The following is a 288,358-nucleotide window of genomic DNA, read 5'->3' on the forward strand; positions in this document are numbered from 1 at the left end:
ATTTTTTTCATGTGCTCAATGTTTAAAAAACATCACTGTATTACTGAAAAGAGATGACCACATAGTCCCTAAAGTTTTTTTTAATTCATTTTATTACAGCTGGAGATGCCTGTTGTTTGCTTTAACATTTTGTGCCACACTGTCATTTCCTTCTGGAAAATTATGAAATGTTAGTGTAACAGCACTACAAAGATAAGTTGGACTTTCTTTTAAAAAATCCTTCTGCTTGTTCAGCCACCTCTGTATTCACTGCAGCTCCTGTATTTGCCACATTGGAAAGATGAATGGCTCTGACAGGTGGACATGTTAGAAGAACATTTCTGCAAGTACACATTTTCCCCTCTGCAGTAGAAGAGTCATAGTCAACAGCTGTCAATTCCACTGAGGCTGGGTAAGTCATAAAAATACAACCTCTCTGAAAAGTCATTTTGTGTAAGCTTTCTTCAGACAACATCAGTGCTGAACCCATAATATAATATGCTGTACATCTGCAGTAACATATTTTTTGCTACTAATTTAGAAATCTTCATGCATTTGTGTTTTTTCTGAAGAATAGCGCATCGAAAACATTTCTGTTTTATTAACATCTAATGTAATCGTGTAACAGAACTGGGTTAATTGTGGGATTCGAGATTTTGTCTTGCTGGTGTAAATAAATCCCAAAAAAATTTAAGACGAATTCATAATATTCAGTTTTTTTTTATCTTTAACAGTTTCTTCCCACAAAAACTTCAGGGGTTACCCTCTGAGAAAGCCCTTAACCCCCCTCTGAGTGGCTCAAGTGTAAAGAACGTTGTGCAAATACAGGCTGAGCTCTGTGGTCAGAGGTTTCCCCAAGTGGTAGCACAGATTCCTTGTGTGTGATCAGATATGAGCCAAGAAGTGAAAAACATGCAGGTGGTAATGTACATGTAAATTAAAAAAAATCACATTTTCTATATCCCCTCGCCTGAAATATACACATTTGACTCCTACCTCCACCCCACCAAGCAAAGGAATGAAATATTTCTTTGTCCATAGTTATTTCAAAAATATGCACTGTTGCTTGGAGTAGAGCCAGTAAATGATGTTCTCTCACCATTCACCATTCTCTCTCATCATACCCCTAAGTATGGCTCCAAAAACCTAAATTTTGTTTTGGACACATGGACAGTTGAGTGGGCAAGAGATGACGTGTACTGGGTGTGAGAAGCTGTTTGGAAGACCCAGAGATGGGCATTACAGGGTTTACAGAGAAGATAGCGGGAAGTTAGATATCTTATCAAACAACAGCAGCCTCAGGCAATAAAACATTCTGGATGTACTAACAAAAAATCCTCCCCTATTTCAAAAGGGCTGTCAGGAGATACTCGGGGCCACGCAGTACCCTGCACCACGTCTATCAGTCTTTGACCATTTAAAAAGTACTGCTTGGCCATTTTTTTTACATCTTGGACACTTGGCAATATTAGTGGAGTGTGCATTATTGAAAAAGGTCTTCCAATCTCTTTCCATCCATACTAGCAACATGATTAAAACGAGGATCTTTTCAGACTAGAAACTGTCCCATTGTTACCAGCAATGTATAGTGCAACTGCTGACTATCCAGGACAAATAGAAATGCTCAAGGGTCCGACAACCACTTCATCTTGAGGAATCCCTCCCCATTACATTCTGCAGGGTGGGTGACACGTCCTCACAAACAATAGGCTTGATGTGCTCTTGTAAGCTGCAATCAGTCAGCTTGAGAGTGAATGAGTGGGATGGGCACTGTACTGTACCTTAACATGTCTGCCAAAGACACAACTGTTCCATAGCCCTGTTGGAGCAAACTGCAAATTTAAAACAAACTCTGTGGTTGATTTAGTGCAAGCAATCTATGAACTGTAGGTTACTTGATGGCTCGCTTGCCACCAGGCAATAGTAAGAATGGATTCAAAGTGCAGTGCAGTGTGGTTTCAGAAAGCTCGATCCATAAAAGATGGAGTGAAGAAACAGAGATAAATTGTTAGGTTCTTCAGAATAAGGTTTCAGTTTTATTCCCTGATTTTGAATTACAACTAAAAAATGCCTACTATATTACCCTTGTGACAGCCTTTCTTATTTCATTTTATCAAGATTTCCATAATTTATTTACCATTTTCATAAACATGTTTCATGTCATAAAAATGTTCTGATTCCCTGCTGTGAAGAGCACTTTGTGAACATGGGACATGGATTTTTTTTCCCATAAATTACTTTTTCCTGGCATTGTGAATAAATAAAAGGTCTTTGAACAAGCTTCAGTGATGCATACAAACAGAGCATACACTAAAGTATATTTAGATCAGGGTGGTTCGATTTTTGTCCCACAATCTAGGTTACTTTAAGACAACAGCTCCTAAGAGCTGGGAGAAGTTAGTAAATTGGCTTGTTTAAGTCCATAAAGAGCAGATTGAATTCATTTAATACCTGAAGTGAAATGAAAACATGGAGACACACCAAGCTTTCAAGACTGGACTTTTACCACAATCATTTAAATTTTCGGAAGGCTTATAATGATAGAAACATAATAATTATTTAATATTCAATAGATCCTCTAAGTCTTGTGTGATTCAGCAGAAATTAGGCATTATGCTGTACACTCATCAAAGCAGAACCCCCATGCAGTACCTAATAATTAAAACTAACACTCGTAGAAAGGTTGCAAAAATACTGTAACTTAAGGGATATCTGTGAAGTAAAGCTGTTAACTGTGAAAAAAACTAAATTATAGGACATGTTTTGTTAATGCTATTCACTGTTAAAGTCATGTGTGCGTGAAGCTCTTTCTTGATAGCTCTGAAGTAAGAGCTAACAAGTTTGTGCTTGCAGATATCACCAGAAGAAAGGTGCAACAACATACAGTATCGCTTTTTAAAAAAAACAAAACACTCCGATGTCTTTTTTTTCCTGGTAGCTTTTGTCTGGTTTTTATGTTCAGTAAATCATCAGCATCATTCGACAAATATTTGCTCACAAATACCAACTGTTGCTAGCAACCGCAGAGAACAGGCACAGAACATTAAACAATATTCTGTACTCCTATAAAATGCTATTAAATGCCATAAAGAAAAGATTTCTAAATGTGATGAATACAAATTAAAGTACATCTACTGTATAGACAGTTATTCCAGTTATTTCAGCTTTGAAGGTTTTAGAGATGCATACTTAGAGATATTCCATATGGTGAAAAATTGCACCACATTTTTATTCTCACAATATCTATTATATAATATCTGCAGGGCTGATATTATATAATAGATACAGAACTGTATGACTGATTTAAAACATTTTACAGTACTTTAAGTATAACTTTAAGTATAGCTAATTAAGCTTAAAGGTCCTCTTTACACTACTCTTATGCAACTTCTTGAAGTAAAACCAGTGCAATTTCACTGTTGCTTCATCGGTAATTATAACAATTTATAACAGTATTTTTTTTCCCACAGACAAAAATAATATTATCAAGAATATTGTTTACATGCGTGTTAGTCCAGTTCAAGTGTCAGCTTTAGGAGACCTGCCAGAGAACAATTTCAGCAAAAAAAAAAACTGAACTGCTTAGCTCAGGCAAATGATATCCCTTGGGGTCTGTGTTTATGCAAATGTTTGCTGCTGCTGTAAAACTGTGACACAGAAAGATAATACAGTAATTTAAAAAAACGACAGCTGTCAATCCCTACACGAAGCAGGCAAATAACTTAGTTTTCAAAGTGTTTACTATAAAAAGTTTTAAAATAAAGCTAATTTTATCTTTAAATGTATTATGGGTTTTAAGCAAGAAATGCCGAAACAGTATGTATTTAAATATTAATGTGATTATATTATGCTCTGTGCTAATGTGTCTATTACCATAATGAAACTAGTGCATTGCTTTTACTGCTAATTAGACTTCGTGTATAAGCACTGTTAAAACACAACTGATTCAAGAGCAGTCATGTATGTAGAGATCTGTTTACAGAGTGAAGATTACTTCCAGCCAATATCAATCACCACTGCAAGAAAAAAAGGCCTCCAGTTCAACAGGGTAAAGAATTCTTGCTCATTAAGTTCTTTCTTGCTTTATGGAAGAAGGTAGATCAGAACAAAAAAAGTAAATTAATCAACATTCATACAGAATTAATCCAGTTGACCAATGACTTAAAGAAAAGGTTTCCTTGTGTTGGTACATTCTAGAAATAATTATTTGATCAGTTGACAGCTGCAATGTCTGAAACCAGTAGGCAAGCACTACATGAAGTGTCGAAAGACATAAGAATGTTTTGTAGGAAATAAGCAAGACTCTGAACTTTTTACTCAAATATTTTGGATGTTTTATATGTGCTGTTGATGGGACATAGTGTGCTTAGCCTTTCATAATTCAACATTTTCTCCCTTTAGTTTTTCTAGTTCAATGAAACAGAAACACACCAGGAAGTCATTGAAAATTGAGATATTTTGAGATAAGTTTTTGATGTATTGTTGATGTATTCAACATAATTACCTGTTTTTGCGCTTAAAGTGTTTTTGTTTAGATTCAGTAGCTAACTACAGTAGCAAACACAGCGTAAGGTTATAGTATAGTTCCTCGTGCTTCTGAGGGATATTCTGATTTTTAATTCACACAAGCCTGCTAAGTCACTTCAATTCACTTCTCTAAAAAACTCATTATTCAATTTATTGCCTACTTCAAGCCTTAAGATACCAGGATAGGCTCTGGATTGCTGACAATCTGCCCAGGAGCAAGTAGCTTTCTGTTGATGCATGAATAGACACTGGCTTTGCCATTTGACCAGATACGAAGCAGGTAAAAACATTAACCCATCTATATTACAAACCCTACTGGGCCGATAACTGGAACTGAAGAGCTGTGGTTTAAAAGGTGGAAATGAAGGTTGAACAAAACCATAAACTTCCTAATAAAGACAATCTAAACTACGAATATTAGACACTAGCACAAACACATTGTCCAATGAAACCCTATAATTTTCATTAGCATCCCCTAAAGTGTTTTAAAGTGTTAGCAATAAACAATAAGAATATAAAGTTCTAGTCTAGATTCTTCATACTTTAACATATGAATGAAGGTTGCAAGGCCACAAACTCAATGACAGAGAACTAATCAGTTCTTGGTGTGCTGTTTTATACACTAATGATGAAACTATGACTGCTCCGAAAAATTAATCTTCTTGTTTGACTCAGTTTTGGTGTTGACCACATTTATTATTAATAGTTATCAATAAATTACTTTAATAGTCTTATCAATAAGGTTTGATCACAGCTTTTTCAAAGAGAAAATTCAGAAATTTTATTTGCTGTTTCAGAAAAACTAGAATGTCCCAATTTTATCAGACTCATGTCCAACAGAATCATCTGATTCTTAGTACATCAGAACATTTAAATCATTAATATTATAGCCCTTGATTTGAACTGCAACCTACAGACACGGATCACCATTAAAAATTGCAATGCTCAGGGTGATTAGAAAGTTAGTTGGCCTGTTCAAACAACTGTATTGTGAACCCTATATACCCTGGAATTTGATCAGGTTACAAATGGGACCCCGACAAAGTACTGTACTTCTATGATACATGACAGTACACACATAGTACCAACCCAGGGTGACCAGTATTTATGTAACTGAAATGCTGATTTCTATACATGAAAGTATAGTATACTTTTGTATACTAAAGAAAAGTATACTGTAGTAAAGAGCTAAATGATGCTGTTCTGTCTACTACAGTGTACTACTTGCTCAACAGGGGTCACTTTTCTGAATACATCTGTTCAAAAAGGCCAACTAATTTAATTAGCACACTGTGTGCGAACATTCCTGCATTTTCCATTGCAATTATAAAACATTTTGTTTTAGATTTATATATAGATCATAGATTTAGCAAAAAACTAAACATGACAAACTCAATAAACCTTAATCACAGCTGTATGCTATTTCTTTGTTGAAAGCCTTGTTTTGCAGTTTTGATCTTTCATAATATTGAATATTTCAATTCTAACGGTATTATATTACATTTCCATTGTTTTATATCCATTTCATTTCCCAAGCACACTGACAAAATAAATTTAGATCCTTTGTTACAACAATAGTTTAAAGGTAATAACATCAGTGCAAAATTCTGTGCAAACAAACCAAATCATACATTTTCCAAGATCATCTGGATATAGACAAACGACAACTCATTTGGCAATTCAAGGCACCAAGCTTGTCAACAGCTGTTAAAATAAAAAATAACAGGAAACTCATGGTCCATCCCTCCCTCTTACAAACTGCTTCTTCCAATTCAGGCTTACAGGGGAGCCAAAGTCTATCTCAGCAAGCAGAAGAGAGTAGGCAAGGTACACACCGGACAAGAAGCCAGTCTGTCAGAGGGAACACAGACACAAACACACACACACACACCAGGGCCACTTCTCTCAGAGGACAATTAAGCTACCAGTATATTTCTGTACTGTGGGAGGAAACTCACATAAACAACACATATACCCCCATGCAAATAGCACCCCAGGTCCAGAACTGAACTCGGGACCCCAGTGCTGCAAAGCAGCAATGCTAAACACTACACCACCATGCCACCCAAAAAGAAACTCATGGTATTTTCTCCAATTACATTAGAGCATCCTTTTTTCAATGACAATTTTAGCATTGTGGTGGAACAAAAAAATTACAGTGACACAGATTTTCAAAGATTTCTGTTCCACAGAAGATTGTACTCTTAACCCTTTTGAACTCCAGAAATAAAAATAAATCCCGCATGCTAGGTAGCAGACTGATATAGAAAACGAAGGAAAATGTATACAAATATAGTAGTATACTTCAAGCATGGCTGCACTTCACAAATATTGTGATACTGAAGTGGTTAATGTGTGTCATGATTTTACAAAAGTATGAAGAAGCCAATTAAGATGGAAATAAATTCAGTGTGGGAAGTAAAATAATATTATACTGATCATTAAAAAATAAAGAATACAATTCATTTTTCATTTGAACAATATTTGGGGATTAAAAACTACCCTCATAAAAGATTATATAAAGAGACAGAGAGGGAAATCTGTGTCTCTGTCATGTGTGGTAGAAGTTAATTATGACCAGTTAATTTTTAAAAAAACACAACCTGGTAAAAATTTCAACTGATGCTTGAAGTCCAGTCAGTTTATTTCATTATGAAAAAACGCAATTGCTGCTGAGCAAAGCCACCTACTGTAGGTTAGAATTTCTGCTCAACTCTCCTCCCTCCCTGTGTTCTCAGGGACATGAGACAAAAATTCTCACCATGCTGGGTTTATCCCTGATTTTCCCTGAAAATATGAAAATATTATAGTGAAGTTCTAAAGGTGTTACACAAAACATTTATTATTCCAATTAGTGACCCTCCACAGAGAATACAACTATTTTTTATATTTCTATCAGTCTGGTGTTCATGAGTTTTCCTTGTCCAAAAAAGGTGTGACAGCTAAAGTGAAAGAAAATGTATTATAAATAATTATTAGCAAGAGAAGAATTGCACTCATTGATTTCCAAAGAAGGTTGTGGCATAGATAAATAATCCTTTAAATAATCCTTCAATCTATAGTGCAGAAAACTGTCAAAACATTTCAATCTCAAAAGTCACTTCGTCAACGTCACCCAGGAATGTTGTTTTTCCTCAAGTTTCTCTTCCAAACATTTGATCAGGACAGGGTCCACTTTGGGATCAAACTTGTTAGCGAACCAGTGCCCATAATTAAGGAGCCAGCGAAGTTCTGAGGCTCCATAAATGCAGACGCTGCGAATGTGGGTTCCAGTGCAAGGAGGATAAAGGGACCCCTCGAGATAACTCCATTTCACCAGACGCGTCCTACTCATCAAGTCCGTGAAGTCGGGATCCGACCTGGGAATCCCTCCTGGAACCTTAGGAACTCGCGCCAAAGAGGCCCAGAAGTGCTCATCTGGTGAGTAGGTGTCTTCACACCAGGCCAAGAAGTCTTTGACAAGCTGGCTTCGCTCAACGAACTCAACGAACGCACGCGACAGCACAAAATAGGCACTTCCAGTAAACATTTCAATATTGTGCGGAGGACTCTCCTTGGCCTGATTGGTTTTTACAGGCAATTTTTGGTATTCGTAAGGCACGTCCTGGAGTTCGTGATGGAAGGTGAAGCGCTGCCTCTTTACGTCGCTCGGCCTGCTAGATTCTAGCATGTTGCTTCCATTCAGCTTCTTGAGCTCGGAAACAAGCTCAAAGTTGGATTTGAGTGGAAAGTCTTGGCCGCACAGATTGATGACGTATTTCCATTGCACAGGTGACCTCAGAAGGTCTGACAGACAATTCAGATCGGCTTTAAGCCTAGTGACATGAGCATACTGCACTGATTCCAGTTTAGATGCAATGAATACATTGGGGAAACACTTAGCTAAGTTTTCAATAGCATATATAAATGTTTTGGGAGATTTTTGGTCATAATGAAAGCAATAAACATTCTGAGGCATGTAGATGGCTCGAAGAATTCTCTCGACCATTGCTGCATTTTTGTGCACCACTAAGGAATACGCCAATGGAAAAAGGCGCTCCTCCTCTGAAACTGATATCTTTTCATATTCTCTTAACGCAATATATCTCCTGCAGTCTGAAGTAAGAGAAGCAATAGTTTCATCTCCCACATCAATAATGTTTGTTTTTCTTATTTCCAAAGACTTGCCAATCTCCACTGGTTCCAGTTCATAAATGGAGGTACAGTTAATGTGGTATCTAGGACTCTGGTTGGTGGTTCCAGTAATACCATAGGTCTGGATGAAAAAGCTGTTAGCAGTCGCTTTGAAATATACAAGCTTCAAAAGGCACAAAATCAACAGGGAGAAAGAGAAGAAAAAGCATTTGTACTGTAATTTACGTAGAAAGGCGCATGTTCTCATTCTGTAAAAGAAAAAAAAAGAAAAATTAGAGTCAGATAACATTGAATGCTGAATATACTTCAGTGTGGGTAGAATATCATGTTACTTTTCAACCATCCATAACAATGTTCAAACACAGGCTAGGCGAAGTCAAATACGTACACACAGGGTGGAGAAGATTAACAATCATGGTCTGTTGGACCACCACACAGAATCTGCATGAATTTGTCTCTTGGAATGGCCTTGCTTGAATGCTTTCACATAGACAGGCACAGGCCACATATACTTCACAATAATTGCTCACTTCATGGAACTTGTGATTGTAACAGGGCTCAATGTGCGGAATGAGTTACAGAAGCAATGTTTTCCCCCTTCTCAAATTTAGATCAGTGTAAAAACTCTGGTTTATCTGTGATTTAGGGACTGTTGTTGGAGCCTTTGAGTTCCTGGGACTGAAACTCAACAAAACAGAGAGAGCTGCACTTTCCACATGATGTTTCTCTTTCTTTGGTTTATGTGTAATTGTATGAATATAGAAAAACACAGGAGTACAGAATATGAAAGTCAATGCTGTGCCACCTGTGTCACTCAGTGCCTGTGCCACTTGTTTTCTGCACAAACTGGTGTTCTTATTGTCGTGTGATCTTTCTTACATCTCTTTTGCAAAAACAAACCTCTGTCTTAAAGATCTTAACAGAAGAAAACTCTTGAAAATACTGAAAATCAGAGCAATGAGCAAATGGGCTAAATGGCCTTCTCATATAAAAACCTTTCTCTTGTTCTCTTATGCTTAATTTTTTACAAACACAGTAAAAATCTGAAAAAAGTATAAAGTAATAATATGGATGCAAATGCATTTTTTTTTAGTTGGAAAAATTAATTTTTCACCATCACAGGTGACAATAAAAATAGTTAACACAAATCTTTAATTTCTATTTTAAATACTGAACCTAACAGCAAATTTGACTTTCAAAAGAAAAACATGTTGCATACCTTACACAGTAAGCACTTTCCTGAGGTAACTTTAGAGTCCATTTAAAAAAGCCTGTCAGAGGATTTCCTGGAAAACAGCGATACAAACATGGCCTGCTAATAGCCTGTTGACTGACATCACACCCTTTGGATCTGGAAAGAAGCAAATACAGAACATTTTAAAAAGTTAACAAAGCAGTGAACTAAAATAGTAATAAGGCAAATTTGAGTGATCTGTCAGTTTTCATGCTGATTCATATACACTCAGAAGGAAACTGCATATTTGCAAATCAGCTTCTGTACCACCTTTTACATTTGTACAGAAGTAATCTCTAATATTGAACTGAATCTCTCAGACTCCCTGCTTGATCAACACAGTAGGTCCTGTGACCCTTGTTGCCTTACCTAGAGTTCTAGGGAAGAACTAATTCACAAATTCATTGCTAGTTACTGCTGTTGAATGCTGGTGAATCTGGATCTTAGATGGTTATAATAGCCTGTGTTTATTATAGAGTTGGTATTATGGGTTTTAGCTGGTACAGAGACAGCAAAGCTGGAGGTGAAGCTCTAATCTTTTCCAAATTGTGCATGTGCACTTTGTACATGGATTATTGGCATTATCCTTTATTTTTGTCATAATTATCGATCTACCAGCCCTTCTCTCTTGGACTGGATATTTATATTTAGAAACATAAGACACTGCAAAAGACAAAAAAACAACTAAACTAAATATATATTTTAGATTTTTAACATTTTCACTAGTTCTGATGTATGAAAAACAAACTAACAACATATACAAAACGTAAATACGTCTACTGCAAAGTGGTCATTTTTAAAACCAAGTACTAATTAACATGGTCATAGACCACAGAGAACTAATTAAAGAATAAATGGACAAACATAATACTGACAATTTCATTAAAGAAAAAAAAATCACAGTTTAAAAAACAACTGACAACAAGGAAACAAATTGTTTTCCCTGAAAAAAATAAGGATACCAAAATACCAGTCTGTACGAAGAGCTCTGGGTTTACAGTTGGAAGGCTGTGGGTTTGAATCTTGAGCTGGCCACTACTGTTGCATTCCTGAGCGTGATATTTTACTCAGACTGCTCTAGTACAATGCCCTGCTGTATAACTGAGTACAAATAAGTCACTACTGGTAAAAAAATGTCAGCTAAATAAATTAAGAACTATTGCATGAGATGCCGTGGTTACACTTTATTTACAACAAAAATGTCGGCTTCCACACTCTAGGTTATATTTATAAACACTAATGATACAGTATATGGGAAGGGTTCTCCAATCCAAGTACCTGTAAATCAAAGTCCTTTGTGCTGCGAGGTGTCTTTAATTTATTTACCACTTGACTGTTCTGAGGAAGAGTGACTATAATTTAGTGACTTTCTCCAGGTTTTCACAATGAATGAGTTAATGAGGCCTAGAAAACCATCAGGACTGAGTGTCTTAAAGACCTGATTTAAAAAATGGGCAGTGTATATTATTAAATGGTTTCTTAGGTCTCCAGTAATAATCAAAATCTAAATAATATCAGAACTTCATACGGTATGCAAACAAGTAAAAGTAGTTAACTACTGTATACAGTATATTATTTTATCTATAATAGAAATCTTTAGAAAATATATTTAACATAGATTCTAATATTGATGGGCAGCACAGTGGTGTAGTGGTTAGCATTGTGGCTTTACAGTGCTGGGGTCCTGGGTTTAATTCCTGGGGTGCTATCTGTGTGGAGTTTGTATGTTCTCCCCATGTTCATGTGGGTTTCCTCCAGGTGCAATGGTTTCTTCCTATAGTGCAAAGACATGCTGGTAGGTTAACTGGCTTGTTAGTGGTGTCCTGTTCAGGGTGTATCCTGCCTTGTGCCTGTTACTTGCTGGGATAGGCTCTGGCTCTCCTGTAATCGCAGTTAGAAGACTGTTTAAATTTGGATTTTTTTTTTAACTTGGTGAAACTGTAAATATTTTTGGTCCTTGACAGCATCCTTTATTTGTTTGTATGAATAAAAGAAAGTTGTGCTTTGTATCATTGTAAAATGTACACCTTGTACTACCTTATTTAATGTTTCATTTTCAAATGCACACGATAACACATCCATTTGATATCCACTCTTTCATCAACATTCCTACTTGCTTTCTTTTTGCACTATAGAGATGGAAGCCAGGTGATGTGTGTGTATGAATTGGTATCTAAATATATTTTTCTTCCTCTCAAGTGTTGTGAACATTTTTTAACATGTGACAATCAAGTTGGTGGGAGAAACTGGTCAGACTAGCATGGTGCTGATATCATCGTTTTCAATTGTTCAAGAACACCATGTCAGCTGGTAATCATATACTGTAGTCAGCTTTGTGTTAGAGTTTCTAGCAGGTTAGTTCAATGTCAGCCTCTACATTTTTCTTTATATTACTCTGATATCTGATACAGCTGTGTCCCTACACTGCCCAGATATGATAAACCATATACCATGACTGCTGGAAGATAAAATATGATTATCATGTATTTCCATTCCTTTAGTAAGATATAAGGCAAAGCGATGTTTTACACTTTGATTAACAGGCAGCTGAAACAAATACAATTTACACTGGCTGGGAAAAGAAAGCTACTAAAAGGGGAAAATGACTCGAGAATTCCACAGAATGTTTTCCTGTACAGCATAACTCTTGTATTTTGAGTTTATAATGAGGAAACAGCCGTACAGGAACTTGTATGGTAAGGATTGGACTTCTGTGTCGTGTAGATAAAAACAAACAAAAAGGACACTAATCTGTAATGATGGCTCAATTCAGTGTTATTGATGGAACAATTTTTCAGTTCCAAGAGAATAGGGGTGTGTGCTGTGTGTGCTGTGCCATTGTGAAAACATGGTGGTGCCTGAGACTTTGTTTGTTGATGGAAAGGTGGCAAACCAGAATATACAGTATATACTGTATTATTACATACCGCCAGAAATTTTTTTTGCAGTATTGTGGTGATAAATATAGGAATGCAAGCAGGCAGAAGAACAACAGGTTTTAAAGACGATGCAGGGGACTGACAGGTTCTGTGACCTTAATTGAACTGCTGGAGCAAATGCTTGGAGAGACTGAAAACCTCCACAGCCAGAGTAAATGTTCCCTGCTATGTGATTTAGAGTGAATGGACAAAAATAAAATATTATGCTGCTTAATCTGTCTGACAGGACGCCAAGCGTATGTGCTACTGAAATTGCTGTAATGGAGGATATGTTCATACAAAAAAATGCAGTTAAATGCCAGCATATCACATCCTGTATATCTGTTGATATTAAAAGTATATATAATAACATATGCTATATATAAATATTAATATAATAATCTCTAAACAATACTTAAACAAACTAAATAATCATTTTAAAACTATAACAACAAATACAGACCTCAATGACGACTTGAGGCTTTCAAATATTGTTTTGTACAATTTAATTATTAAAACTAGAATTTAAGAAGTAAATAGCCAAAAACCTCACCTCTATTTTATAACGTTTGAATTGGAACACTTCCCTAATGTACTCATCACAAGTACTATAGAAGTACTATATTATCACAAGTATTATAGAAAAGAAAATTCACTCCACAACGTCCCTATACAACTTTTTAGTTACCAACAAACCTAATTTCTCAATTAATGTATCTTTCATAAAGCTTGTTATTATAAATTCAAAGCTACATCCGGATCTCAAAGACGAAGAAACCCGAAGTACAAGATACAGTACAAGAACAAAGACATTAACTTTTTCCTTCGAATCTTATTGCAGAAAAATATTTTATTGTACCAATTAATTATTGCTACTGTGAGAGTATCCTTACATTAATTGAAATGAAACAGACAAGTAGTGTTGCAGTTTTATCATTGTAAAAATTTACATCATAAAATCTTTTTTATGAACCCTATTGTATCTCACACTACCTGGAATGCGCAGTGTCAATCTTGCCACCAGAGAGGATGTGCTGAATATTTTTAGATAACCGCTAACTTTTCAACCATAAACTCATAAACTGGATTATGTTTTTGAATCTTCATGGTCTCACAGTCCAACATATTTTCTTGCTTTCCGTGTTCAGTTATTCTATTGCATTCAACTATACATAACCTTCCTTCCTCATAACTCTAACACACACAGCATTGTTCAGCTGATTCAGCGTGATAAAACTTCAGTTTCTTCAAAAAGTGTACAAACCTTCGGTGTTCATTATTGATTACAGTTGTAATTGTCTGAGAATCAGGCATTTGTGCAATGAACTTTTCAAGTGATACGCAAATGAGTAGATACAGTACAACATAAGGGAAGTACAGTAGCTCGAACATAATCAGTACGAAATGTTTACTCTGATAAATAACGACTCAGACGTGTCTTTGAAAAATGGCGTTCATGTACATGTACATGATAGTAGTTTACAGTAATTTTAAAAAACTTACTTTCATGATGATTGGTGATCTTCCAGCACGCCTCACAGTAAAGGGTAACAGCATGAGAGGTGCGTTTTCATTTCACCACAAAGCTGAGACAGTAGGAGAGAGAGGTGTGGCAAAGCTGAGAACTGCAACTTGGCAGCCAGAGCACTGAAACTGGAACCACAGCTGACCAAGCAGAGGCACATAACGGCGTTAATATTAATAAACCAGAAGACATTCAACACAGTTTCATCTTGCACTTGATTTACACAACACTTCTGATATCATATACTTAGTTTTAACCTAAACAGTAGCGCTGGAATCGCGATGTTCGATATGCCATTTACTAGCAAACCCGTTGAAAACTGCCATCCAGTTGATCAAACTGTACCGTATTTGAACGCAAATATGTCAGTGGATCCTCAAGCAATAGCTTGAAATATTTGCATTTGTAAGTTTAATGTTTTCTTTTCAAGCAATTCAACATTTTAGTTGTCACTTTCAGGCACTTTGTTTTTATTTTGTGTAATCCTGCTACTTGTTACTTAAAGATTCTTTTATCTGCAGCAATTGTTTAATAAAGCACAAGGCGTGTATGAAGAGACAATATTAGTATTAGCAGTAAGACCTTACTTACCTAATAAGACAGTGGGTCAGAGAAAAGGACTCCTGAATCACTGGAGGTTGTTGGTAAAGGAATTACCTCTTATATCTGTTTGAGACACTAGATGGGGGAATATCTTGGACAACAATTGCCTATTAGATTGGTCAGAGTGATTCAATTAATATTTCAGGACATCTCATTGGCTTATACCATCCCTTTGGTTAACTAAACACCACTCATAACATTCACATTCTGCATGCCATTCCTTCAGGTAGACTCCTCCTGAGACATACAGTACCTGTACAGGTACAGCATATCTACTCTTACAAGCCAGCAATCGTGCTTTTGACAACAGATCAGATCAGCCATAAAACAATAATTACACGTACACATACATGCAAAGTTTCGGCATAACGTGAAAAATGTGTTGAAATCGCAAACTGAAGCAAGTCATTTTCAAAATTAAAATTGACATTTCCTGATTTAAGCCAATAACTCACTTTCAAACATCACCACTATAGTTTGTGTGTGTGCCTCAGTAACAGCAGTAAATATAAATGTGTTGTTGGACACATTCATTGCAAATAAATGTGAGAAAATACTGAACCACCTTGTTATTATAGAACTTTCATGCGATTATAAAAATGAGAAAGAAATTGAAATTTCACTATTTTAACATCAATTGTAATCTCACATTAAACTATTCTAACTCATATTTGCTGTGATATACTCTTAAGTAATCATCTCCTACACTTTTGAGTAAACCTTTTTATGAATTAAGAATGAAAAAACACTGCATGACTATTTTCTTCACATTAAGGAAAAGTACCTGTAGGTTTATTTTAAATATTTTGAAAGTAAACGAGAACACAACACGAAAGTACACAATATTAACTAACAAAGTACATCCAAAAACTGAGAGCATATGGAAAAATCAAATACAAAAAACATTTTGGCTTTTTTTAGACGTTATAGTTAATTGAAACAATATTCAATGAAATATGATATCAAATGCATCTCATGTTGATTCATACTTGAAACTACAGTAATGTAAAACATGTTGATGTGAACAAAGCCCTGACACTGTTCTAAACTGAAAAACTTAAACAAGCTGCCAAACTAGGCGTCCCAAGACAAGATTTTAGGATGCCCAGTCATCAGATTCTGAAACAATATTCCAGTGATGGTCCATAATGCGGCATGGCATGAATTCATCATTACTTATTAAAAGTATCCTGTTGACTTCCAAGATACTGTTGATTTTGGCCTGCAATGTTGTTTCTGTGGTAAGGGAAACAAGTTTTAGTTTAAAATAACCTAACAATTTTTACTTCCTCTCATACTGCAAAACAAAGTATTCATTCACCACTTCCAGGCAGACAAGTATTTAAAGTACTTAAATACTAACGATGCAGCGGCACTTTCAGAGATGTTCACTTTCAACAAAACCATGTCCATTTCGAAGTAGTAGCCTAAGTATTTCCTTGTATAAAGAACATCCTTTCATCAGGAAATGAGCAAAAATAATCTTGGTGCCTTAGTGGAAACTAAGAATACAGTGTGCAAATAAAGACATCCATTTTGAAATGTGGTTCTATGCTATAATGCAGCAGGTTTAAACAGAACATATAATTCAGAACCGGGAGATTATTTCCTCCACCTTAAGGGCAAAGTGTCCTGCAGGTTGAATAGACCACCCCCACTCAACGGGATGAACAGGTAAAGAAGAACTCGTTGTTTAACTGGAAAGGTTAAATAGACAAACGTACATAACTATTCCCCTCTCCACCCACACGCAAATGCAACAATCCAAACTGAGATCATAGGTATTTATGTGGACAAATGTTCTCCCTTCTAATGTGGGTAAATAAGATAAAAAAGTTTAGATGTATAGTTGAATGTGCAGAATTTAACTCGATATTTAAATCAATGGATATTATGTAACACTTGTACAATGCACTAATAAGACCTCCTTTACCGTACTGTGTACAATTTTAGTCACACCGTTACAAACACAATAACAATTACAATTACTCTGGAATCAGTCCAGAGTAGATCAACCAGATACTTTCCCAGGCTTAAAGGAATGTCCTACACCGATAAGCAACAAGAAGTTAGTCTTCTTAGTCTCAAACATATAAGATGACAAGAAAACCTGATTGACTGTAAGTATTAAAAAGCTTAAAAGGAAATGACTAAATCTACCCACTGGTCATCATCAGAAAAGCGAAAACTACAGACAGATGTGTTTAAAACTGAAAACATGAGACACTCTTTTACACAAAGCATCGTTGGACTACAGTATGTAACAAAGGTGATATTTTGGATTATTTCAGGACACAGGAAGATGGGATCCTTGGATCAACTGGTTACTAGCAAGCAAATGAGCTAGACATGACTAGCAAGCACATGACCACTTGCTCTTGTTAGCTTTTTATGTTCTAGACATAATCTGCTTCCTCCTAGCCTTTAAGCAGCATTTATTACAAAATATTACAGTTCCAAATAAAAATAAATGGTGATGTTTCTTCTTGTTTTTCCATAGAGAGTACACAGTACCATTTTCTTAAAAAGCAATTGTCTATCATATCCATTAACATCCCTTGTAAAGGCCTACTGTGGTAAAGTGTAGTGAAATCAGCTAAACCAAGATGTGTCATAAAGCATAGTTTACTGGAAACCCTGGGGAGCAAATGGTACGACTGTGGAAAACCAACAGAAATGCGTTAGGCTCAACTTTTATAATGGATGGGGAGAGTTCATGGGCATGGTGCCATGAAAGACTTTTGCAAGAGTGCTCAGTTTTGTGGGCAAAGTTTAGCTGTCCAGCCCAATCCTTACAGATGACTAGAGGTCACTGGTTGAAGAGTCCGAGAAAGTAAAAGGCTGCTGACTGCTTCTGCATAAAATGTGTGCAGGTTACTTTAATTTTCCTTCCAATTCCTTTTGGCATTTTTCAGGGAAGGTCTTTGAAAAGTTATACAGCAACTGACCCTGTAAACTATTAGATCAACTCTTAGCATACAGAACATTAAATACTTACCTCTGGAGGCCCCATCAGGGGACAGAGGAGGAATGAAATTAGGGTGTGATACCCCAGAGCCCTTTTCTGTTGGATCAAGTTTATTCAAATAACTTGCTAATGTGTTTGCTTTGTATGTTACCTGTAAAAATAAATTTAAAATTAAAATCATTACAGAACACCGTTGCATAATTTTAAGTATAATATGCACTACAGTACTTACAAATATAAACATAAATGCATCACTTTTTCAGTATAAGAAAACAGTGAATACCACAAATACACAATGAGTTTTTGGTTACACTACACAATGTAAAACACATTATAAAGGCTGTGGTAACACAGCTTTTTATTTACATTTTCAGATACTGTATTATTTAAGTGAATGAACACTTGTTTTACTTATCTTGAGTAGCTTTTATTCAAGAGTCACATTTATTGTATTTGATGTCCTAAACATTTTAAGATAACAGGGCACACACACTGCACGCGTATTCACATCTTGCAAAAGGTGTCAAACACAGAAGAGCTGCTTTGTTGTGAGAGTGGTTTCATATGGGAGTGACTTCCTGTGATGCTTTCGGCCTCATTGTTGCTCAATTTGCTTATTAAAGTTTCAGCAGCCAAGCCAATTATCCAATTAAAACATTATTTAAAAGCATTATTCCCAAAGCCTGCAACCACAATTATATATTATGTATGTTTCTGGTTATTATTTTTTTTTATTTGCCTGCTTTTAAACCAATTCTGAGCCCTTGTGGTTTCTTCTAACATGAGACAGAATGCTATGACCTCTCAATCTTTTATTATTTAGAATGCAGTGATGGGGATACACAGAAACGAGTGAAAATAATACTGTAGTGGTTGCTGTTTTTCCACGGGAAATTTGGCAGGGACACACACTAGAAGCTGGAGCAAGAAGCCCCTGTTGGTTCTGGAGGGGATCTGAGGGAAAGTGGAAGTGGGACTGCCAGTTTCGCCAGTAACCACAGGGTGCAACCCCCTCTGATGGATCTCAAAGCATTCCTGCCAGGATCTCTGTAGATCTAAAATAAGTTCAACCTTCTTCACTATTCTCAGTTAATTTATTCCTGGCCTCCCGTTGAAACAGTTAAAGACATTTAAATTGGTTCTCTTTGACAGGTGTGTTCAAGTTTAAAAAATAGCCTTGCACTACAATATTAAGCTTTGTTGAAGCCAAAACTCAAAAATACTTTAACTTGCGGGACTAAAATGTAACTCTATGTTACACAGGAAATGTAGATAAGTTAATTACAGATTTGCAGGCAGACTGGCCCAGTAGACAGTGAAAGTTAAGGGAGCTGTGTATGGTCATTTGACACTATTGTGAATCTGTTACAGTATTATTTCTTCATTACTCTGCACAATAAGAAGACTCCTAAGATGTGCAATTTCTTCGGTTTACCATATTCCATGTAAACGACGAGTTGACAGGAGTACCACTCCCCAGAATTGCTCCAATCCACTGTGTTGGATTGAGAAAGATGCGTCCCTTCCCATCGTTAATGCTGGCATCATGTTTCAGGGAAGCCTTATAACATGAACCCTTAAACACAAAGACAATTACAGTTTTTTTTAGAGCCATTCATTATTTAATGTGAACTATGAAATATTTACTTTAAAACTTAATCCAATGCACTAATATCAAAATGTACACAACAAAAATACTTATTTATTGTACATCAGTAGATACAAATGAAAATGACATGAAACTGCAATTAAAACTGTGAACAGGAGGTGTTTTTTATGCAAAAGTGACTGCAGGAGTAGGGAACAAGCTAGCCATCCATGTTGTTGAAGCCGATACCCTGTCTCCTTTTAAGAAATGGCTGGATTAATTAGCTTCTTAACTACCCACCCAGGCAGATGGGCCAATGGCCTTCTCTACAGTGCCTGATTTAGTTTAAGGATGGCAAAGGCAGAGTGTTCTGTCAGTTGTGTGCTTACAAGTACGTTGGATGAATAATGGTCAGAGTCAGCCAAGTCCAGATTCTAACCAGCAATGCCACAAGAGCTGAGCCTAAACCACTGTGCTTTAGAATGTTTCCTAGCTGAACCACTTTGAAGCCTCTTTGTATTGTAATGTCTTACACAGAAACTTTTCAGAAACAACAGTGTAACTGTTGCAACTGTAAAGTGTAAGGTTTTTAAAAGTGGATGCACGTTATCTAAAGGCATTCATACAATATACTGGGTGTAAGGTACAGAGTAATAAATATTGTGGTGTGTATAAATAAAACAACAATCACTGTATGTCTCTAAAAACATTTCAATTCTATAAAAGTACGTTATATAAAATTTCTAAATCTCTCAAAATTTGGTATGTGCAACATTTTAATCAAATTAAGTTCAAAATAATTTTAATCCAGTCAAAGTAAAGCCCCTGTTTACAGGACAATTTTCCATGAACAAATATGATATACCCTGGATAATTTATAAAAAGAGAAACAGAGTTCAGCACCACTTCCTGAGGGGTCTTCTAACTTTTGTTAATCTGATTAGACAGGTTGGGATGGTGGCTTAAACAGGACAGGGGGCAGGTGTGGCTTCAATGTTGCAGCTAGACAGGAAAATACTTTCATACTTCCTTATTACACTTTTGTAACAAGAAGAATATTGTTCCCCAGACCATTAACGTCATGACTAATGAATTTCTTGTGAAAAGTTACACGTAATGAAGTTAAGATCCTAAAATGACAGGCTTCTAAAAAACATGAAATAAGAATCATTTTGTGACACATTACTAAAAAAATCTACAAGAGATTAAAATGGTTTAAAATAGACAACTCCCTTCTAAAAAATCAACTGTAATAATTCACCTATCAGAGACTTTTGTTTATATTATATATCTCATGACTGTTTATAAAGCATGAATGAAAAAGCACATCCACGTTGGAACTTCAAGACAGTAATTACAATACCTTAAGTTTAACCTGTAACACATCTTCTCCAGGCTTAATGACTCCACATTGGATGAGTCTAGTAAACTGTTTCCTTTCATTACAGTCTTTAGTGCCTTCTTGTTGAAGCCATGCATTCTTAACTTCTGGCTTTGAAACACTCGTCTGAGTGACCCTAGTAAAAGATGGAGTGGTGGTTTGCTGACTTTGGGTTAATGGAAGCTTCACTGAATCATTGCCTTTGCTTGAATATATCTTAGTCACGCCCCCTTGAGCTCCTGCGCCTTTCTTGACCTTTAAAGTAGACGAACTGGTCGGTGGCAAATCAGGAGAAACTTGTAAAGCCATCTGGGAATTCCAAGGACCTATGCTGTTTGTTCTGGTGCCTTGTGCCATCTCTTTATCATGGCGTTTCGATGATAACATTAGAGAATGCTGGGTGGGGACAGAGTTCTGAGACTGCATTAAAAAAACTACAGACCCTCCAGAAGTCCGAGGGTGACCATGGACTGATGCCATGCCCGGCAAGATAGATGTCTTATTAGCATTTCCAGTGGCACCTTCACAAAGAAAGATAATATGTGTGGGAGCAGTTGTACCAGCTTGTTTGGTTTCTGAGGCACCAGGAGGTGGATAATTGAGGTCATGTTTGGTGTGCACATCCTCCCAACAGGGTAGTGAGTCTGTAGAGGGAGTTTCCTCCGAGTCTCCACCCAAAGATACAGATACTGGCTGTTCTGTTGTGTTTGTGTAAAAGCTTATTTCTGTCCATGAGCTGCTTTCCTTCCTCTGCTGCGTGTCATGTTGTGTCAAAAGGCTGTTTTTTTCAGTTTCGATACTCTGTTTAAGGTCATGATGTTTCTGTAGGATTTCCAGAAGCCTTTTCTGTCTGGAGGCCAGGGAAGTTAGTTGGTCTTTTAAAATCCTTTGCCTGGAAGAATCTGATGTTACTCTGCAAAAATATAAAATCTGAAAATACACAACTCTTGGTGTATTGTTTACAGGACATACACTCTACAAAATAATTTTAGATTGTGTTAAAGTTGTAATTGTGTTAAATTGTGCAATTAGGGCAGCATGGTGGTGCAGTGATTAGCATTGCGGCTTTGCAGCACTGGGGCCCTGGTTTCAATTCCTGGGGTGCTGTTTGTGTGGAGTTAGCATGTTCTCCCTGTGTTTGTGTGGGGTTCCTCCCACAGTCCAAAGACATACTGGTAGGTTAACCAGTTTCTGGTAAAAAATGACTCTGGTGTGTGTGTGCCCAGTGATGGATTTGCGTCCTGCCCTGGGCGTTTCCTATCTTATGCATGTTGTTTGCCAGGGTGGATTGTTTGGATAGATTTGTAACTGTTTCAAATTACATAAAAGCTTTCAGGACACATGTCTGTTTACCAGTGCCCCACCAAATTTAATACAGTATAAATTCTGAATTCTTATAAACTCTTACCTCAATTTTTTCTTTAACGAGCATGGTTTTCTCCCCAGGAACAAGATTAAAGTGGCATTAAATGAAGTAAATGTCAAATTAATGTACAGTACATTTGAGCACTGCCCTTTTTTCTTATTTTACCTCCAGTTTTCACAGAAAGGCTGAATGCATTCTTAGTCTTTAGTCAAAAAAGGAAGACAGTCACAAGACACAATATAAAACAGTTAATGGTGTGGCTGAAAGGAAATGGTGCAGCTCCTCTGACGTAGAGTATAACTCTGTGTAAACTTTGATAATGTGTTATGAGCCCTTCCAGTGCGAGAATGGGAGAGTTCTGCATAGCTTTGAGCAGCAAACCACAATATTAAAAAAATGCTTGATGCACCAAATATGGCATTGGGGTAGAATGTTTATCAAATGCTCTCCTACAGTACTTCAAGTGACACTCTTAAATTTAAAGGTTTTTCATCAAACTAGAAGAACCATACATTAGATTGTTTTATCTTCGTCACAATCATTTGGATTACTGTATGTTTGGCACTGAACATACACAAAACGTGAATATGTAAAGACTGGCAGCAGTACAGTGCAATTGGTATGGCAGATTAACAGGAATAACAGGAAGGGCATAGTACTACACTGAGGGACAAAGGATAGATATATTTGTGTTTGTATTAATATTTATAGTATTAAAAAATATATTTGGTTTCTAAATGAGAATGACATTTAATTTGATCTAAAAGGAACCCGATTTAGTCTGAGAGTCACATGACAATACCACAGAGTGAATCCATCAAAAATGTTCTTATTATATTTTAAAAAGCATTTTCTCCACCACAGTAGAGAACGTAATAAAGCAGAGCAGGAAAAGACTCAATCTATAAATTGCTGGCCAACGAAATCCAATGGGATTCACCTGAATGCATGCATTTTTAGATCAAGAATATTACTTTACCTGTGCTTTTTGGCAAGATCATCCTTTTCTGCTTTTTGTTTGATAAGAACTTCATTAAGTGTTGCCTGAATCTGTGAAAATGCTTTCTCAAATTTAGCTGCAGAAAGAAAAGTAAAAGGTTACCTATATTTCAAGAGTATACACTATCTGCCTTATATTGGAAATGCATTTATTAAAGACAAGTGTACCTAAAGTGTTAAACGCTTCACCTGCATCATCTACTTGCTTTAGTTCCCTGTATGATATTTCATTTAGCTTTTTTTCCACGTCATCCAGTAGTGCAGTAATGGATTTAGCCTGTGAAAGTAAAAAAAAATTACATTAAGTGTTGATATTCATACAGAAACTTACAGACTTGATTGTATGCTAAATCTGTCAAAATGCCTCCCAATAAGGAGAGCCTTTAGAATTCTACTGATGAAATAATGTTAAAGACAATTAAAAAACAGTAAGGAAAAATCCCACAGCGTACAGACACAATATTAGCTTTCAGATCCATCATTTATTTGTTTGCTGACTACAATAAATACTGTAGTTACATCCATTCTTCAAAGCACAATAGGAAAACTGTAACACAGCAGCTAGGATGGCTGAATGAGTATTTCATTCAAAAACTTGAAAACTTGAAAAGTTTGCTGACTGTTATCAATCTACCTGACATATTAAACTGATTTACTTTTCTTTAAAAGTGATTTTGATGTTCACTACACTGTACATCACTTACTTTGAAGTTTATGCAGGAGAAATCATTGTCTTTAAAAGCTATACTCTCCAAACTGTGAAAAGATTCAGCTGTGAACTTTACAGTAAACTTTACAACTATGAATCTTAAACTACTGTTTTTTTTAACTACAGTATTTAATCTAATGTTCATACAAGTGCACATTTAGTACCTACATTACTGGGGTTCTTCCCATTCTTTTTACACAGAACAGCACTGGATTTTTCTTCAGTTTCACAACAGAAACATTTGACATTGGGCTTTCTTCTCTCTTTGGGCTCTTTCTCAAATAAAAAAGCAAAAGATTCAGTCAAAAACGGAGTACCTGTTCAGCCCACTAATACATACAGTATATATACACACCATATACATAAAACATTTATTGATAATACTCAAAGGTTTGGACACACAAAATTGTAGTTTGTAGTATCTTATTTTAAAAAGCTATATATAAAGGATAATGAAGAACAAACAACATTGATCGGATCATACTTTCTTAATTCCTTCCTTTAATTTCTTTGCTGGAGACATATTTTAATGGGTTACTTGTATATTACAACACTGTCCTAAGGATCTTAACATTTCAAAATTCATCCATGTTTTCAGGCCTTCTCTTACTACTTTTCTTGGGGCTTCCTATCCCAGTGTGGTTTGAATAGATTAAGATCTCCAATTTCGATCTGTAAACCTGTAATTTTGTACAATTATGCTAACTTGCTTTGGCTCAAACTTCAACACATCAACCATTACCCACACAGTACAACAACATTTGCTTGTAATTATTCATTGAGCAAAAGACTGAATTTCCATTTGTTAAACTTCTTTTCTTCCATTACAGCACTTCTGAAAATCTCAGATCTGTCAAGGGAACTTTATTCCAGTCTAATATGTTCCATCATGCTTATGGATGCACAAATCTTTTTCTTCCAAACTTCTTTGGTAATTTGTTTGGGAATAAATAAAAAAACATAAAAAGAATACACCATGTTTTCAATTCAACCATCCCCCAAACCTTTCCTTGCTGGTAACAACCCCTGTTTTTACCTCTAAGCAATAATCCCTATCCAGGTTCTTTCAGCCATGAACTGGAATAATGGAGAGCTCATGTTATCTACAGTATATCAAGAATGAAAAGGACTACTCAGGGCAGGACAACCAACCTCTTAGCAGTAGTAAAGCCAGCCAACCAAATCTGTTTCTGCCACACACATAATTCTAGTGTTAAATCATTGTTCAGCAAAAGAAATACTGGAGAAGGTAAATTTTCCTCCGAAATAGTACACAGAGATCAAGAAGCTTTCCCCCAAAATAGAGACAACATCAACATCAGGTAAATGTACAGGCAAGATTATATTTGTCAGTGTAGTATTTAAAGGCATCAGGCAACCAACTAGTCATTTTTATACTGCATCTTGAAAACATGCTAAAATCAATAAAGGCAGGTTAGGAAAGTAAATGATCAAGCAATATCTTCAAAAAGAATTAGGATACTGTCAACATAAATTGAGATGCATTGTAGGGTATTATAATGCTAACAGGAAAAAAGTGTCAGCATCTACATTTATTAGGGAGAGGGGTACATAAAGTACAGTACATAGTACATAAAGAGGTGTCCTTCTCATTCTTCTGCAGTAATGAAATAACTGTGGTATTGACCTCAATTCATAAGTTCCCAGCTGATCACAAAATGCACGAAAAAATCAGAGGGATCTGTTTTGGTTATGGTCTCCAGGGCACCCTGATTCACTCTCCTAGAGACATGGCAGCTGAATTGAATATTGATTAAAGCTGAATTGTTATTTGTTAAGAGCTGATTAGCTATCAAGGCCTTAATAGAGCAAATACTTGTTAAGCCTTCATTACTGTGAAAACTCAAAGACAGAACATGGCTCAGGCTTTGATCATGAAAACATTATTAATATACCTATATACAAGGAACTCTATGGGTCAACAGACTGAGTTCTTTCCCAGTAATACCTAATTATACTGTTTCAGAAACAGATCTCAAGTGTGTATTGAAGGAATGTAAATTTAGATTGTGTTTTTTTTTTTCACATGGAAGTAAACAAGCAAATAATATGGTAGTATTCTTGAAGAAACCTTTTATTGCATACAATAAAAAGCAAGGAATGCTCACTGAGTCACAGTTAAAAGAAAGCAATTGGTCAAGTATAGAGAGTGAGTCAGAAGGATTAATTCTTCAACTGAGTAATTCTGAATCACTGTCTTGCGGCTTTATCCTGAATATCAGAAAGTATTAGAAACTCTTGATCCGAAAGAACTATTATTAAAATATACACGTAAAAGGAAGGGATTTTGATGTGAAAATTAAAATCAGTTCTAGAGAACAATTTATGTGGCAGATGGGTTAGACTTGCCAAGCATTGACGAGACCGAGGCCAAATTAAGTACTCTCGGAGGAGCCCTGCTGCACACATAGTCTACAAGAGCTGGATTAAATAAAGTATTTATATCAGTGCCAATAATTACGCTATGTTCAGAGAGGTCAGTGAAGTAAAGAAACCTGTGTCAGAAATCACTGGGGCAGAAACTGAAATAAAAGCATTTTTTAATCCGCTAGACCTGTTTTCAAAAATAAAAAAAACTCTCTCCTCCATTTCTCCCAACTCACAAAACAGACAGGAGTGTTATGGCAAATCTAAAGCAAAGCATTACACATTAGCAGAAGACAAAGGAGAGCAGTATAAAAACAAGCCAGCAAAAAGCCTCTCTGTTGCATAACCAATCTTAATCACAATACAAAATCAGAAGAGGAACTTAACAGAAGCAGGATCCTCTCGTGTGGCAGCCAAACAGCTTTTCAACCTCCATACGGGACTCTTAATGTTGCTGGGTGAATGAGGAAATTAACATGTTCTTCATGGATCCTGGACCTGAACTTGGAGAAAGCTTTGCGTATGGCTGCTGATGTCTGAGATTACTCCACATAGAAGTGGAGGTGACTTCCAGCAGCTGGGATTTCTGGGCATCTCTTAAAATGGCCCGTCTCTTTGTATAGGAGAGCAGTTTGAGGTTCAGCATGTGGGGTTTATCAGAATACTTGGGAGAGTTCCCACTGAAGTGCTGAGATCTGTCAATTTTAACAGGGAGAAGGACAGACCTGGGATCCAATGAAGAAGCATCTTTTATTCTAGAAAGAATTACTAACCTCCAGCTCCTCAGGCAAGACAGCAGAATGAACGTGATTTGTCCTCAAGGTTAGTTTGACATTTGTCTACCGTCTGAACATAGTCACTATCATTTTTTAGTCTACTGATGTAAGACCTCTCTGAGTTCATGCATTGCTTCATTGATCGGGCCTAGAGACAGGCCTAGAACAGCTTTTGAGTTACCATGCAGTGAATAGTGTCACTGTGGGCAGTGAGAACTCACTCAACCTTTCACACCAGCTCCTCCCAATTCAAAATGTGATGAGGGGTTGCCTTCTCCATCTTCCTAGTTGCCTTTTTTGCCTGAGTGGCAACAGAGTATTTGGTAGAATGGTGGGTTGAAATTTCGAATTATGGGGGAGGCAAAAGAGGGAGCCTTGTCAAAAAGGAACATCTTGGCAGGCGGACCCAATGATTCTCCCCATCCGATGGAAATTCAAAATGCTTTACTTGATTCCAAGAGCTCTGAAATGGTTTCACTGCAGGAGCTCTATAGTGTAGTTCAACTCTTTTCATTCAAGGGCAAACTGCAATGGTGGGTATGGTAGCCATGTTTCATTCAATACATTTTGGAAGGCTTGAATGCTTTTCCTTGTATCCCTCAAACTTGCAACCTTCGGATATTGTTTCTAAGGTTGTGTCATTTTCTTCAGTAATTTTGTTTCCATTCTTTGCTACAATTACTTGATGAAATCTAAAAGTGCACCAAGCACCATTTATGGATACCATTAGCTTTTTTAGTTTCATTCTCAAGGATTTACCATGTTTGTCTTCTGATATATCTGACTTTGGAACCATGATACTTGTAAATATACTATACATCTAAATGTCTTATTTCGATGTTTAATTTCTGAAGTTTATAAATGCTCCTGACGTTTATTTCATGGTTTTAAATTACTGTATATATTTATTCAGAAAGTAAAAGTTATATTTTTCTAAAATGTACAGTATGTGTGACAGCAATAGCTTCCTAAATGTATTTCTATTTGAACATGCTAATATTTATTACATTAAAATATTTATACTGGAATAAATTATTAAAACCATATCTTAATGAGCTGTCTACAAAATGAATTGGTGTTTCCAAATCTTTCAGCAGTATTCAATATACACACTCTATGATATATGCTAAAATGTGTTTAAAGCATGTTTATAGTAGAAATAAATTCTGATTTAAAATGTGATAATTGAGAAGTATGATTTTAAAATACTGCAATAATATTGAGTTAAATATTAAGTGATTACAAATTAAAAAATCAAAATACCTGTTACTGATTGAGGAGACTTCTTATCAGAGGCTACAGAAGATTGACAAGAAGTTAAAAGCAGTTCTTTCATACTTCCGTCAGAAACAGAGTCCAAGGCACTCATTCCAAAAACATTTTTGTTATGAGGGTTAGCACCATATTGTAAAAGAAGCTTGACTGCCTGAAGAAGAAAGATGGATTAAAAAAAGACAAAAAATCTTCAAAGTATGCAACTTCTAGGCCAGCAGGCCTTACACATTAAAGGGAAAGAGAACAGTTCATAATTATAGTTATTACCAAAGACAAAGTAAATCAGCCATGCAAACATTTCCGCCTTAATCACTGAAGGCTGTGAATTACGTAACATAGATGTGATCAAAAAGTTCTGTGTTTCAGTAAGCATCCAGGTATAAAGTTATGAGTTAAGTTTAAAATATTATACAGATAAAAATACTAAGTACACATGCAGGAAAAGATCACATGAAGTCCTCAGCGCTATTGTTCACCTCATAGATCTCAGTCTTACCTGAATTCACAATTCAGAGGTGCACCTCATAGTCATACTGTATGTTGTATGTCATTGTAACATTCACTACAACAGTTCAAAAGAGATACCAATGCTTAACACTATTACAGTATAGTCTAACTGTACACAAGACAATAGTCTTAAATGTCTCCCATTCACTTTCACTGCAACATCTTTCAAGTGCCATCTTAGCTCATCTGTTTTCTCAAATTTAACAGGCCCATGAATAAAATAGGATCCAGTCTGTAAAACAGGATACTGGGCCTACTTAATTAAATCCTGAGAGAATCAGACACCTGACCATATAAAATACCAAAGTTTTTAAAACTAATTTAATTTACCCAACTACTGTAAATTATCAATGTTTGTGGGTATTATTTCATGGAAAAATGTATCTGAAATTATGTGTAAGTTTTTCTAATGTGTTCTAATTATTAATTTCTATTTAATTTTATATTTAATATATAAATGTTATATATTTAATATGTAGCAATTTCTAATTATTATAATTATTTTCTGATTTCTAATCTTGTGTTCCTAAAGCTTAGACATTTCTCATTTCAACCTCAAATTTTAGACTGAAAATAATAACCCAGCAACAATAAAGATTTATTTTATTACAGTGGTGAATAATAGTTCATACTGCAAAATGTTACAGTGCTACTTAATTCTGTTTTGAAACCCAGGTCCTTCTATGACCTAAAACGGGCTGCGATTATACACTTTACTGACATGATCCAACTAGACATAATGATATAGAAGATAATACTATATTTTTCTTTAAACGCAACATTGATATTGGTGGCAGCCTAATCTTCAAAACTGTTTATTGAAACAATAGCTAGTAACAACAGATAGTCAGTAATCAAACTTGGGGAAAGTAGGATATATGCTGTAGGATATATGCTACAGTAGTTATCTAGGTACGAGCCCAAAGGCATAAGCTGAATATGTATGTACAGTATACAGTAACACCATCTTAAATAGCAAAGACAACAGATATAAACTACATACTCAAACAGTTTATACAAAATATTATACCTTGCACAGAACTTCAGTTATTAAATATTGAACTAGAAATTTACTGTTACCATTTGTGTAATCATAACAAATGATAGGACTACAATTCCCTATTTTCCTTTTTACAGAAAAGTCTTTTAAAAAGTGCATCCACCCATTTTCTAACTGCTTCTTCCATTTCAGGGTCATGGAGGAGCTGAAGTCTATCCCAGCAAGCAATGGGCAGGAGGGATACACCCTGGATGGGACGTCAGTCCATCACACCGTAGACAGACACATAGACACACACTCACAACAGGGGCAATATTCCCAGAAGCCAATTAACCTACCAGTATCTTTATGGACTGTGGGTGGAAACCAGAGCACCTGGAGAAAACCCACACAAACACAAGGAGAACATACAACTTACACACAGATACAGTAGCACTCCAGATTTGGAATTATACCCAGGGCCCCAGCTCTGTGAGACAGAAATACTAACCACTGCACCATCTTGTGTATGAAAAAGTACTATTAATTGCAAAATTAATTACCTATGTTACTGGTGATGAATGAGGTTGAACAAATCTTTGTAAGAAGCTTTAAACACTTTTAAATGCACACTTTATCTCAGCATACGTTTTTGAACTGGGCAAGATTTCCATAGCAGAGCAACCTTACTCTTCATAATGCCTGCTTGCTTGCAGATGTAGTGGTGGCTTGTGAGGCTAAAATCTTTATCAGGCTCTTTTTCAAAGATTGAAAGATTTATTTAATACTAAACTCAAAAAGGGTCGGTATTCCTTTCGTAAAACAAAAGCACAAAGAGTAGGATTTACCTGAATTTTGGATAAAGGGCGGGGCACCCTCTGGCCTATATCATGACCCCTTTCTGCAAATATAAAACACATATATCTTGACGTGTACTATAAGGATTAAAGGATTAAAGGGTTCCTGTCCAATTAGCCACACAATCCATCAGATGGCTTCCTAATGGAATTTACTTTAAGTGCTTGTCAACTTCTGGCTGTACATAAGAGGATCTGATTTATTCTCCAATTGTCTAATAAATCACATATATGATCTCCAAACACTTTTTGGTTCGAAACATAAGTTCTGCATTTACAATGTCAATCAAATGCTTATAATACAGAGAAAAAAGGGTTAGTGTGTAAAAGAATATCCCATCTTGGATTCAATTTCGAAATGTCCAAGTTAAAGGGTTCATCCTGCATTGCTATTAGAGCCCACTTGAGATTCTAAGCAGTTTGGCCAAATCACGAAATATGTGCTTTAACACTTTAACATGTATGAAATTGGATTATTATCTGATGGGGCTCATTTGAAACTGGGAACACATTTTCTTTGTAACCGATAAACCGTGTACTGAATTAGATTTTGGCATGCAATCAGTCAGGGAAAGAAACATGACTCTAAATGTTATTTGTCTTAATCATATTTGTAAAATCTATGAATGACATTTATGGTACCTTAGTCTGCATCCAATTTAACATTGTCCCAAAGAGTTCATTCACCTCATTGTTTCTAGGTAATCTGTATCATACTTGGTCAAAATACAGAATCATTCAAGTTTAAAATAATTCAAACTTAAACTGAAAACACAAAGCTTATTTGATTCATCAATAACACTAATCAATTTCAATGTCTTAGTTATATACTGTACAAAGACGCATTAAAAATAAATGGAATAATTGGAATATCATCTAAATAGTAAGAAAATCAATTCAATTTCATGCTTCACATTCAACCAAAATCATGTTTTGTTCAACTAATGTCACAACCGATATATTAATCATTCACAACTGATAAGAACCTTAACTTTTGGTTAAACTGACGTATTACTGCATTACAACAAGTTGTTTACAAAAGTAACTAACAAAAGCTCAAGTCTTTAGAAATAAAAGCTCAGTTCTGTCGTGTTTACCCATGGGGCAGGGCAGTGGGGCCAGCGAGGAGGAGACATGAGCGTTTTCTCTATCTGCCACTGGGACACCAGGAGCTGAAGCTATAGGGCTTCAGAGCAGCCAGTGGGTGAAACCAGAGGAGGCCTTTATATAGGTTATGTTATTACAAAAAGATAAAACAATGTATTAAATAATGTATTTAATACATTAAATTGTATATTAATACAATGTAAAAAAATACAACAATGTGAATACACTGAAAACCACAGCCCTCAAAAAGAGACCTGAAAACAGTGACCTGCGAGTGTCACGGATGCCAAAGAGGACGAACCGTGGAATGGCAGGAGAGCGAAAAGACCCTATGCGTAGCGGCCAGACAGGGGTTAGCCCGGGCTCAGCTGTTCAGGGAATGCCGTATAGAAACTTATGCCCTCAGGTAGCCGATGTGGGGCGACCTGGTGCTAGGCGGGTTTCAGGACATCCGAACGTCAATGCTGAGCGAAGGCAGAATGAAAGACCCAGAAATATATAGCCCCAGAGAGAGAGAAAAACCGGAAGGACAGCAGAGAACCAGAAATGAGAGACAGGACAGAGAAGGAGCGCCTTCTGGCTGCAGAGGGCGTGACAGCGAGAGCCAGCTGTCCAAATTCAAATACAGTGTTAGCATGTTCTACTGCTGGGCAGCACAGTGGCGCAAAGGTAAGCATTGCTGTCTCGCAGTACTGGGGCCCTGGGTTCAGCTCCTGGGGTGCTCTCTGTGTGGATTTCGTAGGTTCTCCCTGTGTTTGAGTGGGTTTAATCTGGGTGCTCTGATTTCCTCCCACAGTCCCAAAACATACTGGTAGGTTAACTGGCTTCTAGGAAAACCGTCCCTGGTGTGAGTGAGTGTGTGTCAGTGTTTGTGTGTGCCCTGAGATGGACTGGCATCCTGTCCAGGGTGTATCCCGCCTTGTGCCCATTGCTTGTCGGAACAGACCCTCCCTCCCCTGTGACCCTGTATTGGATCAACCCGCCAGAAAATGGATGGATATTATACTGCCATTACCCAGTATCATGCCATCTTCCTACACTGTCTCTGTGTTCCTTTCTAAACCAAAGCCTGTCAATATTAAACAACACTCATCTAAGTCATTATACTAACACCCCAAAGTACACCATTTGCCTGCATCCTTCACCCAAGCAAATGCGCAGTACAAACCTGTAGTTTCCCACCTTAAGCCACCACCACAAGCCCAAAAACAAATAAATGAACAATCAAGTAAAAGTCAGACATGTTTTCATACACAGATGAATAGTTGCATAAATATCACTATCAACACAGCCAAAGTAAACTTCAATATGGAAACTAGATCCTGCTTACATTTCACAACAAAGGACTTTGCATTTGTAAAGTGAAAAAAAAAGACAAAAAGCAAATTGTGATAGAATGGGGCTCATCGGTTAAATCGGGTGTGTTCATCCCTGGTTTTGTAGAGCCACAATCCAATAAGTCTTATAGCCCCTGATTTCCAAAGATCAGGAGAAGAATTTGCGAGGTACATACTGTATGGTCCTTTGGGGATTAGGGTATTAAATGTTTTGTTTTACATGAGATGACTTCATTTAACAGATCATAAAATATCACTAACAGTGGCCTTTTGCACTTTTTGCACACATCAGTGTTCCCACTAATATTTTATTCCTGTGTAATGTGGAACATGGTCTTAAATAAAATATATTTTACCAGGCTCAGGCATAAAGTCTTCGTAATTAAAAAAAATCATCCTTCGCTTTTTCAGTGCTTAAAAAAACAAACAGTGAAATCGAAACCAGAGGACACAAATTGAAACTAAGGTGAAGTGCATTTATAACTGAGAACAGACAGCGCTTTGGACGAAAGTTTAAAACAAGTTAGGACAACCAGTCATGATGTCACAACTGCTAACCTGCTATCTTTTTTTCAAGGCACAGGGGACTTACACATAAGCTAGCAATAACTAAAGGTATTAGATGGCCCAGATAGGTAGTGCGATGAAACCAGGTGATGGAAATGTGTAGAAGACTCCTGTGATCCATGGACCTAAACACTGCGGCTGTTGAGTACCTCGTAATGACCAGAGCTGACTGTATCATGAATAGGTGTAACTCCCTCCAGGCCTCTGCTGTTAACATCGGCTCCAGCTTCTAACAGCTCCTTCATTACATCTCTATGTCCTCTGACACTTGCTTCATGAAGTGCTGTCCACCCTAATATTTAAAAAGAAAATGATTAATGCAGGAATTTCAGGGAGATTCAAAACTTCTCATCACTTACTTAAGAAAATATGGTTGTCATTGCGGGTGATATTTATCCTTGTATTTTAAGGTTCTACTAATAAAATCTGTCAAAAGGGCCCTTAAGTTCCTAAATTGTACATTTTAACAGCTTTAATCGGGGACAAAAAAGTGCAGAAACCAGAATATTTTTCAACCATACTTTGATTTCGTGTGGTCTAGACAGATTTTTCTTTACAATACACAATTTATCAACCCATTTCCAATGTCTGGGTAGACTAATATTTGTTTGGGTCCCATGGAGGGGATAAAGGCAGTACTTTCAGTGAGGCTCATATACACATGTAGGAATATATACAGTGATGTTCATATACATGTTAAAAAAGTGTTATTTCATTACACAGAGCTGTACCTGCTTAACGTCATGCAAATGTTATTAATGTTATGGTTTTTCCAGATAGAAATGTTCCTACTTCAGAATGTGCTGAATAAATGCTCTAGGAAAATAAACATCCAGACTAACCTGCATAATCTGCTTGGTTGACCTTTATGCCAGCCTGTATCAGAGACTGAACAAGACACAGGTCTCCCTTCTTGGCAGCCAAGTGTAGCCGTGTTTCTCCTTGAGAGTTTCTCTTGTTAAGATTTCGAATAGGAATATTTACTCTCCGCATAGGAAATGGAGCTCTCAACTGTTTACTTGTTCTTGATTCTTTAATAAGAGAAAATGCACAAAAATTCAGTTCTTTGCCTTCACACCCTTATGCAAAATATATTAAGCTCAAGCATGACAACAGAGCTACTCTAGACAGGGCAGACTGATGAAGCAGTGGCTCCACTATTACTAAACTAGTCACTATTGAATATTTAAAGATGCTATTTTAACTTTATTTTATATGTTTATGTATGTTTGTTCTGACATAATACCTACTAAACCCAAATTACACAACTTAATCCACAGCATGAGCTTTTAACTTATTGTACTACTGGACACATTCCTCTTCAAGGAACATTTTACGGCTGAAAAAGAAAACCACTCACACAAATCAAAACATTCACTGGATGAGCTTCTGTGAATGAAACAAAAAGTGGGTATGCACTGTGAGTCCGATGTGATTACCTGAACAGGAAGCACTGCGTTCCTTTACCACATTCTCTTGCAAGACTGGGGCAGGATGAAATTCACAGGGATGGTTAGAATTTATGGAATGTGGTTTTCTTGGTCCATCTTTAATTTGCTGGGTCTGGTTTTCAGATTCTTTCCCATTTACGTACGTGCAGTCAGATTCTACTGTACAGCTGGCTTGGTTGTTAACATTGGAGAGATGCAGTATATGGTCAGTGTTTTCAGAAGTACCTTCATCATTCTGCTTCAGGTTATGTGTTTCATTTGAAATCCCATTACTATATTCTGAAGCAGCAGAGCTGTCAGAGGAACTTTTAATTGTGGTCAAGGGTGACCCATTGCCTTTACTGTTAAGTGGATTATTCCCTTTTTCTCCCCTGCCTTGCTGAGCAATAACTGTTTCTGTGCTAACAGCATCACAAGAGAATGGACTCATCACACGATGGAAAGGGGCACATGTATCATTTTTGGTCTTTTCTATTTTTTCATTTGCATCATAGTTCTCCACATCTGCACAGCTAAATTCTGAAATCAATGTGATATCTGAATCACATGAACTGTTTTCATTATGTATTTCAGACCTGGTTGGATCTTGCAGAGGAATGTCATTGTTTTTTTCTAGGACATTATTTCCTAATGACATCGAAGTTAGCACTGTGACTACAGAGCTTTTTGAGGTTATGGGATGATTATTGCTGCTTTTGTGGTCAATAGATTCTTCGGCACATTGTGACAAAGCCCTATATTTAACCCCATCATTACTGGAGTCTTCTTTCATTACCACCTTTCCAGTTTCACTACGTTTTAGACTACAAGATTCTGAGCTGCCAACATCAGAGGTTTTGATATTCATAATGCAAGACTTTTCTTCACCGACTTCATAGAGTTTTGGCAGTTCTTTAATTTTCATTTCTATCCCTTCCCCTAGGTCTTTATTGTTAGATATGTTTGTTCCTGAATTCTGTAATGCCATTGAATCAGTACTCAAAAAAGAATATGCAGCCGAATCCCTGTCTTCTTCATTTATCTGCTCTTTTCTCCTGCTATTTGCATTGTACAGACTAAGAGTTGGCTGAGAATCACAGTCTGAGATCTCGGAGGCTGCCTGAAAGTCTTCGAAGTAAGTGCAAGTGGTATGACTGTGAAAATTCTTCTCTTGTTTCCGACTCTGCTTGTTTTCTACATCCAATACTTCACTTGAAGATGTCGCTTCTGTTATTGTTGTTAGAATTGTGTTATCATCCTCGACGAGTTCCTTGCTAACAGTCTTGAGTACAGTTACATCATTGCTATTTTTCTCTTTTGGTCCATCTTCCTCAATACTTGTCATGCCATTACTAGTTTTAAAATCTTTATAACGAGAGTACATCCGCAGGGATTCAGAGGAAAAAGAAAGAGTTTTGTTGCTCTTCCCTATAAAGTTTGACACCATATCAGGTTTGCTCAAGACACGCTTATTACTGAAATCACTACTTATGCAGGGATGCAAACTTGGAAAACCACTATCAGAACTGATTTTGTCTTCCAAAAGCAATGAGAGTGTTCTACTATTACTTTGAGATTCAACTGTTGTTGACTCCTGATCTCTTGAGAAAAAAATCTGCATTCTGTCAGTCCCATCCTTCAGATCAGAAAGGCTCCGTTTAACCGCCAGCTTCTTGATAAGAGTGATTCGAGGTGCAAGCAATGACATACTACATTCACCACAATCGTCTTCAACGCCACTTCCTGGTTCGTACTGAGTACAACCAGCTTCGTTTGATCTCACAATTTCAACACCAGTGTCACAGCTTAAATCGTTGTTTGTTTTAGGATATTTGCCTGTAGCCTCAACATCTGGAAGCATGGCAGCACTATTTTCATTTCTGTTGCAGGTTTGTGCAGAAAATTGACCATCAGTCTTGGGAATGAGAGAAGAACAATCATTTACATGTACATCATCCTTCTTTTCATAGCTGCCTGTACTGTTTGAAGGAGCACATGGGCAACTGTTTTGCATTGATTCCTGGTATCCATCAACTTCTGGAGTCAGAGCAACAGTACTTTTCTTTTGCAATTCATCATAGTGATATTCCCTGCTGAATGCAAGATTTAATTCCCTCTGTGGTTCTGGGATCTGTTTAACACTATCTTCAGCTCTGCATTCTTCATACACTCCTATAAAGGGATCTTCTGCTTTTTTAAATCTTTTATTTTGCTTTCCAAAATCTGCAGCTTCAAAAGTTACTTCTTGTGAGAAGGACTCAAAGTTATATGAATTTAGTGCCATTGGTAATTCTTGTGTGGAAGAGTTACTTGGTTCATTTGTGTTACTGTCCTCTGAGGTAAAAGCTATATTTTGGCTTAGATTTGATGTTTTCATCCATTTATCCAGCTCCTCTCCACTACCTTGTGCTGCAGTCTGCATTAGTGCTGCACATTGTAAGTGCCCCAGTATTCCAGTCTCTGATTTTCCTGTTTCAGTTGTTTCATTTACCAATTTACATGAAGTGTTTTCATTTTTATTCTTATTCCTTTCTCCTGTGCTTTTCTTCTGCCTTCTTGGATTCATTGAGTCTTTAGATCCCAGCATGCTGGCAAAACTTGATGCAACCAAATCTTGCTTTTTACTTTCTACCTGTGAAGTCCCTTCTGCATAATATAACAGAAGCATTTCTCTGATTCTGCCATCTGTAGCTTTGTCAAGGGAACTTTCACCAAACATGTCTTTTTCATATGGCTTAGCACCAAACTGAAGAAGTAGTCTTACAGCCTAGAAGAATAAAAACAGGTGTTTGAAAACTTAAAATACAAAGAAAAAAGATCAGTGGTTAAACAAGTATGTGCATCAAAAGAAAAATGTTCTTACTCCTAGATATTTAAAGGAGAAATCAGTGTAGTAGTACTACAACATTGAGATACAGTAGATGCATATCCCTCAGAACACAGGCCTCCTTTTAGCAGATTAAAGGAGGCCACCCCCCAGTCTTACTACAATATTTCTACTTGGCCTAAACTATTAAGACAGATTGATGTTGTTCTTCTGATTTACAGTACTGTGGAACTACAGCATAGAGTTTTAAGGCAGGTAATAATAAAACAAAAAACCTCATAGTGAGACCCAGATACAGCAGAGTGAAGGGGCAGCTCTCCATTCTGCCCTCTTACATCCACATCTGCTCCTACTCTCAGCAGTTCTTCGATCACCTCTGTGCAGCCTTGCCTGCATGCTTCATGCAGTGCTGTGTGTCCTGTTGCAGACAAAAGTGTGAAAATAAGACCTCAGCCTGCATCAAAATATCTCTAGAGTGAGGAAAATTTCATATTATTTATAGAACAGGTAAACAAAATTAAAAGATGACTGTCGAATCACTGGCCATACATTTTCTGTGTCTACTGTAAACATCTGGTTTACCTCCTCGGCTTTATAACAAGCATACATTTGTAAGATTGGCATTCCTAGATAAAACATCCAGGCAAATCAGTAATACTATATTTTTTGCAAAAATGGCTAATCAAAGGTATGATAGGTATGATGAGGTATGAAAAATCGAAACCAGAAACAACACAAAAAACACATTTTGGGGTACCACTGCTCTTGAAGGATTTAAGTACAATAAAAAATGAAGATTAAAATGCATAATGCCCCAAACACCATTAACCAGATGTGTATCATGTGGTTGAGAAACTTATTTCCTGCTTTTTTTAGTGCTTTGAGAGATGAGTCATAACCTGTAAGGAACACGCAACTGTTTCCAAGTAATTCAGGGTGTTCTGATTTACAACACAAGCTTCCCATTCTAATGGAATTAATCCCCTTCTCTCTTATTAGTTTTTTTTTATTGTGACTTCATATTAAACCACTACAGAGATCTGGTGGATGAGGAACAATGTTCTAAATGAACAACATTCCGATGAAATTTACACAATACGGTCATGAGCAAAAAAAGAACTGGTTTCAACTGTATGACAATCCACAAACCTATGTTATTGAACCTAGCCTGCAAAAGAAAAACAGACTAAGAACATGTGAGCTTTCAAAGGTGAACCATGATGAGTGTTAAACAAGAAAAGTATCTGATACAAGAACCATTTTTTCTGGTAAAAGTAATGGAAACTTGGAAGCAAAATGCTAGAAGCCTAATGGCACAAGGTGGGACTGCATCCTGGAATAGAGGGTACATGTACACATGGCGATGAAATAGAGATGCTTAACCTGGCCAACATGTCTTTGGAAGGTGGGATGAACACAGATTATCACAAAGAAAACACAAATGAATATGGTAAAGACTTCAGACAGACAGAAGGCTCTCTGGAAGTCAAGGGAGCTGGAAACCAAACTTCAGATTCATCTTTCAAATTGTAATGAGGTGAAAGCTACTGGCACTTTTAAACACAGAAAAAAAAACATTTTATAAAAGAGAGGAAGCTAAAGGGCCATGGAGATGCAGTCACTGGCATCTTCATTCAGAAAAAAAATCCTTTTAAATTTCAGCTAATATTTAAACATTAATAAGATTAATAAGGGTCAAGGGAAAACATGTAAGAAGCTTTTAAAATAGCTTTGGAAGAAAACAACAATGACAAAAGTACAAAAAGCACTAACCATTAAAAGTTAATATGACAAATCAATGTACTTAAAAACAGTTAAACACAAACAGTTCTATAGAACCACACATACAGTATGGTGCTTTTTAGGAACTGTTTAATCAAAAAGGGGGCTCTGATTTAAAGGAGTTTGTCCATGGACACTGCTTACAATCAGAAAACCAAGGAAAGCAGCCCAAAAATATTCCAAATTAAAGTAAGAAAGCAAAATAAAGAAATATATTCTGTACATGAAAAATTGTGAAATTGTGAAAAATTGTGAAAAATGCCTCTCAACAGAATTTCTTAAACTACCAACTGGCCAACAAAAAATTAAATATTTTAACTTACTACTTTGATTTTCATATTGTTTATTCACCATACTACCTTGAATTTCTGTTTACTGGAAACATTATTCACATACATATTTTTCTAATAGTCTTGTGAATAGTGATACATTACAAATATAAAAGAGAATATTCTAATTGAATAGAACAAATGGCTACTGTAAAAAATCAATGCTATAAATTTTAATACATTGAACAGTCAACATTTTCCTGAGTAACATTTTTTTCTGAATACTAAAGGGTAATGGACAAAAAATATGAATAACCAGAATCATTTCCACAGATATATGAAATTTCTATTCACTTTTTCAATAATATAAAATACTATAGCTTACAAAACTGCAGCTGTAAAATATACAAACGCTTTAACAGGTTCCTTTAACTGCTTTAAGAAAAAAACACATTTAGTAAACATACAAGTAATAGGTTTTAATAAACATACAGTATGCATAATGCTTTATGCTGAACTACATTACATCTGAAACCACCAACACATGAACACATTTCTGAACATTAATTTTTTTAGGTTACAGCATAAATCACATTTCATGTAATATGTGCAGAAGCAAAATTAATCTTTTTATAGAATGACAAGTCTTCTTCATGACTTAAACCTTACCTATGTGACAAAAACACTTTAGCTGAAGACAAAAGAATGAGAGTTTTTTTTAAGTGGAAAAACTAATCATTATTTTAAAGAAAATGTATTTGGAACAGTCAATCTCTGCAGGAGGTTTCTAAGGGAGTACAGTATGTCGTAACCATATAATCAGTAATTACAGTTTGGATGTTTTTACTGAATTAATCCTGAACATTTATTATTAATTGTAAGTGAAGGATGCTAGTGCCATAACAGTACATAGGTTTGACTAGTACTTGGAACTACAGACAATTCAACTGGTTGCCTACTTGTTAAAGATTTATCATTAACTGTATCTGTTTCATTATCACTGGCTTCATCTTGTAAACCATTCAGACCTACAGACCTAAATGGTAAAATTGGCTCCAGCACAGAATTACTAAAATCATCTAGTGGCTCAAAGGTCACAGGTAAAATTCCAAAAGCACTCTTGTAATCTCTTTCTTTAGTGTATCCTCCTTCACTATTGTCATCGCTATCATTTTCATCTCTCATTTCTCTCTTTCCAACAAAGTCTTGTGTCGCCGTGATTGACCAATCATCTGACTGGTCATCCGAAAAAAAAACCTTTTTAGTGAAATCCAAGGTATCATCACTTTCACAGTCACAGTCTGTACAACCATAATCTGCATTTGCCATCTCACTGTTTTCCTCTGAAGGTTTTTGGTCTTTGGTATCCAGAGCAGATTCGGTTTCATATTCTTTCCCCTTCTTACTTCCTGAGGGGATTACTGGTGAATTGGTTAATTTCATTGCAAATGCATCAGGCAAGGGACTAGGGGTTTCACTGTGCTGAGCTAAATCAAGTTGTTTATCAATTATCACGTCAGCTTTGTTGCTTTCAGAACAGAGTGTGTGTTCCACAGCACAATGTTTAATGGATTCCTCTCTCTCACATATACTTGGCTGGGTTGTAAAGCTGCAAAGCCCAGCATTACCTTCTTCTGTTGTTTCTACTTCACAGCGAATGATCTCTAATTTCCCCTTAATGCTGGAAGTCAAATCAAAACTGGAATTCAAATCTTTCCTTTGTTCTCTTGCACTTTTTTTGTCTTGCTCACATCGACTGGGAGTGGGTGAAAGTGAGGATGTGTCACTCATATTCTTATTCACATTCTCACTGTCCCACAATGATTTCCTTCTGTCTGAAGGAACTGATGACCCCTTACAACCTATAGCGCTACAGATATTCTTTGCAGGCTGCATTTCAACCTTTGCATGATGCATCGACAATTCCATAGTGATGGTATTCTTCTGAGTGGGTTTAGAGTCTGCAGATTTCTCCTTCAGTTTTACACTTCCACTTCTTAACTCCCATCTACAGGTTTTATTTCCTACATTTCTGTTAACTTTCTCTTTTACTTCTATAAAGCAAGTGCCTCCAACTTTCTGTGCTCCACTGACGGGAGTAGGTTTTTTCAGCACTACAGCACTATCTTCCTTCCTCTGCAACACAAAGAATTCCACTGATTATTACATGTAACATACAACTTCATTAGAGACAATGCCTGTATGGAAATGAACATGGTATCTTTAACCCCAAGCAATAATTAACTATGGTTAGCTGGTACATCCGGAGTCTGTCTCGGTAAGAAATGGGCGCAAGGCGATCTGGGATGGAATGCCAGTCCGGCACTGGGCGCACAGATATACATGCACACACTTACACCAGGGCCAATACTTCTAGAAGCCAATTAACCTAGCAGTCTGTCTTTGGGAGGAAACTGGAGCACATGGTGAAAACCCACGTGAACTCGGGGAGAACTTACAAACTTCACACAAATAGCACTCCAGGTTCAGCATTGAACCCAGAACCTCAGCACTGTGAGGCAGCAATACTAACCACTGTGGCCTCCCTGTATATTATCTTAAAATTATATTTCTGCAAAAAAGAAAAATTGCATAAGCCACTTAAAAACAAATAAGCACCCAGTAGCCACCTCTGTTATCTGCAAGTTATTTAAATCTTAAAGCTGTAATTCCTTGTTTTCCACTACCTAGGATATCACTGCCCTTAGAGGATTACTGATGATTTCTCAAACACTCCTGGATTCCACGCATAGCTAGTAAATCATGACCATACTACTGTACGTAAAAGAAAATGAAATGCATGAACTGCACGTGAGTTCTTGACCGTTAATTGTGATTTGTACTCACTTTTTTCTGCCTTTGTATTAATTGTTTTCCATCAGTGCTTTTTATATTATCAGTGCTGTTTAACAGGGATTTCCCTAAAACAGTAAACATATAAGCAAATTAAATGTAATGCTGAAATCATACATTTATTTAACAATAAGAGGTAAAAGCAGTTTTGCTGTAGTGAAAACAATGTTGAGACCTGACTCCGACTCTCTTTTAGCTGGGCACAAATAACTTTTCATAAGCTTCTTCAGGGAAATTTCATTTGTTTGTTCTAGTGCCGATATCCCTTGCTCGTCTTTCAACAGTGGATCAGCAGCACGGCTTAACAGAAGCTGTATAATCTAAAAGAAAAATAAGATATTTAAGGTGAGGCAATCCTATTGGGAGTTAAACTGAAATTTAGCTCTGCCAGTTGCGTTGTACAATATCTGTCTTTTGCCTTGCTTCTAATATTTTATGTGTAAAAAAAGATCATGCATGCCATTAACTAAAGGAAAACACTACAATGCCATGTAAAGAGAATAGTTTTATATTAATATAAAAATTGTAGTCATGATTAAAAATACATAATAATTATAATTTCATTATTATGTTAAGTATCAGCTCTTTATGCATATTTTCTGATTTTTTAAGATGATTAGTTACAAAAACATGAACATGAAACATGAGAGGTGGTAGGGTGGCAGGGGTGAGGGGTAGGAAGGGAACAATGTGACTGAAGGAGTCTAAATCACCCTCACATGAACAATGGATGGTTGTGGTTGGAACATGACAATTTCAAGTCAAATCATTATAAGAGTGAAGTACACAGACAAACAGAACATGGACTGAACAATCTAAAATGAGCCAAAGTTTCCTTTTATCTTGACACAAGAAAGAGGGAAAAGCTGCTGTGTCACTGGCTATTCCAAGGGGAATAGTATTTTGGGTACAGCATATAAAGTTTCTTTGTCCATGTATTCAGGACAGCTGAAGCCATAATTGATTTCAGTAGTGGTGCCATTGCCTGATGAACCAGGGGAAGTGCATTTCTTTTAATGTTCTTCACATTAGGAGCTAGCAAATTATTTTATTCCCATGACTCTGCATTTCAGTACTTCTTCTCGTTACAATATACCTTATTTTCCTCAAACTGAATATTTCAGCTCTGAATCCATACTCTACATATTCTTGTGGTAGAAAGCAATTGTCTTGTCTGTATTAGGTACAGTACATGAATGTACAAGGAAGTCACAATCAAAACATAACTAAGTGTACAGAAAACAATATTGCAAGCTGGCCTTAATATTAATTTGAAAGGACAAGGCTATGATGGACCAAACACATTCAGTGGTCACCAAAAAGGGACGATGGGAAAGCAAAGGGAAATCTTTAAATATGGACACTATGCCCACTATGCAAATCACAGTCTTAACCTGGTATTTGAAAGGCTCTCATGTGGTGAGAAATGGTGCTAAAAATTTGAGTGTTTTTCACAAATCTACCATGCTATTGTTTTTGAGATCCAAAAATCAAATGCATCTAACCCGACAATACAAATTCAATTTCTATCACCACATGGACCAAGACTGGTGTTGACAGGCACGATGAAAGTTGTTCCTTTAATTCAGCTTCTGTTTAAAGTATAGCTTGGCATGCTGATGATGCTTTTATTATTGTTTTCAAATTAAATTGATTTTTATATAGCGGATACAAAAAAGATCAAACCATAATGGTTTGCAATAAAATATTTAAACATCTGATGCTTGGACATGCCTAGAATGCTTCTGTGTTTGTAAATGTTTGAAGAACTCCCCAGAGAGATTTTTATGCCCCCCATATCACTTTGCATCACATATTTGGACTGATTTTTATACCCTTTGGTTTCAAACTACTGCTCGAGTGGCCTGCCAAGCTCAAGTGAAATTAAGTGGAGATTAAAACTGCACTTAACAGTATCTGATGAACCAATTGATTTTACACTGGTGAACCAAAAGCACTCAGCACTTGCGGTAAAGAAAGCTCACAAAGTCATTGTCCGGTTCATGTTTCAGTTCATATTCTTTTACATTCAATATCAGTACTGTGCTTCATAACCAGCTAGCACTCAAATTGCATATTGCACACTGCATCTTAACAGTGTTCATGTTACTGACCACTGCCGCTGCAAGGCATGGTATTATTACGACTGTAGTAAAACATCTGTGATGTAGGTGAGAAAAAGTGGTGAGAAAAGTTTATTTGCCGCGTCCATCAGAACAGAAAAAGCTGTCATCATAATATACATACACACATCTTTTTGCCTCCTATATCTGTTTGTGGTATAAAAAATAACAGGGCAAAAACTGAAACTGCCCACTTGAACAACAGACGGTCTCAGTAGATTACTACTGTATACTTTCCGTACAAGCAGCACAGCCGGACAAATGTAAAGCTGACTATTTCTGGCACCTGCGTCACAATTATTATTAGAATTATATTTCTAATTATATGAGAAAATCATAACTTAAGTTAAGTTATGACTGGAATTGCACACTGCATTGGTAGTGGATTTTGGATTATGAACCTTGGATTATGACAAATACTGACGGACTGACTGTTGTGACACTGCTTCACTGATAGTAATTGTATATGACAATACGGTTTTGAAGTCCTAGTTTTTATGATGCCATTGATTATTATTTGTTAGTAAAGCGTCACTGAGTATTTTAACAGCTGTTAACAATGTAGATACATGAATGTGCTTTTAGATTATTTACACTGATGACAGTAGAGAGATGTGCTGACACACCTGCAATAGAACTTCGATTACTTCTCATTTTTTTGGATGTAAGACCACCAATGTTGCATCTGTCATATTAGACAGATTGAAGAAACCAAAGCAACCATATTATCTCCTTTGTAACTATTTGGTCACTTACTGTACAGTACGTGATTATGAAGCTTTTCTCTATATGTTTTATTTTTTATGTTTTTAATAAGAAATTACTTTGTGATTACTGCCAATTGCCAAGCTTACTTTGTAGAATAAAATATTAGCCTACTGCGGCGACATTTACATTAGTAATTTGCAATTATAATATTATTTATAGATTGTTTAATAATAGGGTTAGATGATAGCCCACATAAAACTTTCTTCAACTTTTTGTGGTTCTCAGGTGATAGAAGTATACTACTAAATTCAAGATGGCAGATGTATGTTAAAACCAGAATGCCCTAATGGCACCTACTCACAATTTTGGACAAAGCACAATCTGTTGCACTCTCCCTTAAAGAATAACGGTTTATATAGAAATGTCCCAATTCTTAACAGAAGCCTGTAGGCCTCCCCTAGGTTATTTTTGGGCTATAGAAAGAACTGAACTCTCTCTGTTGGCTCTATTTTTCAAAATATTTGCCTACAGTATATATGACATTATGTCACTCAGAAAATGACCCAGCCTAATATTAATTTAGCATTTTAAACTTAGTGACTATTTTTATATTGTTTGTAATAACTTCATCACATTGTTAGTAAAATCAATTTTCGTAAACAGCCTCAAACAGAAAAAATGAATTTTTGATTAGAAAAAAATTTAAACCATATAAAAAAACAAGGTTATTTTTCATATTTTCCTACTGCATCTTAGGAAGCACCACACCTGAATGACCTGATGACAGATTTTCATGTACTATAAACACACTGCAGATTTGTTGAAGGCTTTTCAGAAGGCTGTTTTGCAGGTGCTAAAAGAATGACTAATGCATATTTACCATCCAAATCCCTGTTTCAGCATTCTGTGCCATTCTGTGTCAACTGATACAGCAGTAGATCAGGATCTTGCATCATATTAGCTGATAAGCAAACAGCCTTACCTGAAAACCATTTAGTTGGCAGTGTTCTACAGAAGGCAAAATTCTCAATATTGTGCTTAAAGTATTTGAAGAAAAGGTGTGCCATGTTGAGTAGAAAGAGGGGGGTGGCCGTCTTGATCAGTTGTGGGTTAGTATTAGCAATTCAGTTAAAAGCGAAATTTTCTGGACTTCATTATTGTCTTTGTATTTCCCACCATCTTGCACTAGCAACAGTGGATGTTATAGGATTGCATTCATTAATCTAATTAAAGTACGAGCAGGTACTTGAACAGCAGGTACAGTATTAGCTACAAACTCTTCTGGTATTCTTGGAAAAGTAAAGTGCCCTGTGAGAAATAAAGGTCAGATTGAATGCAGAACGTTGGACGTTGGGTTGCAGGGCGGGCCCTGTAAATGGCAATTGCTGAAAAAATGGATTCCCTTATCTCAAGACTTGTAGCTGATACAAGTATAAAGGCATCCAGTTTATTTAAACAGATCTGACTGTAAAAAAAAATTGCATGCTACATATTTTTGACAGATGTGCTTGCTGAAAGTATGATAACTTGTATGACTTTTTAGCGTAAAAAAATTGACTTTTCAGCTGTAAGTAGCTCAATGCAGGCCCCTGTACTGAGAATTACAGGCTTTGTAATTCAGGCATTGTTCTTTCTTCACATCTACAACATGAAATGTTTAATGAAAAAATGTTTTTATTGATAGGTTCATACTGTGACAGACATCATGAAATAGAGACAACAGGCTCTATTTGCACAGATAATAATAATTGCTGTTAATAATATGATTAAAAGCCTTGGCAGAATGTTAATTGCTAAGAAGGATACAAACATATTTATTGGTCTTTCCGGTATCTTTACTTCAAGAGATGAAAGTGATCCACTTTAAATTAACATGAACTTCTGCCAGCTTCCGTTCATATTAAAGCACAATTTATCAGCATACTTCAGTGCAAGCAAGAGATGGAAAACTTTCACAGACATTTAATTGTTGAATTGTATGTTACACAATGATGAAAATGGACATTTGAAAATTCTGAGGACAGGAGATAGGAAATGTTTCTCACTCTGTTAATACATTTAATCATTTGCATGATCATTTACCATTTTTTTCTACCTTTTCTGGGAAAAATAACAATCTAAATGGTGACAGCACAAATTTAATGGGTTACAAATACAACTGTAATATATTGCTGCTATAGAATCAATCCAGTGAAGCGTGTCCAGCTACTGTATATTGCACAGTTTAAAAGAAAGCACTCATCTGACGGGCAGAAATAACTGAATCGTGAAGAGAATAGACTATGAGGAAATCCAACTCAGTTACTCAAAATCCTGAAGAGCACCGACAAAGTCAAACATATTGACTTTTTTTTTTAATAAACAGGGTAAGACACACCACAGAACACTAAATAAAACTCAAAGTGTGTCAAAGTGTGTTTAAAACTGAGAACAGGAGTCATCTTTTACACAAAGGCTTATGGGTGTCTGGACCATGTTCCCAGTCATGATGTTGAAGCTGAAACCCTGGCTTCTTTCAAGAAACAGAATTATGAAATCCAGAGATAATTCGGGCAAAAAGCCTAATTCTGTTCTTAAGATTTAAGCCTCGTAAATACTGTTGAGGGATCTGATTTAAGATCAATTCATTACATTAATTGGTCACAGATCTTGTACAAAGCTACCACGTCTTGCAGTAAAACAGTCCAAGATGATAACTCTAAAACTTGCACAAGAAAACATTCTTATTTAATTATTGTTAATTTGCACAATGGAGAAGTGGAAATGTAGCCCACATTAGAATACAGAGAAGCTTCATTTTGTTTTTGACTTCTGCTTGGCTTCCTTGTTCTTTCCACCTGTGTTAACTGTCATGGTGTTCCTGAAGTTTAATGTAAAATCGTGAATCTTCTGCTTTTCAGTCGTTTAAACTATTTTCTGGTGATTAGTATATGGGTTATTCATTTCTGGTATTTGTTTTCCATCTGCCTACCTTCCTTTAGAGTAATTGGCAGTCATCAACCTCACTCATGAAGAGCTCTTGCGTGATGAAGTGCACCTTTTGTTAATGAGGTCCACTGAGTCTTCATTATTTACAGGAAATAATAAGTACTAGTCAGGAACGTTTAAGAAATGTAGCAATAAATATTAACTGCCTTCTGAGTTTAAGATTATTATAATATTTTAAACATCATTACTGTCATCATTATTATATAATATAATAATATATACTGTAACATCAATATTGTTCACTATGTTCATTTCCTTTCTACCGAAGAAAAGAATGATTTACGTGGGTGTAAAATTGAATCATGAAACTGCAGGATGGACATGAAAGTTAAACAGGCATCACCTGTTAACTGTTTGAGGTACTGATGATGCATAACTCAGTGACTGTTGTTAAACGTTGCTTGTTGTTGAACAGAGACATTGATTACAAATTTAGTGTACAGGTATATATAAAAAATATTCTTGCCTTATGATTTTCTCTTTGAACAGCAATCTGAAGGGGAGTCGTGCCATACTCTGCTTTGCAGTTCACAATGGCCCCAGCATTCAGAAGATCAAAGACCATCTCATAATGATTTCCTGAAACTGCCTCATGAAGTGGAGTCCAGCCTAAAAAACAAAAATGCAATTCATTTATTGCTCTGATGCATGTAGATTGCTGTTTAAGAAACACATTTAAGTTCCATGCATCTATCAAAGTTTTTTAGCTGCTTAATCAAAGGTTGCAAGGGAGCTGGAGCCTATCCTGGCAAGCAACAGGCTCAAGCCAGGATACACCCAGGACAGGGCAGGGGAGACAGACAAAAACACAAATACCTTGGCCAATTTACCCAGAAGCCATTTAACCTACCAGTATGTCTTTGGACTTTTGGAGGAAACCTGAGCACCTGGAGTAAACCCACAAGGACATGGGGGCTCATAACCTGCAAACCCCCAGGTTTAGAACTGCGAGACAGCAGTGCTAACCACTACATGACCGTGACCCCCTTAAAGTATCATATTTTTTTTTAAATCGTATGATATTACAGGGGCATTCAAGAATTCCTTAATTCAGTTATTCAGTTGGAAAGATAATCTTCTTGAGGTTGCCTGCTCAATTTATGTAACCCACACTCATCAAGTTCAAATTTATCTGAGATTAAGATTAATTTTAACATTGGATCACATTTTGAATTTTAATATTAAAATTAATATTTATAATGGATTGAACACGATTGGGCATTAGTTGGTCAGTGTCTTCTAAGCTTCTAACTGACTCCTCTGGCTCGTCAAGTCACAGATCAATAATAAATGGCTCAACCAGGCGGGCATGTTAGCATGTGTGGTCCTCGGGTCCTCATTCATCCTGAGCAGTACATATGTCAGCTGAGGCTTGAAAACAATTGGGACATTCCAAATGTGTGTGTACAGAATGATTTACCTGTCCCAGTCCCAAATTGTTTAGAAAGAATGAATGGGAATATTGACCATGTTGAAAGCTAATCTCTGTATTGAGATTTAACCTGAAAACTCCCCGAATAAGCACAAGCTTGGGGATGAATGATCATCTGTGCAGCTCTTGGCGATTCAGACACAAGCATGACATCATTCACAGCACACTGACTTTCCTATTACTCAATGCTGGATTCTAATATTTACATGTCATTTTCCAGAAATAGAACCATAAAGCTTCAGGGATTTTATTTCTCTTTTTGTAAACCTGTGGCACAACCAGGATACATATTTAGTTATTCTTTATAATATACTAAAAACATTTTTACCTGTTTTTCATCAATTCTACACAATTAAAAAAAAAACATTCAACAGAATTCTAAACAAAATCAATGAAGGTGACAGCTTTTGGTTCTCTATGCAATAATTTGTATGTCATTACTTGCACAACTCCACTCTCTTGCTTTCTAGCACATGTCCAAGTATATTAATCTTACAGGATCATTATCTCAAAATACTTATCAACTTACAAATAACACTGAGAGAAAACATTCTGTTTAACGTCTGCTGCACAATAGGAGCTACTTAGCCATTTTAGAGCCTGAATGTTTATTATGTGGTACCGTTTTTTATCTACCAATATTTTTTTAGATTTCATCCTGCTTAAGTACTGTACTGTTATCCTGAATAGTCCAGGTTTTGCAGATGTTTCACTGAACACTGTGCATTTTTGAAACAGGGGAAAGGTCTTTACCGGGACATTTTAAATGGATCCAGCTTAGGCTTGGACCTTTCATATGGCCTATGCTATGTGTATAATTCATACACACTGTGCTTGCATGGTAAATGGTGGGTGAACCAGGATTTGCACGCAAATGTAAACAATAGTTATGTATTTTGTTGCAGACATTGAAAAACTGAATGAATTTGCATAGCAGCAGCATATGTAATTCCAGCCTTCAGAAATTCTGGATGTAAATAAAACTGGACATAGTAATTTAATGCAATATAAAGAAATCATGTGCTTGGTGTGTAGGAGGAGGAAGGATTCTGGATCTTGCCACTTTTAAGTTCCTAAGAAGTGTCTTAAGGGCAAACATTTTGTTTGATGTGACCTGGCAGTTGGGGAAGTCTGGAACAAGCCACCCAGGTAAGCTGCTGAACCTGACTGCTGCCACTTCTTTCAAATACTGGGTGGTTGAGATCATTATTTAGCAACTTTATTAGCTAGATTGACAGAAATAGGATGAAGAGCAAGACTTCTAGACGACACGCTGCTGTCTCAAAAAGTGAGGAAATGAATTGGACAGACCTTGTGAGTCTATTTCCTCAGGACCCCATCTACAGTATTTAAAGAGCCCCTGACACTATGCTAGCCCCATGTGGAGTCACAAGGTGTATAAATATTTAAATATGGTAAAAACTGAAAAATGATCCAGCTGAAAAGAGTTGATATTATTGAGAGATCACGGGTGAGATTAATTTTTCCTTATCTTCAAATTTGTCAAAATTGGTTTGGCTACATTACAAATCGCCAATGGAAAGCAATGAATCTGACAAATGATCTTTTAAACTGGACTTTTTTTACCTCTAAATAGCACCACAAAAAAATTATGTAAATATGATTTTAAAAATCAATTTCAATCCATTATCCAGAAAGCTACTTACTCCTAATAAAGGTTTGTAGTACCTAATCCCATAAACTGTGTGTGAAGTAGGTCTGCATCCTGGATCTGGACAGATCACCAATCCATCATAGGGAACACACTAGCACAAAGGGACAATTTAGGGATGTCAATTAACCTAGGCAGCATGATCCTCGGAGTTGGGAGGAAGCTGTAGCAGTTAATGGCAACCCCTCACAAATGCAGTGACAACATGCAAACTCCACACAGAATGCACCCCAGCCTAGAATTGAACTCTGGATCAAAAATCTGTGAGGCAGCAGTGCTAAACTACCACATCACTGTGCCACCCAGTATCAATGTCCTAACATAAATTTTCATTAACAAAAAACTCTTAAGTAAAAGGTAATGCATTATACTGTACCTGCATTGTCTGCTCTGTTTGCACTGGCACCAACTTTCAGCATTTCAGATACTAACTGGGTGTCACCATCCTGCACGGCTCGGAGAAGCAAGGTCTCTCCAAAATAATTTCTTCTGTTTATGGAAGTGACAACTAGACTCTTCCCAGTTTTTGTTTTAAATGGTTGTCTGTTACCTAAAAATAAAGAGAGTGTATATTATTTGTAGTTGCTAAACAGAAATAACTGAACACATTTGTCTCTTCATACAAAACTAGCTTTTCAATTTTTAAATACTCTACAAGTCTACAAGTTTTCCTTATTCTGAAAATAGCAGTTGTCTTCTGCCAAAATAAACAGCTTATTCATCACATCAGCTGGACTATAGAACAACAGAGAAATTGTCCTAAGTCTGCTTAACAAAAAATTAATCTTTTTACTGTACACACAACTACATTTTTGAATGCAGGACTGGAAAAAAATATTCTTATTCTCCTCTAGCAAACAAATATTATGAGTTACTGGTCAGAGTAATTTAACATTGTTAAAGCAGGGGTTGGAAACGCGGGTGAATTCCCAAGGGGCGGGGTCATCTCATTACGAGAATCACATTCTTCGGATTCTCACAGGGAAATCACTAAATTGGCTGCATCTGGTGACTTTAACTCCATATAAAATGCAGTTCCTAGGACAGTAAGGATTGTCTTTTCATGGACGCTCATGGTTTAATAAGACAGTGAGTATTCAAAGAGGCAATTCAAAACAAAAAATGATTTTGTTAAGCACTACCAGTCAAAGAGGACTTATAACGGGATAAAACTGGTAGCGGCCTTGGTTGTTTTTCAGGTCGGGACGCCGGTAAATAAGAAGGTTAATGAGCGTACCTGGCCAACCAGAATTGACCGAGAGAGGTTATTGCCACTGCTATCCGGGGAAGATAGTTACGGTTCATGTTGAGACCCCCTGCCACTCTGTCTAAGAGGGGGATCTATAGTACCATACATTATAAATGTAAAAGAGTACTTTTTTATACATAAAAGTCATAAAAATGTCTTCTATAGCACAAAACAATTACAAGTGATTACAAACTGGCAGTATGCCAAAGGTTTCATAAGTTAAAAACAATATGCAAGACATACTGTAGGGAAATAAAAGAAACCTTACTTCCTGTATTTTTCTGAGACTTTGACTTATTTGGAACTGCAGCACTGCTGCATTCCCTGTATGCTCCTGCCTGTGTCCTCTGGCCATGTCCATCAGTGACTGATGCAGAGCACAGATCTGTCCCATCAGTGTTTACTGTCTCCCTTGAAATACAGGCATATCACAATCATATTAGAATCACTATACTTTAACTTATATGTAACATCTTCACACCGGGTGACCCTGGCTGAATCCTATCTGTAGAGCTCAGCTCCTATTTCCTATTTCCTGGATGCAAAACTGAAGCTATCCAGTACTGGCTAGATTGAGTTTAACCAGGTGCCACCAGGCAGTCATAGAAAACTGAAAGAGCAAATCGTGACCCTAGGGCTTTCCTTGGGTTATCAACACATAGGAATAGAAACTTTTGTATCAGGTTAGGGGGTTGCAGAAACAGAAATGGAAAAAAGTAAAAAGAGCAGGTCCTCAACATCCATTTCTAGTCAATACTACTCTACACCACATCGCTGTAGTCTATTGACTTCGACCTTGGAGCTGTTTGTATTGTGAAGTCTTTCAAGATGAGCAAATGTAAATGAGTAATTTGTTAGATTTCCATCCATCCATTTTCTAAACCACTTGTTTTCAGGCTGTGGGAGGAGACCAGAGCACCGGGAGGACAAACAAGCATAGACATGGGGAGAACATACAAACTCCATACAGCACCCCAGGAATTGAACACAGGGCCCCAGTGCTATGAGGCAGCAATGCTAAGCTGTGCACGATCATGAAGACCCTTATTGTAACATTTATTACAAAAATGTTCCTTCATGTAAATTATAATTAATTAATTTCTGGAATCTGCTAATTATATAAAACTGGGTGGGAATTAACTGATTTTTTTCTTTACCTTTGTATTTAAGTAATTTCAGATTACACAAATCTTATTTATATGTGAATGAATTGTAATTCTGTAATTAATCATATAATAAAAAGACTGAGTGTGAAGGGTAAAATGAGTTACAGTTTGAGGATTTTTTTTATATTAAATGAAACAGATTTAACTGAATTACAGTACCATCAGTGGATTACAGGAATTTAAACTAAAGATAACTGTCATAACAAAGTTTGTAAAAACACATTTGTTATTGTAGTGTTATATAAACAACACTCTAAAATTAGTTTTGCACCACAGTTTTCATACTGAAAGAATTTCTTCCCCAAAATGGAAAAGTAAACGTTATTTATTACTTCACCTTTTACTGCACACCTCTCCACCAAGAACTTCAAAAAAGTCTGTTTTTCCTGGAAGATGAACAACATTAAAAGCCAAGAAGCCATGTGTTAATCCACTCAGAGAAAGGCATAAAAAAGTTAAGTCTTTAAAGAAAAACAAGCAGCTAATTAAAACTACTGTTTATTTGTTTTAAAATGAACTGGAATGGGTGAAAATTTATATTATATTTAATATATTAGATTAAGTGTATCTGAGTGTATTAAAATGTTGTTTCATGTAAGCAGGTTTTTCACAGCTTTGGAATGGATTATCCTCATTGAAAATAATCAGCAAACTGCTGACACTTAAAAGTGATCTTTCACAAACCTGATCAACATTCTGTGGCAAAATTCAAAACATTAATTGTACTTTAAAATAAAAAAATCTGACTGAAACACAAAGCCTCAGTTCTTCCTTAGAATTTTCCTTTAGCAGTGATAGCAATGTTATAATGAAGTTATAATAAAGTGGAAAGTGCGCTATTTAATAAACTTTAGGTGCTCTGACTAATTTATGAAGTCAGTTCCAAGTACATTATGAATCACATTGTGAATAAATTACTGATATTCATGACAAAGTTACATTTTCATACAGAAAACTAGCATTGCACTGGGATTAGTGTTTTTCTAGCGCTTACTGTTCTGGAAACCTTTGAGTGATTTATTCATGCTCTCCAGAAGGAGGTCTCTCACCCTAGTCTCAGAGAGCCAATTCAACTAGTCATGTAGGTCACATGTTTCTAAAAACTGGTAACATCTGTAAGTTATTGATCGATCAAACAATAACCTACAGAATTAAAATAATTAATAAAAGTCCTTAACAGTTCATCACACAGGTGTTTTTCCACTCAGATTCTAGTCCTAAATGAGCTCCACATTACAGTACTTAATTCAGCAAATCAACTGCTTAATTAATGCTGTTTTGTAAATGTGCTGTACAATGGAGGACTCCCCTTGGATAAGGTTAGAGAGTTGATATACAGCAATAGGCTGGAAGCCAAACAGTCCCACCTACAGAACAATCAACCTCACTGCCATCATTGCAGTTGTGATCCCAGAGAAGTTTGAGGGCCAAATTGGAAAGAAAATGCCACATCAAAATCCATCCTATATAATAGATAGGGTTACAATTCTAAGCTGAGCTACTGCACTCTTTCCTCTGTGTTGGCATCAATGTCATGTTTCACAATGATGTCTTTTGACTCTGTCTTTTGAGGCCTTCTCAAGTGAAAGAAGTCATCACTTCAGCCTTGACAAGCTCCAAGGAGTAGTCCAAGCAGGATCAACCAATATAATTTTAAGAAGGCATTCATAGCCTTACAGTGTACAGTGTGTGGATGTGCAAGTGGAGAGAAGTAAAAATAAAAAAATGAAAGGGAAGTTATAATTTATAATGGTAAACCTCATGTTACAACATACAACTCCTTATTATATTCAGGCTTCAGTAATGCATCATCAATTAGAGCATCCAACAATAGCATTTATGCCTTTATAGGCAACAGCATAAGCTGCCATTGTAGGTTAAAACTGTAGATTAACAGATCTGTTTCAACGCAGTTTGCAGAAACTGACTGCACGCTGTGATACCTGCAACTGGTTCGACTTTTGCAACAAAAGCATATGGGATGTTGCAAATGCATTGCAAGCTCACTGTTTCATGAATCAAAATCAGATCTTTACTTCAAGAAATGAGGCAAATACAGTAAACCCTCAGTTAAATGGACTTTGCTTTAATGGACAAAATCTGCTAAAGGGGAATTATGCGTGCAAAATTTAGAAACACTACCCCTTTCCAGTAATAACAATGAAATGCACACATAATAATGTAATATAAATGCTACATAGGCTTGAACTTCAATAGGTAGGTCAGTTGTTGATAATGAGTGTTGTTTGTGTTTCATATGCTTTTAGCAAATTTTATAAAGTATACATATAATTCATGAGCTTGTATATTTATGATGAAAAAAAACATTTTTATTGATTGTGTTGATTGCTAGCGTTAAAAATACATCAGAATCTCCAGAAAGCATATATATAGTATATATATTCTCATATACGAGTGTTCTGGGGCTGAAAAACATAATTTAACTGACGTTTGGCAATAACAGACACCTTTTCCCATTAATTTGACCATTTAACAGAGCACTTACTTTAACAGTACAAATTTGAAAGTACTGACAAGTAAAGAGGTTTCAAGAACAGAAGCCTAACAGCATGTTCTATGAGTTGAAAGTGTTAGAATATAAGTTTCAAACCTTTTTCTGATCTGCTGTTATGTCCGGGTGAATAAATCTCAATGAGTTTCCTCAACTCATCTGTGGCTTGTCCTACTGCAGTCTCCCCAGCATCGTTCTCAATTGAAGGATCAGCCCCATAAAGCAAGAGAAGCCGCACCATCTAGAGGACAGCACAAGTAATAGCAAAAAAGTGCTATTTCCACAACCTGGCTTTGCAAACCTGCTTGGCCGCACACTAACACCATACTGAGACCCTGAACAGTACCAGACAGAACCCCTAACATGCAGCAAAGTATCCCAAAGTATCACTGTATTCGCAGTGAAACAAATTAAAACATTTACAGTAAAAATGTATTGACTTTTCTAACATTCATTGCTGTTCATATGTTCTAACAAGAATGCTTATGATTTCTCAAGGAGTCTTTAATCAGTCAGCTGGATTTTAGATTTGATGTAGAAACAGCCTTTGGGAAGCTTAACATATATGGAACAAAAGACTGAAACATCCTGCTTTCAACCTAACATTGGGATACCAATTCATCTTTCAACAAGACTATGATCTAAAGCACAAGGCAAAATCTACACTGGAGTAGCTTCAATATAAATAAGTTAAGGTTCACGAGTGACCCAGTTAAAGAACTGTCCTACTGAGAATCTGTGGAAAGATTTGAAAACTGCTGTCCATAAGCAATCCACAAGCAGTATTAAGTTTAACAAAATGTGTATGCATTGTTTTATAATTTAACAACCTGAACTTTTTTCATGTCTGTGTGCCCCTTGGTAGAAGAGTCCTGTCAAAGCACATTCCCTACTGGCTTAAAAGTGTTCAGAAATAAAAACAGCAAAGGGACAGACTGGCAGAGCACCCCAGTTCAGGCTTGATATGACCTATAAACTCCACTTCAGGGGAGCTGCTGGAGTCACATTCTACATATTTAAAAGCAGGCAAAGACAGCAAGAACTACTGTAGCCTATGAAACCCCCGAAAGCAGTGGCACATGTCTTGTTGAGCAACAGAAATAGACCTGTGATAGGATAAAGCACTCCAACCACAGAAGAAGAACCGAATCTTGATGACACCATGCTGTGATGTCTCTCTTATTTCATCATTTTTGTGGATTCTGTCCACATTAGAGCTTAGACCAGCTTTCACAATTTGGAGGACAAGCCATGCAGAAGGCACTTTCTTGGCTCTCTCCATATATTGTGAAAGCTGATCTGAGCACACTTTCTTGACCTGTCAGATGGCTTTCTGCTCTGCTGCCACCTGCTGGCAACCAAAAGAAATCCCATCAGAGCTCCCAAAAACTGAGGCTGAAATCCTCAATATCGAAAATGTGGGCTCCCGTTCTCATGATCTCTTACACTGGGGTTAGGATTTGTGCTGGAAAGATAGGAGGTGCTGTCCATGTGGTTGGGAGGTCTTTGTGTTTGGTAGAGCAGGGGATGTTCTTGACAGCAGTCCTCTCCACAACCAAAGAGTTTTCATGGTCAAGGAGCTTTCGTCAGTATTAAGGAAGTTCTAGAGGATTGCTGAAGCATGTATGCTTGAGGTTATATAATTGTAGATGGTTTTCCTGGTATCAAGTAATTGATCCCTGAGACCAGGTTAGATGGTGACATCAGTTGCTGTCTAGGTCAACAAGGAGGACAAATGTCCTCGACAGTGAGAGCAAATGCTCAAATCCAGTTTGACGCTCTGAAGGCTAGAGCTCCAAACCCTAGGATTGAGGTGCCACTCATAATTCCTAGATGCTCAAACAACTGAGATACTCAAGGGTAGTTCACCGAACTTGGCAGTCAAGGAAAAAGTCATCACGACTGGAGTTCTTTTTAAGGTGTCCAAGCACCAGTCCAGTCCAAGGGTCACTTGAAGAAAACATAGAATTAAAAACAGAGAGAAAATGGCAAATAAAGCTATTTTTCTCTTTTCTTCTCTCAGTCAGAAAGAACTGAGGAAAAGTAGCTCTCACTATGCCTAGAGTGAGACTACAGCAGTTCTCAAGTAAAGGTACAATGATGTACAGTGCAGGATCCAAGGTGAACTGGTCTTGACAGTGCCAAGGAAAAAAATGCACAATTCAGTTCCTGCCATCAATCAGATATTCAGCATAACATGGTACTAATTTGATACAGGATCCTAGTATAATTTTTCTAACATGGCATTTATAACACTTTATGCTGGTAACACTTAAGCAGGAACTACAAATACAATACAAATACCTATACATTTATTTTTAAATAAATGTAGTATTTTATTAAAAACATTAAATAGTTTTGTATCAACATAAAGTTTCTAAATCAAACTATATATAATGCAATTTATCAGCTGCAAGAAATTTTCAAACACAAACACTACCTGGAATAAGATTCTAATTCTCATGTTTTTCCTTTACAAAGTAAGAGATGCAAAATGCCAGTCTGCTAAATAATACAATTTAGCACACCCTAGACCTTCCCAAATGTATTAGTTTATTTTCAAGAAACTGATAAGGACAAACTAAATAAAAAGAAATAAAACTTTATAGTTTCTTATGGCTGACTTCTTATTTTGAATAATTACTGTAGCACGTGGTGGTACTAGAGGACAATTAAGATCAACTCACTAGTGTGTACCAATCACAATTTGTTCAAAAATATTCAATTATTCAACAAACGCTGTTTAAATACCCAATAGTTTCCACGGTTGACAGCTTCATGCAAGGGTGTCATGCCCATTCTTCCTCCACAGTTCACATTTGCTCCCTGTTTCAGCAGTTCTTCAGCCATTTCACAGGAACCAGATAAAGAGGCTTCATGCAGTGGGGTCCATCCTACATCACATTAAATTAGAATAATAAATATAATCCAGTATTACTGTTAAAAATAAATGCAAGAATGTGACATGTAACTACGTTTTAATACAATGAATGTTTGCATTTTGTATTATTCTGAGATTCTTTCACACTATCACATCTACCTTAAAGATGCTAAATTTGTACCTGCATAGTCAGTGACATTAACTTTGCCACCAGCCTTTATAATCTCTTTGACCAGATCTCTGTCCTCATTTTGCACAGCTTTAAAGAGTATGGTCTCCCCATAATGGTTTCTTCTGTTAATGGTTATCCATGAGAGTTGTTTTGCAGAGGAAGGCTTTCTATCTGTCACATTTCTCATTTGCTGTGTACATGCTTCAGTATCTGTGGAAAATAAAATAGTTAACCACAATATTTTCACAGAACACACAAAATTATTTGGTTGCATATGCAGAATTAGAGAATCAAAATGTATTTTTATAAAAACACATTATACTGTGCATTTTATGATAAAACAAAAAATCCAAAGTTGAATAATTAAAAGAAAATGTTTAAACTGCTTCTTAAAAGGCATAAAATAGCATTTTGTGACACCATTTCTGACACTTTACTGCATTACCTTTAAGTAATCTAACAACATAATTATGACATTTCTAAATCAAGGTTAAGCAACCATTTGCATACAAATAAAATACTAAATTAAACTACAGTGCCTGCATCAGAAAACCAGGATATTGACTTTCTTGCTGCTACTGATGACAGTTACAGTAAGCAAAAGTAAAGCCATTAATTTGGTATAATATAAAGCATCTTGCACGTGTGCTATTTTAAAACATTATTTTAAAAGTGTATCACTAAATGGAGATCCTGTACTAGGAGTGGGAATCCAATGTATAACACACAATTACCCAGTAAATTATATACTCATAACATGCAACTGAATCATAATTTTCATTCTACAGAATAATAAAATAATCCAAGTTCTATTCTTTATCTTTTTCATAATTATTAAATGTAATTTAGTATATTAAATTAAATTCAGCAAAGGTGTCTAAGATATGCATTCATTTTGTGTAGTCTAAAACTATTTTTTAAAATTTAGTGTGTCTCTAAGTCCTATTTGTAAATGCCAGTGTATCACAAAATCAAATAATATGCTAAATATTGAATGTAACTTTTGCCTTCAGATTCAGATTCATTAAATGTATAGTAACTGTGTTTGTGTGCATAACAAACACTATACATTTCCAAAATGCCTTACCTTGAAAAATAACAGAAGCTTATTCTTAGCAATAATTGCAATTTTACAATAATTCAAATTTCTCATAATGAGAAGCATCATATCTGTGACTGCGACAGTTGTTACAAGTAAATGCTGCAATACATGTGTGTATTTTGCAAACATCAGTAGTACCGCCTAGACTTTCCTAGAATAAGTTACAGAATTTATTATTCCATTTTATTATGATTTGCTGTATCATTTGTGTTCCAAATTATACTTTACAGAGTTCTTTATTGAGATTACTCTGCATTCCATAAATATAGTAATAAAAGAACCTTCTCAAATACCACATTCATTCTGCTATTCAGAAACAAAGCATTTCATCTGCGTATTTCAGGTTGCATAGAAATCAAGGCTGCATACATAAAAAATGTCATATAAGACAAATTATAAATATATTTGGCAAGAGATTTACATTTGTGCACAACTCACAGTACTCATATACCAGTAGAAAATCTACTGAGATGTCAGAAATACTGAAACAATAAAAAACTATTTGCTCACTTAGAAGAAAAACAGTGTACATTTAGCGTGTGTGAGGTATTTGAGACAGCAGGCTTCTTAAATTTACCAGAAACACTAGGTAAACATGGGATTTTTTTATTGTGTAAAACATAGGAATCTCAAAATCCACCGCCTCATGAAAACTGCTCCTTACATATAAGAAAAGTTACAAATGAGAGGATATCATTCAGCCCATCTAGCTCATTATACCTTAACAGATTTTCATCACATACTGTAGATAAAAATATGGACATTTAATTTTGTGTTTGTATAATTTAATGTGGAGGACATTACACGTTTTTAAATGTAGGATTATAAACTTGTCCAAGTAAAGCAAACTATTCAATTCCATGGATCAATTAACCTCAGTTACACCTGTAATTACATGCTTGAAGAAACTATAGGGCAAGAATGCCAAAGATGTGACATTTTAACACTACGTTTTTGCTAATGGTGAAGAAAACATTCAATCCAAATTTCTATAGTTGGACTCAGGATTTGGTACTGATAAAACCAATTATATAGTGATGACAATGCTATGTATTTCCTGTATGACTCCAGAAACATGTGACACTTGAGTTAGAACATGTATTGTTAAGTGGGTGTGAAGCAGGATTATATTTTCTAAAATGAAAAAAGCTGTCCTTATTCAATCTCTTCACACACATCATAAACCAATTGTCTCGGAAGGTAGCCTCTGTACTCGCCTGTCACCGTGCTGGAGGACCCTGATGGATTTGATAAATTAACATGGCTAACCGACATTAGATCCTTAGCAGCCTGGCATGACAAACTGTACTGTGGCTCCAAACCAGACACTGAAGCTGATGGACATTTTTCTGAAGCAGCCCCAGCTACCTGCCTACAATTGAAAGAAGATCTTAAATATAACATATGCGTAGACAGCTTTTAAGCACAAAGCTTTTACACAGTAAAAATGAAAAAGCAGATCTAATCCTTAAGAATTTAATTTCTTAACCCATGACTTATCCAACAATCCATTTTCTAACTGCTTCTTCCAATTCCAGGTCACAGGGGAGCTGGAGCCTATCAGGGCAAGCAAACTGAGCAAGGCAGGGTACACGCTGGATGGGCCACGAGTCCTGTATCTGCAGGGCAGATATACAGACACACTTGGGCCAATTTTCCCAAAAGCCATTTAACCGGCCAGAATATTTTTGGACCGTGGGAGAAAACCAGAGTACTGGGAGGAAACTCACGCAAGCACGGATAGAACATACAAACTCCACGCAGAGACCACCCCAAATCCAGAACTGACCTCATGGCACCAGGGATGCAAATCACTGCCCCACTGTGTCATCCATGACTGATACTAGTAGGTAGGTCTCTTTTCAGGCCAAAAAGGCCCATGGGGTAACACTGGAGGTGGAGGTGATGTCGTCAGCATCAAGCTCCAGTCAGCTTATTACCCTGGAAGGATTAACTCCCAGTACTCATTTGGAAAGCAGGCCGAGGGGACCTGGGGGAATTAGAGCAAGCTACATCGCTTGCCTTTACCTGGGATTGAACGCCCTTGCCGTCTGAGCTGCCACAGCTCCCATGACTGATACTACAAAGTTCAAATAGAACTATAACTTACTGTATGTGTTCCTGAATCCAGTCTCTAGATACTTACCACTGGGTTTCTAGGCCTATTATCTGTGATTCTGGCAAGCACGAGAATGGGAAACTTGTCTCTTTTTTCACAAATGGTTTTACTTTTTCTTCTACACAGGAGGTCACCGATGCTTTGGCAACTGGAGGAGGGGACATGGCTGATGAGCCATGTTCATCCCTATTGAATTCCTGTTTGTTTCAAAGTAAACAACAAAAACCTCTCAATATGTCATTATACAATAATTGTAAGTTAAAAGTGTAAAGCTTGAATTGCATTATTCAAAGAATCTTATTATTGGTAATTGTCCTGAATTATTAAAACATGTTTCCCTAATTAATTGGTGACATACCCATCGTAAAAGTTTGCAAAAACAAATTAAAAACTATTTTATTAACAAGCAAAAACATTACAATGTATTAATTCCACTGTAGACAAAAATTAAGGTCCATTTAATAGCCAAATCAAATATGGCACACACCATATTACTCAAGTAATTTTTATAATAGTATAGTTATTGCTCAAAATAATAAAATAAAATAAATACACTTACAGCAAAGCTTACCAGTTCTTCTGCTCTAGACTGTGCAATTATCCTGTCACTCCGGTACTCAGAAAACTGCTCTGCATTTTCTTTAAATCAAAGGAGAAGGGGACAAGGTGACATACACAGTTCTTTGAAAATTTAAACTGCTTTGCATTCCTAATACTTAAATGAAAAAAATAAATAAACTTTGTTCAGATGAGATGTTTTTGCAAACATAAAAAACAATCTCATTTAAAAATATCAGTTATTAAAACTGCATGTTGCACTAAGAAATTTTCATTGGTTGGATCTCCAGATGAACCTCTTATTAGTCAACTCAGGGAGCATTAACAGATATTTCAAGGAACTTCCACAAGATGGCAGAATTTACAAGTACTGTACTGTAATTTACAAGACGGAGTAAAGTAGCTCCTCAGAACTGAAACTTCATTACTGTTTACAATAATATGCTTGCAGTTTCTGTTTCCATTGTTCACACCAACAAGTTCTAAAAGAGTTTTCAACTGTACCCCAGAGATCATTTCAAGAAACCTTGCGGGGGTTTTTTCTTTTCTACACCTCAAATTACTGGTATATCTTCCAAGTGGAAAATGGAAGTTGATGGTGTAATCAGCTCTTCACACTATTTACAGACATTATGTCCAAAATACCTGTAGAATGGAGATCCACAACAACACTTCTGAACTGCTGAGACAATACATCTCTATGTGCTGTTGCAGTGCCAGGTATTAACCCAAACATTTCCTCTGTTGTTTTCTCAAAATCTGTCTGCAGATAAAGAAAAACAACAGTTCTGCAATCTGATTAAATAACAAACCAAATAATAAATGTTGATAAGAATGCTGAGCAGTGGTCTTGGCCATTTGAAGTCACAGGGTAATTTTCCATGTGCTGAAATTATTTAATTCAAGCTAAAATATTTTTAATAACAACAAATCTTCACAGCTTCCCATCAAATTCAAAATTCTAACCTGTTACTGTATAGCTGACCTGCTTTGAGCCTTCTGTGTCTTATCAATGGGAAGCACCCATTAACTACAGGGGTGAGGATGCTGGTGATCATGCGTATATTTTGAATCAAAAATCAAGTTTTACACAGGTCCACATAAGGTACTTACCCATTTTGACTGAAGAAGATTCCTTAGTATCCTTCAAGAAGGCAGTGTGTTGCAGATATCTGGTTTAGGCTCAGTTCTCTTAATCTATTCAGTGATTTAGATACCTGTATACAGACACTCCCTGACTTACAAACGCTTCATTTACAAATGAATTCTCGTTGAAATATCATTCTTTTCACACTTTTGGCTTGTGAATATTCAGTTGTAGTTATAAACTGCAGAACAACTTTGTCCTGCAGATGATCGGATATTCATAACATCAGATTTTTGCAACACTGAATGACAGATACTCGTATAATGACAGAAGTGATATTTGTGCCACCAAGAACTGCAAAACATGTAATGCAGAAAATGAAAATATAAAAAATGTCTGGGTAAGGCCCAACTACAATGCAAAACTGGGCGTTACCAAGATCTAAATATGTCCTTAACAGAAACGATTTTGAAGGACAAGGAAAGAATTCTTGACCATGTTAAAAGATCTGCCCCAAACAAATAATGTGTTACTGGAAGATCAGCATCAGCATCATATATCTATCAGCCTTATTAGGTTGCTCTGTGGCTAAGGATCTGTGCCTGTGGCTGGAAGGTTGCCGGTTCAAATCCTGAGGAGGGCAGAGGGATCCTCTGTTGGGCCCCTGAGCAAGGCCCTTAACCCCAACTGCTCCAGGGGAACCGTATAAATGGCTGACCTTGCGCTCTGACCCCAAGCTTCTCTCCCTGTCTGTGTCTCATGGAGAGCAAGCTGGGGTATGTGAAAAGAAAAATTCCTAATACAAGAAATTGTATATGGCCAATAAAGTGATTTTATCTTATTCTGGAAAATTTACAAATATTTGAAACTGTAGTTTCAGTCAACATACCAGAAGGAGATCCTAGCCTCGGAAAATGTTAAAAAAGTGTAACAAGAATGATTCCTGGTCTTGGGGTATTGTTATATATGAAGTGTTTTAAGGTGCAGAATCTTTATAGGGGAGAAGAAAGGAGAATGGAAGAAGATTTGAGCAAAGCACAAGAAATCCAAGTTTATGAAAAGGGTCGACGAAGGGAAATATTTATTTCAGTTCAGTAGTGAAAAAGGGACAAGGACAAAATTGGTAATTAAATGGGAATTCATTTATGACAGAGACTAAGTCTTCTCTACGTAATAAGTTGTGAGTTCCAGCCATTAATTTAATGACCAACTCTTTCTTGAAGAGACTCTAGACTTCTTTAAGAAGTGTCCAAAATTGAGGATTCACTTATTGTAGCTACTTAAATTAACAAATTATTAAGAGGGGCCAAATGGTCTCTTCTCATTTGCAGCCTTACATCTTGAAATAGGTAGCACTATTGTTTTTTGCTTAAAAGGTTCAGATTGGGTCACTTTTCAAAATTATTTAAAATGCCATAACTTAACCATGATAACTTAATTGTGTGTCAAATCCTTTGTAAAATGTTAACATTTATATTTTATTATACATATTTAAAATACATTACTTAGCTCTTCACCATAAGTGATTTCTAAGGTCCATAAAGTGTGTGCCTGACAGCAGAACTGGTAGAAGCCCATTCAAAAACAAGCATTCTCTATGGCACTGCTTGTAAAATGTCTATGTATGTGACAGATCGAGGTTTAGACATACAAGTGCATTCCATTTTTTGCAGAGATCACCTTGGCGATAAACAATGTTCCTTTGCAGGACACTGAACTTTATAAATTATTCATCTGAATTTTATTTGTATTGATGTTATGTAAAGACTAGGCAAATGCTTGGCTGGATAATCATATAACATTGTCTGTGGTGTCCAACACTATACTGTATATTTTCATGAAAACCCCAGAAGGACAGAGGGACACTCAAAGAATGCCACAATACAGAATACACTTTCTGAAATTTCAAGAGGTGCATTATGTCCTGTAAAGAAAGGTGTAAAAGGCGCAACGTCTGGTTTAATAAAGCACAATATGTATAACACTTTACCTGCCAAGTTGTTGTAATCTTTTATGTCATTAATGCCATTATTTAAGACTTTAAATCCTTAAAGAGGATGTTCCCTTTGAAAAACTTGTTTGATGCAGACCATCCAAATATTCTAGCTTCCCTTTGCTTTTGTTTAGTAAAACCAGAAAAAGACCTTGAAACAACTAATTTCAATATCTGCTTTGTAACAGAATATGAATAATAAGGCAATAAAGGTCTGGTTTATATTAATTTAAAAAGACCAATAACGCAATGATAAATCCTGCATTTGAAATTATCACCGAAAAATGATACCATTACCGATTTGTATTGTTCTGAGCAGCAAATATTACAGATGTGATGTTAAGTATTGAGCTTATGCTCTGTGAACAGAGAATTAACAAACAACTTTAATACTGGTATCCTTCATAGCATGTAGCTCTATACAAAGACAGCATTAATATAATGAATTATTTCTCTACATCCACAGCACTGTTCTACGTGAAATGAGTTTATCACACCCAAAATCTGAATATGTAGTTGTGTTTCTTATGCAACTTTAAATTCCAACAAGATGTGGCTTTGAATTTTACCCATTCTGTTATTTATCTTTACCTTTTCTGTGACATATTTATCAGTCTGTGTTTCGTGAATCTTCTGTTTGGACAACAGGCTTACCTGTGAAGAAAAGCCTTACACAAAAAAAAAATGACAAGATCTGTGAAATTATTATGTATAATTTCTCACAATAAAAGTAATGAATAAGCAAACATTCGATCACACACTCAACAACAGGACAGGATCCATCTGAATTGATATATAACTTTGAATATAACTTTTTCAGTTTTTTGACTGTTGCCATAAATACATGGGAAATATTTTAATATTTACAATGTTTACTTATAGCATACAAATCAAATTAATTGCAGAACTGCTCAAATCATTATGCTTGGAGGGCCAGTCAGCAGGTTTGAAGCTAATGACTTCAACAGTTTAACAGTAGACTAAAAGCAGTAACACTACATACAGTGTAGTCAGTTAAGCATTTGGACAGTGACACAATTTGTGTTGTTTGGCTCTGTACTCCATCACATTGGATTTGAAATGAAACGATGACTATGAGGTTAAAGTGCAGAATGTCAGCTTTATTTAGAGGGTATTTACGTCTATACTGGGTGAACCATATAAGAATCACAGCCCTTTTTATACGTACGGACTGCAGTGTAAACCCTTTAAATGTTTATATAAAACACTTAAAATGTATAATGTTTTCGAATATTATAATAATCTGAAGACCATCTTTGGGATTACTGCAACGGGTCTGTAATGAATGGCGCATACTCTGCAAGTTTTTCACGTACTGTCACGTACTGTTTCACATACTGTCCTTAGAGAAATGCATGCACTTCTCCAAGGCTTGCAAAGTGAATAAGATGGGCAAAGTGAATAAGATTGCAGTTCATCTAGCAGCAGTATTTGTTCAAATGCCTTAATGTTGTAAAGCTGATAAATGAGAAATGCTTTCGCCTGCAACTGAAGATTGAAAGATTAAAGTATAACAATGTCACCAAGGAAAGAACTATCCCAAAGCCATTTTTCTTCTGATTGCAGCTTTACATCCTCTTTTTTCTCTTCTAATAATGATTTTATTTTGAATTGGACTTAAAAAAATCTCTGGATTTTAATTAAACTTAACCACAGACTTCCTGGTGATAGATCATCTCTGTATTCTGCATCCAGTTCTACAAACATGGTCATGATGAAGTTCACAATTCTGAGCACTGTTTGCATTACCTTCTTCAACCAAACTGAGTTTGTATATAAAATGTCTTGACGTACGGTTTTCTTGAAAGGCTGATAAAAAACAGGTCTTTCTTTGTCAGGCAAATTATTAGCAGTACGAATTAAGACACCGCTTCACACAATTCTCCAGTAGCAAACCGTTTCCCACTTTTGCAAACTAATTCTAAAATACCACAGTTTCACACAGGTGGCATTTTTCTTTACTAAAGATCCTTTTCTAAACAGGTCTTGTTGAACAGATAACTGATTTCTCAGTTCTTTGGTTTTGTCATTTCACAGACTTGTATACATGGAGTATGAAGTGGTGAGCTTCATTTTACAATGTCTTTTAAAACTATACTCCTTCTTTACAGCAACTGATTCTTGGCATATCAGGAAAACTACTTTAACTTCAGCAAAAAAAGTAGGCATCACTATTTTTTTCTGGAAATTGTTGATTATCTTTACTCCATTTTCATTTTCTCTGCTAAGCAGTATGAAACTGTTCTCACAAGGCACGTACAGTACTTAACTGTGTACACACTCGGAAAAAAAGAACACAGCTTTGAGTCCCAAATACACAAACTGCAGACAAGCAGTTTCTAAATTAGTGTAATGTTAAAGCACTCAGAAAATGTATTATGAACACATTTAAGATTGTCAATAAAATTCATTTTTTCCAAACCAGTAACTGTTTTTTTGTACATTCCTGTCCATTCTCAGTTTAGTGTCAAGCCAAATTTGGCCCATGTGCCATACTTTAAATGTCTCTAATTAAGTGTTAATTTAGGAGGCCTGTAGAAATGATTATTCAGGTGAATAATATCACAATATTTGATGAAAGAGCTCTTTATCTTGCTCTTTAAAAGACTTTTCAGGAAATATACTGAGATACTAAAATTGCATTAAATGCTATAGATTCTACTGCTCGTTTTCTGCATTTTCAATACTTAGCCTTATAAAATTAGTTTTTGATTTACTTATCAAATGAATCCTGCCCGGTTTGTTAGTGCACCACCAAAACCCATGTATTTGGACTTCAGTTTTCATATAATAAGATCAGTGCACGAAGGAACAAATCTATGCTAGTACATACAGTACATATTTATTACATTTATTTATGTTCCTTACAGTGCTCACCACCTCTAAGATTACATATTTCAACGCACAAATGTTTTTATCTTCTTCAACTATTTTCAAATGACAGTATGTGTAATCCTTCTTAATAAAGATACAAGATACAATGTTCACATTCACCAGCAAATGGCATTTATCAATGGGTATTTTTTTAGTATTTTATAGTGAAACATCACCATAATACTAAAAGACCAGCGTTCCCACTTTCACTAAAACCAAAATAAACATTAACAACACAAGTTAAAAGTACAGTGGTACCCCAAATTGTATACTGTAAGGTTCTGAAAAAAAATCATTAAAAAAATGATGATAAAATAAAAAATGATTGAAAAAAATCTCACTTTCTCAAATATGTGTATTTCTCGTACATAACAAAAACATAAAATCTGCACTTTTGGTATTTGATTCCTGTTTCATGGGAAAAAATCATATACATGGAAAAACACATTAAATAATGAGATAAGTAATAAAATACTGAAATTAAATAAAAAATTGATCAGTTAAATCATTCTCCTTAACTGAAAAAATACACTGATATCTACATCTCATTTACCTCACACATTTCCACCTGTATCAGTTACCACAATTATCTAAATAACATCACAGTTTAATAAACCTACAGAAATAGTACTATCAGAGGTAATATTATATGTGTCCAATTTAAAACTGAATGAATGCCATACTACTGATAACTAATCAAAACATCATCTTATAATCTAAATAACCACCTGCAATTTCTTTTTTTCTCCTTTCAGCCAGGGTAATTGTTTCCCCACTATGTATTACAGCATATGCTTAAGTTATTATGACTTAATGAAATCAAGAAACACACTGTACCTTCTGCATTACCAGCCCCCTTTGTTGAAGGAATCACTTTAAATGAGTGTGACAATTCTAAAGAATCTGTCATTTCACACATCAACCTGAAAACGAGAGAAAAAGAGAATGGTGAAAGGCCACTGAACCCTGCAACTTGGGAGGATTTCAATTTTAGGCTCAATGTGCTAGTGAACTTCAACAAAAGGTTTCAATTTTATTTCCTTGCTAAAGTTACTGTTGCAAAAAAAGTTGTGGCAAATGTGCATTTAATTTGTAGTGACCCTATACACAGCTAGGGTACTGTATTTCAGCTTGTAACTTAAAATGGTAAACATGCCCATAGATTGAAGAGTTGCAAAGTTAACACCAATTCATTAAAAGTAAGACTGAAATGAAAACGAAAACTGCATTTACTTCAGTTACTGGTACCGTTACGGAAATAACATGGAAAAAGCTCAATTGGATGAATACTTAAAAAACGATGGCATTTTAAGAGACAACGTGGATTAAAAAAAGGACAGGTCTTGCTTGTATAACTTCTACAATTCTTTGAATAAGCAACAAGTACATTAGAGAACACTATCATGGGGTGTGGGAATATGGCCAAAACTACCCAGCGATGTTGTTCAAGCCCTAGCTTCCTCGGGATGAGATCCCGAATTTGCTTTTAACTACAAAACGGGCGAGATGGACTGACTGACCTTCTCTAACCTTTTATGTTCTTATATTTAAATGTGCATAAAGGTTTTGATAAGGTCGTACCGTGACTAAATACATTACGATTTGATATATTTAGCAAACCTGATACTGTATGTTTGCAGGTGACACAAAAATAACCGAAGTCGCTAAGGAGTTGGGGAGTTGCCAAGTGAATAAAACCTAAACTGGTGTTTTTTAAGAAACGGCTGGATGAAATGTTCCTCTATTCATGACAGAACTAACAACCATTCATTAGCGAACCCGGCGGTCTTTTCTTGTTTGCAAAAGAACTCCAGAGAGTAACGAAGCATGACACACAGGTGATACAAAATCCCACGTATACTGTATATGCCTATAGGAGTTAAACTGTACAGACTATATGTACAGTTTTCAATTTATATAAGATGAACCGCTGTCTTATTAACAGGACCGATAAAAAACCCGCCTTTTCACCACAGCTGACTCCCTTACGTAAAGTGGCGGAACTTTTCTGACACGACGCCACATTATTAGACATTTTCAAATAGCATCCCATTCATACTACCCGACCTACCAAAAAAAGAAAGAAAATTAAATGTGTTAAGGAAAACCTAATAAACAGTATGGGAAACTGTGAAAGTATGTGATTTAAAACCTGGCTGTACCTATATATATAAGAGGTCAAATGTGCTGTTAACGTTGATGATAACGTTGTTGATAATATCGAAACTGAATCCTGTAACCCTGAGAACAGTCTTTTCTTCCTCGTCAAACCCCGTTACTAATAACGTTACCGTCCTTACCTCTTCGCGTAAAGGTCTTCATCATCGTCGGGATCCGAGTCAGGCACCACGGTTTCCATCATGTCGCCGTCGTCTTCGTCCATTCTATTTTATAAAATAAAGTTAATTCGTAGAAATATAATTTTATATTTACTGTACATTTTCCCTAAAACGTCTATGTTTTTTCTAGGAACACGGACAGCTTTTGCCATTTCTTACCTTGTACTATAGCGTGTTTTAGCCTCTGAACTCCTCAGTCCGCCACAGCAAGAGCGGGCCCTGCGCGCTCACACGAGAGCGTCGCTGAACTACAGTAAGAGAGATGACGAGATGTTTTTGTTCTCAAGGCTTAGTTTTTTTTTGTTGTGCTATACTTCTTTAAATAGTTTTATTTTTGTTAATAACGTATGTTTAAGATAGTGCGAATATGTATCAAACTGAAATTTTTTTGGAATGCATCGGATATGAGACTATTTTTTAAAGCCATAATGCTTGACAGACGTGGTGTTATCATGGCATGAATCTAGTCGAAATAGACCAAAAAATACAAAATGTAATCTTATTCAAGCCATGGTCTTCCTCATGTAGTAAAATAAACATTGCACAACAGAAGAACATGAGACTTACGAACATGAACTGGCCATTCTGTGTGTAAAGCATGTTTGGCTGCTTGTTAGGAGTTTTTCATTTAACAATCTAAAAGAGCGTGAAACGCAGATATTTGATAACCAGATGTGAAACATCTCCTCCAGTTTTATGTAGTACTTTTCTTCATAAAGACAATCAAAGCTTAATGTAGAGGGGGAACTACCTCTACCTCCACTGAAGTTACAGCACCCAACTAGGTGACCTATGGCTAACAGCCACCCTACACAGCAATTCTAGTAAAAAGGTGAGAAATTCAACAGCCAAGGGGAACCATAGGTAGGCCAGGAATTTAGCCAGGATTTTGTTTTTTAAGTTTATTTTATTGCACTATATGTTTGGGAGCTTTGGTTCATTGTATTTTAAAACAAATAACGATCATTAAGATTGAACTTTTTTCTCTACATCACAGGTTAAACCCACTATGTGATCAATGTAAGTAACACTGTCTCTGTACAGCATAATTGCATTATGTAATCACCTACTGTGTCTATACTGTTTGTGCACTTCAAAATGTTTTAGCTGCTTCATTTCCGAGAAGAGGATGGCACTGCATGTATGCAGCCACACTTTTTTTTTTTAATGAAAACATGGACTGGTGAAATTGGAGATACCCAGTAATACTAGAGAAACTCAACTATTAAAACTCAAGATAGGATGTACTGGTGTGACATGTTACAAAGGCCTTGTCATTCATTACCTTGTCATTAAGTGGTGGGTAAAGTGGGTCGACTCCTGTTTATAAAGCCCTGTGAATCCATTGCAGTGAAAAGTGATTTACAAATCAAGTGACAAATCAAGCATGACACTGTGCAAGATACTGTACTGCAGTGCTTTATAGTGGAAACTGCAGAGAGATTCCTCCCTTTTGTGGAAATAGTATCTCTCCCAATGGATTCCACAGTGTTATAGAATATCTACACAGTTCCAACTGTTCCTCATGATGTTCACTTGTCCTCTCTTAGCAGGATGGGGAGTTCATATTTTTGTGGGTGTATGCGCTGTGCTTTCAAATTTGAGAATGTGGAGAAGCATGTTTCTCTTATTTTTGTGCATTTATGGCAGGTTAGAAAAGCATGCATCTCTCTGACTCTACCAGCTCGAGGTGCGTGGACACACAGCTTACTCTTGTCTCTCTTGTCCATGATTTTTTGTGCAGGTCAGTTTCTATAGCCAGGTTGTCATCACTGAACCTGTTTTTTTGCACAGTTCTGCTGTAGTTAAGCAGTGGAATAGTTGGGGACAATTCTGAATGGAACTATTTTTTTTCCAGTTGTTATTAATAGGATTATACTTTGCATACTTTTAAATGTATGTTTTAAAAGAAAATTCTATGAATGCCACTGGAATGTGCATTTTTGCAGGTGTAGTCCTCCAAAATCTAAAAAAAAAATAGACACAATTACCCCACTCCCACACACACCACCCCCAGTTCAACTGACTTAACCAATGGTGCTGCTCAGCCTCTCCAGCCTTCCCTGAAACAGCTCGGACTGCAGTGGTGAGATCACGCGTGCCTGCACTGCCCCCGCCTCCATCCCCGTCGCCTCGGTAACTGACTGTAATGACGTCGGGAGACACAGGAGGGATCGGTCTGTGATTGGCTGAGCCATCGGACGATGAATCCCTCGCCATTTCTCTACAGCGCATACATTAAGGGCTGGGTTTTTCAGTGGGAGAACCACTGAGAGTATAGACTCTCGGCAACGTTACCTATGTGGCGATTCAATAAAAATAGTAGACATTTGATGTAACTGTTTTCTCTTGTAATTAAAAAATAATTCACCTTTGCTTTTAACCTTGTCGACGGGCACAGGCAGTACACAAGACAGACCCAAGCCAGTCACACTGGGGTCCTGGTGGTGTTACTGATTCTTCACAGGTTAGTAGGTGGATCACCCGTCTGTGTCTTAGGATAAAAACGACGTATAGAGTTTGAACGTCTTACGTACAATTCTGAGTTATGACTCAGTAAGCAGCTCTCCAGATGATACTAGTGTTAGTAAAATGTTCATAATGCCTAGGTCGTGATTCGACGCAGTACGAAGTGACATTTGAGTCTTCAACCTGAGCGAAACAGGAAGTTAAGCTTCTGGGTAAGAGTGGAAGTTCTTGATACTGTACTTCTTGATGCAGCGCCTGATGTAATATGGAATTTGTTTTAGTAAAGACATAGGAAATTTAAGCATGTTTCCGTGTTCTTTAGCATGAATAGTAGACAACGATTAACTGTACTTTGTGTGTGTGAATCTATACAGTAATGTAGTAACGCAGTGCAAATTGACAAGATCGTACAAACTGGGAAAAACCGTGTCATAAGGTACCTGAATATGGTTTATAGGAAATCTGTAATCTGTTGCTTAACAATTTCTAGACTGTTCTCATCACCGTCTTTATCAAAGAAAGGATGGGCGATGTCGTGGGCTTGTTACATAAAGTGTCGCGGATGAGAAGAAAGTGCCAAGCTTCCTACTGTCAATGCAACAAGACTTAGTTCCCAAAACACTCAGAATCTCATAATGCAAAGTCTTCCAAATTCGGAATTTTAGCCCTGCTTTGTGATTTTTATTAGCTTAGAGGCCTTTAGGAACGAAATCTTTTTCTTCACTAGAATAGTCGCTGTGAGATAATTGACTTTTCTTAGATTTGACAGAAATATTAAGGAAAATTACGACTGGATTACAGCAGCAGTTAGCATGACAAATGTTTAGTTGCCATTGCTGCTCGTTGCGGTGTATGAGAAAGAGACGCTAAAGGCATTTGCAAATGACCAGATAATTTATGTTCTTTTATGGTAAGTGATGCTTGAGGTCCTTGAATTTACAGATGGCTGTAGTATTTGATAGTTTTGATAGTTTGATAGTATTTCCTTGCTGTACTAGAAGGCACCAGAATTTACAAGCTGGTATTGTTTCAAATTAGATCTACAGGAATTGTAATTGTACGACCACCGCTGGTGTTCAGAGGCAGAGGAAAATATTGTTTGTGTGTGGAAATGGAGTGATCCCAGTGTTTAGAGGGTCTATAATAATAATAATAAACTTTATTTTATATAGCGCCTTTAAAGGTGGCTTCTAAATGCGCTTTACAGAATGACAACAACAATAAATAAAAAGAATACACAAAATAAAACACAATTACAATATACAGAGGAGACCGTGGATGGTGGTACTAAGAAAAGCAGAGGGGTGAAGAATGGAACCAGTTAAGTTAAAGGCTTTTCTAAAGAAGAAGGTTTTGAGTCTGGATTTGAAGGAGTTTAGAGAAGGTGACTCTCTGATATCCTTGGGAAGAGAGTTCCAGAGCTTGGGGGCATAACAGGAGAAGGCCCTGTCACCCATAAAATGTAGATGGTCTTGGGGGACAGTAAGGAGAGCAGAATTAGAAGAGCGAAGGTTGCGAGGTGGGGAGTAAGGCAATAATAGTTCAGACAGGTACTGAGGTTTCAAGCCATGCAGAGCCTTATAGGTGAGCATGAGGATTTTAAAGTCTACATGGAATTTGACCTGAAGCCAGTGCAATGACTCCAGGATAGGAGTTATGTGATCATTTGCACTAGACCTGGTCAGGATTCTGGCTGCTGAATTTTGGACATACTGCAGTTTGTTCAAAGTAGATTTAGATACCCCAGCGAGTAGAGCGTCACAGTAATCAATTCGAGAGAACACAAATGTGTTGATCAGCTTTTCAGCCACAGTTAGTGATAGCATAGGGTATAGTCTAGCGATATTTCTGAGGTGAAAAAAAGATCTTCTGACAGTATGCTGCACATGTGGGTCGAATGTTAAGCCAGAATCAAATATAACCCCAGGGTTTTTCAATTTAGATTGAAGCTTAAGTACAGATAGGGTTACAGGATTGGCTTTACGAAGTTGATGGGGGTGCCAATAAGCATGACTTTAGTTTTGTTGCAGTTAAGATGAAGGAAATTTTGAGTCATCCAAATTTTTATGTCAGAGATGCAGTTAGATAGAATAGAGACAGCCACATCAGTGTTAGGTTTGGTATGGATGTATATTTGAGTATCGTCAGTGTAGAAATGATAGCTGAGGCCATGTGATCTGAGACAGCCACATCAGTGTTAGGTTTGGTATGGATGTATATTTGAGTATCGTCAGTGTAGAAATGATAGCTGAGGCCATGTGATCTTAAAAGCTGACCAAGTTGAAACATGTACAGTAAATGCTGAAGAGCAAGGGGTGCAGTATTGAGCCCTGAGAAACACCAGACTTAACAAGTCCAATTTCAGACCTATACCCATTAAGAGAGACAAAGTGACAGCGATCAGTGAGGTAAGATTTGAACCATTTGAAAGCAGTGTCAGCAACTCCAAACAGAGTCTCAAGACAAGAAAGTAAGATATTATGGTCAGTGTCAAAAGCAGCACTGAGATCAAGAAGGATGAGTATAGAAAGAGACCCAGAATCAGAATCTATTAGAAGATCGTTAGTGACTTTGATCAGAGCAGTTTCTGTGCTGTGAAGTTGACGGAAGCCAGATTGGAGGGGGAATACATTTCATTACAGTGAAACACTCTGAGATTCACTGTAATGAAATGTGGTATATAAATGTATTATTAATTTAAGCCTTCCCAGTGAGACCTTTTCATATTCTCTTTCAAGAAACAGCTGGATGAAGTCTCTGGATCAATAGCAGAGTATTGGCGTGGCCCCTGATTTGCATTTGTGCAGTGTTTAACTGTGTGAGGATCTAGCTGATCTTGGGTAGTCCAACCTAATCAGGATGGGTTAGGTCACTAGGTTGTAAAATCAGCGTTTAAGGAGGATTATTCTGTTTCACCTGGCATGGTTCAGAGTGCTTTGATTGTACACATGTACAGAATGGCCCTGTAGTACTGCATGGCTTGAACAGCATATTGGAACTGTTGACTGTTGATTGTACCAGCAGCATTTAAATATTACATTTCACGGTAAGATCAAAGTGAAGGAATGGGACTTTGGAACATGGCTCCTACCAACACAGCAGGGTTATTTAGTCCCTTCATCTCATTTGGGTGCTAGACGTTTCTCATCTAGCTGTACAGTATGTTGATGGAATCCAGATTATAGTCTTCAACAGCATGACCCGGCATCATGTTCTAGATTCTGATAAAGACTCTTGTAGTCTTTAAATGCACTTCTGCATAGTTTCCAGTTTTGTAACCTAGTAGATGTTTTAATGTTGATATTGAATAACTTTATTGGCTAGACTGTGGTCAGTGGTTTTGAGGATTTTAATACTTGCATCAAGTCTCGCAGTCTGTAGAAAACAAACCTTGCTTTGTGAGTGTTATTTTTGTTATTTGATGCAACTGCAAGTGTGGGTACAAGGTGTGAGTTTCAATGTGATATCTATCAGGACATTTTTTTTATCTCTCAGGACATTTTGTTTCTTTGCATTTTGCTGTTAGGGGAAAATTTTGTTAATGCCTTCTAATCCTGATTAAAATCAATAACAAATACAAGTAAAGATCGTTTTGTTCCTCTGTTGTGTCTAAAAAGAAGATCTCTATGCTGGAATAGCAATGTTCATTACGTCAGATGTTCATTACGTCAAAGGCTCTGTGCTTATCTGTGGTGAACACAGCAGGTACAGTACATACTGTATAGAACTGCAACATTCTACTTGCAAGCAAGCATATGATAAGCGTATGTTATTTACATTTTCATTTTTGTGTCTTGTTCTTTTGTATCTCTGTGATTTTTAAATGAATGCAGCACAGAACATTCCTAACAACCAGAAGGGTTGGTTTGGCAATAAAACTGACTAATGGTAAATGTTTTTTTCCTTCTAAAAAATAAACACTTTTCTTGTCTCTAGCTATGATATGCATTGGATTAAGCATCAGAGTGTTTGATTTATTTTGGCTCTGTGAAAAGTCTTCCCCCCCCCCCCCCCTCGTTTTCTGTCTGTCGGATTATTTTGTCAGATGAGTTATAACTGGGCTTTCGGTTTCCTTCGCTTGCAGAGTTGATCCTGAGGAGCCAGCACGATGCTGACGCGGTTGTTTCGCATGCACGGCCTCTTCGTGGCCTCTCATCCCTTGGAGGTGATCGTGGGGACAGTCACTCTGACCATCTGCATGATGTCCATGAACATGTTCACAGGGAACGACCAGATCTGCGGGTGGAACTACGAGTGCCCAAAGCTGGAGGAGGTGAGATTCGACTGGTGGATTCATACAATCCTCCCTAGCAAAACTTAGGCACATAATGCTTTTTCAGTTTTATCGGAAAAGCTGCAGTTTTTAAGTCAACAACTGTATAAAAGTAAGATCTCTGCATTTTATGTGTTTGGCTATTACATAATATCTGAGACATGGGTAGAAATAAGTTTCTAAGGAGTTATTCCTAAAAATATTAGGAATCAAAAAATGCTTCTGGCAGACTTCCTCATTTGTTGGGGCTAAGCAGTAGTATTGTGAAAATGCCAGATGAATGCTAGACTTTTGTTTGTAAATTGCTGGAAAAATGATGTTATTCATAGTATTTCTTTTTTTTGTGATTTTGGAACACCCTTTTTCATGTTGCTTTTTGTTTTTCCTCTGCAGGACGTTTTAAGCAGTGACATAATCATCTTAACAATCACACGCTGCATAGCCATTGTATATATTTATTTCCAGTTCCAAAATCTGCGTCAGCTTGGATCAAAGTATATATTAGGTATGACTTTTTTATGTTTAAGAAATTCATCACGTTTTTTTAATAGGAAAATACAGTGCTGCAGTGTTAACATAACTCTTTCTTTTATCCTCAAAAAGGTATTGCTGGCCTCTTCACAATTTTCTCCAGTTTTGTGTTCAGCACTGTAGTGATCCATTTCTTGGATAAAGAACTGACAGGCCTTAAGTAAGTATAAGATCTCATTTGGGTGTTTTGTGCTGTCAATGCCTCAAGTTTTTTTAAATAAAGAATAAAGCACCGGTAAAAGTATCCCTGATGCTATGAATGGGAAAGCAACCCCTAATGGAGTTTGCGTATCAATTATGGCTTTAAATAGGAACTCATATATGCATCTGTGTCCATAAATTAACTATGAAGATATTCATTACATTGATATTCCAGTTACCACGTTCCTGTAGGGAAATTCAAAGAACATTCACTTCTTGAGAGATGACTGATAAGTGTCCTGATAGATTGCTGGCGAAACTATGTTGTGAATCCTGAAAAGTCTGTTCTTGCTTTGTTCAGCGAGGCCTTGCCATTCTTCCTGCTGCTGATAGACCTCTCCAAGGCTTGTGCTCTGGCTAAATTTGCCTTGAGCTCCAACTCTCAGGTATGACACTAGGGTTTTTGTTCAAGCCTGATGTTTTTTTTCCCATTTGTGATTCTCATGATGTGTGTTGTTTCTGTGTTATTAGATATACTTGAATTAACATAAAACAGTTTGTATTTCCAGTAAAATATTACTAGATTGTATTAACCAAAATATTCTTGAATGACATGTCGGTGTTTTCTATCTTGGCTTGCACTGCAGGATGAAGTGAGAGACAACATTGCCCGTGGAATGGCTATCCTGGGACCAACATTCACACTGGATGCTCTTGTAGAGTGTCTAGTGATTGGAGTCGGCACCATGTCCGGTGAGTCTTCTTTATATCTTAAGATGTGTTTATGATAAATTAGTTATCAGATATCTTCATATACCTGCATGCTAAGTCTCACAGAGGTATAACTTTGACTTCTGAAGAGTAATGGTTAACTGTATGACTTCTGCTTTCTTACAGTTCCTTGCTTAGCCCAGTTCTTAATGTAATATGGCCTTAATACACAGCAACCACTTGATAGTTTAACATTAATGCTGTATGTCCAGTTTTACAAGTTCTGCTTAATTATTTTAAGCTTAAGGCTGTGTAAAATGTCTTACTACTGCACGAAGAGCCTCACCTTCTTGTTTTTTCTCCTTCCTGTCAGGTGTGCGACAGCTGGAAATCATGTGCTGCTTTGGCTGCATGTCTGTAATGGCAAACTACTTCGTCTTCATGACTTTCTTCCCTGCGTGCGTCTCCCTGGTTTTGGAGGTAAAATATTTTAAACATTGTTGGGTCTTTGTCTTTTGTGTCGCTAGACCTTTTTACAGGAAATCACCACAGTGGCAACCTAACTTAATCATATGAAGGTATTGTTCCTTACTTTACCTTATCGAAGTGCTTATCGGACTTTGATAGTGCTTATCTAACAGACTTTGAAAAGGGGTCCATGTGGCTCATCAAGTAAAGGTGCTTATTTGTGTCACAAGTAGTGGTTTGAATGTTGTCAGTTTGGGTGACTGCTTCTCATCACAGTATCTAGTGAAAGAGACTAGACTAAGCTGGCCAGGTAACACCGGAAGTGGTGTGCAGTGGGTGGCAACATCAGTGAGAGTGGTATTAGTCTAGTGTTTACTGTCCTGTTGAGAACTGTGGGGCTCACACCATGTCCAGTGACAAGTGGGGTGTTGTCAGATGTGTGGGGTTGAGCTACAGGGGTTGTGGTGGTAAGACAAACCGAGACATAGTTGAGGACTCTGAACCAAGAAGGTGTGAAATAGAAAATAATAAGAGAAAATAAATGCCTTCATTAAAGGCTAATCCTTGTGTATCTATAGACTTTTATTTTCCGTTTAAGTCTGAATCTCCAAAAAGAACAAAGCCAGCCCACCTTGAGAAATTGGTACTGCTGCTGCTTTTTTTCTGTGCAAAACTAGCGAAAACTGACTGTGTATTTGGACATGAGGCCTCCAATGACTTCTGTCATCTTTTGTCAAGCCAAGGGCAGTTGTTCATTTTGGTTTCTGCTGTTGGAAATGCACTGAATATATGAGTTGACTGTTCAAGGTTTCAGGAAAACGCCCGTCTTAATATGGGCAGTTCACTTAGACGCTGCTGTCCCATTGGAAAGCAGCTGTCTGATGGCACAGTAGTATGTCTGCACCTGAGGCTGCGCTGGCTGGCCGTGTTCCCATGTTCCCCCCTGTGCCCCTGCAGCTATCCAGAGAAAGTCGGGAGGGACGTCCCATCTGGCAGCTCAGCCACTTCGCCCGGGTCCTGGAGGAGGAGGAGGACAACAAGCCGAACCCAGTCACACAGCGAGTGAAGATGATCATGGTGAGTTCAGAGCTCTGGCCACTGGTATATTTATATTAATGCTCACCGTTGAGCTCCTTGTGCAATAATGGGCTGTACATTCAGGGCTGGCAGGGCATTCTCCATAAACCCTGCGTTAAGAAATAGATCTGTCTGCAGAATATCCCTGTTTATATTTGAGAGTTTTCCTGCATTTAAGAGGTGTCTTCACACAGCAGAATTACATACAGTTTTAAAATAAGAAAATAAAACACTCGTTTGCCTCACAGGTGAAAGATTTAGTTCTTGCATTGGAATAGTGAAGTAATAAAGAAAAATTAGTATGCATTTAGTAGACTATAAGGCATATCTACCCTGTAAGACAGCAAATATTAATGTGTGCCTATGGAAGGGTTTGAGAGTTGAGGTACTTTTAAAGAAAATTGTAAATCCACACCTGGCAGATTGTGGTTACTGTTTATTACCACTGATTGAAAGCTCTTATATGTACCTTTAAAGCTGCATAATCTGCAGTTTTTTTCTCAGTCAGAATGCTTGTAATGATCTGATTCTCTTTACCTCTTCTCTTCCTGCAGTCTCTCGGCCTGGTTCTGGTCCACGCTCACAGTCGCTGGATTGCCGAACCTTCCTCCCAGAACTCCACGGCAGAGACCCCCCGGGTGGGCCCAGGGCTTGACGAAAACATGCCCAAGAGGATCGAACCCGAGAGGCCGCTGTGGCAGTTCTACCTCTCCAGGTCTTTTCCCCATTCTCATCTCTACTAGTTTAAATTTGAGCATCCTAGTGAGTAAGACTGTCTCTTCAGTTTTATCCCTGACATCCCTAATTCTCCATTTTTACCAAATATGGATACATCTGGTAATTTTGAGTTTGTTTTACTGTGTATGCTATTCTAACTGAGGTTTGCGTTCAGGTGCTTATCCCTTTTTTTATGTTTGCTTCCCAGGATGATCAGCATGGACATTGAACAGGTTATAACTCTGGGGCTGGCCCTGCTGCTAGCCGTCAAGTACATCTTCTTTGAGCAGACCGAGACCGAGTCCACGCTGTCTTTGAAGAACCCTATCACAGCCCCCTCTCTAGCACAAAAGAGAGCGAATGACGTGTGCTGTAGGAGAGACTCTGTGATACCCAGTTCCCCTCAGAAGACTGCAGCACAGCCCATTCATGTGACCAAGGAGGAGACAGGTTGGCCAAGTTTATTTAATCAACTTGCATTTTATCTTGTATTTACCACATCATAGCTTACAGTCTAGCTTATCACGCATCTTTGCCTTTATCTTAAACAGCTGAAGTAATCCGGCCACTGCCTGTTCAGAATGGCCCAAAGACCAAATTTGTGTTGGGAGATGGCGTTCCAGAGGCGTCGTCTGAGGAGACACCTTTGGTTTCAGTAGCGGAGTTATACCCGGAGCCACGCTCAGTTGAGGAGTGTCTCTCTGTAATGAAGAACCCAGAGGTGTGTTTCTTCACTCTATCAGTTTAACAAACAAATCAAAACAAACAAGTCCTTAAAGTGATGGCAATCAAGAGTCTAGAATTATGTAAATGCAAACTTTACTCATTCAGCTATGATTAATGATTGTTTATGTTTATTGGAAATGCCTATTAGAATCATTTAGTACATCATTTTTTCCTTTTAAGCTACAAATAATTTGCTACAGAGTTAATTTGTGAGCTTTTATTAGGATTAATTAGGCACAATACAGGGAACTGGACTCCCTGTTAATAGATCAGGTACTAACTGTTCAGACCTTTCAAGAATCATTTAAAATGTAGAATTCAAAGAGAGGTGGTATGCTTTTGTACATTAAGCCGTGATGGATTGGAGACTGGTGGAATGTTTTATCTTCCATTGATTGCCTGCATAATTCATTATCTCTTTGTTATCTCTTATTTTGTCACAGAAGGGCGCCAGATTCTTGAGCGATGCGGAGGTGATTTCTCTGGTCAACGCAAAACATATCCCTTCATACAAGCTGGAAAACATGATGGAAACTCCAGAGCGCGGTGTAGCTATACGCAGGCAGATGTTGGCAACCAAACTCTCAAAGCCAACTGCACTAAAGAACCTTCCTTACAGGGACTATGATTATTCTCAGGTAAATGTGTAAGCTGTGAATTAGATGAGATTAGTCATCGCAATTTCTGATGCACTACCATCAGTTTCCATACGATCATACTGTTGTTAAAATACCTTTAATTTCTTATGTATGCCTTTCGTAAAATAGACATAAATTATATGTCAATTTTGAATGTTAATTTCAATGAAAGTCCAACTTTTAACAGTTGAAGGCTATGTCTGTGCAAGGTGTATCTTGTTTTCTGCCCTGTTTTATTTTGCCTTCTTATCATTATTTGTAAATAAGGAACAGAACTAGAACTTTAGCTCCACCTTTCCATTTCATTTCACCATGGTAGAATCCTTACTGTTCAGTAAGTTATCTTAATAAAAATACAGCAAAAATGTTTTTGAACAGCTTCATAGAATTTTAACTTACACATTCCAAACGTGAATCTGGGGGAGATAAAGCAAACTAATTGGTATTAATAAATGATAGTTATTGACCTGGGTACCAGTTACTGTTTAAACTTTGATAGCCTTATTACAGGGCTTTCTACTGAAAGAGCTTTAAATGTTGGTGTCTTGTTTTTAAGGTGATGGGAACCTGCTGTGAAAATGTGATTGGATTCATGCCTGTCCCAGTAGGAGTTGCAGGGCCTCTGCATTTGGATGGAAAGCAGTTTCAGGTTCCTATGGCAACAACAGAGGGTTGTCTGGTGGCCAGTACAAACCGTGGGTGCAGAGCGATTGCAGTGAGTCAGCGTTCATCTTTATCGGGACTACAGCATTTCCTTTGTGTCCTGTGATGATTTTTAAACCCTAATGACCACCGGCAATTTTAACACGTAAACCTCTCGTTAGGCATTAAGACATATTTGACTTTACCATTATTGCTTTGCTGTCACTTAACTATATAGAGAAGGGGTCTAACAATTACCATCCTGTTTAGACATTAAAAATACAATCTTAAATATTATTAAATTAGAAATAATAAATGCAGACATGTGTAGCTTCTTGCAGAACAAAATAGCTTTCGCAGAAAAAAGTGAATACAGAAATTAGTTTTCATTCAGTTTGTTGCTGCCTAACTGGGAGGGGAAGGGTAGCGTATACTGTATATTTGAACCAAACACTAATGGGGAAAAACAGGACTCGATTCTGAGTTTAATTAAGATGGCAACATTCTTGAATAAGAAACAGGCCAATTTAGGAAGAACAGATTGGAAGTGGAATTAAAGTGCAGTGGGGTGCAATCGTGTAACACCTGCATCTCGCCCACAGCTGGGAGGAGGAGCCCGTAGTCGAATCCTGTCGGATGGCATGACCCGCGGCCCTGTGGTGAGGCTGCCCTCGGCCTGCCAGGCAGCAGAGGTCAAGGCCTGGCTGGAGACTCCCGAGGGCTTCAAGTACATTAAGGAGGCTTTTGACAGCAGCAGCAGGTCAGTGAAACTCTGTAGCGGAAACTCAAGTACCGATCAGTCTAGGCAACTGCCAAGCCTGTGTGGCCTGCCAGAGACTCCAGCCTTGATCACGCGATGAAGGAAGTGATTGGTGTTCGTTTTCTTGCAGGTTTGCACGTCTGGAGAAGTTGTCGATTGGCCTCGCAGGTCGAAACCTGTACATTCGCTTCCAGTCCAAAACTGGAGATGCCATGGGGATGAACATGATCTCAAAGGTAGCCAGGGGGACAGAAAGGCTTCTGCTGTAGTTGTTACCTCTTTAAAGTGGGGTCTTAAAAAAACAGTGCGCTAGAATTCCAAATATTAAATTGAATACCTCTTAGACCTAGGATGCTCTTTAAATGAAATGCAGCAATCCACACCAAGGGATTTTGAGGATTCTGATGGTATGCATAATCTTTCTCAGGGCACAGAGCTGGCTCTGGCCAGACTACAGGAGGAGTTTCCCGATCTGCAAGTCTTGGCAGTGAGTGGAAACTACTGCACTGACAAAAAACCTGCAGCTATCAACTGGATAGAGGGAAGAGGAAAAGCAGTAGTCTGTGAAGCAACCATTTCTGCCAAAGTGGTCAGAGAAGTAAGTCTTTTTCACTGTTGGGCAAAATTAGATTATTTTAGTTAGTGTGATGAAATCAGTTGTTTTTTTTCCACAAATGGTAAATTTAAGCAGTTCCTCTTGCTTGACAGAATGATTGCAGAAGGTTCTGTGAGAGAAGCATTAAGTTTGTCACCATAGCTGACAAACCTGCTATTCTTAATTCATCATGGCTGTTGTATGAATTAGTCTCTCACTGCATAATCTCATCTCCTCTCATTGTGCAGTCTTAGTTTGAGAAATGGAGTTAACAAATTGTTTGTTTGATTGTTTTAAGGTTTTGAAGACCTCCGCTGAAGCTCTGGTCGATGTCAACATTAACAAGAATCTGGTTGGCTCAGCAATGGCTGGGAGCATTGGTGGCTTCAATGCACATGCTGCTAATATTGTAACGGCCATTTACATCGCCTGTGGGCAGGTCAGTCAGGCAAAGTTTAATTTGTGTGTGTTAGAAACACCATCTGCTAATGCAGGGGAAATGTATCCTGCTTTTGATAGTAAATATATGGATATTTTTAAGTTAATTTATGGAAGGCAACATTCCACGCCTTGTTTACTGAGCCATGACCCTCCTGTAACTGGACTGCTGGTCACAGCAATAGTACAAATACGACTGACGCTTTTATGCGGTAGTGTTTGGATAATAATAGAACACATTTTTGTTTCCTAAAGGATCCTGCACAGAATGTTGGAAGTTCAAACTGCATTACTCTCATGGAGACAGCGGGTCCAACCAATGAAGATCTCTACATCAGCTGCACGATGCCATCTATTGAGATTGGAACAGTTGGTGGGGGCACAAACTTAGCCCCGCAACAGGCCTGTCTGGAGGTGAAGAATCATGACTGTACTAGTGCTGGTTGAACTGCTGTCTTTCCTTTATATATCTAAATAGTGGTTTATACAGTGGTGCAGTGGTTAGCATTGCTGCCTTGCAGCAGTGGAGCCCTGGGCTAATTTTAGTGGTGTGCTGTCTGTGTGGAGTTTGGATGTTCTCCCCATGTACTCATGGGTTTCCATCCACAGTACAAAGAAATGCTGGTTGGTAAATTGGCTTCTGGGATAAGGCCCTGGTGTGAGTGTGCGCATGTTGGCGTCTGTGTGTGCCCCGAGATGGACTGGTGTCCAATCCAGGGTGGCTCCTGTCTTGTGCCTGTTGTTTGCCGTACTGGATGGATAAGCATACAGTACAATTAATCCTGTGGGCAATGTAAAAATGGATTTATATCTAAAGATTGCCTTCTGTTTGATTGAATCCATTTGTGTTGCAGATGTTGGGGGTACAAGGAGCTAGTCTCATCAGTCCTGGCGAGAATGCGCGGCAGCTGGCGAGGGTGGTGTGTGCCACAGTGCTGGCCGGAGAGCTGTCTCTCATGGCAGCGCTGGCGGCAGGCCACCTCGTCAAGAGTCACATGACTCACAACAGGTGAGAGTTGCCTGGAGCGGGGTCTTCAAGCAGCAGTGCCGGACAGGTCTGTCTTGCAGGCCAGGGCGTAGATGAGTTTACATGAAGGCTGTGATAAACCTGTGTGAAAATATTGAGTTTAAAAAAAAAAGTTCCTGGGCCAAATCTTTCTTAAAATCAAAGTAAAAATAGTTACACGGAAAAGGTAAGATATCCAGTAAAGTTCTGCAAAGGTAAAGGCTGCATTTGCTGTAGATTCTGAAAAATCTGAAGTCGCCGAAACTGTGCATGCCCTGTGCTTGCATCCAAATCCTGTGTCATTTTCTTATAGTAATTCTGTAAGTGCTGAAACAACAGCGGAACTTCAGAATGAAACAAAAGTTAGAGTACAGGTGTTGCAGAGTAGAAAAGGGTTTCACCGTTCAGTTCTCTCGCACAGGTCAAAGCTCAACTTGCAGGAAACTCCAGGAGCGTGCACCAAGAAGGCAGCCTGAAGAAGGACGGGTCCCAGCGAGTGGAACGGATACGACTGAGCCGAGAGAGCTGGGTGGGATGAGCAGCAGAAGCCTTCTTGTCGGCTCACCTAAGCTGCACCAACATCCCCCTGCTCCTCTCATGGGCTGTAAGGATTGTAAATACAAAACCCGAAATCCTCGCCAGCTGCCCTTTTGATTCCAGCAAGACAGTGTTCGACTTTGTGGCTTTCTCAGTCTTTGGGGAACTTTTGTAATCTGTAAATGTTTTTAGCAAACATCAACAGTCTTAAAAATACCCCCTGGACTACCAAAACGTGATCAATGTGTTTGAAGATGGATTTTTTTTTTTAAATGTGATTGTCAAAAATTTGTGTGGTGTGAACAAGGTCTAAACTGTGGAATATAAAAATTACATCTATTATTTTGTTATTTTTATGATCCAGTTTGAAGTGACATACCTCCTATGTTGCTGACTTCTTTGCTGCTGTATTGTGGAGCTGAGCAGGCAGTCATATTGCTGTGTGATGTAAGATAACTGCTGACCAGTGAACTAGGGCTCAGTATGCTACTGTACTGTATATCTCTAGGCACGGGGACTGTATTAGTGATGCAGTGCAACGTGCTTTAAAATTGATATTATTGATAACTAAAGCTGAGGGATATTCACTACTATATTACTAGCAAGGATGAAACTTGTGTGCAAAGGGATGTTTTTGTTATTTTATTGTTGGCTCATTTTGAAGTAAGTTATCATCAATGCACAAGTCTTTCCTGTCACATGTCCTGTAGTGTTCTGTAAAAATACAGAAAGGGGAATTATCAGTTTGTTAATGCTCTGAATAAATCAAAATTTGCCAAGATTCTGTTTATATCTGCGAAATGCAATGCACATACTGGTAGCAACTGTAATTACATTTTCAGTTGAGTGTATCAGTTTTCTGACCTTACATTCAAAATGAATGTATTTTTTTATTACCTTGATAAACAGTTTAAGTAATGCATTCAGATCTAATTGTAAGGGATATTTTTTCAATGGAAAGCTGATGCATTTAAGCACAAATACTTAAACAAGGTGCTAAAATAACGTTACACGGTATTGTATCCTGCCACTACTTGCAACTTGCAGTTTTCTTCTTTGTACAGCCTCATACCTGTTTTACTGCTGTTGAAAATTACAAAAAGGTACTTAATAGGCTTTGCTTTTGATGTGTGCACCTTAAAAGCTGTTTTGCAGTCTTCAGCTACAACGGTCAAGTCACTGGAAAGACCACATTGAGTTCTCAATTGTTGCAAGTAACATCTTCATCAATGCTACCAAATGCTTCATAGTAGCAGCAGTTGGGAAAGTTGTTACTATTTGCACATACTGTTTATAAATGACACGTCATAATGGCTGCAGCTGGACTTGTGCAGGTCGTGTGGGGGAAAAATGACATCACTAAATATGTTCTCACAGTCTATTTCATAGTTTTATATTCACATCATGTATATTTTGTAAACATTTCTGCAATAAATAATATATAATTTCTGCATTGTATTTAATGGGATAATTTTCACAGCTGAAATAAAATAGTTAAAAAAATGTGTTTACTTCTATCTTTGACTAGACAACTCATGCATTTTGTTCCTATCGAACAGCATTGGTCTATCATCCCCTCACAGAAAGCAAGTTTTAGGGTTCCCTGGTAAAACAGCCCCAGCTCCCACAGAAAATGCAGATTTGTTTGACCTTTGTCTGAATTCAGTAAACTAGTAACAAACAATCATTTATATTAAACAATTGTGTGAGCATGGTTGATCTCACCAGAGTCTGGAATTCAGTCACACATGTAACCAATTCACTAGCTGTATTTAACAAATTTTAAAGTCAGAATTTTGTTTCCTTAAAAAACAAATTTTGTTTCCTCTGATTTCCTTAAATTTGAGTGAGCACTTTAACCATATTGTTCACAGAGATTCAACTGGCAAATCACAGTGCAACTGTCATTTAGTATTTGTTAAGGGCATATTTAAAAAAACAACAACTTGTATTTATATTACTTGATCATTTCCTTTCCTCCGCATTTAGAAATGTAAATAATGCAAATTAAGAAATGTTTACTTTTATTTGGAAACTTTTTACAATATGAATGTATTAGATGCTCTATGAATTACATATAAAGTAATCCATGAAATGGCTGTCTTTTCCCAGTGTAGTAAACAAACATCACAAAATCCATGAGCTATTTGCTACTTTACCTATGAATTAAAAACTAACCACTACATTGACATGGTGATTATAGTCCTCATTATATAATAATGAGGTTATTTTAAATTAATTTTGTATGTATATACACATGTACATATATTAACAGAAGTAACATCACCAAGCTTTCCTCTCCTTACACTCAGTTTTCTTAACTTTTTACAAAGCCCATGCCTTTTTTTCTTGAAATGCAAATTAAGCCTATTTTTAGAAAAAAATGTCAGCTTGGAATTATAGGGATCCATTTCATGCACAATAAAGAGGAGATTCAACTTCTGAGAATAAGGGTTCTCTGCCATTTGCAGTGAAGTTTCTACAATTTTGCAATGAAGAGCATCAAAAATATTTGTGCAAGTAGACCAGCAGATCAACCAGCTTTGCATCTGTATGCATTTTCATAAGGTGAGCTGACTGGGAATACTTTATTACACTGTTTAAAATCACTAAATCCAGAATGTGTCTCCAACTATTATTAAGCAAATGGAATAAATTATGCAAATGGAACACAAGAGCTACCATGGGGTATACAATGTGTTTTAAAATGAATTCATATGCAAATTTCTCTTTCAGTTTTATTTTCTCATAAATAGATGTGCCTCAGTTAAAAATTAACAAAGCTTGCTTCTCTAAACTATTAGCAAAGCAAAGACTGGCTATAGCTTTTCAGATTTTAACATGGTCTGCTGTAAATGTTTCCTTCCTTTATTTTAATTAAATATGTAAAGGACCTTAAGTCCTTATATCTTAAGGGATTTGTTTCACAGCAAAATGTAAAATTTTATGAAAAGCCTATTTTTATTCATATACGGAGCAGACAGCTGCACTGTTTTTAGAAAAATACTATTTAGGATATCTGTTGGTATGCTGGGTTATACTATGAACCGTGAAGAACAGAAAAAAAGCCCCCATCATTCAAGAGAATGACATTCAGTAAGCTAAACCACTTTTTGGAGCTCAAGATGCAGTTGGCCATCTTTGACAATCCCTCCTGAAGCAACGTCACCATGAGCTACACTCACCAGAGCAGCGATAGCCAATCAGCTCTCACTTCATCACATCTCACCAGCAAAGAAGCCAACTACTGGTTAAATCTCAGAGGTCTCATCTGAACAAAAAAAAAACCCACTAGCTGCAATAAAGCCCTCTTCATTGTAACTGCTTGCTTTGCAACTATAGGTAGATGAGAGTGTGCATCTGTACTATCCATCACCATCCGGTAACATTGGTTAGAATCGTTTCTGAAACCCAGTTAATTTTGATTTGCACCCAAAGTTTCTCCCTGATGTTAAGAGAGATCAGCTCACATAAAACTGCAGTATATCAGGTTATGGTTACACTCCTTACACTGTGAATTAAGCATCTGCAATTCGGTAAAACAGCATGTCATCATTATGTAGAGGTGCTATTCAAGAAGACGCCATACAAAATATCAGTCTATTATTTTTAATACCCTTCAATTTTAAATACTGTATTCAATTAGATATAACATGGAAGAGAGCTCAACTTTTTTTTTTGCTATCATACAAGTTGATTCAATTCATTTTTTTGTACAGATCAATACCATTGTGACATAAGGACTGGCATTTCTTTGTATAGAATATAACCAAGATAATAAAGCTTCTATAAAACACAACTAGTCTATACACTCCCAAAAGTACTTTAAACATATTTTCATGTCAGAAATCCAAAGGCAAGAGAAGAGTGGTCTGGGCAACAGTACTGCTCAATCAGGATATTTGAGAATATCCTTCCTTGAAGACAGATCAATATTAATCATGCGTTGAATGCACGGTATATTCATCCCAGACTGCTCATTTAGTGTAATCTTTTTATTTACAGAATATTTCTTAATTACATCGCATTTTATGCAAATGCAACTGATGATAACGCTATCAAGATATACACACTTCTTGTGAACTCCCCACACACCATCTCATTGTTCAATGTATCCTATGCAACTGATTTATTGCATAACACTTCTCTTGCCCGATTAGTGAAAGGTTTACCAATATACTTCACACTAGGAATCATTTGGACATAAAAACTAATTTGTGAAAAGCTCCCAACACAGGAAGAATACACTATAGTGACATTGTCCCTGCTGATCGCAAATTTACAATATTAGATAAAAATTAATCTTGAGGTAATAAATCAAGTGAAATGTTTTTCCCCTTACACTGTAATATAAACCAATCTTTGCAAAAAGAAACATGCTAAAAAGGCTTTGCTCTTAAAAGGTTTGTCTGTTGGACATATAGAATTCAGCAGCAAATCATACATCCTACTAAGATGAAGACAGAGGCACTTCTCTAGTGATTTTACTGGAGCATGGACCCAAGAATTTCTTGCTTTCTAAAGAACTGATTTAGAACACTAAATCAATTACTGTCCAGGTACAGATTTCTATAAACATGAAATGTTTGATAAAAAGATATGTAAAAAGTGTATGCTCAACATGCATATGCCAACACAGCAAAACTGGGGAATTGGTAAAATTTCTCTTAATTCTGTACATTCCAGATTAATAATTCTTAAGATGCAGTGGTATACAAAGTGTGTGTTGAAAGGGGGCATTCAAGTTTGTAACCTTGGATTGCAAAGATCCAATCCTTTGTGAATTTGTAACACAGATCAGATTTAATAATGCGCTTTCAATTAGATCATGACGTGATGCTTTTCTCAAGGCCAAACTAATTATTGCTTGACTTGAAAACTCGTACACTCTGCTCTCCAGCTTCCCGTTCAATGCTTCTCCTGCAATCAAGATAGATCTGCTCCACCAGCATCAGGAGATAAGTTATGTATTCCATATTGCCAGTTTTTTTTTTTAGATTTTTATGCCTTTTTTCATCACATCACATTTGTATAACGTGTACAACTAAAATCACGGTAGAAATATAGAGATTTCTGAAAAAAAATAAAGCTTTTCAAACTCTTTCTCCATCAGACACATTGCTGGTCTTCACAAGAGAGAGAGGGAAGAAAAGGCCAAGTCATAGATCAATAACAGCCCTCAACAAGTATTACAAACGAGACGATTCTTTAAGAAAAGGCGAGCTATTTTTAGAAAAATTAGCAGCATGAAAGTAAGCCATGAGATCAGTGATTATACATAGCAAAACAAAAACAAAAAAACTGGACATTTACAAAAGCCAGACCAAAATAGAAACAATTTACTTTAGACCTCCAAAATGACCATATAAATCTCTTTTAATATGTATTTTTTGCAATATTTATCTTTTTGGATATTATTGCAGGTCTACTGTAACATGTGAGTTATTAAAGCCATTGAACCACAGTTTGTAAAAATCAAGATTTCATTTTGAACTGTCTCCACTACAGCAACATAAATGACAGCTGTAAAGATGTACTTATTACACACTGATGCAGTAAGAGGAGCTTGCAGAGTACAGATAGTGTTGGATATTCTGACCAAAGCTGCTTTGTTTCCCACACTTGGGCACCGCAGGTCACAGCCTCTGAACAGTCTAGAGACAGAAAGTGCCACCGCCTGCTTCTGCTGTGTCCAGCTCCTCCAGATCTGGAATGTCTACACAGCCTTGTCTAAATCACCAGGAGAAAAGCACGCTGTGGGACTTGGCAGTGAGAGGAGGCAAATCACTGAAAGACACGAGATATAGGTTTCTTTCATCACTTTGTCCTTGAGGTTCAAAGATCTTACAGGTACAGTTTTAGTAAGATTGTAATACCACTGAATTAAACCTATACAAATCCAAAAAAACATGGAAAAAAACATTAGTGTGAGGTGTTAGTTAATTTTTTCAAGAATTAAACCTATTCCAAGCCACTCTGATGTGCTATTAAACGCAGACTACAAGATGTTATTTTCTGTAGCAAACCAACAACAAACAAGTCAGCCTTTTCAGTTTTTACTTAATGACATACCCGCTATTAAAAGTTAATAAGTAATCACTGGATCTTCCATAGATCTTAATTTAATGTATTCATTGCTCTCTGGATGCAAGTTTGTTTTTTATTACAAAAATAATAATGATGGATATGAGTGCAAACTACATCCAGTACAATCCGTAGAAAAGGACATTGTGAGGAATTCTTGCTCAACAACTGGAAAAAAAAAACATAAATGAAATGCTTAAATACAGGAATGGAATGTGTTAAATGAATTCATGTTAAAAAAACATTAGGGATCGAAGTAGCCTGTAAATTTTGTTGAGCAATGGATGTGACTGTTTTTAACAGCTCAAAGCTTAAATTATTAAGACTGCCATGTGGCTCAACCAGAGGAGAAGCTCATCTAAACACAGACGGAGCTCTATAAATACGGGTTTGAGTCTGGGTTAATGTCACTAGATGACAGTGACTGAGACTCCCCTATTGATGGCACATGATCGGCTGTGTGCCACGGAGGGAAAGGTGGGATTATGTGGCCAGGGCTGTCTGTAGTCTGCAGTGCTGTCAGCGCTGGAAGTTTCCTCCAATCAGCGCTGAACCACTGGTACAAGGCTGTAAAGCCTGCGACGGGTTAAAGGTTCGGTGGCTCGAAGGTGGGCAGATGAGAGGAGTCAGCCTGCCATTTCCTCATTCTCCTCAGTTTTAGTAGCCATGGGCTGAGAAGTGGAAAACTCACCGCTGACTCTTCCAAATCAGATGAATGTAACAAAAAACAAATCGATTTGATTTTAGAATATTTTTAAAAAACTTTTGCAGTGGAGTGATTTGGCGATAGTCAAGAGAGAGAAACACACCTGCTTACATCAGAACAGGATGGGCTTCCCCGAAGTCTTTTCTTGGACGTATGATGTGAAGCGCTTTAAGAATTTGGGATACTCCCTCTTTGCCACTGCTCTGAGGACTGAGGCAGGTGCCCAGCCACCTGGATTAACTGCACAAAAGTAATAAGAGATTATTAAATTATTACATAAAAAAGTAATAAGTGATTATTAACTTACTCTCATTCATTGGAAAAGAAATACCCTGAAAACAAATTCTACATTGCGTTAAAACTATAAAATGGCATCACTTACCATTAGCCACATAAGTAATTTTACAGAGGATGTTGTCCCTGCTGATCTCCTTGTCGCCTTCAGGTGGGCTGACCAGTGTCTGACAGATCATGGCTATATTGATTTTGGCACGGACACACCTATTGGTGAGCTAACAGGAATAACAAAAGCATAAAATGCATTAAACAGGTGTCTGGGAAAACTGAGTCCACACTCACTTATAAGTCCAGTTGATGTGAATCTGATGAACTGACCCAAGCTTAAAGGCATACTCCTATGCAAACGACCATCTACCTTGGTCCTAACAGAATGAGCAACCTTGCTAACAGGAGACGTTCAATTTTCAGTAGTTCCTAATCAGTGATAAACATCTGCCCTTCTGCGCTGGTATATGATACATATTATCAAGACCACAAATACTGTACAAAGGTGTTTATGGATCCAATATGTGCTTGGTGTTTTATGGCAGATGAGTTCTCTATGTGAAGTCTGATGTCTGTGACAGCAAATCTGTGAAGTAGGCTTCTGCAGAGCAAAAACAAATTCAGTTTCTGCAAGTATATCTTTCTTAGGTGATACTCATGTGAAGTTTTTCTTCCCTTTTAGACTTGGATAGTCAAGTGCAACAACCATTACATCTTTTCATACCATAAAACACTTTCATCTCAGGCCATGAAAAAGTGGCTTTTTTGTTAAAATAGTAAAAAATAGCTGTTTGGTGTGAATTTCCTACATTTTCAGTACTTACAGGGACATTATTGTGATCTACAGAGAAATTACAGACAATCCATGTATCGGGATCATTTTCATTGTTCGCTATAATTTTCCTGATTGCAGACAAGTACAGAACATCTCTTTGTGAGGCAGGCCACACTCTCTGCAAAACAAAATAAAAATTAATGCCTGAAACCATGAAAAAGTCAAGTTAGCTTAGACACCTTGACTTCCTGAGCAAGCACAGTAATATGCAAGACCTGGAGATCTGCTAATGTATATGGGAGAGTTTCTTTAAGAATTCTGGTTGCCTGAAACTCTTTCTGTGAAAACCCAGTTAAAACCATTCTAAACATTAATTAATATGTTGATCTATTTACATGGTACCGACATATTAAAGTAAGGCAGCACTATGGAATACCTTGTGAGTCTGGTAGACTATGATGGCATTATCTGATAACGTTTCCACCACATTGAAGTTTTCAATTGTTGCTGAAAAGAAAAAAAACAACACTTTATGTAGAGCTTCTCTCTTAACAAAAATGTTCAGAAGCTTTAAACATGCAATAGATATTAGAAAATGGACTTACTTTCCCAGTCGTTACGGACCTCAACGTTCCAAAAATAATGACAAACCTCATGCCCAGTGACACCTTTCACAGCATGTGTGGCTTTTAGGGGGTCTAGGACTATTCCATTTTCTTCAACTTCTCTCCTATACACCTGCAACACATCATTGATAAAAGTTAACATGCTACCTCAATCTCAGTTTTTTACTAGAATGGCAAACTCCTTAATATTCGGGGATCATCTGTTTTTATTACGTTATTTAGTGTATACTGGGAAAATGATGTGGTTTCTAATTCTCCGAGACCGATAACAGAGCATGACTTTGTAACATTTAGCCTCGAGTGCCACCTAGTGGCTCATTGCTCACTCAACAATCTGAAAGGACCTCAGCCTTTTGGAGAAATGCCATTGTAGCGTGTACTTGAAATGCCAAGTTAGCAGCAGAGACTTCACACATTGTTTATTCTTGAAAAAGAATATGGAACCATTGAGATTCCCTTACTAATTTAAGTGGGGGAAAAAAACAGTGCCTTATAAAAGTATTGACCCACCCTCAATTCTCTAAGCTTTCAATTATGACACTTTCATTAAGGGCTATATTTAGAATCTACTTAATCAACTCCAAACTGATATAGACTAAAAATCATCATAACATGTAAATACATTTGAAGTTCTTAAGATTCTTCAACCCATGTGCTACTGGAATCCAGTTCATGTGCAAAAGAATAGTTTGAATGGTCTAAAAATTATTGTAATGGTTTGTTTGTAATTAAAGTGGCCTAACTTGAGAGTAAATACATCTGCCTTTGTATGTTCCCTCAGATTGATATTGAAATTTTATGCCACAACTCACACAGCCTTTGTCTTAAACAGGGATAAAAGGTAGTAAAACTACATGGCTCAAATTCAAAACTTTATTTGCCTGGCAGCCCTTCTTAAACATAAGAGCTTGCAGTTTGACCCAGACACGTTTGAAAGACCTTGAAGACTGTGCCTTCCCTCTTCTGCCAAGTCTGCCATATCATGATGCTTGTTAACATTTGTTTGTAATTGTATGTGATATCATCCAATATTCTTGTAGCTTATCTTAAAATCCAATAACAAATTGAACATAAAAGGCAGAGTTGTAGATCATGAGAAGGCTGTTTTACTCTTTTGATTACACTGAAATCCATTACTAAGAAGTAGAATGTGCATCATGCCACCCAAACACTGCCGACATCAGGCCTTTATTCCAAATACCAAAGTATTTGGTCTCCACAAACCTTTATTTCACTGTTAACAGTTACAGAATCTTTGTTTTTGATTCAGGACTTAAAATATCCTTTTAAATCAGAAAATAAAAAGAGATGGCATTGACAAAATTATTGACACCCCAGACGCAATATTTGGTAGCACAGCCTTTGGTCAAAATAACTGCAATCAGGCGCTTCCTCTAGCCATTGATGAGCTTCCTGCACCGGTAGCCCACTCGTCTTGTGCAAACGGCTCCAGTTCTCCCAGATTTGAAGGGTGCCTTCTCCAGGGAGGATGTCTACAGTGCCATGGGCCTTAACCTTCTTCATAACATTACCGTACGTACGGTGGAAATAGGAACATCAAGGTCTCTGGAGATGGACTTGTAGCCTTGAGATTGTCCATGCTTGACTACAATGTTGTGTCTGACCTCCTCAGACAATTCTTTGGCTTTCTCTCTTTTGTCCATGCTTATTGTGGTACACACAGTGACACACAACAGGAGAATGAGTCGTTTTCCCTATTCAAACTGGTTGAATGAGTTATTTTTATATTGCAGGCACCTGGCAACTTACCACAGATGAGTTCAATTCCAAAGTAAAGGAGAATCACCTGCTTGAAATCTATTTCTAACTACTTGTAGAATGTGCCAATAATATTGTCCGTGCCATTTTAGGATTTCCTGTGGAATAAGCTAAGATTTAGTAAATTATTCAGCTTTTTTTTGGTTTTGTTTTGTTCCACTGCAAACCAATGAAATACATAAGTGGATACCAAAAGATTTTTTTAATTTCAACAATTTTCTGGTAGAAATGTTGCATTATTTGAAAAATGTGCACGGGTGCCAATATTGGTGGCCACAACTATATAATTATCCACAAGTACACCTTCAATCATTGTCTACATTATAAAAAAATTAACTACAAAAATACATTTCCTGAGATACATTTCCCACTGCATCTACTCCACTCCTGTTTATACCTATACAAATTCTATCCAAAACAAAGTAGCAGAATGGATTATGTTTTGTGATTTCTCCCCTCAATTAAAAGGGAAATCTAGAGTTCTGAATACATTATAACACTATATATACACTATAAGATACTACATTATAGCATATTGCGCTCCCATATGGTCTTGCAGTTAGGATTCCTGGTTTTCACCCAGGCGGCCTGGGTTCGACTCCCGGTATGGGAAGGTGTTTCTTTTCATCAATCTCCCTACGGGATTAATAAAGTATTATCTATCTATACTATGAGTGTTACTCTTATTATCTGCATTTATTATCATTACTACTATTCATTATCAATATTATTAATATTGTTCTTCTCCTTATTCAGGTGCTAATGTGTGTGCTGCTGTATTAGGCTAGTTAGAGACCCACGTCAGGTCCCCTTTACCTTCATTTCTCCTTCTTCCACCACCAGCTGCCAGTTAGCATCTCCACCAACATCCTGCAAGGAGTACGTTATGTGATTCTGAACCATGTCTTCAACCTGTAACACAAATAATGTCACTCATGAGAAAAACGCTTCCAACATTTGATTGTCTCCACGTGGCGTGATATTCGGTGGTCTGAAATCCGGTTCCCGTTTGAAACCTACTTCTGTGCAGTTTGCCATTTTATCTCGCAGCCAGTATTAAAATTGCAGAAAAAAGGCAGACAAAAGCAAAACAGCAGATTATACAGTACATAGCACACTGCGCCATACCTGTTCACAGCTGTTTACAAAACCTCAAATTTTAAAAACTGATTTTCTGACCATGAAACTCATTTCCTTTAATTAAATCACTACAGCTTCTCTTAACAATAAAAGATTAAGCACTTACTATATTATCTGATTACTTATACAAACTACATCCTATGTAAGTTCATCAGGAAACATATTCTTAAAAGCTAACTCTTGGACATGGACTATTCTGCAATCTATTTGTGACTTCATCATAGCTTCCAGCAGAAATAACGTTACTTGTGCTTTATTTTGCATTCAGTAAAATAAAGACAAAAGAACAGTTAAAAAAGGGAGAAGGCTATTCGGCTCATCTAGTTCCTTTGGTGGTTAGTAGGTAATTGATTCAGAGATCTCATCCAGCTGTTCCTTAAAGGGAGGCCAGAAAACAAACTGTAGATCACTTAAACATTCATGACTTATAAGGTTAACCAGATAATAGGTTCATTTTTAATTCTATAAATAACCAAAAGAGCTGTTTGGCTAATGTTTTGTGCAGTCACAACTGCATATAATTAATTGGTATCTTACAAATATAAGATATGATCAAACTATAAACACAGTCAAATACTGGTTCTACAGTATATTTAACCAAAAGAGTACAATGCGAGTTAGAAAACAAGATTCCTCAATTTTCACTCCTTTTCAAACTTCTTATAAAAAGGTGCCATTAAATTCAAATTACATGACACCTGACCACTCATTTACTAACTTAACAATTTTGAAAAAAAAACTTACACAGAGTTCAATAGCAATGATTGGAACTCTATTCTGGTGTTAAGAGAAACACCCATTTACTTTGTTTTGAGATTTATTTTTACACAGCATTATAAGTCATCTATTGTAGGATTTATGGGAATAAACAATGTCAAGAAATCCAGTAATGATAAACCTATGTTAGTTTTAAACAAATTATGAGACTCAAAGATCTTCAAGTTCAATTCTGTGTAGAACAAAGCCACTGATTTCACAGTGCCTGCTTGTGATCTAAATAATAATGGTCCCTAAATTCCAAGAAAAGCACTGAACCAGTACTTTGGGTCATAATCAACTTAACAAGTACACTGCTGGGATCCCCATGGTACAGGGGAAAAAACTCCAAAAATGTTATTAATCCTTTGACTGGAAAAGAGAAATCAAGGAGCTGTTGTCTTCCATTCTCTGGCAATGCTGGAATTACATTTACAGATAAAAATGGCAGATTTATGTTCAAGAGGGGCTAGGACTATTGTACAAGCTTTACAAAAGTGACAGCCTTCATTTTCACTATGACATTACCCTGATTTGCATGCACCCACTTTGGATTACAAAATTTAGTAAATTCAAGGTTTTTTTTTTTCTTCCAGGTCAAGTTAAATAAAAAGGAGTACTTCTGGAAAACAAGGAAGCTGGTTAATTAAAGAAAAGACATTTTTACAAAGTGGTATTACATCAGGGAAAATGTCAACTCAGACTCAGACTTTTTTGCTTGTTAGAGGGAAGATAAAACAAACTGCATGCTGTTAGAGGGTCTCATCTCATAACTATATGGTACAATGCAGAAAGATACCAGAGACCTCTCTGTCTGAATACAGTACCTGGGTGCTGAATCTGTGAACATCATCAGAGGCACTGACTAGATCAATGGAAGACATGGAGGAAGAGCGACTATAGGGCTACCACAAAGACAGACAAAGAAAAAAAACCCAGGAATCAGAACAAAAGCACAACAAAGCATTCAATCAACAGCTTTCACCCGAGGTGACTGGGAGGAAAACCATAAGCAAAAAGCAAAGCCATGAAAACTAGGCACATTGACCTCCTGTGTTGTATTCATGCCATATTCATTGAAAAGCTGCAACCACTCAATGCTGGAATCATTACTGGAGACTGCGCATCTGCTTATACATTTTTAAAATAATATTGGCAAACATGGTGAAAAACTAATCTCTACTCTTACAGACTGTACTCATTACCATAAACAAATAAAAATGCACATAGTGCCCCCCAAAAGTGGTGGTAATGCCATGGCCAGAGCATGCATAGTCACCTCTGGAACTTCCTCATTCTTCTTGATTCATGTTGAAATAATGAATGAATTCTGAAGTCGGCAGAAACATTGTCTGCTTAGGCAGAAAACAATACTTCTATTCTTTTTGGGTGCTGCTTCACCATGTTGCATGACAATGACTCCAAACAACAAAGGTCATGGCAGCCAAGGAGATCATCAAGAGAAAAATAAAAGTAGAAATTCCTAGACTGGCCACATCAATCTCCAGATTTAAATCTGAGAATACACTTTGCATCCATAAAAAAAAAATCAAGTTAGAACACCCCAAGAACAGGCAAGATCTCAAAGTGGCAGCTGCAAAGGGAACAGCATTTCAAATGATTATACAAATAGTTTGGTAGGACTGATTTGAAGACATCATGCAGTTATCGCCTTGCAGAGATATGCAACCAAATACTGACCTTTTTACTAAATGAATGAGTCACTACTTCTAATATAATACTTTTGGTCACTGGCAGAAACACAAAAAAACATTTCCATACTAATAAGATAAAATGGAATTATGAAAAAATAAAATGCGAACACTGTAAAGCAAAAATATCTGTTCTTACTTTGTCGTCCCATTTCTTTTGGAGGGCACTGGAATTCTAGAAAAGAACAGATTTCCAAGGTTTCCAGGATTTAAATCAATGTAGTCAGATGCAAATACAAAAGGGAACAAAATACCTTCTGGCCGAATCTGTGTTTGCCAACGGCTGAGTAGGCATCATCAGAAGGCACTGCAGTGGGCCGGTGTATCCTGGTCTTCTCAGACTGGGACTGTAAATAAAGGGGGAAAAGTCAAGATTAACCACTTCTCCTGCCACAGGAAGTATAGACTGTATACACTAAGAGACATTAATAACGCAACCAATGGAACCAACAGATCCTAATGCGTTTTTAAATGGATTTCATGATGTATGCATATCCACACAAACTTGTCAAAGAAACGAGCATACTGTACATGACTGCAGAAAGAACCTGTAAATCCTGTAGCACCCAAGCCTGGTCTTGTATGTGTATTTGTAAGGAAACAGCACTATCCTGCCATGCCACTGTACACTGTTTCTAAACAGAGAGCCAGTGGCACAATTATGATATATGTGAATTCGTGGGATACCAAGGAACAATATGATGAGGGGATGGTGGTAGTAAAAAGTGTTCAGTCTGTTTGTGCATAAGTGAGATGAACCCAGAAGAACATTTTTCCATATTTTAGTACAGTTGTTTTACACAAACAGCACTTTATCACTTATTTTAAATCATACATTTTGACACTACATTTTAAAACATCAATGACCTTCACCTGACTGGAATTTTACACCTGAACACAGTGCAAGAACAAAAACAACGACTTTAAAAAAACAAAGCTCTGACTGTTAGTGAATCCCTAGGACTGTGATTCAATGTGATGGACAACATAACACAATTCAAAATCAGGAGGATGAAAAGGACTGTTGGAGAAAGGACAAGCTACCCAGTCAAGTAGTTGAAGTAGATACCCTGGCTTTAAAAAAATGGCTGGATGAGATCCTTGGATTAATTAACTACTGAAAACAGTCTACATGGGGCCAACAAACCTATTCTTTGTCTGTATCATCTCATGTCCTTGATGCCCTAAAATTTCAACCCTGTTCAAATTCATAGGCCAGTTTTACTCAGCACCCTTTATGTGAAAAATATCTCTAATCTTTGCATATTCCATCTGCAATGAAATATAATTTTTTTTCAGTATCTATTTCCTTCTAAATTAAAAGAAAGGGAATAATCCTTCTGTATTCGATAGTACAACTACAAGCAACTTTCTTATAAGCAGCTTTTACAATTACACTGCTTTTCCATTCTTACTGTTGTTTCCAAATGTTCCACTTCTGAGTATTTCTTGAGTAAATAGGTCAAATTAAACCTTATGTTTTATGCAGGAAACATATGAAATGTATTCACGTTTATACTTGTAATACGAATGGTGTACGTCACCTGACAAATCTTCCAATAGCACATGCTCATAAAACAAATACTATTTGATGGCCATTATAGTAATAATGTGTGTAACATTTTGATTGTAAGCTGATATCCAGTACCATGGCTGTCTCCAATGCTTTGCATTCTTTAGGTGTCAAGTGAAGTGCATTAATTGAAATTAACTCCTGAGTTAACAGAAATAAAGACATTAAGTTTAGTATCATTTCAGCTAAGTGCCTTTTTTCTTTCTTTGGTTCAATTCCTTCTCACACTTTGATGTCCCAAAGTATAACTGAATCAACACTCAAGACACGATATGTGATGGAAGCTACAGACCACAGAATGATTAGCCAAAAATACTAACCAGTTCTTGCCAAGAGAGGTATTTTTTTTATAGAAAGTTACCTGTTCTTCAATTTTGTCTTGTCTGTCAAGGGCAGCTTCAACGGCATCAAAAAACTCCTCTTCGTTAATAAGGCTGTTTGGACCTTCCTGTTTAATTAGATAAAAAACAAAAATAAAAGCAAACAGGACATATAAAAAAATAACCTCCAAAATAAAAAAAAATCTATATTTAGAAAAGCAATACTGCAAATTTACATGAGAGGAAGCTATTTCAGCCAATATGTTCACTGGTAATGTAAAACATGCACAGTTTATCCAAAATATCTACATTTGGCAAACAACTGCATAAACAACCTTTACTGCAGTGCCTATTCATCATATATGCCTCAATTACCTGATGTTGATATTTAATAAAGATTAACAGAAGAACAGAAAATACTATTTTGACTTCTAGTTCTATTTCTTAGTAACAGAAAAAAGTGCAATGACAAATATACCTCATAATCAGGGCCACCAAAGTGAGATTTCTTTTTAAGCTCTGTCATGGCAGTTTTGTATGCATCCTCAACCCTCCTTCTTTTCTCCATTTCCTTGAAACGGGGAAAAACAATCATTAAAACAACTAATCCTGCATTTCCAATCATCATTAATTGCATCGCATTACTATAATTAAACAAATAACGTTTTCAGTTCTGGTATATTAATTTGGAAAAAAAAGCTATTCACATTCAGTAGGGGTGTCATCAATATGTTGGAGTTCTGAAGATTTATGTCTTTCAGGAGAACTAATGAAACTGAACTTTCAAATACTTCAGATCTTGTCACTTAAAACCACCTGCACTAAACCTACCATCATGAAGCACAATTACAATTCTTTCCTGCTTTACTGAAGTTGTTTTGACTGCCTCTAGCTTGTAGTAATTCGCTTTAGGACTCTGTGCTCAAGAAACAAATAACCAAGAAAAAACAAAGCACTTTTCCAACTAGTGGTGATATGTATTTTTCTTGTCACTTGTCTCAAAGTAAACTTGGATCTCAGAAAACATTTAAGGTCCTAAACTGTCCAACATCAACGCTAATCTTCCTTACAAGGTTTATTTCTATGGTTACAGGAATCAGTGACTACAAATGAAAGTCATCGTTAAGGCAGCCTTCCAAACAGTATTGTAATATAGTAACTGAGGATCCCAAAGACTAGTAAACAAGGAACTGTAATGTATTACATTTAAGATTTCTAACCATCTGCAATGGCTGAAAAAAAGTTAAAAAAACTAATTTTAATAAAACCTTTTACTTCTGTCATAGTTTTAGTTCATATTATTTACATGAGGGAGTGACTTTTAAACATTTGTTTAAATCTCCACCATGTTTTAAAGCACAAAACAGAAAAAGAGCACTTGAGCAAAGGGTTAAAATAATTTCTGATTAAGCTTGCCCCATAAGGTCAACCTGATATGCAGACATTTTTAAACATACAGTGAAGAACTCGCTCCGTGCCCGCAAAGGAATCCACTTCTGGTTGTCATGTTTCATAGTTTCTGCTGGCTTGTGCTGCTTCGGCTTCCAGAAGGATAGCCGGTATGGTGTCCAGCTTGGAGACGAGGAAGCCATCTTTTTGTATGGCGATTAAGCCACTGGAAACAAGTCTGTATCAGCCCTTAATCCAAGCTTTCACTTCTCCATGATCCACACACTTCACACTTTTTCCTTTGCAGTTTCAAGGAGCAGGGACTTCCTGTCATACATACTGAGGCTCGACTGTTTGCTCAGAGATATGGTGAAACAGGTTTTGCAACCTCATGAAAAGCACCTGAAATTGCTGCCATAGTTCCACACTTAGAAGCTCACCTAATCAAGGAAAAGAAAAGCTAAAAGTGTAACTATCTAGGACAGCTACTAAAAATAATGACTAAACATGATCCTGTGCTCTTTACAAAGCTTGGAATTACTCCTAACTTTGTCAAACTATCTGAATTGCAGCAATTAGCAAATAACATGTAACTTCTCATGTAAGAAAACCTACAATCTTACACATATCGGAACAAAACCTATAACTTCCATCATTTGTGAAGTTACTACTCCCTTGTAGTGCTTTTTCCCCCAAACACATTTAACAATATTGAAACAAATAGGTTCTGTTTTAATAAGTCAAAAGGGAATTTTGTCTTCTTTACTTAGTAGACTTTTTCTAAGCTGCTGCTTGAGCATGCCATTTCCCCCCAAAACGTGTGTGAGAGAAGTTTTATTAAAGAAAAAAGCAAACCATGGGTACTGAGTCAGTTTATACCTAAATGATTCCCAATATTAAAAAAGCGTGAATCAAATATTTTCAACATTAAGGATAAGATAACCTGAAACATGGTAAAATCAAAACCTGGGATAGTCACTTAACTGTAAACTTAACTCAACTGTATATGATTATGTAATAACCTGCATGATTGTGAAATCAAATATTGCAAAGGGCTTTTCAGCCCCTCAAGTGTAGACTTTATATAGTTGAACAGTTAACTGAACTAAAAAAAAATTGAATTTTTCAGCACTTTCCAGATCGAATTATTGCATTTAAAAAGCAACTTAAAAAATACATACATACATATTAGTTCAATTAAAGATTCAATATTAGGCAAACATACTTGTTTAATTTAAGAGGTGAAACTACAGATTTTAATCTGCCAGTAGAAATCTTTAACACTCCAGTGTCACAGGACAACAATACTGCTGCCATTTGGTTTGAGTAAGAAAAATGCCACCTATTCATGAAAACTAAGGAACTAGTATTTCCAAAGCCCATAAAAATGTTTTCTTAGTCCTCACAGAGGGCAACTGCCTTTATGAAGTATAATCAGCTTAAAGACATAACCAGTATTTCACATTTGTATATATTTAAACTGGACATACTCTTAAGCTTTTCTTGCTGAGTAAATTGTAAAAAATCCATATTTCAGGGTCACAGCACATAAAACCATCTTCAAGAATTAAGTAGAAATGGCTACATACCATTGACTATATGTCAGGGTTAGCAATACATGCGCTTTCCAAGTGCAGAAATACTAAATACACCTGCCATGCAGTGCTCAATTTATAATTCATTCAGTACTGTTTCCCTTGGTTCCTCGACCACTGTCAATACAGTCCTCTGTCTCACTCAAACCTCTGTATTTGACATTAATTTGAACACACTCAGTAGCTATGTATAACAAGCATCTGTGATATACAGATCACCAAAGGAGAATAAAAATGACTCGGGGAGTTGAACAAAATGAAGCAAGGTGCTGTATTCAGACAAATCACTAAACTACTGCAATTGTATAACATAGGTCAGATAATTTTTCTAGAGAACCATACAGTCTATGAAATGCATTTTTATAAGTTGTAGCACTGTACAGAAAACATTTTTTTCTTGATTTGATCACTTACATATTGTCAGTTCAATTCATTCATTAATATGAAAATCTGCGGACTGGATATCTTAAAGAATTTAGTTTTACTAATGCTAACATTAATATGATAACTGAGCAGATCAGACTCATATCATATCATCTTGAGTGATGGCTTAGAAGAGGTTGTGAGCTCTATAATCTGGATAACATTTGGATCTATATGGTCAGCTGGCTGCTTCCTGTGACATGACTTTCTACTCCAAAACACAACGGAAGCCCTAAACCCTAATGTGGTTATGAATAACTTAGTGTTGGTTATTCACCATTGCACCTTGCATTGCTCATAGCGAGTGAGCAATTGTCAACAGCACCAAGAATTATTGTCCAAGTCTAACAAAATAAAAAAGCCCTTTAGTGCTCATAGCTCAATGTTGAGTATTTTCCCCTCCTTATAACCTGAAACCATGCAGAATGAACTATTTTCATTTTTTTTATTCAACAACAATTGGGGAGTTTTACAAAGCTTCCCAAGAAACAAAGTATTCTTGAAGGGATTTGCCATATCAAACACGTATCATTCCCAGAGTGATTCTGAATGTTGGATATTAGTGTAAGTCCTACATACAGATGGCAGAAGCACAGAATCCCATCAGCTCTGTTTTCCACAATGACATTTTCGGATAAAGGACAAATGGTACCATGCCCTATTGACCATGCTTGAATCCTTTTCCATAAAGTATAATTACAAGTATTTAGAGTGCTTCCACTTTATCTAGATCTCTTGACCCAGCTTTCCCTCTTTGTTGCTCTCTCGGAAAAGCTGTCCTTTGTGCTCAGTTTTCAGAACTTTTTTTCATGGATTGGTTTGGTACAGATAAACTACAATACTTAAAAAAACAGAGATAAGAAATGACAGAAAAACAGGAAAGCTGAACGGAAAGGTGACTTTACCTTGTCCAGTCTCTTTTGCCAGCTATCCTCACGCTTCACCATGAGGTCAATACAGTGCGAGAGAGTTGCTAAGATCCCAGCAGTGGTGGCCTTGAATGTGATAGCTTCACCTTTGAAGTCAATGCCATTGATTCCTTTGGGATTTACACATGGAAATACTAGAAAAAAATTAAAAAAGCACCTCCTTAATTCAGTCATTCACTATTCACTAATCTTTTCATAGACCATTTAATGGATAAATAGAGCATCAATCTAATTTAAACACAAGCTCTACTTCAAAGTAAAACAGCAATCAACTGATTTTCTCATTGTGAAATAATAATGCTACAGCATTACTTTCAATGCACGTTTGAGGAATACCTTTCAAATACTTTAGGAGGTGGTGATAAAATCTATCAGACTTAAATCCTACATTCTCACATGATTCTGTGTTAAAGAGTGAACACGAGCAAATCCGGAGTTGACTAGTGTTAACGGTTTCCGTTAGAAGATATACGATTATCTTTAGTTACCACTGCTACACTAAAACAAACAATTGCTTCTTGGACATTTCAGCGGTGATTACAGTACTTAAGCCATTAACCCTTGACTCACCAAATGAAGGATACACACTTTTTTCCCCAATACAGTATAAGCAAATGTGTTGTTTATATTACAAAAAAGGAATGCTACAAGTATAGTACCAAAAAAGGTGAAAACTTTTACCGACTTGACAGTGACGATGGGTATTTTTTTACAGTATGTGACTCATTGATTGCTATTTAAAAACAATAAAAGAAATAACTTTGACTTTCAACAATCTCAAAGTGCACATTTATAAAAAAACAATAAAATTAAATTATTTAGTGAAAAGTTAGATCTTTATATGTGTTTTACAAATGCCAACAGTCACAGTTTTTCACATATTTGGTCAATGAGTTCTATAGAAATTATAATACAACATAAAAAGCTCTGCTGTTCACTGTGTGAAGCCTGGTCATCAGTACAGTAAGAAGATCTGAATCAGCAGATCTCATATAAAGAGCTGGACGGCATTTATGCAATAAATCCTTAAAATAGTCTGCAGCAGGACCATTCAGTGTCTTATATGAGAGCAGGAGAACCCTGCAGTCAACTCTAAATGACACAGGGAGACAGGGACAGTTACAGGACAGGAATTGTGTATTGTGCAGAGTATTTGAGCTAGCATGTGTGAAGCCAAATTCTGGCCATAGTGTAGCCTGTTAAATACCTTGGAAAACTCTGCCATAAGCAAGGCATGACAATTGACTAACCATGAATGACATATGCCGCCAAAAATCTAAGAGAACACTGCACTACCATACAAATCAGATCCTCTTGCCATGTGATTGTGGAAACACAGGAAGGTTGATTGGCAACATCCTAAAAAAATCATTCATTAATGTTAAAGTCTTCATTAATGCAGTCCCAATAAATAATACACACTAAAAAATAAATAAGACAAAATAATGCAATCAATAATCCTGATGTTGAACTATCTACTGTTGACAGTGATATCTGAGAATCAATCCAGTTTTTCCTTGTTCCTGTTCTAAAACACCTAATTTCAATTACTCTGCACATTGCATTGCCAGTTTCTATCTTATGACCCAATTTGTCATCTTTTCTCCCTTGTCACATTCCACAGGGTACACTTTTCTTTCTCCATTTTACAGATGTCGTTGTAAAAGGTAGAGTTGTTTGCTGAATAAATTCCCCTAGCGGCATGTAATTTATATCAGGCACATGTAATTTATATCAGATGTTTCACGTATTTGACATTTTCAAAAAAGAAAATTTAATAAAACAATTGACAGACGCATTTGGACATGACTCTCAAAATCATAACCTGTGACATCACTATCTAAAGAAATAAAAAACTATCACCCCCACAAAAAACACAGCCAATATTTATTATAGCATTCCTAATGAGCCCTTTTAGCTTTTTTAAAGTTGAATACATTTTATTTCAAATGTCTGGCAGAACTGCACGCATCAATAAATGAGAATTGCATAATTAAAAAAAATGTGCTTCTTGAGAAGATGACAGTATAATAACTGGGATTTCAAATACTTACATTTCTCTTTGCTGCCATTATTGTTGTGCAGAAATTCCCCATCAGGACGAGTTGTAGGAAAGTCATCTTCGTCATCTTCCACAACTAAGAAGAAAAAGTACAGTCAGTCATGTCAGAAGGCTCTGTGGCAGACACAGCAGACGTCTTTACACCAGCAGTCAAATATAAGGACTGTGCAAAGTGAACATAGCATGGATACTGTAGTGCATAGCTGCGGTAAACAAAAGCCTAGCTGATTCTCAAGAAAAAAAACTACGAGAAGAAAAACAAAAGAAATACTTGATTCTTTCAGTTTATCAGTAGACTATCTGTGCTGGGAACTGAAAAGCACTACCAAGAACAAATAGTGTATGCTACATCTATTAAAGTGATCATGGTAAATCCAAATTGTGGATTCCTGGGACAAAGGAGGAGGCTGAAAATCACAGAAATTCAAAACTGAAAACTCGATATTTCATAATTTTTTTTTTTTCAGCTACCTCAAGAGGTTCAGGGATTTTGAATTGATGTTTTCTGTAATATTCGCTATGGCACCAATAACGGTGCAGCTTTCTATTCCCCAAGCAGTGCTTGAAAAATGGATGTCTGCACAGAAATTGATTTTGACCTTGCTTCCCTGACACTTTGGTTTGCAATACGAAATATCCATCCATTAGCAGAAAGATGGTTCAATGAAATACTAGTTAAAATATAAAAAAAACAAGCCAAAACAATCTCAAATATAATGGGAAAGTCAAGAGGAACATGATTTTTTAAAAATATATATAATAAAAAATATTTTTTTATATTTCTCTAGAGCCTTTCATACCAAAGGACTTATATATAGGAGAGGACTGGCAGGAGAAATGCTGTAAACCATTTGTCTAGGAACATGCTCCTTAACACTTTTCAGCTGTGTGATCCTTAACAATGTCACACAAACCTGTTTGACAGCATTCTGTACATCCTTAACGGTCACTTTAAGAAGGCCTCATTCTGTCTTAGCTGCCCATGGTAAGAATGTGTCTGTCCACTTGAATGTCCCTTGTTTTTCTTTTGATCATACTTTTGCTTCCATTATTAAATGTAAAGGTTTATTCCATGCTGAAAGGTAACTTTGCTGGTAAAGGCTGAAAGAAAGAGGTTTTTCTTTACCTTTCAGCATGGAATGAACCTTTACCTGCTCCTCTGCAGCCGAGGCATGCTGACACAGCTCCCTGTTTAAATCCCTATTTTAAAATATGACAGATATTTTTGTTCAAAGTTATGCGTTGTGTGGAAACACCAAAACGTTGTATATATTTTACACCATGAAATCTAACTGGAAAAGAAAACAAAAACAACACTTGGTTAGATATACACCTTTGTCCCTCTGGAGTTCGTCTTTGGAAACAGCATCAGCACAGGCATCAAAGTATTTCTGAAGGGTGTCCACCTGCCTGCACAGAATATCCCGGAATGTTTCCATCTCAGCAAGTTTCTCACGTAAACTGTGTCCTTTCTAGAAAAAATAACAGAAGCTCAAGTAATAATCAAACGACATTTAATAAACCAGATTTCAAATTGCCGAAACAGTATAACCCCCCTCCCGTAAACAGAAATGGCGTGAATTATCAATAAATACTGAATTTTTACTTTTGTTTGGCTGGTCCAGGAATGTGTAACCAAATTCTTTTAAAAATCCGGCTTTGGGGACAGGATATTGTACGCCAAAATTCATCAGCAAGAAAAATCGGCACAATCTTGCAGTTGTAGAGCAGAGGGGTTTAAAACTTCAAACCTACCTTGAAAGACGAAGTGGAAGTGGCAGAGTAACCACTTGCTGCGGATGTGAGAGACAACATGGAGCCATGCCGGCGCAAACTGGACTCTGAGCCATAGCCGGATTCTGCCTGAAAATCGGACACACACACAATGAGCCCCCATTCTGCGCACTGTGGCACCATCCTGTTTGACAAAGCGCATTTATGAACCACACCGTGGATTTTAATTCAGTCAGGTGCTCTGGACAATAGAGGGAAAGAAGTGTTTTTTTCCCCACACATTTTTCAAACATAGTTTGGTCAACTTTTGTCATGTTGCTTCTGGCACTCCTAAGCTGCTGCTAAAGCAGTCTTTTATAAAACGCATGGAAACAAGCTTAAACCAATGTTAAATTGTTTTATCTCTTCCCCCCAGTTTTCAAAATTGTAATTCTGGTCATCGTAACACTGCTGTTGAACTCCACCAGAAGCCAAGATAGGTTGGATGACTTTCAGTTCGGCTTTTAAGATTTTTCAGTTTTGCTTGATTTATTCTGAAATGTTATTTTTAAACTTGATCTTTTTGTCTAACATTTGCAAACAAAAACAATGTAATACAAAATAAATCACAGCAAGCACACAAAGAGAAAAAGGGAAATTATGTTCTGACAAGGTGTGTAACAATTTATGCAGATGACTATAACCAACTGCAAATTAATCTGTCTCCACCCAGCCTCACTAGATTTTCTGGTACAACGAAACCAGGAGATTTAAAAAGACTCCTCCAGACAGAAAAGAAGTTGAAAACCCATCTGTACTGTCAAACATATTGTTTCTGTCCATGTACTGTAACTAAGAACAATGCACTCTCACAGCTCTGACACCAGTCTTACAAGCACCTGGTAATAGTGGCTTAAATACAAAATTCACAACACAAAAGAGGAAACCTAAACAAAACCCTCTTCTGTACTAAACTGACTTGTTCATTTAATGATAAACATTAACAACCTTTAAGAACACATTCAAGTTTAGAAAACTTCAAATCGACAAATCAAACTAATGCAATTCTGAAGCAGGCAGGAGCAAACCATGCATTTTAAATTGGGAGGGCAGACGTTATCACAGTAAGATGTTTGTGGTTTCAGTGCACTTTGAACAGTTTAACTATGCCAGGCAGGTCAATTATTAAAGACTGCACCCTTTAATATCCCATGTATTCAACAGCCATAGAGCTAATATCAAATTCTTTCAAAATACCAAATAAACAGTCATAGAATTTTATTAGGTAGAAGCATGACACTTTATAATAAGCTTTAACATCTCATCAGAAACAATGAGAATATGAATTTATTTAGAAATGTTTTCATACGGAAGACTTCAAAGTGACTATAAGGCACAGAGGTACAATGGCAATATGCATTGGTAACTTGTGTTACTATAATTACTATAATTGTGACAAACCCATCAGTATACGTAGCCAATTCTTTTTTGCCACGTCATCCAACAACCCAAAAAAATACACCTGCACAAAGTCAAAAGGCTACGTTGTCATTAACTACGCAGTCTATATACTAGATTTTCACTAGGACCCGAGTTTTTCCTCAAAGTACATATCCTACCATTTAAAAAAAAAACTGCCAAGACAATTCATTGAACATATACCTGGAATTTATGAATTAGTTTTGCAAGTGACTAAGCCCTGTTTCAGCAATTACTCTGGTAGGATTTAGCAGCCCCGTGTCATTGAGGGAATCATTTGTTTTAGCGACTCACTCATTTCAGCAGTTTAATGATCCAGTTTCGCTTGCTGAATCAGACTGTGATTCAGTCTGTGATTCAGTTCTCTAAGTCGTAAAAATGAGTCGGGAAATCAAATGCTCAAATCTTTTGAATCAATTCAACAGAACTGGATGATATGAACTGGTTCTCTAAAAATAATCTGCTTTAAAAAGTTTATTTTCAAAAAGCTAGGTTAAAATACTACACTAGTTGCAGCACAAGAGAATACAGATCAAGCTCACTAAATACAAGAGAAACAGCTTTCAGGCAAATCCGTGCCTGTATAAATACACAGAGATGACCTACTAGAGTTAAATGTCTTTAGTACTCCTTTTACCACTCCACAGGGATTAGTCTGTGGTGCTGAAGAGTGAGCTTCATTATTTTGTTTTAATGCAGGCCCGTGTATCAGTGCAACAGGCTTCTTCAGCAGAACACCAGGCTTTTAAAAATCTCCTTACAAACAAAATGCCAGTGTTCACATCTGCACAGGGTAGCTCTGCAGAAGTGCAGAAGCAATATGTGAAAGTCATTTTTCCCCTTATTTTCTTGAGTAAATAGAAACAACAATTCTTTCGAGTCTGAGTTAACAACTCCAAGCAGCGGCCCTTCTACACACTCTACTACATTTCTGCTTCAGCTTTCAGTGTTTTTAACTCTTTGACAACAAGTATTGTACTTGTTGATTTCAACATTAACTTTTAACTACTTAGTTTCCGCAGATTTCCTAGCTATAGTGGATGGTTTTAGCTTTACTCGGCATGGCAACTTCCTAACACATTAACACAGCCATACATCAATTCTTAAGATAAGATCACTTTATTGGCCATATACAACTTATTGCATTAGGAATTTGTCTTTTCACATACACCAGCTTGCTCTTCAGAGACACACAGGCACAGATGGGGAGAGAGAAGCTTAGGGTCAGAGCGCAGGGTCAGCCATGTATACGGCGCCCCTGGAGCAGTTGGGGTTAAGGGCCTTGCTCAGGGGCCCAACGGAGAAGAATTCCTCTGCCAGCTGTGGGATTTGAACCAGCAACCTTCCAGCCACAGGTGCAGATCCTTAGCGACAGTGCCACCGCTCCGCCCTTGTGGTGTGAACACAACTTAAACTACATAACCTACAAAGATCTGAACTGACCATACGTCTCTTACTGGAGCTGGCAGTCCCACAGTCTTCTGAGAACTGTAAACACAATCTTGCCAGAGGTCAATTTTTTTAATTCTGTTAAGAGTGATCAGTAAAAGCAAACAGGACCTAGGAAAATATGTGTGTTGAAGTCTGATGGACCACTGCAGTGTGTGATGAATCAGGTGAGGTGTGTCAAGTGTCTAGAGCAAGGGTGCCGCAGGTTTTCTAGAAAATCGAGTTTCAAAAATCTTGGAACATCTGCAGGAAAAATCATTTGTTGAACTAAGAATAATTAAATAGTACTCCTGAACTGTCTACTGTTTACTACTCAAAAACAGCAAACTGTTGGGCTGTAGACTGCCAAGCATGGAGGACATGCCTCTGGACATCAGAAAAGACCACATTTTCTGAAATATTATATTATATTATATTATATTTTGACTCTTAATGTCATACTTGGATAAGTGGAAATAACACAACCGCATCACCAAAGTTCTCTATAATTCAACTTGTGACAATGTTATGAAGGGAACATTAAAGAATTTTGGGAATTAAGAATGTGTAAATAATTTTTTGAAACCTGGGCTCCACCCAGTGATAATGTATATCCACTAACAACCCTAACTGCCTGTATGCAAAACTGTACTTTTTTGTTCAAACTAAAATATAAATCATACTTTAGATCTATGAAACCTAATATTTTTAAAAGGATGTAAAGTACATGCATGGACACAAACTACAATTTAGACCTTATAAAATAACCACTGATTGGGGGACAATCTGTTCATTTGACTACTCAACTACACAGACAGAGAAATTCATATACATTTACATGACACTTACACTCTGTTGCATAATGAATGCGCTACAATATAATGCTCACCCACCCACACCAACCGATTTTCTAAACCTAAGGAATCAATAGGCACAACTGTATTTTAAATCAATCAAGGAGACAATTTCAACCATCAGCTGAAACAAAAACTGGAGAGGTGTCAGCAGAGGACCCGATTGCACCCATGTGCAGTAAGGAGTTTCTTGGAAGGTTTTCATAAATAAAATTCTATTTTAACTATAACTAGTTTCCTGTACTTGAACTACAAATTCTGCTAAGCCTATATGAATCCTATCTTTATTTTGAGCTATAGTAGTTTATGCAGAAAGACTGCAAAAAAAATGCCGTTTACAAGTTAGATTTCAGCAGTACTTGCAAAGAATCCCTAAATAAAATAATAGAAGATGCATAGGTATAATGGTCTGGTGGAACCGGTGAATCTATCTGAACACTATGGGAATACCGCTGGTTCAGCATGTCGAGGACAGGGGACTAGGACATACTGTACTGTAATTCCTCATCATGTCATAATGACTAGAAGGGCTACTTGCAAGCAAACAGAACTAAATACTGTTACCCCCCAAAAAACATATAAACGAACAATACAAAGTGAAACCCATTCCTGGATGCACAAAGATGGCCTAAAATGTAAACTAGCTCCGTTAACTTTTAAACCAGATTATGAATTATAATCTAAAATCTTAGTATGCATCCTGAAATAAATCGAGGATTTCGCGATGCACAGCATTGTGCAGCAAGTTATCGTAAACAAAACAGAAAGGTAATCTTCCCACCCATGACAGATTCTAATTCAATTTCTAAGTTTCAAAGAAACCTGAAAAACCATGATATGAAAGTAGACCTTTACCTGGCAAAGATCAGCACACAGGTACAGTAAGGCTAGCTGCAGTGCTTGGCTTTCTAGGACATTTTCAGAGCTTCAGACAAAGGACTGTTTTTAATTATATTTGCAGTTCTCTCCAAAAGGAAGCCTAACTAAAATGAGGTGCAGTACCAGAGAAACTGTTCTAAAAAAAAAAAGGCAGTATACTAGAAAGCAAAAAATGGCACATGACAGCAGAAAAAGTAATTGAGAGTTCCTCTCGAAAATAATTTAGGATTAAGAATGCACTCAAATAATAAGACTTTAGAGCAGCAAAATATTCTGAATTCACCACAAAAAGAACAAAGGCTGAGCCCCACAGATTTAAAAGATGGTAATGATTGGCAAGCCATAAAAAAAGACACAGAATAGCAACGTTCATCGTCTTTAGAAGCCATATAGAATGTAATTTTTCTTGCAAAACAAAACACAAAAAAACACGCAATATTCTTAACTCATCAAGCCAGCTGTTGTAACAGAAGCATGCAGCATGCTAAGCCCACCATTCTACCATTCCAACAGCTAAAGCAGAGCAGATCACTGCTGCATTTGTCACTTGTGGTGCGGAACATCGTTAACCATTCACTGCAGACAACCCTCTCAAGAATGAGCCAGGTAAGGTAAGGTGAATGTTGGATGAGAGCCTCTTCTCACTGTGAAACTATAAATCAGCCAAGTAAGCATATCCAAGCTGGCCAAGATGAAGCTTTTAACATTAAGCAGCCACAGTCGAAGCACAGCTCAGTCTCTGCCACATAAAAGGAAGCGCATTACTGCCTTATGGAAAAGTATATGCTGATTATCCATGCGGAGTCTGTAGATGTACTGTCCACAGCTCGCGAAGTCCATGCACAAGGTGTATCAGCCTTACGACACTCATGAACTGACGTTGTTATTGCACTGCAACACCTTCTCCACCTCTTTGCATCTCAGCATGGGATCCATTACAGTACTTTTAAAGGGAAGCTGTTAATGAAATAGTACCCAATCCAGTACTGTGGGCTGCAGGTGTTAAGTCTCTCAGGCAGTGCTGGTGACAAAGCTGGGAGTGAGGACCAGCCTCGGAAATGCTGCATTCCCAGGACCGGCAGACTGCTGTGTGATCACGCTGCTCCCTCTCATCCCTCTCTCTTCAATCAATCGCAGCTGCAGGCTCCGAGTTTAAGTGGGTCAGTGCTGCACTACCATGACAAAGAGCTGGCTCGGAGAAGGTTCAAAGTACCAAATTAGCAGTAATCCTCCCCCACCCCTCACTCCGCAGCGGACGGCATCACACGGAGCCCGTATATACCCCAGATGGGTTTCTTGCACCAGTAACAAAAAACTGCATATCTTGCAATACCAATCCTGTCCGACAGCAGAAAAAACACATGAATAATTCATCAGCTACTCAACAGCAGAAGCCTCCATCCTCGCATTTCCCTGGCTTTTCATGATGTTAATTTTCTAAATGTATTTTAGCATTTAGAAATATAATCAGGGTTTCATACGCACTTTTTGATTTTTTTAGGGATATGTTTGTACGAATATTGTTGTTACTGCAATAGGTTAAGTATGAAGGTGAAACAATGTCATAGAACATGGATGAAATGGTTCACAGGGTCACACATTTCAGTATACGGTAGTTCGTCACATGTTTCTAATGCATTTGATGCACCTCTGTGCTAGACAAATTATGCCCTGACCTCAGTAGATTCCTTCAGGCTTTCATCCTTAGCAAATCCATTAACACTTCATTTCTTCAAAGCCCTATTAAAGAATGGGATTTATACACAATAATATAATACAATTATAATACATACAATAATAATGGCAGCTTTGTGTGGCACACAGTCATCAGCAAATCCTGACCATGCTGCTTATGTACAGAATATCTTGGATCGACCCTAGGTGAAGTTTTAAATGAAACTGACAACTTGATTCCTTCTGAGGAAGAAACACCAATCCTACAGATTTTATAGAAATTGGGAATTTGGTAATGGCCCTACATTCATTCTCTATTTAGGAGGATATGTGTCATTATAATATTGTCAAAGAATAAGCAATAAATGAAACTGTTTGTGTCCACTGAGCTAGGAACTTTCTGACCCATTTTCATACACAATCCTTTTTTCACATTTCAAAGTAAATATGCTTCATCTTAACCCTTTAACTTTAACAGAGATCCGAACCAGGAAGTTAGAAATGCACAATGTATTTTGAGCAAGAATTATACTACGACAACAGAGGTGTTAACTTACTTGGAGGCATTAAAAAGTGGTATAAAGTAACCTAAACAAATATCACTGCTTGGTGCATATACTGTCTAATTATATTTGTAAAGTTTTATTCATGTTCATTACTTACATAGCTGGAAAATGTAAATTTTTGTAGATCATATACAATTGAAAATCTCTAGTTGAACAGGCAAGCTACGCATGGAATCAAACAGAACATGCTACATGACATAGCTTGCATTACTGCAGATAATCAGTATTATTATCAAAGATAATCTAAGAACTGGAACTATTTGTAAATGTATGAATCACTTTAACCCAATACTATAGGCCAACAGCACATCACGATCTACACACAGACAGAAAACAGAAGACAATGTTGTATGGATAAAATGAGCAAAAGAACTTTTATGTCCAATTCCACAAGTATGTTTCACATACGCTAACAATCAGAGGTTGATTTATTGATCAGATGAGTTATTAAAGCGGATAGATCTCACTTTTAATTTATATGCATTTAGGTAATCTGCAATGGGAAAGCAAACTTGACAGTTAAACAGCTACAGAATAGCTTGGTAAGGTAGGGCTACAGCAACAGTGGATTATGGAGTGCTTCAACAGTGTGGGCTGCACCCCCATAACAATAAAGTGTTATGAATAGCATCCTTCTCTGCAAATTATGAAAAGTGCTAAGCGTTCTTGAAAATCTCTATGTAGTGCCAGAGCGATTTACCATATAAAACTGACATATAGAATATAGAAAACTGATTTCAGAAGATGTCAGAGAATGATGTGGAAAACAATTTTAAAACTTCAAAACTCATAGCTGGCCCTCAGAATGCAACCAAAGCAGATAGTGAGGGGCCATGCCAGGCAAAGAGAAGGGACCCCAGTGTCTAAAATGAGAAATGTGAAGAATGTCAATGTTGATAAATCCAGCTCAATGAGAAGTAAAGATTATAATGAGCAGATAGACAGCTCTGTGCAGAGGAAGACTTTTAACGGGCCTTGTATTTCAAAAGCTAAAGGCTTGCTGAACCACCAGCATTACTACACTGCTTTGAGTTAAGAAATTTAACCTGTAATGTAAAGAGGTTATCATTAATGTTTTATACTAAAATGACTATTTGATTCCAGACAAGCCCAAGTTTATACATATGCGACCTACTGCAGTCCACCTATATCACATTTTATTTATGTAGGTCAGTTGAGATGCAATTGAAAAACAAACACTTGCATTAATGAGTAGGATTAGTGTAGATTACACCTGCGCCTCTTCAAATCCCTCAGGCATGGACTTTAAGGGTCCACATAGAAAGGTTTGCTTGTAGAATGGATAATATCCCCAAAGAATTTCAGTTCTCCTGCTGCAGTGATAGAAGCAGCTAAAAGACTGATGTGGCGATCAGCAGTCTAGCTTCATTATATTCAAATTTGAGTGTAGGAATGTTACCAGTATACTGTAGTATAGGCAAACCATAAGTTTGTGGTTTTTAACTGTATACAAAAGTAGACAGTTCTGTCTTTACTGGCTCTTATCTGGTGTTAGTGGTTAAAAAGTTCTGAAATCATTCCATTGCTGATTAAACTGCAAGGAGTCTGGTAAACAGAAAGTTGTTGCTCTTTTAAACTGTAACGTGTTCAATGGGGGAAAAAAAGTTGCGTAAAGGCTGCACAAGCAAAACACTTTTAGAAGGAAAGAAAGTTATCTATTTCCATAGACTAAAAGAGAAAACAGACCATTTGGGGACACTGAGTATTGGAAAAAATGAACAGGATTTATAAAAGGGAACACCCATGCAGACATCTGTGCAGCAGCTACTCTTGGAAATACATCCAGTTTACAAGCACGTCACTGCCTAAGCAAAGGTTGGGTATTTATCGTTTTGCAATTAAAATCTATTTTTTGAAGTCAGCAAACTGTTTAAGAACTATAAAACACGCTTGCTGCATTGCAAGACCATCTTGTGGTCAAATAAAGAACTACACATGGCAGACAAAGTTATCCTACTGATATTTTTGCAGCAAGTGACGTACTAGATAGGCTCAAACACATTATAAAATTGTGAACTATTTCCTGAAACACAACTGCTATGCACTATTGATTGAATACTTAGAAGTGAATCGAAAAAGCACATATCAGAAAAATTACAATAACAATTACAATATAATTATTTTTGACAGTTATCATACCATCCAAATGTTATATCATGACATCATCCTTTTCACATAAGAGCAACTCCACCTCTTATGATACTGAAATTACTTTCAAATATGCATGCTTATGAATCTGCTACAAGCACAGTCACTGCCCAGCTGTCTTGCTAGTAAGAAAAAGAGGAGTAAGTAATATCTTATTTTGGGTGGAGCGGTGGCTCTGTGGCTGAGGATCTGCGCCTGTGGCTGGAAGGTTGCCGGTTCAAATCCCACAGCCGGCAGAGCAAGGCCCTTAACCCCAACTGCTCCAGAGGCGCTGTACAATGGCAGACCCTGCGCTCTGACCCCAGGCTCTCTCCCTCTCTGTGTGTCTGTGTGTCTCATGGAGAGCAAGCTGGGGTATGTGAAAAGATAATACCTAATGCGAGAAATTGTAAAGGGTTAATAAAGTGATGTTATTATGTTATTATTTTCTAAATAGGTCCTGATCTCTGTTGAGTGTAATTGCTTGGTGTTTGAAAGATTTACAAACCCTGTGAATGATCCCACTTCAGGAGAAAAGCTTCCATACTTTCAGTACAACAGACACTCCGCAATGTACACACCAGTCTGCGCACTGTGACCAACAAAAAGAGAAGCTTTGTACGTGCAATAATCTAAGCAACTTGAAAGCAGCAAATAAAAACTTTGTGTATGTGACCAATTCAACCTAGGCATTCTTTTTAAAGAATACATTTGCTTTGAGACAAAAAGCCACTTCAAAATGCTAGATAAGGGAAAATGAGACTGGCCCATGTGGTTTTCGCCACATGCTGGTGTAGAGGACACAGCAGCTGGGGCACATGACTGTACTAACGAACTCCGCTCTGTGACAGTTTCACACTATGAGCAATATTCATTTGTATTTAGAAGGGCCTTGTGTGGTCCTGAACGATTACAATGTTTATAAACCTTATAACCTTATAAAAAAAATTGTGCCGTTACACGTTAAAATTTTTAGGAATTTTTAGGAACTCAGGCGTTGCTTTCCCATGGCAGTATGGGATATGAATTTTCACAGCAAAATATGTGATGACAGTTTATTTGCTAAAAGTACACAGATCATATTAGACACTGGACAACATGCTAAAGCGAGGACAGGATTCTACTGTATGTGCAAAGGTTCCAAAGAACGCATCTTTTAGAAGACGTGTTCTGAGTGAGCTAATACTAAAAATCTACCTACTGACATCTGGCTCATGCAAGTAAAAAAAACAAACAAATTGAATGCAAATAAATATCTGTAAACAGTGGAAATAGAAATATGAGTATGTTTTAGCATACGAATATCATGCAAAAACAAATGGAACGCCATAATTTCAGAAAGCACAAACCTCTCAATGGAAACGTCTATCCAACTTAAAGACTTACTCTAGTTTTACAAACCTTGCACATTTAGAGCAATGCAATTTTTATAGTACTACATGCGGGTTAACCTTCAATTACTACTGTAAATGTAAAAGAGAACACTTCAAAAACTCCCGATCAACTCCTACCTTGACTGATCCAAGGAAATAAAGCAACATAGAATCGGATTAAATCCATCAAGACTCTCCAAGTCCTTTTTTAGCATATATAATGAACCATCCTAACAATGTTTCTTTAAACCGCATTGTGCAATCATCTTTAATCCTAATTAAGGCTAAAAGAAACAACACTGCTCAACATTAAATCTTACACATCTTAGAATAATTTTATATAACTATTATAGATTTTCTATTGCTTTTGTTCAAAAACCTACATACTGTGTTTATTATAGTCTTTCCACTACCCATAGGATCACAAGATGGTCATTCTTGCTCCAAGTGTTCATTGACAACGAACCAGCATTTGTGAAATAGGATGAAATACAGAGAGAGGGTGGCATGCTACTTTCAGTTTTAAAAGGAATCTTACAAGAACAGTAAAATGTCAGTCCTTGACAGCTGTGGATACCTGTATGTCACGACAATGCGTGGAAGGCACTTAAACATTTTAACCAACATCCAGGGCAGAAAATGTAACTGGCCCCGCCCTTCACTCACTGCTGCTCATTCCTGCCATAAATGTGGATAAATGTGGTTTACTTAGCTGAAGAACAAAGACCAGGGGAGGGGGAAGAGGAAACACCTAAAAACCCAAAAGCACTTATGCTAGAACCAGCAAATAGTTTACATTTGAAATAACTACTATTCATCTGAGGGAGCACTTTAGGAAGCTGACCTACAGTATCAGAATGCAGCCATTGCATCGCTCTTTGAAGCACATAAATGAAGTTGTAAGGAAGGTCTCTCCTGAACTGAATAAGCCCCTGGTGTTAAGACTCGTGCATTAAGCTGTACACGCATATACATTTGCACTGTAGAAATCATGCTTACTGTACACAGTAACACTGATTTTGGCATTTACGGATTTACCACTTAATGGAAAGTGACAATATCTCAGCTTAAGATAGAGAAGATCCAACAAGGAGCTCCATAATTTTGACAGTGCACGTTAACCAATGCTGTTCAGGATTTAGGATAGCCCAGCTGGATATAGTAGTTAATAATAAGATAGCTGAATAGGGGTCTTGGCGATTCTGTTGCTCTGAAATGCTTCCCTAGTTTTCATGAACTTGTGGCATTGCGCATTTCAATACGATATGGAAATTCCAAGCTCTAAACGCGGCTCCCACTAGAGGGAGCCCTTCATTTACTGTAAGTCTCATTTTAATGGGAGCTGTCTTGATGTTTCTAGTGCATTTATGATTTTCTGTGGAATTCTGTGGAAAAAAAATATTGGTAGTAATGCACTGCGTGTCTTACTTGAGTCCATCGGTGCAGATTATGGAGATTTGCGGTACTCGCCATTAAATTTAATTTTAAGTGAGTTACTGTCACAAAAACACTGAAATGTAAAACGTCTAAATATAGTATAAAGAGGCAACCGAATCTAAAGATAAACATTTCAAACGGGCCCTAAAGGCTTACATTAGATAATTTATTCCCATATTCATGTGGAAATATGCACATGAGTTCATATATCCTCAAATTGTGGTTAATTTTGCTATTTGTTCAATGTTTTCTGACTAAAATTAAAGAAAAACCGTGAAAGCCTTTACCCCGTGTACGAAACCCTTTTCTATTAAACTATCAGAAAATGGGCTAGGGCTGTAGGCCAGAAATAACTAAGAAATTTGTGCAATTGAGCAAAATGCTTTGAAGGTCATTCTGAAAATAAGAATAACTTAAAATGCATAAAGCTGTCCCTTTTCTCTTTAAGCATAAAATATTTTATGCAATGCATTTAACAGATTTTACCACTATAATTTCCCAGGTGGTAGAAGTAAATAGCCTTTTCAAGTGCCGACACGATTAGAGGAAATTGGAAGCGCGATGGCAATTGCATTAAAAGAAAAAAGTTTAACTTTCATCTGCAAGTTCATTGAATATGTTTTTTAAAAAACATTCAATGTGTGAACTTCAATGCAAATTGTTATTTTCCACAGTAAGGCGTCAAGGGGAAAAAAGAGGGCTTTTTTCTCCAACACTGAGCTAAAGGTTACTGCTGGTCAAAGCCCCATAGTACCCTCGGGCCCTTATCCACCCTTTTCCTCTGCCTGCACTTACACAGTGCCATGCTTCCTACACACCCCGTATTCTTCTTTATATACTCTTTATCACCAAAGCAAGCAGGTCCCTACAACATCAACAGATTTTCTTTTGAAGAATAATGCATTCAACACCATCGATTAAACTATTTTAAAAAAGGGTGGTTTTAACTTTCTCATTAATGTTCAAACTGGGCCTATCAAATGCTTTGTGAATCATCTAACCACAGGAAGTGGTCATTTTGTGGAAGTTCACAGCTCGGTTTTAAAGAAGCATATTTTTTGTTGCTCATCTATATGTATATGGAGCAAGTACACAGATTCATTTTCTGCACCAAAAAAACATTTCTCCCTTATCAATCATTCATTTCACAGTTCAAACAAGACACTTTAATCCTGATCTGTAAAAAAAAAAAATCCTTACTTAAAAGCAACACTAGCAGCATTACTTGTAAAAAGGTCTTTCAAATGAATTCTTCTGTTGGTATCTGGTCAAGGCTGAAGGCGTTGGTTGACTCACTTTTGAAAAGGAAAGGACATTTCCTGAAGTGAGAAAACTCACAAGACACCCACAGATGCAACCCGTCTCAGTACAATAGCAGTTTTCAGAGTTCGCAACAAGCAGAGGGAGTGAGTTTAAAGTTTTAGGGGTTTGTACTAAACTGTAAATACTGCTTTTCACATGCTGCAACTTAACCATATGAAAAAAGCCTGCCAAGTGCAGCCTTTTGCTATAAGTAAATCATACCTCGGAAGTATGAAGTTCAAAATTTCACAACTGTGACCACATCCCTTTGAGAAAAGCCTGAAGGATTATAAATTTACACAAAACCATGATAGAAAATACTATAATACTGAGACAGATTTATATACAAACAGAACTAAAATCCAGACAATCCACAGCGTAAATGGTTTAAGGAATGGGAAATGTTAATAGGAAAAAAAAATAAATTAAGAACAAAAAGTCATATTAAAAATGGTGTGCTGACACAGGGGTCAGATTGCTTTTCCTGAAATAAACCTTTGCAGGTATCAAGTACTTGTTGCCAGGACGTGACAGGCCTGGAAACGCACTGAGAAGGCTCCGCTGATCATGATTCAATGCTCATACAGCGATGGATGCAATGTGCTGCGTGACTCATTCTTTCCAAGCACTTGTACAAGTGCGAATGAGAGTAGATCTCTGCTATTCTTGCTCTACATCAGTGGAAGGGATTGCCCAATCTCGAGATATAAATAAGATGCATGCCTTCCTTAGGGTGTGGCGCTTTTCTTGTATCTAACAAATAAAGCAGCAACCTTCACACCTGGACTGAAATTCAACGGATCAGTACATTTTACATTTGAAGGGGTTTACTGAGAGGGAGACATTAAAAATGGCATATTTGAACCAAGTTGTAGATTTTGACCTTAAAATTTGAAATACAATACAGTTGAAGGCATTTAACAGGAAAAAAGTGCATCTTAGCTACATGATCATCAAAGCTAATGAGGACAAGAAATAACTGTGTGCGTGGGTGTCTGTCAGAATGATATGTACCAGCCGGGCCAGTTTTAACAAATGGTCTTACATTCTGAATTCCCAAAAGTCACTACTTTTAAAATATTTTCCATTAACAATACTGCTCTGCATGTGCACACAGCAATGGCAATTTTAGATATAACCCAAACAAAAACACAGTCTGGTAGAAAAGTTATGAGCAAATCAGTAACATACCTTTACCAACAGAAAATTGCATGATATAAACATTGAAACAAATAAGCGAAATATAGCAAATACCTATTTTTATCTAGGGCACAGTTAGAGAATGGCTGTTCAAAGCCCGACTAAGATCAGATTATTTGTTTTCCAGCTTATGGAGACTTGCACATTCACAAAATAGTGAAAAGTTAAAAAAGTAAAAGTACATTTATTCTCCGAGTGCAACAGGCATTATTAGTGAGTCAGTAAAGAATATGTGAGCAAGAGCAGGGGAAATGCTGTCAAAGGAAGAGGGGTCTACAGGACTTCCCTACAGCTCACATTAACTCGCACAAAAGGATGAGGAGTAAACATCCTTACTCCCAGTGAGTCCCGTATTATTTTTCCATTCTTAACCTGGGTGGGCATTTTCACAGGATATTTACCAGAAAAAACACATATTTAGACAGAACAATCCATTTTTTTTTCAGGACCAATGTCACCAATTAAACATTTTGAAAAAATACAAAACAAGTAGCAATACAATACCGGTGAAAGAGAAAGAAGAGTATCTGAAAAGAAATTCTATAAATAGGCCAAAAGGTATCATGTTCAGAAGTTCTGCATTTTTTTCTGATAAGTTGAAGTCTTATCCCTTTTGAATAAAAACTCATTTTTCTCTGTGCCTCAATGCTAGCATATTGAATCATTTTCCTTGTATGTTAATAATAATCCCTATGGTTTAATATTTATCTGGAGGACAGAGTTCAAATCTGTTATTTAAATTTGCATTACTATCACGCAAGTATGGAAAGGCTTCTTTAAGTATTTATTGGAATTACATTTATGACAACAGGAAAGGATGTAGGATGGGCTTCAAGGGGTCATTTTGGCCATGCTTATAGCACCAGATTTTGGAAATGGCACCACATGACACCATTTTTTCCCCACCATTGTGTAATATTACACATGGTTTTCACTGTAATATGTCCATGTCATCTTAACCTACTTAGGTCTCAAGAAGGGCTGTCCTAATTATGAAAAAGACAGTTATTTCTGTGCGGCTGCTTCTGTTCCCAGTTCTACTGGAGTATTTGTGTTTCTGCCACCACATTCCGTAGCTAAGGGCTGACCTAGTACTTTACAGGCTGTTGTTCTGTGCCCCACTGGCTGCTGATAGCATGCCATTACAGTAAAATCCCACTAGGAAGTGGTTATTGCCAGAACACTGATGACTTACTTTGTGATGACTAATGTGCCTAATGCCAATCGGATCAAGTGTCTTCTGGAAAGATTACATGCTAAGTAAGCAATGAATAAAGCATTAGAGTATGCTTGTGAATAAAAGGTAGGGTGAGTTAAAGTAAAAAACAAATACTAGATTATAAAGTATGTATATACATGGAAGACACCCTACACAAAAAAATCAAAATGAATGACCCCATATGATTTTAATTACAATAACAAAACCGCACTTGTGTCTTTCACATTAAAAAAAAGACTTTACTATTTTCCTTTACATTTCAAAGGCTTCAAGAGCTGGATATTCAACAGCTGGTAAAGGTTTAGTATAATGTTAAAACAGACATGCAGCTGAAAATTCTCTGCATTTTTGGTTGTGCTGTTGGTGCAAGCAGCTTTGTTTAAAAGCTCCTGTTAATTATTGTTAAGATATTAAGTTCTTTAATACCTATACTGCTTTAGAATAAAGGGGGTCGGTGTGAAAGGTTGAGTTAACAGTCACTACTAACTCAAGGAAAGACTGTGCCACAGTCCAGATACATGAACTTATTTAATGCTTTCCTCTAGTACATTTGTATAATTTAAATGCCATTGTAATTGACATTACTGTTTTCAGCTACAAAATATTGTAATTATTGAGAATAAGTCAGAAATTAAGTAATACAAGCAGCAATAGCATCACAATTTTTAACCCTGACTTTAAATTTCAAATTTCAATGATATTCACCTTTTTATAGGCAAAAACTGAAATAAATTACAGGTTGCAGGACAGAGTGCTGATTGGAGGACAGAGTGCTGGTTGGAGTCAAAAGAATGACTTCAGATCACTATCACCCACTATAAAAAGTAACACATTCCAGTAGAAGTTATGAAATGTGCTTGCTTTGCAGAATTAATGTTAAATCATATTTCTGTTATATTAAACTGTTTCACTTAAAAGAAATAAACATTCATACCACCACATCAGTATCTCAGACAGACTCATTAACAAATCTGAAATTAACTTTCATAGAAAGTTTACAGTAAAAAATCAATATCAAGGAGTAAAAAATAAAATCAATTTCATGGGTACATTTCCCCTATTCTGAAACTAAATTTTTGAAAGTGCACAGAAACTGAGAAACAGAGGCAGTTCTTCAGTCAAAGGGTTGTGGGGGTATGGAAAAAGCTACAGTAGTTAATCATGTTGCTGAAGCCGATACTCTGACTACAGCCAAGAGACTGCTGGATGAGACCCATGGATCAATTAGCTACTAACTACCAAGGAGCTAGTTGGACCCAAAGGCCTCCTCGTTAGTATCCTTTCTTATGTTATCTACAATCAAAACATGTCCTTCCTGTAAGACCTCTTTTTATTTTAAAAGTCAGGCTGTATGTTTCACTTTTCACAATACCAAATGTTCTGGAGCTGTAAGAGCACCAACTCTCATTTCAATTAAAATATTCCAAAACCTTTTAATGTTAAAACCCAAATTAACAGCCGTATTTTTTTTCTAAATGTGGACACTGTATTGTACCAAACCCTCCTTCTCCAAACCTCATGGTTTATTTAGGCGATTCTTTGACACAAGGACATCATTTCTTGCTCTTTCAATTTCTGAAATAACTTTCTACGATGACAAGTTCTATAATTCATAAAAAACAACAATTGTTCTCTGGACTTGAATATGTCCTTGATGTTACTTGCGAGTATAATGCAACAAAAACCCTCAGGGAAAGGTGCATTTCCCAAATGAAGAGCGTCGCTTGTGCCGTTTGTAGGGGAAGGCAACTTCGCGGAGCTATTGCATGAACAGGTCTCAATGTGTATTTTTCACAATTCATTTCAAAAGAAGCATCTAGCTTGCTTTGTAAGTTGTGAGTGCCAAAGTGGAAGTGACACAATACAGCCTTTTCGATATCTTACAGCACACCGCAACCTGAAATTGTTCTTGAGGCACAATGATACCTATCAATTGTTCCCATACTCAGCTTCCTGAACATCTAGTCTTTCTTAACCAGGATATGATGAGAGGAAACTGAGAATTAAGTAATGAGATTTTTTTTTTTTATGTGGACATTTGACCTGGAATGGGGAAATGAATATTTCCTAAACGAGCTTTCACAAGAGTTATTCACTGCATATCACACGGTTCAGTGCCGATGACTAGTCAAGCTGGCAACGGGCAACGTGTCAATGGAGTTTCCAGAACTGCAGCTTACCTTGTGTTGCTCGATGGAATCCATCCACTGATGCCTGTGCTCTGGATCTTGAGCTCGCAGGTACCACACACTGTCATTCACACTGATATCAAATCGGCACTCGTCAAACTCATGGGGCTGAAAGAAAGAAAAAGAAAAATATAAAGAGCTGGTTTCCTCTGGTTACTCCGGTTGGAATGGATAAATCAGTAGTTCTGTGCATGTTCTTGAGCTTTTCTCTATTTCATTACTTAATTGAGAGAATTCGGGAATGCTTCATCAGATTGATTATCTGAATCTTAGAAAGATATCTTGAAGTAATGGCTGGTGTCGATGCTGGAAATGGATGTCAATATTTTGTTTCAAGACTAGTACTGAAATGAGGTTCTTGAGGAAAACCGATTCACTCCCCTACTAGTTGGCATAATAGACTAATTTAGTCACACTGAGTGCATGATGAAAAATTATTTAATTCAAGAATCAATTTCTGAAATATTCTCTCTGGCAATCAGAGCAAATGAAAAGTAAAGTGACTTAAATCTCTGAATACAGATATGACTGGAATAGTCATAACAGATGAATATGCATATTGACACTTCATTCAAAACACCACGCTCCGAAACACAAAAGTGCAGAGGCAATAAGTGAAATGAAGAACGAAAAATAATGGAAGGACAGAAGTAATTAACTCTTTAACCGATACCAACATAAAATAATCTGATATTTTAGACATATTTACAATTTGACTCAAGACATTTACTATCAACTGCAGAGAATTAAGGGACTATAACAGTGCTCAAATTCCCTCTACATTCTTGAGATGAATCTTTAAACTACACCCTACATATGGTCTTTTTATTGCCTGGCTTGGGACTCCCAGAAAAACAAAATTCCTGAAATTCTTTTTGGGAGGGGACTAAAATTACAAGGAGTCATTTATCAATGAAATGCTGCACAGTTCACATTCTCAAAGGATCACAGCTTATGAATGTGCTGATTGGATGAGAAAAGGCTGCTGCCATGTGCAACTGAAGAGCTCTGCGTCTCTGTAAGTGATATGATGAATCCAGGAACAAAAACAATGCGGTGGTCTATACAGACATTTTAAAAAAGACAGTGAACAAGTATATGTGCACATTAGTATGAAAAACTATGAAGAAAAAGGATTTTTACATTTAAATCGCACCGTAAGTACCCATTTATACTTGAATGCACAGCTTTCAGGAAGAACAAAACAAGCAACAGATTTCACCTGCAGAATTCATTTTGACTGAAATGTTAAAATCCATTCCTAAGAATAAAAATGAAGACATAGGTACAGTTACAGTTAACCTGTGGAAGATACAAAAGCTTCTGGAAGCAGAGCTAAATACCTTTTTGCAACCCTTTTTTTTCTTTAAAGGATAATGCTGTTCAAACAATAAAGATGTAGTAATGAATAAATGGTATATTGGACACTTGATGAACACAACGCACAATAATTTGAAGATAAAAAAATTACGGATTTTACTTCACTAAACTACTTTATTTTATTCTTCAGGCCCCATGACTGAAAGGTTGTTTTCTTTCTTCTCTTTTCAGCATGGAATAAACCTATTACTTGTTCCTTTGCAGCCTACGCATGCTGACGCAGCTACCCACCTAAAAAACTACAGAAGTTATTATCCATAATAACGTGGAATGACACCCATTCCAGCTTCATCACGAGTTATAGGACGTGTATTTAAACAAAGTTTAAAGTGTTTAAAGTGTGCAAAAAACACTGAGTATGGCTCACTGTCAGATGGTCTGCTCAAAAGCCAAAAAACTGAAACATCACTAGACCTATTAAAAAACAGAACTAGGTCTAGTGCTCTAAAAATATCAACACCTGGTGAGTCCTAATATCACTACTTAAATATCTTCAAATGCTGCCATCAAGAAAAAAAAATCTCGTAATTAAAGTTCTTTAATTCTTTTTATTATGAGGAAGCACAGTATCTCATAATAATGAGATAATACATTATTCTGTACTTTATGTAATCACATGAGAGCACAATTGTAATACAATACCTACATTATCATTAGCTGAGATTCAGTTATAAACTGTGGAATCAATTGCACGGTAGACTCTTTCTCGTTTAAGGATACATCATGGTTATAATGACTGTGTTCATATTACGCACAAATGGTAAAATTTCAACTAAACCCCAGAAATTCTGCAGGATTGGACACCCTCACAAACACTAACCCACACAGTTCCATCTGAGCTACAGTATCAGTATCAGTGCTGTCACTGCACGATGTAGTAGGTTATGTATGCATTCAAAGGATCATTTGTATCTTTTATATTTGTATAACAAAACCATTTACACATAATTATGAGAAACACATGACATTTTTTCTTGATGGCAGCAATGAGCTTCTGTATCAATGGACACAAATTTAAAAACTATAAAGACACACAGTAAAGTTTGCTATGCCTCCACCTTCAAGATACTGACATTCACATTTTGTACAAAAACTAGAAAAGGACTAAGTACTGCTAAAAATGAGAGTGCTGTTGCACGGAGAGTATGTCAGCATTGCATGTGACAAAATGGTCAACCGAGTGGAACTAAGATAAATTCCATTTTTAATATTAGACAATACAGTGATAATGTAGCCTTTACTGGACTGTACCAGCAGTATTCTAATTTAAGATGAGCAAGTGTTTCGGTTTCTGCTTTTATACCCGTCATCATCAAGTAAATAAGAGAAAATGATACAGGATAATACAAAAGCATATTCTAATAATAGCACAACAGGAATCTAAGTATCGACAGAATACAGTCACATACAGAGCTAGTCAAAGATACGTACATACTAATCCCATAGTAATTTCATTAATAAGCTCATTAGTTTCAATGTGTTCAAAGTGCTGAAATGAGCTAAATATGAATCAATAAGAACAGTAACATAAAAAGGTGTGCTTGAGTAATAATAACTGCCCGGCTGCTCATGACATGACTGAACACAGCCTCTGTGAGATACTCTACTTCAACACACTAGTTCAGACAGACTGACAGAGTCTCAGGACAAGATAAAAGAGTGTTAGGATTACAATACAGATCTGTACAGAAAATCTGTAGGATCCGTCTGCCAACGTTGTCAAAAGCAGTCACATTTCAAAGTGAAAACACATCCCGATTCTTTGATTTTTATTTTTGTCCACATTTTTTGTGATTTTGTTTAATATCAGTTTAAACTATCTGATTAAATCCACCCTAACTGTTGTGTTGGTTGAGTTTCTTGTACATCTATACATCTAATCAGTTAGAGAAATTCAAGAATTCAAGAAACTACTGCAGCCCACACAAACATGATTTTGAAACTTTTTGAGGTGTTGGTTATGAATGGTTACATAAAGGAAATAACTGTTCTAGGCTCTTTTCTGGTGTATTTCTTTAAAGAAACTTCATAAAATGTGCAGAGATAATTAACAGTACTTGTAAAACATGAGTTTCATTGATGTTACCTTCCTAAATACTGAGTGCATGCATTGAATCTGGGTGGCATGGTGGGGCAGTGGTTAGCATTGCAGCCTCGCAGCGCTGGAGCCCTGGGTTCAACTCTGGCCCTGGGGTGTAGTCTGTGTGGAGTTTGTATGTTCTCCCCACATTCGCGAGGGTTTCCTCTGGGTGCTCTGGTTTCTTCCTACAGTCCAAAAACATAATGGTGGGTTAATTGGCTGATGGGAAAATTGGCCCTAGCTGTGAGCATGTGTGTCTGTGTGTGCCCTGCAATGAACTGGCGTCCTGTCCAGGGTGTGCCCAGCCTTGCGCCCGTTGTTTGCCGGAACGGGCTCTGGCTCCCCCTGAATTGGAAGAAGCGGTAAGAAAATGGATGGATGTATTGAAGCAAGCCACACAGCGAGTAGTGTAATGAGATGTCTTACTGATTCCCCAACGTCTAAAACCAGAATATCACTCTACCTTATAATGACTTCCACTTTCATCAACAAACCAAAAAACCTGATGGGAGAAATCAATCTGAAACTGTGTAAATATATTTGACCATTTTGTTTTAATGAATGCAATTATAATGCCTGTGTTTTTCCCCCACAGGCAACTGTGAAGTGCACATGAACAGCTGTACGCAATTCACAATCAACACCTGCACATGCCATGACAACTGTAAACACGGACTGGATCCGCCTTAGGTTTTGAAGTATGTCAAAATACGATAACTGACTGAAGCAATTCCGGAAAATTGTTTGGTGAATACTGGTAGTTTCAATGGCATCTAATAATACATTCTGCTCTGGACACGTCCCAACATATTCATTAAGTAACACCAAAACAGGAATTTTAAGGATGACGTATAACAGCTAAATGTCCATTTAAATACAAAAAGTAAACCGTGCTAATTACACCTAGTTGAGAGCAAATCTCATTTTTGTGTTACATAATGAGAAATGAGAATTACTCATCGTGTCCTTTTTTTAGAGTGTTCATACCTTGAAAAAGTCTGATTGAAAAATTAACAGATTACATTTAGTAAATAACAAGAATAAGTATTTTATATACAGGATAACAACTCTTTGTGTGCAAGTATTACTCATACTGCTCATAAGTATTTTTAATAATACATAAACCAAGAGCCAATACATGTTAATTACATTACCCTAAATGGACAAGCACTGGAATATATTGGAAAAAGTTTAGGAAACGACGTATAATGGCATTGTACTGTCTAACTTGAAATATTTATCAATTTAATTATTAAGACCACTCTTGCCTTCTATATAAGCAAAAACGTTTGTATACTATTTCAATTTACATTAATACTGTGAGTTCTGTGAAAATAGGGAAGTGACATCCTCCTATTTTAAATGGAATACATTGCTCCAATTCATTATTTTGAGTTCATCCAACAGCTCAAAAAGAGTTTTCCATATGATCCTGCAAAAAATGAAAACCTCTGGGATTATGAGCTAATGCGTCTAGTTTCTTGAGTTGAAAACCTTAGCAGTTCTCAAGTTTACATATTCCCTTACCTAATTTTTGCTACGTGTAAATGCACATTTGCCACACTGTGCATTTATATGCTGCCAATAGTGGAGTTTGCTTTCCTCAATCTGTTTTCAAAGACATGAACTGATCTGATAAAGGCAGTATCAGGCTTCGCCTGCAGGCTTTCTAGTAACACCTTCAAGAATAAACAGCTGGGTTTACATCCACTTGAGGCTTTCAAGCTTCACTTGCAATTGTCATGAAAATTTGACAGCATGCACAACTCGCATATTCGCAAGGCATACAAATTGTCTAAGTAAGGGCTTGCACATCCTTCATCACACTGCACAGTGTTAGAAAGACAATCACAAAAACTGCAGGATATTTCCCTGCATTTGTACATGTACACAGAATTGGTAAGCTAGCAATGAAGGTCATTACACATAATACATTCATGTTTTGATTAAAAATATTCACTTTCCAAAAACATGTATACATCTTCAGTAACGCAGCTTAATGGAGTATCATTGGAAGGGGACGAATACTTTTCCAAGCTACTGTTAGCTAATGAAATTGGAATATGCTGTTATAGAGGACCAACTGCTTTTTTGTATGAATACAAAACCGTTTTAAAGAAAGACATTGCTGTTAAGGCTGTTACTTAATAGAGATGTTTGACAATATATTTTATCTAACTTTGAAAATGTAGTTATAATGAACTGCTGCATATTCACATTTAAATTTATCAAAGTAAACGGATTAATGGACTAGTCCGAGACGTGTTTATGGGTATGAAACCTAACTGGTTAACATCACCATTTAATAACCTTGGCTTCAGGGAGACAGTCATGCTCTATTACAAAATTAGTTTTACTATATTCAACACACACAGATGAAATTTTCATGTAAAAGTTGTGTGAAATCAGCAAAAGGTCATCTGTGGCTGACTTGGAGGGCTTTTAAATTTCCTCTTCCAAATTATCTGGCCTGATACAGTGCTTAGGAAAACTCACTTTTCTAAGCATTGTAAATATATATAAGACTAACTTAATAAATAATGAGGAGTACGTTTCCTTAAATGACTTGAATCAACTATTCTTCAGAATAACCTTGAACTCCCTTTTAAGATGATGGAAAACATTACTGTCAAAATTGAGTCACTGCTCCCAGCACAGCACCAGCAGTGCTACTGTTCACAGCTCAGAATTTGCAGCCCTTGATATCTTATAACATCCAGTAAATCTCCAACAACATTTTTGGCGTACGAGATCGAAAAGTTCAAATTATCACACTAAAACTCGATTACCAAACACTGCCGAGTTGGCACACATGCTTGAAAAACCACCATACGCCCTAGGTTAATGCTGACAGTCAGATCTGCTCTTCATATTTTAATGCTCTGCACAAAAGAAATGTCTGAAGCAAAACACCGTGGTAAATTCTTCAAGCATCACATTTATTTTAATGTTAGGCTTAAGACAAAAAAAGGGGGCCCAGTGGGTGGGCTGACAAATCTCCTAGAGCAATTCAGACAGCTCACATCAGAATGACTGAATAAGCAATTAAATAGGTAGTCTGGAGAACTGAAACTGTCTTTTCTTTCTAGAATTATTTTGAGTTTTTAATAATTACAGGGTGGCACTTTAATATGATGGTTAGCACTGTTACCTCTTAGCTTTTGGGCCACTTGATTGATTGTGGACTGGGGCACCTTATGTGTGGAGTTTGCATGGCCTCCCGGTTTGTGCTTAATGTATGCACTAGTATGCTCCCACCATCCAGTGACATTCTGACTGAGTCTAATGACATCTCCCTGTATCCTATCCAACTTGTAGTCCTGCTATATGCCCAGGTCTTGTGTGACAGACTCCAGGTATAGGTACAGCTGCAATATCAAGAAAGGCAGCTTTCCTATAATGGAAATGGACTGGAATGGATGGATGGAATAATATGCATTGAAAAAGGCTGAAAGAAAATGCCACAGAAATAAAGCATAAGTAGAAAAGAAATAAAACTCTAGAATTCTGGGCTCTATATTAAGAGACCACCTATGTTGAGCGAACGCGCTGTATGTCCCTTGATTGATACCTTGATAGAGGTTTAACAGTACTCATAATAATTACTTCGTGTTTAAAAAAGTAAATAAACACAGGGTCTTTCAAAATGTTGAATTTATAGATTTTGTGAATTGACAGCAAATCTGAATCAGTTTCAAATTGCAACTCCAACTGGAGTAAAAAAAATGAAACTTTCCTGGTGGTCCTGGAACTATTTTCCTAGTTTCCTGTAGCATATGGTCAAGGAATGTAGAACTCAACATTGTCTGACTCCCAAAAAACACTAAATCCCGTCCTGACTACCATGAGCTGGCACTGAGGCAGTACTGAAAGCCATCTACATCAGGAATCCTCTTAAGATTAAACTTCCTTCACCAGCTCTTGACATAATAAAACACCTTTCACCAACAGTGACAGTAGCTTCGATGGAGAAATTCATTTAACCAATGGTGAAAAAGGTAAAAATCAATGGGTTGATTCAGAATTTTACAATACAAGTCATTTCAAATTGTATGGTTAAATTTTACTCATGAAAGAGTTGAGGACTGTTCTAAATTGGTCAATTTCAGTACTTCAAGGTTTTGTATTAATTTTTAAAATATACAGCCTTCAACTGCATAGTTACTACAGTAATTCCCTTTCCTTTCCAACTTTCTTGACTAAATAATTCATTCCATCCAAAATTTGTCTTGCATGCTAATGAAATTTGAGAAGTTGCAGATCAAGATGTGAGCTACAGCATAAAGCACTAAAATGCAATGATCTAGGAAGAACTGCACACATTCAATTTTTTAGAAAAATAATGAGAAGAAAAAAGATCATTGAACATTAATTATGATTTCATAACGGTAAAACCTCAGCTACAAACAATGCATTAGGCTATTTGGTGGCTGACATCTAGAATTGTAAATGAACGGTATATTCCAAACTTGGAAATTTCACAACACTATCAAACCTTTGAAATTAATCTGAACATTTTTTTCATGATGTCATCATAAGTACTGATTATTTTTGATTTTTTAAGTATTTTCCTGGCTACCAATATTATATTATATAAACGGAAACTAGGAATTTATAGATCATGCAATAGTCTATACAGTGAAAATGCATGTTTTAAAACATGTATACTTGCAGTTTCATAAAGAGTAAGTCTAGGAAGGAGCAACCAGCTCCAGGACATTAAAACAAGTGGAGCTGAATTCTGAATTGCTGTTTTTTGCAAGATCAGTTAGAAAAAAATACAACTATATAAATAATTGGGTTATGAGGGGCAGCACAACTCAGGTTAGGCCATCAAAAGTGTGGCTGTGAAAACCTCCCAAATCTTCCTCCTAGAAATCAAAATGTATCTCGATATTATTGAGGCAATTCCCCTTATAGTAAAGGATACTATCATTTTTTTCATTTTTCTGAAAGCCTTTTCTCAGCAAAGTGTATGTTGAAACCTGTTGCAACGAATACAATTATTGCACAGTTGAAAAAGAAATAAACCCAGGTATACATAAACCAGCAATTTTGAGAAACTATTAACAACTTCTTTCAGGTTATAGGAAAACATTATAACCATCGAGTTCAGCATTTCCCTCTATCTACCACTACCGTGTTGCTTTACAAGTCACTGAGCTACACACTTCATGTTCATCAATACGATGCACATGGACACTTGCAATGGTTTACCATCTTATAATCTATTGTACTGAGGAAGAGCTGAGCTTTCAAAACTGTGCCCTTTGGAGCTTGAAACCAGTTGAGGCAGGTAACAGAGATTAATGCTGGAGAATAGCTGCAATTATTGCAGAGGCCCAAGCTCAGAGCATTTGTTATGAGCCACAAAGGGATAAAGTTATGAGGTGGGTTAATCCTTAACTCAAGTAATGTCATAAAATCCAGAAGACATTTTTAACTCCATATTAATGCAAGATCATTTCTTACAAATGGAATCGGGTACATAAAGTGTGTCAAGCGAAAGCAAAACAGCACATAGCCACTTGGCTCAGGGCTTAAACCAGATAATGTCTAAAATAAAAAAAATATCCTAGGCTTTCTTGGATTAAATCAATAGTTACTGGATTCAAATTGAAATGTGACTGTTTTACTGTTCACTTTTAATTACCAGCAAGTCTAAAAACAAGAGTATAGGAGTTTATGTCCACTGGTTTATTTGACATTTGAATACCTTTTACATGGAAAAACCGCACTGCAGAAAGCTAACCAACACCTCTACTGAAAAGCAAAGCATACATTTTTAAAAATGTTTGCTCAGTCATGGTGACCCAGCCAGGTACAGTAAACAATTACAGAAGCCCTACTGTAATATGACAGAAATGCTTATATCTACAGTAAAGCTTAAAGACTCTATACCAATAAGAACAGAATGAATACGAACCCCAGCCGATTTCTAGGTTTCAGTGAAACCCATAAGTGGTTTTCCTTTGAAATGTGAAATTTATGTTTTAATGGCTTCCATTAATACAATTTAAAAAAACCTAAATGGTTCAATTGGAACAATCCATTTTCAACTGTTTATCTTCCAGGCTTCTAATCTTTACGTGTTTGATACCACACCTTTTCCAGTCTGCAAGAGGGACATGATAGTCGCATGAAATTAAATTAAGGCTACACACATCAGTGATAAAGTTCTGATGCAACACGTAACTAGAATACAGGAAGATAAGGTCTAAAGACACCTACATACCGTTCGTGTAAGTTCAAGTAATCATGAATTAACTCAACTTCTCAACTCCAGAGAAATGGTCACACATCCAAACACTTAACTGAGTAAGGCCACTGACTTGAGATTATAAAAGAATGTTAGATTGTATTGATCTCAACTACATCGCAAAAGTAATTACAAACAGTTGAACTGTAAAATAAATATGCAATTTCAGCAAATGACTTGATTTGGCCAACTGGCACAACTTTCTAATCAACATAATTGTACATACACCAGCTGTATACATAGTAAATTTATCTTAAATATTCCTAGGATACAAACACCTTTCCCTTAGAACCAGCAAATAAATTCAGGGGTCAGCTAAATTTGGTTTTCTGAGTAATAAAGCAAACAACTGGCTAAAATGACATTCCAAATACAACTTTACCTTAGCTGAGCATTTCTAACCCTTCCCCCCCCCAGATGTGAGAATAACACCAGAATGAAGAAAATCAAATAGAAGTTAGGAAGCAACAGGCCAAAGAGAGCACAGGGTTTAGAGCTAGTGCAATACCCTACACAGCAACTGTAAAACTGAAGCACATAATCATTTATAGTTTATTATAAGGGGAAAATGTTATTGTATTTTCATTGTTAGCTGCCTACTGTACATGGCCTACAAAAATCATTATAATTAAGTTTCTTCAAAACAACATAAAAGTTTCCCTACAGAAAATGAGCAGTCTTTTTCTCTGCAACATTCAAAATAAATTTTTAACTTTGTCCATATTGCTTTCCTTTTTTTCCCCAGTCTTGCCGATTCCAGCATGTTCTTCCTGAGTGACGTGCGAGACGTACTACTGATGTTCTCATGGTGACCATGGGCATAACAGCATAGGAGGTCCTTTGATCACTCAATCACTGCATTTGATCAGGTCCTGCTTTTATACAGTGCGAATATGCAGTCTGAGATAGAGTTTTTGAACAACTGTTAAACGGATTTAATTCCTTTTCCTAACTCTACAAGATTTACAATACATAACAGGCAAAACTTTATCATCATTAAAAAGGACAAATGGCAATAAGTATGATGAGAATTAAGCATTTTGTTAAATTGAAACTGGGAGTGCCTGATTGCAGTACTTTTTTAAGGACACCATTATCTTGGTGAGGTCATGTTTCCTTGGCCGATATGTAACGTAATGCCTATTTTCAAATCCATTGTTAAAAAGTTCATATTTAATAGTTCTGTCCTTTTGTCAAACCACGGAAACGTTTTTTAACAATTCCAGCAAACACTGATGTGGTCAATGCATGTGTGAGAAATACAAAGGATGCCAACGTTTGACATTTTACAGGAGTTCCTGGTGTCCTGTGAAAGTATCAAGGGTCTGAGAAAATTTAGAAGAAACAGATAATTTACTAAAACAGACTATGGACACCATTTTCACTGATGTGTAGTTGCCATATATCTCAATGTTCACCTAGGACCAGGTTTGTAAAAACGCTCTTAAAACTAAGGAATTAACGTATAAACCATCATATTTTTTGTCTCAATTAATGCTGGTGCTTCTTCATAGTTATTAAACTTGAAATTCTGATCAGCTGCTAACTATCACTGAACATCAGACCATCTCGACAGGTGAAAAACACTACTGATTTTTGACCGAGTGTCATTACTTAGGTTTATAGTGATGTTATCAGTTTGTATCACAATAGTAGCTACAAAACAACCGGCAACAATATAGCTAACAACCGCTAATCTGTGCAATACAAATATACTTCCTGGACATATTATTTACTATACCCCTGAGAGTTGTTAAGCACTCTTACGGTACTGATCTTACATTTCACACATCAGTTAAAAGGCAGTTTTAAAAACCCCTCATACTTCCAAAGTCCAGGCAAAAGGGGAGCATGACATTGCAGGGATGATTAAAGCCAAAGTCCAGCAGAGGCACAATGGAGACATGCCTTGGCAAGAGACAGCTGTTCAAATGTAAAACTGGTTTAGCACCTTTCCCCCACTCCAAGATGAGACAGACAATGGAAGGTGGCTCACTGTGCCTAGCCTGGTACTAAATATTCTTTTACAAACAATTTGCAGTTGTCCATGGCTTTTACACAGTAACTGATGAATGATTACCTAGTGTAATGCAAGTGTGATACTGACTCAATAAATGAATACAGTGCTCAAGATCAAGAGCAAGTTTTAATTTTGTCTCTTTATAATTGAAAAAATTGATTGAAGCCCAATGCTATCAATGTATAGTGATAAACAGCTGTATCAATAATATCGCTCAACGCTAGGACCCTCTATAAATCAGACATATGCAATGTTGTGATTAGTATTGCATAAAGTGATAAAATAGTTCTTGCAGAGGAATTCTTTAGCTTATCCTGCTTGCTCCAGTGAGTCAGGGTTTCCACATGGTGCACTGCAAGATCACTGCAGTCTACAGAACGTATTACATCTGTGTGGATATAAATTTAAAACTAGTCTTTATATTGATATGCGAAACTATATCGGAGCTTTTACAGAGTTCTAAAATGGATAAACAAGTTATTGGTTTGGGGACCTAAACAATGTTTAAATATGTAACAATGTGCGAAGGCACTTTGTCTGCAACATCTTTTCAATTTGGTGGGCTACTGAAGCAGGAGTACCTCAAGTATCCAAAGCAGAAGGCTGCATAGGAAGATAACAGCGTACTGGCTGTGCTATCTTCGCCATCATGTTTCCTTAAAACAAAACCAAAATGATGCATTTTATTTATCAGTATTTGTCTCACTACTAAGCAACAAAAACATTTTTTTTTAATATTTTTTTTAATGCCAAAACACTAAAAAATTCAGGGTTAAACTCAGTTTTTCCATTGCCATCCGAATCTAGATGTTTCCTCATTACAGACACTGAGGTTATTTGCTGAACCAAAAAAAGCAAACCTTCTAAAACAGCCCAGAAAAATGTCCACCTTGTTAGAAAGTTCTAGTGTACACTTCACCAAGTATGTTACTAGCTACGACTGGAGAAATAAATGATACCAATTCTGCAGAAAATGATAATCAAGAAATTCACAAACACTCTGATGCCCATGACAGAGTAACTGAAGCTTAAAACAACACAATATAAAACCAATTCTTTGTATTCTCCGCATGTAAAATATATACTTGCAGCTTTTCCACCATAAGGGGCACACAAGAGAGGTATTATTTTTTTCTACTCTTCAGATGGTAACAATAAATGTGTTATTGTGGTAAAGAAGAGAATCATCATCAGGTCTTGCCATTTGCTCCAGTGTAGAACCAGACATTAGTTTATTCTATTTTATGGTATAAGTAGAGTATTTTAAGGAAAGAAGAATAGTGGACAGGTAACTAAATTATGCCCTTAGCTTAAATAAGGGGAAAAATACTAGTTTATCTAAAAAAATATTTACATTTATTGCCAGCCAATATGGCAAACAATATTTATTTGTAGCACAAGTGCTACATCTAACCATTGAAAAAATCATTAAGTCTTTGCTAGGCTTATTTTAAACAAAATAATTCATGTTGATATAAGAATGTGAATCTATTCACTAAAACTAGCATTTATATTGCAAAGCAGAAAGCAGCAAGATGAAACCTAGCAAATACTTTGAATCAAAGGAAAAATATTAGCTCATTCTTGATCCCAAAATCGGGGACGAAGGTTGTTTTTCATAAGGGGAATGCTCACTTATGTCTCATAGGTTCTTGACCCCATTACAGACCCTGGCCTCTATAGACACTTTCTTCAGTACTATAAAGAAATCCTGCCTTAGCCACTTACCATGCTGGAGTGTACTTTGAAGGAAGATAAAGGTTACATTTCCTAAACTATATAAATGAAAGCCACAGTTAAAGTGGAACTTTTGACAAATATGTATTAATATAAAATGGTCCATTGCGCTATATGCCATGGAAAGGTGCATGTTTAGGGATATTTTGTCATCTCTTTAGATATGAAATGCCTTGACATCCAAATCAAGGCAGGACCCAGAAACTGTCAATTCAGTCTTCCCAAGCAAACCTGCTGCTGCTTGCTGCTTTGCATATTCTATCATCTTTCCATTTTTCCAGTTTTCAACACCTTAGCGGTTATTTGCATTCCCCCCCCCCCATCAAACTTGTCTAGCAACAAAGGCCTAACGTGCATCGGTTTCTAGTTGTTAGCTCACGTTTTGTGTCATACATTGAGCCCTATTCTTCACAAGAAGTGATAATCTTCTGTGTACACTGTTGAAGCATTCTAATTTCAAGAACAATCGAGCTGACGTCAATATTTTTAGAATGGCATTGTGCTTGAATTTGTTTCTACAGCACTGAGTCAAATTGGCTGGATTCCTATATCGATTACTAAAAACCTGTATTAGTATAAATCAGAATGTTCTCCTTCTTGTCTTTAATAACTAATGCTTTATATAATATTGCTGAACAGCTTACTGCCTAAGTAAGGGGTGGCTAGTCACAACTTTCTGTTTAATCTTGTGTCTCAATATTTTCCTTTCATAAGTTCCCCCTGGAAAATTTCTGATGGACTACTAGGTAAATGTTATGGGGGAGTGTGCGGCCAGCGTTTCTGCATGTCTGTGGTGGCAATGGCAGGAGAATATACTATTCAAAGAGGGAAGGCAATCTGAAAAGGGTCTGACAGCTGGTGAAGACATGCTTTTTCAGGATGTGCTCTGAAGCTGTAAGGGTCACCGAAGACCATTAACAGAAGGAGATGCTGCTGGTTGCCTTACACTGTCGATCTGGCCTTATGTGGCCTGCTGGCCATTGTATGGCCTCCTCCACACCGGAGAAGCTTGGTTAAGTCATTCTTTTTTTAAACTTAACACCACTTTTAAATTATTTTTGAAGACTTTAAAGGCAATGGAAGTGAGTTCTCATTCACATTAATTTAACATGAAATGCTAAAACGAGGATACATTTCACCAATAAAATCACATTAAACAGAAAAAAATTGGTATAAACATACAGGCGTTGAAATATTCGTCGGAGACGAATGGCTGGCAACGAGAATTCCAAACAGTACAATAACTAAGCAAACCTAGCGCATGATTAAGTGTGCATTTGGTTTTTTTTACAATCTCCGCAAGGCTGGTATTAAAACCGATTAAAAATCATCCTAAATCTTACAAAACCAATAGTGGTATAGACAGCAATGATTTCAAAACAGAAGCATGTCACGTTTTGTGCGTTTGCACTACAGAACGAAATGTGCCTTGTGTAATGGGGTTTTGCTGGAACTGCAAATTGCTAGTGCAGACTTGATTGGCCTCACCACAGCTTCTATTTGACTTCTTGTTTCCTCCACTTCTAGTTCTTCATTCTCATGTTTCACTAGCAGGAGAAGCACCAGACAGGCTGCAAACATTTGTGTAACAAAACACCAAAACAATGAACAAATGGAGAACGTTAAAACCTTCCCTTCATTTTGGATAAAAGCAAAATATGTATGTTCTAAGAAGCTTTAAATTAAATTGCAGTGCAGCTATACCACATGCTCCCCGAGTAGACAGTCAATGGCATATGACTGTATAAATGAATCAATTTTTCTAGATGTAAAAATCCAAAATGCCAAGTTTCAAAAACAGCACTGATAAAAGCATCATCCTGAGGTTTGTTTAGGTATAACAATTTGAATTGTGCTGCTTAGAAATCAACTTCCATTGTCTGCAATGTTACACTTTTAATAATGGCTCCTTTTTAGCTTTGGAATACCTAAATACTTAACTAATTACAACATTACCAACATTTCCACAATATAAATTGACAACTAATTTGTTTATCATTTGCTAACTAAACTAGGTTAACTGTTTCACATCACTGAAAACTTTTATAACCTTTATATGAAACAAATCTACTGTATAAGACATCCTCTAAATCAATTTATGAAAGAACAACACGTCTCCATTTACCCTGACAAATACAGAAAGTCAATGAAGAAGCTGAATATTTCATGGAAGAAAATGTATGGTTGTGAGTAAACCAAAAATGCCCCAAAGTATCCACAGGTCAAATGTACGGCACACTGTTTTTTGTAGCATTCTGAAAGTAAACAAAAAAGTAACAATCGAGTAGATTTTCAATTTCATTACACTGAGTTACATGTTGATTACTGAAATTGCAACCAATCAGAGCCATCTTTGATTTTGGATGAAGTTTTAATGACCTAGAATTACTCATTAACACCTCCACAAATATCTGGTAATGACCTTGAGAAGTGAGAAGTTGAAATTTGCTGTCCTTTGTAGCATATCCAAGTCAAATGATTCAGATTTGTATAAACCAAGAAAAGTCTTATAGGTCATTGTGATAGAAGATTCACTGAACTGCATCACATACTAGTACATGAAATAATCTTTAACCTAGGGGTTAAGTGCATTGGATAGGAAAAAATAAAGGCAAGATGAGAAATCAATCTACTTGGCTATCTGACATCATGTATTTATGTCCTGTATTAAGAATGACCAATACAAATTGAGGCTTGTACCCAACCTTCATCACTGATGTTCAAATATGCCCTTCCATTTACCATTTTATCAATAAAGCTGTCCTCAAATGCTTTTCTAGCTACTTCAATCATGTAGCGATAATGATGTGCTGCCCCGCAGCGTTTAATAAGATTGCACATTGTGAACTGTGTGACTACAGATAAAACTTTTTCCCCCCCATCTGAAAATGCACAAAAGCTAACTTAAAAGAATGCTGTAAAAAGGATTGCTTCTGTTTCCTTTTAGTAAATCACCATGAGACTCTTTTTATAAAAAACTAAATGAACAGAACTGTTGAAGCTGGAAGACTACATGCTGCCATAGTGCAATTTGTAAAACTACCACAAAATCCTGCTATTTGAAGAATGCAACACCTGAAGGCATGCATTTCTACAATCAGTGGCTTTCAATGCATTAAAGCCCTGTACCCACAAGAGAGACTGGACTCTGAACAGGTACACAAGATCCTACAGTACACACAGACTCTCACAGGGACTTTCAAAGTCAAGCAACAGGAACTCAAAAACGATTTCAGAACTAAATGAAGCTTGTTAGGAAACAGACAAACAGTAAAAAAATGACGAAACAATGCGTGTTCTCTAACTTGGCTACCAATTTGTTTCCGTTTTCTTTCTGTACTTCAGTGCACTGGACATTTTCAACTACAAAAACATTTTGAGGTAAATGACTGTTTTAGTCCGTTCTATAAGTGGTCACAGCTAAAACCAACACGGTATGTTGGTTGTCTTTATATGAATTAAACCACAACTTGCATGAAAGAATCAAATTAATTGAATATGATTCAATCTGTAAAATATGTTGTAACAATAGATTAAGATTTATCAATAAAAACACTGCAACGCAAAGAAATGTACATGCTGCACACAATCTTAACAAGATCCTCTAATAACTGTTCACACAAATTCCCCCTGGAAGGACAAATTAACTTGAATAATTGTGAATAACCAGATCCTCGTTTTTATATTATTTCTTATATTGCTTATTTTATATTCTTATTTATATAAGTATTTCTTATTAAAGAAAAAACTTGTATAAGGAACTGAATGTCTATCAAGCTTTGAATATAAAGCCGTTGAAATGCAAATTAAAATAAGTTTAGATAAGGCAAAACATAAATCTGAAGCTGTAACTTTTCTCCTCTATACAGCAAGTATGATGATTTGCAATGCAGATAAATGTTTTAACACTGCATCTCAATGATTACCTTTGACGTTTACGTTAATCTTTGCCAGTTCAGACTTTAGCCCCTCTTCTGTTGTATCTGAGTTTGCCACTGATGCTACAAACTTGGCTATGTTTTACCAGAATGCTCAATCTTATGAGTGACTGAGACAGCATTCCACAATGCCTGAGAAATATGGCTTTTGTTAACATCTTCATACTAGTCTTCAGTGATGGGCTTTCTATCCTATCTATCTATCCTATCGATTTCGGCAACCGCAAGCGGAATAACACAATCTAGCAAAACTTAGGTTAATTCTGTACTGGAAAGCAGAAAGAGCAAAACAGATATTCTCTCTACCTTTTTTCAGAGTTCCCTGTTCTAACCTCTTCAGAAATGCCAAATACATATCATTCAACAAGTCAAATTGCAGCTGCATGCTAAAAAGTATTTTCCTGCTGCTTGTACCACACTGAAAAAGAAACAAAGAGGATTTTAATTCAGGGGTGCAGAACTCCAGCCATGGAGTGGCATAAGGTATCTCTTTCCACTTGAAGCTTTAATTACCAAATGCAACTCATTATTTGCTCAACAAAAAAAAATTAAACCTTTTCTTGTTCTTAGGAAGCTGGAAGACCTGCAAAGCATGCTGTACAACAGCACATGAGGACTGGAGAACTGGAGTTGGACATGCCTGTTCTAATGGGTCACTGCAAAGAGTACTGCTGACAAAAACAGTTGGATATCTGAAAAAAAAAGATGTATCCAAACACAAACCGCTCACATGCTTGGCAGGAATTACTGTAGACAGAAATGTGAAACGTGTAGTACATCTAGCACTGCACTGTTACAGTACGCTACTTGCCAAAGTAATCCGTTTATATGTTGTGAAGGAGGGGAAGATGCCCTCACTCACCCAATATGGAAAAGTGATTTAAGTGCCCTAATTTTAGGACTTTTGGCACATTTGGGATTATCCAAACAAATACAAGAATTCCCAATCGAACATATGAGGCTCATCTGCCACGGCATTGCTGGAGAATGCCGTTATCCTAAAAAAAAAAACAAAATCCTAAAATCTAGGTCAGTCAACCACACTACAACTCAATGTGGGTAGGGAAAGGTAAATCTGAGTGGATTAGAAAACCTCTAAATACGAAACAGGGTGAATGTTACAACTGGGATATTGCTGATCCAGAATATGTCACTTGCTGAAAAATGCTGTATTTTAAAAGAATAGGAATTAGATGGGCATTTTCTGACAGTGCGTACCAGCAAAACCTGTTGCTGAAATGGCACATGCACGACTACAGGTTATTATGTAGGCCTGGAACAAAACCCTCTGCTGTTTGCACCAGAGCAGTTTAATGCTTAAGGCTAAAAGGAAAAGATCTGAACACTTTGCAGGGAAGAAACCGAGTATGGAAATTCTGAAGTGAAAAAGTGTCTCAAAAACATGTATAGTAATAGAAATAAAAACATAAACTAGCAGTTACAGGAAACAGTTTGAGAGACTAGGGGATTAAATATTTGTTTTCCTAGAAATTGACAGCATAAATTGTCCTTCACACGCTAGACAACTGGACACCAAACTGAAAGCACTTCTTGCATTCCTAACGTAAGTGTTCCTTAAAAGACAGCTACCACCATACCAGAATCCCTTTGTGCCGCTGAAAAAAAAAAGTGTTATTGAAACAGGTATAAACCACATATCAGGTCAGATGCCTTACTAAAACACCTGGAGAACCCTAAATGTCAGTCTTGAAGACATACTTTATGTGGAGATGCCTATCAGAGTATACAATAATGCAGGCAGTAAAGAAAGCCTTAAAAGGCCTTACCGTGATGACAGCCTTACTGAGACACAGAGATCCCCTGCAGCCATATTCCCGCTCATCTTCAGACTTGTAGTAGCTCAAGGTGTTGTTTTTTAAAACCACCCAGCGATCCTGCCATCCATGGATGTAATTGGTCCACTAAAGAAAAAAAAAACCCACAAAGGATCCTTTAAAAAAATCATTCTGTATCTAAATGACTTTTTATTATTGAAAAACTAGGGCTGCAAATTTCAAGTTTGCAACAGAACGTTTCGAAAAGTATCAATGTAGTTATCGATGCACTGATCAATAATGAAGGGGGATAATGTCAGGTACCTACGCACTTTATTTAAACGATTAAATGAATTCATATGTCTTAATATTTATTACGTTTGTTGGTCGCTGCTTTATTTAGACCTTCAGGGTACTTTTCTCCACTGCGCCACGTTTAAACTGCGTCTCTGTGGGTTAAAGAATACTGTAATAAATTAACATTGACCTCAACGCTTAATTTATGGTAGCCGACAATACCTGTGTGACTAATCAAATGAAATTAAGGGTATTCAGTCACACACACACGAGGCCGGAATCATGATCTGCACATTACTGCTCTATGATGAGTTCCGCAGGCGTGAAAGGTTAAGACTGGGTGTCTTAGAAAGCAAAACGGTTTTGCTGTTGATCTGTCCGCATTTCACACTGATGGATTTTGGCACGTTTAATCACCGCCGGTCTTGAAAACAGCCTTTGATATACTACACCTAGTGAGACTCTATTAAAACAAACATTTAAACTATGTCCCAGTGAAATCCAAGAGCAGGGGGTTCGAATCTGTTAGGAAAATAAACCTGTTATCAAAAGTCAAGAAAGCGTTTACGATTCAGTCGGATCACGTGTTTTGTTTTGGGTTTTTTTTTCCAGACCAGGTTGTCAATTTCGCTGCTTTTCAACGCTACCCGTAACAATTCCTTAATCCTACTCGAAGCAGGAAGTGTCGGAACTTTTTTTTACAAAACATTTTTTTTTATTACACCATAGGGCTCTCTCACTGAACTCCCTAAAGCAACAACTGCGCAGCTCTTTTACTCGAAAAGGCTAATCTGTTTTCGCAGCAACATGCAAAAGCAGATTAGATTCATATCCAAGACATCATGTGTGGAGGAATTGAGAAATCTTAATTTTTCCAACCCTAGTTTAATCTAAAAAAGTATGTTTACGTCCTTGCTGCTTCGGGTGCAAACAGGTTTATTTTTCCAATGCCACATAAAAGCAGCACCCTGATCATGAATTCGATCATTTATAACACCCATATGGGCCAAGTGCGTTAATACATTGGCCTCTGCTCGCTCTCCGGATTGCAGGGCGGTTGACAGAACAGATGATGCACGTGATGATGTGCGGATAAGGAAAAATATTATACGGACTAAAAGATTGCAATCAAAACTGCTTAGGCTTTTGGCTAGCCAATTACTAGCGATCGGGTGATTTAAATCAAAGTATTCGGGGAAAACAAAGATGGACAATGACATCCCATTACAGCATTTCGTCGAAGACTCCCCATTTCCAAAGCACTCACACAGTTAAAACAAGTCAAGACACTTTTTACATCATTTTCTGCCTGTCGATTTCGGCAAGCCGGATATTGAAGGACACGAGAACAAACGTAAACGATTTTATTTTCTGACCGATCTCTTCGGCAGTTTGAAATCCCTCTAAGCCAAAGTCTAAACTAAAACAGAAAATTGACAACGGCGAACCCCTTGCCGTTTACGAGACGGGGGACGGACCCTAGCCATCCGAGCGACTAACGCAAAACCATTCCTCCTTTTTATCGTGAATTTTAGAGTGCAAACCTGGCGTTGGGATTTGATCTCCCCCACCCGCTGCCTCACCTTGCTAAGGATCCCACCGAGCTCAACAGGCGGCCCGGATTCGGTTTCCAAATCCTCCTCGGACCCCGAAGAATTCCAGCTCTGATTGTCCGACATCGCGTCTCGGCGATAACAGAAAGCAAAATCCAAATACGAGGAATCACAGACGTGCTAACTCAGACAGACAAAAAAAAAATCCCAAGGAAAAAAAGAGATCGGGGTTTCGGTAAATGCGAGACAACACTGGTCAAAGGCGATGACTGCTGATACACCTGGATAAAAACTAATAACACTTATTAATGATCCTCTCGGCAAAACCCGCCCCCTTCATCGGTTTCACTGAAGCTGTGAAAAAGAGTCACAAGTTCAGCAGGTTAAAATAACACTCGTCCAAGTCCTCGGGAGAACTGGTTAAAATGCGCAAACCCCTCTCTCCGCTCCTCGACAGAGCCCTGTGTTAAACGAGCTGAGTGTGAGAAGGGGGCGAGACCGACTGGCCTAAACAGACGCCATCTTTTCTGACGTCCCTCGCTCTCCAGCCCTCCTGAGCGTGCGTGTGCTGCGCGTGCCACGGACAGTGGAGGGGCGCTGGCTCCGAAGCTGACGTCACGGGAACCAACCCGGGTGGGGAGGTGAACCTATTAGGAAGTGTCATTCGAGAAGCGATGTCTAAGTGGCAACGGTTGTCAAGGATGTCACTGGGGCGCGGGCAGTGGCAAGGGCTGTTTTTGCTTCTCTCACACTTTCGAGGATTAGTTTACAGGCATGGATGGGTGTTCATGCGCACTCTGCTATTCCCTATTTCTGTCGCTTGTGTACAGGGAGATAGGCGTCACTTAGCCTTAATTTCTGCCCATTTCCGAAAGGACAGCCTCCCCAGAGTGGATTCTCTCGCAACGACTATCATAAGAGCATACATGTTGGTTTGTCAGGATTAAGAGATAAACTTTGCAAATGCATTGGTTTAGCACATTTCGGAAACCCAGAGCTGCTGACAAACGTCAAAAACGCAATAGTTTTATTCAGACTGCCTTTTTTTTGCAGATGTTTAAGAGATTAAACTGACACTGACTGCCGGTGAAGATTCTGTTAGCATGAATTAAAATAAAATTATTCTGAAAACTATTGAAAGGCGTTGATATTTTATGTTATTTTATACCTAATATAATTTTACAAATGGCATTTTATTTAAATTGATAATATCATTAAAATATAGCTGGAGGATTAAAATGAAATTTTTCAATATGTAAAGTTAATAATGCAAAAATAGAAGACTGTAGGAAGGTAATTTGCATTTTTTACTACATTAATGTGCCCTCAACAAATATGTCTGTTACTGGCTCAGGAGGAGGCGTGGTAGAGGAAACGCGAAAGCCTCTGCACCAGCCAGCCTCCGGATTTCAGGAAGTTGACATTGTAGTTTATTGGCGCTTAAACAAACGTTTTAAATTTGAATTGAAGAGAAGCAGAATGTACAACTATAATAAGTAAAGTGTATGGGTATTTACACGTAAGACATAGGCTGCTGATTTTACAGCGTAATGTTGCTAACCAAGGTAAATAAGTCCTCTTTTCATTTGTTTTCCTTTGTGGTAGTGTTTTAATTAAGTACTGAAGATGTTTACACGGATGGAAGAAACAAATCTCCTTTCTGAATTTCGAAAATATAAAATGACACAAAGTGTAAAATAATGTTTGGCTCGACTGATAGTTACATCTTGTCCTACGTCTCCACTTTTACTGACACTTTCGCTCCAGCCGTGAAGGATCGACGTTGTTGTCAGTTAAAATTTGAACTACAGTATAAACCTCTGCTGAAATGATAGTCCATACAGCTCCATTACTGCACTTAAGACGGGCTTTTCTATAATACCCCCAAAAAGAACTGTTGAAGCATTGATCGTATTCCATCATTAATATTACGCTAAAATAGCAGATTTGTTATTAATATATTTAGACCCAAATTACTGCATTAGCAGAGTAGGTGGTTAATAGTTTGCACTTTAGAGAGAGAACCATATTAATTTGTAATGACGTGACTGTTTTTAACAGCTCATAATAGCTAACTGACTTTTTAAGTACCGTGTCTATGAATAATGTAGGAGAAAGACGCTTTTGCAACTTGATAATGCTCTCTTTCAACGTACGGGCGAGCAATGTCTTTCCAAACAAGTTTATGTTTTTTCTACAGTGAGTCGTGGATCCATCGATATTCTTGGTGGAATACTTGTTAGAAAAGAGTTTTCAAATAGTAAGTATTTTTCTAAAAAAGTCTAAACCTTTCCATGTGGTAAACGGTAAAATTTACCATTTGACTAATACTGTAACGCATACGGCCACCATTGCAGGTTGTTCGATCCGGCTTACTAGCGCAGTGCTGAGGGGAGATTGCCCTTTAGCTCAACTGGCTGGGGCTCAACCTGAGGCGGCAGTGGCGAGGGCGCATACTCACGTGAACCCGAGAGCGCTACAATACTTTTTTTCTTGCCTTAGCAAAATTGTCAAAGATCTGTATTTCATGATGATTTCCATTTCATGATTATGAAATGTTTTTTGCAGTTTTTTAGTAAAATCAGATATAAAATGGTAAAAACAAGATACTTTAATCTAGTGTTACAGTCTCACAATATTAAGTGTTGTAACTTGATCTGTAAAACAAAGCACAAGAATCTTTTGAGTGTAGAGTGTGGTACACAACATCTTTGTTAAATAAACTATAAAAGGCTATACGTTTATAGCAATGGAGCAGCATTGTGCTAACCCCATTACACCTGTGTGAGTGTGCCATGTAATGCATTATCATCACATTCAGAGTCCAGCTCTGCCTTATGCCCTGTGTCTGCTACACTATCCATTGGATCGCTGTGTTCCTCTAAGAATACAGTTACTGAAAATGTAGGAATTAATACCAGTGACTGCTTAGTTCCAGAACTGCAATATTTGGGTTACAATATTCGAGAATATGGAAAATTGGTTCATGGTCTGATACTATAACAGTACAAAAAAGATCTATTAGGTTTAGCTATATAGATTCAAATAAATTCATTCAAATCAAAGCTAAAATTTAAAAAGCTATTTTTTTTAAATAGTCATAGTACAGAAGCACAGGTCAGGTTCTTTTTTTACTGGAAAGTGCTTTGGAATAAAAGGGCTTAAAGAGTTTCTGAAGGGTGCACTTTGTGCTTTCAATTAATAAACTCTTGATTAATGTTGCAGTATTTGGAAGCAATGTAAAAACTTGCTAATTAATGGTATTCTAGTCATGATTCTGGTTGCCTTTGATGCAGGAAGAGTTAGATTACACTAGGCAGAAGGAATGCTTTAATATAATTGTGCTTGCTATTGACAGACCAATCTCCGATGACCATTATTACAGAAATTATAGGATTTGCATCCAAGCAATGTACTGGAAATGCATAAAGAGAATCCTATTATGTAAGACTCATTTAAAAATCTTGAGATGTAAGCTGGATTTAGTACTGATGGTTTTAACAGGCTTAAAATAATGAAGGTTGTCCTGTTGCAAAATAGTTCAACATCTGTTTCACTATGTTACAGTATAAACAGAATTAAAGCTTAATGAATAGCACAGTGTACACTTCTTTAATAATTAATCAAAGAGCTTTTTTATGTGTAGTTGTACTGAAACAAAAGATCACTGTACAGATTAGAAATTGACTCGGTTTGTGCTTTAGAAAAGCATAGATACTGGCTGTTAGTGACTTATTAGGTTTTGCAACCCCCCTGCCATACAGTATTACAAGGATGGATGTTGAAACAGAATGCATGGTTTTTAGCCTAACAACTCACCACATGCCAAACAGGACGTTTTCCTTCTGTTTTTCTCCTCAGGAAACAGGAATGTACAGTATGCAAAGTTACACAAACAGAATATAATGTGAGATGTCAGATCCAAAACTGTCAGAACATTAGCAAGCAGACAAATAGTTTGAGTCATATTTATAGCACATTAGTCTATTTTCTGTTGTTGAAAGAAAACAGCCTTCCAGTATTTAGCTGATAGTTCCAAAATAAAAAAAAATTAATAATAAGTGGAAAGTGAGTACTGTAGGTTTTTGTGGGCATTTGGTGTTGTGTTTGTACTGTAGCTGTATGCAACTGTTTTTGCACTTATCAAATTACATAAATATGACCCTGCCTTACACTCCCTGCTTTGACTGTTGCTTTAGTCCTCCATTTGAAAAATTAACCTGAATACTGATGGATTTCCCTTGATGATGGGCTAAGAGAATAAAATGATGGCTTTTCTTTGTCTTTTCATCATTCATTGCTTGTCCAAGGGTTTGGTTAATTTTATTTTTGTCTATGTAAGTGTCGTGACCAATTCGTGGTGAATCTCTTTTCCTGCAGTACTGTTTTTTAAATACATTTAGGATTGCCAGTTATTTCTGTTTTACACACCCAATTTAGATTCACCTATGGTGCGTTGTGGACACCTTGACTGGCAGCTGCGATCCCAGTGACTGCACTCTGGGAGGATGAGGAAGCCTAGGCAGACTCGTCTGACCCAGCCACTTTCGAGCTACTCTGAATGAGCTGTCTCCCTCATTGACAGTACAGCAAACTCCCAGTAGGATTATACTGAGAAATGAGAGAACCCCCAACTAATCCCAGTCTAATCTCAGCAGCTCTCAGCATCTTCTAAAGGCGCTTCAGAAACTGAAGTGTAAAAAAGTAGTTGAAAACAGTCTGGTTTCAAAACTGAGATTTTTTTTAATATAAATGAGATGTGACTACCATTCTCTTGTGAAGAACACCCTTTATAACATGTACTACATCTATTATCGATTCCCATTCTACTATTAAGATGCGACTACTACTTATGCCAAATAATAACAATAACAGAGTAAATTTTCCTTTGACAGAAGTAAGAACGATGGACAGGGTAGCAAAAGACACAGATGGAGCCTCCTGTTCTGAGGGAGGTCTCCTATCCAGGATGGCCTTCAATGACAACAAGGCTGGAATGGAGGGCATAGACACGGACAAAATCAACAAGATCATATTGGAAACCTCAAAGGTAAGCGCAGGCAGGCTGTGGGATAGATGAAAGATTTTACTATCTGTGCTTAATATCCTGCAATACGCTGTCCAGTAGTCTGGGAGATAAAAGTTCTCATTTCCTGGAAATTGTTCATTGTCAATGTTTAAAAGGGTTCTCACCCTGTAGGTAATGATTATGTCATTAGGTGCTGAAGCACAAGTTTTATTTTCTGTTGATTTAATGTCCAAAGTACCACAAAGGGTGATATTTTCAAAGTATTTTTTTTTTTGGCCATTTGAGTGTTAATGCAGAAGATAAAGATAAAATACATTTACTATACAGTTAAACATTTGGAAACTCCATGTGCGCAGAGGAGAGAGGGAGAGTAATATTGTTTATTGCTATATTTTATATTATATTAAATTATCTACACTTTTAGATGATATATAGTTCATCCTTGACTATATTCCATAGATATGCTAATACTGTTCTTTCCTGAATAGGGCAACTGTTTCCTTTTTTTAAAAAAATACACACTAAAGATGTAGTGTGACAGCAGTCTAGCACATCTTTTTGTTAGCAAATCCATGCAACTGAGTAGGTTCTTGTGTGTAGGTTTATACAGCAATTTGCTGTTTTTTTTAATAGTTTAATTTCTTCTAATTGTGGAGCAGTTAAAGTGCAGTCTTTCCCAAAATCTAAGTAGTGGCTCCATTTGTACTGTATATTAACACATTATATCAGGTGAAACTCACCTTTCCTGTTGTAAAGGGAGCATAGCTGGCACTCAGCACATTTATTGTATAACTTCCTCATTAATGTCAGAATGCGTTTTCAATTGAGAGACGCCAAACTGTTCCAGTCTATAAATGCATGAACAATTCAGTGATCAGAGTGAATAAAAAACACCAAAACAGTCACTGTGTTCATTTTGTTGTGCCTAAACCTTCACAAAAATAAGAAGAAAGTAACTGTTCTGAGAAACTAACACGAGACACATGTCCTCATCAGTCTGTTGAATAATATTCTATTATCCTTTCAGGAATGTAAAGGTATTAGTGAATCCAGGCATTGCCACGAAGAAGAATGATCAGTAATATTCTCTCACTCCTAGGCTTTCTGTATATTCCAGGCAGTATAATACTATTGTGTATATATATACAGTACCATGCAGTGATATATAATATAGCCATTGTTACCAGGGGCCTTTAACTGTCTGGATGAAATGGCAAATGAGGTTATTTGGAACCAAACCCTGTCTTATAGAAATGGTGATAACTGCAGTTATGTGTCTTGACATAAACTGATCTCCTGACAATTGTCATAATATTTACTGAGGCTTGTGAGAACCCTGGTTTAGAGAGGACAAATCACAGTTCTCCCTCAGCAGGCTCCAAATCCACACACCCTAGCACTATCAATTCAGATTCATGATGAGTAGCTATTCCACACATTAGGAGTTATGTTTCACAGAAGGCTGATATTGGTGAAGAAGTCTAACATCGCCTAAAATCTGCAGGAGCAGTCTTTGGTCACCTGAAGAAGTGGATGTTTGAGAATTTAGACATAAAAATGAAACTGATGGTCTATCATCATTAATCCTATTTTACTACATAATGTTTGCATGGGGGAGACATAACCATAACATCTCCATAACAATTATATTCCCAACACTTTTGGAAGAAGATTTTACATATCAAGTGGCTGCACAGACTCGGCAACATCAGTGTTCTATCTCAAGCTGGTACGGCAAGCACTAAAACTATGATCATCCACCATCAGCTCTTTAGGGGTTTGCCTTTCTGTCTGCATATCACACTCCAGGCCCTCAAAAAGGGATGTCTTCTCCCAGGCAAGCCAAGGCAATCACACCAGAGGACAACAGAAGAAATGTTTCTAATATGTGGTGACAGCAAATATGCAGCATCAACTCCTGGGAGATGTAAGGTCCTTGACTGCACCAGATGGAGGACATTGGGAATGAGCCCAGCACTTTGTAACAAATAGGTGTCAGAACAAAGAATAAAAAGCATCAGAGAGAGCTCACTGTGACTGGGCTGCTGGTTTTTTTAAAGAACAGGCTTGATTCTATATATTTGAGTGCATATTCATAAGTTTGGAGCATACAGCAATTTTATATTTATCGCCACAATTTGGTTCATGGCTCATTCCAAAATGTATTGTTTTCACACAACACACAACTTTATTCTGAAGATGCCCTGTTTTCCTTCTTGACTAAAAAGCATACTAGATCTTCCAGAATGTGCTCTAGAGAGCCGTTTTGCTGAAATAAAGAATGGGTTTTCAAGTTCCTCTTAACTAAAATATGGATGTTTTGTTTTGTTTTGTTTTGTGTGGAGGGATCGAGGTTTTATGAGAATGAACGTAAGAAGGAGCAGCAGGTGAACCTAAAGATTGAGAGAATGATGCAGCAGAAAACACAAATCACTGAGCACCAGCTGAGGAAAGCACAGATGCAGGTACTGAACAGTAACATTTCCTTAATTTACATACCCAGGATTCAGTTCACTACAGTCTGACATCTGTTTATATAAAGAGGTGTTTAGTGGCTGCTTTGCAGAATTTTAAATTCCTTGTGGACATTTCTAATGTGAAAGAGTATTAATTTTATATCACTTGTGCTGTTAAGTTAAACTCCATGCCGTGTTTAAACAATTTTGAGATATGCATATGTATTTGTTTGCATTTACAAAGTGCCAGCTCTCACTGCTAAAGAATATCAGCTTTGTTGAGCGTGTTTGTTTTTCCATTTTAAACTTTAAAATTCAAATGTTTAGTTCACTAACAACTCACTTCTTACTTATAAGGATATACATAACTTAAAAAACAAATTATTTACCTAAATAGTTCAAGTCACAGCTTATCAATTGTGGGCAAAAGTAGTGAGTGATAAAATATTTGATACACAATGCTATGAAAAGACAATTAGCATAAAAACATATGAGGCGGTTTCCAATCAAAATGTTTTGTTTTTTTTAAATAGTGAGTGCTAAGGGCTTCCTTGGAGGCTAATACCCAAGCACAGTTTGAGCACTACGATCATGGGTTCAAGCCTGGATCATGTCACTACCCGACTGTGACCAGGACCTCCAGCAACTCTAATTTGTCTTCTGTTAGACATTTTAAATCCTTAAAAACTGAGATTACACAGGTGATATTTTTTAAATTACAAAATCAGTAAGCAACCTAAACATTGGCAACTTACAAACTGCAAAGGAACAAGTCATAGGTTTATTCCACTTCACACCCGAAGAAGGCTCCACAGCCGAAACGTTGTGTTTCATTTCTTCTCTTTTCGTAATGGAATAAACCTATTACTTGTTCCTTTGCAGCCTACGCATGCTGACGCAGCTACCCACCTGAACTATACAAACTGTTTTTCCCCAGTAGTGAGAGTTTTATAGTACAATGAAGCCTTATCTTAATTAAAACACTTGCCAATTTAGTGTAGAAAAAATGGTGTGAACTGTTTTGGAGAGATACATATAGTTGAAATGTATATGTTAAGATAAAGAAAAAAGTAAACACACACTCCACAGTGCGTCTTCCGAAAAAGATTTCCTGGCATGTTGTGGGGCACAAACATAAATTGAAGTTATGGGTTTGTTCTGCTATTGCAGGTGAAAACCAAACCAAACTTTATATGTGGTCACCCATTTAAAACTGATCCTCAGCAGCGACTGGAGTTGCCAGCTGAATGGTTTAAAAAGTAATGCTAAATTGAGAATACAAACGCTGCCCTTACAGTATGATCCTAGCTCAGGGCAAAACTATTTTGTAGTTGATAAATTCTTTGCCCGTTGGTTTATTTTGAAGGTTACCGAAAAGGACGACAGCATCGCCTTTTGCAATTTCAATTTTTATTTTTTAATTACACCACAAACAGTATGTATTCATATCTAATAAATTTTCAATAAGGCATATTTATCCCTCAAGCCAGTCAGGAGTTACACAGTAAATTAAGGCCTAATGATCATAAGACTGTAAGAAACCACAAGACCCTTATTAGCACAAATTTATACTGCTCTTCCTTGTAATGAGTAAGACTGCCTTATTCTGGAATTCCTCACATATTTCAGGATTAACCCCATCTTGCTCATTCTAGATCCATCCATCCATTTTCTAACTGCTTTATCCAACACAGGGTCGTGGGGACCTATTCTGGCAAGAAACAAGTGTAAGGCAAGGCAGGATATGCCCTAGATGGGATGCCAGTCTGTTACAGGGCACACATAGACACACACACTCACACTAGGGTCTATATTCCTACAAACCAATTAACTTACCAGTATGTCTTTAGACTGAGGGAGGGAAATCACACAAACACAGGGAGAACATACAAAGTCCAAACAGATAACACCTAAGGGACTGAACCCAGGGTCCCAGTACTACAAGGCAGCAATGCTAACCACCGTGCTACCATGATGCCCATTTTTGTTCCATCTCTTGCTTTAAAATATTCTTTCAGGTATAGTTGGCTCTAAAATTTTCAGTAGCCTTTCTCTACTGCATTTCTATGATTCCATGCATTTTATTTCCGAATAAGCAAAAAACAAACTTTAGGTGGCCTATACTGCTTTCTTCCTCCAAGATAAAATCAGCATGCCAATGAAAATCATAATGAGCAGGCAGAAGAACTGAACATTTAAAGCATTTTGTGAATGAAAGTCTATCATCCTGTAATTTCCTCTATATAAACCATCAAAAAAAAGAAAGGTTAATTTAATTTTTGGGAAGAAAAGCTGCTCCAGAGTTCAACATTTATTTATTATTTTGAATGTTTTTATATTGTCAGAAATTCCGTTTTTTGTTCTTTTCTTTTCTTTTGGTAATATCAGTTTACAGCAACAGTAGGAAATGGAAGTTATATTGTACATGCACCTCCTCTGAGACACACTGTATGTCATTGAGGTATCCAGCTGTTTTTGTACTAGTAGACCTGTATGCAAGCAGCAGGTAACCAGTGTCCTCTAGAGGAAGACACTGAAAAATACTAGACAAGATCTTTAGAGCACCCAACCCATCTTTTGCTAGCCCACCCAAACACGACAGTGCTCAGTAATTTTAGTGCTGCCCAGTTAGATTTCCAGTTTGATAGAGGCTCATTTTCTTCTGGTTGTGCCCCTTAAGAGACCCCCCCCCCCCCCCCTTCTGAGTTCTTTATTTCATGATGGAGAGCCCTGAAAATACTTACTATGACCACCACATCCATACCATTTTGTTTCAAAATTGTTTTGTGATATAGATATAGAAAATATAACTTTGAGCAAAAGGAAAAACTGGGAGATACTTTAAAAATCATGAATAATTTCCGCCTATTTTAACATTAATAAACCATGGTCCCATTTAAGTCTTTATATCACTTTGTTTTTGTAAGAAAAAGGAGAGTGCTCTGCAACGTTTGCTGTAGGTGCTGTATATCATTAGCCGAAGGCTTGTTCAATTATCTTAAGGATAACATTGATATAGGGGCGGCAAAGTGGTGCGGTGATTAACATTGCTGCCTCACAGCTCAGTGGCCTCGGGTTCTATTCCTTGGGTGCTGTCTCTTTGGAGTTTGGATCTTTTCCCCAATGATGCTTTGTTGCATGGGTTTCCTTCCACAGTCCAAAGACTTACTGGTAAGTTAATTCATTTCTGTGACAAATTAGCCCTGGTGTGAGTGTGTACATGTTTGTGTCTTCATCTAATGTGTGGACTGGCCCTGCACACCCCCCCCCCCATGACCATCTATGCCCTATGCCGTTAGAAAATGGATTAATGGATTATGTTGATGTATGTAAGTGTCTAAAATATAGGGTGACACAAATTAAGAAAGCTGAATGTCTCAAGGCTTGTTGGCAGGATATTAAGTTAAAGGATGAGTGAAGGCTTCTGGCAGTAGATCTTAAAGAATAGATGCTGAAATGGGTTGATCCCTCAAGGTATTCACAAGCAAGCTGTTTACTTTTTGAACATGCAGCCCTGGAGGAGGTGAGCAAGATGCTGATACAGAGATTCATATCGGTGAAAACAAAGGCTCTTTATTTAAAATGAAGTCAGCATTGCCCCATTATGGTTGCGGGCACACAAAGTATACAAAAAAGAAACGGGCATGTGACTATGAAACCAAACAGAAACAGATCTAAAAACAGTCTTTCCCTTTTGAAGAGGCTGAAAGCACCTCACAATACTGACTGACCTCTTTCTCATGCTGGTAAGTCATTCAGCTGGAACTCCTAAGCAGCTACCTTCCTAGCCTACCTTCTTGTCTACTGCATACTTACTGTTGTGGTTTTTAAAGGCAAAATTAATTATGCAGTCAGCAACAATATCCTTGACACTCTAAAAATTAAATATCAATAACAGTTTTCAATACCTAGATTAGGGTGTTGCACAGACAGCTTTAACCATGCAGCACTCAGACTTCTGAGATCATGCATACCTCCCATAAAAACAAACGCATTATTCTATTACCTACCTAAATAAGTAGTTGAAATAAAAAATGCTATTTAGAGGAGGAATGAATGATTTTTCATGTATCTTGACTGCAGATACAATATCGTCAAACTATTCACACCCAATTGTTGGATGACCCCGGACAATGTCCTCTTTCCTTCAATCTTGTGCAATTTTAATTCAGCAATGATTAGTTGTGCACATCTTCCCTGGCCTTTTGTACCATTATCCACATGATACACACATCATATTTGCACATCTGCAATCCATTCTTCCATACATGGTGTTTTACAAGCAGTGACTACAAAGACATCTCCAAGAAAAGTTTGATTGTTTAGAAAATGAAGCGAATTAATTATTTTAACTGATTTGTGCATAGTGTACATACTTTCATTACAAACATGCATAATAGTTTTGCATAGGAATGGGAGAATGCATGTTTAATGCCTCTTGGTTTCATGAGTGTCCAATTTTATTCTCAAAATTTCTACAAACAGGGTTGAGAGATTTCACAGCAACTTCTAAGCAAGGACTTAATTTTGCTTCACTTGGGTAGCAGGAGGAAAGACTCAGTCCCTGTTTATTACTGTTTGTTACTCAGTCCCATTCCAGTGGTGCGTGACACACATACCTGGTCTATCTCCTCGTTCCTGGGTAAAATGAAGCTCAGATTACTTCCTAGCCAAACTGAGGACAACCCAGTCATATTTCACCCACAGTGCTCATTTCATCCCTGAACAGATGATAACAGTAAAGTGATCAGACAACACTGGGGCCATTCAGCATTGCACTATAATTAAGAAACATACTGACCCTCTTTAATCACCTGTCACTCAGACTTTTGGAATGAGCCGAAGTAAAGATGAGTTAGTGTTGAGTAGCATTTGTGTGATTAATTTTCTAGTTTGATTTATGTCAATTACAGACAATGTGAAATGCAAATGCAGCTTCCCAAATCCCAGCAATATATTGTATGTTATAAAAGTTGGTCAGTATATTGAACTCTTTGAAAAATGCTCCTTTTTACCCAACTATATTCTGAGATCTTCCCTAATCTCTAAAGTGATGATGACTAATATTCTGGGGGATTAAAGTTGTTAAAAAGGATTAGACCTAATCTAGGTGCAATGCACTGCAGGGCAGGGACAGGTGCTGACGGCGGTGTTGTGTTGTGGCCGGCAGGTGGAGAAACTGACCACAGAGCTGGAAAGGGGGCGCGAGATGGGGCGCACCATTGTGCACGTGGACATGGACGCCTTCTACGCCGCAGTGGAAATGAGAGACCGCCCTGAACTCAAAGACAAACCTATGGCCGTGGGAGTAACGGGCATGCTGGTAGCGATCTAGGCTTTGTTTTCATCTCTAGGCCCCCAAATGACACTGTTGACAAAACATGACATTGATTAGTCTTGAGTTCTCTGTTCTGTTAACATTGCCTATGTTCCAAAAAGGGAAAATACATTCTTATACAATGAGTCAAAATGTGAATATGTACATAATTTTAGATGTGTATATATACAATACATATACGAGTTGTGACAACCTATTGATCATTTATTTCTGCAGAGTTGCAGGATTAAGTATTCACTCCCTGTGTTATACATTTGTTGACTGTAAATCTTAACCGCCATTTCCACAATGAGTGAGTATTCAGTAAATTCTTTTCCCAAACTATTACATATGCTGCAGCAGTGACTAGCATTATTGGAGATGAAAGCTGTCCATACATATTTCTGAGAGTGTGCACTGACAAATCTTGCAGATATTTTGTCTTCTGAATGTACTTTCACTTCTCAGTGGTCTTGCCATGAAGCAACCATTGATAATTAGCAGTATGACCATTTGATTCCTGATGGCTGTTCTTTCTGAATGAGTCACGAGTGATATTTACAGAAGTAACTCTAAAAATAGATATGGTTTCAGTCACTTAGTGAAGGCAGGAAGGTGATTTGTTTAGTGTTTAGCCTGGAGACTGTGCAGCCTGTTCAATCAGTTGTTTTTTTTTCTATCATGGGGTTTTTCATGAGTTTTGCTTCCATGTTGGCAATTAAGATCAAAGGCTACTCTTTTCCATTCACTTAAAGAGGTGTTTAACTGTTGTTAATCTACTGATATAGTGTTTCATTAGCATGTATATGGGGTAGTTGTCAGTCTTGAGTGTTAGAACATTATAATTTTTCTTTCTATTTTCCTTTTCAGGCAACTTCTAATTATCATGCTCGCAAGTTTGGAGTACGTTCTGCAATGCCTGGGTTTATTGCAAAGAAGCTCTGTCCCAACCTGATCATAGTCCATCCTAACTTTGACAAATACAAAGCAATGAGTGCTGAGGTAAATCATCCGACTTCTGCTTTAGGTTACCTGTAGTCTGATAACGAAGAATGCCCTTTAGGAATTGCACAGTATCCGTTCATTTGTTAGCTTAAAATGCCGAGGTCAGGAATTTATAAATTGTCCATTCTTCAATATTCTACTTTGTCTAGGCTTTATTTTTTTCCCAGTGGTTGCCAACTTTAAAAACAAACAATCTTATACTGGTGCCTCTCAGCTAACTCATTAAGTGGACTAATCTCACTTGTTTTCCCTCATTAACTAAACATAAAAAATGATTAATGCGCTTAATTGTAAACATGCACTTTCATTTTTTATACAAGTAGTATATATTCATGCTGACAAATATTTTCTGCATGTATAGACAAACATAAAAAAGACTTAAATTGCACTGCAGCAATGCTGAGCAGCATGGTGGTTAACCAGCACTGGGGCCCTGTGTTCAGTTCCAGACCTGGGGTGCTACAGTATCTGCTTGGAGTTTACACGTGTTTGCGTGGGTTTCCAACAGGTGCTTCAGTTAATTGGCTTCAGAGCAAATTAGCCCTGGGTGTGAGTGTTTGCGTCTTTGTGTGCCCTGCAATGGACTGGTGTCCCATCCAGGGTGTATCCTGACTTGTATCTGTTGCTTACCAGGATACACTCCAGATCCCCTGTGACCCCAAATTGGTTGAAGCGGATAGAAAATGGATTATCTTCAATTATTTAAATATGTGGCTTTATTTTCTTTAGCTGTACTTTGATTTCAAGCCTGCCCTGTGCTTTAGAAGTATTAAATAGTTCTTGTTTTTTTTTACCCTTTTTCTGTTTTAATTTTTTTGCTTTGATAAACATTTCTATACAGTATGTGATCAATAAAATATTCATCCAAAATAATAAAAAATAAATAAATGACAAAGTATAGAAAAACACAAACATTATGCAGCAGCAGAGTTAAGAAGAAGCACGTAATCAACTAACTCTTTTAGGTCATGTGAAGGGCTTAAAAACTGGCTAAAATTTTTACTGTTTATTTATTACAGAATGATCAGTGTATTCTTTGATGCTTTACTTTGTACTTGATAAAAGAGACAAAAGCTTCAGATATTGTGTGGGAGAGTGATCTATTCTGTACTCTGATTTTATCCCACTCTTACTCCTGCTCATAGGGGTGCACAGATATGCAAAGGTAAGGCATTGATGGACCCAGTCAGTGAACAGGATTGTGGGAGCTGGTCACTTTATCTTTGTTTTTTTAAATATATTACATTACTTTAATGTCTGAATTATCTTTTATAACAAGAAGTGACCCAATTATCCTTATTGTTAATTTGTGCCAAAAATGGTATGAAAAAGAATAAAAATCTATTTATTGATGAAATATTGAAAGATGCCCCTCTCCCATTTTGGTACTGAAGTGCTACCAATTTTGTTATGTTGTTTTTTCTGTGTAGGCAGTAGTCACTGTATCCATTTCTTCTGTATCAGGGGATGATCCATTGTTCCTAGATAGCAGTATTGACATAATTATATTTTTGCAGAGCTGGAAAAGGGTTGGAGAAAGCATTAGAGCATTAAAACATTAGAGCTGAGAAGTCGCCATTAGGCCTAATGAAACAACTTTGTAAGTGATGTATCATAGTAATATCATTTTTTTTATTGTGAGCTTCTTATTGTTGTTTTTTTTTATCCAAGGTGCGGGAAATATTTACAGAGTATGACCCCAATTTCCTGCCCATGAGTCTGGATGAAGCCTATCTGGACATCACAGAGCACTTGGAGCAGAGACAGAGCTGGCCAGAGTCCATGAGGACATATTACACCAGAACAGAGAATTCTTCTGAAGGTGCCAAACAAATTTACTGTGTCAAACCAAAAATTTTTTTTACCCACGCAAAATGAGTGTTCAAACCAGTATTCAATACTTCAAGAAAATGATGACACACATATATAGGCCAGTGCTGAGAATTGCTTCCGAACCCTAAGGTCAGCTTTATTGCTCTTTTACTAATTCAGTGTTGCTTTTAATCTCGCATAATACATTATTATATTCCACACTTGGAAATACAGTTCCCAATAATCCTGGAGTTTTAGAGAAAAGAACATGTTCAATATTTGGTAAGAAATGGTCCAGACTTAAATCTCACTGAAATAGATTCATACCACAACTCATTGAATCATTTTCATACAGAAGTGCTTATTGTGTATTTCATGCAGATGTACAGGGTTTGTATATAATTTCTTCTGTAATATTATTGTAGGGGAGTAAATCAAAAGCTTCCTGCAGAAAGCCATAACATCATATAATTACGGCTTCCTCTAGGCATATTTTCTCCTGTGTGTTTCCCAGAGGGTACTGCAGGACACCCAGTTTTAATAACTGTCCATATGATTAGTCACCTGCCAAAATTAATTAATCATTACTAGCTGAATGATAAAGGAATGCTTTAAAATATAAAAACAAGTATTTAATCCAGAGTTGGGGCAATTGAGAATACATGCAGCAAGTTGTTTGAAAAGCAGGTTTTACATGCCGCAAGCTTGGAATTAGCATTTTGTTTTTAATTATATTCCCATCCAATTGGAATCACCAATTATTTTTAAGATGTTTTCTTGTAACATGTCACTAACCAGAGGACACAAGTAGGTAAAAGTACATTTAAAACCAAGAACAGAAGGCACTGTTTTGTCCAAATGTGGGATGTGAGAGTATGGATCAACTTATCCAGCCTTGTTGTTGAAGCCACTACCTTGGCTTCTAAACAACAAATGGCTGGTTGAGATCTTTGAATCAATTAGCTATTAAGTACCAAACTAGCTAGATGGGCCAAAATGCCTCATCTAATTTGTAACATTTGGTATGTTCCCACTCCCACTCAGGAGAGAAAGACATGAACCCTACAGTCCTCCATTTCATCATCTGACATGTTGGAATCTCCTTAAGAGCATTAGAAAAGGGTTATGGTAATAAGGAGAGATAAAAGTATTCTTTAAGTGTTACATGTTATTGATTCATCTGCTTTGTTTTTCAGCAGAGACAGACAGGCTTAATGGGAACACCTCCCCTGTGCTGTTTGAGGACAGTCCTCCAGGCCCCAGGGTCTCTTACATCCCTGTGGTGTTTGGGCTCTCTGCAGAGGAGGCTGTGAGAGAGATGCGGTTCCGCATTGAGCAGAAGACTTCACTCACGGCCAGCGCAGGTAAGACAAAATCTGTTATTTAGGGTTTTTAGTACTTCTCGGTTTTTCAAGAGCTGGCGTTTTTTATTTAGGTTCCTGATGAGTCTTGCTGTGCCGAAACCATTTTTTGAAAACATACATATCCAGTGGTTAATTTATATCGCAATTTTACTTTAAATGGGAGCCATATGCTTTTTAAAGCAGTGTAAGTCAACCATTCTGGGCAACTAGAAACCCCAAACAAAGCAAGAGAAGAAAACTATTTTTATGTTTTTTTATATGTATATATTGGTGAACGTTTTGAAAACTTTGCATCAGAATAATAGATAACTTTATTTATGGTACCACGGCAAGTTGCTTGGGGCTTAAAGACCACAGTTTACATGCACCACTGAAGTTTTAATAATTGTATTTAACTTTGATAATAAAGTGAAGTCTATGGATTGGATAAAAAATCTTTCACAAACAAGGCCTACTATTTAGCAGTTGTCTGGTTAGTCAGAAACATTCCAGTTTACTGTTCTGTTTCAGTGTTAAAATTGTTGTAAATAAATTAAAGTATGCTAATCCATACCTGTTTACATCATAGATAACTACACTTTGTTTTTTAAGGCATAGCACCAAATACAATGCTTGCAAAAGTGTGCAGTGACAAGAACAAACCCAATGGTCAATATAGGATCCCACCAGACCGAGAAGTCGTAATGAACTTCATCAGGGATTTACCCATTCGGAAGGTAGGCATTTACTTTACTAAGAGTAGGTACGTCAGGCCTGTGTTTTGACTGCAAATATTCTCTTTTCCATATGTATAAAGGTTTATTTATTAGAAAGGGACAGACTTGAAACCAGCAACCCACACCCACACCAATGTTGTTGTTACACCCCCTGTTAGTAGACTTAAGTACACAACACATGTACATATTTTTCAAATTTCTTTTGTAAGTTTTGGGTTTTTTTTCCCCAGGTCCCTGGTATAGGAAAAGTGACAGAGAAAATGCTGAGGGCTTTGGACATCACTACCTGTTCTGAACTGTGCCAGAAGATGGCACTGCTCTCCCTTCTTTTCTCTGATATCGCCTGGCATCAATTTATGCAGATATCCCTGGGTCTGGGCACAACACGTATTGAGAGGTCAGCCTGCCGAAATATACAGTATATATGTGTGTAAAGTGTATTTGCGTGTAGTATGTAGGCATTTTTTGTTAAACTTTGCTGTACTGAATGGTGTTTTCATTTGTACTTTCTATTATTTACTGTTAATTTTAAGGCCTCAATTGTACTATCTTAGTGGGCAAAAGAAAAAATTTGTACAGTATACTAAAATTAGGATTTTGTTTTTAAAGAAGAGATGTAAAATTCTCCACTGCAGTAAAACAGTTTAAGTTCTTTTGACTCATTAAAGGTGATTGTGTCTAGAAAACATTTAAAGTGTTACAAGTGTGCGCATAAATTTAAGTGTGTTTTACTTCATTTTTCCAGTGATGGTGAAAGGAAGAGTATGAGCACAGAAAGGTACGTTATTGTATATCATGAAAACACCTTAGTATATATTGCTAAACTTTGCCTAAGTGATTCTTAAAATGTATAATACATTATTTGCGAAATAAGACTTACATTAAAGAGTCTATATAATATTATATTTCAAAGGGAAATAATATCTAGCTGCAGTATAAAGATAATTGTATTTGACATTTTCTGAAGATATTGATTTTCAAATGTGTTCTCATAAAGCCAGGAAAAGTCTTTTATCTAAGCACACAGACAGAAACAGTTTGAGAAAGTTCTGAGTTAGGATACGTGGCAAGTTTGCAGACTCTCTGTGCCTTTAAAATTTTTATGTGTTGAACTTGGCTTTTGTATGTTATTGTACGTTATTCTGTTTTTTCTGCTTTGAACTATTTCCATGTTCCTTGGCATATCATTAAAGTTAAAAGATTAGTGTACACTTTTGAAAAAACAAACTGTTATGTGATAAGCTGTCTATAATTGTCTTTCTTTTGAGAAAACAGAACTACATTGTGATTGTTTCAAAGGTGGACAAGGTGTTATGCCCTTTTCAAGTAATCTATTTTCCAACATCCTGAGTGGAATATATAACATTCAAATTTACATGTGAGCCAAGTTCTTCACTAATATCACACATCTGTTGGAGGCCTAGTCAGTACTGTTTGAGTCTGATGTCGAAAGTGGCTTGATTTGCACATAGTAATCAGTCTGATGTGTATGTTGTTACACCTGTTTCCCAGGATAAAGCTGGACTCCAACTAGAGTGAAGAGAGTGTGTACAGTCTGTGTGTATTAGGAGAATAAAAATAACAATTTCTAAATTGTTTTTGCAATATATTAAATAGACACATTCACCTTTGATAAATGTATTTTGATTCTTAAAATACCGTATAAAACGGAAAACCCACTATAAGGTAAAAAAAAATCACTGTTTAAATTATTTTGAATTGGTCAGTTGCTACAGGTCATCTTAAGCCCAACTGTTTAAACCCAACGGACTGACAAAGAATTACAGACTGTAGTTATGGAACAGAAGCTTCCAGAGTAGTCAGCCCTGAAGAATGGAAAATGATTGTTTCTCTCTTTGTTTCTGCCTGCAGGACTTTCAGTGAAATGAGCAATCCGAAGGATCAGTACAGTCTCTGCCACGAGCTGTGCTGTGACCTTGCTGAGGATCTACTCAAAGAAGGACTGAAGGTGAGGGAGTGTCCTCCACGCCCAGCACCAGCTTTCAGTCCTGTGGTCTGCAAACTCCCCGCTGCAGCTGACTCAAAACGAACACGTGATTAAGGCACCCGAGTAAACCCTGAAAAATAATAATAATAATAATAATAATAATAATAATACTAATGGCTTACACTTATATAGAGGTTTTTTGGACACTCCACTCAAAGTGCTTTATAGGTAATGGGGACTCCCCTCCACCACCACCAATGTGCAGCATCCACCTGGATGATGCAACAGCAGCTATAGTGCACCAGAACGCTCACCACACATCAGCTATCAGTGGGGAGGAGAGCAGAGTAATGAATGGGGATTCATAGATGGGGATTATTGATTGGTAAGGGCCAACAGGGCTGAGGCAGCAATGTTAACAACTGTGCCACCATACCGTCTAAGTTCCCACTTATTCATTCAAATTATTTTCACTTTGCATTCCTGCATTTTAATAAAGTTATCTTCCAACATAAACCTAACTAGAAAATAAAATATTACTTTAGAATTTATTTTAATTTGGTTTAAAAAGGCATGTTAACTTTAGTGATCCCTTTTATACCTATGCTAATTGAAAAATACTTGCAATGACCCCTTTATGGTCTTTTCTAGTGATATGGTTGCATGTGCAGTATTTCATTTAAAGCTTCTAAATGAGCAGTCCCTATGGAAAATGATTTATAACACTCTAGAATTTTGTGTGTGTCGGAGTTTTCAGAAAATAGGAAGTCACTTGGAGCTATGTGATTATATTCTCATGTCAGATATAATGCAGTGCTCAAAGGCCAATTGAAACAGCTTGTGTTTTTGCAGTGAAAGCAATTGTGCAACCAAGGGAAAAATAAACTGAAAAAAGCCAAAATAATTATTAACCAGGTTTAGATCAGAAGAGCTCAGCATTTATAGAACAGTAATCTTTTGTTTAAACACATCCTTTCTGAATCATCTGACCTTTTGTTAATACATTGTGAAAATAACAAAAAATAAGACAGATCTAATTGAAAAGAGAACTGAAGCCGAACTGAAAGGGAAAAAAAAGGACTGATTTTAAATGTGAAACATGAATAAATAGGAAGCTGCTCTATTAGTTTTATTCGCCAACTATGAAAAGGTATTCAGATGAAAAAAAACTTACACATTTAACTTATAGGAAGTATATGATGCAATTATCTTTAAAATCATGGAATGATGGTGGAATGATGTAGCATAGCAATAGATAAACTATGATTACAAATTGTTGAATCTGGAAACCCAGCTTCCAACTTGATTGCCTGGGGCCATGTTCTGCTGCCGCATATAAGTTAAATGTTTGTTCTTTGTAGGTTTTTCCTACATTGGTTTAATTGGAAAAAGCATACTATACTTTAAATCTGAACTATGAATTGCATGAATTCCATGGCTACTTGTTTACTAATGGGGGTACATGATTACCCATGGAGAATCTTCCCTACTACAGGCAACAACGCTTACCCTGATTTCTGAAACAGAGGGCTTTGTGCTCCTTCCAGAATATCCCGCTTTCCAACCGCGCTGGACAGCAGTTAAAGCTGTAAAACAAAGAAAGCAATCAGTTAACGAATATACCTGGCAGAGCGAGACTGCCTGAATATGAACCTAGCCTTGTAATTACATCTTGGCAGTGGATCGGCATTCATTCATTATAACTCCGACTGCTGTTAAATTCCAAGTCACGTACAGAAGGATGCCAAGGTGACATAGAGGCCAGCTGTTCCTTGTTCTGTAGCTGCTTTTTTTTCTTTCCTCTGAAATCAGCAAGTGGATTGAGTAGTTAGGTGAAGAGATAGAGGGCTGAAGTCTCATCTCTTTGATCTTGCACCCATTGGAGTAAGTGGGTGGGTGAAAGGCCTCAAGGGGCTCGTATCCATGACCCTCCAATTGACAGATCTTGGTTCGTGCTGGTAGAAATCTTGAGGGTCAGGCTACAGCAGATAAGCGTTCGGTTTGGAACTTGGTTGGTTATTCCCAGTCCCGAATAATCTTGTTTAGACTAATTATTCTCAGAAGTTTTTTGGGATTTGTGATGCTATTGTAAAGTCACCCCTTTTTGATTCTATTCAAGAAACTGTACTTTTTTCTTGCTGTGGAACTAATGAAGCTAAAGTTGTGCAGGGTCCTCCGGTGGCTGAAAAGGGAATTTGGTCTTTGGAATATGGTCCCCAGTATGGCACAGTTAAAGTAAAAATTAGTCAAGCAAATTCTGCAGAAAGAATGAAAAACCCATATTATCACCCAGTTAAACTTTTATTTATGACTAAGTCGTTTCTTTTGAAATGTTTCTTACACATCTATTCTTACACATCTATACATATGCTGCAATGGACTGGCTTCCTGTTCAGTATGTATCCTAACTTGTACCCATTGTGTGCTGGAATAGGCTCCAGCTCCCTCAGTGATCCTGTACTGGATAAAGAAGTAAAAAAATGGATGGATGGATAGATCTATACATATCAAGATATTCAATGGGCCTAAGTACTCTGGCCCAGGACATTTAGGATCGGTTTATCTAGTATTTGAGTACAACACATACTGTACTGTGCAGTTGAGAGATTCTGTCCATATTATGCACAGGCTTTAAGAAAAGAGATGAATTGTGAATATATGGGAATAAGTTAAAGTGGCATCTCATAAATAGAACAACTATACTTTTTTACAGGGAAAAACAGTTACTTTAAAGCTGAAGAATGTGAACTTTGAAGTGAAAACAAGAGCTTTTACTCCGTCTTCTATCGTCTCCACTGAAGAGGAAATATTTGCTGTTGCCAGGGTTTTGTTGAAAACAGAGATCGACAATGCAAGCCCTCATCCTCTGAGACTGAGGCTTATGGGTAAGACAACTTTCTTGAACCTAGTTCTTCATCCAGGAAAATAGCCTGGAAAAGAATAATTTAATTCTAGCATAATCAGTCAGTTTGACAAATCATAGCAGCTTGCAAGTTTACAGTGTGACATTAGATCTAGTCCAGGAATACATTAGCATGGATTTTATGTAAATTACTGTGATATGAAACATTAGTCCATACTCATTATGACATTGCAGTTTAACAACAATTTGCATCCCACGCAAACAGATTTCAACTTAATGTTTTTGCAACTTGTCCTTTCAGTGAAAAACCATTAATGTATTCATTATGTCTATAAGAGTTACATGCTGGTGTCAGAGTACTTTTGTACCCACCTCCCAGAATTGAAAGAACAGTTTGCACTCATCGGTGTGTGATTCCTTATGGATTGTTAACAAGAACACTTGTGAGAATAAAAAAAAAATCAGACCTCTCCATAGTTGCTATGAGCTTTAGTGCCTCAGAAGAAGTGTCATTCAGAGCTTGTGACATGAAATTAATTACAACACAACATCTGATGAGTAATCCCATTAATCAATACATTAGTGTGTCCTTTCTCATCATAGATGCTATTATGAGTACTGCAGGGATGCTGACCTAATTTCACAGCTGGGAAGTCACAGCAGTAATGTAAATTTGCCAGTGTTAGAGCCATGTGTAGGGATGTCTCTGGGCAGTGGTCCGCAAAGCCTAGAGAACAGATTACAGTCAGTTACTGTACCTTATATGCTAAACTCCCCTGCTACAGCAATCCTGTCTGAAGAGTGTAATCAATTGGTAATGAATTAAACTGGTTATTTCTCTATACAGTATGTCCATAACTAATTTCACTGTTTATTTACCATAATAGGTATTTAAATGAACTAAACTCTTCTAATTAAAAAAAAACAGAGCATCACTTCTCACTGAGTGATTAACGTTCACATTCATAAGAAATCCACACATTGTTTTGTCACATTATAGTGATACTGTGTCTTACCTATGTGAGCAATGCCAGCCATGTTCATATTTCTCTGTACCTCTAAAGATAATCATAAGTACAGTATATGTGATATTATGACCTAAAAACATCATATTAGACCTTGGTCATGTTTCAGGAGAAAGATGATAAAAAGTATCCCAAAAATTAGTAAACTTTATAGCCATTTGAGCTAATTTAGCCCATTAGAAACGAGTTACACAATCTATCAAGTCTGGAAAAAAGTCAGTTATGCTTTATTCAGACTTGTTAGATTGTGAGATAAACTATGGAGTAACAGCAGTAACTGAAGTATTTCCCAAGCCTCTGAATGGCAGGCTTTATACTCACACTGGTAGGTACTGTAAGTTAATGTCACTGACTTATTTTGCTTGTGGAATAGTGTGTCTTTAAACCCAGCTTCCATGGATAAAAGACATAAAAGTGTCTTGAATAGATATTCATAGTTGCCTCTGCTGTCTTTTTTAACTGTATTTTCATTTCATGAACATAATTATCATTTGCATTTCCTTTCCCATTCAGGAGTACGGGTTTCTGGATTTGTGCCTCAGGTAGACAAGAAACCCCTGCAAAAGAGCATCATCAGCTTCTTTCAAGCAGGGAGACAGGAGACGTTGGCTTCCACTCAGGTTGTGAAGGAGGACCCCAGAGCCAGCCAGCCCCAAGAAGAAGTGACCTCCAGCTTCTTCAGGAAGAAGAGAGACGCACAACAGCAGTGCGAGCCTCGGCAGTCTTTCTTCGAGAAAGCCCGGGCTCAGAGGCTGAAAATGCAGGCCATGCAGGAGGTGTCTCAGGAACCTACGTCCTGCAAAGACACGGAGCAGGAGGGAAATGAGCAGTCCACGAGCAGAGAGAGCATTGGCAGCATGGAGCAGCACTTCACGTGTCCAGTATGTTTCCAAAAACAGAAGACGAACAACCTGGAAGCCTTTAACCGACATATTGATGAATGCCTGAGTGCCGTTTCCATAGTGGAATATTCTAATAGGAATTTAGATACGGAAGACTTTATCTTCGATGATGACAGTAACTGCTCAGACAGGTCTTCCTCTAACAGGACACCTTCTAAATCAGGCGGGTTTCTGGTTTGGGCACAAACTGAAGATGACGAGATGGCTCGTTGTGGCACCACACAGAACCTCTCGACAAAGCTCGACGATTGTGTGTTAGAGCTGGAAAAGTCAGACCCTAGCATTGCAGGCGCCACTCGCAATCTAAATGGGGCCGATTTGAAAGCGAGCTCTTCCTACAGCGGCCCTTCAGACGTCACTCGTGGAAGTTCCAGCTTTGGTACCGCCTCTTCAAATGAAGAGCCAGCGCCAGCTCTTCCTGACCTGCTGCCCTGTGTGGATAATGGGAGAAAGTGTGAGGTTGCCCAAGCCATGGTCGGAGAAAGTGCCTTCAGTTCTTCTGCTGTTGGAGTCCATGTAGACACAGCACTGATTTGTCCGGTGTGCAACATGAAGCAGAAAACCACTGACCTGGCTCTGTTCAACAGGCATGTAGATGTGTGTCTGAACCAAGACGTTCTCCAGGAGCTTGGAGAGGCAACGGCGAGCTCGCACAATTCAGATTTCACATCTAATATGAAGAGCAGTGGTTAGTATCGATTTTCAGTTCTATTTATATAAGAAAGCAGGCCTGCTGTCTATCCACCCTCCCTCCCTGACTTACCATCCATTTCGATCCGGACAATTTGGCCGTGCATCATTTCTTGTGGAGCTAATGCTTAAATTCTTGGTGATGGCGGCAGCAAAAAATTATTTTAAAGCTTTAAAAGAATCAAAGATTGTAACTGTATTTTTACTCAAGAACATTCTTTCTTTTTACTGCAAATACTTCACCTTATGGACTGTATATAGAAATATCATTTTTAATAGCTGGCTTTCTCTTAATAGTTCTGACTTGCAGAAAATGCAGTTTTGTTCAAATGTTTCCATGTAATTTCAGTTCTGAACATGCTGTGTCTGAAGTAAGGAAAAACATTCAGAGACAGAATTCACTCAGGAAACACCTGTCCTTTTCACCTTAACAGTGACATTTCACAGCTTTAGACAACCTATAATGAGTCCCTTTGAGTCTGTCAAGGGAACCTAGAATTATGTAATCTAATTAGGGAGTCCCACCAAACTGACTACAGCTGCAGCTACTTGTTACATTATCTTTAATCATAGCCTGAGCTTATCATTCCTTGAGTTACATCCTCACAATTTGTTTCCACTTTGCAAATATTTCTTTCATAACATGAGTGGAAATCGACTATTTTTCTCTCCCTGATTCAGTGACTGATAGAATGTGAAAATTCTTACCAGATGTATTGCAGACTGTATTTCTGCACCGATTATAGACTACTTGTGAAACTTTTTAACCATAAATATAATAAGCCTTCATATTTTCACAACATTTTTTATCTCATACTCAGAAAGCAAGAGTATCCTAAGAAGACATGAACCAGTGTATAAAAGGACAGCAAACTACCTGCTTTTTCTGGGATTTTTTAAGTCAATACTATTAAAGCAGGCATCAAAAGCTGTTCTTAAAGTATGTACAAGAAATTACAGTGGAGTCTGCAGAAATTGTTGTAGAATGGGTTAATGTTATGGGCTATGTACTCTTAAACGCCTTGTAGAAGGATTAACAGTAGTCTTTTAAGCATCAGTATACTGTATTTAAACATCTGGGATGTACATATGATCATCATGCTTTGAATTTCACTGAGCTAAATTACTACCTTTAAGCTCAATATTCTTTTTAAGGCTCCAGTGATACAAAAAGGTAAGTCAACAAATCAGATTCTTTAAAATTCTTTAAAACCACTTTTGCAGCAGCTGGTGACAAAAAGAAAAAGAAAATGATAACTTGCCAAATATTATATCTTTTTAGCGAACTATAAAAATATACAGTGCAGACATCAATCTATTATAGGATATTTATTGGTCATTGATGTGCAGGCTCAGAGCTTATTCATGTTGCTTTATATCTTTTACAAAAATTGTCCTTCTCCTTTATCAATTTCAGCAGCACGTTATTGAAAGCCAAGGTGTCATTTCACCATTATATGAAAATTGCAATTCAAGGTGCCCTGACCTTTTCCTCTGTGAAAATTGCTTGTTGAATCAATTTTTTCCCAATTTAATCCAGATAATGACTGAGGCATCTGTAGAAGCCATTTAGTTCATTCATCCTAGTTTAGAAGATTGGTGTCATTATTTGTTCAAAGGAAGAACTTCCTAGATGCTGTATAAAATGATCTTGAATACAGCTAGAACACTTCTTCTAGGAGCAGATAAAAATAGATTTTCATCTTTGATATGAGATTGAGTCCAAATGTGCAGTGATGCCCATTGATAAAAATGACATATTTTTCCAGCAGAAAAGTTAGAGGAAAATCAGAAAGTTCCAGTTTCAAGGAACAAGCACAAAAGGTAAGGCGGTGACATAATCCAGGTGTTTACAGAGCATGTTTTTGAGAGTTAGATGTAGTTGTGATTTATTGAAAGAAATCAAGTACTGAAATAAAATACTTTATTACTACTGTATAATTTTGCAGTACAAAATGTGTATTTGATCAAGATATGTGTCTATTTTCTCTACCTCCAGGCTACTGAAATTTTAAGGATATTTAGGAAAGACCTACTTTTGAACCTTTTAGCTTTCTAAGCCCAGTAGATGTTACAGCTAGAAACTAATTTGTGGTGACACACTGAACTGGAAAACAGCAGTGGATGCTTTTGAAACTGTGTTTTGCCTTTGGAAAAAAGTCCACCCTTTTGTAATAATCTAAGCTTCAATTTCTTTCTAAGATTCTTAATTTGTTCTTCTTGTTTCAGGCAAAACTCCCCATCTCGCCATCCCCCATCAAAGAAATCCAAGCCTATTTGCAGCAGGAACACTATAGACAGGTTCTTTAGATGAAGCAGGATGAAGTAGCTGTTAAAATAGTGCTAAACCAGCAAACGTTTTATTGCAGTAATGTTATTTTCATCAATGAAGTCTAATGACATGAAGTGAAGCAAAAATGCAATTAGTATGAGTATGAAACAATCATGTTCATCCATTTCTGTTTTTTTAATGCTGGAGTGGATAAATTGTGGAATATAATCTCTTTTTCATTATGATTAAAGAGTTAGTATTAAAGCTGTAAAAATTAAGTATTTGAAGTTAAGATATGAAGAATCATGGTGGTGAGGATGTAACTTGGGCAGTGTGGTGGATTGCTGGGCTGCTACCTGTGGGATTTCCCTGTGTCTCTGTGCATTTCCTTCAGGTACACCGATTTCCTCCCACAGTCCAAAGACATACTGGTAGGTTAATTGGCTTCTGGGAAAATTGGCACTGATGTGAATGTGTGTACGTTTGTATCTGTGTGTGCCCTGTGATGTACAGGCATCCCATCCAAGGTGTATCCTAACCTGCGCCTGTTATTTGCCTGGATAGTTCTGGCTCCCCCATGACCCTGTACTGGATAAAACAGAAATGGATAAATATGCACATAAAATAACCTTGTGCATAAAGTTAAACTAAAATCTAGGATTTTCTGACTCCTTCAGCCAGTCATTCTCTATTTGATAATGGATCAACACACTGTTCATTATTGCTGAAGAGGCTGTTAAGATCCTAACAAAATAGTCTTTTTGCAGCCTGTCTTAATGGAATCATTTTGGGTGTATTATAGACTGAGGTTAATTCCCCCATTAGAAGAATCAGGCTTTCCCTTTTGCAGCAAAGATAACTCTGCTCATGCAGTGCTGTTAATTTAATTATGTGAAGGGCCTGCATTTTTATCACATGATGAGCATTGTTCATTAGCAATGGGATGGGAAGATGGGATGAGATGTTTCTTGAAAACTGCTTATTAGTGTTCACTCTTTTCTAAAAGCAGAAAAGCTTTTTTGAAATGTATTTTAGTTTTTTTATTCTATTGATAAAAATAGATTTTTAAAATACTGTAGAAAGTGCCTCATCACAATCGGACCAATGAAGAAATGTGCAGCTTGAAGCACTTCAGTTGTAAAGTGATCTTGTGTAGGTCCCGGTCAGCCTGTGCAGTGATGCATTGAAATGGCTCTTCCTGGGGAAGAATACATTCAGAAACCTCCAGCCCAGTAAGTAAGCCACTGGGACTATAGATTACATTCCATGTGATCTACGTAATTTAAAGAAAATTTTTTAAAATATAAAAAATCTAGTTTGCATGAAGATGAGAGGAAAACAACATATAACTAGACACAATACTAAAACAATCCATCAAAATTACTAGTATCAAAGCGTGATTCTATGTAAAGCTGCTGAGCGTGGCTGTGGCTGCCTTCGTTCTGCTAGTTAAGCCACCATCTGTTCCTGACTGCAGCAGGGATCCGAGCTCAGGATGCCGTAGGTGTTACAGAGTTTACCAATATATCCCATCAGTCATGGCCATCACTTCCCCATTCACCTGAAAGAGGCTCTGTTGAAAGCAAGAGCTTTACAACATAATCACTTACAGAACCTAATTTTTAATGCCATTATGTATTCATTTGCTGTTTTGAAAATTTTACAGTATCTAAAACATTGATGGCTGCTAATTGTGGAACTCGGTGTCATGCTATCTCTAGCTAGCTGCTGATGTATGTTTCTGGCACTATGCACAGTAATATCTTATAACTGAGACTTTGACATTCTGAGATTATAAGGATCAAAATTTCAAAATGCTTACTGTTTTTATTTGGATGACGACTGATCATCTTTTGAAGTCTTCCTAGTATACATACGGTATGTTACAGTTTAGAATTTCAGGCTATGTTATCACACAGTCAGCCATATATAGATATATAAATATCTTGAAATGCAAAAAAAACTGTCAGGGCACTTTTTAAAGAATATTTAATTGATAATATAAGTTTTGAATGTTTCTACAATAAATATATTTATTTTGATTGTGGATTTTGTTTTAAAGTCATTTAAAAAACACACCATGGAAATGTATTTTCTAATATGCAAATGCATTAATTCTTTCCTTTTTGTGCAGTGATATCTGAAAAAAAAAATTGAAACATTTGGTTTGTTTTGCCTTGTAGTTGATTGTTCCTCTGAAAAGCAAATAAATGTTTATTTGATTGATAAAATACTCTGATTACTATGAAATTTGTGTTGCTTAATATCACTTCTGGGAACTAAAGTTTGCATTACTCCTGGTACTGTGGGACAGTTTGGATAACTAGATTGAAGTATAAGTAGAAGGGGATTATAGTGAATGAACCATATTTTAGCCCAATTTTGTGCTTTCACTTATCATCTACAGAGTGACAGGTGTTTTCTTTTGAAAAAGGTGTCTGAGCTTCAATGGATTACTTGAATTTTAGCAAGCCAGCACTGAGATCGAGTATTATTTGCAATTTGCCTAATGGAATTGCTCAGAATGTAATGCATATTCCTCTGAGACAGATAATCTTATCAGTATTCTAATGCCAAATGAAAGGACTTCATGAGCCTGGGGAATTCCTTATCAAAATGTTTCCTTTTTATATGAGAAGAAATGTTCTTTTTTCCCTTAACAAAGCAAGACTGTTAAGAAGGTAATTGTAACCCAATCGGCTGTACCTGTTAAAAGGTAGATGCACCTCTGTATCAGAAAGCAACTGCAACTAATATTGTTAAATATTTAATTGGTAATTTATCAAGGTTTCTTTCCATGGATATAAACATGGAAGATGAGATAAGCTGTCAGCTCTCGGCAGGAGCTTTGCATTCCCAATCTTTTCATCCTTTCACCAATGCGTAACAGTGGCATTTGTCCTCATCAGAGTGGAGTAACTTGAAATAAGGCTTAAAGTCCAAGCTGGCAGAAAACCCATTTGCATTAGGGTGCTTGGTGAATAAAAGTATGTAATATTTTGTTCTGTAATGGGGACATGTCTGAGATGTTGTTACAGTACGTTACCTTCTTCTTCAAGACAAGGCACAGCAATAGAGTCATTAAGGTAATTACAGTTGTCTTTATCTGATAAAGCAGATCTGTGATCCACTGTGAATACTCCTCCACACAGAACCCTGTATTTCACTTTTCTCTGCTTATAAACTAAGAGAAGGCTTGTTGTGAGCATTTTTCCTACGAAAACTATTGGGGAAAAACGAGACTGAGATCTCTTAGATAATGGGGAAAGATTTATTTTTCTTTTTATGCAGTCATTAGTTAGGAGATGTGTGATGTCCAGGCATTGAACTGTCTTCCATATTAGTGGACAGCACAGACTACTGCAAGTTGGTTTGCAATTATTGATTTTGAGCTTTGACATCCTTTCTTGCTGTTAACACACAAGTTATCTTAAGAAGCAGGAGACAAAATCATAACACTCACAGAACTTGAATAAACAATTAGATGTGTTATTTTCAGTAAACTTGAAGGTTTCTGAGGTAAGTTACAATAATACTGTTTTTCAATTAGACTGCATCTGTGAGAGACCTTCATTGTAAATGATATCTTTGTAACGCAGAGAATGGTTGAAATTGAGATTTTAGAATCATAAGGAAGACTGGAAAAAGAACCACTAAAGACCCCATCACCCAGACTTCAAGCTGTTGACAGTAAAAGCATGAGGGTGCCGTTTGGCTCATCTGGCTCATTTGATTTCGAGTAGCTGATTGGTCCCAGGATCTCAACCAGCCATTTCTAGGAGAAGCCAGGGTATTAACTGCATGAATATTTGTTGGTAGTTTTATTGACACCGGTCTTGAATCTTAAATGCACTTCCCCTTAATTTCCACCTGTGTCCACTGGTTTATGTTTAACTGGTATCTTAAAGACATCCAATGGATTGACTTTATAACTACCTATTGAGAACTAAATAGTTAAACTAATTCTCCCTCTGTAATCTTTTCTGTTCAGGACTGAGAGACTCAGTCCTTTTAACATCGAAATCAAATGAGTCTGTGAAGTTCCCTCAAGCCCAGAAAAATCTTTTCTGTCTATAAAAATCCCCTGTGTGAGCCTCTCGAGCTTGGAACAGCATATCACTAACTGTCATGGTATTGCAAGTGCTGCTAAGGTTAAGGGAGTGACTAGACAGTTAGAGGCCTCTCAGGTCTCGGACACAAAGTGACCCCTGTGGCCTCCTGGGGCAGGCATGTCGTGCTGTCGCTGAGGGCCATGCCTCTCCTCCCATCAGTGCTGGGCATCTGGTAGAGGACTGAGGTGCCTTAACAGACAAGCGGCTTAAAGGTGGGTGAATTGGTGGAGTATGCCTACACTTCCTGAAACATGAAAGACGGACAACTTGCAACTCCACATTGGATGAATATCACAAAAATGTCAATTTCTTTTTAAAAAAAAAGTCCAATATCACTGTTTGTAATGGTAGGGCTGGTAACCCCAGTGTTTTGAGAAGATTCCACTCTTGACCTGGACAAGTTGGCCTCCCTTAATTGCCTCCTTAAATCAACTGGTGAAACAATTTCTTACTGGCTTATCTGATGTGCTGTCTACTGGGGCTGTTGGCACTTAGTGGTTTTCAAATGAGCCTTGTATAATTTTTGGCAAACATCAGTTTGCCATTTCAGAGCTCAAAGAGCAAAACTAATTTTGATTTGTTTATATAGTATAAAGTAAGAGATTGCCGTAGACAGCTCCTTGGCCATGTTAAGGCTGAGCATATAACATAGCTAGCTTTGGCTTTTTTAAGAGAACCAGAGTTAGAAATATTTTTTGGTCCTGCTCTCTAGCATTGTGAAATACGCAGACTTAATTAATTTAATTATTACATTAATTAGAATTCATAGCAACTTCTTGATCTTAAAATGCCCAATAACCCTGACAAATGTTCTTAGGTATATTTGTACACCTGTTTCTCTGGTCAAAGATAGATGAGCCATTCCGATGAACTATAATGTACTGTAGGTGGAAGTAGTTCAGGTGGGTAGCTGCGTCGGCATGCGTATTCTGCAAAGGAATAAGTGATAGGTTTATTCCATGCTGAAAAGAGAAGAGAGAAAACACAATGTTTTGGCTGTGAAGCCTTCTTCAGGTGTGAGCTCACACCTGAAGAATATTGTACAATATAGGTGTGTGTGTCATATCCAAAATGAGAATTATAGGTCTAATGAGACAGTTGTGCTTCCCTGCATGATGAAATGGCCAGAGCAATAGTGTTTACATTTCCATATACATTATATCTGATATAGTTATATTATTTTATATCTGTTTACCAGTTTACATTGCTTATCCAATTCAGTGTCACAGGGCCTATCCCAGCAACCATTGGGTATAAGACAGGATACACCCTGTCCAATATAAGAAAAAAATTTTAATAATAGAAGTACAAGAAGACCTGATGGTCTATATTTAGTTGGTTTGGTTGTCTTTCCACATTGTGTGTATGTACTGTATGCTACATTTTCTATTTCCCAGTCACTGGATATCAGCTCCATCTTGAGTGACTGTTAAAAAAGATCTATTTATAGTATATGAATAACTTCCCTCTTTCCTTCAATGGACTGGTCCGAATACCCTCAAGACATGGAGATTTGTTTATGAGCTCCTACCGTATGTAACACTGTCTTGTTTATGATAAAACTTTTTAAAGCAGATCTTTTTTTTTTCTTCAACATAAGTCATGATGCCAATTTCTTCATTGGTAAACACTCTTCCTTATTCCTGAGCTTACGACAGAAAACATTTGAAAGTTTACCTGATTTTTTAAGCCTCTCAGGTAAAAATATTGCCTACAGCACTGAACAATGCCTGTCTGTGACCAAGCCAGTTATCAGCACCCAAGGGTTTCCAAGGGTGTGAACACAGGCTCAATAAAAGGAAAACAGGTTTTGCTTCATTTAGTCAAAGTTGCTGAAGAGTGAACAACTTGAACCTTTGCAGCAGCAGGACGTGTTGTGCCAGCTTCTCAACATGGACAAGGCTTTGGCTCTGAAAGAAAAAATGAAGAGCTGCACAAAACTGAAAAAGGAGCACCTGAACCCTAAAACTTGGATGAAAGATGAAAATGTGAAAGGATTTAAAGATTTTGTACTGCGCAAGGAGTCAGATACACAGAAAGACACAAGTTTTGACAATGCCGAGATGTGTAAGTGATTCATTTTATAGTTAAAAATATGACCTGAGTAATATATTTTAGGTAATAGGAAAAGTTTTTTGGTAAATTATCCACTAACCTATATATAAGGTAAAATAAAAGACTGGATACACGGACCTCATGCTGTGTGTACATAAATCGCATACAATAGATGTATTCTGTGTGAGTCTAGAGCACACAAAAGGACATAAAACTGAAACAGTCTGATTTTCATTCAAACATTTGGTGTATCAAATATGCCGGGGATTGCAATGAAACATTGGAATGTTCTTTCGTATGAAAATGTGCAACAAAACAAAATACTGTTCCCTTTTAATATTTGTATGCTTCTCTATAATTTCTTACTAATATTATTACTGCCTGGACACTCCGATTTAATAATTAATTTGGGGTAGTACGTGGAGATTTTTTCTTCTACTGTTTCCACTATTGCAGCACTACCCAGTGCATTGTAAAAGTGCGTGAGAAAGACAATGTTTGTTAAAGGCAGACACAGACATGTACAGGGTTGGGCTTAGTTATTGTGCAGCAGTCTTTCCACTGTGCTAAGCAGGATCCTTCCTCTCTGACCTGAGTAACTGTGGAAGGCATTTTTTCTGAATTGTTGTCATCTATTTTCCATGCATGTACAATAATTTTGTTCTGATTGCTATTTAATTAAGATTTAATTTTAGTTAATTTTAGCTAATTAACTAAATTAGCTCTAACTTAATTAACTCTAGTTAATTTGAGCTAATTTAATTAAATGTGGAATTAATTTAATAGATTCAATTTAATTAATTTAATGAAAACGTTACGTAGAAGAGCACGTAACAAGTCTTATATTTTAAAACAGAATTAAAATAAGTTCTAACTGGAAGAAAGGGTTCAACCACATAATAGGAAATCTGAGCGTTTATAAGGCATGTGTTGCCTCTATTCATCTGTTCTTCTGGAGCATAGATGTGCACAAGACCATGGGTGTCTTCAGCTCATGCTGGAGCTCACTTTTTTATCTCTCGTGCAGTGCTTGACGTTGAGAGGGAATACTTAGAAGCAGCTAAAAAAAATGACATAGCAACGATGAAACTCCTTGAAAAGAATGTCAATGTCAACACAAGAAATATGGTAAGTACTCTGACCAAAGACCCGTAAGAAATGAAGGACAAATTACCCCACTATACTTATTTGCTAGCTTATTGATCATCTAACCTTGTCCAGCTATTCTCCCAATGATATCCTAGGGATTCTGCTTTGATAACACAACTTGATATATTTTGCCACACTCCTTTAAAAAAATACATCTTTTCACTCCTGACCACCTTTTCACTCATTGTCTTTTAGCTCCATATACCACAAAAGATTAAAAACTTGATCCCTTGAGAGTAAGCATTCTGGCATCCTTCACACACAGACTACAGGTTGGGCAGGTTAAAAAAGAGCAAAAGGCAGAATCCTCTGTGTTTACTCTGTACTGACAGGTAACGTCGTGTTTTCTTCCCCAGGCCGATCGCTGTTGTTTTTGCTCCTTTGTTTTTCCAGTATGGCCGCACTGCCCTCCACTATGCCACTGCTGGGAAGAACAAGGAAGCCGTGGAAGTTCTGCTGCACCGGAGAGCGAAGTTGGACCTGGCTGACAAGGTGAGTGGTATGGGTCTGCTTCTGGAAATAACGACCTCTTGTCAGGCAAGGAAAGAATATTGTCAAATAATATTACAAAATCACTGCTAATTTTATTTAACTCATGTTTTTTTTAATGCAAAGCAACTTATATTTTCACCCATTTATACTGCATTTTTTTTCCTTTGTACTATGTATATTTCTGTTTCTTTCTGTAAGCCGTCATTGAAAACCACAACAAAACAACCCCTCTCTCCCACTCCTCACCCTCCACGGCAGCCCACACCTAAAGAGACAAAAAAATGTATTAATCAAAAAGCCTTCGGCCGTAGCATCGATTGAGATGAAGAATATAGAAAAATGTATAGAAATTCTAAAATAACAATTTCACCAAGAGAGCTGCTGGCAATGTATATTTGGCACCATGAATACGAGCTGTAGAACGTTCCAGAAATAAAATGTCCAATAACCAAAAGGCCCAATGACACCAAGAGAGAGTACCACTATATTTTTCTGAGCAGCCATAGTACCTGCTAGCCTTGAAAATACCTATTTCACAAATTACAGTTGGGCATTTTACTGAAACAATTTCAGTAAAGTATCTTGCTCATACTGTAGGTAAAATAGGTACAGTGTCTTACCTTGGATTTGAACCAACAACCTTCCAGTGAATTCCAAAACCCCCCTACCCGCTGCTCTACCCCGCTGCCTGGGAGGAGCCAGAAAAATCCGAAATGGTGTAAAATGCTCGGTTTTGGAGTTGTAGCAACTCCTGTTGTCCCTTATATGACCTGCATGTGGTTTTAAATGTTCCTGCTTTTAAATCCACAGTATGGAGTAACAGCTCTTCACCTAGCCGCATGGTTCGGCAGCCTAGACATAATGATGCTGCTGGTCCAGGGGGGAGCAGACCAGAAGATTGAAAATCAGGTAAGACTCATCAGTTGAGTCACTGAAACGTTCTTACCTGTTTCCCTAAATAGAAGAATGCACATTTACAGGTATAGTATTTAGTAAGTGAACTGCCTTTCTAGAGAACAGAGAAGATCCTGAACAGCTAACATTAAAACATCTCACCCGGTCTTAGAGATTTCAGAGTCCACTGTACGTAATTTAGTATAAGAAGGCAGTGTATCTCTTGCATCACACTGGCTGTGCCTTTGCTACTACTCACAGTGAAATCAGAAGTAACCACTATGCCTTTAAAGATATTTTAAAGGCATTCAAATTAAGTGAAGGTATTATGGTTCTATTGAAACCAGTGAAAATAGCCATGTGGAGAGCAGTATGAGCACTGCAGTCAGTGCTAGCTGCCATAAGTATGACATGTTATGTGCTGAACAGGATTCCCAAGCCACAGCACTCATCAGAATTATATGGTCTCCTGTCACAATAGTGACCCCTAATGGTTTGTGGTGGCTATGCGGTCTAGCATAGTTCTGTTTTGGATCCTTCAATGTCATTCCTATCATTATGAGGCAGAATTCTCCAAAGTGTTGGATTGTTCACCCACTAATAGGAAACGTGAGCAGGGATTAGACTATCCTGACACTGATTTTGACGGACTTTAAGTCAGAATCCCCCCTAGTAGATTGCAAGGCCTCTGTGAGCTGGCAGTGTTGCTGATGAGAGCTTCGTCTGTCTTCACATTTATTTTCCAGCCCTTTTGTTGTCTGCGTAAAATATAAAAGCCAAACACCCTCTTTGTGCAAATACAAGGGTTGCAGTGAACAGATTTGTTTAAGAATTGTCAATTGATAATTCCAACCCAGGAGCCTAAAAAGGGAGATTAGGAATTTTATTTTGTTAGGGGAAATGTCTTATTGGAAAAACTAGACTTTTGAGCCATCTGCCAGTTTGACTTGTGTGTGTTAGAACCTCAGTTAATCAAAGCACTGGAGTTTTAGGTTTACACAGTCTGAATTGTTTATATTGTCATGTGTTTCAGTTGGCCGCCTCAAGGAAGTAGGATCTGCACACTCTAATTGTGACCCTTTACTTGTCATAAAGTAAATATAGCTCATCACCAGCCTGCTAAACACAAGTGATTTGGGGGGACTTGTAAGAATGAATTTCTGTTGTTCACAACAAGGCTTAAAAATTCATCTTCATAAGACTATTATTTACTTTAAAACAGCTTTTAGTTCAGAATACTACCTTGTTTGTAATTCACCGGGATAATTTAATTGTTTAGCTTTTTGATGCAGTATATACAAATGTGCTAGAAAGAAAAATATTGCAATTTCCTTTATCATTTTCTTGTCTGTTCTAATACCTAAATGTTGCTCGTTGAGATCCCTTTAGAGGCTCTCATATTGCTTTGAGGAATTGCAACAAAATATTCTAGTCAGGAAGAGAGCTGTTGAAATGAAATTCACATTAAAAAAACACCCAGAAAAGATCACAGGAGGTAACAAAGCTTCTTCATTCAGTCATTACACTTCCAAAGCAGTGAGTAACTACAAGACAATGACAAAGTTACATTATTCAAACAGCAATATAATACAGTCTTACTCAATAACTGAGCCAGTTTATTTCAGCATTAGGTGATAAGACCATGAGCCAACACCCCAAACCAAAGACAACCAAATTGCACCACAAATCAGACAACACTACCACACCCATTGGAACACACAGCCAAACACAACACAAAGCTGGAATGCTACTAGAAAGACTACACATTCTGACTGAGTACCTGACCAGAGTAAGAAACAACAAAGAGAAACAGAGCCTGATTCAGAACAGACTCCATTACCAACACCTGTCCATAGAAAGTGTGCAACACAGGCAGACCTGGTTACCTAGAGAGAACAGACTCAGTGATTTCAGCCTGGCCATAGAGCAACAATAAACACTGTCTGCTGCTGTCATGGCTACACTCCTCACTGAAGAAGTGACAGGAAACAATGGGCAACATGCTCTCCAATGCTCCAGTGCAGTAAGGATTGTCACTATCAAAACAAGCCTTAAAGGTTTGTATTTATTTTTTTTTTCTACTAAGGAAGGGATGAACATCATGCACTGTGCTGCTATCAACAACCACAGAGACATTGTTAAATACATCGTCGATGACTTGCAAATGAAAAAGTTGGACAAAGAAGACAAGGTAACACCGTATTCAGTACAAGTCACCCCAGTCACAGTAGTCTCAGGGCAGGAAGAATCCATTCAGAAAAGAGTTTAGCCTTTTCAGACTGTCGAAATCCCCATCAAGAAATGTCTGTTGATAAAGACACCAATTAAAACACATACATCAAGTCCATCCATCCATTTTCTGGGTGCTTTACCCAATACAGGGTTGCAGGGGAGTGGGAGCCTATCCTGGCAAGCAACAGGCACGTGGCAGTATGCACCTGGAAAGGATACCAGTCCATCGCAGGGCACACACAGACACAAACACACACTGACACCAGGGCCAGTTTTCCCAGAAGCCAGTTAACTTACTTGTTTATGGACTATGGAAGGAAACGAGAGCACCAGGAGGAAACCCGAACACACAAACTCCACACAGATAACACCCCAGGTCTGAACCCAGGGCACCAGTGTTACAAGGCACTGTGCCTCCATGACACCCCTTTTTTATTCTTAAAAAAAATAAAAGAATAACTGGACATCAATAGGACCACTCCAGGTCAGATCCACTGTGTGAAATGTTTTCTGTTTCTTGTGACCTCCTGGACAGTCACTGGGGATGCCTGGGTATCTCCAGACCTCTGGCTGTGTCAGTTTTCACCAGAAAAACACTTTTTATTGCTGTTATTTCTGTATTCTGTTGTATCTCCTATTTTTCTTATTTTGTTAAGAAAAACACTGGAAGGACTAATGATTTTCATGCACCACCTATCCCTCTATCCCTAGAGTTTGTATCAATTGCAGGAGTTATACTGCTCTCTTACAACACTGACTCACAAATATCTGACAAGCGATAGGGGTTTCTGTTGAGTAGCAAGCCAAGCCAAACACATCCAACCCCTGCAGCTCTAAACCAATTGTATAGTACTCCTTGGAGAGTTCCAGTCACAATCAACTAATAATGTAGTCTTGAAATGGCAAGATATGGCTTACAGGGCTGAACCTGTGTAGAGTACAGGTGTTTTTATTGGCTGAGACACTTAGGAGAACCCACTTACCCTTTTTTAAAAAGGGGTTGCAGTTGAGTCTAATAATCTACAAATATGAAAGAACACACTGTGTACAGAAAATTTGGGTAATGTGGTAAAAATCTAACTACAGTACCTATTATTGATTTGCATAGTCTATGTCTCATGTTTAGAATATTTCCTGTTCACACACTGAAAGGATTTCTCTATTGAAATTATCTTTGTATTTAATCTTTTTGCCAATTAAGTCAGGACTGGTTGAAATTCTTTTTAACGCTGCTGATTGAAACTGACCTTTCACTGAATGGAGTTTGGAAGACAACAACCCTGTTCAATCAGCCTGTCAGTAATTTGCAATCTCTCCTGATGTCACTTCTTCTCCTAAAACACTATAAATACCATATGTATCTTCTATCCCTTGCGTACATCTTTTGCATCCCACACCCACCCTATCTCCACCTCTGTCTGCATGGGGATCCCAGCCTCCTCGGCCTCTGGCCAGGAGGTCAGCCCTCAGCCATGCAGGTTAAGCCAAATTTTCACTAAACACTCCATAATCCTTTTAGGACACTTTATTCTTGGGTGTTGTTATTGCAAGTGAAACCCCATTAGTTTGATTTTGATTATAAATGCATCACTATCTCTGAATTTCTGTGGACGGCGAGATGTGTTCCACCTGTGATCTCACATTGTAACAGAACATTGCTTTCCCAGTCAGGGAAGAGACCTTTTCACCTGGCAGCAGAGCATGGCAGTCTGGAAATGCTCCAGATGATGATGGAAAAGGAATATGAGATGGACACAATGACAGGGGACCTGGTCAGTCATTACTTACTCTAACCAGAACAGTTTATTAAGGGATTTTGCAATGACTGCAGATGTTTTGATAAATTCAAACAAATCTTTCATACAAGCTGAAGAAAGAACAGGAACATAGGATGTTGTAAACATTAAATACGAGCCATATGTGTGTATGACTCATGTAGTGTTTTTATCAATGCAGGCTCATTTTTGTATTTGTGTTCCCTGTATTTCAGAATGGCAACACACCGCTGCATCTAGCAGCTAAAAACGGACATTTAGATGTCATTGAACTGCTCCACCACAACTATCAAACCCGAAATGAAGTTAATAAGGTAACTGTGCTGTGTTTATTCGTTTTTATTTGAATTGATATGGCTACACTGAACATTACTCCTTTTTCATTTCCTCCTGTATTGCATGTCTTGTACGTTATGTACTGTATATATTTTAGTGAGACGGGGTCGGCGAGGATGCAGACAGAAATTCAGGCTCTTGTTGGAATGGAAACTGCTCTTTATTGCTGGCACAGCAGCAAAGACAATGTAACCAAGCTATAACATACTAGGGTCACTTGGGGTACAGGTACATACTGTAGGTATTGGGTGCTTAAGTGGGTACAGGTATAAAAGGGTGTAAACCGGGGATAACTATTTATATGACAACCCAACAGCCCACAACAATGTGCAATCGCACCAGATGGTCAACCCACGCTGGCCAGTAGCCCTCAGTCCCCTCTTTGGTTCCTCCTCCCAACCTGCCCTTCGCTGCACACCTCAGCTGGTTGCTCTTCGGCCGCAATGCCAGGCGAGGGTGCCACAATCTAAAAACATCTCAGGAAAACGGAAGGCTCTTTCTGGATGGAAGAAGAAGAACACTGCAGTAGGGCAGGCTTGTGTGTTTTTCCTGAGGAACGCAGACATAGCGTTGGGTGTCCACTGATCAGTGCATTTACCTTGTCAACCCCCCAAGGCTGAGGAGACTGCCCTCTACTTGGCTGCTGATGGAGCTCATGAAGAATGTGTGGAGGCTCTGCTGAAAGCTGGATGTGACCCCAATATTGCGACCAAAGTAAGATTGTCAGTTATCTTTGTAAAACTTTGCATCTAGACCACAAAGCTTCAGTTTAGCCTCATATGACCACACATCTTTTTACCACATATTTTCAGTGTCATTTGATGTGCTCTGTTTCAATGTGAGATTTGATACGGGTATGTCACGCTGACGTTCTAGGTTGTGACTGGGATACTACGGACTCACAGCCATTTTCTCCATCTGAGCCCTGAACTCTGCACCTTTTTAAAAGTCGCTGTTGGCCTCACAGTGGCATTCCTAACTATTCTCCTCCTTATGCAGCTGCTCAGTTTGGAGGAAAGTCTGATCTGGGCTGTGTCTGGAGTGAAGCTGGGCATATTACCTAGAGTACTTAAATCATTTTCTTTCTTCTTATTTCTCCAGGCTAACCACAGTGCTTTGCATGCAGTGTCAGAAAAGGGTAATACGCCTTTAGTGAATCTTCTCATCGAAAATGGGGCTGACATGAACTGTCAAAATGAGGTGATATATATTTGGTTGTATAATTTAGTGCATTGTAAAAACATGTACTCTCTCCTGCAGCACTGGGGCCCTGGGTTCAATTCCGGGGGTGCTATCTGTGTGGAGTTTGTATGTTCTCCCTGCATACATGTGGGTTGGTGCTCCAGTTTCCTTCAACAGTCCAAAGACGTGCTGGTAGGTTAATTGGAATCTGGGAAAATGTGCCCTGGAGTGGCTGTGTGTATTCTGTGATTGACTGGCATCCCGTCCAGGGTGCACCCTGTCTTGCGCCTATTGGTTTCCGGGATAGGCTCCCTTTTGGTTGGATGCACTCTTTCCAGATAGGTTTCATGTCTTTTTTTAGGGCCATTTTTCTTTTTTTGTTTCGTGTAAAACATTGAGGTAATGTGATAGGACAGCTGTCTGCATCCTTGGTCTTGGAATACCACAGTTCTGCAGATTCCATAGGTCATTGTGTATAGGCAATGAATAGATCCCTGTAAATTATGTTAGTTGAAGTGATTCAGCCTACTTGGAATAAAAAGCCTGAAGATTATATCGAAGAAGGTTATACAGTCAAATATCTTCTGTGAAAAAAACTGAGGTTTACTGACTAAAGAATAGACCAGGGAACAGACCTGGAGAATGCAGGTAATGGCATCCATCTTATAGAGAGTTGTGACTGGCAGTTGCTTATCCAAAGCTGGGATTTCTTATCAATCTTTGTGAACTACTTATGTAAGTATCTTACTAATTTTTTATTTACTTAATACTGGACTACACAAGGATTAAATAACACACGATTACGTACCAAGGAATGCATAAGGAAGTTCCTTATTAGTATTTGGACACATGATCTGACATGGTTCCAGGAGCCTCAGGATCAAAATTCATGCTGTGTGGGGAGTACAGAGCCAATGGCTGTTTGATCCGCCATTAACCTTATTTGTGAACCAATTCATATAGAGTATTATTATAATTCTAACATGTAAACTGTTTCACATTAGCTAACTCTTTACCATATTTAAACACAGTGCTTGTAGTAAACAACATCAACTTCAGTAGTTAGGTTAAGATGCGAATGAATGTGAGAGAGAGAGGTGAGATATGCAGAGTGTATTTGGTGTAATTTGTCTGGGTGAGGGACTGGCTGCCTTATTATTAAAGATGTTGCTGCCCAGACCCCCCGTCTCATTGTGAGGACTGAGCCAGGGAGTAGCTGCATTGGTGCAGACAGGGGTAGCAGGAAGGGGTACGAGAGGAATGTTCTACAGGACGTCCCGGGTGCGAGATTTACAGTATGTGAATAGGCGAGCAGAAGTGTGTGAAATTAGGATTTATACATTAACAGTAATGTATGAACACCTATAATGAGAAACTCTGTAACCTTTAACGCAGAATGATCTGACTTTTCCATTTTGAATGTCTTCATTTTATGTTTCAGCAAAAACTGGCTCCTATCCTCCTGGCTGTTAAGACTAGCCACATCCCTGTCATACACACATTGATTAAGTCTGGCTGCGATGTTAATGTCACCGATGATGTAAGTGTTATCAGCGCAAAGAAGAAGTTATGATCTTGAAGAAGTGAGATGGAGGATCTGAAATCTCATTCAGTGAGAATGCAATATTTCCAGTGTCAGGTTACCTTTTTAGAAATTAAAAGTAAGGTGTAGAGAAATGTAGAGAGAATCCAGAGAAATTAAAATTGCTCTAGATCTTGAAGAGCAATATTATGACATTTCTTTAGCAGAGACTTGTGATAAGAATTGCCGTTTCTGTAGGGATTTTGCCTCGGACTCTCAGTATTAGATATTGATGAATTTAAACAAATGGCTTAATGAATGTTTTCTACAGAGGAAGCAAACTGCTCTTCACATTGCTGCAGAGCTGGGAAAGCCAGACATCGTGGAGATGATACTTAAAGCAGACAGTGACCTTACAATGCAGGACAAGGTAAAAGAGAACTGGGTTAAAGCAGAAAAACATAATTTTGGTAGCAAATATTTTGGCTTTCATTGGCCCTTGCTTTTCCTCTGTATTTGTTTATGTTTTACCTTTCTTCTAATAACTCTTCCATTTCTTGTAACAATAATCACGAAAAAGAATGGCTTTTAAGTTGATTAAGATGATCAGTAACCTTTCTGATTTTTAAAGCACTTAAAACACATCCAAAGACAGGATTTAAATAGCTCTTGATCTTACGTGTCTGTAGTTGACTTTCCAAAACATATTTTTTGAGGTGGGGGGGCAATACTTTATTGGTTATGTGTGCTGTCATGAAGCGCTTTGGTGCCAAGTAGGATCTTCTTTTGAAGTAACCAGCAAAAAGTCAGAAGCATAGAGAAAAGTCAGGAACAGCACCATGCATTTTCATCCTTTTAGTTTAATAAGAACATAAATGTCACTCACTCAACTCTGAATGCATGTTTCAGAAGGGTTTTTTGTTAGAATAATTAGTCTGCATGGCAAATAGCTTTCTGAGTAGTAACATAAAAAGAAAATCAACAGCACTACTTAACCATATATTTTGCAATTAAGCGCTGCCTGAAACAAGCTTTTACATACGGTATTATATTATGAATGCACAGCATACTGTATTGCCTTCCAGTAATTTATTAGGTATTACCATATATTTATTTAATGAATTTTCATAAAGGATGTTGTGCAATCAGTATCAAAAATAAAATCACAAGGCTTATCAGTCACTTAAACTAACCTTCAGTGTATTAAATGTGTTGGGCATCTTATCAGTAACCTTTCTGATTTTCTAGAGCACTTAAAACACATACAGTACAAAGCTCTGTGATTGCTGAAAGCCTAACTTCTTACTTTCTACAGTAACATTCTGCAGCTATTGTGCATAACATAATGTAACACGGCTCTCACACAACAACATTAATCTTCAGTTTCAATTAATGGTTAACCAATATCAGATCAGATGACTAAATATTGTACAAGGCCACTAGAAAAATTATTATAGAAGGACCTTTTTTATGATGCAGGATTTACAGAATTGCCTGGATCCTATTCCTCTGAGGTGTAGGAAGCAGTATCCTTTTAGTACAGAGATTGCTCTGTGTGTCCTGGTACAGATAATCACATTTCCAATAGGCTTAGATCGAGGGCTGTGATTATGTATCCATATTGATTATGGATGATGGTTTTGCTGGATAAGTGATTCGTTTTGTCTTTCCAGAACAAAGGTCATATTTTTCACATGGTGTGCACATAAAATGTGTAGGTTCATTATTCATCAATGTGCTATGCCATTACAATCATTTTCTGCGTTGTCCCCCAACCATACCCATGTAATGTTTGAACCTGAGCAGTAAATATTCTATCTACTGTAGGTTAATTTAATCCAATGAGCAGAATTGAGCAGAATCAAATGAGCAGATACAGTACTATTTTTTTTCCACTGCATGCGTGGCACATTTCCAGTGATTTCTCTCCACAGTCCATAGCTTGACACAAAATAGTCACTGAAGGTTTTTCGGACTGATTCAACTTACTAAATAACTCTTTCAAGTGCTTATGATGGTATTGTTCAATGCTTTGAACTCATTCCTCATTCATGGTTTTTTTCTGTTTCTCACAGAGCAAACTCTGGTCTTTCAGCTACAGTTAGCACCCACAGCCAGACTCTTGTTTTAAACTTTTAAACTGGCATTGGTATGCTGTGTTACTGTGAAGGGTTCATTGCATACTGTACATGCCTTGGTTTTTGCAGAGATCCTTCCTGTAACCTTTATGTCTTCCTACAGCAAGGTAAAACTGCACTGGGTGTAGCAGCCAGGGGAAACGCAGTGATTATTGTGGACATGATCATAAAAGCAGAGAGGTACTACGCGTGGAAAAAGGTAAATGAATGATGTGAGGACATACAGTATCATTGGCCACTGAGTCTCGTGTGGCGATCCGAGTTTAGAACTCCATAGCTTATTTTTGACTCCCGTGCATATAGGCCCATGTTTGAGTGTCTGAGTGAAAATCGACAGGTTCTGATTCAGCTTATCAGTAAGTGAATAAACTGTGACCTTTTTCCCACTGGGAAGTAAAAATGTTCTGCATATTACAGGAACCTAACTAGTGGGCATTGGCTGCTAAATTTCAAAAACAATTTTGCACATGAAGTCTTCATGTGAGCACATAATAGCAATTTTACCAGCAAGATGACTCAGAATGGATTTTAAAATTGTTCTTTGAACAATTGAGGTGGATACATAAATATGGCTTTGTTTGAGAAGCCTTTCATTCCTACTCACTTCTCTTGACTGTAAATTGGGTGTCCTTTCTCAAAGTAGTAGGGCAGGAAATAACGAGATTTGATTATCCTTTCAGACAAATGCTGAATCTAATGAAACCCTTCACTATGAATCTCCGCTGACATTTAAATTAGACCACAAAGCAGAGACCAAGCAGATCCGCACTACAATTTGGAATCTTGCCTACAACTTATTAAAGCCTAACGACTGGAAGAAGTTGGCACGACACTGGAATTTTACTGACCAGCAGATAGCAGCCATTGAAGAGCAATGGACAGGTAAGAGACCACCATTCACCCTGCTTTAATGTTTGAACAAAACATGAATATTGTGCTGTCCTTGTGAATCAAGAAGGTATTAAAAATGAAAACGTTCATAAACTTTCAACTATTTAAAAAGACATTGTGTACTAAAAAGTAATTGAAATTATTCCATATACCACACATTCAAAAAGAAAGCATTCCTATCAATGAGTCTCATATATTTCAATTAAATACACTGCACCTGGTAGTGTTGCTGTAACATGTAGATGAGTTGGAATGCATCCCGGAAATGCTGTGAAGACATTATTGAAGTAATTCTAAATATTAATTACAAAACAAACAGATCTTTTATTTATTTGTACAACAATGCTGCTGGTTAAATATGGACAGTGCTCAATCTAGCTCTCTGAACTTTGTCTTTTTTTTTAAATACTTTAGGGATGTCCACATTTATCAAAGTTTGTACAGTGCACTCATGTTAATACACCCAAATCTTTTTGTGCCATTCATAAATGATGTCTGAATTAAATTAAGGGTTTTATTGGTTTCTACAGGATGTAAATAAACATTTAATGAATGCAGAAACATGAAAACTACAGCCATTTTAATTTCTATTTTAGGACCAAAGAGTTACCAGGAACATGGACACCGGATGATATTAATCTGGCTACATGGAATCCTGATAACAAACAAGAGTCATGGTAAAGAACTTTATGAAGCCCTGCTTTCTATAGGAAGTAAAAGTGTGGCAGGTAAGTTTAATTTACAGTACACTGCAGAATAAGGCATATTATACTTGAACCAACTCGACATTTAAAAAGCATTATTTGTATGTGTAGCTTTTGTGAAGCCTTTTTGAAGCTGTTCTCCTCCCCACTGTTAGCTGATGTGTGGTGAGCATACTGGTGCACTATGGCTGCCGTCACATCATCCAGGTCTGGGCTACACATTGTTGGAGGTGGAGGAGTATCCAATAAATTGTCCTAAAGGCAAAAGTTTAAAAAAAAACTGATAATACATTTTAAAATCTTACCTTAGGCATTGAATGCACATGCATATTAACAACACCCGTAAATAGTTTTGAGTGCAGTGTCCAGAAAATAGCTGCAGAATATAAATGATCATTATTATTAGCTTAAAAACGAGCACAAAACATCTCCTTTAAACATGCCATAATGAATGTCTCCTCAGGGATGTTGTTCATTATTAATGTTTTTTTATTTCTTAAAACCACTCTAGGAAGTGGTAGGTGCATGAAAATCTAAATCACAAATAAAGAAGCTTAGTTTCTTTGCATCTAGATCATTAAAAGTTCTTTCTTCTGAGGACTCTGAATTCTTTAAAGATTCACACATAATGGAAAACAAGTTGGATCTTCTCTAACAGTTTTCACAATTTTTCCCTCTCACTTTGTCCAGTGAGATAGACAACATTGTCGAGGTTTTTCCCAAACTCGCAGCGTTCACGGCAAATTTATATTAAAAGTGTGTTTTTAAATAATAAAAAGTGACCATTTATTTTCATGTGCTGGCTAATAATGTTTCGACTGTTACCGAACATCAACAACTTCTTTATCTTCTTCAACAACATCCAGTAATTGTAACACTATATTTTGCATGGTAGAATTACATATTCAAATGCATTTTATTTTCAGTTTGCTTACACTGGACAAACTGAAAATATATAATTTGCTACAAATATATTTTCCTTGTGGGCTTATAAAAATAAAGGGCAAACCATGACAGTTTCTGGCTGAATTTGAAAAAGTACACGGATTAGCAAAATAACTGGTTATTCATAATTTTCTTGTAGAAAAGTAAAACAATTCTTTAATGCTATTTTTTAGCGTTCACATTCACAACATTTTCAGTCTCCTTATATTTTACAGACATTGTTTTTAAAGGAGCTTATTAAGTGAAGGCATTTGAACAAATTCATTTTTCTCCTCCAAACAGACAAAATAAGAGCTGAAACTACTGGCAAAGAAATGAAGGAATGTACAGTTTCTTGACACCTCCCTGGGGAGCCCTAAAACCAACATACTCTGTAATGTAGGAGACAAAAGCCATGGATATTATCTTGAGTGGAAAACTTTAACTGCAGGAGAAACAGTATTACTGATGTAACTGGAAACGTAACACTTGTAACTCCTGTATTGCTACTACTAAACTCTTTATGAGAGACGTTTGATGGTACCGTCTTCCCTTGGACTATCCGTGACCAGCTAGAGAGCAGAGACATGACTGTGCAAGAATGTGTATGTTTTCACCCACTCTTGGAATCTGCCATTAAACAGAAATCCCTTCAGTCCTTAACATAATTACGAATATAACTGAATCAATTTTTCATTCTTTAATTCTTAATCTACAAGGTAATCTAGACATGAAAAGCAGACAAAAGACAAAGAATATCTTAGGGAGCCCATGTGAGTGAACTCCCCCTGAACCTTCACCCACCAAGTTAAACACAGTTGGTCCTCTCACCCACCAACATCAACATTTTTCAACGAGATCATTTGAAAGCAGCACTGATCCTTTCTCTCTATTGCTAATTCATCAGCCATTGGGCCCATGTTTTGTTAGAGACAGACCAATGCATTTGCTCGAGGAAAAAGGAGTGGATATTTACTTTACTCCACGTATGAAACTTTCTTCTTGTTAAACTACACAGTTACATCAGAGTTCTCATATGGTGGTACAGAATTTTCCACCATGGCTGAGCACAGTTAATTCTTATATCATTCAAATGTACCATGTAAAAGGCATATGCACAGACTGATTCAACCCCCCCCCCCCAAAAATGAATGAGAACACAACTACAGTATGCATAAAATGTGTGTAAATGAAATTATGTTTGCCAATTTAAAGCCTGCAAATGTCAAGCAGAACCGCAGAACCTTCCTTGCTATTTTTGGAAATCCAAATATTGACAATTCTGTTCAAATGTGAGACACTGCAATCAAACTTTATTTTAAAATTTCAAAACGTATTGAATAATTTTGTTGCCATGGCTCCATTATTAAAAACAGGATGTACAAAACATACACATTCAATACAAAAGCTGAATATAATTTAAAAACCTGAAGATTTAAATAAAAAAAATGCATTACCAATGCTTTCTAAAGGTAAAAAAAAATAAAGCCTCACAATAAGACTGAATTCTGGCTATTTAGGCGTCAATGCAATTTTAAAAATGGATTTTTTTTTTTACACACTTCAAATTAATTTGATTAGGATTAATATTTGTTCAAAATTCAATCCTTCAGTTCAATCTCGGAAAGTGTTTGTGAATTTGTGCCAGTTCACTCCACCACCTTTATGGACTGAATGTTAGAAGAGGAGTGATGAGCTCTCCCAGCGTGTGTTGAGCCCTTCCCAGCTGTTGCAGGCGCAGAGCTGTGATTTGTCGATCGGGGATACTTTGCAGCTGTTGCCTGCCCAATGGTGAGCTAGATCAACGATAAATGCAAAATACACATTAAATGATCTAGAAGCATGGTGACAAATTGGGAAAGGGCAGCGATACATAAGAATGAGGATTAACAATGGAGACTGACAGCACTATCAACACGTAAAAGGTGCAAAGGCAAGTCTGTTTTCTCCTTGTTGATTCCCCTGCTGTTGTTTATTAAGTGTATTCTTTTTTTTTGGGGGGGGGGGGGGGGGACACAAATATACATACAAATAAAGAGAGGAAAAAAGACATCCACTGACACAGAAAAAAGTACCTATTTTTTAATACTTATTAAATACCTTTAGGAGGCTTATAAATGAAGCCAAGCTAAAAAACAAATAAATAAAAGCATCAAAGATTCTTCACTTTTTACCACATAAGCACAGATAATCATACAGTATATAGAAAATTCTCTCTTGTTTAAAATAACATCACTCCTTTAACAGAAATAACATTTTTACTCAGTCCCACTTGATTGCTGTCAGGACCTGGGACAGGACAGTGTGTTTCTGAAACATAACGTAGACTGCTTTCTACCAGCTTCTACCAGCCTCAAATCCAAGGAAAGAACAAAGTTACTTACAAGGCAGTGCCGGATTTCCTTTGCCACCTTGCTATGCAATGATGTTCCTGAAAATACTTTTTTATTAAGTGTATTCTATACTGAGAGGCAACGTATTGGAATGAGTACTGTATTTAATAATTTTCTGCATGTAATTATTTCAAGTTCATGTTTTCCAGAACTGGGAACATTCAAAAACCTTTTGAATGAACATTCAAAAAACCCTTACATGCAAGTAACTGTTGATAGAAGTCAACAAGTTTCAAATTTTGCAACCAGTGAAATTACACCAACCAGTGTACTCGAGACTAAATGGTCAAAAGCAAAGTTGCTTGTTCTTCTTGAGTAGCTGGCCACCTAGCTCACCACAATCGCTTTGCTATCATAGAAATTTAATTTACAGTGACCTATCCCAAAACATTGAGTCATTGAGATACAGGTTACGCTTTACTTGAATGACACTAAAAAAGCTGTCATAACACCTTAATAAATGCTACACAACATGACATAACATGTACAATCCCTTGCAAAGATTTTTTTTACATTATATGCATACAATTATTTGTAACGGTTCATTTGGTTATTTGTAATGGTTCTCTGAAAGCTGAGGAGCTTTCAGAAAAGTAATGAGAAAATAATGGAAAACACCATTAAGGACATGTGACCTGAAAATTACTTTCTGCAAATCAATATAACTGTGGTCCTTATTCCTAATTTTGCTCGTTTTTATTGTGCTGTCTAGAGTTTATGAAGTAGTTATTGTGCTTTTTTGTCTCATTCAAATAAAGTGTTATGAAATTTGTGCTGAACCAGGATGATGGCTGTATGGGTGCTGTATCAGTGTATCCATTAATAAAAGACCCTCAAAACACAGGGAACTGTTAAATTTTCTGGATTAAGTAAAAAAAAACAGCACAGTCAATGCAGTACACCAAGAATAAGCCTCGATTTGGCTAACATGTTGGCCACAAAGTAACACCTAGAATAGCACATTTTGGAGGTGTGAAAAATGTATGCATAGGAAGGTATTAATTATTAAATGATTTATAATCGTTTTATATTTCATAAGGCTAAATATTATTAAAATAATACGTCAGTTTTTCCACATCCCATAGTAATGGAAAAATGGTTAACTGTGCCTTAAGAAAATCACATTTCGCTTTAAAGACACTGGTCTTTAATTCTAATGACTTAAATAAATACTGTAGCACATTCAAATGCATAATGGATACTTACCGTATATAACACTAAATATTTATGAAATCATGTTTAGATTTTATATTTCTAAAATAATGTTTACAAACATTCGAGTTTTATTAAATGTTTTAAGAAGATTTAAACTGGCCCACCTGTGTTACTGGATGATGTCGCTCCACCACAACTGAACTCATGGGTGGTGCCACCCCCATGACACTCAAATTTCCAGTCACTCTGCTGCTCTTAGGACCCAGGTCTGTCCGGCCAGTGATGCGGGCTGTGATCGTCTTGCTGGCTTTTTGCTGGGATGAAGTCACAACACGAGTAGTAGGCTAAGGAGATGAAAGTAAAAAAAAGAGAAAAGCACAGAAATCAATATTAAATGAAGTTTTTTAGTAATACAATACCATTACCGTCTTACTATTTTACAGCTACTGAAATAAAAATGAAATGACTGCATCTGGGGAAATAGACAGGTTATCACCATTTTAATATAACATTAGTTTTAGTTCTGCTGCTCAACCGAGATTGAACTTTTCAGACTTTCAAAAAAAAATTGCATTGCACTGAAAAAGTAACCAAATAACAGCCACCACTTTAGCACACTATAGATAATTACAAAGATGAGAAATCTTAACTTTGATAAAAGCTAAGGAGTTTTAAATAAAACATTTAATTTGTGGTTGCAGATCTAAACTGCTTTCGTTAAACTGACCTGCATCTAGAAAGCCATCACATTTCTATGGTTTCTCATTTATTTAAAGAAATCAATAATACTATTACCAATCTGTGGGCTGATACAGGGCCGGATGTTGGAACTGCACTATTGACAACAGTGGCTGAGGAAATGCAATCTGCTGTCCTTGATGCAGCACTACTAGGTCCAAAATGAGAAATGAACTAGAAGAAAACACATACACAGGGAATAACAGAAATCAATCTATTCAATGTCAACAAAGTTTTATTACAGATGGCCACATTATTTGTGGAATAAAATTAACTTAAATGTGATGCTGATACAGTGACCTCTTGTGGCATTGTTTTTAAGATATCTTGCAGAGGCGAGAACCACGAACATGGTTTCCAGGAATGTCTCACAAAAAAAATAAATCAAATGAAGAGGCAGCAGGGGATTGAAATCTCCCAAGAACAAACAAGCTCCTAATCCTTTTTTTTATTTCTTTAGTACAAGTTAAAGTACCAAAGATGACAGTTTCCAGGAGTCAAAATACAACAATTTCATGAGGAAATGCACCATGTGGTCTGATAGATTTTAACTTATAATGTATAATGTGTATAATGTTTTTACAAGATTTAGTTTGTGACCAAAGAAATCGGGACATACTCTACATCGTCATTACATTTCAACACATAAGCCAGTAGTGGCTATTTCTTTGTCAAATTGTTGTACAAATATGTTTTTATATTTGCATTCTCATAAAAATGTGTACTATTTGCAACACAAAAAACTTGGATTGGATTACCAATTCACACTAATTAAAAGTTTAAAGTGTACTAGCCTCTTCCTTGGAAAATACACAATTCATCATAAGTATTTCTTCCAATTGATTACTTTAAAAAACACTTTATAGTGGTGTTTCTCTATTTCCAGTACTTGAGGAAAAGTAATAGAAGATACTAAGATACAGTTTTCCAAGGGATTCTGGAAACTTAAAGAGAAAAGGAGAAAAATACGTTTTGGTACAAGAATATTATTCCTCTGGAATGAAAGACGTTAGAAAAGACTGAAAGACCAGATGTTCCTGGACGGTGAGGTGATCAGCGCTCTTGGAGTTACTTTACCCCAGTGATCATACCATCTGCTCTGCATCGCTGGAGCTGGCTGGGGGGCCGGGGGGCTCAAAGTGCACTGGGCTGAAGCGGGCTGAGGGGGCTGGCTGAGGCGGGAAGGGAGCCGAGGAGCTGGAGCCAGGCTCTTCCCGCGGGGGCGGGTGGTCTGCACACACAGACATGAAAAGGAAAATCAAGCTGCTATAAACATTATGAACATCCAAGAGGTCAAAACGGCTCATGAAACCTTAGTATTCATCAGAAAGAAATGTGAACTCAGGGAAGGAAATCAGATTTCCCTAAGGCCTGTGATTACCATATATCAGATGCAAGATTCACTACAGACAGCAAAGGTACTCTCCCTTAACTTCAACTTCAGTCTTTTTAATGAAGAAATGAAAAATATGTAGGTAGTTTAAGGTACTATTTTATGCCGAATAATGATCCTGTAGTAGATGTTGTTTTAGTAGCCAGACAAAACGATGTTGAGGCGGGAAAGAAGTTAACTTTAACAGCGAAAGCTATCAGAAAGCTGTACTGAATAAACAGAAGTAAAAATAATAGACTGTTTTTCCATATGAAGTAGATTGGATAAAATGACAGCATTCTAAATGTTTCAACAGGAACATGGTATGTTGCACTTCAGAGTGATGTTGATTTGCCAATTACGTCAAACTGTACTGTTTGCTGCCATTAAGAGAAGTACATTATTATATTAATGTCTATGGATTTCAAAGATATTCCAGGGATGTTTAGACAACAGGAATAAATCAAAATAATATCTGATCAGTGGCACAAGAATTTTAGAAATTCAAGAATGAATCAGAATTTACAAAAGACCAAAAACAATACTAACAGATGCAGTTCAGGTGGGTAGCTGCATCAGCATGCATCTGTTTCTGTGTTTGGTCAAAAGTGTATTATACAAATAAATAAAAGGGAGTTAAGAACAGCTTTACTTAAAAAAAGATTACACATCAGGATGTTTTTTTAGGATAAAGAAGAAGTTAATTCAATCCCAAAAACTAAACAGAAAGATGAAAAGATGTTTTAGCTGTTAAGAGCATTCTTCCAGTGTGTGGGGGAATGGGAAAATTGCAACAATATGAGGATAATACAAACACACAAAAGATTGTAAACATGCTAAGGAGGGCAGAAAATAATATTTTTTATCATCATGGAAGAAATGAAATTTCTGTAATGTTGTAATAATTTTGCAACTCCTTCCTGTTACACTCCCCTGTAAACTAAGTGGACCAGTCTGAAGTTTTCTTGCTGCCACAGGGGTGGGCTGTGGGTATTACAGTTGAAGCAACATAGTATTCAGTAGCACTGGAACGGTAATGAAAAATTAAAGAAACATCATTTTTAAAGAAAATATGTTCCAAGCTAATTTGTTTCTGAATTTCACAAAGGTTTTAAGTGGCCTTCTGGGCAGGTAAGAACTTTTTAGTGTCCAGCAGAAGCAGCAACAAAATTAATTAGATTCTTCTATAACAATATCTTACACTAATGGTGATCTCAGAACATAGTAAAGAAAAATCAAGTTGGAAGTGCATTTTAGAATATGGCACAAATAATTTTGTTTTAGGTTAAGGACATTTCAAATTTACTTACCAGACTCAAGCCTGCTCTCTCTTCCATGAAACATGCTCATCGCCTCCATATTCAAGGCACACACCCCACGCATAAATGCCTTTTTCATGGAATCTTCATATCGGTCCCTTTCCGAATGCAGCCTTTGGATCTCAGCTCTTGCATTGCTTAGTTCTTCACACAGCTGAAATTGAAAGAGTTAAAATTTACATTCATTTCTATAATACTGCGTGTTTTCGTTGCATTAGCTGGGGTTTTACTTGGTCCAGTAAATGGTTTTCACAGGTCATATCATCTTGTATTAGGAAGTGCTTCCAGTACTTAATGCTTTACTGCCTTTTGTGTATTCATATGGGTCTTAAATTTCTAATTTCATGTCATACATATTGCTTAAAAATAAGTTTAGTTGCAATAAGTAATGCAACAAAATACAATTACTTCCCATTGTAATTCCTAAATTTCAGTAATGCTTGAATCCGAAAAAACCCCACCATATTTCCAAAATTCTACAGAACATGATAAAACAACTTGCATGAGAACTATCAAAATATAACAAAAATACCAGGATCACTGTAATTGAGCTGCATCTGCAGAAGGTCTGCTCTCAAGTCTTCCACCATTTGTTTATTTCTTTCTACCTGGAGTTTTTTTATACATTTTCAGCCAAAGACAAGAACTTATGTCTCATTATGAACCATTACAAATAACTGTGTGCCTATAATATCATGTGACTTGCACAAACAGTTTCTTAAGATTTATGCTGTGTTTTGCAGGTATCCTTCCTACTTCATTGCCACACACTTTGCAAACATTACCAGTTAGCAAAAGCACATGCCCAACAGCCCATTGTGCTTTAGGACACTACCAAACCTCAGACACTCTTTTTCTTTTGAATGTTGCTAGAAATACTGCATCTTGATGCCTGCCTTCTTGGTAAGAAGACACAGATGAGACTCTGCCATTCAAACTACAGCTGGCAAGCAGGCATCAGAAACTCAACCTTAGGAGCAGTCCTTACTGAAGTCCTTTGATTTCTAAACACTCCTTTCTCATGCTTGAAGTTGATCAACTATTGATCCAACTCTATCCATCAATTGTCCTTCTCATACATTGTCTGTTCCATTTGTTCTTCTCTTATTCTCTGAGCATTCAAGACAAAACAGAGCTGTGTTCATTTCTTCTAACCCAGACCCAGTGTGATTGTCCTCAGACTAGTGAAAACCAAAACTCCAACTTTCTGTGTTTCTGTAGTACTTTCCACTTGATCTCCGTTATCTGATTCTCAAAGCTCTCTCTACATTCCAAGGTTCCTAGTTTCTCTCACACAGCCCTGCCACGTCATCATCTAAGAGGGGTTTCAGCCAAGTCTTTTTAAAAGAATTAACCACCCCAAAGTCATTAAAATGTGTAGTTTAATTTACTTTAATCTAATTTAAGCAACTTAATACAAAAAATACAAACCTGACTATTTTGTGTATATGATAACCACCTATAATAGTTTCACATTTAACAGATATGACAACCTAGTCTTCAAATCTCAGAGGCTAGTCATATACATTTTAATTTTTTTTAAGCATCTAGTTTTGGCTTTGCCCAAAGATTTCACATCTCACCAGAAATTCCCAGATTCATCACTAGGTGTCAATAACGCTAACAAACTTTTAATCAGCAATAAAGCAAACTATATACAAATCTTTAAATGCCCAGTGATGAAAATACATCATAGGTGTATGTGCATAATGGAAAGAATTTGACAATAATTTTATTTTTACAAAAATATGCATTTATATGACGTTTTGAAGATATGTTTACGGATGATCAAAGCACATTTGTTAGACAAACCTTTCTCATTTATTTCTGAATGTTCTTCTTTCGGGGACAAGAATCTTCTCAGAGATAAGGAATATCTATCAGTATTTATGAGAAAGGGAACAATAAGTACTCTCTTCACCCACACAAAGTGAACTGAGTAACCAGTAGACTACACTGCAGAGCTTGCTTCATGGTAGTTGGGCTCATGCAATGTTCTCCATTAATCATACTCAGTCATTGTAACCATTTTGGCTATGGCAATTAATTTCAATGACAATTAACATTTCTAGCAACATATTTTAACCAGAATAGCTTTTTTCTGATTGCAACGCATTGTAAAATCTTGTTCTTGTCTCCCAAATTCTTCTGTCATTATGATAGAAGAGGAAAAATGTTTGTGTGTTTGGTTTAGAGACTTCAGACTAACACTTCATAATAAAACACATAGATGTACCAAGAAAAAATGCCCCCAAAAAACAAATGCATGGAATGAAATGAACTGAAAATAACACATAAATGAAAGACAATAAATATGCAATAAATCACAACAAAAGTCCTTCCTGAACTACACATTTACCTCTGCCATCTTTGCCTCATAGTCACTGGATAACTGGTGGCAGACCTCCTCAGCTCTTGCCTGACAGGCACGCTCCACTCTCTCTCTCCAGTTGACCTCAATGACAGAGTGCCAGGCTGCCCACACTTTCTTCTTCAGCATCAGCCTGTAATGCTGATCTGCTAGACTATTTGCATAAGCCTGGAAAATAAGACTTGGGTGAAAAACGTTCATGGATACAAATACATAAAAAAGCAAATTGTTTTCATTCTACTTGCCATCATTCATTACAGCCACATAGCTTAAGAGTAAATTAAAAGATGATCGGTTGACTTGAGAAAAGATTTCACGTTAAATAAACACACCCTGGTTTCATTATGAAGGCTTCAAATGATTGGCACACTTAAAAGTTATTTTATACCTTTCTGTGTCTTTCTAATGCATCTTTGTAAATTAAATGGCAAGTTTTGTGAATGTTACCCTGTATTTCTAGAATAATGTAAAAGATGAGCTAAAGTAAATACAATCTACAGTACACCTTCTAGTGACCCATTTATCTAACATCTCTATGTTAATCTCTCTGTTCTATAAATATCCTATAAATCTGTTTCATTTACAGTATGCATTTAAACCCAGCTTCATGAATTTTAAAAAAGACTATGTGTTTCCATAAATCCAGGACTGTCAGCCTAGTCGTTAGATTTCAATAAAGTAATGCTCCAAAAGCATTTAATTAAATGTCTTCTTTTTTGGCAAAAACAAAACTTAACAATAGATGAATCCTATAGAAAACTGCCCAGCTACTGCATGATTTAAGTCATACAAAAATACCTGGAATTAATATATGGTATCCTTTTGTTTTTATTTAATAACGCAAACATTTTTTATGTCAATCCTTATTAAAGTTAGCTTTTCAATATGAAAGGCACACAGAGAAAGCCATGCACTGTTGCTCCTCATCTGAGCTGAATTCCAGTCACTAAACTTTTCCAGTAAAGCGACACAGCCATCACATTCATGCCCATCAGTGTTACCTCCTCCCTGGCTTCACTATGTTGCATTCTCCAGTGAGTGAAGGTTCGCATCAGCTCAAGTTTCTCCCTCTGTCTCTCTATGCCTTGGGTCAGATTAGAGATCACCTAGAAAGAAAATGAATGTATTCACTGTTCAGCACAAATTTCTTCACAGTTGACAACACAATACTGTAGGTCCATCAAACATTTTTGGAGTTTATTTCTATATAGGATTTACAAAAAATAATGTTCAGAGCTAACTAATGTAATTACTTTATCACAAAAGGTAAATGAAAAAACTACCGAGACTCTCCAAGATAACCAGTTTAATGTGAAGTTTATTACCAGCAAAGGTTAACATAGAGACATCTATATTCTCTTAAACTTGACTAAGTTACCAGTAACAGTAATAAAGAGACCTTCAAACCCAAGAATTAAAACTGTGCTATATTTTCAAAAGTGTCCACTTCTTATATGTAAATCCAATATACAGTAATGTAATTGGGAAATGAGTTTCAGTCACATGTACTGTATGCTAATAATACATAATTTTCATCATACCTCATCCTTCCTTTGGTTTGATATCTCGTAGGTATGTAACAATTCCTTTAGATTGTCCATTTCAGTCACTAACTCAGACATCTGGGAAGCATGTTTTTCCCTTTCCTTCTTCAGTTCCCGTCTGTGCTGTTCAATGAAGGAAACCTTCCACTTTCTCAGCTCCATCATGACATTTTCCTGACATAGAAGTACACAATATCTTACAGTATGTATAAAACGCCCCTTTAAAGCTGAAGGTCACAGAGACTTATTAAACACATTTCATTATACTCCAGAAGCCAGAAAGTGTCTCCCTACAGGAAAGTCCCTCAAGCTCCAACATATGTAGTTTACCTACTTGATACTTACTGCTGTACTGCAAAATTAAGCATTAATTGGTACATGTTTATTGTAGCTGTCATAACAATGTATATTGTGCCCTATGACCTTCATTTAGTCTATGGCTTTAATAACATGAAATTCACAAGAGTATTATTTTGGGTCTATTTCTGGTAAATCATGCAATAGTTGAACAATTACAGCTTCTATGTATGTAATTAAAACATAATAAGACTTAAATGCATATGGTAAACAAAGGACACTGTGTAAAGGTTTATATGTATGTTATGAGTACCAACAACTTATTTAACATTCACTTATATAATAACTGTTACTACTGCAGCTTAGTTTGTATGACAAGAAACGAAGCGTACAATTAAGCAACTTTTAACCCACAATGATTGGAAAGTTTAACAGTGTTAATCACAACAGCTCAGGAGAAATTAGATATCAATATGGATTACAATTTAGAGTGTTGTAATCCATCACATTTACCAATTAAATCTAACTGAATCACTGTCAAGCATTCTTTGTTATTACAATTTGTTCCTTTCTATAATCTTAAAATAGTTAAACCAATGTAGACAATTGCCATACATATTTTTCTGCAAAATGTCTTGTACACAGCAGTGTCTGTGCTAGATTGAATATTATGATATTCAATATCAATATTATGGACATAACAGTTCAAACATGAAAAACGTTATATGTTTTACAAATGCCCTCATCCAATACAGCTTATAATATTCAGGTTGAGTTTAAATACAACACAGTGGGTAGGATACAATTAATAAAATGACATTCAGGCCAGTACAAACAGTATGTAAAATGTAAGCATCACATAAACACAATTAAATTATGATATTAAAATTGTACACACAGTGAAAGGCTTAAGTATTGGGACAGTGAAGTGAAATTTGTTATTTTTGCTGTGTACTAATGAAATCGGTATTAAAGATAATAAAAAAAATATTTAGTCTAAAGTACAGAATGTCACCCTTTGTTTCTGTATATTATTTTGCAAATGTTTAGCATTGTTAGAACAATGTCATTTTTTTTGTTCAATCCCCCATTTCAGATGGAACCAATCTCATATTGTTTAAAATGTGTTTCCCATTATTTTTTTTGCTATCTGCATGTAATATTCTGCATTTGCATATGCTGTATTTAATGTAATCTGCCACATATTTGCCCATCATAGCACAGACAAAGTAAAATGCCAGCCTACAAAATCTGCTATTATACAAAAAATAATTAAGATTAAATTAAGTGAATTCAGGAAAACAATTTTAGAGGTGCATATTAAGTCCGATGAACACCTGAACATTCTCACCTTCAAGTTGTTGCCCCAGATATCCAGTATGTTTTCCATTCTATTAATGTTTTCTTCAGAAACAAATATTTCTGTGACTAGGTTGTCTGGAGTTCTTTGTAAGGACCTCTCCAAAGGTGTTTTCATATTACCGGATTCAACATCAGACTCAAAAAGAATTCTAACGGGCGCTTCTTGACCTGAAAAATCATAAATGCCTGAAGTGTGACTACAGTCTCGCCATTTGCAACTTCTCTCTATGGTGGGTATAAACATACATTTTAAAATCAATGCCATAACGTTCCTGCTAGTTTTCTTTTGCCCTTGCACAAGAAAACTATACGCTGTGCAAGCAGGTAGCTGCGTCAGCATGCGTAGGCTGCAAAGGAACAAGTAAAGGTTTATTCCATGCTGAAAAGAGAAGAATGGAAACACAAAAAGTATCGGCTGTGGAGTGTTCTTTGGGTGTCTCTTTGTGTTTCCATTCTTCTCTTTTCAGCATGGAATAAACCTTTACTTGTTCCTTTGCTATAGGGTATGCAATATTAGTTTGCCAGTATCCTTTTCAAAGCAGTGCTACAGTATGTATCAACAGCAGCGGTATGTCCTAGAACTTTTAATGTTACCTTTATTTAGCAAGTTTGATTTCAAATCGGTGTATTCAAATCATTATTAAGCCCACTAACATGTAAGAATGCTTTCATACGTAGTTATATTTTTAATTTACCTTTAAAAAACTGTTTAGTGGACTTTTCCTCATTACAAAATGGACTCATTTCATGGTTCAGCAACTTAAAAAGTTTTCAATGCAATATGGAATGTTGTAATATTTTTTTATAAACTCTTATATGAACCAGATAAACTCTTGAAATAGTCAATTATTATAAAGTTTAGAAAAAAGGGATAACTCCAGCATTTCTTGAACACCTGTTTCCTTGAAGAAAGTGGCTTAGAAGCAAACCTGCTAGCGGCAATCTACTCAGTTTACCTTCTAGCTTCTCTAACTGTGCTTCAGGTTCCATGTCTGTTGTGGGGGCTCTCTGTGCCCTTAGTTCTTTGTGCCTGCTTTCTTCATGCTCAGAAGCTGATCCTGAAGCACGTACAAGCAGCAAAGAACAAATAACACAAAATAAGATGGCACAAGATATCCAATTCTAATCTAGAAATGGTTCCACGTCAATATCAAAATTTAATTACAAAGCAAAACAGCCTCTGAAGGACAGAACATATTTTGGCCACATGCCAGGTGATCACTACTAAAGAGTTTCAAATCTCTAAAGTCTTTTCACAGACCACCTCTCAAACTAATTATGTCTAATTACATAACATGATACTGACAGGTAAAAAGAACTACTGAATACTGTGTATGAAAGAAAAGAAGCTTTCAATGGTATGTTTATTACCATTTAAAGCATTAAATTGATTTTTTTGCCTTGATACTACTAAATGGCAAACCATAAACGAATGAATTGTCACACATTTTAGTATCTACCAAATATACTTGTTATATTATTTTGTAAAATATGAACATTAAAAGATCCCTCACAGATGAGCTAACACATTGTTACATACACCGTTGTGACAACATGATCAAACAATATGAGTTTACTGAGCAGTGTAACACAATCCTTCTGCAGGTAGACTCCATTTCAAGTAACAAAAGTAAATTTCAGATATTTTTCTTCTTTAATTATGCCTGCTCTGTAGCAGACATTCACACCAATTGAGGATGTGCTTGGATGCCCAGTTTGCTGCTCGTTTTGAAAGTTAATTGTGCAATTATAAAATATATTTTTATACCACACTCATTCAGTGTATTCAGTAACACTCACACCTGTGAATTTCAGCTGGTGTAGTTTGCTTTGTTCACACAAAAACAAATCATACTGCTTTCTTCACTGTTTGACTTAACATAAACCAGGACAGTCAACTTTAATTTGCATTGTCACAGAGAGAAGGTGAACTCACTCAGGGCTCAAGGCAAAACTGTTAAGGGAGTTACAGTACTCCACATATTCTAACACAAGGGTACCTCTTAATACCTTATTTATTGGAACACCCTTATACTTCATAATATGAATGACACAAAGTAAGATGCTTACACAAATGTCCAGATAAAATGAGAGACACTAAAAAGCAACAAATAGTACTGGACACTTTACTATTTTCTTTTTAATGCCTCTTAGTATATACTGGTTTCAACAGCAAGATCGCACATTTACAGTATTGAACCATACTGTATAAGGAGCTGTCTTGACCAGATAAAATAAATGACACATAAAGGGGAAGTATTCCAAGGAGTTATTGAGGTGTTTAATGTTAACGCCTCAATAGCCTGTGAAAATGGTACCTGCAGAATGCTGGGAAAGAACATCATCCACTAAGCTTGTGATTCTACCATCTGCTGTCAGCTGAGAGCCATGCTGAGACTGCCTGAGGGCACTGGGCTCAAACTTGGGAGTTACAACAGCATAGCGAAGCAGCTCTTCATATTCATCCTGTCAGACAATCAGACACAGAATAATGCAGCAAAATCACTCCCGATAACAAAGAAGCACCAGTTTATTCAGTAAACTATCCACACTCCAGGTGGTGCTTTGCAGAGTTGCTTTTAGTAAAGATATTGCTTATCATTAAAACCACTGTTACTATAAATTTTATACAACTCTTCATAGATACTTTAATATGACACCAAACACTACATTTAATCATGTTAACCAAAGTAAACTTACTGACCTGCAATTCTGAAGAGACTGAACTTCCGCGATCTGAATCTTTAGGTAGGACTGGACTGTTTGGCTCAGCTTCATCAGAAGACATCTGCTGAAAAAAAATTCTAATATAGAGCAGATTCTGTATATAGATGTTTCTCAGTCAAATGCATTTACAGTGAGTTGCTTTAAGAATCATTATGAACATGTGATCATAAATCGCAGTATACTTTGATCCCAAAATATTAAACTGCACTGTAAGAAAAAAATTAGGAAGTGAATAACAGAATGACGCAATACAAAAAAAAAGCTTTTCCTGCTTAATATTCTTTAACTACGATGGTAAGACATCAAATATCACTGCAGACGTGGGGTGAAAGAAGTCATTTTTATGGAGATTCCCTGGACACTCCAAGTTTAATATCTTACTGTCTTATCTTCTGTAAACCAAATACACAACTTACAAAATTCAGAAATTAAGAATCCTAATGTGCCGGGCATACAATAAAAAGCAGACCGTTAACCAAAAGGCCAAAACATGCATTTAAGTTGCACCTTTCATTCTGATATAAGACGCTAAAGTGTTATTTCTCCTCCTGGTAAAATACAGTAAATTATTTCCATTTATTTTATCTTCCGATCTTGTATTTCTGATAACTACATTCTGTTTGAAACCCATCTGATAGTTCTGTGTCTAAGAAAGCCACAATAAATCATAACAATATTCGTTAAATCTGGTACATAAATTGCATTTAAAAGGAGGTCCTAACTCCCCAAATGTCAAAAAGCTATCCTTAGAAGTTCTTGCGATGCAACAATAAATATTTCTGCAAAATAAAAAATTACAAATTACAAAATATTTTTTTCTGCCAGCGATTAATGTACTTTAGTAACGAAACTAGAGCAAAAGGGAGAAATTTTGGAGCACGATGCTATCTCAGAAGATAAAACTTAATTACATAGCTTCATTAATCAGAAAGTTCTCTAACCAAATCAACCTTTTAAAGGTTTCGACGTTTAGATGCCCTAATTATAATTACCTTAAACTCTTGTAGTATGTAACTATGTGTGACAGCTTATCTGTTTCCACTTTAAAACTTTTCGCTTATTTTCCTGACAGTTTCAAACTGACAAACACATTAATACTATAAAATCCGATTGGCTACTTCAGTCTGTAGTTAGAATAGACGGACTTTTCTGATTGGATACAGATCGACCATGGTATCTGTGGCAACTCCATAGCAGGAAAAGACGCCAAAGCTCCTCCCTTTGAGCCGCAGTATTGCGGTTGTCTTCGAGCCTGTAGGCAGATAGGAGTTGGTGCTGCTGTAGTCGTTAGCTGTGTAACATTAATGTAGAGGAAATAATAATAAAACTCGAAGTAAACGGAAAAGACCAAGGAGTATTGACGAATGCACAACAGTTATAAAGTTATTGTGCATCAAGTAAGAGCTATGATTTCAATAAACGAGAATAAAAATCATTTTGGAAAAATATCTAAATATAATGGTAAAAGTATTATAATTAATACATTGAAAGAATTTTGGAAAATGAAAAATATGTCTCAGCTATCCTTCAGCCCTTTCTGTCTTCTTGATTTATCCTTTATAAATGACAGTAAGCTTGCAAATTAAAAAATGATACAGTATCTGCAAACAAAAGATTCATCTGTCTTAAGAGCTGTTATTTAATATATAATATTATATATATTTTAAATATATAGCTGAAAAATAAACATTTTTATTCTTAGAGATGCTTACTTAAAATGCTAATAATATTCAACAAATATGCTAATGCTATTTTTTCACCAACAGAGGTGTAATCAATTTAGGCACAATGGACAGGTGTTTGCAAAATTCATTCACAAAATTCAAGTCTGGGTACTCATTGCTTCTAAACACTGTATTACATCTTATCTTCAGAAACCCTTACTTTGCAAAGAGTATATAATATACATTTAAAAAGCCATACTGAACACTTTCCTTTATTTGATAAAAATCCACCTTCTACAAAATCATTCTCCTTTAAAGTATTAGTATTGGCAGCATGGATTGAACTGCAAATTGTATATCATGTTCCTGGATTTTAATTTACTTTCATAAAGCAGAACTTTCCCATATGCACAATACATGCCTATTAGAAAGGAATTTAATATCTCGAGAAAAACAATTGGATTGTGAATGCAAGACTTCATAACAAGTCTATGTTTCTGTGTCCTTATAAATGCTTATATTTCTGCCTTGCAGTTCTGGACCTGCAGTGCTATCCTTGTGGAGTTTCTATGTTCTCCCAGTGTTCACATGGGTTTTATCCCAGTGTTCTGGTTTCCTCACAGTCCAAAGAAATGCTGGCAGGATAATTGGCTTATGGGAAAACTGGTCCTGGTGTGAGTGTATGAATGCTTGTGTCTGTGTCTGCCCTGCAATGGACTAACATCCCTTAAGGGGTGTATCCTGCCTTGCGTGTGTTGCTTCCTAGGATAGGTTGCAGCTCTCCTGTGACCCTGTGTTGGATAAAGTGGTCTGAAAATGGAAAAGATGAATGGAAAAAATACACATTGCTTCAGCAATGATAGGTGGTTACTGCTATAGGCTACTCCGAAAGAGTTAATACACTAGCACCGGTTTATTACTCTTCAGGCAAAACTGTAGGTACAGGAGGAGTCCCAAAGGTTAGGACCTCAGTTATTTGGTTAATGGAATTACCCACAATTGACATAAACTCACAGTGACAGGGCCAGCTTGCAGAATTCAGAAGACAGAGTATGATGCCGTCAAGCTGCAGCCAGGAAGACTAGTCCTTGAAAACAAAGCCCAGACTTAAAGAGCAGGGGGCATTTTTAAAGGTCTTTGCTCTGTGAGTGCACAAAACCCTGACCCAAAATGATCATCAGCATGATATACTTCAGCTGTACTTCAGTACTGAAATATGGCATGACTGCACAAAGCACAAAATGTATTATGTAAAAAGGGACACTTATATTTCCATTTGAAATTTTCTGTTCCATCAAGATTTCAGAGTCACACATAGGCTTTCTGAGACTCACAGCATTCCTCCTCAGACATCAGAGAATTCAGCTTTCCGAAAAAAAAGTCCAGGCCTCCTGGTACGGGAGAAATCAACACTTTTTTAAAATATATGTTTTAGAAAATAGGTTATTGCATTAAAATGTGGTATTATATTGCCACAGACATCATAATTCTTGATGAATATTACCTTTATTTTAAATTGCAAAGGAAATGAAAAATATCTGCGAGCTGTTGCTATGGAAATGTTTCAATTTTTCTTCACTACCTCATTGTATTCAAATCGAAGCAGCAAAAGAGAGAATAAGATGCAGGTAACAAATTTCAGCACATTGTATTTTTAAAAGTTTTTGTTTAGATACCCAAACTAGAACTGTGTTCAAGTATGGTAGAAGCAGTGTAAATAATGATTTTAATAGTAAAGTAAAAGGGTTGGAGAGATGTCTGTGAGGTAGGGGGTATTCATTAAGTTTGTGTGTAGCTCTACTTATTTTATCATTGCATTCTCCTTCTCTCAGATTGATTCAAGTCAAGGCAAACATTTTGAAATAATAATAATAATAATAAATCATTAAGTCTTTTGGGGTGAAACTGCTGTGTGTCCTGAGACAGTAGAAACTGTGGGATGCCAGACTAAAGTTATTAGGTTATAGAATTAAGACACAATGAAGCAGTCACAGGAGCTCAAGACTCTTTTATACTCAGTCATTACTCAGACTCCTTGATATCCCTTGCTAATGTAGTTCAGGTGGGTAGCTGCGTCAGCATGCGTAGGCTGCAAAGGAACAAGTAATAGTTCTATTCCATGCTGAAAAAAAGAAGAAAGAGAACGCAACGTTTCGGCCGTGGAGCCTTCTTCAGGTGTCAGCACCTGAAGAAGCTCCACGCCCAAAACGTTGTGTTCTCTTTCTTCTTTTTTTCAGCATGGAATAAACCTATTACTTGTTCCTTTGCATCCCTTGCTAATGTTAAACATAAGTAGGAAGATATAATGTCCAAGCACAAAAAAGTTCTACATGACAAGTAAAACTTTTACAAAACAATATTTAGTGGAAGAAAGGATAGACTTCTATCCAAGGTATAGTGTTGAGTCACCACTGTGTGGTGACTACCACTAAACTAGTCATGGAGCTCAAGGCTAGAGACTGCCAATGTCACCATCTGGATGATATCTCTCCAATTAGGGCTGGTACCAGTTGAACTTCTTGGGATGTCACTTTTTATTGTCCAGTTATTAACTGTTAACTTTAAACAAGAGGAATCCCTATTAACTCTAAAGGACCATACTTAAATTCACTTTGGGCAAAACAACAATCTATCATTATTTGGGTTTGCCTCAAGTAAACATTCACTAAGATCTAAACAAAATGTGGAGTGGACAAGTCTTTTTTCCACCATGTTGCCTGATATTGTCCAATCAAATGCTGTCAAATGTTTAGAAGCTAAGTAGAGAGGGAGCTGATCAGTACTAGTTTGGAGATCTTCATAAATAAATAAATCAAGCTGCTGCTGCAACAACAATGGTTTGTCTACCATTAGGTGTCACTTTTCACTGTGAGCTAGAATCTCCAGACCAATAGATAAGATGTTAATTGAGGAATAAGGCTGTTAACCTTGGTATCTTAGCTAAATCCCACTTTTGGCTTGCTCAGAGTTACAAACCTAAATTTCCCCCTTAATCAACAGGATAAGTTATCTTACTTTTCCTTCTGATTTGTTATGTAGTGGGGCTGCTGACACAATGTAAGAACATGATGACACAAATCTTGGAAAGTTTTGCTATTGATTACATGGTCTATTCAAGTCAGGTAAACCTGTGTAAATGATCAATACCTGTAGTATTCTCTATTACATTCACAAAAGCATGGGAATGACCTGGCCTAGGCTGGTGGAGACATTGCGCACATTTTCCACAACTATATGACAAGATCTTATAACAATGTACTGTCCGTTAGTCAGTTAACATTGCACAGGCAATAATCTATCCATCTTCTAACTGCTTCATCCAATACAGGAGAGCTGTAGCCTATCCCAGCAAGTAAAAGGTGCAAAGCAAGGAAACACAACTCACACCAAATTTACCAAAAGCCAATAAACCAAATGAACATAGAGAGAACATACAATACAAACACCGCACATTGCTACCTGTATGAGGCAGCAATGCTAACCACTGTGACACCATACCAGCCACAGGAAATAATCTGGGGTGAAAACATATGGTTATATTTCTAAGGTTTTTGTGCCCATCGCCTTCATTGTTTTCCTTAGTTTAAGTCTTGTTAGTACAAGAAATGCAAAAAGCTGATTGCGTTAATAAAGTCACACTTATGGATGCTGGTCCTGACAGAGCAGTATTGTGCCGATTGTTACGAGTCAAGTGTTGATGAGTAATGAGTATGCCTTCCACTTCAAAAGACAAAGCGATCTGACAGTTCTTCCAGAGTCAGCATACTGTTGTGACATATTGAATAGGTTTTTTGTAGATTATACTATTTTCCCCCTCTGCCTTAACTTTATTTTAGTGTGGAAACATTTATCTTTATGCCATTGTTTCATGTAATGAATACTGTAAACCACAAATAAATCCTGTAATTTTGTCTTGAAAAGCAATATTGTACTGTATATGCAGGAACATCATCTCAGATATTGCAATCCCTAAGAAAACATAATGTCAGTGATAATGTTCTACCTCAATTTCTATGTACTAGAATTAAAAAGTTATTGTTCTGAAATACATCAACATAATTAGAATCAAGTCAATTTTGCAGAGACGAGTCAATTAATCATCTGAATCAATGTCTATTTTACACATTTTGGTTTTAAGAGGGTAGCACCATCTCATCTCATATTAACACTTTGTGCTGCCATGTCATTACTACAGAGAACAGAAAAAAGAGAGCTACAAATTTCTATACAAAATATGATTAAATAAATAATTATTAGTTAATTAAATAATTAACAGTTTTTCTAAATGACTTACTGTATAATGAAGCTAAGTAAGGCACTAACCTTGTCTATGGTCATTAAAAAGTGAGTAAACATAGACCAATGACAAGTAACAAGTGATACAGGCATTGATAAATTATTTAGCAAAAAGTTAATTAATACTGTGGCATTTAAACAAAGCTTAGAAACTAACTGCAGTCTAAAGATGCTCATATAATTATTAAAGATTTTTTTTCCTGTATGATCTCAATTCTTGGTGCTAACCCTTAAGAACTACACACTTAATTTCTCAAATTCATCTGTGAAAGTGACATTAAAAACCTAAACTTGTATCAAATAATCAAACAATACCAACAACATATGGATTACATTGTACATTTATATTTTATGTTTCAAACCAGTACGTTATGCACCATGCTCAATAGCCCAGTTAGTGGATTAATGGATGGTTAATGTCATCACAAGCCTCTCAATACAGATTTGTATTTTTAGTAAGGCATATTCTACTCTAAACCATTTTAGAATCCTTCAGCACCAAAGAGAATGTTTTGTTGATTCATCTTAATATTGTTAAACAAGCCCATGTGAAAACATCAGATAGGTTTATTCTTGGATGTAAACAAACTTGTACAATGGCTGAGCATCATTCTCAGGTTCCGTTTTTTTACAACAGCTGTTGTAAAGCTTGTCATTCAGTCTAAAAGAAATTGACCTTTTGCAATAAATTAGAGATGTTGGAAATGTATGTTACATGATCCTGGAATTCTTGTGTTACAGCTTTAAAGACATTCCATAAGTAGTGGGACAAATGCTTCTGGCTGCTTTTTGGTCCATGTAAATAAATCAATAATTTTGATTACAGAGAGCCAGTATAAACAAACATTCGTCACGGCGTCCTGACCATCTGAGTCCGGGGCTCGGAGCACCTGGCCTCGTTACCCTGGTTTTATTCCCTGTCCCTGTTCTGGATTCCGTTCCGGATTTTAACCTTGTTTGTCTCATCTTGGATGCATCCCCCGGTTCCTGGACTCTGGACTGCGCCCTGGATTTCCCCCTTGGACTGTCTCGATCAGTTTGCCTTTGCCATGCCCCCCGAGCACTGGATTACCACCGGCACACCCCCCTGTCTGTCAACCTGTCCTGATCCTCTATGTCTCTTCCCTGTTGTCCTTCTCTACTTACTTCCGGATTAAACCGTCTGCATAGGGTCCTAAACTATGCTTCACGGGAGCATGGACCAGCTCCCATTACAGCAAGTTGCTATCTTAAAAAGTATGTCTGCCGCAAGCCCAAATAAAAGGTCTAGATCATTTGCATTATATCTTAGTAGGGCACTGTGCTCTTCTCATTTAACTCAGAAAATCTGACCTGCGCTGAAAGAACCAAATGTCTTCATTCTTGAACAGAAAAGACTGCAGAGTTTTCAAGGGGACCTGCAGTCCCAATTTCTGATTACTAAACCTCGGAAACAAAATAAATTAATTGCTGGTATAGAAAAATTTGACAAATTTCAAAATAAGCACAAAATTGTGAACTTTATGAAAGTACTGTAAGTCGCCGTGTGGTTGCAAAACACCGGTCTCAGCGAGAGCGAGAGTTCCCACAAACTGTGACGTGATGCGGCCCTTCCTGCTCACGAGTTACATAGTACGAGTGAATAAGTGAGGGGTTGTGCAGCAGACATTTCAATGCACAAATGTTTCAACCTGATCTGCATGTAGAGTTAACAAGTACAGTAAGTAATATTTGTGAGCAAAACTGTTGAGAGCAATATTTATTTTGGATTAAAAGAGATGTATTCACAAGCCTGCTTGTTTGCAATGTACTGTAATAGGGTCACTTCATGTCACCTTGTCATGCCTTGTTCTGAATCACAGAATATGGGGCTGGCGCATAAGTGGAAATTTCAATTATTCTGTGATGTAAATTGGTGGTTTTAGAAGTTACTTTGTACATTTTACTTTTATTGTGTTTGAAATGCACTTATCAATGCTGATTCTTTCTAACCCCAAAATATAAAAATAGCACTGCGGTTCCCCTTTAATTATTCTTACATTCATGTAGCCCCATAGTTCACATAGTTCACAGCTAATGTGGAAATAATGGTGATCAGTCACACAGTTTTGTTACACAGTATGGTTTCCCTAAGCACTTTTTTAAGACTGTCTGACAAATATCATCACAAAATGACAACCAATGACAGCATTAAATTTAGAATTATAATTAGAGATTAAGGAGGAAGCTATGCTACAACTTAATTTGCAATGCAAACATCCAGATGCAGTTATGCATTTGATATAATATGGCATCCCTGAATTACACACTTTAATTATATTTGAATGATATATTATTATATAGATGCTACAACAACTTTGTTTAATGCACAAGGCCTTAGCTTTTTTCCTTAATTAAAATAATTTTAAAGTAATTGGTTAAAAACTAAAACAAATAAAACAGAAATCTGACTAATGACAGAGAAATACTGAAAATTACTTGCACTGAAATTTACTGAAGTTAATTTTCCTGAGGTACACCTGTGAAAGTCCTAGCTTACAAAATAGTATTGCATTAAATTGAGCCATTTTTAAAAAAGGGAAAAAAAGGTTAAAAGGTAAAACACACTCAGCGAGAGAAAGGAGGAGTGCAGGTAGGGACAAAAGTAAAAAAGTAAAATTGACTTCTGAGTAAGGCTGAGGAAAGGACATTAGAAGTAACTGCACTGAAACAGGAATTCAACTATTTAAAACAACATGTGCATAATTTAAGAGAAAAAAGGTGCAAGTTGTTCTCCCACATATTCGTTTGCTGATAGTATTTACCCCTGAAGAAACAGCCTGAACAATCACTCAGGCTTGTATTGAGTTTCTGTCAGGTTGCCTTGGATGGCCTTCTTGAGCCTTATTTTGTCCTCTTAAATAATTGTTTAGATTTAGCTTGGAACGTTAGAACTAATTGAATTGTTTTCTATTAGGTCCTTAAACATTTCATTTTAGTGTCAAATCAATAAAGCAATACAAAGGAAAGAACGTCTTAAAAAGCACAAGTTGGTTAATTTCCTCTGACTTTAACATCTGAAACTTTGGCAAGAAACAACAGTGTCATGGTTTATTATAATACACAGGGTGAGAGTAAAACAATGATCAGGCATTAAGTAGATCTACAGCTTTTCTCTAATCTAAATGCTGTGTTGTTTAGCCCTGTCCCTGGCCCTGGGTGTCTTTGGGGCATGACCTCAGATGGTTCTGAAATATCTTGTGATGCTGTGATGTTCAATTTACCACAGCCTTATGCGACTAGTGAAGCAAAACAATATTAGTGAACTGACAAAACTATAAAAGGCCAATTATTCATAAAAGAATGTGAACAATCAATGACCAACTCATTTGAATTACTTTTATTTCAAAGTTTTGAAAAAATACTTAATATGTAAAATGCTAATATTGTATGTATGATATTAAATCAAATTGTCCTTAATTACACAAGGAAAGGGTGGACTCTTTGTGAGTGAAACAATCATTTTTGTTGAATATTTTTTAACGGCTAACACAGAAAGAATAATATATGACTAAAAAGCTGAAAAAGGTGAATACTGTTCTGACATAAAAATTAAGAAATTTAAAAAACACCACACAGTAATTCAAATCACAAAGGGATATTAAAAACAATATTATGTTATGGTCACAAGAGCACTCCAGAGAAAGGTTCATTATTCATTTAGGATGCAATCACAGTTATTCTTTTGCACATGGTGGTACTGGCAGTTGTAACAGATACTGGCTACCCCAGAATAACATTATGGTAATCTTGTAAACCCATAAATCCCACCACTAAAACTGAATAAAGAAGGAAAAATATAAGGCGATCAGTGTTTCGCTTTTTATTTTATGGGAATGTTGCATGTCTGTATTTTCTATGGTTTAATCTCTGCACAGTCCTACTTATCTACCACGCTCCATAGAATCTATATTCTTCATTCTTAATCCTGAAGGGATTTTTTAAAAGCACAAAAACCTACAATACTCTCACAATCACCTGCAAGCACAGTTGTTCAGTGAGCAATCAACAAGCACGGGTGAGAGTGATAAATCCCAGAAGACAATTCACTCTGAAGCTGACTAATGTGTTTGTCACAGATGTTCTTGGTTTAAAATTTGTATATTTTTTTGAACAGCACAATTGTTTCTGGAGTGAGTCACAGTGAGTCAGACAGAAGATAGCTGTCCTGATAGAGCACGATCCAGAGTTTTTTGAGCTTGTTCTGCACCATTAGGTAATTGTCTGTTGCTTTCCATCACCAATAGTCATATCCAGCACAGAAAGACAAGAGCAGTGGGTGTTCAGTGGGTGGAATCATGTTTTTTAATAATAAAGAAAGTCTGCTCTGAGTGATAACTATTTCATTGCAGCATTCCAACGGCTATTAACTCGCTTGCATGTGAAATAGTAGGATACTGCAGGTTTCTCGTAATATACACACAATTGTTGTATTTTTTTCTGAGAATATGGGGCAGCTTATCTGATCTAAAGGTCATGCAGTGCCTTACAAATTATATCTGCATCAATGTGCTACATTTATCTTAGTTGCTCTATTTTATCAGTAGTGCCACAGGTTTAAAAGGCCATTTGTAGTCTTATTTTATTATAATTCAGATGTTTTTTTATTTTTTAAATAATTTTAATTTATTCAGTTAAAATATTTTTTACTACACTTAACCCTAAACAACAAGGTTCAAACAAGAAAAAAAATCTTGACTTGTATCTTCACATGATTCATTTTTACCACAATCGATTCATTTTTACCACAAGTGATACTATTTGTGATGTGTTTTAGTAGTTACACAACTTAATATATGGCTCTTATATGCACAGCAACACCTGAGCAAAGAACTGTGGTTTCCATCATTGTCAGTGACAGTTGAGTTGGTACAGAAGCTTCACTGTGTTTTGGATTTGCAGTATTGAAAAAAGTCATGCATGAATTTTCAAGAGGCACATACAGTTGCTGGACTTTGTCTCTACAAGGACAGCATGGAGTTAGAATGGATTATTAAGTAGACCATTTAGTAATATAATGTGGTGTATTATGTATTTTGGTTACAGTTCTATTTAATACTTTACAGGCATACAGTATTTTGATGCAGTAATGAAGACAGATGAAGTAAATGTAGGCTTTTATGTGAGAGTATTATTTCAATTGGATTTTATGTTTTACCTTTAAAATTCAGGTGTAGGTGAAATTCACTGAGACCTTTGTGTTACAGGACTGGAAACCTCCACAGAAACTTGTCAAATGTTAATCCATTCAGACTCTAATCTATGTGGCAAACACTGGATAGGAAAGTATTCAGCGGCATAGATATCTCTTGAAGCATGAAGATAAAACTTGTTTTAGGAGCTCCTTCATTATGTCCCTATTCCTTTCAATTCACTCCTGTGGAAAGATGTTTTGGAAAATGAAACCTTCAAGGCTGGTTTCACAGTTCTGTTTCATTAGAGGTTTCATTTATATGTGAGGCTCACATTGCTTTGGGGAAGTGTAGATTAAGATTTGTCATTTGACAAATTTTAAATGTGTATTTGCTTAGACTGTCCAAGATGGTGCTAGATAGTTCTTTAGTCTATTTTGGGGGTTACTTGTTAGCTGAGGTATTTTTACATGACATTCTGGGATGATGTAAGGGATCTCTTACTAGCCTGATCCTGATTAATTTCAAAAGGACAGGGTTACAGGTATCATTCCATCCATCCATTTTCTAATCCCTTTAGCCAGTTCAGGGTCGAGAGGTAACTGGAGCCTATTACAGTAAGAAATGGGGGATACACCCTGGATGGGACGCCAGTCCATCACAGTACAGCAATCTTTATTTATGTGATTTTTTCATATAAAGAATGAGAAAAACTACATATGTTGTTTAACTTTTGAAACTTCTGCGAACTGTCTTAATAACTTGTCCTGTAGACAGAACTACATTTGTCTAGCACACATTTAACAAAAAAGTGATTACTACCTCGATTAAATTACACTAATCAGACCCTCCTATTCTACCAAGTAATCAGTTAACACAAAACAGATGAGGTTCAGAGCATGTCCTTAACAATCTTCACTATAAAAGAGGAAGCTGTTGTTACTTAGTTCTAACGCAGTATTCCTTTGTCAAAGAGGTTTACAATATGTATTTATTTATAACTCACCTTTGTGGAATTATATATGGAACACAACAATTTTTTCTTCTTTGTTGCATCACATAATTATATGTGGGGGAGGATAATAGCTGAGCAGCTCCAGAGAAAGGGTCATTAAACTCCTCCCCCACCTACCAAGATCAATTAGAGAGAATTACAGCAGGTGCTGAACAGCACTGAAAAGTTTGGAGCTAACTGAAAGTTTGATAGTAAATGAAGCATTTACACAACCTTTCTGCAGCTCCTAATGCATTTATGGAGAAAGAAATAATCTGCATGTTTATTGAAAAGAATATATTGTAAAAAATAATAACATGCAAGAGTTAAAGGCATTGTCTTTTCCTTTTAAAGCACAAACAAGTCTTTCATCCTTAGTCAAGACGGAGAGCAGCTGCCTATCTGTAAATGTTAATGGGTGTATAGGAACAAAAGCTGTACAGGAGTTTTTGAATCAAAGAGAAGTGGCTGTTTCTCATGGTCTGAAACCTTAGTGATGGGAAAATGCTCATCAGTTTTGTGAAAATCAAGTTGAGTTTTTTCTCCTTTACCACCAAGGCTTATTGTAAGTGAAATGTATAAATTCATTAGAGGAAAAGAGGAAAGGGCCCAAAAATGTCATTTTTCCTGGTAGTTATAAACAGTGGTCCACTCGTGCCATTTTTCTGGGAGCAAATGAACAAAACACTGATCAATGTTGTATCCTAAAACCAATATTACCTGCCTGAGCTATTAAAAATAATGATTTATTTAATGGCAGTCATGACATGAGTTTGAGGGATTACTTAAGAAGGTAATGTTCCTTTCAAACAAACATTCTCTTTTAAAACTGTTACCATGGATACAAATCCTGTGATTCTTACTGTACATAAAGCTGTTGCTTTGCTATTCCTTTTTTATGGGTCAGTTTAAGTTTTTATACATAATGTATACATTTTGCAATCTGATTGAAGTCATTTTTACAAGGTAAAAGCATCACAGGAATGGGCAATGGCAAATAAGAAAACCCCTATTTGGTAGCACGGCTTTGTATTTATAATGCAGCTAAAACTAATGTACTGTTTTTGATTACATAGTAGTAAGGTACTCAAAGTAACGTACAGTTACAAAGCAACTTCAAAAGAAAGGCTCCTAGATTTTGTGCAAAGTACTGGAGAAGATAAGAAAGACACTGTAAAGTTTTATGCAAAAGAGGCTGCACTGAGTTTGAAGTGTGTGGCTAGTGAAGCTTCAGCACTTAAAAGCAAATCAATGTACAATGTACTATATTTGGTTATAGATGTCACAGCTAAGACATTTGCTGTTTCTTGTTCTGTGTTTACCTGTTGTCTGTTGCCATTTCAACAGTGGATGAAAAAAGTTAATACCATCTGTACCAGTTTAAACTAAGCTACCCCATTTGTATTGCTCTAAATATTTTGTGAAATTAAATATTGTGCTTTTCATCAGTGGTCTGTATGTTGATTTTTTTTAAAAGAAAAGACTTTGTCATTTTTAATTTTATACGACTGTGTAGAACTATTTATTATATTATTAAAGTTATTTTAGCTGATATTTTTAAAAAAATTAATGTACAGAGCTAGTGTGACAGATAGAAATAAAATAGTGACAGAAATAAAAAAGATTGACATAATTGTGAAAAACATAATGGAACCTATGAAATGGAATGGTGATCAAATTCATATTCACTGAGCAAGTAATTGGCCAGGTAAACTACGAGATATTAATCCAAAGAAAAATGCATCACTGACATTGTCCAGACTTAATGTCTGAAAGTATATGTGAACTATTAAACAAGCCTTGACAACATTCTGTTGCTCAGCTATTTATTATTTTTTGTTATTTTGTGAATCCAAGGCTGTAAAAAGGGATTTTCTTGTTCTTTCATTTCTTACTTTTTACATCTTGTGTGTATAGCATTATTCTTTCTTTCTGACTGCATTGTTGCTCATGTCGCTCACCACAGATTCTACAGGGGAAGCAAATTAGTAGCATCATTTTTTTTTTACAATTTGGTAAAGCGCGTTAGTGTAACACTGAACAGCCTTCTGAGGGCACTTAATCTCAGAAAACGTTTTTAAGGAATGAAAAGAGAATCATGTGAAACATATTTGCTACAGTATATTGCAATAAAGATGATCCATATAAGGAAAATGCAGATGATGTGATACCACCAGTTATTGGGAATGTGATCGTGCAGTGGTGCAGTGGAGAAGATTGGCTAGATCTGGACAGATACACACTGTGCCAGCTCAGACCGCAGTTAAATGGCAAATGTAGTCATTAGCAGGATCTGCACTGCTTTGCCATTAACATTGTTATTTTACTCTTGTTCTCATATGGTTACATCTGTATACAGCACTATAACTTGAGTCCAGTCATTTACAGTGCCCTGAAAATATATTCACTCCTTCCAGTTATGCCTCATTTTTTATTTAATTACAAATTGTCACAATATTTTTAAATACTAAGATAAACAGTACTGTATATAAACATTAACATTTTTATTTACTGGGAGAGAATTTGCACCCAAAAGGCAATTTATGCAATTTATTTCTTGGAACTGAATAAAGGTTAAACAATGCATTGAAAGCTCTCCCTGGGTGCCTTATATTTGCTGACACCGTGTTTATGCCAAAAAATGTATTTTTAGTATGCAGTTTTAAAAGGCGATGTTTAGCTTTTTTTGGTTGGCATGCTTTGTATTACATGACTGATTATTAATAGAGCCGAAGCACAGACCAGTTCAAACAAAATGTATTTTGACATCTGACGGTTTAAAAACAAGTGAGCAGACAGAATGTTTCCAATTTGATAAAATGCCACATATATTCTTCACTGATTGTCGCTTTTTGGAAATGTCGAGTGTTGAAAAAGGAAGGAAAGCACATGCAAGACAGAAATGCTTCTGCTTGCAGCAGGTTCAAATGAGAAGTCACTTTGGAGAGAAAAAGCCGCTGATCCAAACTGAGGGCCAGCGAAAAAATAATCTCGTTCTGCCACCATCATCCCGCACTAAACCCATTCTACACCCCAATTTATAATTTAAAATATTTTGCACCTTTCATTGTTGCTACTTTTTTGTAACACTGTACACAGAATTATAGCATTATAAGTGCATTATGCAGGGTGGTACAGATAGCGCAGAAGCTGAGACCCTGGGTTCATTTCCTGGGGTGCTCTCTGCGTGGAGTTTGCATGTTCCCCCTATGTTCGCATGGGTTTAGTCCAGGTGCTCTAGTTTCCCCCCACAGCCCAAAAACATACTGGCAGGTTAATTGGCTTTTGGGAAAATTGTCCCTAGGTGTGAGTGTGTGCTTGTTTGTGTCTCTGCCCCACGATGGAGTGCTGTCCCATCCACAGTGTATCCTGCCTTGCTCCCGTTGTTTGTTGGGATAGGCTCTAATCCTGTAATCCTGTATTGGAATAAGGGGGTTAGAAGATGGATGGATGGAAGTGCATTACACTACACTTCAAAATATCGCTAAGCATAGAAAACAAGAAGGTATTTTCTACGGACAGAAGAGTCACAAGATATTTCTTTTATTCTTTTAGAGATATTGCTAATAGCAAGCTGATAGTCTGTTTACTAAAACTCTGTATCATTGCTTTCTTCCCCACTGTAAATTAAACACACAGCCTGCTTAAGCTTGGTGGTTTGCAACGGAATCCATCATGCTCCCTTTGTTTAAATTCAGTTCACATCGTCTTCTCATAGGCTATAAGAGGTTCAATCTGTTCCAGGACAGTAATCACAATCCATTAAACTTTGTTCCCTGTAGTCTTTGTTCCCAGGTACATATACTGCCACAATTCCCTGCAGAGCTAAAAAAATGAAGCAAAGAAAAGACGTACAGAAGGAATCATTTGCTTCTACTTGAAAGAATAAAGCTTAGTCAGCTGCCACTGCTTTTTCAGTTTTGCATGTAATCTGTTATTAATACAATGGTTCCCTTGAATTTACTAACGGTACAATTGTAAACCTTTGTGTCACATTAAGTCAATAGTCCTGTGGCAGTCCTGTAATTAGATAGGAAGACTTGTAAGTGCCAGTAATTCCTTAGTAATTCCCTTTTCCAGATTGTAGGGGTTTTTCCTGTTACTGTCTTGCAAACTCAATTAATACGTCTGTGTCTGAAGACATGACAAACTGTCCACATGTAGATCCATTTATTTAATTTATGTACAGTATAGTTTAAAGTTGTTAAGCTTGTTTCAATTGAAATGCTATTCAGAAAATCCTGTTATGAACAAGAGTAAAGATCACTACTTTGTCCATCTATCTAGCTGTCTCAGCTGTCTATCAATTCTGTATCTTCTGCCCGTATCTGAATTTCAATGAATTACATTTATAACTTAATCTGAAAACACATGGACAAGAACAGTCGAATATACCACGTCCCTGTTGGTTTTGCTTCCAAAAATGTAGGAAACTTCAGATCTAATGGCACATCAGACTGAGGATTCACAGCTGAAATTAAAACGTGCCTGTCAGCACAGTGCAATCAGCTATTCCCTTTTTCCACCTTGTAAAAGCATGATATACTGAGCTGCTTTGCTCATGAAACACAAACAGTACCTGGCACCTGCTTCATGCAGTTAATGCAGTTCTGAGAATGAAGGAAACAGCAGACTGGCAGTCTACCTGACAATTACCATCAACTTCATGGATGAGAGCATTTTTCAAATGAATAAGATCATAATAAACACAAAGGACTAGGCATAGAAAAACCCGCTGCGACATGTAGTTTGGCCCTTGTGTCATGGGACCTAAATGCCAATGATTTCATCATAATAGTGGTCTGTAATGTGAGATCCATTGTTTTGTGTCAACTGTCTAACACCCTATTTACTAAATGAATTACATGCCAAGGTACCTCATGTGCAACATATATTTAGCATACTGCTGATGCAGATTTACAGCAGATGAACATTAGCTTGTGGTGGCAGAATGGGAGAAAATGGGAGACAGAGAGAGGGAGGACAGTAAAAAAACACAAAAGGATTTAGCTGCCATCAGATGAATTGCACGAATTACACCCTTTGGATCAGTTGTCTGCTGATTTTAAAATCAGCGGAGAGATTAAAAAATAGTTGATTGTCGTGTTCTAGGGTGATGTGTGAACCAATTCTCTTATGTCTTGCTGGTACAGCTGTCTTTGAATCCTTGTGAAAGGACACAGTTAAAAAGCTCAGAGTTGTCGTGGTTGGGAAAGGTAAAATAGCTATCAGCTTGGAGATTTTTTTTCCCCCCTATAACACACGTCCACAGGTATGTCTTTTAGTTGTTTTCTTGGTTCGTTTCCCCACAAGTGCTACACACCGCAGTGGAGACCTGTGGATGTGAGTTTTGGGGAAGAAATGTTTTAGTCTTGACAAGGGATTTGGAGAGATACTTTGTGTGAGAAGTGAGATCCGGAATCCCAGGGATGCAAACGGATTGTCTTCTTCAACTTGGTCAGTTGACTGAGAGTAGCATGTCATTCCCCACAGCTTTCTGTGGAGTCTCATTCAGCCCAGAGCTGCCATCTCTCTCTCACTGTTCCAACCACAATATGTATAGATCCTTCATTTAATGCAAGTTAGTGGGTAACAGCTTTCATGCATTTATCAGTTTCCCCCTGTTAAATTTTCGTTTTCTGCTATGTGAAGGGAAAAGTAAATAGGGCACAACAAAATAACTTTTAGTAAGTCCCATGCAGTGGATTAAACAATAAATACATTATTGTTGCATTTTTGTTTGATGTTTCAATGAATGCCCTAGAAACATGTCTGTGTAAGCGTGCTTTCACAACACCTGAATGCTTTTTTACTCACTGATCTCCTGCGAATAATGTGCCTGGATGTACCAATATATTATTCTAGCAAAGTCATAGCTTGCTTAGATAAACTATAGCTGGCTGAATGGATATACAGATAAATAGATGAGGCCCTAGTTCATGGACTCTACATCCATCAAGCTGTGTACGCCTAGCCTTTCCTCCGTAGTGCAGCTTGAAGTCATGCTTTGACGTAATCAGCAACTTGAACGCTAAATGATATTAAGCAAATTGACTTCCAGTGAGATTGCTGTGATTATTGCTAGAAATTCCCTGAACGTCAAGAAGCACCAGTATCAGCCAAAAATGAATTAATCACAAAACAAGGGATCAATCCCGCACAGTGTATTATTCTTTCATGTTCTTTAATAGTGTTTGATTGTATTACATGTGTTTTTTTTTTACTTTAAAGAACTGTTAACATTATTGTTTCCAAACAGCACATCAGAGTAGCATTGCCATAACTTTTTTTCCCTTGCATTCATCCTCAAGTTTATGCAATGGTCTGGAAATGTTGCACCAGGCATGAATCGTGCTTTATTTTTTGCTTGCAGAGTTATTGCTCCCCGGGATTGTTCTTGCATTCTGAATCTCCGCAGCAGGTCGCCAGTTACTGTGGATACTCGGAATAAATATGGAGCATCATAAGCAACTACAATGCCATCACAGGAGGGGGGCCCATCCCTGCAGGTTGTGTGATTGGAATTTAAGAAGCAGAGGAGAGCGTTTGTGAAAACTCATTACTGTTTTGTGCCCACAGCATGAACACTCGAACAGCCCACCCAACAAGCTGTGAAACTTTCTCAGCTCTTGCATTCAACTTTTCCATTCTGAACATTTAACTCCAATTGGAGGTTTTTGAAATACCAGATACAGTAGGATTCACTTGTTGTGCTGAATTGCACCGTTATACAATGACAAAAATCCAATTATAATTTCTTTAAGAAAATGGCCTTTGATGATGTCCTGTGACAATGTAAAGGGTGTCATTAATAATTTTGCTTTGTCTTTGTGTTGACATTACAGTACCTACAATGTCCTGTTCTGATGTATTGTTTACTGCTTACAGAAGTAATGGTGGTACAAAGTGAGTGAAATGGCTTGACACTGAAGATCAGAAATACAAATACAAAAGGAATTTAAAGTGTTAAGAGATCATATACCCAATGTCCTTTCCCACTAGAGCATTAAGGATGGATAATTCTTCTTACAGTACATTTCATTTAATCATTTGATTCATTAATCACTCATTTAAAAAAAAATAAACCCATTTTCATGGAACCATTTTCAAAGGTAGAAATAGGTGTCTTTCAAGATACTTGAAACTTGACAACATCACCTGGGCTCATATTTACTGTGTGTGCTGTATTTATTATTTATGGCAATGTGTCCCATGTCAAAGAAATTTGGGCCTCTTTTCATTTTATCTTCAGTTAGCAAGGAATTCCACTGAGATAGAAGCTCTCTTTTTCAGGGGGACAGCAATGCATCCATTTGCATACATTTATATGTTGTCAATAAAAACAATAAGGACAGCATTTTCACAAACAGATGAGAAATATGTATTTCTTTGACTTAATTGTTAAAATTAAAAATTATGTCAAGTATCAAGCACTAGGTTTAACATGGACACAAATGTCCATTGGGTCAGAGCTGGGATTTGAGCGTCTCTTAATCTGTCGTATTTATCCTGAGCGATGACTAGCTGTGGGAGTTATCATTTATAGTGAATATTTGGAATGAAAAGAGGATTGATGTGTGGGATGTACTGGGCTCGGTCAGAGATGCAACTCTGGAAAATAAACTTATAATGAATGTTACAGAGATATTTGCTGTAAATGCCAAACCGATTCTAAATATGACCAAAGAAAGTATGTTACCTTAGATATAATATTCTAACAACTAGACTTTGTAGTAATGGAAAGAGTAAGGAAGCTAAGTATTTCTTATAACAGAGTGAAATATGAAATGCAGTGTTTCAAAGAACGTGGGTCTTTGATTGACAAAAATGGAATGGAGGCTGTTCAAACAGCTATGAAGTACAATAAAACATTTAAAACATTTTTTACTTTTGACTAAGTTTATGGGACAAGCAAAAATCATCAGCTGAGATAATAACCAATATGTACAGTATCTTGGTATGTCTTCCAGCACTATCGGTTTTATATAAGATATCAGAATATATCTAATTTCATATCAATACCAGAATGGATGCTACAGATATGAAAAAATACTATGTTAAGATTTAAAAATGGATAAAATAAATACTATTGCAAAATGGACTTAAATCAACTCATACAATGTGATGTGTTAAAATTGTAAGTAGTTTATATCATCTACATGAGACCAGTCTAATTAGAGAAGAACTGTTGAATGTTAGAGGGCAGATACAATAAATAGAATAACTAGAACTAATAATTCAAAAATTAAGAATTAGATATTTCTGACATCTTTTAGGAGGTGTGTTTTAATATTTGGGATAGTATAGAAGGCATGCTCATCACTCAAAAGTTCACGTACATAGTACAGGACTGGAATTTCATTTGGAAAGTATAAATTAATGTGTAAATGGAAATAAATTGGTTCATCAGCATGACAGATCACAAACTGCTCAAATAACTTTAATTTAATTAGATTAGATTGAGTAAATATAAAACATATTGAGTAAATATAAAATGAATATATTACAAGTAACACTTTTGACATATACTGTACTTATACTGTATTTTGTGCCACTATAAATCATTAAATTATTATCCATGACTGCTTTATACAAAAGCAGCTTTTAGATTTTTGTATAGATGCTTGTGCTTCATTCCTTCCAATGATACTTGAAATAAGTTTGATTTGCCACTTTTTCTTTATCCATTGCTTTTTTAAGGTCTGAAAGAACAGAACACAATTGCTTAAATGACTGTTGAATGGCTTTTAAATATTTGGTTAAATGTGTGTCTGATATTTTTATTTCAGAAGCTAGAACCCCCAACAACAGAGTACATGGTTATTTTAATTTTAAATTTTGGTGGACAGTTAAGTTTTGTTTTAATGGCAACCCACATATTAAAAAAAAAACTAAATTATGAATTCATTCCCAGTCCTGAATATGGTACTAAATTCAAGGTCATTATCTAGGAAGAAGAATACACTTCTTTTGCTGTAACTGGGTAAAACCCTAATAAATACGAATAGAAAATATCTGCTTTGTCAGCTGAGACTCACTCATAAATCAACATCAGTCCTTGGGAGAGGAAAACCCCCCTATTGACCTGCGATTGATTTTTATTTATTTTTGTATAGCAATCCCCAGAGAATCGCACTCTTTTTTAATTTAATTCCCCTTTGTCATTTGCATTGCCTCTTCATTTCCTGTTGAATAAGATCTGCTTATTGGAATTGAGCCAGACTGTTAATGATTTGACCTTATCATTGTCAGTTAATGACCTGTTTCTTACATATTGGATCAGCTTTCAAAAGGTAAATCATTATGAAAGCACTCTTGCTTTTTATGACGTGAAGAGATTAGACACAAACGCTCAATTTTAACTCATACCTTGAATAGTTTGCTTAGTCTTTGAACAGTATTTGAAGTACAGCTTATCTTGCCGCAGAAGAAGCGGGGCTACCCTTCAATTTTCTGTGCTCCTTTTTGTTCCCATTTTTTCATTCTTTAATTTTATCTATGATGTCAAAAAAGAATACTAAAGGTATGAATAGAAATTGAGTGTGTTGTCAGTGCATTGAGGGCAGTTGTCTAGAAACTGTAATTGCTTACCTCTACATAATAATGAATTACAATCAATGCTTTTTGCTGTGAATGTACACAGGAGGAGTGTATGTCTATAATAAATATGTCTGAAAGTGGGTTACATCTTCATGTCTTCAAGTATTTCAACGTTTCTGCTCTTTCAGCAGAAAAGTTGTGCTTTATTTGAATACCATGCAGAAAGAAAATGCTAGATATTCATTTTAACAGAAAATATTAAAAGCAATTTATTTGGCAAAACTATTTCCCTAAAAGACAACAGCAGGCATAAGCAGTTGAGAAATTTGTCTCCCAAAAGGTAGAAGAGAGACCTCTCGTCTAATGTTACCAATTGCCCAAGATGGAGAGTGATACCCTAACAGCACCCCTATTCTGAAGAGATATGGGGATAGCATGACGAATTTCATTGACAAGCTTGCAGAGAGACTGCCAAGCAATCCTAAGGTGTATGGTGACTGCTATTCTCTTCCCCAGTTACTGCAGTAACCCTACATTAATTTTCAGTTTACTCTTCAATGTATCACATGCTATATTGGCCCAAAAGAAAACATTATTGTAAATGAGATGAAGGTGAAAGGAAGAGAATAGAAGCATGGAAGGGGGAAGTGGTATACAGAAAGAACAAAAAAACTACTAAATACCAGGATAAAATAGTGACATTGACAGAAAGGACATAGATTTCACTGACCTTCGAAAACACAATGGAAGGCAAAAACAGTTTTTACAATAAGAAAATGATCTTATGAAAATGAGAAAATCTCATCTCTAGATGCTTGAATGGATTCCATGTGAGGACATTTAGCAATATAATGAGCTGGAAGTGTAGGTGTCTCACAGAGATGACTTACACTTTTGAAGAACTCGGTAGAGAAAAAAAATGGGCTCCAGAGGACTCATCATTAATTTTGGTATGATACTTAGAAGTAGCAGCTAAATACATATTTAAAGTGGTTGGTGATCAATCTTCCTCTAAGGGGGAATGGCAGAATTGCAGGACTGACTCTGGCAGAATTTCAGGATTGACTCTGGTCCAGATACCACTGCTGGAACAATTTTGATTTATAAGGGGCACTCCAGACAGTAGTGAAAGTCATTGTCTAAAGCTGACAAGAGGTCCCATTCCAAAACTTCCAAAGCTAATTATTATAATGGTAGAGTAGGGTGTTATTTTAATATCTCTCTTTCAAGAGAGAGAGTGGGTCAGTCCAGGAAAGGGGTCCAATCCGGTATCCAGCTGGAAGCATGCTTACAGAAAGCAAATGGAAAGCTTAACCGTAAGAAAAAATGAAAATGGAAGAGAAGCAGGCCTACATATTCACAGAGCAGGTCTGGAGAGAGAGAGTCATGCTCCTTACTCATCTATGAACAGTTACTGTCACAATCGCAACCCCTCCTCTTAAGGGCGCTCCAGCCCTTCCTCGTTTGTATCATTCCTGCCACCTGTTGCTTGTTTCTTCCCTGTTTCTGTTCGCCTTTAAAAGCCAGGCGCTCACTTTACCCGGCGTTCTGCATCTGATCCCCGCATCGTGCGAGCCCGGGACCTGGTTGCGCCTGGCTCCGTTATGTTTTTAACTTCCTGCTCCTGTCCTTGTTCCCCCCGCCGGTCCCGACCTGGCACCTGATTTTAATCTCCTGTTTGGACGGATTTCCCAGCCTTGGACCTTTTGCTTTCGTTTTTGGATTCCCCCTTTTGGATTTATTCTGGACTGTTCGCCTCGGCCACACCTCCCTGGATCACCAGCACCGTAAGGACACGCCCCCCTGTTCATCCCTGTTCCTGCATGACTTTTCCCTAATGTATTCCTTCCTCACCATTCTGGATTGTGTCGTCCGCATAGGGTCCTGATAGAACTGTTCATTACAGCTACTATAGAGCTCAGGCCCCTTGACTTCTGGGTGGCAATATTCCATTTGTTGGTAGCTACTGTGAACCTCTTAGGTTCGTCTGGTTTATATATTTTAGACATAAAAAGTAATTACTGTAGATCTTCATTAAAGTCTTAATAGAAGATGACTTAAATATATAACACAAACACATAAGATGTATTTGGATTACAAAATGTGAACCCTTAGATTTGGTAGCTGGTGGCACCTCCTTGAGCACTAATGACTTCAACTAGACTTTTGAAGATTTCCTTGCATGAATGGTTCTTTTCAGGTCCTGCCATAACCTTTCAATGGGAACTTTACATTTCCTAGAAGTGCTGGTACTAAAGTGGATGGAACTGAGCTTTACTATACAATGCAACACATTATTTATTGAATATATTCTACAACAACCCACAAAGTATTTATAAAATGAAGGGTTTTAATGCTGGTTTTAAATTTCTCAATCAAATACTCATTGTGATCTGTAAAGGATATTGTTTGTTGTTATGTCTGAAATTTGAAACTTCTTACTCACAAATCCAATTTATACATGATTGTACTGAAGATGGGAAAGATATTAGAGTATGGTTGTACATTTCCATACAGTGCCAATATTCTTAGGATTTTTATGTATTGGAACATTGAGGAGATTTCAAGAACATTCAAATCACCTGTATTAGTTTCACACCAGTTGACGTGTTATTTACTTGTACAACTTATGTATTTCCATGTCATAATAAGAAATGCTTCAAAATGCCTTGACCAGAGCAAGCATTATAATCCCATTCTGCCTCATGATGAGTATGGTATAAACTTGCTCTTATAAAAGGAAAACAACAGGCAATAGTGAAAGTGTTGTTCTTTGTAAGGTAACCTTGTTTTATGCTTATCTTCTTGGTCTATTTTAATTACAAATGTACTTTCCAAAAAGCAATCGATTTCCACTGGAAAGAATGTAGCAAACTTAAAGCTTTGGATTAGTCCCATAGGCAATTTTAAATGAATTAGGTTTTTGATCAAGGCTGATTAGCTTCACAAAAGAATCACTGTAACTTATCACTGATGACTGTGACAAATCCCCACCTTGTGGTAGTGTGGCTTTAGTGATCTGGGCATTTAAACACCCAATGGTGGCTCTTCCAAATTCCAGAGATTCTCCTGACTTAATTTAAGTGAAGTTGAACACAAAAGAATATAATGCATGGTGTTACTCCTCTCTCTACCTTTATTTCTGCCTTAGTAGTGGTCTGGTGAGAGCACCCTGTGTTCTAATTGAATTCCTGTATCTAGGTATGCTGCACTGTGTCTGAGAATGAGAATCTGAGAGAAAAATATATGAAAAGCCTAATTTATTTCTGTCTGCCACTGGGTCAGCTGCTGAGCCAGAATGTCTTTTGTAGCCTGACCTGACCTCAATTTCGCTTTGCACATTTTTCAAACACTCTCCTTTAAAATGCATTTTTCATTGGCTTTCAAGTTTTTCTCAAAATGATTACAGTTTTTGATCTTTTGTTGTTCAATTTTCTTTTGAGAGAATTTCCATTCTTCTGACAAGCCTTCACCCAGGCTTCTGTAGAGAGAATCTTCCCTCCAGTTGTCTTTGCTTTGTTTAACCTAGCTGAGCTCAGGCTGAAGACTCTACACCCGTGCTGTCCTATCCTTTACTTCAACGTATGCTCTTGACATCCTGGACTGGAGCTTTGAGAAGATTGCTATCTCTGATTTGGTCTTTTCGGCTCTTCTAAGGGCTTTGCTCATTTCTTTCACACATGTCTGCAGTGTATGTTCACTTCCAGCCTGACTGGACTGCAGCTCATTGATCTGTGTCTTTTTGGACACAGATATCATGTCATGAGGGAGTCAATGGCCTGAGAGAAGTACTGCCAGTGTACTGTTATAATGGTACTGTCATGCCCCACACTCTCCCTCGCAAACGCTGTTGCATTCCCACACCTACTGTTTCACAATCACATTCCTAATTGAACCCATCGCATTCCCACATGCACCAGATTCCACAAATTCTCACTCCCAAACCAATTCTCCTACCACATCCCTTTCCTTTCAGTATTTAAGGTTCCCTCTCACTCCAACCCTTGCTCACTATTGAGAAGCCTCTTGTAGTATTCTCCTGTGCGTGTTTCCAAACCTTCTGACTGATCTCCTGTTACTAACTCTTTGCTCCTGCCTTTTGACCTTGCCTTTTGGATTTTGTCTTTGGATTGTCTTTTGGAAATCTCCCGTTGCTGGACCCTTTTGCCTTCCTTATCAACCAAGCCTCTGGATCTTGTCTTTTGGATTGTCCCTTTGCTACTCTGCGTTCTGTGGGATTCACGGTCACGCACAAGGATCCTCCTATTCTACCGATAGGTTCCCTGACAGGTACACTGTTCCATTTTTCTTCTTATGAAGGAAGGCTGATGTGTTGTGGCCAAAGACCAGACAGGATGAGCATAGAAGAGTCTTCACCAGCTCAAGCTGCTTTTATTCTTTCTCCCAGCCACTTGCCTGCATTTCCTGGACCATGTCTACCATAGCATTAAGGACTCTCTTGAGGCAGGGAATCTGGTGCTGTATGGCTTCCCTCTGAAATCCCTCATTTGCCCTCAGAATGTCCAGCATTTAATATTGCCTGGGGGAAGATGTTTCGTGACCTCTGTTTGCAACCAGGATTCTTTACTGAGATCACGACTACATTTCTTAATATAAAATATAGGAGCACTATCCCATAGCAGCCACCAAATATGACAACTCTCTGCCTTGTGGTAGAGGGACTACAAAGGTTATAATTCCAAGACTATAAAATAAAGTGCTTTTTTAAAACAAGATAAAGTTCAGATTAAGTTAATAACTGAAAAGTACATTTTACTACTGATACTCATTGCTTGATTACTATGCAGCCCCCACTAACAATCTGCAAGCCCCTTTTATACAACAACACACCACTAATTAATAATCTGAGAATGAGGACTCAAGTCATTTACCAATTATATAATAATTAACACACCCACGGAGCTCTATCTACAATTGCCAGAGGCTTTTTAGTGACTTCTAGTGGTAGCTTGTCTATTACAGCTGTCCCTGCACAGACCAGCCTGCCTCACTAGGAATACTGCCCTCTATCTTATGGCCTTGCTGAACATGAGGAACAAGATCACACATCAGCCACTGCCATTCACATCAGAAATCTCTAAATAAATGCGAGGCATTCAAGCCAAATTAAAAATGTCCATACAGTAGCTTGAGAAGTATGAAATGGAAATAGAAGGCTTCTGAGAAAATGTAAAAATAAAAATGAGATGTAAATCTCACTAAGATTTAGAAGTCAATTCTTCAATTACCCAGTCACCTGATATTTTAACTAGCACCTCTTCAAGATGATCAACATCACAGAATGCTCTTCAATGAATTGTAATAAGACAGGGCAATTACAGAAAGGTAATCTTTAAATTTCAAGAATAAATCACATTGTAAAACTTTGATCTTAAACATTATTCAGTGCAGAGTATCCTGTGTGAAGGTTGTAGTATTCTCATATATATGATATAATTTTTTTTTTAAAAAAAGCACTTAACTACCAGTGTATAATGGTGACTGTAAAAGGTACTGGATTTTTTTTTTTTCATTTTAAAAATGGCACAAACAGATTAAAAATAATCTGTTATGACCTTGATAATCTCTCCTGCTGTCTGTAAAAAGAGAATTTTGCTTGGGATATAAGATTTGTGCTATTCATTAGGTCATTAGCTTTGCAGAAGAAAATGCTAAAGCTCACATTCACTTTTTCACTTAATTACCTTCTGTGTATGAAATGACAAAATCTGGTAACATAAAATAAGAAGTCTGTTGAAGACACAAAAAGATGATGTACAGTATGCACACATACAGTAGAAGGCATGCATGTTTAATGCTTTTAGTTACATTACAATAATTTAAAACTTCAATACTGTGGCTTTCAGAAAAGCCACAATGCAAAATCACATGGAGGGTCTGTTCATCCACTACCCCTTCAGAATTCAGTGGTGATAACCCACTGTGGAGTCGTATCCAGAATCGACTCAAGACTGCTCAGTCACGTGTGTTGACCCAGTGACTGGACTGACAGGAAGGACCCCTTCTGCCCAGCAGCAACTGCTACTGATGGCGTACTGTAACTACACATTGTAGAAGACTTATAGACTTGTAGAAGACTTATAAAACTCATATAAAAGTCATCTGACACCCATGGTACCATCAGAAGAGTAAACGAATGAACAAAATTCTATCATATGCTGGTTTATGGTAGCGTAACTTGTTATCCTTTCTTAATTCTGCTGCCCTACTGGGTATGTTATTAAACAAAAAAGAAATGTTCACAACATAAAATATATGCTATATCTGCTTCTTGCTATTATTCTGTTCTCAGTCACATGCACAAGTTGTTCTCAGTCTATAATTCTTTTCCTGGCCATTTCCTAACATTTCTATGGATTAATTTCTTCATACAGCATATTAGTGCTCCATTTTTAGACTGTTTAATGATTTATTTGAAGTGAAAGTGTAACATTTTAATTCAACAATGCTTGCCATTTCCTTTGGTCAATCATATGCTTTTGCTACTGTAGAAGGATTCCTGTCATAACTGTATGATCTGTTCCAGTTATGAGTATCGGGTTTATTCCAATCAAATAGCTCCCAAATGCACTGTTCAGATTTCTAAGACTTCTGGTCTATGTGTGACATATTCAAGAAGGCTAAGCAGATGATTACATGTATATACAGGATCTAACTGTAAACAAAAAAAAATGACCATCTGGGACAATATTGCTAAAAAAATTGTTCACATTTTTCACAAAGGCTAAAAATGGAGACATAGGAAGAATGAACTGACTGGCAGAAATTTTATCTTGGGAGTCTGTAGCATATGTGAGATGTATCTTGTTGTTTTTAGCAGGGTACTGCTTTTTTCCAAGTGATTTATTCCCTGTAGCACTTGTTTGATGTTTCCATATATCTCTCTATTACCTCCTTAGCCATTTTTCACCAACAAAGAAGGGGAACAGTGATGGTGTAGAGAATCTATTCCCACTGGCGTACCACCCACCATCCATGTCCTTTACCACTATCATAGCTTCTCCACTGAGTACCTATTGCTAATGGGGTTTCCATAAAAATGCCAGCTTTCCTTACTGCACCAAAGTACAAAGTCTGTACAGATCTTCTCAGTGTTGCAGATGTCACTGTGTGTTTATATGCTGAACCTTAACACCTACTACAGGTGTTCTAATAGACAGTTGTGGTTTAATGTCAAATTCAGTCTAATGCAATCACTCGTGTGGGAAAATAATTTCACCTGACTGGCTGTGGTTATGACAGCTTGGCAACTTTACATTCAGGAAACTTTCTTGACCATTGCATTATACTACCTGACCCCAGAGCCAGGCTTTAACTCTGAGCTTCTGTCTGAGTCGAGAAAGGTATGACAACTACAAGCGCAGGGTCTCCGAAAACAAATGGCTAGAAGAACAAATGAGAAAATCAATATCCTTTTCAGAGCAGTATATGATGAGTCACACACCTCTCGGGCAAGCAACAGCAATAGCTGAATACTTATATTTTAAGGACTGTGCACGAAATCTGAAGAAAAAAAAGACAGGACAATAGAAAAATTAAGAAAAAAGGTTTTTAATGGTTGAGGTAAAACTCAGGCAAATTTTGTGTTAATACCAAAATTCATGCATGTTAATGCTTCCCATTGGTTTTAGGCTTAGCTGAAGAAATCGTAGACTAAAGCCGAAAGGTAGTTTGTTGAACCCAATGCAGATTCTTTAGATGTTTCCAAAGGTAGCTGAGCAACAAGTCCAAATCATAATCCAAAACTGTAGTCAGAGACAAGCACTAGATCCAGAGAGATAAGCTAATCAGGGTGCGTAGAGAAGAAGGATTTACAAGGATGAGCTCAGTTTGCGAAAGCAATACTGAGCGCAGTAATGTGAGTGAGCAGAGCTAATGTAGTGATGGCAAGGAGGGTGTGGAGCGTGAGTGTGGTTTGTGACAATTGGCCTTTACCAATCATGTCCTCCTAATAATCCCCATCTATGAGTTGGCTTCATTACTCTGTTCTCCTTCCCACTGATAGCTGTTGTGTGGTGAGTGTACTGGCGCACTATGGGTGCCATCGCATCATCCAGGTGGGGCTGCACATTGTTGGTGGTGGAGGGGTGTCCCCATTACCTGTAAAGTGCCTTAAGTGGAGTCCAGAAAAGTGCTATATAAGCGTAAGGAATGATGATGATTGTTGTGGTTGTTGAGAGTGAAGTCTGGTGAAACCCTAAAAGAGGCTCTACACATAGAGTGCTCTTAACAGTTTAATCATTACAAAGGGCAGTGTCACATGGAACATTATAAATTAAAAAGTAGCAGAGTCCAGCTTCTTTTGGCTTCATCGGCTCTTGCTCATAATTATTCTTCAAACCATAGTCATAAAACCCCCCATCACATCTCACCACTGAGTTCTGGGAATAATTCTAATCCCAAGAATTAAGATTTAAAGGAGAACTGCAGCGCTATTTTTATATTTTATACGTTAGAAAGAATTGGCACTGATGATTGCATTTCAAACCACAGATAAAGCACTAGTCATTACAGTGACTAGTGAGCAGGAAAGGCCACCTCACTGCAATTCTCTTGAACCCATGCATAACCATCATTTTGCGACAACAAAGTGACTATACAGTACTTTCACAAAGTTCACGATTTTGTAAACTTTTTAATTAGGAATTTGTAATAATTTGCTATACAGTCAAATAATTTATTTTGTAACCAATATTTAACACCTGGTTTGAGAGATTAGGACTGCAGTCCCCCTTTAAGGTAGAAATGAGATTCAAAGCACAGAAAATAGTCATTTAAAGCACTGACTAAATGCATTTCAATGGTGAATAATTTACCAGCATTTAATATTTTGACCAGCCAAGCTAGCAAATATCCATTGCTTTTGAGAATTAATGCTTTTTCTCATAATAATCGTCTTCATTTCTAAAGGAAATTTCTACTGTGTAGAGCATTCTATCTTTATTGTTTTGCTGGATCCCAAAAGGTATTGTGCCTGGTTTTGTAATAAAAGTTGCGAGATGTATGAAGATGGGGAAAGGCTCTCTGATAGTTATACCAAAAGAATAAAAAACACATATAGAAATATATAAACTAATAAACAACATTGTGTTAGGGCTGATATTCAGCATATTTTGACAGTGTACTCAGTATTGAATGTTACAGTTATGGATACAGTAGTAAGAGAATTTGGAAATACTAAGCAACTTTGAAATTCCCAGAGACTAACTCACAAATAACAAAGTCAAACCTAAAAACTGAGGTGAGCTTTTCAGAGAATGAAAGTACCAATTCCATTAAAATACCAATTCCATGTTGTACAATAAAACAATAAAATCATTTAGTTTATTGTACACTATACAGTGCCTTTCAGTGTGCATCATCTCAAGATCAGTCTATACAATATAACTCTATAGACCAGCTGTATTTTCTGCATACCAAAGTAACTTACTTCCTAAATTCTGCTCTATCTTCTTCATCTTATAAAAATAATTGAAAAGTGATGGAAAAGGCAGTGATATGCACAAACGTTTCACTGTGCATTCAGCAACCAGGCAATAGATTATTCAGCCATTTTATATATCAGATATGATGTTTTATTTATCAAATAACTATTGCTTCATATATAAAACATTTTTATTACAGGAAAGATGAATGTTAAATCCATCTACAGTATCTTTTCTAGCCGCTTCGTCCTGTTCTGGATTACAGGAGAACTGGACCCTGTCCCAGCAAGCAACAAGAGCAAGGCTGTGTCATCCTGGATGGAATGCCATTCCACTGCAAGGAGCACAGCCACACACTCTCACAAAAGGGCCAGTTTTCCCAGAAGCCAATCTACCTACCAGGATGCATTTGAACTGTGGGAGGAAACTAAATGCAGGTTTTTTTTTATGGTTCTCAGCTCCAGTTATGAATTCAGTAGTTTGATTAGATCCAATTGAATGCAAAAGAGGGATGAAATGTATAGAGGGTATTTTGTGTAACTCACCAAAATGAGGGAACGGCAGCCTAGCTTCAAGGGTGAGACTGCTGAACCCTTGAAATGTGAGAAGGAATATACAGTATATATTGTATATACATGTTTGAGAGCAAAAGAGGGCGAGATTAGGGTCTGACCTTCCTTTAAATTGTCTGTTACAAATTCCAATACCAGATATGCTTTTAATAAAACACGATTTCCCATGTCTGACAACGTAATGTTCATTTTATGGAAGCTCTAATGCTCTTAGCCAGCATTATAAACAACTTGAGTGCTAAGAACACTGCATATGTTTGTCTAGCTCATTTCTGTTTAATGAAAACATAAGCTACATTTACATCCAATACCTACCTTATGACAAATATCTGACACTTTGTTGTCCATGGTGCAATTTTGTTCTGCATAAGGGAATGGAAACTCCATTACTTGAACACATAAATCTTGCAGGACCTAAAAATATGGGTTACTGGACTGATGATCCATATAATTAAGTAGTTAAGTACGTTGTTATCATTGAAGGAAAAAACCAAGACCTTGATCAAACTGTCTATCCTGTTCTATATTACATAGCTTGGCCTGCTTTATGCTGATAGCAGACACTAAACTGACCAACTGCAAATGCAATTCCATTGTTTTTGAGGGAGCTCATTTTAGTATGTAAGTGTAGATCTAAACTACTGCAATGTTTCCTACAATGTTTCAACACAGTGCCATCTTTGGACAGCAGTTTCTGTTTCATATAGCCCACAAAAGCTGAAGCCATATAAAAATATTTTATAATATTTCAAACTGCTGGCACAAACTCTTGTGGAATTGCAATTGCGCTCCATATTTTGCAATTGTGCTCCATGTTTTGTGTTTCCTGGAGGAAACTTTTCCACTCTTTTAATAATTTCTGAAATTTGAAAATTTTGAAATGTCTTTTTTTTCCCCTAAAACCTGCATTTGTTGCACTTTAAGAATATTCATCTGTATACTCAGTATATTATGTTTTACTCAGAGATCTTCCTTGCAATTTGGGAATAACTTGGGCTGATTCACATATTCCACAGACTGACTGTAAAAGATATACTGTACAGTCTGGCCATGAATGATTTACTCCCACATGAACACTGAAAAGGGCAACACTGATAGCTACCTTGAGTCTGTAATTTAGACAGTGTCAAACTGTAGTGTTTAAAAATTTCCATTTCAAAGCAGCATCATTGAACGTCTCCTGCTTAGCAGAACAGCTCACAAGCAACCGATCTAAGGTCTGATCACAAGCAACTATAGATCCTTTTTTATTCCAGACATTTCTTTCCAGAAATGCTACCAAAACACTGGGCTTTGTTTCTGACTGTTCATGTGCTATCTCTCCTGATTCAAGAAAGGACATATTTTGTTTAATGGGTTTTTCTGATCTTGGCTGTCATTTGATGAATTATGGGCACTAAATTAATGGCTGGGAGCTCAGTACTTACTGACATAAATCCATTAATCAATACAAACAATTCGGAAAGAATGCATGCTCAAAACCTACTGTAGATTCTTAGACATGCTCACTATTGTCAGCTTGTCAACAGAATATTCCTTTAGTCCCAGAACAGCAATATCTTTTTGGAACATAGTGACCAAAATTGTACACAGTATTCTTAATTAGGTCTTAAAAGTGCATTGCAGCAGTGTATAATTTTTACATTGATTGACTTAACAGTGATCCTTTGAATTTCTGCTCTGTTAAGTGAATATCCTAACATTCTCTTTCTCTTATTATTGCTTCCACACAGTGTCTAGAAGAAGAGAAGAAAGCATGTGTCAAGATAGAAACCAATCTAAATTCTATTTCGTTGATAGCTCACTGCTTCCCATCTCGTACTTATATTTAATATTTTGCGACCTGCATGTACTGTAATGCTCTGCACTTGTTAGCTTCCACATATTTGACTGGTCTTATATACGTGTCTAAGTTTTTGAATTTGCTTTGATGCTTCTAAAGTGTTTGCTGATTGGTATCACCGGTGAAAATGACCATTTTCCTATAGTAGAATGTAGACCATTTATTAAACTCAGAAAAAATAGTGGTCCTGTTACAGATCCCTGTGGAACTCCACTAATGACACTACCACGGATTCAACTGGTCACTTCTTTGTATTGATGATTGTATTTATATCAGTAGAAAATGTGCTCATCTCGGCCATGAGTTTAGTGCCCATAATTATTCAAATGACAGCCAAGATCGGGTTATCTATACAGAATTCTATTTATAAATTATTTTTTTGAAACAACTGCTTGAAATCTAGATATGCTATAAACTCTGTTTATTCCCATTACTGCCCATGCTTGTTCAGTAATTGCCTTCTTCATATTATGTTCTATAAACACTCAAATATAGACAATACATTAACGACTTATCTAAGTCACTTAAATTTTGCTGACTGTTATTGGAGCAAAATCCTGGTTTCTTTCCAATTGTAATTGAAATTCAATTGTTTCTGTACGTTATGTTATAACAGTGTATTTGAATAAAGCCTTTTAGATTGGCCTTGTGGTAATTTCTTTTGTGTAACTTTAGGTTCCTTTGTCAAAATGTGCAATGAAGCAATATTTATTTCTTTATAACAACAAATCACTGATCTTAATTAATGTATTCCAGATTCAGAAATAATGAATTAGAGATGCATCAACAGCATTTGAAACGTTATCTGAAAAAAAAAAACGTAGAAACAATAAGACCATTGTATTATGAGCAGCAAAATTAGTCTTAGTACATACTCCAATGTAAAGTGTAATTGAAGGAAAGATGTGTGTGTGGCTAAGATATACAGTAGTGATAGCCAGGACCTTCTAAACACCCTGGTCCTACCAGGAACTACCAGGAACTGCTCATTTTGCAGTACAGTTAACCATGTTTTCAAGTTTTTTTAAGAAAGGGAAACTTTAGCATTGTCTCACAGTACTGTTTCCTAGATGCAATTCCAGACATGAGATGTTGTCTGAGTGGAGTTTGTATGTTCTCCCTACATTTGAGCAAGTTTCTTGGTCCTACGGCTTCCTCCCGCAGTCCCAAAACATGCTGGCGTGTTAATTATCTTCTGGGAAAATTGCCATAGGTGGGAGTGTGTTTGGCTGCCCTGAGACAGACTAGTGTCCTGTCCAGGGTGTACCCTGCCTTGCTCCTGTTGCTTGCTGGGATAGGATTCAGCTCTACCACTACTCTGAATTAGAATAAGTGGTTAGAAAATGGATGGATATCTAAAAATTATCCTTTATTTTTGTTTTTATTTATTTATTGCTTTACTTTCCACATTTCATAATTCAAAGAATCAATACTGCACACATCCAAATCTATCGCCGGAAGGAATATGCTTCAGAATACTGTGTTTTCATTTCAAAGATGTGACCTTTATCAGGAGGAAAAAAGGGGATCATGAGAGACACTTCAATTATTTGTCGCGGTGGTGACAGTAATGGAAGTCTGACTTTTGGACAAGCAGAATTTGTGATGTGATAAATAAATTCTGCCAGACATATTATTTCCTTTAATTGCACCAGCGTTAGACGTCCTCTGGAAATGTGCAGTTAAGAATGATTAGTGATAATAGATAAATCTAATAAAACCTGCATTTTAAACAGATATGATGCTGTGCATTATGGGAAGGGTTCAGAGCTTTAACCTGATTAACTGTAATGAGCCTTTGCCTTCCCTTTTAGGTGGTTCTGGATTGTCCTTCTGTGGTCGATAATCTAATAGAAGTGAAAGGCATGATGAGTCTGCTTAATGTAACCATGCAGAGCGCTTCAGCTTGCAGTATCTCATAGCCATGAACATGTGATGGCTAACCCTATTTCTACTGGAAAACTAAACAAGATGTGGAATTCATATTTATTCACTACACGGTCTATGTACAGTATGTTTTTAACCTACTGGTTTATCTTTATCTTTGTTTTAATTTTTAAAAACGTCCAAATCCTGAGTTTCCAAGTGGCTCAGACAGTGAATGTACTAGCTTGGAAAGCAAAATTGAACTTATAGATGGGATATTACTGTATGAATGTTAGCCTAGATAAGGTGGCACTACATCGCACAGTTGGTAGAATGCTTCCAAGACAGGGTGGGAGTTATACAGCTCTTGGCTCATCATAGCAGTGATTCCTGCAATGCGCCCGTTTGCAGTGAGCTCAGTGTGAAGCATAGAATGCCTCCAGTCAACCACTACTAAATTAGAGCAAATTACTGTGGAAGGCTGTAAAACACAACCAGGCCTGGGTGTGTTGGAGGAGCCCATCTATATAGTGTAAGTCTCATTCTCTACCAAGAGGCTACAGTTAGAAAATGAATTAATATTAACCTGGCAAAAATAATAAAGAACTTACTCTTTGATTGATCACTTATTTATCTTTCATGATTATTAAATGTTTAAAAGGAGATGCAGTTGAACAAAAATAGGGAACTGATTGTGAAGGTTCACAATCTCTTAAATCATCTTAGACTGCAGTATTTGCTGTCTTATTATGAAATTAAACTAACAGAAAACAATTACAATGATTAGCAATTACAATAAATAGCATTTGTCTGTAGTGACATTAGGTGAGGTGAGCTACTGTATGCATTAACAACTGCTTCTGCAAAGTCATTTAAAACAACACCTCTATCTTCTGTTTAATCTCAAAAGTGGTATTTCAGTGGGAAAAAAACAGGATGTGAACTGGAAGACTCCTGGTTAACAATTAGCTTTTTATTTGATATACAGTTGACGTTAGGGTGAAAAAAAAGGGACATATGGAACCGCATTGCTGCCATTAAGGAAAACAATTTATTTCATGTGGTAACTCACGACTCACTCCCTAACCCATCTCAATTTCCCCAATATCAGATGCTGCCACTCATCCTTAATAATAAACCAAGCTAAAACACAATCCTACTGTAAATTGAAATCAATGTTTTATGGAAACCCTAGTAATATCCCAAAACTCACAATTCAAAACTTAATTCCATTCAAAACAATCCAATTGTGCCCGCAGCAACACATTTCCTTTTAAGTCATCGTGTCGAATTGCAACCTTCACAAAATGGTTGGGTATTGTGCTTCTTGGAAAATTCCGCTTCCTACTTTTTTGTTTTGATTTCTCTCCTCAGCAAGGCATTCTGAGCAATTTATGACCCATTGACCCATAATAATCCAGGGCTGAGCCTTCCTATTCCTGTGATCATACTCAATGCTTCTCTTGCCTGACTCTCAATCAACCTACCCTTTGTACTGTACTGTACATACATCATGGAATGCTTTTAATAATAAAAACAATAATAATAATAATAATTAATAATAATAAATAACCTTTCCAAACCCAAAGACGTTGTACATAGTGATAAAGATAAATAACATTAAATAGTTCGAGAATTTGTCTATCGCAGAGTTTACAGAAGGACATTCCATAACAATGGAGCAGCGACAAAAAAAACAATCTCTGAGAGTTTTGGACAAGTAGCAACTTACTGTGTAGAGTGTTAGGGAGCCCATAGAGCAAAGGGTTGCAGACATCAAGCGATGATATTATGATTGCAGGAATCAGGCACTCGGGATTGGACGTTAATAGAAATTGGACAGGAGAGGTTCAAGTGTGACTCTCAGATTCCTGACTAAAGCTCTCCAGGTTTTCCAACTGACATTTGCTACCCGCTAGTAAAATTACTGTTTTGTCACTATTTAGCTTGGGGGAATTTGTTGTCAGCCAGAGCTTGATGCTTCACAAACAGGAAAAAGTGATGGATAGGAGGGATCAGAGGGGGAAGAAGTTTTAATATAAATATGAGCTGTGAAACTAAAGGAAGCATATTGTACAGTATTTCCTGACTGAGAGGAAGCACAATAGAAAACAATGGGCCCAAGCCTGAACCTTGTGGCACACCATGATTGACTGGAACCATGGGGGATTTATAAGCATCATGGGAAACAAAATGCTGCCTGTTGGTCAGATAAGAGCAGAACCAGTTAAAGACAGTACCCTTGATAGACAAGAATGTTTGCAAGCAATTTAGCAATGCTGAATGATTTACTGTATCTAAAGCTGCACTAAGAACAAGGAGCTTAAAAACTCCTGACCAGAGCGGCAAAGTGGCACATCATCTGAATCCTACTTCTTGATTTACAGACCAGTGACAACTCCTTCTATCACACATGCTTAAGTGCTATATTCAACTAACACAAAGCTGCTGTCGATCTTTGAAGGAGTTCAATAGATTACGTTGAAGTCATAGCCAAAGGCATGGACAGGCCATTGTTTACATCTATTTTGTTTTCTTCTGTGTAGAAGTGCATAGATGTCACATTTTCATCAGAGGACCCACTAGGGAGCTGTCAGTAAACTGATTTCGTAAAGCTGTAGAAATGAAGACTACCACCTTGAGTCACATAAAATAATTTATAGTGCCCCTAGGTCAGGTCTATTTGAATAAATCAATATAACCACAGATGAAATCCTCTGGGTTTCATTGTTCGGTCTGTTTGCTGTTATTGCTTATTTGAATTCCCTAAGATAGCATTTGCAAAAATCCCTTTATATTTGAGTATTTTTTTTTTCTTTAGGGAGATAAAAAGAAAATGAGAAAAGTTAGAGCTTGCATTAACAGTAGAATTCCAGGTAGATTTCGAGAAGAATAATTTACATTTAGGTTTAAAGTCTATATTTAAGGTTTACATTTTGATAGCTTTCATTGTAAAATGAATACCACATGAGTTTCTCAAATTAATAGCCTGCTAAATATATTAACATAAATCTGAGAGTAATGTGGCCTAAAGATAATTAAACACCTAACTTCTGTTGAAAAAGCAGTTGACTACTGTATAATTCTTAATAAAATACTTGCAGGTCTGTCTATTTATAAAAAAATAATACAGATATGTCATACAAAGAACTAGCTAGATGTCTTGTCCTTGTCCATCCATGTCTTTCACCTAAAGAATTCAGTCTTGAATAAGAACAATGAATTACATAAATAAAAATGCTGATCAGTCAAAAAATAAATGACAAATTCAGCTACAACTGCAGCTAACACCTTAACAATATACTGTAAATAGTTGGATTCAATTGTCAAAAGTGCATACAGTACAAGACAAGATATTCTTGTGAATTTAAGAGATTACTAATAAGAATATTATTGAGCTAAAATTTAAGTCTCTAATCATGATTCCCTTCTAGTAATGGGTTCCTAATAAGGACTAAATATGCCAGTAGATAGTTCTTGTTACATTGTAATTCCTTGAAGAAAGCATCTGGACATGCAGTGAAAACAGTGCAGCAATCTTCAGTTTGTCTTGAGCAGCATTCTGAAGCTCTGCAATTCTGACCTTTCCTTTTCAAGCATAATGCATATGCAGACAATTCTACTGTTGAACCTGGTTGTGAAGGTATATTTTAATGTCATATTTAGGAAATTAAGATTATATATAATATAAGATTATATATTATATATATATTTAGGAAAACCCATTTAGTAAAGCATGACCTAACAAACAGTCATGACTTAATGTGATTGATTGTCAATGGTAATCTTAAAATTATTAGAAGTCTGGCAAATTGTCATCTATACTGCATTACATACTATACCATTCTATAATACAAGCAAGCTTCCACAAAATAATGAACAGTTTTGACAGAGACAAACTGAATTTGTTTAAATATTTAATAGAAAGGGCTTCAATTTCTTATTTTTCTTTTTAATGCTAATCTCAAAACCAGTGGTTGACAAAAGAGTAAAAGAAATCACGAAGAAAAAGGAACATCTTTTACAACAGGTACTGTACAAAAATCCAGTTGGACTACATCAAACGTTTTTTAGTGGAATATGTTCCTGCTGCAGAAAACTAGCAGAAAAGGCCTGAAAATTACACAATTTGTCATGTTGTTTTGTTCCTCAGATAAAAAAAGCATGCTGGATTTTTTTAATAAAGTATATAGAAAGAATCTTCAGATTCTCTCCCAACTAAAGAGCACCAAGAAAAGAAACTGTTTCTATGCCTTGGACTATTTCTCAGGTTATCATTGCCAAATATTCTGCATGAGAACACTGCTGTCAAAGCTCTAGTGTACTGGGAAGGGGGACATGTGGAAATCTTACCACATTTTTGTATCTTCACCAATAGTGGTTTATGAGATATGTATTTTGAGAAAGATTATAGACAGAAATTAGATGATGGATTTTATTAGGTTTTATGTAAATTAGCATCAAGAATCCATTTAAACTTAGTGATTACTCTGATCTCTCATTATCTGATTTATGGAAATGAATAAATGTACTGTAGTTTTAAAATATTTGTTCGATTATAGAATATGATATATATACATATATAATGACACCTACTGCATATCTGTTAACCTGCATGTACAGTACATTATAATATTTTTTAGAAATGCAAGGTTAGGGTTTTTCATACGTGTGTTTATAATTAGATAATACATTAATTAGATCAATCAGTAAAGATCTTGCCGGGATGATGAGTAGTCAAGTTTAGTGGAACTAATTCCATTTATTATACAATACATTATTTAATAATGATGTTGTAGACAGAGGATATTAATAACTGTGTCTGTAACTGTACATGCACACCCAGTAATTGCACATACTGTAAAAAGAGCTCTATTTGTGCCAGAGCAACACATTGACTGAGGTCAGAGACAGATAAAAAAAATATATCATTCTGATTGGAGGGTAAGCACTGGGCTTCTAAAAAATCCATTAATTCATTTCTTTCATTTTAATTAGAGTGTTACTGTTACACACGAGCAAGTAGATGTGCCTGGAGCTGTGAGTTGTGAGGGCTAGAGTCTGCCCCCCTCTGTCATCCATCGCCACTTCAGCTCAGGCTTGCTCTGGGCCATGGTACTGTGCTGAACCCCCTGCCTCCCAGTCCTGCTTGGCAGCGCAGAAACCTTGCCTGCTTTCCCCTGGCTGCTCTTCCCTGTTAGCTGCGCCTAACCTTCAGTCTCCGATCAGCCGATTGCTTAACGAATATCCTGGGTGGAAATATCTTCCTGTCCCCACAGTGCAAACCCTGATTGTCAATCCCACATCACTGCTTTTATCCTGTTTGGCTATCTCCGCCTGCTCTAGCATCTTCCCTTGCCTTAACTGGGATCAAGCACTTAGATTTCTCAGCCTGTCCAACATATGTGTCTTCTTCCATCTACCCGCTGCATAATACCAGTTACACTGTTTTGATGCTGTGGTTTTACATATATACTGTACCTTCTATTTTAACTATGTCAAATTAACTAAATTAATTTAGTTAATTTAACATAGTTAAGAGGGAATTAACTAAAACTTTTACTAAAAGTTTGTATTATATCTTGTTGACTATGTATCGTTTTATCTACATTTTGCTAAATCTGTCTCGGGATGTCTGGTCTCAAAAGATAACATTGCCACATGGTGCCTTTACGCATACAGTAGCTGGCATCGTTCTCAGAGAAATGACCAGTGATCTCTCCTGGAACAAAGGGTCTATTCAGCAGAAGGGGCTGTTTGTCACACAAGCCAGCAGTAAAGACAATATATGTACTGGTCGGCTTTCTAGAATGACCATATATAGCCACAATGCTAGCAGAGAGTCATGTGGGAGTGTATATTGTATCGTTTGTTTCACTGTATAAAAGAGCACTGTAAACGTTGTTTTTTAAGTCTTGAACCACAACGCAAGACTTCCATATGCATATGAAATAAAGACAACTTTCAACACACACACTCTCAGCTGGTGCCCTTTTTTCTGGCACAACATATGTCTTCTTTTTGCCTGATCAGAGAGAATGACCACAGCATGAAAAACTAGATTTACACACAGATAATTTGGTCATCCATCTACCTACCCACCCATTTTCCAAATGTTTTAGCCAATATGAGGTCAAACAACAGTGCAAGACAAGATAATCCCTGAAGAGGATACCAGAAGTCTGGACATGGTTACTGGAATGAAACAAAAAGCAACTGGTGCAGCCTGTGTACTGGTATTGCAAGGTCTATGACATCAACTCAATGAAAATGCTGTAGGGTGATACTGACAAGAAAGGGGCAGCGGGGTTTGAAATCAGCATAGATATCCCTGGGGAGAATATTAAGCCAATATTATATGGCCTGAAAATTATGTTACATACTGTACTGTAACTTGACATGCATGTAACATGCAGAAATAATTGTATATCAATCACTGAAGCAATGCATAGATATGATTGTACAGTGGTGCAACTATTCTGGGAGACACAGTGATGTGGCTGTCAGCTCTGCATCAGAACTCTAAGTTCCTGAGTTTAACACAGGAGCACTTGTTTGTGAGTGTTTTCTCCTGATATTCAGGTTTGGAGCAATATTGCTTTTTTGTGCCCAGATTTTGGTTGTGATGACATTTGGGAAGTTTCTACTGTTAGTTTATTGGCAGACCTAAGGGAGATAATACAGTACAGTATGTGAGTAATGCACTGGAGCTATTCACTGCCATCGCTTTTCAAATTAGCCCATGAGTTTGAGTCCACAAACACAGAGACAGCACCAAGAAGAAAACAGTATATCAGTTTTCTCTTGGAAATGGTAAATAAACCTGGAGTCAGTGAAATAAAAGCCAAAATGAGGTACTTTTAAAACTATGGTGATATCTTACTCAAATAGAACGTAGCCTTTTGATGGTGTTGCTTTGCTTGTTGCCTGGGATACTGAACTAAGGTACATGCTTTGTTAGATATCATTGTGTATTTCACATTCAGCCTCTATGGATTTCCTGTCAGAGTCTGGGCATCAGTCATATAATGCATGGGAGGAGGTGTTTAAATATAGTAGGTCTGTGAATGAAGAATACACTGAGGAGATAACATTTTTTTATCTTTCCTTAATCAGATAGCCAATCAAAAATAAATGTACTAGCCTGACAAATGGTATTGAAGGTTTGGAAAACAAAATAAAAATGTAAACCTATTCAATGTACACCGTACACGGATAAACATATTTCTTATGAAAATAATATTATTATTATTACTTTCATACCAGACATCAAATATATTTAATACTATTCAATCCATTTTCTAATTACTTTGTATTAAATACAGTTTGGGAGCTGGAGCCTATCCTGGCAAGTAATAGGCACAAGGCAGGATACCCCTTGGAAGGGGAACCAGTGGATTTACGGGCACACACGGGCACAAGCACATACAAACACATACTGTACACTCACACCAAGGCCAATTTTCTCCCACAGCCGATTAAGCTCCCAGTATGTCTTAGGACTGTGGGAGGAAACCCACACAAGCATGGGTAGAACATACAAATTCTGCACAAATAGACCCAGGGCCTCAACCCTGTGAGGCAGCAATGCTAACAACTGAGCCATGAGCCCATATTTGATACCATCACTTTAAAACACAAAGTTTATTTTTTAGCAGTTCACAACATCTCTGTAGCTTTGCAAAGTGACTCTCTTATAAATGTGTAATTCATTTAAAAAACACAGCTGTCACATAATTGGCAAGAAAAAAAACTGCTGTCCTCTAGTGAACAAATTCTAATTTGTATCACAACTTTTCTTTTTTATTAATGTAAAAAATAAGTGATAACCCCCCAAGCAAGTCAACTCCTGTCCTTAACTTTGTGTTAAACCCTAAATGCTACATTATAGTATTCCCAATTGACCCTGTTATTTGTCTCAGGGTACTGTCTTTTTTCCAGAACTTCAATAAGATTAATTCAGAGGGGTAAGTTAGATTTAGATCTACTTTGGCATCTGGTCCTCTCTCAGTAAGGATATTTTTGCTTAACCAGCATTGAAGAGTTCAGGGGTAATATTCTGCACAGTTGTGTAGCTTGAAATGTGTCATCTGCTCTTTTTTGCACTTTTGTATGAAAAATTAATTTGCAGTTCAGTCAGAAAATTTTCAAATTGGCTTAAATATACTTTGCACAAAGTTACTTAAATGTATAAAGTAAAATATATATAATCTGGGAGACAAATTCAGGAAAAATAAACAGGCTGAAATTTGGAAATTAGTATGCCGTAGATGGTCACTGGAAGCTGGTAGTTCTGTATTACTGGTGTACTGAATTTCTCTCCCAGATTTCCATTTCTTCATCCACCCTGCCCATTCTTACATCTCTTTCATTTTTCCTCTTTACTGTTGTGAGAAATTCTTCATCAGAGGACAAGGACACAGTCTTGTTCAACTTTATTGAACTTTACTAAGTACACCAATGCACGCTGGGTCTTCCCCACAGAACAGACACACTGCAAGAGGTTCCCAGCTCTGATATAGGGTCAGAAAGAAGTTTGTTTCACAATCCGAGTGCCTGTGCTGTTTTTTTAATATGTAAATATTTCTTGTCCTTTCCTTTGATACGTAACATAGTTTGTTTATGTTGGTCTTGTTGCCTGTAGGTCCTGTTTTATGATATTTTGGTGGGTGTCTGCCCTATTCTTTGATACAGTATGTCACACTGTTGATTTGTTTGTCTTGTTGTATGGGAAGTGTTTGTGAGTGTTATTCCTGAGACGAAAATCAGTTGCTTTAGCTGCTACTTTAATACCTTCCACAGTGTTGTTAAGAAGTGTGATTGAAGAGCCAGATGTATTTAATATTTGTATGACCCACTTCATTGCTCACCATGTTGTCTCATATTCCTGCTTTCCATTTTCTTCACACTCTAAGGAGCCTTTATAATAAAAATCTTGTGATTTTTCTTCTTGCATAATACTTTTTGGTGTGGAATTAACATCTGCTTTTTCTTTGGGGCTGGCATGCTAATACAACTCCACACTAACTTTACTTCAAGACCTTTATCTCAGAAACGTAGAAGAGAAATCAAGCCTGAAGACAAGCAGTTATTATATTAAAGAGGGACAATAAGAAAATGTGTTTATAGTGTCAAAGATGCAAATCAACTCTTAATTTGAGCAGTAGGAGGCTGTTGGGTGTTGAAACCAGGGGCATCACACAGCTATGAGCTTTTCTAGAAGGTACAGTACTGTACAGTCAGTTATCTGTCCATGGAGCCTCACTGTACTTCTATCTTGTAGAAAAAAAAGCAATTAACATCAATGTCAGAATCCATCTATTATTAGACAGACAAATATAAAATGACAAATTACAGAGTGCACACCACACTGCATCATAAATCTGCAGTGTTGACTCTCTACACATTCCAGTACCACACAATTATCCTGAACACCAGCTCATGAACTCTGATCTGGAAAGGGAAGATGATCCAAAACAGACCCTTTTGGTAAATTATGGCTCATTGGTTATGTTAAAGTAGATTTTTATACAGTATTTTGTTTTCGTGACAAAAGTGAGGTTAAAAAAGATATTTTTAAAAGCGTAATAAAACATTTGTAAATAGATCTACAACTCTGACATACAGCTCAGCCCCATAATTATAATCGGGACAAAATACAATATTTGGCATTGGGAGAAAGTTGTAAGACAAAACCTTATAATATCTGCTTCCTTTGACAGTTGTTGGGGTTATGACTTCATCTGTGGGCTTTTAATAATCTATTTTTTTTGCTAAATAACAGCAAACAATAATAAATGAATGTTCATTTTTTTTGTTTCTAACACATTTAATATATTTCACAGCTTTCCATATTTCTCATCTTGTATTTTTCTACCATATCCTTATTTTCCTGTATTCTTATTATTACAATTGTTCCATTTCCCCCCCATAATTCCTTACATTTTTTCTTTTATGCTTTTATTTAAATTGCTGAGCTTTTCTTATGTTGACCAGGTCACCTCCTGTCACTAAGCGTAGTGTCATTCTGACTGATGTGTACAACTCAGGCAAGTGCAAGGATTATAACACCTTGAGTCAAAATAGTGTCTATTTCATGATTTTTCCAAGTCATCCTTAAAGTACTAGTTACTTTTACTTTTATTAATCATTTAAACATTGTCTTGGTTTAATAATCTGTAGTCATCAGTGTGTCACCGAAAAGTGTTGTTGTCATGACAGCATACTGTATCTGAACTAATGGGATTACACAAACAGTTAAGCCCTTCAATGTGAGTCTATTTTAACAACACCAGGCACTGAAAATTACATTTTTTTTGTGACTTACAATAGTAATACTCTGTATTGAGATGCTACCGAAGTTAGGAAGAGGAGGTGGGAGTAACACTACCTCAGAAATAGCAGTTAGGAACAAAAACTAGCAGTTAGGATAAAAAACCTCAGAAATAGCAGTTAGGATAAAACAATAGCCTAGATAAATCAAGGGTCTCAGAATCTAAATGGTGAAACTTACAAGAAAATACAAAAGGCATACTGTTAGTGGAGTGTTACAGAATGCTATCAAATTAAAATAAGAACTGTAGTCCATACATAATGTTTCAATGTTTAAGGGAAAAGGAGTTTCTCATTGGGGATTTTAACTTTCCTCACATAAGAGGGGAAAACTCAGTAAGAATGTCAACAGCTGAAATTGAAATGGTAGACATAGACTTCTTTCTTACTCAGTTTGTTAGAACACCTGCTAGAGAAAATGCTTGTATTGATTTAACCTTTTCAAAAATCAAGACAGGGTGAGGAAAACAGAGGTGAGAGCACTATTAGGGAAATGTGTTTATACACATGTAGAGTCCAATAAAAAGGTTTCCAATTTCATGAAGGCATGAGGCAGACCTTAAGAGCAGAATATAACTGGTTTGATAAGGAATCAGTATATTAAGATGTGTCTCTATTCCATGCACAGCTACAGTATGAACAATACTATTTAAAGTAAAACAGAGGATCATCTAGGAACTTCTTAATGGCAATAAGATTCCAGGTCATAGTCAACATGAATCTAGAAAAGCTAGGTCTTCCTTAACTTTCTTGTTCGTTGGACATGAAGCACTCAATTTATTATTTGTTTTACTTATTTACATGTTAAGAATTTCAATAGTCTTTAGACAAAGTTCCTAAAAAATTATTCTAAAAATTGCAATTTATTTATATACTAGGATTAAGAAGTGACTAATGGACAGGAAATGGACAGGCAGATGTAGATAAGAGGGTTGAAACAGTAGAGTACTTCAGGGACATATGTTAGGGCCTCTCTTTAATTTGTACTATTAATCTAAATTCTGGTATAGCAAGCAATATAGTTGCAGATAATACCAAGCCAAGAAAAGTTTGGCAAAGTAAAGTTTAAACAAACTTAGATTAAATTCAGGACAGTTTACTTACAGTATGAGAAAGACCCAGGTGTGTGTGGACACATGATTTTTAATGTTCCAGGAATGCAGGAAAGCAATGTAAAAGGCCATGCATATTGTTTGAATCCGTAGAGTTGTTGAAAAAATGGAAATAAAATCAAGTGATATTAGTTTAAAAAGTAGCAATTCATTATTGAGACCTCTTTTAAAATACTGAGTGTGACGTGGCCACCAAATTACCAGAAAGATATTTTTGCTCTGAAAACAGTTCAGAGAGGAGCAAAAAAAACAACCAGATACACTTGTGGACTGAAATGTTCTGCAATGATAGGTTAAAATAACTGAATCTTTTCAGTCTGGAATAGGGGAGGCTACAAGGGGATCAGATTTGATCAATTTCAAGTTCATGGCCATTTTTTGCAAAGTCAGCCCACTGGACTTCAGTATCAATATATAAATTAATAATAATAATAATTGCTTAGACTTATATAGCGCTTTTCTGGACACTCCACTCAAAGCTCTTTACCCCCCACCACCACCAATGTGCAGCCCTATCTGGATGATGCGATGGCAGCCATAGGGAGCCAGTACACTCACCACACGTCAGCTATTAGTGGAGAATGAAGCCAATGCATAAATGGGGATTATTAGGAGGCCATGATTGGTAAGGGCCAATGGGAAATTTGGCCAGGATGCTGGGGTTTTTACAGTATAGTGTCCCTGTCACTATATGGGACATTAGGACCATCATAGCCCCCTGCTGGCCCCACTTACATCTATTCCAGCAGCAACCTTAGTTTTTCCCAGGAGGCCTCCCTTCCAGGTACTGCCCAAGCTCATACCTGCTGAGCTTCAGTGGGTTGCCAGCACACAAACTAGCAGACACAAACGGAAACTATAGGGACTGCATATAAAAGATTGTGAGGCTGCCCAGCCATGCTGATGAAATCAGTATCCTGGTTTCATTTAAAGAAACAACTTGATGAGATCCTTCGATCAAATTAAAAAAAAAAGTTAGACTAGCTGAATGGCCTCCTCTCATTTATGACCGTTCTAAAGTTTTACACCTCACTGCACTGCTAATTATTAAGTTCTTTAAAATGTTTAATTAAGTGTAATACGGACTTTAATGGAATTGTTCTTCTTTTTTATGTGCAAGGATCATTGATTTTGTGCAGAAAAAAATGTGATCAAGTATACAACGTTTCTGTCACTAATGATACAGCATCCTGTTTTCCATCTTGTTACAAACTCCTTGCCAGTAGTTTTGCATAATGATATATTTGTATTCCACATGTGGGACACATACTGATAAAAGAGCAAATAGCATTAGCATTTCAGCTGAATATTTGGAGCATTTAGGCCCTTTAGAAGCTCTATAATTAAAAAAGAAAATCTGCTCAGCTTTATTGAGCTAATGAAACAGGAAAGCAGGAGAAGAAAATGTTTCACCTTCTTTTCATTTTACTTTACATTTATGCTTTCATTCCATGATTTATAGCTCTGGTGGTATTTGTACAGCAGCAATTTACAATGCATGTGACTGCCAATATCACGACAGGCTACACTGCTATTACTACAGTCATATAGTAGTTACAATATTACAATTCCGTAGAACATTAGATTGAAAATAAATCTATTCTTAATAGATTTAAGAAAAAATGCAGAAGCACTAACAGAAAAAGGCATTCTGACATTTTGCCAAATTGGCCCTTTAATGAATGACTTCCTGTCAAAGGTGAAAAAATAAGTAAGAAGCTGGTACTTCCACTACAACAAAAAAACCCACAATATTTTATATATGGATACATTAATGAACTGAGTCCAGGGAAACTTATCGGGCACAAGCTCATTTATCTGTAAGCATTTAATTTTATTATTTCTTGGATGATGGGTGGATGTACTGTAACATACATAAAATTTTGGAAGGAACATTAAAACATTTAGCAATCATAGTAGAATAAATATTAAATGTATTCTTGGAATGATATTAGGCTATTGTGAATCCATGCATGTCAGGAAATAATAAATGTACATATGCCTTATTGTGTCTTAAATTGTAGTCTTTTCTGAATTGAAATGTCATTCAAGAAAACTATCTGTAATAACCACATCTGTGTGATTTCAATATTATACTTTAAGTCAGATTTTTAAACATCAAAGCTACTGTATATTCTTTAAATTTTAAGTTATTTACCATTATAAAACAAATTCTTATATATACACACATAGTCTTTCCTCCCGGCGGCTGTCAGGGTGTATAACGCTGCCCTAGGCTAGGACTGTTAGCCCTTCATTTGCTCATCTATGGACAGCATGTTGCTCCATTGTACTTTTTTTGGACACTCAATCTGTATATACCTATGCACATTTTGCACATATTTTATTGTTTTTACAGTGTTTATGATCATATTTTGCACACACCTATGTATTTATTTTTATTTATCTATTTTATTTTATATTTATTTTGTATTACTGTACAGTACGTATTCTAATTTTTCGTCTATTCTGATGTCTGTTTTTTTTGCTTGTCTTGGGCTGGACTGCTGTAACAAAATCAATTTCCTTTCGGGATCAATAAAGTCTTGTCTATCCATCTATAGCATATTCCATTTTAATAATGTTTGTAGGCATCAGTTGAATTAGGAAAAAACAGGGAAATTTATATTTCAATACACTGTTGCATTTTACTGTACAAGTTACATCATTTTATATAGTCCACGGTATCTTTAAGATGGAACTAAGCTAAACTTAAATTATTCTTAGTTGTAAGAGCAGATTAGTTTCTAGCTAAATGTTTCTTCCACCAAATCTAGAATTCTCTTGTTTCCTGTCATCTTATTTTTATCCTCTGGGGTGAAGATGACAGAAACATAGTTCTTTGCAGCTTGTGAAAATTTCAGTGGAGTACCCAAAACATTTCAGTATTAGGAACTCCGTAGTGGAATGGTTAAACTGCAGATGTACAAGAGGTGGATTCAAAAGCTTAATTCACAAAGGAGCTGTATAGGGTGTTAAAGAATTTGACTGATCAAGTCATATTAGTTTCCTTCCTAACAAGTCCACAGTCCTAAGGGAGTTATTAAATCTTTTCATGTCTCATGACTTGGTTAAACGTGGCTTGCATACAGGAGAAGAAATGAGCTGCAGAGTTTTCAATGTCAGAAGTTGAGGAAACCATTTAACACCCTTCAGGTGAGACATCAAGGTCTTTGTGAAATTCTACATCCATAATTGTTCTTATATGACTTTTTACATTTATTTCACTTTAGTCAGTCAATAGATTATATGAATTATAATCGCACACACCTGTACTCTCCCATTCCTGTGACCAAGAGAAGACTTCTGTGCTTGTAAAAAAGGTCAAGAGCTTAAAGAAATGTTTTCAAAAGTTCCTGAAGATGAAAAGTGAATAAAATCTTGGGAGGTATTTATGGTATTTGCTGGGCAGGGTTGTCTGTTGGGAGGGGACAAGAAAGTGGTGAAATTCTTTCACTAAGAAAAAGAGTACCATTACTGTTCTTTTATGAGTTTTTTACATTTATTACACTGCGACAAACTTTAATATGAAAAATGGACAATGCTGAAGACCTTGAGCATTCACATCCACGTCTCAACTCATACTGTAAATTATAAGTCCTCTCATAATTTCAAAATGTATCCCACGGAAAAAAAAATTCTAGCAGACAAAAAGGATACTTTGTGCTCAAAGCCGAAATCTGTTATACAGTAGCTGTATGAATTTGCATGGTATTGATAACCAAAGAGGCTTCAGACATTAAAAGAAATAAGGAAGATTAACAACAGTAGGATAAACAACATTGAGACAGGTTAAAAAATATTCACTTACACCTTTTCTTTAGAAAGCTATGCTGATAGATAGATACTTTATTGATCCCGTGAGGGAAATTGATAGGCGATTGATAGAAAAACATTTGGAAGTTTCACCTCCATTGTGTTAATTAAATCCTGCTACAAGTGGACCATTATTGAGGTAATAACTAAGCACAAACTGGGAACTCTGAAAGCACAGCATTTATATTCAGCTCTAAGTGGTAATAAAACACTGGGGACACAATAAATTAAAGAGAGGAATCATTCACCTTTACCATATCTGCCACTGACCGCACACTTTTTCGATAGAACTATCAATAAAAAATAGTCCCTGTGTATTCTATGTGTATCCTATGTATTCTGTCTGTATCCTACTGTATGTGTTCTATGTATTTCCTATGCGATTTCCTCTACTTGTTGCTATTTATTTTATTTTTTTCATAAGCACTGTAAGCAACTATTATGGTACAGTATACAGTCTACTATATATTGCCATTGTACCCTGGTGCACACACACAGACATATATATGAAAAACACATAGCTATATAGATTACAAGCCCATGAAATTAGTATATCAGATCAAACTTCTTCACAAAAGATTATGAATATAACATAATTTTTGCCAAGAACAAATAGCCTTTATGTGCAACTGCAAGGGCTTAAAATATGCTCCGACTTTCCCTGAAAGAAACACACAGCACACACTTAACTATTAAACCACATTATTATAGCTAGATTTTGACTTCAAATTCTATTACTACACTAAAACCCAGAAGTCATCATTGAATCAAGCTCTTTATTGAAGGATTAGACATGACAATACATACTGTAGATAAAAGATGTAAAAATATTTTACTTTTTTTATCCCATTGTTAAGTTCAAATATGGTGTAGAGTACTGCAGTAAACATAATTAAATAACTTCTGAGATGGATTACGTTTTCCAATGTCAACCAAGCAAATACAAAAATGAAGTAGTTCAACAGCCATCTTAATTATGGAGACAGCCTTGATTATACGAGAACCCTAAGGAAAAAATAACATCCTTCTACCAGCACTTTGTGCTAGCAATCAGGAATAATGAGGACTGGGCAATTTTTCAAATGGAACCTTATTTATGTTTCTGCCTTCTTTGAAGTGGCCATTATCTTGATGCCCTTGTTTTTCTACTGTTTGAATGATTATGAAACCCATTTCAACGTGCTTTGTTCCATTTATTTTCATGTTGTCTAAAAGTAGGACTATATTTTTGGAAAGACAACATACCGTACAGTGCGTAATGCTACTACTGAGAGTCTCAAACGTGCTTGAGCTTCATCACTGTGAGTGTACTGTTCCACAGCGAATTTGAAAAAGGACATCTTGAAGTTTGAGAAATACTGCAAAAGGACAGAAAGCAAAAAAATATCAATTCAGTTTATTTTTAAACCACACATTTTAAATGCAGATACACTACTGCATTTCTGTGATAGAAAGGTCTCATAACTGCCAAAGAGCAGAATATTGAATATTGTTACTGACATCTCAATCTCCACATTTTTGATGAAGTTCATGGCATGAAAACATGACATGAAAACATGTCTGTGTGAATCTTGTTTGTGGACTGTCTCTCAGTGAATCTTGAGGCACTCTGGAAAATTAAGGATGCCCTCTAAAATTTGTTAACATCCTTTAAGTGATTCATAATATGCATGCAGTAAATCTTGGTGAAGCTCTCTATTACAGGATCCTCTAAGGTCCAGACAGGAGTAAAAAAAGGGTCTCTCTGCTCCAGCTCTATTTTCAATATTTCTGATTGCCATACTCCATTTGATAACCGGCAAGCTTCCTGTTGGAGAGCAGCTGAATTTTTAAATGGATAGTAAATTATTTAACTTCCATAACCCCTTCTCCCAATGTCAATCATCACACTCCATAAGCTATAGGTGCTGCAGTATGTGTCTTGACAGACGTGGATCTGTCAACATATTTACTGAGGCATATCAGAAGATGAGACCTAGACATCTGACTCAGAAATCCAAAGTTCTTCATCAGCAATCTCCGAATGCACACACCCCAGCATCATTAATTCTAATTCATAGGGAGTGTGAAGAAAATAGATAGTTTCTTTCACATAAGAATGATGAATGAAATTTAATTTCTACTATCTACAGTATCCTATCATTTTATTTGTTTTTTTTAAATTGGAAATAAAATGTTAGAACATATAGTTACAGGTATAGAATTTAAATCTAAGGATGTCATGTAAAAATTGTATAATGACCTACAGTAGTACTCATTAAGAACATGGTCAGTTTTGGTCCCCACATTATAGAAAAGATACTAATGGTCTGGATTCAGTCCAGAGAAGAGCATCCAGAACTTTAAGGAAATATCCTGCACTGAAAGGCTGAAGGAAATGAGTCTTTTAGGTTGTGAATAGAGAATATTATGAAAGGACCTGATACAAATATTTAAAATTCCCAAAGGCACTGAAAATTAAATCCAGCTGATTTCTTCAGATTTAAAGAAACATAAACCAGAGGACACAAATGAAAACATAAGAAAGTTCATTTGAAACTTGGAACAGGAGGCTTCTCTGAAATCCCTGGATCAATTAGCTACTAACTACTGTACCAATCAGGCTACTACTTCTTTCAGGCTAGATTGGATGAGTGCCTCTTCTTGTTTGTAGGTTTACTTATGTTATGAAAAAAATCCGTCAGCGTCTGTAGTTGCAGCTTTTGGCCAGAAGGTGGATCATTGAGGATTATGATCTGTACAAGTGAAACCATGTGATGAGCAACTGAGCAGTCATCATTCCTGCTTCACCTGCTGAAATGTGGTAGCACAGAAGACAACTGAAAGGATTACAGTCATTTTAACAACTTTGTTTTCAGTTTATGTATCCAGAGGGAGGACAGATTATTCAACATCAGTGTTCTCTCCCCAAAAATATTGAAACTATGATCATCTGCTATCAGCTCCATTGGGTTTGTCGTGGTGTCAGAATGTCAGACTGTAGGCTTATAAACAAGGTTCTATTCACCCAGCACAGTCAAGGAACTGCATCACTGGGTGAATAGAACCTTGTTGGGAACCCTTGGGGGGAAATATGATATCAATACCAGTTATTGGGAGATTGTTGTCCTGGACTAAAGCAGATAGAGGAAAATATTTGAGGAAGGAGCTTAGAACTTTGAGATCATAAGGTTTCAGAACAAGGAAGTGAAATGAGAGTGTCAGGGAGAGCTCACTATGACTAATCGCTGAGACAACACCTGCTCAAGCTACCAGAGAGTGTGCAGATCCTGTAACAACCTTATCAATCACCTTCACATTCATGGAAGACAATGATCTTTAACCTCACGGGGTAGCCAATGATTATCCTGCTTTAAGACTAGCAAAAAAAATTTGAACATTAAATATTGCTTTTGTTGAAATTCAGCATGGTTCCCAATATCACCACAAATATGAATGGCAGAAAAAACTCACTTTTAATATTCTTCAGGCTTTTATTAAATACAAGTAATAGGTTTATTCCATGCTGAAAAGAGAAGAAAGAAAATGCAACGTTTCGGCCATGGAGCCTTCTTCAGGTGTGACCTTTTCAGAGAAGAAATTAAAAAAAAAGTTTTACATTTCAGGATGCAGCAATTTGGTAATTTTGAAATGTAGAGATTTGGCTTATGTAGAAAAACGCCACTGAACTGTTGTAGTCACGTGCCTTATTTCCTGTTTCACTTATAATGGTGAAAATTGTTTCTTGAAATTCCTAGCATTCTGTTTGCAATGGGATATTGTGTGAGTGTGGTGATGGCACACAGAGGAAAACAGATCTGAATGCACTGTCAGCATATTTATAGCATAACTGCCACTGAAAGGCCACTTAACGAAACAACTCAAATGAAAACTCCGCTTTATTTGTAAAATGATGAACCAGAAAAGACATGTTGTGGGAAATTCTGTGAAGTTTTTAGATAATGAGATTTTAACCATAGTATTGGGCAAAAATGCTGTTACTAAATTTACATGTTTAAGGAGGAACTGCAATATGGAGACAATTATGGGAACCTTTTTTTCTTCCTTCCATTTGCAATACAAGAGAATGGTGGCATTCAAAGGGATACTTTTACTTTTAGAAGCATCATAAGTGGCTCTCTAGTCAATTCTCCAGAATATTCCCATAAAAAGCACAGATTGAAATAAACAGATTTTCACATCACTAAATTTGGGGAAAAAGTACAGCCTTGCTCTGAATCATTTAAAATGTAAAATGTTGTAATTTCAACTACAGGCAAAAGGGTTAGGATCTGCTTTTGGGATTTTCAATAAAAGAGAAGAGCTGTCCAGGTACTGTACTGTACCGCTGGGCTATAAACTAAAAATAATTTAGTGCAGAAAAGGAGCCCAATCAGAGAGACACTGTGATCACTTTAGAAGTGAGCCTGCACAGGTGTATCCCCTTCATGAGAGGAGGAGGGGGGCAAAAGATGACAAAAGGAGTGCCTTCTGGCAAACCAAGATTTTATTTAGCTAAAGATGCCACCCTTAGTCTGCATAAGTACAGTATGTACTATACAAGATAGCATTTCCAGTCTGTGTTTTGGCTGCCCTGCTGGAATACTATTTTAATTCTACACTAATCTGGGTCCTGTACATACTGTAGGATTCACTAACCTGTTAAATACAGTACAGGATCTCTCCCAGTGTTCTTGACAAGGGAAGAAAATTCATAGTCCTGCTCTCTATTGGATACATCCCAGTCTTGAAGAGTGCAACATTGCAGATAAGTACTGTACTGTAAGTATGTTTAATATTTTAACCAGAAGGTGTTAAAATCAAACTGCCCAACTATTTATAGATCACTATAGCTGGCAGAGGCGTAGGATTGTCAAGATCTGACTCAAACGTCGTCCATGCATACTCCTGAGGCTGTACCATGAGCTTATCAAATTTTTGTGTGAAATGTGTGAATGCGGATCACATGTTTACACCCACATCCAAAAATTCTTTAAACAATTGTATATTTTTTTTGCATATCATTGCAATTTAAACATTTATTTAATTGTCACACACTTAAAATGTATGTTTTCAAAAGAATTGTACAGTATCTTGTAATGTATGTAGTTACTGTAAATAGGCACAGACAGGATATATTTGTTCTGTCTCTATATCTGTCCTGTCAGGAACCTGTGTTATCTGTTGTCACATGCTGTGTCAATTTGCCACTTTGCCTATATACAGTACAGTAATTGTGTTTTTTTTGTTTTTCACTGAACTTCTGACTTTTATGATGTCTTTGAAAATCTTTATAAGCTCTTGATCTCATTACATGCGGCTGTTTCATTGCCAAAAAGTCAGTTATTTCTAAAATGGCAGCATGTCTTGGACACAGACTTAGAAAAATTAAAGTAATTGTGAGTTCAAAGTCTAAAATTTCCCTGCAGTAGATGTAAATGTGTTGAAATAATGAATGCTGAATGTGGGCTTTCTGTTTACCCAGGTGCCTTCAAGGCATGACAAGAAAGCTTGCTGCCTTTTATTGTATCTTGTTTGTATTTTAGCTATGGCAAATGCCGCAGAGTTGTAAAACATCTCTGCACAATGCACATACTGCTGGGTTGAGTTTACATCAATTTAGAAAGTAATACTTTATGTGGAATACGTCACATTCAATATTTAGCGTGTTTTGTACTGAATATTCATTTTTCTTTTTAACTTTATATTTACTTGCAATTTAAGGTACACCAAATCTATCAAATATTTTCTTTTGCTGTACATAAATGTGGAGCTGAGATACATTCAGTATTAAATGCCAATAATGAAAAAAAAAAACATATTGTAGATTGCATGTCATATATAAATTTTAATACCTTAATCTGGATTGAGGATATTGTAAAAAGATAGTGGGTGGGGGTGAGTAACAAATGTATGATAAATGTATGGGTTCTTGAACTAAATAGCGCAGCACAAAACAGACAAGATTTATTTTGGCACAGGAAGATAGCACAAATAGGAAATAACCATTTCCCCAATTCCTTCTAACAGATTTAGTTGCTTTAGGTTACAGGTTATTTGGAAGTATCTGTCTGGTCAGGAGCTCTCTCATGGTTCTGGTACTTCTTCTGTCTTCCATGTTGTCCCTATATCTTCTTTCTATCCAGATCTGTTTTCTATATCCTGCCATTTATGCTTTCTTGCTTTTCCTCTGTCCCATTCCCAGGGAGCCTGGCTAAATGACTTCACCAATAGTGATCTTGTCATTATTAATTATTAGTCAAATTTTTTGGCCACCTGTCTTACTTGATGATATAAGATAAATGACAGCCTATGAAATGCTAGTAGAATACCCCTTGTCTTACCGAAACACTAGGGTACTGAGAGGTAAAATTCCAATATTTGATATCCCCAAAATATAACAAGATCACCTATTCTATGCCAAAATACTGAAGCCTGTCATATGTATTTCAGCAGTATATACGATATAATATTTAATAATATTATAGAAATATATTTATTATATAAGCCATATAAGAAAATAATAGGTAAGTCCAAGGAACCCTATATAAAATGGAAGCTTTTTTAAAAAGGTGACTTTTTTGGAGTGTTTACATGTGTGTTTGAACCTTAATTTGATGTGGAAAAGCCACACTAGATAGAAACCGTCTATTTTTATTGAACATCATAGTTCAGGTGCTGTGTAGCCATCTTCGCCTGATTATTTTGTAACAAAAGTTTGACAGACAAATACAATATTCCATATAAGAATTTCAGAAGAGCCATCATATTTATAGGGAATGTGATTTTGTACATTTGTATAAGATCATATTTTCAAATGCTTGAAAAAAACTGCAGTGTAAGAATATTGTTTTCTGTGGTAAACATTTCTGAGTTTAAATAGAAAGTTTTGCACAATTTAAACACATTCAATTATAAATATGAATTTAAGTTTTCTGAAACGACCAGGCAATTGTATATAGGTATTAGTGAAATGCACATTACAATTTTTTAAAATATAATATTTAATTAAAATAATTAAAATAACATTTAAAAACTCTTTCTCAATAATGTAAAACGATAGCATGTACGGTCATGTTTTTGAACATGAAGGTTTCCATTATTGTTTTATACTTAGCTATGATTCCGTTGTAGTTATTCCTAAACTATTATTCTGCACTTTTTATCTAGTTAGATGAAATATTCCTATCAAAATAATGTACGGATCTTCACATGTTATTGTTTAAAACTGTCAGCAAATAACCTCTAGAGCTATGCACAATCAAAGTGAATTCTAAGCAACATCTTTTTCAGGGTTACCTAACCAGAGGTAATCAGTAAAGACCAATTTTGTTTAAGGTCATACATTAAGTTAAGTGCTTATTTGCTCTCCAGCATTCTAAATGGAGTTATCCAGCCTAAGTATTTTTGTTTTGCTTGCTATAAAAGGATAAAGAAAGGTTCAGACCTCCAGGTCAATGAACATTGTGAATCAAATTTTAAACGATAAAGAGATGTCCTCTTTTAATTTTGGGATTGGCCTCTCTGTAAAATGCCTTTTCATAGCACAAAAGATTTTTAAAAGAACAACCCCAAAATAATAAAGAAAAATTTAATAGAACCTTAAATTTCAAAGTTTGAGCAGATGAATGTTGCAACTTTATCTGCATACTCATGTAGCTATGTTAGAAAGCAAGAAGGACCATAAAACATCAAAAAAATGAATTCAAATGACTAAATGAAGATCTCCTTATTCTTTTGCTATGACTACACAGGCAAATTTTCAAACATTTGTTGTTTTGTGAAGCTGACAGAATTCTAACTTTGAAATAGTAACGTCATAATATTAAAAAGTGAAACTGTTGAAATATTAATTGCATCTATTGGAAAGTGCTATTAAGTGCAGAGTACTGTATAGGAGGAGCCACAGAGTTGTACTTCAATAAGATATGGCAATACACAAAATCACAAAATTCCTTTGCTGACAAAGCTTTAGTTAGAACATAGAAGGACTATTTGGACCACGATGACCACAAGTTACAGTAATTGCACTAAATTCTTGCTTTTCATTTTCATACACATAAAACATGATTACACAAAACATACAGTAATTAATCTTCACCCACTTTTGTAAAGAACTATTGGGAGGATAAAACAACAGTATGAACATCCCAGCTAAGGCAGGGATTGGAAAATGATCCAAATCTCTTTTCTTCTTTGTTCAGAGTGAACATACTTTCAATGATGTCAGAAAACAAAGGTTCAACAAGGCAAGCAGAACCTGCTAATATGTTTTGTTAATCTTTTTAAGGTTTAATAATAGGCAATTAACACAACTAATATTGGATGACACAATTTTCTGATATTCATTCCTGGTATGCAGTAGAAATATGTTACAACTGCCTCAACAACCTCTATAATTGAAACTTATACATGATAAATCTAGCTGAATTCTACATATTGCCTCCAGAAAAACTCACTAGAAAAACTCACCACAAGTGTGAGGTTTGCACCGAGAATTGCTAGACGGCGCTGTTAAAGTGTCCAAAGTATCCAAAATTTGGCTGACCAAATGTGGTGGATAAATACAGTATGATGAAGCTCTTTGTTTTCGGTTCTAAATCTACAAATTCCTCCATCTTGGATTGAATTTCCGATTGTTTTTCACATCTTGCCTCACAGGCAACAAAGCATACAAAAACTCATTCACATGCTACAGGCTATGCCGTGACATAAAGGAGACTGTTAATTGTAGGCAAAATGCATCTCTCACTGACGGCCCAACAAGCTGCCGATGCAGTCGCAGGTTAAAAGAGCCCTTTCCAATTAACTCCTTCTCTTCCTGTGAAGGGTCTCATCCAGATCACTGCTTGGACAGTCTGAGTCAGCTAGTGACATGGTTTTATCCTCACATTACATGTCTGTATCACAGAGCACATCCTGTGGTCAGGTGAGCTCCTTTAATGGCTCAAAGTCCTTTGTTCCACTACCCTAAATTCTGTTGAACACAATGACATCATTCTAAACAATCCATACTTGGCATGGCAGAGCTACTGAGCATCAAACATGTTACCTAGAAGGCCTGGTAACCAAAATTATGAGCATATCACAAATCCATGGTACTTCAAAAGAACCATGCCTTACTATTATTTAGTCATTTTCATTAAGAGAGTACTCCTAACTAAAATTTATACTTATAAAATGCAAAAGACTATACAGTATATACTGTATAGTGTAACACACTCACATGAATCTGTCGAATATTTCTCATCATCATGCTCCCACCTGTACAGGCTTAAACTTTTTATGAACTGATAGAGCTGGCAGGGTATACAAAAACAGATGTAGGAGAGCCACAATCCGGCATTCTACTGCACTTAGCCTATTGGCATAGGAGTATTTTTGGCTTATAACAAGGTCTCTATCAATGGGCTAATGAGATTGGTCCTTTAAAATTGACTTTTACACACTGTGTCATGCTCTCTATCATTACACTGTAGGGACTGAAAAACTTATTTTATAGTAATTCCTTTCACTTATGTAGAACTTTTTTATCTCAGAGGATCTTGAAGTGTATAACATATGGAGGGGGAACACTTTTAAGTCACCACTGAAGACAAAACAATCATTTGGGTGACATGCTGCCACCACTACTCTTTTAAAAAACAGCATTGGGATGAAGTGTCCCCATACTGGGGCTTTGGAATTCTGTACCACAAGTCCACCTGTCCAATTCTGTCTCACCTTCAGCCCCATCTTCAATACTGAACAAAATTACCTGGATCAGGTGAGATTGTCTACAAGGTGGTACACTATCACGTCTACTACAGTGTACAGCTACAGCTAATAGACAGGTTTGGGCTACTGTTTTTTGCTCCAAGACTCCCACTTCACCCTGGACACCTGTTATGACAGCAATAGGGTCTGCAGTAGGGTGCTCAATTCTGTGAGCACAGTTGTCATCTTTCTGTATTCTGTATTCTGTATTCTGTATTCTGCATTCTGTATTCTGTATTCTGTATTCTGTATTCTGTGTTTTGTGTTCTGTGTTCTATATTCTGTACTCGACAAACAGAGTTCATAATTTTTTTCCTGAATCAGACCCATATTAGCACCAGCTTAAGCTGTTTGTCCTACATTTTGGGAACAACAAAGCTCTCTCCTGTAGCGGCGAGGCTTAATAATAAGGCAGAATTAAGTGTTTCTGAGCTTCCCAAATGAGGCCCCATTTCTCTGTTCGTCTCTGTGGTGCAGCCACAGAGAAACTATTCATGCAAGATGATTTAAGGTTTCCTAGGACAGCTCCCAAAGGGGGATGCACTTAGCTAAGCCTGGCTATCATGATCAATGGTCATCCATTGGCGCCTATCTGTCTAGGGAGTGCCAGTTGGACATCTGGACTGCATTCCTAAGTGTCAGGAGTAAGTGACTCATATCTCACCTTGATCAACCAATCAGGGACTGGTAGGGCTGAGTAACCCACGTGGGACTCTGATGCCCATGGAACTTTCAGCCAATCAACAAGCTGAAGTTCCTCCAGGTAAAAACAGGCAACACAGAGAGCCTGTGAGATTCAGATTCAACAAGATTCAGATTCAACAAGATTCAGATTGAGATTCAGATTCAGTAAGATTCTGGAGAGGATTCTGTGGACTGTTCTAAAGGGAATTCAAGGGAGAATTCCAGGGCAGGACGGCCCAGGAGCAGAAGGCTCCCAAGGGCAGGACATTCTCGCAGCGCGCCTCCTGACCATCCTGAGACTCAGCCCGGACAACCACGGAACGGCCAGTGTGTCCGAGTGCCAGAACTTTCCTTTGTTCTAAGAGTCTAGAGTGGAGGTTGCCAGAGAGTAACCAGCAGCAGGCCTCGTGAACAGGTCGGAACTGTGGACAGCTGAATCATTATTCAGAACTAGCGCTTCATCAGGAACGAACCGGTCCTCTTCCTGACTTGCTGGGACCCACAGTCATCTTTTCTCCTGTGCACAAACTTTGCTAGTTAAAGCCAACACTAACTAGCCGGTCAGTGAGCATCTGCAGCGCACCGTCGCAAGCCGCACAGCACAGCCTGGCACCGAGCCAGACAGCGCGGATTGGACAGCAACAGCCTGCAACTGTTTCTTTGTGCCCGCAGGAGATCTGAATCCCCAGAAATTGGATGAGTATTCAACTTCAATGCATTACAGCTCGAGAATTCAATTGTTATCCAAACCAGTTGATATCAATTTAATTCCTAAGAGTTATGTACTTGTTTTGAGTATCTAATGTAGAAGTTGTAACCAAGTTCACTTTACGAAACGGTCTTAATGAATGATATACTGAACGTATGTCCTCTTGATGTGTAACACTTCGTAACTGAATGAATATATATCTTTTGTATTCTGATAACCCTCTCGATAAGATCTGTTAGGTTTATATGCATATTCTATGTATTAATAAATTTATCCTCGTGTATTAGTACCTGTGTGTGCGCGTTGTTTGAGTTATGTCGCGTGGTTGGATTCTAAAGCCATCAAAAGAATCAACTTTGTGATTTACTGCTACAATTGAAAATTGTCTCAGTAAATGCCCAAACCCTACAGAACTGGTGCCTTCAGAGAGCCACTATGATTATTTATTTGGCGTCCCTGAACGGCTATGAAACACTACATTTATGGCGTCCCTGGGTGGGCCGTGGCAAGACTGAAATGAATCAACCAAGCGGAATAATTCATATAAAACGCCGCGGGTTTCATACACGATAATACAGTGTGCTGAAAGCCGAAAGGAAAAAAGTTCCCCTTGCTCTTTAAGCAGTGCTTGATTGTTTTGTGATCTTTTGCAATCTACCGGGTTGATTGCATACTTGATCTTGTGGTTTTCTGTGGTTAAACTGTGATTTCGTACTTAAAAGTAATACTCTTTAAGTTTAACGATGGTTGCTAAAAGGTCTGAATTCGAGTCGCTATTAAGCACTCTCTCTAGCAGCGACAAGTCTGACCACGATCTCCGTCATATCTCCGTCAGCGGAGAAGCTAGGAGAATAAACCTCCATTCTCTGAGAGAGCTAGCGAAGGACATAGAGAGATTTGACCCCGCAGTGTCAGAGAATAATATCGAGAGTTATATTCAAGACCTCAGGTATAACCTGCAGTACCTGCCAAACGCCACAGAACAGGAGAAAGTGTTTCTGGTCAGGAAAACTACCAGCAGAGCTGTACATGAGTGGATGGCTAGGCAGATGAAAGAAGTCTGTAATGACTTTGAGCAGCTATGTCAAGCACTTATCGAAGAATACAGTGCGTTTATTGACCCGACTGCCGCGATAGCCGCCGCCCTTAACATTAAGCACGAGAGAGCAGAGTCCCCTCGCGAATATTACGAGAGACTTAGACGAACTTATTTTGCAGGGCGAAATTATGAGGGTTGCGAAGAGAACACACATTTCAAGGGTTTATTCATTGCGAATCTCCACCCGTCAGTCAGAAAGATGATCTTAATGCATACAGATGCACAGACCATGAAAATGACTGATATTAAGAGATTCGCGCAGAAAGCCTGGGAGTATGATGTCCAAAGTCGCTCTGAGCAAAAAGCTGCTAAAGCGACTGTGTTCGCCGTCAGAGCCAGCAGGGTTAATTCCCCCCTGCTCGAAGGAGCACAGGCTCCTGAGCTGGCTAAGCCCCGTTCCAAAGCACTCACACAGGACCGCACCCAGCGTCCTAAGTGCCATGAGAACACCGGGGGAGGGAAAGGGCTAGATAAAGCTGAACAAAAGGATTCAGTAGCCGCCCGCCTGGCCAGGCTTGAACAAGCTTTATTAGGACAGGGACAACCGCTCCCCAAGGCTGCCGGAAGCGTGAATGAGCTGATACTCTCCACTGGAGGAGGCGGAGACCCGCCCCCTCTCCCTCCCTCAGTCTATCTGATTGAGCGGAAGGGTTCCTGCCTGGATGAGGTCAGCCACTCCCAAGTGAGTGCTGACTCCACCCCTGAAGTCACAGAGCAGGCAGTAAAACACAGAGGAAAAGCAGGAAGCTTTTACCTCAAGGCTGCCATGGGAGATGTCTTACCCAGTGAGACACTGATTGACACTGAGGTTGAAAGGTGTTTGATGTCACACGGCAAGCTCAAACGGGTTGAAAAAGAAAAGGGCATGCGACTCAGAGTGGAACCTTTGGTGGATCACCAGAAAGGCAAAGTGTGGAAACAGGTCAAGGCTCCTAAGCCTTCTGTACAGAAGGAAAGGGGGGCCAAGAGGCAGACTGTGCTCACACAGTGCCCACCGAACACAGAAGCCTATGTGGAGATTCCTTCTGTTCCCTCTGGACAAGAAATAAAAATATTTTCTTGTTCCCCGGATATACAGGGAAGTCGTGCCCTGGCCAAGGTCCCAACAGCCTCCATGCCACAGGAGCAGTGCTCCGAGCAGCCGCCTGATCCACCAGGTAAAGCACACACCTTTTACATCCCTAAAGAGGAGCAGATCTCCCCACCTGGCGATGAAAAGGAGCTTTCCCTGTGCACCCTGGCACCCAAGAGGGGTCAGGACCACCACCCTGCAGTGGTGGAAGGGATCCAGATGGCAGGAGAGCAGGTTGGTGATGTAGCCCTCGCCCTTAGCCCTGAGAGGTCCTCTATTAGTGAGGATCTGCTTGAGCAGCTGTCACGGGGCCACCGCCAGGTGCCCCTGGTGCAACATTCACAGGTTAGACAGGAGGTCCAGCTGGACGCTGAGACTACTGCGCTGTGGACACACCTGATCCCAGATGCCGATTCCCTCTGCTGTGACCCAGGGAACCTGCAGTCAGGTAACATTATTTCTCACAACTACCAGGTAGTGAGTGAGACTGACCTGATTGTTCCTGCCTCAACGGCAGGGTTGCCAACACACCCAGTCCCCCAGAAGGGACAGGGAATGAAAGCCGAGCCGGTTTTCTTACAGCCACCAGCTCAGTCTGTCAGTCTGAGTCTGACCAACAGTGGTTCAGCCAGACTGGAGCTGGATGGTCAAGTCACCCGCCTGCCAGTGCAGGACATCGCAAAGAGGGGTGTCAGAATCCCCGCCTGCACTGACATGGGCCTGGTGGGTGATAGCGAGTTCGAAGACAGTGAACTAGCTATCCCAGTGCTGGGGCAGCTCCCTGAACCCCTAGCGAGGGAAGGGGGGAGCGAGCAGGTGTCCTACACCCACGCCCAGCGAACGATTGTAAACATGCCAATAGAGGGATTCCTCAATCAGGAAGTGTGCAGGGTGGACCTGAACAGTGAGAATGGGATAACAATCCCAGATCACTCAGGTGCTCCAGATGACCACTCAGCCGAGGGTCAGGTATGCTCCACCGCTGCACCGCCCCCTGCAGGGTTCCTAGAGCACAGGCATGAACAAATCGAAAAAGCAGATGCCCTGGAAAAGGAGGAGCAGCATCAGCAGCTGTGTCAGATCTCCCCAGATTTCCAGGATGTTGGTGCCCAAGATGCCACATGGCATACTGAGAAAGACACCATGTACACGCTGCGCCAGCTTAGAAAGGCAACAGTCACTCAGAAGGAGATGACTGGGATCAGCCACCCGAAAAGACTTTTGGGAGGACTGATTGCTGCCACCACTGTTGTGCATTTGCTCTTTTTGGTAGGTTTGTGTGCTACTGGCACTCTCACCCTGACTGCCCCAAGAAGGCAGGTGTCAGAGATACCAGAGGGTAGTGACAGACTGTATCGACAGCAGCAAAAGTTGGAAAGCTTAGGGAAAACCCTACAGGCAACTTCCTATGCAACAGGGTTAAACCTTATTCCCCAACCAGTGGACATGATTGTTGGTGTTATACAGTGGGTTTATGCTTGTGTGCAACAGGCCAGAATGTTGACACAAGACCTGTTAAGGGAGTTTAGTGCCACTGTAGCCAGTCTAGCCACGGCACAATTCCCAACCCACTTGATTCCACTCTTCTCAGTAGAGGAGTATGTGACATTAACCCCATCGCTCATAGCTCACCCAGAAGGCAATCCAAGATTGAATTCGGTTCCAAATCTTGAGATGGGTATGGCTACCAAAGCTATCCATTGGCTGTGTCTAAACGATTCACCAATGAAGGGTGTAAAGCTACTAATGGGCAGAGGGAGGTTAATGAACCCCATGAAGAGCAGGTGGGAAGTAAATGGCTGGTCAGCACACCACGTTTAACTGACACTGTGACTTGTGACAGGCATGATGCAGCTACCTAATAAAACAGTTCCTTTAAGTTCCTGAGGAGGCCATAGTACAGCATGGTAACTTAACACTGTACGGTCTAGAACCAGACAACATAAGACCAAACTTGAGGTCATGGATGCCTTCAGGTGCCACACTAAGGAATTGGATAGAAATCCAAGAAACAGTAAGCCCTGAAGAGGTACAGGTAGTTAGTTTGCTTTAATGGAACAAACCTCCAAACCACCCTAGCAGATACCCAACACAGGTGTTCTGGTTTATCGGGGGGCTGGGAACAGGAACTGGTGTTATTGTAACACTGCTGCCGGGTAGCTGGATCATGACTGACAGTGTACTCTGAATGATGTACTCTTACATCAAGATGTACTCCGGGTAGCATGAATGAGTCAAAGGTAGCATGCCAAAAGAAAGGAAGTGACTTCTCCCCAAATATCTACCACAGAGGTATCAGATATTGACAGTGAACTTCCTGATGTGTAATTCCTAGACTTAGATAATGTCTCCTACCGTGTTTATACATACTCCAGATGTTATTCATCCTGTTTGTATCCAATGCTGGTTCCGGTATGAATTCTCGAGGAGTAATGTAGACATTTAAGATTAATGTTCTAATGGCAAGGGACATCACTTAACTCTGTTTTGTTTTGAAGGCAACAACGCCTCAGGACCTCGTGACCTTCAAAAAGGGGGGATATGTAGCGGCGAGGCTTAATAATAAGGCAGAATTAAGTGTTTCTGAGCTTCCCAAATGAGGCCCCATTTCTCTGTTCGTCTCTGTGGTGCAGCCACAGAGAAACTATTCATGCAAGATGATTTAAGGTTTCCTAGGACAGCTCCCAAAGGGGGATGCACTTAGCTAAGCCTGGCTATCATGATCAATGGTCATCCATTGGCGCCTATCTGTCTAGGGAGTGCCAGTTGGACATCTGGACTGCATTCCTAAGTGTCAGGAGTAAGTGACTCATATCTCACCTTGATCAACCAATCAGGGACTGGTAGGGCTGAGTAACCCACGTGGGACTCTGATGCCCATGGAACTTTCAGCCAATCAACAAGCTGAAGTTCCTCCAGGTAAAAACAGGCAACACAGAGAGCCTGTGAGATTCAGATTCAACAAGATTCAGATTCAACAAGATTCAGATTGAGATTCAGATTCAGTAAGATTCTGGAGAGGATTCTGTGGACTGTTCTAAAGGGAATTCAAGGGAGAATTCCAGGGCAGGACGGCCCAGGAGCAGAAGGCTCCCAAGGGCAGGACATTCTCGCAGCGCGCCTCCTGACCATCCTGAGACTCAGCCCGGACAACCACGGAACGGCCAGTGTGTCCGAGTGCCAGAACTTTCCTTTGTTCTAAGAGTCTAGAGTGGAGGTTGCCAGAGAGTAACCAGCAGCAGGCCTCGTGAACAGGTCGGAACTGTGGACAGCTGAATCATTATTCAGAACTAGCGCTTCATCAGGAACGAACCGGTCCTCTTCCTGACTTGCTGGGACCCACAGTCATCTTTTCTCCTGTGCACAAACTTTGCTAGTTAAAGCCAACACTAACTAGCCGGTCAGTGAGCATCTGCAGCGCACCGTCGCAAGCCGCACAGCACAGCCTGGCACCGAGCCAGACAGCGCGGATTGGACAGCAACAGCCTGCAACTGTTTCTTTGTGCCCGCAGGAGATCTGAATCCCCAGAAATTGGATGAGTATTCAACTTCAATGCATTACAGCTCGAGAATTCAATTGTTATCCAAACCAGTTGATATCAATTTAATTCCTAAGAGTTATGTACTTGTTTTGAGTATCTAATGTAGAAGTTGTAACCAAGTTCACTTTACGAAACGGTCTTAATGAATGATATACTGAACGTATGTCCTCTTGATGTGTAACACTTCGTAACTGAATGAATATATATCTTTTGTATTCTGATAACCCTCTCGATAAGATCTGTTAGGTTTATATGCATATTCTATGTATTAATAAATTTATCCTCGTGTATTAGTACCTGTGTGTGCGCGTTGTTTGAGTTATGTCGCGTGGTTGGATTCTAAAGCCATCAAAAGAATCAACTTTGTGATTTACTGCTACAATTGAAAATTGTCTCAGTAAATGCCCAAACCCTACAGAACTGGTGCCTTCAGAGAGCCACTATGATTATTTATTTGGCGTCCCTGAACGGCTATGAAACACTACACTCCTCAGATGCCACTAAACTGCAAAGAGGAACTCAAAGAGACAACAAAGAGGGTAAAGGGGATCAGGAAGTGAAAAAAAGTGAAAACTGGTTTTTATTCATTACTGAAAGTATTTGTGTTGAGCTCCATGATTGTGAAGTGAACTGGTAAGTTCAATGTTTAATATCAATCTGTCCATTAGAACAACATTGGTTGTTTTGGATACAAAATAAAATAAAATAAATACATTTTGTTCACATGAACACATTGTCTTTGTTGAAATAATGGATGATACACAGAGAATATGTAGGGTGAGGGGCTGTGTGTTTTAAATCTTTTACTACCACACCAGTAATGGTTAATAATTACAGAGCATTTTTAGCACAAATTCTTACAGCTCACTGACAGATCCTGCTTTAGTCTTTGAATAAATCGTCAGCCTGCTTTTGGTGTTAAAATGTGCAAAGCCACCAACTTTGAAAGTCCTCTCATAAAATTTCCTTTCTGACACAATAATCTCTTTCAGAACCCTGTCATCTTCAACATCTGCTTTACCAGATTATTTGAGCTCTAATGTATGATTGTACACTCATTCATCTTAATCTGCCACCTTTTTGAAGCTTACTTTAATCTATTTGACTATAATCTATTTGTAGAGCCATCTTCAGGTGTGCAGTCAGCTGTGAGTAGTGGTAAAGACTGGTGGTGAATTAATTGAGTAGACAGGGGTGCAAAGACTTATGTCTGCATAATACTTTAAACCTACTTGCTATGTAACTTCCCTTCTCTCACTTGTGCCATTGTGGTGACAGGGATGTCAGAAGCTGAGAGGAATCAAACCTAGGATGTTCATAAGCAGGTTCCTCAACATTGCATAATGTAAGCTTTACAATACATGTATAGATGTGGTTTACAAGTTTGGGAGTCACTGGCAGCCACACATTGCTTTAGAAATTAAATGGATGGATGACAGTTCCATCAACTATGTGTGACTGTACAATCAGATCAATGTACAGTATCTTCACAGTTGTGTTCAGTGTTCAGCAAATCACAGAAACATGCCACAGGCACCACATGACTAGTGCCAGCACAGATATACTGTACACGAAAGGGTTATACATGAAAGAAGCAAGAAGAAAGCTTCAGGTTTTGACCATAGATTCCACCTTGATGTGTGCATCTGATGCACTTGTGTTCATCTTATGACTTTTATCAACATCAAATTTGAAAAATACTTATTACTAGGCCAACATAAACTAAGCAGTTTTACAAAGTACTGCACTGGTTCATTTTCAGCCTTGGGTAACTCTTTAGGAAAAAAAAAGAACAGTGTTTCAGGGTGTGTCTGTCATGATCGTTACTCCTCCTCTTAAGGGTGCTCCAGCCCTTCCTTGTTCTGTCCCATTCCCCACACCTGTTCTTTATTTCAGCCCCTCTTCTGTTCCACCTTATAAACCAGATGCAGACGTCATCCGGGGCTTCTCATTGATTTCCGCATCGTGAGAGCCTGGGTCCTGCTGCGTCTGGCTCCGTTATGTTTTTAACCTTCAGTTCCTGATTCCCCTCCCTTTGCCGGTCCCGACCCGGTTCATGGTTTTAACCCCCGGATGGATTGCCTGGTTAAGGACTCTTGCTTTTGTGTTGGATTCCCCGTTTGTACTTTACATGGATTGTTTGCCTCGGCCACACCTCCCCGGATCACCAGCACTCCCCGGACATGCCCCTGTCTCCAGACCCTTTTCCTGCATGACCATTTTTCCCCTTGTGTCTTCACAATTCTGGATCCGCATTTGGCCCGGAAAGAACCGGATCGTGACAGTGTCCATCTGACCTGAGAGACGAGCTCTGAATAGCTCTGATGTACTGTACATGTACTGTTTGCCTAATGGGTCTCCAGCATATTGATTCACTAGGGCAAAACTGTCAAGGATGCTTCCTGATTCCTGTTGACTGTAAATACAAGATGGACCGTTCTTTGAAGTTCCATAAGCTTGGCTCTCTCCAACACAGCTTGCACAGATGCTCTGATTGTACAGTCATCCCACATCTGAAGAGATTTCATGCAGTCAGACATCTTCAAAACAAAATGTCTAATTTCAACTAGAGTATATTACAGGAAAACCAGCTTCTGATGGGAAACAACAAAAAAGACATTATACATGTAACTCTGGCTTTAAACTGGAACTATACCTTTTGCTTTTTTCAGCATTTAAAAACTACAAACAAATAATAGGTAGTGCACAATTTCACTCTTACATACAGTAAGCACTCTCTAACTCTATGTTTTGGTAAATGGAAGTAAATGGAAGAAAATCAGCTTTTCCCATATATTAGAAATCATTTCTTTAGGGAGAAGTAAATGACAATTTCAACAGATTGGGCTCGGCTTAAAACAATATTTAAAACTAATATTTCAAATTCCGTGGAGTTATATGGACTATTGATTTCTCAGGGGCTCTTCTCTGTTTGCCAGCTGGCTCTGTTCAGCAATAGAGTAAAGTGCATCTTAGCCCACGTCCAACTTTCCTTTCTCTTATTCTGTATGGTAAGAGATGTAATTAACCTTGCAGTGATCTTGCTTTCTGTCACACTATGCTATTTGTACTGCCTCTTAACATTGTGGTACTAGCATCCACCCTTCAAAAGGTTTCTCATTCTGATGTAACAATCTGTTCACAAAACTGAATAGTGTAAGTCAAATGCAAGATTTCGGAATTAGTCAGAAATCATGATTTCATTTAAGTTTCATTTTGCAGCATATACTGTACAGTATAGGCTACTGAATGGCAGTAATCTTCACAGACATTTGAATATTTAAGAATTTATTTTCCTGGAGGATCAGTACTGTTTAAAGCAGTAAGTGTATAGGACATTAAGCAGAGGTGCACTGAACTGTTATGCTATGTGGTTTTGCACGAGGATTGTAGATTAAATTTGAAATAAGAAGTTGAAATAGACATTCTAGAATACCTGCCATGAATACCAATTTCACAAATTCTTAGTAGGATAATCATACATGGCTGGAATTCTAGTCATTGCTAACACTAAAGGCACATTGTTTTGTCTATCTTAACTTGCTTTAAATGCAATTGAAATTGCCAGATAAAAAGGCATAATTATTTATAATTATTTTCTCTCATGTGGAATAGTTAGCATTACTTGTTTAAGGTTTGGCTGGAAGATTGGATGAAGTTTTTTTTTTCAAACAGTAAATATGATTTAAGTGTGACATTTATGGCAAATGTTTTGTATAATGATAGATGTTTTTTTTCCAGCAAATAAGGAAGATTAAAAAGCACACTGGTTCGTGGGGCCAGAGCTCCTCCTGGCCTCTATATTGTTAAATGGACTAAAGAGTATGTCCTCCCAGAGTTGTCTGGACATCACAGGGGTAACTCCCAGCAATGCTGGTCCCCACTTAACATTTGGGTGGACCTCAAGGTACCATAGTAATGTCTGCAGTGGTAACTTAAACCCACAACCTGACAGCAAGGTAGAAACACACTGTATCCACCCATCCATCGATTTTCTAACTACTTCATTAAATTCAGATTGCAGGGGAGCTAGAGCCTATGGCAGCAAGCAATAAGAATAAGGCAGGATGCAAACTAGAAGGGACCAGGACCTGTTTTCCCAAAGGTCAATTAACCTATGAGTATGTCTCAGAAAGGGAGAACATATAAACTCCACACAGATAGCAGCCCAGAACTGAACACAGGGACCCAGCACATTAAGGCAGCAATGCTAACCACTCCACTACCATGTGGCTCTACTGAAACTGTAACAAACTCCTAGCTGACCTGATTTTCTTTCTTCTTTATAAAGAAAAGGCTTCCATTACTAAAGTACTGCACCCGGCTGGGAGACATGTGAAAGCAGCCCCACTACACAACAGATCAGAAAGACAAGTGAGAACCTACTTCATTGACTGAATTGGGGTGGGGGGGAGGGGGGGGAATTTGGGTGGTTCTGGTTGAATAAGTCTACAGAGAGGTTACCAGGGTTCACCACCCCTACTCTTACAAACAGTGCCTAGGGCTCTTTAATAATCATGTGGTTGGTAAGAAAGGTACAAATGTCATTTGTAGGAAAAAAAATTAAAAGCAATAAATTGCATAACCACCAAATTTTTTTTATAATAGATAAACTTTGCATTGAGTACTTTAAACTTTGGGTTAAAGTTTTAACCATTGGAAAGCATCTCATATTGCACAGTAACCATAGGGGGAAATTAGTTTTTCCTCTGGTCTACAAACATCACTTAAGGTCACATATTGTATTTTCTTAGAGGTCTTCCATTCCAGTACAGATTGTACAAAGCTTTACTCATCGTCTGATATCTGATGGGATATAGATAGAAAAAACAGAGGCATTTCTAAACAACCTACAATTAACACCCTTTCTTTTTGACACCTACAGGTGTCACTTATTTCTAAAGAAAATTATATATGTTCAGGAGCAGAGCTCAAATCTTCAAGAGAACAAAACCCCTCTCAAAAACCTGACAAGTTCCCCAGTTTCACACACAGCTGTAGACATTTGTGCTGTGTGGAAAAGAGAGAGAGAGAGCAACCACTGTGCTGCAATTAATTCTGAAGGGGAAGAGGTTAACAGTCTTTTTGTTTATTAGCATATAACCATTTGCATAAAAATGTAAGCATCAAACCATGTAATTTGAACAAAAAAAACATTAAGAAAATAATGCTGCATATAAATCTAAAATATTTTTTAAAATAAATAAAATGAACTGAGTATTGGAGCAAACTTGTATCTCCAAGGAGAGAAGAAAGAGATGGATTAGGTCAGCACAGATACACACAGAGGTATTGTTGGATATGGGTGATCACCAGGTCAAGTCCCGAAGGCATAATCACACAGATTCTATTGATTTTTTGTAACTGTCCTGCTTAAACTGGTTTAATTCTGGCAAAACTAAGTCTATATTTATGAGCTTATTTGTAACGAATACCAGAGGTACTCACGGTTTTAAGGACTGGTGATAAGTGCTCTTGATTGGCACCAATGCCAACTCAGAAATCACGGTACTCCTCAACACAAAAGCTACTTTTTATCTATATTAAAGAAACAACAGCAGGAATACTGTATTCAGCTCCATTTAAAAGGGCTCCACGAAGGAAGATGAAAATACACAATTATCACTTCTTGTCGGAGCCTGGTGTGTCCATGCTCACAGACTTAGCACAGTCCTGGAAAACAATAAAAATATTCCACGTGGAACTGGAAGAATGTTTTTTTTTCTTTTACAACATATTAAAGGAAATTTCTGTAATAGCTGAACACTTCTTGATGGATAAAAAGTCTGTTGTGATGATAATATTATTCCAAATGCACCATGAAAATTGCACCTTGGTAGGTATTTGAATAATAAAATTATCCTATGTTATCCTAATTCGTAGAATTAAGCCATATTTATTAAGATCATACACAATGTTGGGCTAACTTAAGCCAGACATTTATTTTTCGGTAGACAAAATCAGAAACAAGTGTTTAATTTTTAAAAATTAAAGAAAAATTACAAAAGTTTAATCTTTGTAAATTGATACATTGCATGCTATCACCAGACTACTGTAGGTGTGATTCATTTCATGGGACATCAGGGGTGTGCTTTATACTTTAATATCTAAATACAATAATCTAATACAAAATTACAAACTTTTTTTACTTACTAAAAGATTACTTAGTTAAACTGTCTTCCAATTGCAATTCAATATTTAAGAACTCCCTCTTGCTGTAGACAAAGGACAGAACCATAAAAGGTCAAAATCCATGAAATAAGGGGAAACCCGGATGTTTCAGTTCCTGTAAATCTGTGGATTTCCTTCTTGACTGTGTTTCATACAGATGCATGTATGCCTATGCATTTCCAGGTTTATTCAGACTCAGAGTGGAGCTTTACAGAACTAGAAACAGATAATTATCAGAGGAGATGATCTAATTGGTAAAGAAGAGGGGGTTAATTAAATAAGATGTCAAATGAAATGAAGCAAAAGCTATTGAAACATGGGAGAGGGAATGCCAGATGCCCTGTAATCCAACAGAGAAACCATCAGCACTGATATTATTTTTATACTAGAGCAATTATCTACAGGGGGGATCCAATCACAGCACCCCCTGCACCTCGTGATGCTATTCATTTAAAAGGTTAAAAAACAGCTGTCGTTATTGTTAATTGCATGGAATGTTTATCTGCATTTAGAATTGAGTACAAATTGGCTTTGGGGCCTCTTTAAACACTGTGTCTTATCGGCCTTACAATTATTTCCCACAAATGAAATCACCATGTAAAAATTTGTTTGAATCAAAATTGATTTTGGAAATTGTTTCCATGAAATCAAGAAAAGGAGAGGGCTAGCTGGCAGTGATAGGCTCATGTCATCTGTCTTTACAATTTATAACAGCTCCCCAGGTGGCAATCTCAGGGCTTAAAAAAAATAATCTGTCTGTAATTACAAAGTGTGGAATACCAGTTGGAGAAAGCTCCAATTGGACATCTGTGAATGACTGTTCATAACTGGAAGTTCACACATCCACACATACATCACACATTCGTCTTTCCAGTCCATTGAAACAATTGGTGTATAACATCTGAATTTCCTTTCTGATCGTTTCATAAACAAGGAAGAATGAATTATTATTATCCACAATATATGGCAGAAGGATTCTAGAATAGTTAATGCGATCTTAGAAAAGGCACATATTGTTTAGCTAAACAGCTTTCTTTAAACAAGCAACTGAAGGAGTTTGTCACGATCGTAATCCCTCCTCATGGGCGCTCCCACTTTTTCACATTTTAGTTGATTATGTGCACCTGCCTATTATCCTGCTCCTCCTTATTTAAGCCAGACGCTCTTACTATTCTGTGCTCAGCATTGGAAGATGGACGCCTGGAAGCCCGTCTACCAGCGGGTACTGGAGTGACCCAACGGCATAGGCTTCACCACAGCGTCCTGACCATCTGGGTTCATGGCTCGGAGCGCCTGGCCTCATTTAACCCTTTTTTTTCCCCGTCTTTGCACCAGATCCAGTTCTGGTTTTTAAACCTTGTCTTGTTT

General features: G+C 37.1%; 8 protein-coding genes across 14 annotated transcripts; 3 read left to right on the forward strand and 5 right to left on the reverse strand.

Moving 5' to 3' along the window:
- Positions 1-5,261: 5,261 nt before the first annotated feature.
- On the reverse strand, positions 5,262-14,976 carry LOC148837681 (beta-1,3-galactosyl-O-glycosyl-glycoprotein beta-1,6-N-acetylglucosaminyltransferase 4-like). Of its 2 annotated transcripts, none has more exons than XM_088911834.1 (4): positions 14,909-14,976; positions 14,296-14,378; positions 9,860-9,991; positions 5,262-8,888 (listed from the first exon to the last, which is right to left on the reverse strand). In XM_088911834.1, exon 4 carries the CDS (start codon positions 8,885-8,887, stop codon positions 7,604-7,606), a length of 1,284 nt encoding a protein of 427 aa, XP_088767960.1. In that variant the 5' UTR covers position 8,888; positions 9,860-9,991; positions 14,296-14,378; positions 14,909-14,976; the 3' UTR covers positions 5,262-7,603. The 2 variants fall into 2 exon arrangements, with proteins under 2 accessions (XP_088767960.1, XP_088767959.1); XM_088911833.1 differs by having other exon boundaries at positions 14,296-14,457; positions 14,909-14,952.
- A 1,040-nt stretch (positions 14,977-16,016) lies between these two features.
- On the reverse strand, positions 16,017-28,464 carry LOC148837682 (ankyrin repeat domain-containing protein 31-like). Its single transcript, XM_088909945.1, has 8 exons — positions 28,359-28,464; positions 24,100-24,203; positions 23,391-23,499; positions 23,203-23,299; positions 20,840-21,770; positions 19,324-19,464; positions 17,919-18,039; positions 16,017-16,156 (listed from the first exon to the last, which is right to left on the reverse strand). Exons 1-8 carry the CDS (start codon positions 28,462-28,464, stop codon positions 16,017-16,019), a joined length of 1,749 nt encoding a protein of 582 aa, XP_088766071.1.
- Positions 28,465-40,923: 12,459 nt separating this feature from the next.
- On the reverse strand, positions 40,924-71,925 carry LOC148837683 (uncharacterized). Its single transcript, XM_088910005.1, has 17 exons — positions 71,843-71,925; positions 70,380-70,465; positions 67,239-67,315; positions 64,213-64,330; positions 63,581-63,648; positions 63,037-63,206; positions 62,108-62,268; positions 59,798-59,998; positions 59,487-59,629; positions 56,835-56,976; positions 54,561-54,609; positions 53,326-53,468; positions 52,185-52,358; positions 49,171-49,313; positions 43,061-43,205; positions 42,880-42,953; positions 40,924-42,168 (listed from the first exon to the last, which is right to left on the reverse strand). Exons 1-17 carry the CDS (start codon positions 71,923-71,925, stop codon positions 40,924-40,926), a joined length of 3,222 nt encoding a protein of 1,073 aa, XP_088766131.1.
- Positions 71,926-74,089: 2,164 nt separating this feature from the next.
- hmgcra (3-hydroxy-3-methylglutaryl-CoA reductase a) lies at positions 74,090-89,059 on the forward strand. 2 transcript variants are annotated; one of them, XM_088910062.1, is made up of 20 exons: positions 74,090-74,348; positions 78,435-78,623; positions 79,017-79,128; positions 79,227-79,314; positions 79,657-79,741; positions 79,943-80,048; positions 80,380-80,486; positions 81,432-81,551; positions 82,106-82,266; positions 82,477-82,718; positions 82,820-82,989; positions 83,438-83,632; positions 84,189-84,347; positions 84,877-85,034; positions 85,165-85,270; positions 85,462-85,632; positions 85,928-86,068; positions 86,323-86,481; positions 86,922-87,076; positions 87,495-89,059. In XM_088910062.1, the coding sequence occupies exons 2-20, from the start codon at positions 78,459-78,461 to the stop codon at positions 87,547-87,549; spliced, it is 2,655 nt and encodes an 884-aa protein (XP_088766188.1). In that variant the 5' UTR covers positions 74,090-74,348; positions 78,435-78,458; the 3' UTR covers positions 87,550-89,059. The 2 variants fall into 2 exon arrangements, with proteins under 2 accessions (XP_088766188.1, XP_088766190.1); XM_088910064.1 differs by having other exon boundaries at positions 74,315-74,562.
- Positions 89,060-91,208: 2,149 nt separating this feature from the next.
- LOC148837685 (ceramide transfer protein) lies at positions 91,209-150,834 on the reverse strand. Of its 4 annotated transcripts, none has more exons than XM_088910142.1 (18): positions 150,295-150,834; positions 148,427-148,561; positions 129,217-129,333; positions 111,520-111,627; positions 111,098-111,236; positions 109,757-109,840; positions 107,679-107,836; positions 103,845-103,937; positions 103,408-103,494; positions 101,728-101,820; positions 100,589-100,666; positions 98,682-98,777; positions 96,066-96,198; positions 95,897-95,967; positions 95,510-95,638; positions 94,783-94,912; positions 94,512-94,640; positions 91,209-93,397 (listed from the first exon to the last, which is right to left on the reverse strand). In XM_088910142.1, exons 1-17 carry the CDS (start codon positions 150,388-150,390, stop codon positions 94,513-94,515), a joined length of 1,875 nt encoding a protein of 624 aa, XP_088766268.1. In that variant the 5' UTR covers positions 150,391-150,834; the 3' UTR covers positions 91,209-93,397; position 94,512. The 4 variants fall into 4 exon arrangements, with proteins under 4 accessions (XP_088766268.1, XP_088766266.1, XP_088766270.1 ...); XM_088910140.1 differs by having other exon boundaries at positions 94,504-94,640; XM_088910144.1 differs by lacking the exon at positions 100,589-100,666.
- Positions 150,835-151,770: 936 nt separating this feature from the next.
- On the forward strand, positions 151,771-179,732 carry polk (polymerase (DNA directed) kappa). The gene is made up of 16 exons (XM_088909858.1): positions 151,771-151,829; positions 152,465-152,524; positions 155,160-155,314; positions 157,639-157,758; positions 162,920-163,072; positions 163,937-164,068; positions 165,743-165,893; positions 167,080-167,247; positions 167,839-167,963; positions 168,194-168,360; positions 168,709-168,741; positions 169,836-169,932; positions 172,625-172,796; positions 174,313-175,389; positions 177,161-177,215; positions 177,621-179,732. The coding sequence occupies exons 3-16, from the start codon at positions 155,171-155,173 to the stop codon at positions 177,703-177,705; spliced, it is 2,679 nt and encodes an 892-aa protein (XP_088765984.1). The 5' UTR covers positions 151,771-151,829; positions 152,465-152,524; positions 155,160-155,170; the 3' UTR covers positions 177,706-179,732.
- Positions 179,733-183,667: 3,935 nt separating this feature from the next.
- Positions 183,668-203,144, forward strand: ankdd1b (ankyrin repeat and death domain containing 1B). The gene is made up of 15 exons (XM_088910895.1): positions 183,668-183,842; positions 184,858-184,958; positions 185,373-185,471; positions 186,282-186,380; positions 188,452-188,556; positions 190,265-190,369; positions 190,588-190,686; positions 191,324-191,422; positions 191,810-191,908; positions 193,332-193,430; positions 193,744-193,842; positions 195,654-195,749; positions 196,231-196,432; positions 197,038-197,169; positions 198,373-203,144. The coding sequence occupies exons 1-15, from the start codon at positions 183,668-183,670 to the stop codon at positions 198,426-198,428; spliced, it is 1,665 nt and encodes a 554-aa protein (XP_088767021.1). The 3' UTR covers positions 198,429-203,144.
- poc5 (POC5 centriolar protein homolog (Chlamydomonas)) lies at positions 198,219-214,412 on the reverse strand. 2 transcript variants are annotated; one of them, XM_088910893.1, is made up of 13 exons: positions 214,340-214,412; positions 213,325-213,411; positions 212,939-213,086; positions 211,577-211,678; positions 210,610-210,788; positions 208,959-209,135; positions 208,419-208,523; positions 207,406-207,585; positions 205,038-205,200; positions 203,447-203,586; positions 202,413-202,529; positions 201,782-201,961; positions 198,219-199,865 (listed from the first exon to the last, which is right to left on the reverse strand). In XM_088910893.1, the coding sequence occupies exons 2-13, from the start codon at positions 213,406-213,408 to the stop codon at positions 199,719-199,721; spliced, it is 1,722 nt and encodes a 573-aa protein (XP_088767019.1). In that variant the 5' UTR covers positions 213,409-213,411; positions 214,340-214,412; the 3' UTR covers positions 198,219-199,718. The 2 variants fall into 2 exon arrangements, with proteins under 2 accessions (XP_088767019.1, XP_088767020.1); XM_088910894.1 differs by lacking the exon at positions 211,577-211,678.
- Between the last annotated feature and the right edge of the window lie 73,946 nt (positions 214,413-288,358).

Source organism: Atractosteus spatula, chromosome 3 (assembly GCF_055471065.1).
Source record: "Atractosteus spatula isolate fAtrSpa1 chromosome 3, fAtrSpa1.hap1, whole genome shotgun sequence".
In the NCBI taxonomy this organism is placed as follows: domain Eukaryota; kingdom Metazoa; phylum Chordata; class Actinopteri; order Semionotiformes; family Lepisosteidae; genus Atractosteus; species Atractosteus spatula.

What these genes read in the sequence shown, in the direction of transcription:
- LOC148837681 (XM_088911834.1), bottom strand. Translation starts at nt 8,887, where the DNA reads ATGAGAACATGCGCCTTTCTACGTAAATTACAGTACAAATGCTTTTTC.
- LOC148837682 (XM_088909945.1), bottom strand. Translation starts at nt 28,464, where the DNA reads ATGAGTGCCTTGGACTCTGTTTCTGACGGAAGTATGAAAGAACTGCTT. An exon ending in GTCTCCTCAATCAGTAACAG is followed by an intron (nt 24,204 to 28,358) that starts GTATTTTGATTT and finishes TATTTGAGAAAG; the next exon opens with AGCCCAAAGAGAGAAGAAAG. An exon ending in TGAAGCGTTTAACACTTTAG is followed by an intron (nt 23,300 to 23,390) that starts GTACACTTGTCT and finishes TTCTTTCTGCAG; the next exon opens with CTAAATTTGAGAAAGCATTT.
- LOC148837683 (XM_088910005.1), bottom strand. Translation starts at nt 71,925, where the DNA reads ATGGACGAAGACGACGGCGACATGATGGAAACCGTGGTGCCTGACTCG. An exon ending in TAACAGCAGATCAGAAAAAG is followed by an intron (nt 54,610 to 56,834) that starts GTTTGAAACTTA and finishes TTCATCTTCCAG; the next exon opens with GAAAAACAGACTTTTTTGAA. An exon ending in TTCAAAGAGAAAATCATAAG is followed by an intron (nt 43,206 to 49,170) that starts GCAAGAATATTT and finishes TTTTTCTTTTAG; the next exon opens with ATTATACAGCTTCTGTTAAG.
- hmgcra (XM_088910062.1), top strand. Translation starts at nt 78,459, where the DNA reads ATGCTGACGCGGTTGTTTCGCATGCACGGCCTCTTCGTGGCCTCTCAT. An exon ending in AAAGAACTGACAGGCCTTAA is followed by an intron (nt 79,315 to 79,656) that starts GTAAGTATAAGA and finishes TGCTTTGTTCAG; the next exon opens with CGAGGCCTTGCCATTCTTCC. An exon ending in GTGGGTGCAGAGCGATTGCA is followed by an intron (nt 84,348 to 84,876) that starts GTGAGTCAGCGT and finishes TCTCGCCCACAG; the next exon opens with CTGGGAGGAGGAGCCCGTAG.
- LOC148837685 (XM_088910142.1), bottom strand. Translation starts at nt 150,390, where the DNA reads ATGTCGGACAATCAGAGCTGGAATTCTTCGGGGTCCGAGGAGGATTTG. An exon ending in TCGGTGGGATCCTTAGCAAG is followed by an intron (nt 148,562 to 150,294) that starts GTGAGGCAGCGG and finishes TTTTTTCTTTAG; the next exon opens with TGGACCAATTACATCCATGG. An exon ending in TTCACAGATTCAGCACCCAG is followed by an intron (nt 98,778 to 100,588) that starts GTACTGTATTCA and finishes TTTGTGTTACAG; the next exon opens with GTTGAAGACATGGTTCAGAA.
- polk (XM_088909858.1), top strand. Translation starts at nt 155,171, where the DNA reads ATGGACAGGGTAGCAAAAGACACAGATGGAGCCTCCTGTTCTGAGGGA. An exon ending in TGGGAGTAACGGGCATGCTG is followed by an intron (nt 163,073 to 163,936) that starts GTAGCGATCTAG and finishes TTTCCTTTTCAG; the next exon opens with GCAACTTCTAATTATCATGC. An exon ending in ATCTAATATGAAGAGCAGTG is followed by an intron (nt 175,390 to 177,160) that starts GTTAGTATCGAT and finishes ATATTTTTCCAG; the next exon opens with CAGAAAAGTTAGAGGAAAAT.
- ankdd1b (XM_088910895.1), top strand. Translation starts at nt 183,668, where the DNA reads ATGGACAAGGCTTTGGCTCTGAAAGAAAAAATGAAGAGCTGCACAAAA. An exon ending in ACCAGAAGATTGAAAATCAG is followed by an intron (nt 186,381 to 188,451) that starts GTAAGACTCATC and finishes TTTTCTACTAAG; the next exon opens with GAAGGGATGAACATCATGCA. An exon ending in ACCTTACAATGCAGGACAAG is followed by an intron (nt 193,843 to 195,653) that starts GTAAAAGAGAAC and finishes GTCTTCCTACAG; the next exon opens with CAAGGTAAAACTGCACTGGG.
- poc5 (XM_088910893.1), bottom strand. Translation starts at nt 213,408, where the DNA reads ATGTCTTCTGATGAAGCTGAGCCAAACAGTCCAGTCCTACCTAAAGAT. An exon ending in TCTGGGGCAACAACTTGAAG is followed by an intron (nt 209,136 to 210,609) that starts GTGAGAATGTTC and finishes CTTCTATGTCAG; the next exon opens with GAAAATGTCATGATGGAGCT. An exon ending in ATGAGGCAAAGATGGCAGAG is followed by an intron (nt 205,201 to 207,405) that starts GTAAATGTGTAG and finishes TTTCAATTTCAG; the next exon opens with CTGTGTGAAGAACTAAGCAA.